Source organism: Dromaius novaehollandiae, chromosome 10 (genome assembly GCF_036370855.1).
Source record: "Dromaius novaehollandiae isolate bDroNov1 chromosome 10, bDroNov1.hap1, whole genome shotgun sequence".
NCBI classification, from domain to species: domain Eukaryota; kingdom Metazoa; phylum Chordata; class Aves; order Casuariiformes; family Dromaiidae; genus Dromaius; species Dromaius novaehollandiae.
This window is the reverse complement of record NC_088107.1, coordinates 17,011,489-17,220,215: the sequence shown is the minus strand read 5'-3', so window position 1 is coordinate 17,220,215 and position 208,727 is coordinate 17,011,489. Positions and strand designations below refer to the sequence as shown.

At 41.4% G+C, this 208,727-nt stretch overlaps 4 protein-coding genes across 19 annotated transcripts; 2 read left to right on the top strand and 2 right to left on the bottom strand.

The window, feature by feature from the left end:
- Window positions 1–6,194: 6,194 nt before the first annotated feature.
- On the top strand, window positions 6,195–106,397 carry MYO1E (myosin IE). Of its 3 annotated transcripts, XM_064517455.1 has the most exons (29): window positions 6,336–6,450; window positions 43,994–44,171; window positions 44,279–44,422; window positions 47,606–47,695; window positions 48,605–48,699; window positions 56,385–56,472; window positions 58,113–58,202; window positions 59,550–59,681; window positions 61,210–61,344; window positions 62,241–62,373; window positions 65,855–66,051; window positions 67,125–67,205; window positions 67,596–67,682; window positions 68,941–69,027; window positions 70,174–70,341; window positions 71,097–71,182; window positions 71,797–71,878; window positions 72,861–72,967; window positions 77,008–77,106; window positions 81,029–81,173; window positions 85,310–85,424; window positions 86,165–86,334; window positions 86,813–86,958; window positions 92,748–92,894; window positions 94,540–94,697; window positions 95,374–95,466; window positions 98,015–98,219; window positions 104,538–104,707; window positions 105,283–106,397. In XM_064517455.1, the coding sequence occupies exons 3-29, from the start codon at window positions 44,345–44,347 to the stop codon at window positions 105,357–105,359; spliced, it is 3,261 nt and encodes a 1,086-aa protein (XP_064373525.1). In that variant the 5' UTR covers window positions 6,336–6,450; window positions 43,994–44,171; window positions 44,279–44,344; the 3' UTR covers window positions 105,360–106,397. The 3 variants fall into 3 exon arrangements, with proteins under 3 accessions (XP_064373524.1, XP_064373525.1, XP_025969130.1); XM_064517454.1 differs by lacking the exon at window positions 43,994–44,171 and having other exon boundaries at window positions 6,195–6,450; XM_026113345.2 differs by lacking the exons at window positions 6,336–6,450; window positions 43,994–44,171 and adding an exon at window positions 32,958–33,106.
- Window positions 104,655–112,364, bottom strand: CCNB2 (cyclin B2). The gene is made up of 9 exons (XM_026113348.2): window positions 112,225–112,364; window positions 111,288–111,416; window positions 111,082–111,207; window positions 110,500–110,670; window positions 110,264–110,422; window positions 109,708–109,944; window positions 108,847–108,987; window positions 108,491–108,601; window positions 104,655–108,151 (listed from the first exon to the last, which is right to left on the bottom strand). Exons 1-9 carry the CDS (start codon window positions 112,246–112,248, stop codon window positions 108,050–108,052), a joined length of 1,200 nt encoding a protein of 399 aa, XP_025969133.1. The 5' UTR covers window positions 112,249–112,364; the 3' UTR covers window positions 104,655–108,049.
- Window positions 112,365–113,790: 1,426 nt separating this feature from the next.
- On the bottom strand, window positions 113,791–172,166 carry RNF111 (ring finger protein 111). 10 transcript variants are annotated; one of them, XM_026113400.2, is made up of 14 exons: window positions 171,819–172,166; window positions 159,988–160,883; window positions 149,185–149,311; window positions 141,903–142,066; window positions 138,934–139,134; window positions 137,165–137,484; window positions 136,060–136,315; window positions 134,390–134,747; window positions 131,136–131,261; window positions 130,235–130,361; window positions 120,308–120,400; window positions 119,259–119,354; window positions 117,488–117,615; window positions 113,791–116,709 (listed from the first exon to the last, which is right to left on the bottom strand). In XM_026113400.2, the coding sequence occupies exons 2-14, from the start codon at window positions 160,862–160,864 to the stop codon at window positions 116,592–116,594; spliced, it is 2,991 nt and encodes a 996-aa protein (XP_025969185.2). In that variant the 5' UTR covers window positions 160,865–160,883; window positions 171,819–172,166; the 3' UTR covers window positions 113,791–116,591. The 10 variants fall into 10 exon arrangements, with proteins under 10 accessions (XP_025969185.2, XP_064373523.1, XP_025969184.2 ...); XM_064517453.1 differs by lacking the exon at window positions 171,819–172,166 and adding an exon at window positions 171,700–171,781; XM_026113399.2 differs by lacking the exon at window positions 171,819–172,166 and adding an exon at window positions 171,472–171,580.
- An 8,981-nt stretch (window positions 172,167–181,147) lies between these two features.
- Window positions 181,148–207,288, top strand: SLTM (SAFB like transcription modulator). Of its 5 annotated transcripts, none has more exons than XM_064517444.1 (21): window positions 181,148–181,439; window positions 182,195–182,282; window positions 190,796–190,860; window positions 191,262–191,447; window positions 191,915–191,962; window positions 192,936–192,963; window positions 194,331–194,799; window positions 195,362–195,411; window positions 197,424–197,542; window positions 199,146–199,295; window positions 199,386–199,495; window positions 199,583–199,662; window positions 200,073–200,164; window positions 200,393–200,556; window positions 201,602–201,776; window positions 202,380–202,504; window positions 203,545–203,715; window positions 204,369–204,680; window positions 205,126–205,279; window positions 206,093–206,250; window positions 206,637–207,288. In XM_064517444.1, the coding sequence occupies exons 1-21, from the start codon at window positions 181,245–181,247 to the stop codon at window positions 206,743–206,745; spliced, it is 3,048 nt and encodes a 1,015-aa protein (XP_064373514.1). In that variant the 5' UTR covers window positions 181,148–181,244; the 3' UTR covers window positions 206,746–207,288. The 5 variants fall into 5 exon arrangements, with proteins under 5 accessions (XP_064373514.1, XP_064373513.1, XP_064373511.1 ...); XM_064517443.1 differs by having other exon boundaries at window positions 181,149–181,439; window positions 194,385–194,799; window positions 199,583–199,743; XM_064517441.1 differs by having other exon boundaries at window positions 181,149–181,439; window positions 199,583–199,743.
- Window positions 207,289–208,727: the final 1,439 nt, after the last annotated feature.

Genomic DNA, 208,727 nt, shown 5'->3' with positions numbered 1-208,727 from the left:
GAATGCAAGAGTGTTAAGTTTGTCAGCTTAAATCAATGGCAGGTGATACTTTCGTTTGCTCAATTTCAAACCAAATCTAGCCTTTAGCTTCGGTGAAACTGCACGTGTCACAGAAAAGACGCTCTCTGCATTTGCGCCTTCCGCAGGGGTGTGCGGCGAGGGGAAGCGCCGCAGGGAGGAGCGGGCGCCCGTGAGGCATGTCTGCCCCCGCGCCTGCCCCTGCTCGCTCGCTCTTTGGACTTTGGCACCACCGCCTTGGGTAAACACCGCACTCACTGCGTCCGCCCGCTCCGGAATAGCCACTTGCCTCTGGTTTGGGCTAAAACAGTGCCGTGCGGGCAAACCGGTGCGGTACTGGGTACCCGGCGGGTGCGGCGGTTAAGCGTCTCACAGGGTGCCCAGGCCGTTGCAAAGAGGGAAGCGGCGTCTGAATCGATTCGCTGACTGACCTGTTTATTTTGCAGTAATTCCCACAGCAGAGGATCAGGCCGGAAGCAAAACGTGCCGTAGGTGCCTGCGGAAGGGGACAGCGGCTGGCGTAGCCTCACGGGCGGGTTCGGGCCGAAGGGAGCTCCGGGGGGCTGCAGGCCCCCCCCGCTCACGGCAGAGCCACCTGTGAGGCCCGGGGAGGCTGCTCGGGGTCTTACCCAGCCCGACCTGGAAAACCCCCGAGGACAGGGGCAGCACAGCCTCTCTGGGCGCCTGTTCCCATGCCTGACTGGCTTCTGGGGGAGAAAGTTTTTCCTCACACCCAGTCTGAACCTGTCTCGTTCCAAGCTGCGTTGTTGCCGGGCCCCACGCCCCCACTGCAGCCCCCGCCGGCACTGAACGCGCTCGGCTTTATCCCGGCCGCTCGCCTGGCGGGGCCCGAGCTGGGCACGGCCTGCTGGATGCAGCTGTGACGTTTGTGGGGAGTAGAGGTGTATGTGACCCTGCAAATACCTCGACTGACTTCATGCGCCTGTGTAGCTCCCATACCCTTGTGTAGCGACTCTTCTTGTTAACAAACCGCTCCGACACTTAGTGTTCTTGTGCGTATGTGTTTGCAAGACCGGGGCTTAAAAGTTAGGCAGTGGTTATGGTTATGGTTATGGTTCTCTGCGGTCAAATGTTTGTACCGCCCTAATTTACCTTGACTTTAATGAGTTTCTGGTGTGCAAAGAATGCAGCCGTTATGAATACAGCCACCACTTCTTTCAGGCCTCTCTGGTACATCGAAAAGGTATAACTCACCTGTTGGGTCTAGCAGCGCTGGCGTGTCCCAGCAATCCTGTGCTAGAGCTAGCCTGGAAGCGCTGGCACCCCCCAGTGCCAGCTGGCTTGGTTGGTCCATGGAGACACGTACTTTAAGCGAACTGATTAAGGTATTTTATTTAAAAGACATGTCGATATTTGTGCCTCGTCTTGAAGTCTTGAAATTACCATCAAAATAAATCTCTGTCGTGGTTCTGCCTGCTCCCTCCCGCTAGCCCTTTGGCCCGGCAGCAGCCCCCGGCGCAGGGGGTGCTGCCGTAGGGGCCGGTGGCGTTTAGGCGCTGCTCTTCCCTAGGCTTTCAGGCTGGCCCCGGTCGGAAACATGGCGTTAGGGTGAACGGGCTTTGGTCTGACCCAGCACGGCTATTCTTTTCCTCTTGTGTTATCCGATACAGCTATTCTTTTCATCCCGTGTTATCAAAAATCATGATTTTTGTACTTATATCACTTCTTGATGTTTCTAACAGAAGCAGTACTGAAGTGTTGGATTTTATATAATTGTATCTTCAGGGTAGCTGGTAATGAGCAGACCTTTTTTCTAACAGGTGATTTCAGATCACTTTCCCTATTGAGGCACAGCAACAGTAACAATAACTTACTGAGGCGTGTTCAAGTGTTTCACCCATGGGTGGAGCCCGCTTTTAAGTAATGCCGGAGTTACACAGCGGAGTAGCCCAGGTCGGAGGGGGCCTCGGCGGCTGCTCCGGCCCAGCTCCCACACGAAGCACAGCCGACGTTATTAGTGCCTCCGTGGTCCCTACCGTGACCATCCGCGACGTTAGCGGCGTTGTATCAGGTTGCTCGCGGTAACGTAAAGTTTCGATCGTAAAGCTTCTGTGAAGTTTCAGTAAATCTCCCTCTAAGAAAGATAATACAGCACTTGTATTTCTGCTGATGTGATCCTGCGTGGCGTAAAGTCACAGCAGTACCGGAGAGAGAACTGCTGGGGCACCGGCCCTTGCGGAGTTCGCCCAGATTCATGCCGCCCTTGGGAACAGCAACGTTATTCATACGTGTGGGTTTGCAGTGGAGAAAAATTCAGCTCCGGGAGTTCTGACTGTCTCTTGTGCCTGAGGTTTCTCTGAATAAGATCCAGAGTAAAAAAGGCACACAATTTTTTTCCTCAGAATAACGGTAAAACGTGTGAAGAAGGCTGTTGACTCTGTCACTGTACTTTTTTCACTCTGATGACACTTTGGATGGACACGTGGAGCCCGGCATGCGAGTGCGCCCGTCTCCCGCACAGGTCTGCTGCTGCGGCTGAGGCTGGGGGGGGGGGGGGGGTCCTGGGTCAGGCCCGCAGAGGGGGGTCCCGCGAGTGGAAGTGGGTGTGCTGTGTGGTGTGCCAGCAGCGACCGCGCAGCTGCCCTGATCCGAGAGGTGGCTGCATCACTTTCCAAGTCATAACCCTCTCTTTTTTTATACATGCCATCTCATTGCTCCCTGTATTTCACAGTAAGAAATTGCTGACTCTTCTGTAAAGAGAACTCACCGTTCTCCAAGTGTAACTGAGGGCAGAATCTGCATTTTGGCAGAAAATGTTAAGATTATTAAAGTGTATGTTTCGTCTTTGGAAACCAAATGGAGTAAAATATATCTGCATTAAATTTCTAAAGTTTGCTTAATTCTGTACCATTTGTTTTTCTATGACACAAATGCTTCATCTTTCCAAGAGATACCAGATTGTGGTTTTCTAAGTAGAAGTCTGATGTTTTATTAAGGGTAATAAGCCTTATTTTAGTGGCTTTCAGGCATTAATTAAATTATTACTGGAATGATTCTGATGAACAGTACACAACTGTGTGGCTTGGAAAACTTATCCTAAATGTATTTCAGAAATAAGAGAAAAAGCAGTAGTGCCTTTTTTAAATTATTGTTGCTTTTAACCAATTAAAAAACAGGGCAGTGCCCATTTCATTAAAATTTCTAATCCTTTCCAGATTCACCGACTTCTCACAGGAGCTGTGTATTCCTGAAGCCAGTTTGGAACACACTTTGGAAGGAAGGCCCAGGGCAGGCTGTACTCCGTGCCGTTCCCGGAGGTTAGGAACACGGAGTTTGAAGGCAGTTTGGTCTTTAGCCGTCTCCGAACCGGGCGCTTCCAGCGGGGCGCTGGGCAGCATCGTCGCTCGGGCAGCGGCAGGCGCCCGGCTGCCCCGGCCCCGCGGCTCCTCCCTGCGCGGCACTGCCGGGCACCGCGCGCTCCGGGTCGCTGGGCAGAGCCGGCACTGCCTGCCGGCCGCGCTGCGGCTGCCTCCGCCCCGAAACGGCTCTGAAGTGTGTCGCTGAAGCTCAGCGATGGTGAGCGAGAGCAGGGGGAGAAGTGCTGCGAGTGTCTGCACCCAGAAAACGCCCCCCAAAACCCTTCCCGGCGTTACCGCTTCCGCGCTGGAGGTGGAGGCGTTACCAGCCAGACCCACGCTCTCCCGCCGTGTGTGGGCAAATGGACCCCCGAAAAGTGCCGCTGAAAGTTCTCGATGCAGGGCATTTCTCTTCTTTTAAGGTTAGCTCTTCTGAACGTAACCCGTCAATGTGAATTCTGTGATGGAAACGCCACCGCTTTGAAGGCCTGCGGCTCGCTGCCTCGGGGCTGCCCGCTGCCCGCGCGGTGGGGCACGCAGCCCGGCCCGGCCCGCCGCCGCTGCCGCCTGACGGGAAATGCCTTCCCCGCTTCGGAGCCTGGCTGCTGAATAAGTGTCATTCACTCAGCAGAGGCAGCTTGGGAAGTAGATGTTTATCATTAAAATAAGCAGAATTAAACCGCTAGGTTTAAAAGCATGAAGAGAGTTTATTGTGAATGAGACTGTGCCTGGTACGCACAGTGCTTAGTAAAGGTTAGTGCAGAAGGGGAGCATGCGTGCCCTCAGCCCCAAAACTGTTATTGGAAGTTGTTTCTAGTCTGTCTGGGGTAGACGGATCCCGGCAGGACAGGTAAAACGCAGGGAGCTCCGGGCTAGTTTCTCAGTTAGCTATCCGACTCGAACGTAGTTTTTTAGTGCTCTAGTGAGATCCTTGTGAACTAGGTTTTTCCACAGCCTATTTTCTGTTACTGTTTTCATAGTTATAAAGATGATTGTATGTATATGAACATACATACATACAGATCTCAAGAAAACTCAGACATTGAAAGAAGACCCACATACAAAGCAAAAGCAAAATTACGTAAAACCTGTGTAGATTCTATTTCTTAGGTCTGTCCTGTAGATACGCTCTCTTGATACTTACAGGTTGTTTTTCCTCACTGTTTCTCTTTGTCTCATGAATTTATGTAACATTTTCTTGTTCAAATGAAATACTAGGCAAACTATTTTTGTCCTGTTTCATCAAAACTGCTGTTCCTCACCTCCTGTTGGGATTCGGAGTGTGAAACTCGGTTCCTGTGAACTTCTGCTCGCTCCTAGCACCCGCAGATACAGTTTTGCTTCAACAGCAATTGCGATTTTTTTACCGCCCGCTACTTTCTCACTGAAACCCTTTCCCTCTCGCTCGTGTCGATGGCAGTGAGCGCCCAGGCAGTCCAGCGCAGAAGTCCCAGGCTCCGCGCGGGAGCAGCGCAAGCCGGCTGAGCCGAGGAGGGGATCGCGCGCTTTCAGCGTGAGGATGCAGCGTTCCCGGGGAGCTGCTCTGCTCCATCCGCAGCGCCCAAGTCCGTGGGACTAAGGAGAGGCCCAGGTAAACAGCCACGGTCTGTCTCACTCCCGCACTGAACACACCCCGCTGGTCTCCGTTTGTAATGTCTCGTCCGTCAAGTTTAACGTTTGCAGAGCACCGCGCTGCGGCCGGGGCCGGGTCGCTGGCTGAGGGCGGGCGCCGTGCCACGCTGGCTGGCCTCGGCCCCGCGGAGAGCCACCGGGGCCCACCGCTGCTGCCCGCCCGCCCGCCGCTGGCTGCTCTGCCCCCGCCGCCCGGCAGGAAGGAAACTGCCTGCCGCGAATCGCTAGGTCATTGTGGAGGCGAGTCTTTATTCTGCTTACAAATAAAAATTGCCCGCGTGAATATTTTCTCTATAAACTACTCCCTGTTCTTTTCCAGTAACTACCCTTCTTTGGAATCAGTGGTTAACTATAAAACAGTACTTACAGTGACTACCAAGTAAATGGTACTACTCGGGAGTGCTTTTCAAAGGGCTTCGGAAGCAATATTAACATATGACTAGGGGTCTGACTGTAAGCTGGTGACGTTATTACCATTTAATTTACATTCTCGCTTAGAAGCGGAGGTTAGAAACCCGTTGAAGTCACTGCCAGGACTTCAAGCTTGAGGAGAAAGGTTCAGGAGCAGGGCCGCAGCCCTGGGCCCTAAATGGATTTGCTTAGTCAGCCCCTCAGAAAAGACCCCTCCCGGCAGCTACACTGCTTGCCTTCTGTGGGAAGGCCGTGAGCAAAGCAGGCTGGGTGCCAAGCGCCGGGAACGCCGGGGTTTCCCGGCCGGGGCACGCGTTTGTGTCCGGTATCAGCATACCAGGTACTTTCGAGCGTGGGATTAGAAGTATTTCCGTGCCGTGGGTGTTTTCGCACGGGCCGAGAGAAGGGCCGTGACGGGGCGCCGGCAGCCTCGCTGCGTGCTGGTAGCGCGGTGAAAAGGCGGCGGAGCCCCGCGGAGCCCGAGCCCCGAGCCCCGAGCCCCGGCGGCCCCGCGGGGCAGGTGAGCGCGGCGCGGCCGCGCGCCGCCGGGATTCCCTCAGGAGTGACGTCCGGCGGCGCGCGGCCATTGGCTGCGCCCGGCGAGTTCTCCATTTATGGACACATGGCGCTTGCGGCCGGCACGGGGCAGCCGCTGCCCCCCCCGCCCCCACGCTCCGGCCCCCGCCCACCTCGCCCGCCCCGCCGCTCCCGGCCCTCCCCCGAGCCCCGAGCCCCGGCGGCCCCGCGGGGCAGGTGAGCGCGGCGCGGCCGCGCGCCGCCGGGATTCCCTCAGGAGTGACGTCCGGCGGCGCGCGGCCATTGGCTGCGCCCGGCGAGTTCTCCATTTATGGACACATGGCGCTTGCGGCCGGCACGGGGCAGCCGCTGCCCCCCCCGCCCCCACGCTCCGGCCCCCGCCCACCTCGCCCGCCCCGCCGCTCCTGGCCCTCCCCCTCCCCTCCCCGCCGGGGAGCTGCGCGCGCGGGAGGGCGGGCTCGCGCCGTCCGTCCGTCCGTGCCGGGGCGCCGGCGAGTCTGAGCGGAGCGGCGGGCAGCGGCGCGGCGTCGCCATGGTAGGCACGGCACGGCACGGCGCGGCGCGGCACGGCACGGCGCGGGTCGGGTCGGGTCGGGCTGCCGGGGCTGCGGGCGGGGGGCTGCGCGGCGCGGTGCTCTGCGCCGTCTGCTCTGGGAGTTTGGGCTTGTTTCCTGGGGTTTTTTCCTCTCTGGCCCCCGCTGGGGACCCGGCGCCGCCGGAGCGGGGCGGAGCCGTGCGGGAGCCCCCGGGCGGGTGCTGCGGGGCGGGGGCCGCGGCCGCGCGTGGGGGAGCGGCGCTGCCGGCGCCTGGCGGGCGGCTCCGGCGCGTTTGCGGGGCCGGCGCGGTTCGCGGGTGGCTGCGCGCCCCTCTCGCCCTGGAGCCCGGGGGCGCCCGGCCCGCTCAGGGCTGGGGCGGCGCCGCAGCTCGGCTCCCACGCTCCGGGCCCCTCCGCGGCCGGTGCCGGTGCCGGTGGGGGCGGGGGCTGCGCCCGCGCCGCTCCCCGAGCGCGGCTGCCGCACGGCGGGGCTGGGCGGCCGCGGGGGAGCGGGGGGAGCAGGTGGGGCTGGCCGGCTGCTACCGACTGGCTGCTGCTGCTGCCTAGGCGCCGCTTTCGTGCTCAAGCGCTGCAGATAAGCAGCCGTGCGACAGGCGGGTACCGTGTTTATTTAAACATTACCTCAGAGTTTAGGGTAAGCGGTGAAACGTGCTGTGTGGTAGCGAGCCAGGCCGGGAGCTGCAGCCCTCGCGTGGGTAGCGCGCTCAAAGCTTGGTTCTGAAGTCGTGTCCCGAAGAGCTGGGAGCTCGGGCGCGCAGAAGGCTTTTGCGTCGTTCCCGCTGAAGCTAAACCGTGTTTGAAGACTGACTGACCTTGTCCTCGCGTACTCGGAGCTCCATTTATTGACTCTAATTTCTTGCCTCTAACTAAGAGTGCAGTTGACGCTGGGCCCCTCACACGCGATGCAGTTTGAAGGATGCCCTTCTCCCACCAGCTCCTACTCTGGGAGCAGTAGGCTTGTGCCAGGCTGCTCCTGTGGTGAACGCAGACCTCTAAACTAGAGCGTTTTAGGGGCAGGAGGCTGAAACCGCTACCGCAGATGGGGGCAGTGAATACCACCGGCCCTTGGAGTCCTGCTGTGGTTGGGAGCCGGGGCTGAGGCGGTGCCTGTGATCCCTGTGAGCTGATTTTCGGGCCAGGTGGTTCCAATGAGCCTGTAACCGTGACCTTTGCTCCCCGGGCTTTGCGGTGTCAGAGATACCTGTGGCAGCAGCCGTGCGTCACTGTCTGGTGGATATCATAAATTCATCTGTTTGCAGCAAGAACGCTGTTACTGCTTCGTAGTCGCTATTTTTGTTGTGTCGTAGGTGTTTTGTGCACTTGGTCCCAGTACTGGTGGGGGCACACAGCAACTTATTTATGCTGTATGACCTGCAGTACCTGCCGCTTCACAGGGTGCTTGCGGGGCATGTGGCCAAATCCCTTGCCTTCAGTAAAGGAGGTAAATTCCTACGTTATAAGCTAGGGGCTAAGATTTCCAGTGATTTATGTAGAAAATGAGGAAAAAGGCCTTTCCTTGTTGAACTTTTCTTATCATCCAAAGACAAAAGTATTTTCCTGAGGAAGTTCTTGTAAAGGAAAAAAGGGATATCTATTCAAAATCAAGATCTTGGGATTTTAAAACTCATTATTGTATAATATTTAACTAAATTATTAAGTGTTTCAGTATTCTTGAGCAAAACAATGATGAGATGTTTCAAGGTGACATGAACTGAACTTTGAAGATTATCCTTAAGCAAACTAGAATGATCACAACCAGGGCAGACTGCTGGTTTAAAACAAAACAACAAAACCCCACCTTTCCTAAGGACTTTGGCTAAACCACTGTTTGCTTGCTAATCGTTCCAAGGTAGCACTTTACAGCGGGGAGCTGCCGGGATTACCTGTATTTGCCATGGCTGCTTAAGAGCATGAATCACAGCGCTGATGTCCTGAAACTTTGCTCTGGTTCTGCATGTGCTGTGGAAAATAAGGGAGCTGGTAAAAGCTCTTATCTTGGCTATTTTGATCTCTATGGGAGGGGAGAAGAAAGCCGATGTTTGGGAGCGAGCGCCGCGAGCGCCGTGTTGCCTGCGGGCCCCGTGGCTTGGGAGTGACCCTCGCCGGTGCTGCCAGGCCCCACGGCAGCGCCCCGAGCCCCTGCGGACGCTGCCCGCGGCCTTGTTGGATGCCCTGGGGCTGCCGGAGCAGAGCACCTGCAGGTGATGTAGCTTAAATGTGCCTCCTCCTCTGGCCTCTGTGCCGCCGTGCCTTCCTCCCGCAGGGCTGCCCGCCCGTGGGGCTCCGCAGCCGTATGCAGTCTAGCGATATGTAAGCGCTTTTTTGCCGGTTTATTTTTATTCTGGGTCGATACCTGTATCTGGTGAACAGTATGGTCTCAGGGGGAGTCTTGCAGACATGGAATGGGTGAGCTGTTATGTGGCTGTATGAGGTGGGAGCGAGCAACAGTCAGCGCAGCCAAAGTATATTAAAGCTGACAGTTTTAAGAAACACTTGACAACTTGTAAAAGATGCCATAAACTGAGATTTGAGTGCTCGGGTCACTTGTCCTGATGTTTGTTGTCTGAATGCTCCAAGCAAGGACCTGCGTGGGGAGAGCGCCTACTTCCCGTGAGATGCCGTGTCCCTGCGGAGAGCAGTGTGGCTTATCGTGCGGGCTTCTCGCCCAGGCCAGCTTCTCTCGCTAGGCTATTTCTTGAAAGTGCTGCAGGTACACCTCTTGGGTTTTCTCCTTACCTACATGAAGGAAACAAATGCCTAGTTCACTGCGGGGGCGACTTCGTCGCAGACCCAGTCCTGCAAAACCCTTGTGTCGCTCACCCGAGCGCTGTGTGGTCTGCTCTCCCAGCCCTACGCGCATGCATGTGTCGTGTTAACTAGCCACTTTAATTCTTTAATTCCAAACAAACTAGAGCCTCTTAGCAGCTTAGCTGCAACTTGTAAGTCTTCAAAAATTTATATTATGAAAGCATAAAATAGCACCAGTTCAGTGAAGGACTGGATCCTTAATGCTCAGGAAACCTTCCAGCAACACTGAGCTGGAACTTGCATGGAGTCAAGCATAAGATCAGGCAAACTTTGTGGCTTCTGGTTTTATGATGCGAGTTTGAAATGACTTTCATCTGACCTTCATAGTGCTGTTACGTCTCTTGCTGCGTTGCATTGGAAAGCCTTCCCTAGCCTGTCCTGTTTGGAGCTGGCTAGAGAATCCGAGTTGTGGTAGAAAAATAAAAACCCTTTTTGTATTAATAATGTGGTAAGGATTCAGTCTTGAACCTTGCACTTAGAGTAGTTCGGTAGCCTTCAATAAAAGATGGTTCCCCTGAGTGCTGTCAGCTGGATTTGGCTTTCTGCTTGTAAGGATAAAATATTTGATGTCAATGAGGAAACATTATACTATTGCTGTTGCTAAGGCATAAACTGCTTCCATAGTTAAGAAAACAACCCCACAATTCATCAGTGATCAACTTTGCCTGCTTTTGCATAATCTCTATTTTACATTGGTACCGGTTCCCAGTTTGTGGCAGGGAAGAGCGAGAAGGGAGCGGTCCCGTGGAAAACGGGGTCGGCAGTGTGTGGAGTGCCTTACGAGGCACTGGCCAAGCCAAGGTCGTCCGGCTCACTTATGTCAAACAAACCCATGTGTTCACGCATTGGTGTTAGCCAGCATTTCAAAGCGTAGTGCTGCAGTCAGTGTGTGCGTTGCATCTGGTGTATTTATTTGGTGGCTGCCTGTTCTTTTATCCCCTCTCTAACAAGAGGGAAGGCGAGCTGGTTGTTTGAAAAGGAACGCTTTTTTTCTGGCAGCTCTATGCTGCTTAATATCAGTAGAGGTCAAATACTTATAGCCCAGTCCAGCAAGATGCTGAGCGTGTCTTGATTACATGTAGTGCCTGTGACAGTCTAGAAAGGAGAAAACAGGTTGCTAGGCTTTAGGACTTGGTCTTGAAATAGGCAATGTGAACTGGGACCTCGTAGCACTGTCCTAGGTCTCTTTCCTGTAGGAAATTTGCAGGCAGGCCGCTCTGCCGCTGTGCTGGAAGGGTGTGTTTCTGTCTGGTGGTGCAGACAGTAGCGTTAGCTGTGAGCCTGCTCTCTGCCAAGTGCGGAGTAGCAGAGAGGGTAATAGCATGTGCTTTGCATTACGGCTAGAGGTGCATTCATGGAGAAATCTTCCAGCTGCATGTTGTTCGTGGCTGGCTGATACATGGAATAAAACACAGTAGCATGTTCAATAGCAAAACTAATGATTCATTCTTGGTGTGTTTTGTTTTTAAGTTTATACTGTGCGCGTGTCTTTGTGTCTTCCTTGTCCGGACTTCTAGAACAGTTAATGAATATATAGCATGTTAGGGCACTCTTCTAATGAGAGTAATGTAGGCAGAATGTTGCCTAAACGCAGCTTTTGCAGGTGAAAAAAGCAGCATGTAATTGTGTGTATACGCGCATCGGCAGCATTTTTCCCATAAGTTTTTTGCCTTCCGGAGTCCCGTTCCTCCCCCCTCGGTACGTACTTAGTTTATGGTGAGGGAACTGGGGTAACAGTGCCGTTAGTCGTTTGTAACTAAACTCTTCACAGCCACTTTCTTGACTTGAAGTCAGGGATAACTTGCCCCCGTCTTCCTGCCTACTCTTAAAGCACTGGTACGTGGGGGGAGGGCTGGAAGTGAAAGCAAGCCCTGGAGCTGTAGTGACTGCCAGCCTGTGACAGGTTGTCAAGTGAAAATAATCTGCTCCCTGGAAAGTTTTCCGTAGTAATCTTAACATTCTTGCTGTAATGTGAAGGGTATTTTTTTCCCTACTTGAGGCATTGAGAAGTTGCCTATCTCTTTAGAGGAGTGCTAATTCTCAGCTTTTTGTAATCATTTAAAATTTCTTTCAGAAATACCATTCTGATCTCTTCCCTCCTTCTAGGAATTAGACGGGGTATAGGTGACAGTGATCTGAAGGGTCACACGCTGCTCTAATCAAGTGATAGCAAAGAATAAAACTTTATGTATTTCTCTGCTCCCAGCTTCAACATAAAGAAGCAGGAGTTGCCTGCATGCTTCCAATTGCTGTATAATACAGTATGTGTGTGTGACTAAATGTACAGATAGAGGTCATAAATATCTTCAGAGCTACAAAATAATCCTTTGTATTGATAAATCTTAATTGGTTTCAATTGCTACATCTGGTGGGGAAAGGAGCAAAAAGGTGGGGAGCCATCTTTCCTCTCCCAAGGACCCTGGGTGACCCTAGGAGTGGGCTTAGCATGTTAAATACGGAGTGTCCTGGTATAAATCACTGTGGTCCTGGGCCAGACCAGCCTGGGATCTGCCGTACTGTGTCAGCTTATCTGTTGTCACGTTTTGCTTACGCTTTGGTTCTGGTTGCTGCCATGGTACGTGGCTTAAGTGACAAATCGGTCTGCTTCCCTGTCGAGTTTCCCAAAGCACTGCTCGAACAACCGCCCTCGGTCTGCTTTCGTAGGGCCCGGGCTCGAGCTCAGTGGAGTGCTGGAGCTGGGAGGCTCTAAGAGCTGTTGGGAAGGGATTTCTGCGCTTAATTAAAATGGCTCTTCTTCTGGGAGAAAGTCGAAGAAGCAAGTCTCAGACCTGGGAAGAGTGTGTATACAGTTATCTTACAGAAATAAGCAGGTGGAAAACTCCAGTCCCTCGGCATGCACTGGAATTGCCAGGCGTAGGCTTTGGCACGAAGATGCTGGCTTGCTCTATTGCTAACCTTCCACGTGAAGCCCCCTTAGGCCACGGGACTATCTAGTTGAAATCTCGTTTTGGATATGTGCAACAAGGGCTTACGGCAGCACATGAGAGTAAACCTCCTGGGGAAGCGCGCTGCGGTGCTGTTACGTGTTTCCTCCTCTGCCGGGGCTGGGCCACGTCCCCGCTCCCCTATCGCACGCCGAGGGGCTTCTCTGGATAACGCTGGTCGCTGGCCAGGGGCCACCATTAAATTCCCCGTGGAAGTGGCTCTTTCACCACTTGGGTGTGGACAGAGATTGCAGCTATGTGGGCTGCTTGTTCGTTTGAGACTGCTGTATCCAAAGGACCGTGTTTGATAGCTGTTGTGTGTTAATTGGCTGCTAGTATTTCTAATACATGGGAATAAAAGTATTATTTATATCAGAGGAACAAATGGCAGGAGGCAAAGAAAATAATTCTTCCTGCCTGCCTTAGGATCAGGACCAAGAGCTGTCTCAGTCCTTCCGACAGGTCGGTTAGCCCTTTACGTGGCCCGATGGCGCGGGCCCCCGTGGGGCGAGCGGGCGCTGCGCTCCCGGGGGAGCCGGTCTGCCGGGGCTGCGCTCGCCTCGTAGGCGGCCCTTCCTGTGCAGCGCCTGGCCCCTCGCCTGCTCCCGTCGCTGCCGTGCCCAGCAAGTGCGGTGCGGCTCGGCGCTCCCCTGACTCGTCCTCACCCCCAGCCTCCCTCCCCCGCCCGCTGACGGGCTCCTGGCGTGCCCGGCCCGGCCCCTCGGCGCTGCTGCCGCCCCTGGGAGGCCAGCCCGGCGGCTGGGGTCTGGCCGCTGCCCTTCGCCGCGTCCTGCCCGTGGTGAGGGAAAGGTTTCCTGGTGTGAAGGACTCCCGTGTACTGGACCTTACTCATTTGTGTGAGGTATATTTAATAAAAATAAGCAAATCAAACACCTGTAATTAGGGTTACTGACTCCATAACATGCAGCAGAAAGTACATCTAAGCTTGAGACTATTTAATCTCAAAAGCCTAGCAGGTGGGGTAGACGAGCATGTCTTCACTGAAGACACAGAAATGTAGCTGCTTGTAAAACCACTGGGGAACTAGGTGCATAAACTGTTACTTATACTTCTAAAACTCTTTACTTGAAAGTTTGCGTGTGTGTGTGTGTTTTTAAACAGGAAGCCGGTGGGAGAGCTCCCAAGGAAACAGATACTGGTGATAAGAACAACATGAGTCAGGCATGTCCTCAGAGATGCTTGATATTTAAGAGGATCTACACAAGTCTAAGGAACTACCCATTAAAATAATTATTAAAATTGCATTCAACTGCTAAACGTGAGCTAAGAGTGGCAGGAAGTTCCGGGTCTCGGCCCCGGCTCGCGGGCCGTGCCATGCCGGCAGCGCAGGGCGGCTGTGAGCCCCCCGCGGCTCCGCTCCCCGGTCGCCTGCCCCGAGGGAAGGCCCTCGCGGGAGGCCGCGCGTGGCTGGCGGGGAGCGGCGCCGAAGCAGGCTGCTGCGGCGGGACGGTGGTAGGTAGGTAGGTATCTCCTTAGCCAGCTTCCTTGTTGAAAAAACTGAACATGAATGGTTTAAGCGAAAGCGTGTGCTTCTAGAAGCTGTTTTGATACTTTGTTCAGCAACCTCACCTCTAAATGAGAGGAGTGTTTTGTTTGGCCTCCCTCAGACAGGAGCGGCAGTCTCGTGGTGACTCGCTGCACTCGTGCCTGCGCAGGAAGCGGGAAGGAGTTTCTTGTTGCCAGCGCAGAACCCCTCACTGAATCACCTTCGTCAGCTGAGCCTGAGTCTGACCAGCTCCCTGCTGTCATCCGTGTCTAATTTAAGCATCGAAGCCACGTTCAAGTCTGAACAAGGCAGCCTGCTGTCGTTGCCAAAACATGGCATCTCCGTTCTGGCAAGTGCTCTTAACACTCGAGACTTTGCGTCTTTCGTGCTCGTGTCTTACTGTGCTACGCCCTGCTGCCAGGGGTCCGATCCTGCGCCCGGGGCGATCCGCTCTTTGCAGCTGGATGTTGCACTGCATCGGTGAGGCTTTAAATTCTAGGCAGTTCACCCGTGCTTGCTGTTATTTTTAGTGACTTATGTCTTCCTGTGCTTTGAGTTGTATCTTACTAATAGCAGGAACACAGAAAGACGGAAATTAGGACGACTTTATCAGTAATACGCTTGCAGTGCCAAGCGGGAGTCATGAATTTGTCTGCTCTTGTTTTGTTCTTTTCCTTCTGCCCGGAAGGGTACAAGTCTGTGCAGTGCCTCTGCGCTTCCAGACTGGCTTTGCTCTGCCTCCTTCACCCTGCGGTGTTCCCAGCTTCGTAAAGACGTACACAGTTTATTTGAATTTCTTGTAACAAGTGCTGCCAGCATTTTTAAAGTCATATAATATTCTTGGATTACAACCCCTATGCACTCTAATCACTATTTTGGTATGCAGTTACTGGGGAGTTTGGTTTTAAAAAAACAAAGACAAAGATTTGCGTAAGCGTTGTAAATATCTAGAGTTAGCACTGTTGTTGGGCTTTGAGCTGTTGTGCTGCTTCTGGCATGACCTGAACAGCTTTTGATCACCTAGTTTTTGACTGCCTTAACTGCAGATGTTCTGGGATGTGAACTGGAAAATATTCCATTTGCCAGGTGAAAGCAATCTTGAAGAGCCACATTGAAGGAGTACTCTTTCATAGACCTAATCTTAAAGGACATTTCCCAGTAATCCAAAGTGCGTACCCTTGGTCTGAATTGTGAAATCGTTTTACAGTAGCTTTTTCTGATAAAGCCAAGGGAAATGAACCGTGCATGTACTTCCTCCATGTGTCTTGGTATTGGCACTTACAAAATCCTATCCGAATATAGATCGGGAGAGCCGAGGTTTTTGAAAGCTCTAGTGATACAGGACTAGTTCATCTAGAGGACAGACCAATTGGTGGAATCTACCATTGGATTTAGACCCTTGTATCATATTTGTATCTGTAACTCTTATGTTGATTCTTGATGCTATAGTTTAATTTTATGGAAGCAGGTTATGGACCACACACAGTACTTCTGTTGAAACTTCTGACATCATTCCTACCACAGTCAATTAAAATTCTGGATACTGTGAAACTATTCTGACATATTACAGTGTATGATTTTATTACATAGAGCTCCTATTCCACATACCATTTAATATCCTGCTGAAACTGTTCTCAAGTAAACTTCTTGTTCCTGAACTCTGAATTGCTTTCATCCACAAAAAGATATTTGACTTTACGAATTAAAATGCAGACTTAGTCCCACTAAGTCCAGAATTACTTCAGCTTACTTCTTTCCACTTAAAATTGTGCCTTGTGCTCAGCCATGTTTCCAGGGCTTGGTACTGTTTTTCTGGCAGACTCCAAAGCCCTTTTCAGTGCTTTCCCCCCAGCTTTAAATATACACTGGAAGCTACTATATTGGTCAATAATTGCTAGATTCAGCAAACCAAAGACTCCTACAAAAAACATTCTGATCTCTGCACTGGAAAAATCAAAATAACTTTCTCAGGGCAAGGCAATTCAAATGTGCCCTCAGTTTCTGAAGGTATCGTGGCTGTTTTATGTGTAACCTGCAAGACTTGAACAGACTGGCATAGGGTGACTTTTTTGCAGTCAATCGGTGATGGTGATGAGGAAGGGGAAGCATGGACCTGGTGGTATCTACAGAGCAGCTGCTTAAAGCTGCTGAGGTGCTTATGGCCAGAGCACTAAAAATGCGTGCATTGGGTCCAAGCTGAGCCTGAACTGTCTCCATGCAGTGAGCCTTTCACCGGCTCTGCAACGGCTGTTGGCTTGGCAAAGCGTCTCTTCCCCTCCTAGCAGATAGGGCTTGTGTGAGGAGGATGGTTTCTGCTTCCAGCGAGGTGACGGGGACTCAGTGTGTCCTGCGGGTTTGTGATGGTGGCTGCTGTTATGTTCTGCTTATCAGCTGTGGAAGGCAGAGTCCCCTTGGTGACAACTGCTCCGAGTGCCCGGAGGACCCAACTCCCACGTTAGTTCTGTTGTTGATCCTGGCTCTCAGGAATGGAGCATCAGCAAATACTTGCTGCTCATAACAGCTGGAGTTGCAGTCAGTTACACTGACTGTGCCATTTGTGGTGGGCGCTTTTTTTTTTCTTTTTTTTTGGGGGGGGGGGGGAAGTGGAGTTAGGCTTCACATTTAGGAGGAGGAAGAGAAATCCAGTGTTGTTCTGTGGCAAAATGGAGATTGATGCGACCTCCCCTACTCCCATGGAGATCTGATTCAGCATTTGGCCCTTAATAAACAAACACTTGAGTTCCACTTAAACTAGAGCTCTATTGGGGGAGGGAAAATGACTTCATTGTAGGAGAGGTCCACTGCTTTTGTTTTTTGGCCACGTTACGCTTGCTTTCTGTCTCTGTGTTGGGTTGTAACCACAGAGTTCCAGATGTGATGACTTTCAGATGAGAGAGGCTGGGGATGTGCCTGGAGCAGAGCAGGGGAAATCACTGGAGTGCCCGAGCAGTGCAAGAGCACCTGACAGCGCGAGAGCATCCAGTGCGTGGACCTCGGGGCGAACGTTGGGTTTCCTGAAGTCTGAACAACTGCTTCCAGTAATTAAAACATTAGCCTGGGTTCTTCAACAGCTTCTAGATATTTGTCTACAGCTGTCACTGTTGTCTTACAGCACTGCATAATAACTTGCACCTACAAAGCAGTAGAGGACTGGATTCAGTGTGGTGGAGAAAATAACTTGCTCAATTTGATACTTGCTTTAAATAGCAGTTAAATCGGCTTATATGATGCTCTGTAGTTGATAAAACAGTTGGTACAACTGGCATGGTTCTGCTTGTGGCAAATGAAAGTACATACAATAATGAAGGAGATGAAATTATTCTAGTTTAAAGCTATCTTCAAACAGTTTATATTCTCTACAGAACTTACTGTAGTTTTCATTGACCTTGACCTCCATCCCAGGAATATATGTTAATGAAGTGCATGAACCTTTTGAGGCTACAAAGTGGTTAAATTTGAAGCACCATATAGAAGTAGAGAATAGTATGGTTCCATTGACAGACAGATTTAATTTTAAAAGAATTACTGACCTTAAATGTCAGTTACCCAGCTGACTTCTTCCGAAGTCTTAAAGCTGCTCCCATGAATACTACCTTTTAAAGCTTTTCTAGTGGTAAAGGGAAATTCTAGTTCCAGAGCTCTTAATGCCTGAAATACTGGCACACCCAGTCCGCAGGGACCTGATCTCAATATGCAGAATAAGTTCATGACCAGCAGTGGTTTCTTCCTGTAGCTTACTTTGTATTTTTATCTTTGATTCACTCTAAGAACGCATGGGAGGAAACAGCAGGACACTGGCCACTCATTGCCATATTTGGTATGATTCTAGACAAAATGAACACCCCTGTCCACTGAAAAGAGGTGATACCGTGTTTTTGGAAAATGTAGCCTTCCTGGAACCAGGAGTTATTCTTGACAGGGTCACATCAGGCATGTTTTCTTTGTAGCTGCGTATGATGCAGTCTTCTACACGGAGTTATAGTGATGCTAAGCAGTCAAGTAGCACTAATGGAGTTAGTAAAATAGAGCAAGATAAACACTTTTGCATCTTTGCAATATGATATCTTGTATCACTGTATGCTACAAGTATTTGTTCTACAGCGGTGAATGCATTGATCTGTGCATTAAAAGCTGTGTATTTTAAGTTACATTCTACAAGAGTAGAATTGAAGTTAGTGGAAGCATCGAAGTACTTCTAGCAAAGTAAGTGTTCAGCCTTTACTCGCTGATAGCAGAAGGAGTGAAGAGAGTGTACGCTTCAGTTGCATCTCTCCGCTTGTTCCTTTTTCTCTTTTCTTGAGACCTGTACTTGGATGGGCTCATGTTATGGTGTGTTACCCTGGTACAGATTTTGGGAGGGGACCCAAGCCCTAAGCTGGGTTTCTTGGGCACTAATAAAGAAAGCCATATTTAAAAAGAAGCGAATACAGTATTATTCAGAAGAAAGCATTGTAATCCTAGAAACACATACTCCCTGCTAATGACACTTTTACCTGCTCCCACATATCTTAGTCATAAAAATTCCAATTATTTCTGTGAGAGCAGATTTTGATCTTTACTTTTGGAGTCCTGAGCTTGACCTCCTCGTGTTTTTAATAAGTATTGCAGTCTCTGCTTAGACTAACTAAAATTCAGTTGTATAAAGTGTCAGACTGACTGCCTAGTATCAAGCTGTTGCGGATGCGTTCTCAAGAGGACTAGCTAATTCCACTCCTGGAGAAGAAAGGGACGTCTCGGGGTGGGGGAACCCTGAAGGTCCCTCCCGGAACAGCAGACCACAGTACAATTTTCTCCCTGAACCCAGTTTTGATGACAGGATCAGTTTATAGAGGTATCAAACAACTTTTTTCCAATCCCGAAAGTCTTTGTGGGCAGGAACCGTGGAGTGTTTATTCTGAAAACAGACTTAATTATGTGAAAAAGACAAGTGCTGAAGCAAGGCTATTTGGGCAATGTTGCCGGTACAGCCTGTACTCCTGAGCTGCATAGGCAGGTATTTCATGAACCTCATAGTCATTAATGATGTTCTGGTGAGTCTGTTCTGAAAGCAGTGGTTTGAACGTAATGGAGAGAAGTATGTTGTCACCATGATTAATGAATTATGAATAACTATATAGTCTGACACACCTTGAGTGCTCCCCTGCTGACATGAGGGTTTTTTTTTTTTTTTTTCTGGTTCAGATAATCTCTTAATGACATGGGCTGATGCATTTTTGTGCATGAGTCCATTAGGTAGCTTGTTGCTTGTGCCTTTTCCAGTACATGGATCTGTCCTCAGCATATAATACATTTAAAATTCAACGAGCCAGCAGGCATGCTCTCCTGATGCGCGGCAGGATTTTCCTTTGGGCTGAGACCAGCGAGCTCAGAACAGCAGCACCGTGCACAGCCTGCGCTCGCGGCTCTGCCCGCCGAGCAGCCCTCGTGCCTGCGGGTGGGGGGCCGGCAGCAGCTGCAGGCTGACGCTGCTGTGTGCGCTGGGGGGGGTGGTTGTGTGGTGGTTTTGGTTTTTTTGGGGTTTTTTTGTTTTGTTTTTTTTGTTAGCTTATATATAATTAGTTATTGGAGAAAGAAGCTTTTGATGTGTTTTTTCTGCATGGATTTATCTCTACCTCATTCTCTGCATCAAAACAGGTGCCAGTACTTCATAGGCACCTAATAGGCACTTTGTCAACACCTTTTGTCGTTCACTGAACGCTGCGTCAGACGTGCCCCTTGGCCTGAGCCTTCAGCAGCTGCAGCTCTGCGCGCCCTGGCTCCTCCGGGTTCGGTAGCCTCTTCCCGGAGACGCCTTGGCTGGTTTTCCCTTTTGTAGGATGTTCTTCACAAGCAAATAGAAGGGTTGCCGGCCTGAGGTCTATGTGGGAAAAGAGGCAAAAGGTACAAGGCTACCCAGAGAAATGTGGAATTCCTCCAGCCCTGCCGTGCACCCATCGAAAGCGCTCTTCCTCGTGTGTACGCATCAGGCTTGTGGCTGGCTGGAGTCCAGCGGGGGACTGGAAGGGACGGAGCAAGTCGGGCTACTTCAGTCAGTGTGACCGTAACCTGCTTCTTACGGTTTGTACTGGATCTCTGGTACTCGAGAGCCACTCAATCACCCATAAATACAGTGGAAAAGAGACTTCAGCCAAAAATACCACTGGTAACTCCCTGCTTCTAGAACGCACTTCAGGCCTCGGGGATCTCCTCCCGGTCTGCTCTTCAGTACGTGGCAGGAAAGAAGGTCACTAATGGGGGTGTTCAAAAGGGGTGCTGTCAAGGAGCTAAGGTCCCAAAGCTGGCTTTTGAGAGGCCCAGTCTTTCAAGAAAATAAATATAATATGAGGAATACAATTAGATGTTAAAGTTAGAACTTAAGGCAATTGTTTTTTCCCAGGGCTCTAAGAGGGGTTTTGTCCGTCTGCCGTTGCAGACCTGCAGTAGTAGGCTAACTATAAAGTACTGTTCCTGTTGCTGCGCGCTCATTATTTGAGTGCAGGTGTACAAACAGGAAAAAAAACAAAAGGGAAGCTAATATCACTGCTGATTGCCAAAACAAGGCACCGATTCAGTAGCTAAAATTATGTTCAAGCTGGGGACAGGATACGGTGAACAATGAAGGATGTTTTTAAGTCCCACAGCTAAGCGTGTCCTTGTAGGGGTTGTTGTGCGTTTGCTCTGAGCCAATTGAAACTCTGGCAGCGGGTGGGAGAAATCCACCTCGCTAAGGTGAGCCATTTCCTTTTTTGGCATAATATCTTCATGGAGCTAACAGTTATTAAACATTGTCATCTTTGCCGTTCTGAGGACTTGGAAATAACTTTTTACCCAGTTTCCGATCTTAAGTGCATCTTTCAGGTCAAAATTATGGCAAATCAGCATATGAAAGAATCATAACTAGCAGGTGGGGGAATATTTTCTATTTCCATCTACTCTAGTTGTAGCTGTATTAAACATCCTATTTTCCCCTGGATTCCTGTTCCTGTGTTCCTGTCTCGCTAAATGGCAGTACGAGAGCTTGCCTGGGAAGCGCCAGGGCCGCGCGGCGGTGCGGGGCCCCAGGCCTCGCGCTCGCTGTGGACATCGCTGCTGCTCCGGTCTGGTTTAATAAGGAAGAGCCGGGGGATGTGTGTAGCAGGCATATTCCTAATAGCTGCTAGAGCCCCTGCGTTGTGGAGCCCTGTTGAGAGCCTAAGTAAACTACTGTGCGCGAAAGGGCTGGCACCCTGTGCCCATTGTGACAACTGGCTTATCCAGACCACGTCGTGCCTCCTGTTTTGGGCAACAGGACTTGGTTTGCGATAGACTGAATGACAGCTCTTACTCTCTCAAATAAGAAAGAATAAGGAGTTTAAGAGGGGATGGCAGAGAGGCCTGGATGGGAGGGGTGGTGTGAGCCCGGTCTGATCTAGGCGAGCGCTCCCAATCCCCATGAGAAGCTCTGCTCCTTCGGTTCCACCGTAATTCCTTACCCGCCTACGTCCAGGCCTTCAGCATTGCTGAGGAAACTGGCTCAGTCTCGCACCTTTCTCCTGTGCGAGGTTAGAACCAGAACTTAGGCTCCTCCTCGCTCCCAGCGACCTGCCGCCTGCCCTGGCCGTACGCGGCCTGCACGTGGGGGGGCCCCCCAAGGTGCCCCGTGCCCTCGGCCCCCACGAGCTGCCTCCCACAGCCGCAGCGGCACCCGGCGCGGAGCGGCCCTGGGCAGAGCCCCTGCCTGCCGCGGGGCGTCCCGAGGCCTTGCCCCCCTTCCCTGCGCTTCTGGCACGAGCTCCGGGTCGCTCTCAAATGTTAGCGTACTAGTATGTGATGTGACGCGATGTGCCAGTTACACGTTTACCGGTTGTCATCGTAGACAGGAAAATGCTCCCGAGTTTAACCTTGCCCAGGCAATAGCTCTGAAGTGGCGTGCGAAAACACTGAACCGTTCTTCTGGTCCCTCTTACAATGTGCAGTTCTCTATGTTAATGTATACTAAAGGCAAGTTTACAATAAAACACTTTTCACGGAGGCAAGGAAGTCCTATTTTGTTTTTTGCAGTAAGGTGGTAGAGATGCAAATGGATGTGCAGATGGTATCTCTGTTCATGTACCTGCTTATACAAGTCAGTCGTGTTACTACTTGGTCGGTGTGCGTACTGAAGCAGACAGCTTCAACAGCGGGTGAAAAACGATTTTTCATCTTTGTAGTGCTTCTTACAGCAGCTGCTACAGGGCGTTGGAGCCTTCTTAAAAGTAGTGCAGTGAAATATATACGCTGTGCAATTTGTATAGTAGCACTAAGTTGGCAAAACACCGCTGATAATAAATCTCTAAGAGGAATCTATGGAGTAGTTAGTGTTAGATATCAGCTGCGCTCCGCGTACCGTAGGTGTGTGTCAAAAGAAGATGCGGGAAGCCCTTTCCTTCCTGCCGTCCCGGCGCAGGAGCCTGTGACTGTACGGTTTCAACTGCAGAGTATCTTTTCAAGTGGCTGTCAGTACTACACCTAAAAGCGATAGACTTGCTTTAGGACGTGAGTGCAGAGCTAACACATCTCTTCTTGCAAGATGTTCCAAGGCTCCTTTAATCCCCACAAGTGGCTGAAACCTCTCTGACATGTTCTGCGAGGTTTTTCCCTTTGGTGGTAGCCTGTTGCTGCACCAGTGGGCCATCACTGACTCAGAGCATCAGTGACTGGGTTACTAGTATCACTATCTGCAGAGTCCTGGACTTCCCTAGCTGCTCTCCCATGCAAATACTGAGGAAGCCAAACTTTGCTTAATGTTATGAGATCTGACAGGAGCAAACCCCAAAGCAGGATAGCTGCAGGCTGCCTCCTGCGCTTGCTTATTGTGAGTAAAGTGGAAACTAAATGGTTCTGGCAGTCAGGCACTGCACAAGGAGTGTGCAGAAGTACATCTGCATATCTGATGGCTCATTTCTTTAATCTACAGGCTTTTAAGAGGCTTTTGTATTAACTGAATGAGGTATGCTTAGCCACACAACATAGGTATTCATACTTACGGTTGTTTGCATTAACGTTTTGTGGGGAAGGGAAAAGGCACAGGCAGAGGGTTTGGATGGTTGAGGGTTGCATGCCTGGTGTGTGCCTGTTTGCCCTAGGGCTTCACTAGGTGATAAGTAGAGCTCTGCTCACTAAAGGGGCCTTGTAGAAAACACAAGTCTTCCTCAGTTACTACACTTCAAATAAAGCGAAGAGTGTAGTGGCTTCAGCAGGGGTTTTGAGAGTAAGGGTGGGAATCCCAAACCTTCATCTCCAAATGCTCACCCTTGCAGCCTCGCATCCCACCTCGTTTGCTGGGACAGTTAGTCCATTCTGTAACTCACGCCTTTCAGCTTCTTTTCCATCGTATGCTTGAATGGATGTTTTAGTTGTGTGGCAGGATAGGTTGGAGCACGCTGCTCTCCGGTGACCTTGAGGAGGTACGTGGTCCACCCCAGATGAGCGCCACTGCTCTATCCAGCAGCGTTAGAAGCGGGGAGGGAGGGAGGGGAATGATTTTTGACCTGTGTGCTATCCCTCGATATCAGTCCTGGTCTACAGCTGTTTCTAAGTGCTAGAGTAATATAAGGAAATAACGTGTTACATATTTAATTTAGTGAAAAAGCTGCTAGGTTTTAACTGAAGTGAAACCAGTAGAGATCTGAAAGTATGCAGTGAGATTTTCTGGTACTGCATATAAAACTTAAACATTGAATAGGGAATTGTAAAGCGAACTAGGTTCATCTACATATTTCAAGATTTATTTTTAACTAGATGACGTACTCTAGTGCATATAGGTTTTCAGATAATGTCTCTGCATTTAAATGCAATACAACCTACAGAAGAGGCATTTTATATTGTTATAAATGGCTTAGAAATTCCACTGAAAAACACTTTCTGCTAGTTTATTCCCTTTTCATTAGAAAAAACTAAACCAAAGAAATCTCTGTTCCTGAGGCTTTTTCCTTAGTTCACATGGAAAGTTCTCAAACAGCTTTTGTTAATTGCATGAATTAAAGATGGGGTGAGTCTGAGATACAAAAAAGTGAGATTATCACAATAGTAACATAGCAACGATTTTCAAGGGTGCTCAGTTGTTGGAGTTGTCATCTGTCTTCAGTTTGTGTAATGAATTATTCTGTACATCCTACAAGTTAAAATTCTGTGCGATGCTGTGTTTTTTCGGTATCCGTCTCCCTTGCTGTGAAGGGCTGCCTCGGGGCGGTTTAAGGATCCAAGTCCGCGAGCAGAGGAACAGCTGTCCTTCCTTGCACGGTGCTGCGGACTGAAGTTTTCAGCTAGTTGGTTCTCTGAAATGTGCAGATAAAAACATGGTCTGTGAACTATGTGCTCCTTTCTTGGAAGGACAGTTGATCTTTAAACGTGGATCGGCTGCGTCGGGATTGTCCGTCTTTCCCGCTCCGCGGGAGCAGCCAGTTGGGACGGGCCCGGCGGTGCCGCTCCGAAGCCCAGGGAGGCCGGCTGGGCATCAGCAAAGCCGAGCGGGGAGCATGTATAACTGGCAAAGTATGTTGACAAGCTATTACAAATACCTGGATATTTCATGGTTCTTTGTTAATGCTTCTAATTATGAACACATAATTAAAAATTATGTTTTCAAAGCCTTAAATGCATTTAATAATTTTAGCTTTTGAATTATCCATGTTTGAGTTTGTTTAGATATTATTTATGCCACCAAAGAACCTCAAGCATCTGATTAAAAGACTTACCAGGCACGTTCCTTTATTCACAAAACACTGCTCTTGTTAATACCATTTAGACACAAATGTCATCTTGGCAAAATCTCTGCTATGTTCATGTGAAGGCTGGTGCTGTGGCTGGCCTCAGTGCTGCATCATGAGAGCCATCCAGATCTTTTTTTCTCTTCTGTGTTTTTTCATATTCCATGAAAAAAATGTTCCAAATGCATCTTTTTCATTTTCTTTTTTTTTTCCCTAGTCTGACCTTTTCCTTTTAGTAAAGGCCCTTTTCTTTGTTTTCAGGTTTGTATGGATGCTGTGGTCAAGTATGAACAGCCTGAGTACAAAATGGGCTGGGCTGGAGTTTTCCGTATTAGGTTTATTCAGAGGCAAAAGTAGTGGCGAGGCTAAGCTTTCTCCTTCCAAAAGTCTTCAGTGTCACCAGTATTTTAAAAGCTGATACCCAGGCACTGAACTCTATTGCTGAGCACTTGTCTCTGGTGTTGTGGGGCATTTACTGGTCCGTTGGGAGCAAGCGGCAACAACAGGCAGGCGATGAGTTCCTGAGTAATTCTGCCAGTGGCATTGCTCCTAGGACAGTGGCCTACTGGTCTGTGACCTGGGCCGTCTGGTGCTTTAGTCATGTAAATAATAGTGTTGGAATACGTTTGATATCTCCAGACAAGCCGAACTATCAAATGTGTCATCTCTGTCCTTTGAAAGCTTTCAGAGCGTTGGCTGCTTCAGACTGTGCTGGAGTGATGGTTCCCATAGCATCAAGTGGGCTGGGAAGAGCTCAGTCTTATTGTAAATCATTGTCACACAGTAACTGAGGCTGTCGGTGCCGGGGAATTGTTTGGGATTACAAATAAAAAATAAAAAAAACCCTCACCTGAGGTTGCTAGACAGGATTTTCCTGGTAAATTCGTAACTGAATCTTTTTTTTAAAGAAAGAAAATAGATTTTTATGAAAGCACTCTGACAAATGTAGAAACATACGCTGCATCAGTGCATTGGCATCCCCTCACATGCCTTCAGACATCATGGGTCAAAGCTCCGGCAGTTATAGCACTACCTTAGTTTTTACAGCCTAAGAATCTCACGTAATCATATATTGCCAGGTTATTTTGGGAAAACACCAAATACTATGCAGTAGTTGTGGCCTGCAGGGAACTGCAGTATTTTTGTGGCTGTTCCTAACTTTTCGAAGTAGCAGAAGGATGAAATAAAAATCTGGTCTGTTGGTTAAGCAGCGCTCAGATCTGTCTGCTCTCGAACCCCTCTCGAGAAGCAGATGAGTTGCAGACAGCTGCCGTTGCAGAAAGCGACGGTCAGCTGAGACGGGAGTGAGGATTGCTCACGGGGAAAGAGGAACAAAGCCTGGGAGCTGGGTGAGAGGAGGGTCAGGTTTCTCTCTGTGGCAGTCGGAAGATGAAATAAAGGAGCTTTGTCCCTTCCAGTGCCCGAGATGCAAGCCCTGGGGATGAGCCTGCAGGTGTAGGGTCACCCACAGGGTAATACAGCGTATTGAACACTTAGAGCCAGCACCAGGAAAGTGCCAATACTTGCTTCTCAAGAAGTTGCTCCCAGGTCTTGCTCATGGGATGCTCTCCAACACGTAGCATTTTTTTTCCTCTGTCTCTAGTTCTTAGTCGAGGCTACAGGTATCTCTCAATGTTTCTAGCTCAGGTATGAGGAAGGCAAAGAAACTGGTGTGGAAGAAGTGTATTCGAAGGGTTTGTCACAGTTCATGGCAGCCCTGTGCAGGATCAATGGAAATAACAGAGTTTAACTCTCATGGGTACCTATTAACCAAATACCGCTGTTGTCCGTCTGCATGCCTCACTTGTATGGTGGAGATGCACAGCCGAGGGGCACCCGGCTGCAAGGGACCTGGTGGGGGCTCTGGGTGCAGCTACGCGTGTTGCGTTTGGGTGACGTCTTCAGCGCGTCACTTGAAATTGTGTGCTTTCCGCAAGGCAGAGTCAAAGGCAGCATCTGTGGCGCAGTTGAAAGACCCAAGGCAGTCCTGTGGCTCTGATGGGGTCATGAGGAATATGTTGCTTAGCAAGCTGCCATGTAAGCTTTTTGAGCCAAAATTTTATTTTAAAAGGACCACAAACCATGGCTTAAATATAGAGCTTGCAAGAAGAAGGTGAAGTTGTCTCATAAGGGCTTTCAATGGAGTGCAATGAGCTGTAGCAGCTGAAAATAAAGCAGATGCTGCTAATCTGCCGTACCCGAGTTGTGCAGGGATGGGAGGGAAGAAGCTGTCTTTTCTGAATCGCAGTGCTAAGCTTGTATGAAAAGTTGATATTATAAACAGAGTTTTGCAGTAGTTCAGTGCTGTATGAAACTCAACTGGTTTTAGTTTGTAGTTAAAATGAATTTTTTAGTTCTTGTGGGTTTGTATCCTTATAATTTTGACTCAAAGCTCTGAGTTTGAGTAAGCCCCAAAAGTGAAAGCAATATATGTCGCAGGCATTAAAGTGCAACTTGGTTTCATGTCAAAGCCTGCAAGCCAAAGTCTTCAGCCACAGTTTAACACCTGAAATTTGTTTCTGGTTTTCTCAAGTTGCAAACCTCAGAAAAGGAACTGGTGATTTGACTCATTTCACCTGTTCTGAGTTTTCATTATGGAGTTTTGAGTTCAGTTAAGGTAAAAGCTAACTAGCCTTCTGCTTTAGGGGTAAAATGCTAACCTATTTTACTGTTAAGGAATCTGAACAAGTAGGTGATTAATAGTGTTTCAAGTTATACAACAGAAGAGTTTTTGAAGACTTAAAGGGGTGATGTGCAAGGCGGTAGAGATGCAGATGGCGATGAAGAGGGGAACCTACTGTACAGTGTGAAATCATACTCAGTACAGATTTGCATCACAGTTGTAATATTAAATTTGGGGGGGATCATTTATTGGGTTTGGGCTTCAGTTTTTGAATACTTGCATCATTTCAGTATACTTGAGTGTTTAAATGGAACAAACTTTTACTTAAATGAGGTGCCTTCAAAAAGGCAAATGCTAATAACTCTTTGGCGGGAAGTCAGTCAGACACACAGGTGGAAGATTAAAGGGGAAAGAAAATACAGCATCATACTGCTCCAGTTCAGAGATTCCTTTAAATAAAACTTGAATAATATATCTGCAATGGTGTGCAGCAGTTTTTCTTCAAAGCTGATACTTAACCCTCCACTCAGTTTCCCTTTAACAGAAATAGTTTGAAACCTATGTCTATTTATCATGCTGATACCGAATTTCAGGGCGTAACAGACATTCAAATTTGGTATTTTGCATTTTCTCCAACGCTGGTGATAGTCGCTGGCTTTGTGAAGCAGCACGCTGTTTGAAGTCTTTTAAGCCTACCGGAGTGCATTCAGAGCTCGTTAGGCTGCCGTCGCTGCCCGAAACGTAATTATGCCAATACAACATCTGTGAGACTGCGTCTAGTATGTATCCTGATAGTGTTGGTTTCCTATAGCAGACATATGAAGAAAGCTGATTTACAAATGAAATCGTTTGTCAGCACATGTGGTAAAAACCTTTCAGCTATAAATATAGCCAGCTGTCTAAATTAGCTTTCCGTTAGTTTTCTTGTTCCACTAATGAATCTGAATGCTAAATATTTACAATAAACATTCTAAGATATAAAAAACAAGCTGGGGGGGATCACTTTCTGTGCTAAAAGTTTGCCTTTGTAGACAAATATTAACGATCGCTTTACTCGTTAGGTGAAATTCTGCCCGCGATTGTTCTACCGAAGACTTTGCAGCTGCAGGGATCATTGTATGGTTGCAGCTTACATGATAACCATAAAACCCCAGTCTGCTACCTGTTACAAAAAGCTATATTAAAATCTTTTGGAGCAGACACTTCCCTAGCGTGATTCGGTTAATAACCGTGGTGTTCCACTAGAGCGAACTCCTCGTGTTCCCAGTGCATTTCCATACGTTCATCCCCTTTGGGGATATTAGCTTCACTGGCAAGATGCTGTGAACTGTCTGTCGCTAGACACTTAGCCAGTAGAGATCACAGGTAGTCATTTTTAGCTTTATTTTGCTGGGTGCCTTATGCGATTATTAGGGAAATGTGAAAGTCTAGGGGAGCAGTGATACGAGCTTAATACAAGTTACAGTAAATCTTTTGACGCGTGGGATCTGACATGAAAAAGATACGATAGCCCTAAATTTTAAGCAGGCTGTTTCTCAGAAAAATGTTGAAATAGCATTCTCTAATGTTGGCTATTATTACAGTATCTTTCTAGTCAATGACGTAAATGAAGACAAACATTCCTTTAATGAAAATAAGCTGTGATCTTCTGTAAAAGCTGAAATATGTGCTCTATTTCTTTGCTGTGGAGTTGCTCTCCAAGCTGCCCCTGCTGCAGAGCTGGACTCAAATCAAAACTGTTTTAGGAAATTGGTACAATGGCAAATATAACTTTCCTTGTAAGAGTAACGTAAGTAGTAGTGTCGCTTTCTTCAATGCGCGAGTGGGCTGAGTACAGAGAGGGAAGGAACCCTCTTCAGTGAGCCGATTGCTTGTGAGCTGTGCAGCTGAAGTGAGTTTCCTTCACTCTTTCTAGTAGAAGTTTTCAGCTGATGCTTGTGGAGGAGGAGGTTGTTGAACCCCTCTAGGCTGTAGGCGCTCCGGCTGTGACCTGCCTGCCCTGGCACAGTGTAGCTTGTTTGTGCATCGTACCCTGCGCAGCTGAGGCTGCCGCTGCTCTCACCCTGTGCTCTGCAGCCGAAAGAGCTCTCCGTTCCCGGGATGGTTAGCCGTGCTCCTTCCCTGCCTGCCTGAGGACCTGGAGCGGTCTGGGAGCTGCGTGGGTCTGACGAGCGTTCCTGCCGCAGGGCGAGGCAGGAGGCGGCTGTCGGGCTGGCCAGGGCGCCTGCTTCCCGGGGGGACTGTGGGCGCCGGGGAGCCCCCGAGCACCAGGAAGCACGTGCTGCTCAGCTTTGGCGTGGTGGGGCCACCACCGACCCCTGCGCCAGGAGCAGACGCTCGGCCCTTCTGCAGCTCTGGCCTGATCTGCAGCGCTGCTGAGCCAGGGAAGGGGCAGCCACGTGAGGCAGCAGGCGTGTGAGATCTGACCTGTGCTACTTTTCCTAATACCTTGCTTTCTGCTGCTTTTCAATTAAAAATGACTTTTGGGGAGTTGATGTGAACTTGCAGGATTTGGTCCTTTGGCAAAATATGTGTATAACTTCTGAAGCAGAACGCTCAAAGCATTTCTTTTGTGTATTTATGTAATAATTAAGCAAAGAAGTATTTGTTTACTGAAATAAATATTAAGGCTGCATTGTTTTAAAGAGTTAAAACAATAAAGGTTTAATCAGCGTATTAAAGGAGGGATAACCGGTGCATCAAATGGACTCTCCACCCTAATCTCCGAATCTGACTGCTCTGCTTCAGGCGCACGCTCTGAATGCCACGGACCCGGGCCTTCGCGCCAGCGCCCGCGGCCGGTGAGCAGGGAGGTGCCGCGGTGCCGGGGCCCGCGCCGTGCGTGGCCCTCGCTCGGCCGCCCGTGCGCCGCGGCAAGCAGCGAGCGGCCCGTGCGCCGGCCTCCCCCCGCCAGGGCGAGGCGCTGCCCCTGCCCTGCAGAGCGCGCTGCGGGGGCGGGGAGGGCGGCGCGCCCGCCTCTCGGCTAGCTGTGCGGCCTTTCCCGGCGCCCCCACCTCCCGGTTGCAGGCTGGGTGCCGCAGGACGGCGGGGCGTGGGGCTCCCCCGCGCCGCGTCACCTCTGGGGTGGGGAGGCACCACCTACACAGCCCTGGCCATGGAGAACCTCACGCGGCTGCTTAGTCCGAGGCGAGGCCGGACTGCTGCAGCGGGGCTCGTAGGAGCGGAGAGCCCTGGCAAAGCGCGGACGAGCTGCGGGGGTGCCCGCACGTTCTGCAGCCGGGAGGTTGGCCAAGGAGCTGGAAACGCTCCTTGTGGCAGGGCACCGCCCTGGGGCGACCCGGCGCGGTCGCCTCGCCCCGCTCCCGGGGCTGCGCGGGCAGGAGGCAGGCCCGTCCCAGGCAGCTGAACGCTGTAGCGGCGCGGGGGCGTCGCCCCGGGACCCTCTCGGAAGGGGCTGCTGGAGGAGGAGGAGGGGCGGGGGAAGGGGCTGCTGGAGGAGGAGGAGGAGGAGGAGCGGGGGAAGGGGCTGCTGGAGGAGGAGGAGGAGGAGGGGCGGGGGAAGGGGCTGCTGGAGGAGGAGGAGGGGCGGGGGAAGGGGCTGCTGGAGGAGGAGGAGGGGCGGGGGAAGGGGCTGCTGGAGGAGGAGGAGGAGGGGCGGGGGAAGGGGCTGCTGGAGGAGGAGGAGGGGCGGGGGAAGGGGCTGCTGGAGGAGGAGGAGGAGGGGCGGGGGAAGGGGCTGCTGGAGGAGGAGGAGGGGCGGGGGAAGGGGCTGCTGGAGGAGGAGGAGGAGCGGGGGAAGGGGCTGCTGGAGGAGGAGGAGGAGCGGGGGAAGGGGCTGCTGGAGGAGGAGGAGGAGGAGCGGGGGAAGGGGCTGCTGGAGGAGGAGGAGGGGCGGGGGAAGGGGCTGCTGGAGGAGGAGGAGGGGCGGGGGAAGGGGCTGCTGGAGGAGGAGGGGCGGGGGAAGGGGCTGCTGGAGGAGGAGGAGGAGCGGGGGAAGGGGCTGCTGGAGGAGGAGGAGGGGCGGGGGAAGGGGCTGCTGGAGGAGGAGGAGGAGGGGCGGGGGAAGGGGCTGCTGGAGGAGGAGGAGGGGCGGGGGAAGGGGCTGCTGGAGGAGGAGGAGGGGCGGGGGAAGGGGCTGCTGGAGGAGGAGGAGGGGCGGGGGAAGGGGCTGCTGGAGGAGGAGGAGGGGCGGGGGAAGGGGCTGCTGGAGGAGGAGGAGGGGCGGGGGAAGGGGCTGCTGGAGGAGGAGGAGGAGGAGGGGCGGGGGAAGGGGCTGCTGGAGGAGGAGGAGGGGCGGGGGAAGGGGCTGCTGGAGGAGGAGGAGGAGGAGGGGCGGGGGAAGGGGCTGCTGGAGGAGGAGGAGGAGGAGGGGCGGGGGAAGGGGCTGCTGGAGGAGGAGGAGGAGGAGGGGCGGGGGAAGGGGCTGCTGGAGGAGGAGGAGGAGCGGGGGAAGGGGCTGCTGGAGGAGGAGGAGGAGGGGCGGGGGAAGGGGCTGCTGGAGGAGGAGGAGGGGCGGGGGAAGGGGCTGCTGGAGGAGGAGGAGGAGGAGGGGCGGGGGAAGGGGCTGCTGGAGGAGGAGGAGGAGGGGCGGGGGAAGGGGCTGCTGGAGGAGGAGGAGGGGCGGGGGAAGGGGCTGCTGGAGGAGGAGGAGGAGGGGCGGGGGAAGGGGCTGCTGGAGGAGGAGGAGGAGCGGGGGAAGGGGCTGCTGGAGGAGGAGGAGGAGGGGCGGGGGAAGGGGCTGCTGGAGGAGGAGGAGGAGGGGCGGGGGAAGGGGCTGCTGGAGGAGGAGGAGGAGGGGCGGGGGAAGGGGCTGCTGGAGGAGGAGGAGGAGCGGGGGAAGGGGCTGCTGGAGGAGGAGGAGGAGCGGGGGAAGGGGCTGCTGGAGGAGGAGGGGCGGGGGAAGGGGCTGCTGGAGGAGGAGGAGGAGCGGGGGAAGGGGCTGCTGGAGGAGGAGGAGGAGGGGCGGGGGAAGGGGCTGCTGGAGGAGGAGGAGGAGGAGGGGCGGGGGAAGGGGCTGCTGGAGGAGGAGGAGGGGCGGGGGAAGGGGCTGCTGGAGGAGGAGGAGGGGCGGGGGAAGGGGCTGCTGGAGGAGGAGGAGGAGGAGGGGCGGGGGAAGGGGCTGCTGGAGGAGGAGGAGGGGCGGGGGAAGGGGCTGCTGGAGGAGGAGGAGGAGGGGCGGGGGAAGGGGCTGCTGGAGGAGGAGGAGGAGGAGGGGCGGGGGAAGGGGCTGCTGGAGGAGGAGGAGGGGCGGGGGAAGGGGCTGCTGGAGGAGGAGGAGGAGGAGGGGCGGGGGAAGGGGCTGCTGGAGGAGGAGGAGGGGCGGGGGAAGGGGCTGCTGGAGGAGGAGGAGGGGCGGGGGAAGGGGCTGCTGGAGGAGGAGGAGGGGCGGGGGAAGGGGCTGCTGGAGGAGGAGGAGGGGCGGGGGAAGGGGCTGCTGGAGGAGGAGGAGGGGCGGGGGAAGGGGCTGCTGGAGGAGGAGGAGGAGGGGCGGGGGAAGGGGCTGCTGGAGGAGGAGGAGGAGGAGGGGCGGGGGAAGGGGCTGCTGGAGGAGGAGGAGGGGCGGGGGAAGGGGCTGCTGGAGGAGGAGGAGGGGCGGGGGAAGGGGCTGCTGGAGGAGGAGGAGGAGGGGCGGGGGAAGGGGCTGCTGGAGGAGGAGGAGGAGGAGGGGCGGGGGAAGGGGCTGCTGGAGGAGGAGGAGGGGCGGGGGAAGGGGCTGCTGGAGGAGGAGGAGGGGCGGGGGAAGGGGCTGCTGGAGGAGGAGGAGGGGCGGGGGAAGGGGCTGCTGGAGGAGGAGGAGGAGGGGCGGGGGAAGGGGCTGCTGGAGGAGGAGGAGGGGCGGGGGAAGGGGCTGCTGGAGGAGGAGCCGGGCAGCTGCCGCGGTTTCGGCGTGAGCGCTGTGACCGGTCGTGCTTTTCCTTAGCCCAGGCTGCCGCAGTCGTGTGACTACAGCAGGCTCTCCCTTTTGAACAGAAAACCTTATATTCCCTTCGGTTTGTAAATAAGTCTGCAGAAGATGACTGTATTATACCTAAAAGCTCCCGAAAGCAAAAGGCACAAGTAAGGAGCCCCAACCATGTTTTTAAAGGTGATTTTTAATCCAACTGTTATTCTGGGGGGTGATTTGGTTCACGTGCTTATTTTATAAATCAACCTTTCAGTTTTTCCGGTATTGGTATATACTCTACTCAACTAGGTAAAGCAGTTAGCATAAAAATATTTAACTTGTTATTTTCTTAATTGAAAACAGCAATAATAAAAAAAGTTCCATACCAGTTTCTGCATTCTGTCCTTGCTGTTACATTAACAGTCCGTGAGCCATCTGTGAGATATGAGGACAAATAAGCCCAAAGAAATTGTAGTTATTAATAATTTAGTGAAAAATAATATAATTTCATAGGGGGGAAGTATCATATTCCTTATTATTGCTGGAGTGTGTTAATATGTCATATTGAAATTAAATTGGTTTGTATCCAAAGGTCTTACGTATGTGAGCCAAAAAAATAAATAATAATAAAAATAAGTAGTAGGTTTGGGGTGATAGGTGAGTACGGGTGTGTTCATAGGCAGTGTGCTCATGAGTTAATGAAACGGGCATGTTGGGACTTAGGAGTCTATTTTTTAGTTAAACCTCTAAGCAGAAATCAACCATGTACTGAAGATGTTTCAGTAACTTAGCTGATTTCTTTACAGACTTTGATAGGATAGTTTTGCTTTTTTTAAATGTATTTTTTAGCTTATCCTGTCATCCTGTAACTTGCATATCAAGGTTGGCACACTGTATTACAAATGCATTTTTTAAGAAGAACTTTGTTCATTGGGCTGGATAGTACACTGAATCGCAGCTGCGTTTTTCGGATCAGAGTTCAGTGCTCAGCAACCTTAAAGAAGCCATGTAAAGGTAAAATATAAGATTAAAATGCATAGAAAGGATTGAAAAAAACCCTAAAGTTGTTATAATGCAGTTACAATTCATCCTTCTCTAGAACGTAAATTGAACAGTTTTGAAAACAGCAGAGATGAAGGCAATCTTGGGCCGAGCAGCAAAGGCCGTTGCAGGGTTAGAAAGGCTGTCACAAATAGCAGTTTGGTAGCAGTATAATTTGTGCAACCTCCTCCCCTCCATGGGTTATTCCGGCAGGGTTAAAGCGGGCTGGGAATTGCAGTAGCCGGGAGCTGGCGCGGGCTGCCCGGTGCGGCCGGGACCCCTGCCCGCTTAGGGACCGCGGCGGCCTTTTCCCATGGGCATAGATACGCCTTTGCTGTTAATTAGGCAACTTTTTAAATTTATTTTTTGTATGTCTTTTAAAAATAGTGGACTACAGGTTGAAAACAAATATAGAAATTTTGGTTATTCTGATTTCATTAGGCTTTTTCAGCAATTTAACATTTTCAGTGAGAAAATTCAGATGTTGTGTATGTTCTGGTGCAGAATGGAAAAAAAGAAAAAGAACTGTAAAGCCTTAGCACCCTGGGGAAACAGTGTACCACCCAGGTTCGATATATCAATCATGTTACTATGTGCAACTTCTCCCTCAGTGCCTCATGGAAAAATATTCTAATCTTAATGAAAAATCAAAGCAAAAGTCTTACCGATAGACAGTTCTCAATCCAAAGAATATTTCCGTGTGGTACAATACCTTATGTAAGAACTTTACCACTGTGTTATTATGGAAACATTTCCTTTGCAATGTTATTTCAAGAAAATTAGTTCCTGAAAGGTAAAGATTGTACACCAATAGAATAACGTGATGGTAGCAAAGTTCTGTGTTAAATGGAAGGAAAGATGGTTTCAGAATTTTAGTGCCTCGGCATCTCCCCTTTTTGCCGTGCTTCCTGCCTACGAGCCTTATTACTACTGGGCATGTTGTTTTTCAAGTCATCCTTAGTGGAGGTGTAAATAAAACCAAAAGCTACAAGTATATTATTTCAGAGCACAGTATTTTCCTGCTTATAATAAAAATATTGAACTGATTACGTAAACATTTGTTGCTTGGATGAGATATTTTCAGTCATTTCAAAGTGTTAGTGACATAATTGGAAATATTGAAACTTTGATTCGGTAGATGCAGACAGAGTGGATTTGTTGTAACTGATACTCTTCAATTGCAATGGAGTCCATAAGTGGTGCTGTAATAGGAGCCCTTTTATTCCCTGGAAATGCTGCAAATCTTACCATGATTTTTACATCCTTAATCCTTGCAAGAATCTGTGGGATTATCCTTTGATGCCTCTGTGTAAAATATTTATTTTTCAGTAAAAAATAGCTTTCTTTACATGATGCACCTAATTACTGTAATCTTTGTGGGAGGACTGCGTGTCTGCAGAAAGGAAGAAACTCACGACACAGGTAGCATTAAAATGCAGCCAGAGACCAGGCCTTCCAGAAGACCTAACAGCAAACCAACTGGTCCTCCAGTGCAGATAGCAAAGAAAAATTGTATAATTCAGGTTGTGACTACTGAGCATTAGGGTTTTTTTCTGGAACAATTTAATGAGCATTAGTGATATAACAGAAGCAGGTCTCAGGTGCCCGAAGGAGCCAGCTGTAGGAGATGATGTGCTGGTTGTGCCCCTCGACAGGTGCTGGTGTGCCAGATGATGAGATCTGGGAAGATGCTGTGGCCACCAGTCTCATGCGGACTCTGAAATCTTTGTGCAAAAGAGCAATACAGTAGTGGGAGGTGATGTGTGGAGGGATGGGCTGAGGAGCGGCGAAGCAGCTATCGGCAGGTCGCTCGGGGAGCAGCAGGTCTGATGTGCCTGCAGCCAAGGGCGGCCCTGCTGGTGTGCGGAGCCATCGCTGCAACCCTCGGCGCAAGAGGGAAATCCAGGGAGGCAAGAGCAGGCGGGTACTGGTGTCCCGTTAAACCTCCCGTGTTCCTGCCGGGGCACCGCTGGGGAGAGCCTTGGGCCCCTGGGCGAATGTCTCGGCAGCCAGTAAGTACCAGTCTGCTGAGGGAACAGGCACCGGGGTTTCACCGTCAAACGAAAAGGTTGGCAGGGGAAAGGAGCAGCTTCCAAATGCTGTTTATTGCCGCGATAGGAAAGGGCAGCGAGCGAGCAGGAGGAGCTCAGCGGGGAGGGTTGTGGCCGCCCAGCGCGGCCGGGGCGAAGGCTGGGGCGGCGGAGGCGGGCAGCGAGCAGCGAGCAGGGAGGCCGGCGGAGGGCTCTGCGCCCGGGTGCCGCGCTCTCACCCTGCTCTGACCTCTCCAAAGCCTTCGCTTGGCACCGCTGTGCGGCGGGTACCAAACGGCGTCAAAGCGCTGCTCTCTGGCAGAGCCTCTGTGAGACGCTGGCCCGCGCGGAGCACTTCTGAGTCATGTCTGCCTTAGGCTCCTCTCTCTGGAAACCAGATGGCAGCTCCCAGTTGACTTTTGCTCCTTATTTAGCTTTGGAATGATCAAGGAAAAATGTTTTTGGTGTGGTGCTAGAGGGGAGTCGGTGGCATTTTGTCTAAATTCCCTAATTGAGTTTTCAAACTGCATGTTTCAACTAAAGCTCGTAATAACATTTTTTGTAACCGTGACACATACAGGAAGACTAAGAATAAATTCATCGTAGACAAATTCTTTTCAATTGCTTAAAAAAATATGTATAGCGCTGTTACTCCAGAAGGGCTGGAGGAGACGTCTGGGGGCTTTCCAGCTTTAGAAAGTCTTTGAGATCCAAGTTGCCGTGTAGTGTTTTGGGAGATAGTACAGAAAGAGTTTCAGAGACTCCTTTTCTAAGGGAGCTCTCAGAGAAGGACCCAGGGACCATCTTTTTTTGTAATGACTATGAAGAAGGGAAGAGAGGTGCACATAGACACTCCCATGTTGTGCAGATCCTGAAGTGAATTTTAACACTCTGTCTCTACTAGAAGACTTTTTGTATGTGGGACTGTGATGGCAACTTTCTGTTTCTATGCAAAACCCTCTGAAACCTGTGTTCTTAATGGAGAATAGTGATATACTAAGTGAAAGCTGTTTGTTCTAATCGATCCCTTGCATTTTCTTGACTTGCACGAGAAGTGTGTATAGATGCAAACTGCACATACGATTTACAGATGAAGAGCCAGTGTGAATGGATGCTGCTCAGTGAAACTGTTGGTATGGCATATATACACACCGGCCCTAAATCTCAGTAAATCAAGTAAGCCAGTTAATATTCAAGACTAAGTTGAGACACTTTCTGCCGTCATATTTAATACTTACAGTATTGCACTTCCTTGAGAAGATTATTTTGTGGAAGGTTAGACCACTGCCACCCAAAAACCTGTGGGGTAAGCAAGCATGTGAATTTACAATTCATTAACTACTGTTTGGTAGCTGTTCGCTGTCGATGTAAATTACGTCAGATGTTCATGCTTGTTGGCGTGATCTGCTCTTCAGTTCATTCACATCCTTAGTTTGTTCTGTTGCATAGCTGTACCTTTTTAAAAAATAACCGTGCACAGTCAAACACTGAAGTAACTTTAATTTTGGCAATGTTCTGCTTATCTGTCTTACAAGAGTGTTGGAAACTGAGGCAGGCTCCCGCGCCCGCCTCTGCCCCTGTGGTCGCATCGGGCCAGTCCATCCCGTCCGAGAGCAGAAGGCGAGACTGTTGCCTTTTCCCCTTCCAGAAATCTTTTTCTCCCTGTTTCATTTCCCTAGCTGTGCTTCAGGGGGTGTTACCTGCTAGTAGTTTCTGTTCTTTAGTACATTGTTGGTATCATTATTTCTTTGTTCAAAACGCCTGTCCTGCAGAGCTGAGCTAGATGCTCAATATTATTTCTTCGCTATTTCCTCAGATCTTTAAGCTCTACTTTTTGCCTCCCTTAATGTTTCCCTCATGTTTAATTTAAATAACTTGCCTTTTATCTTGGTCCGTCTAGCTGCTTCTGCTGTCTTCCTTTGAGTTCCTTTCTGCAGTACGGTCCCATCGTTGCAGCCAGTATTCCTGTTTTTTCCTAAGCTTATGCATACAAGAGCTATTTTGAAGCGCTGCTGTCTACTGTGGCTCCTCAGCTTTGATTATGCCAATCTCAGATCAAAATTCGTGTTACAGTATTTCTAAAATATTTTCTGCTGAGAACAGCAGACTTTCACTTTATGGAAACGTGAAAGATTTCTGCAAGTGGATTGTAAAAGTCGACTATCTTGGTAGATTATATCAGTGCAAATTACTTGTGTTTGTTTTTCTTGGACTTTTTCTTTTAAGATGGAAAAAACAGTACAAGCTATGCGTGTACGAGACCGGTGATACGCTGCCGCTGGTGGAAGCATCGATGTTAGGGGTCGAGTAAAAGGCGAACGGTGTCCTTGTGTTGTGAGATCTCCGGTTAAAGAGAGAGCTTTGTGTCACTGAGCGTTGTACATGTAACGCTGATCGGGGCGGAGAGACAAATGCCTTCAAAACCGCAAGGATTTTATGCGGTAGCCGGAAAGCTGCGTCGTGCCTGAACCCGGGGAAGAGGAGGTGGTGCTCGGCATCGCCCGAGGCCGCTCTTCCCCCCTCCCCGAGGCCGGGTTCCCCCGCGCCCCCGTGGGGCACGCAGGCTCCCCCGGGAAGGGCCGCCGGGAGCTCAGGATGGCAGGTTGTCCCTTTGTGGAAAGCCGGCGGTTTTGTATGATTTGTAAGTTTTTGTGGTTTAGACAGACACAGTTTGGAGGGAGGGAGAGAGAGAGGGAGACGGCACTTTCTCAGGAACTGAATATGCAATCTCTTCTTATCCCTTGGTTTCAGTGCTTTAATTTTAGACAGACTATTTTTAAGCAGCTTGAAACACAAAAATGTTTGCTTTTTTCCGTTTAAAAGAACCCCCTGTTGTGACACAGCATGACTCAATCTTTTTATAGCCACATCAAATGCTTGTTGCTTGGGATGTTGCAGAAATACGCAAACAGCTAATGGGGCAGGAAGGAGAGCCCAGGGGCTGCGCTCGTGACCCGAGGTGGGGGCAGCGGCAAGCCTTCGGGAGATGAACAAAGCCTCATCCATGCTGCTCGTTCCTGCTGAACAAAACAGTAATTCGCTTTAACCCTAGTATACTGTAAATGGTATAGAAAGTGCTCAGTACATGGGAAATGTTGCAGGTCTGCAGTACTGCGTTAGCAGTAGTTGAATGATTAGATTTGCTCCGATTTGGTGCTCCGTGCCGTCACCCCTGTGTCTTCAGGAAAACGCCCGCATCCCGTGGTACCAGCGCAGCAATCGCCCGAAACTGTTCCCAGGCGGCTGTTAGGGCAGAGCGACAGGGTGGCGGGAGGAGGAGTGTTTTAGGCTCTGGGAGCCGGTGTTGCTCTGGCGCGGGCGGCGGGGCGGCGGTTGTTGCGGGCAGTAAGGAGGAGGCTGGTGCGGGCGGCGGGGCGGCGCTGGGGGTTTCCTCGCAGCCGGGGCGCGGGCAGGTGAGGTGCGACAGCGCTGCGACGGCGCCGCCAGCTCAAGTATTATTCTTGTCAGTGCGAAGCTGATCTGATTCTGAGCCTGAGACAGCAGCGGAGGGAATAGCAAAAGCTGGCAGCGGGGCAGCACCGCCTTCAGCTGCTGCCGGCCCGGCTCGGCCCAGCCCAGCCCAGCCCAGCCGCTCGCGGGCAGCCTGGGCCCGGCAGGCCTGCTGTGCAGAGCCGGCTGCTGGCGGCGGCCCCGCGGCCGCCTTGTGTTTCCACTTCCGTGGCTTTTCTCCAGGCTGAGCTTCTGAGGGCCTTTTGCAGGCTGTTGATGTGTTTTTGGTTGTTGTATTCTTTTAATCTGCCAGGCTCATCTTTTTTCCACTCCTCAGCCTTTGTTTTGCGCTGACACAAAGCCTTGCAGTTGTTTGTTTATGGTGCGGTTAGATCACATCTTTCCCGAGAAAGCCGGGGAGGACGAGACTCTTGGCCGAGGCCGGGCCGCAGCGGGGCGCGGGGCCCCAGAGCGGGGCGTGAGCCTCGGCCTTGGCCCCGGCGCGGTCTGGCCGCCTGAGGAGCCTCGCGGCGGCGGGCGCGTGGCACCGTTCCTGCCGGCCCTTCGGCTGCCGGCTCGGCCGCCCCGGGCGGCTGCAGGAGGCCTCGGGGTCCCGGGGCCGGGGAGGCTGGGGGCGGCAGAGCCCATCCGCGGCCGGGCGCCTCGCCTGCACCTCGCCGCGGAGCAGCTGCTGGGTCGGGTGGGCACCTCGGGGTGAGGTGCCTCTGCGTTAGCATTATGCATTTTTGCGTGGATGGGAGAGAGCTCTAGCTAAAATACAGGTCGTCCTCGCGAAACGTGCAGGAGGAACAGCGTCTGTGTCCGTCCTGCGCCGGCGGCGGCAGGTCGGCACTGAGGCACTGCCGCCCTCCGCCCTCCCTGCCCAGGGCCGCTCGCTTCGCCTTGTGTTTTCACAGCAGAATAGACAAACCTGCTTAGCTATTTCACAGTGAAATCATATTTTTGGTAGTGAAGACTGATAAATGTAACTTCTGTGAAAATTTAGGCTAAAGAAACAACTAATATTGGTACAACCCCTATTTAAAAATGATTCTACTAGCTTGCTCTTGTCCGCAGGGGCTGTAAGGATGAAATCCATGCAGAGCATCAAGGCTCAGAGAAGGATTAAAATCTGAAATGTACTTTGTTTGGGTCTTCTTTCCATAGTTAAAATAATCTCGCAAGAAACCCTGTGTCCTGGAAGTGCAGCAGAGCAGGAGAGTCAGAGATGAAAAATTTCACTTTTGACCACATAAGATCAGCGTGTGTCTTTGAGCCAGAGTTCGTATTTCAGGCAGCCTCTGAACAGCACATGAAACTGGGGGAATCACTGCTCCAATTGCTACCTATGATATTCTTTATTCTTATTAGACCCTGCTTGCTGGGTTGTCTTGATTTATCTGTAGCTCCTTTGGAGAGTGCCGTGCACGGCTTACTTTGTGGTGTGGTGGGAGGCAGAGCCTTCCTGCTGCTCTCACGCTGCTTCGAGTTTTCTGTGCCATTAGCAGATCCTTTTCCATCCGCTGTCTGTGCGTCTTCATTCGTAATGCAGCAATATCAGTCCGTGGGATTAATATATGAAAATCACCTTCCTTTTCTATGAAGTTCTTGTTCTACTTGATTAGTTGTGGTTTTGCCAAGTCCATGCAGCTTTTTGCAAACCTGATTTAGTGTACCGCATGAAGCTGTCGGTTAAAGTCCACACCGTACATACATATCACAGTATTTGTTTCCCATTCTGAAAATAATCTATAAAGGCTTTCACTTACTATAATACTTTGGAAGGATGTTTAATGCACATTTCTATTATTTGCTTTTTGAAGAAGTTTTGAAAATGGAATGAAAGCACCACAATTTTAAAGTCTGTATCCTTGCCCTTCAGTAAACTGCAGCACTGGAGAGGTCTGAAGATCTGCTGTTTTGACTGCTGCGACTTGGTCTTTGTTTAGTTGATTTATTACAGGAAGATTTTTTTGTGTTTCAGAAGCATATAAAAATAGCGAGGTGATAGTGCCAGCTGGAAGTGGTTAGAGCTGATGGAGTCAGGTTGGAGCCCGTAGTTGTCGGCTGTGGCTGGCAGCGCGGGAGCTTGGGACAGGTTGTCCCGTGGGAAGCCAGCTCCCGGCTGCGTGCCCGGGCCACGGACACGCTGGCCCCCGCGCAGGAGGGGGCCCGGCCCCGGCACCGTCCGACCGGCCCTCGGTTCCTGCGAGACGAGAAGGTGCAACGCGACCACTGACAGTTAGTTGCTCCTGACGCTGGGGCTCGTATCTCATCTTCAGGAGAAGTCCAGCAGTCATCTCCTGTCGATGATTTGCTGCTTCTCCTTGTATTTACGCGTAAGGCCGTGCTTTCAGGAAAATAAGTAGTCCCAAACTAGTGGCAGAAACGGCTGTGTTGAGTGCGACATGCTGTTGATGCGGACTGCTCCGTGCTGGCGCTCTCGTGTCCTGCGCGCCGGAGCTCTGCTGGCCGTTTCGCCGGTGGCCTCGCCGTGGCCGCCCGGTCGCAGGCAGCGACAGGCACGGGCTGGCCCAAAGCCTGCCCTCGCCTCAGCCCCGTGCGCGGTCCCAGGCGTCTCGGTGAGCTCAGTCCTCTCCTCGTTGAATTTATTGGGTCTGATAACGTTGCTTTCAGTGGAAGCCTGATTGTTTTCCCACTGTCTCACTTCTTACGCTTTTCCTTTAGCTTATTAAATTATGTGATATGTGATATGATGACCGTCATCCTCGGTATTTATCTTGACACTGTGCCTCTTTGTCCATGCTGCCGGTCCCTTTTTCCAAGTATAATGTCTGAAATAGCTGATGAGTACACTGAGGGAAGTTATGCTTTTCTGCTGGACTTCTGTTTTCTGAAATAACCTGACCTTCAGCTGATCTTTCAGTCACATGTCTTGTAACAATTTCCCAAAATTAATTGGTTCCTTCATTTTCTCAGTGCTTCCAGATCGTCGCTTCCATTGTGCTAATAGAAACTTGGCAAGTCTTAGGCAAACTAAATGGGTTTTAAGAATATTATTTTAAATAAGTTAATGTAAGGTTGTGCATGTTCAAGAGACTTGCTGAGTTTGTAGGCTTTTAAATATATTTACCTCTGCTATAGGGCACTTGAAAGTGTTCTGTTTCATTCAGGGTTACAGCTGTTCTGTGTGGTTAGCAGCAGCAGAGCCGAACTGGCAGTAGCAGTGACTGGAGACCTAGTAAAAAACACACACAAATGTGTGTTCTTAGCACAAATAATTCAACCTGAGATAAAAATCCAGTTGGTCCTTGTTTTTTATGTCAGATAGTTTGTTCAGTTGAGATGAGGCCACCATACAGGCCTGACTCCACGGGCTGATGTGCATTAAATCCATGTCTTCATTAGTTTTTGATATTTTTTCCCCCCTAATAGTTGCAGCAAAGTTTGTGGAAAGAAACTTAACTCTGAGACTGCGATGAGCACTTTTAGCCAGCACTACCTAAAATCAGAGCCTCGTGCTTTCCGGGCTCCGGTTGTTGCTCCCGCCCCGGGGGTACGAGTGCCTGACTGTTGGTGCGAGGGAAGGGCTCGGTAGAAGCACTTTTGGGTTAGGACAGTTGCATCGGTGGTGGGTCGTTTGCTAGTGCAGAAGTGCTGTGCATGCTGAGATTGCACCTCTGGAAATCACTGCCTCCAACCGCTAAATGCTTGAGTGTAGCTGTACTATTCCCACTATCAAAATTTTATAATTTATATTGTGTAATTGTGCATTATCGTACTCTGCAAAATACTTTAAAATAGGAACTTGCTTGTATTCTGATGAATATGGCTTTGTCCCATAAAATGCATGAGAGCAGTGTAGCCAAATCTCAGTGTTTGAAGTTGTGGTGTTAAAAGGTGGGGGGAGTACATCAAATTGCCGCTCTGTTGGCCACATCTTCCTTACGTGCTTTACAGCATACATGATAATGTGCCTATGTAAAACGTATTAATTTCAGTATTACCAATTTCAGTAGGATGCACACCAAATTTGACAAAAAAAGACAAAAGGGCAGAACTGATTTTTCTGCCAGGCTGCAGAGGGTAGGTTTGGGATCGGAGAGTGGATTTATAGTTTAGTTAATTGCATCAATCTGGAGTGGATTTTAATCAGTTTATGAGTGTATCGACAGAACCTAGTTACTGTTCAAATCAGCTGGAGAAAACAGGTTTTGGTTTCAGCTGGTACGACTTGAAATGTCACAAGTTTTCAGGAGCATCCTGAAATAGTAGTCTCCGAGCGTGGGGAGCAAATGTCTATTTAGATGTCAGTTAAGTGCAGTGACTAACAGATGAGAGCTGTTAAGACATGCAGCGTGTAACGTAATCTGCAGAACATCACTGAATAATTTCTGCGTCAGGCCCACAGCTTCCATTTGGGCAACAGCAGATGTATAGGTTTCACTTGAACACTGCAAAGGCTGGAGAGCCTACCATATCCCTATTTGATAGTTCAGATGGTTGGTTATCCTCACTATAATAGTTGCACTCTAGTAGTGTAATTTTTGCATCCTTAGCTTCCAATAACTGTACCTCAGTTGGAATAACGGGATTTTTCTGCTAGATCTGGAAATGCCTGCCATCCGAAAGCCCTTCTGTGTGTAGACATTACAAAACCTCATCAAACGACGTTCTGATCTTTGAGGGCGGTGCGATGCTTTGGTTAACAGTTGAGAGGTGGGAAAGCTGACATCATTTGTGTGTGCTCTTACACGTGCCTGGATCGAGCAACAGAATTCAATGTGAGGAAAATATTTGGGAAGTTGGAATTTGAGTGGATGGTTTGCAGTTATTTAAAGCTCATGAGAAACATAGTAACCTTTTTGCTGTTTGTTGTACTTTCCTGCAGGGCAGCAAAGGACACTACAGATACCACTGGCAGAGCCACAATGTCAAGCAGAGCGGAGTGGACGATATGGTCCTTCTCTCCAAAATCACCGAGGACTCTATAGTGGAGAACCTAAAGAAGCGATACATGGATGACTATATTTTCGTATCCTTTACGGCGTTGTTTCTCCTGGGGCCCTGTGGACTTGCCGTACGTGTTCTGTTTAAGCAGATTACTCAAAGATCCTCGGCATTTTATGTGAAAGTTCATTGGAGATTACACAAAACGTTTTGTAATCTGAGCTAATGTGAGTGTTGAAATTAAGATCTGAAAAATTCGTTTAGGGTATTCTTTCTGATACTCAGTACTGCTCCTGTCATCGTTGCAGATAGGCTTACAGCTCCATATATTTACATATTCACATGAGCCCTGAACTTAGTTCAGTGACGCTACTTCCGTGTTCAAGAATTAGTAAGTTTAAGCCTTATATACATTTCATGATAATCATATTGTCTTCTTTGCCTCCCAGATTCTGATGCTTTCAAAATAGCATTTCTTCTGTGACATAACCCTGTTCTACAGCTTGGTCTGGAATTGTTAATATGATCAGTGATGGACTGATGGAAACAGGGGAACATCTGTAAAACTACAGTATCTGGGCTTGAATTGGGTTTTTTTTACTATGATTAATGAAAATATGAAAGATTAAAATACCTGAACATATAACCCAAAAGGAAAAACAGATATTAGCAGTAAAAGTTTGCTTTTCTTTTGGAAATGTATCAAAGGACTTCCTTGATATAAAACACTAGTCACTATTTCATTTTTAGCTTTCACAATATAACATGAGCTGCAGTGACAAATTTGGTAGACTAGTCAGTGTAATTATCTGCTAGATGGTGATTCTGTTTCTCCTCCTGCTTTAGCCTGGTCTTCATACTTCCCAGAAGAATCTGGAGAATAGTTTCCTTGAAGAGTTTAATATTTGTTGCAGAAAGAGAGAGAAATTTAACATCTCCTGGCTATTTCCACATGTTCAGACAGTAAGAGCTAAATAACAACTCAACTTGGTCAGGACTGAGAGAGAAGTAGCGCTGCAGTTGCATGGCGTTTCCATCCCAAACTGCCTAAGCTTTTCATATGCATGTGCTCACATTTCTGTGTATTCTCTGTTCAGGAAAACAGCACCATTAACAACTTTGCCATATAGAAATGCAATAAAGTTAGGCATGATTTGTCAAACTGATAGTACAGGGGCAGAAAATCGTGTTCTTGCTGTTAGTAACACGTTGTTAGTAACACGTCTGTTAGTGACAGAGACGCGTTTGTCCCTTTGGAGCACTTCACGTTCTCCAGCTCTTGGGAACTTTGTGCTCATGAAAGCATTTTACACTTTTTTTTCTTATAAAATGTAAAAGCTTTACATAAGAGATGGTCTTTCTGCTGAAGCAGGATTAAATGTGTTTTCCAGAGGGATTTGTGGTTACATGAGGTATCATATTCTACTTTTAAAGCATTATAATTCCTTTGTGTGGGGAAAAAAGACGACTCCTTTGCAGTTCTTTGCAGGCTTGTCATTCTCCATGGGAGATCATCTCTTGAATCTTTCAATTGTTTGTGTGTCCACCCATGAATGAGTGTTTCTCTGTGCCACTCTGCATTGAGATTACCAAAGCTCCCCAGAAAATGCTGACATTGTTTACCAACAGAAAACTGTCACTTTAGATGTTTATACTGACACGATGAATGCTTGATTTATTATACTGGAGACCCGGATGTTGTCCGTCTTCTTTGAATTAAATTAAAAAATGTGTGAAGAAAACACTGCAGATTAACAATACAGAAATTATGTTCACTGATTTGTAGTTCTTCTCTGACTAACATGATACTAATTTGTGCTGTGGCACCATAATAATATATTCTTATGTAAAAAATATTTTAGTTTTCCCACTTCTGTACAGAAAGCTTAGACAGTAAGTTTGCCTATGAGCAAATCCAGATCGTTAGGTGAAACCTGCAGTACGGTATTTTGGACTCGCTTCCCTGGGTACACTGCCAACCCCAGCATACACGGACCAGTCCTGCCTCTAAAGTAGTCTCAGTTGCTTCATACGTGTATGTAGCAACTCTAACTCCAGAAGTTTCTAAAGTATTTGTATGTGATAAATGGAGATGTATGTATGATATATACAGAGGAATTCTCTCTCCTATCAGTGAGATGAAGCTACCATCTAGAGAAGAAAATTGCAGGCTCTTACAAAGACGCATAACTATATCACAGTTTAGGGAAGGAGATAAAGTGTTTTGTGCCCTTTTGATTCTGTAGAGGGGATTTCAGGCTGCTGAAAACGATCTAAACTGGATTTTAGCTAGACTGGCAGATTCGCTCCGTCAGTGCTGGACTGTTTAAGCTGCCTGCTCTGGCTGTCCGTGTTGTGCTCTGCTGGAAATCGCCTCCACCGCAGCAGGGAGACTGACATGAAACCTGTGGTTGCTTCGCCAATAGCCCCGTTGCAGTTTAGTGTGTGCGCGAAGGGGGTTTGTGTTCAGGATGCTGGGTTGTGAGCTGGCCTGGCAAAGCGCAGGCGCGGGTCTGCCGCTGCCGCCCTCGCGGCCAGGAGTGCGGGGAAAGCCAGCGGGCAGAGCAGCGCTGGGGTCGCAGCCCCCCGGCCGCCCTCAGCAGAATTCTGTGAAACACCAACGTTCAAAACGTGGCAAAAATGCTTCATGGGACTGACGATAGCCTGAAACTCAGTGTCGTCTTGCAGGGCAGCCTGCAGAAGACGACATGCTCCTCTCTAGGGACAGTTAATAAAATAACCGCACGTGCCAGCTCCCCCTCTGGTACGTGCAGCTGAGTAATCATCCCGTTTTGCTCAGTGCTGGCTGTTTCCATCCGTCTGTGCACGCTCAGCACTGTCTCTGCGCGATCAAAATCTGTCACTGTAGCTAATTGTGAAGGTCAAAACAACCTTTTCCAACACTGACAAAATGACCCTTACAAAGCGGTGAAACAGTTCAAATATACCATTTCCTTTTTCTATTTTTATTCGGATTGTGTCAGATTTGGGCTGCCAGTACATGGTTTTTAAACTTAGCTTGTCCTAGGAGGATGAATATTTTGACGTTGTAAAAGTATCCCATTGCATGATTTGTTTATATTCTTGTAAGCCTAGTAATTTCATTTTTATTACAATTGTTGCAAGCCATGGTTATTTAATATTACTTTGAAGCTGTGTTGTTTTATATAATATATAAAAAGGTTATATGGCAGTCACTAGTAATAAGATTTTATGAAATTATAGTTACTGAGACAATCTTGCAGACCTTAACTGCTTTTGAATACAGACATACATTGGCTCCGTACTAATCTCTGTGAATCCTTTCAAGCAGATGCCATACTTTGGGGAAAAGGAAATTGAGATGTACCAGGGAGCTGTAAGTAAAAGACACTGTAATGCACCGCAGCGTTCGGGGGCCGGTAAAGATGCTCTGCCCGCTTGAGCACGTGGAAGCGTTCGTTGCTGGGCTTTGCAGGTGCTGGCCTGCGAGAGCTCGGCTGGTGCCGTCACCACGTAGGGCATCTTGGGGTTTAATTGCCTGGAACATCGAATCAGTATTTCAAGAAAATTCTTGTAATGATTAACTCTGATCCATATCAGTTTTCTCTCCTTGGCAAGCCTGTCCTGCTGCCAAGGCAGTTTTTAAGCTAGTGTTATCCTTAAAGTAGTGTGTGTAATAAAGAATGGCCATTAGTGGGTTTGGAGACTATGGTCTGAGATCTCTAAAAGTGGACAAAAAGGAGATGCTAAGATTAGGTGCCAGTTTTGAAAACGTAATGTGAAGAGTGGGTCAGTGTAAGGACGTTAGGGTCTTAGTTTGGTTGCGTGCTCTGCTCGAGTCAGGCGTGTCCGCAGAGGCCGGATCGGGGAAGCCGCTGGGTTCGCGTGGGCTCCGCGGATGAACCGAGGCCGTACAGCACCGGGCTCTGTGCCCTGGCTTAGCTAGTTTATTGTTAGCATGTGACCGCGGGTGGAATAGGCTTAAATTATGTGAGTTTCTCTTGGACAAGTGCTGTATTTCAAGCACAGCCCATTTTTAGAAGAGGGTGTTTACAATAGTTGAGGAGAAAATTATGGATGAGTGAAAGATCTGTAACAAAACCAGAGATTTTGGTTTGTTTTTTTATTAAACAAACAAACAAAAAATTCCTGAGAAAATTCAGTGTAAAGTTGGGAGGCAGAATTGTTTTTCCAGAAAAGTAATTCTGATTTAAATAAGGATTTGTATTGCTCTTTCTGCTTTGTTTAATGCTGTGTTGAAAATATGTTTTATTTCCCCTCCTAGGCACAGTATGAAAACCCACCACATATTTATGCTCTTGCAGACAGCATGTACAGAAACATGATTATTGACAGAGAAAATCAGTGTGTCATTATTAGGTAAGAAAAAGCTTGGTGAAAGAAATCATCTTTTGTCCTGTTTTTATGTTTTTTTTAACTTGAAGAAACTGAAAAGTTTTTTTTTTGTTGTTATATTAATAAAAATCTGCTACGTCCATGATCAGTGAATATTTTGGGGTTTTCTAGAACAGTTATCTTCTGACTCTGCCTTTTGCTGTGAGTGGAATACTGATGGTAACTTAACAGTGAGAAATTGCCTTCTCCCGTAACCAGCTTCATGCCAAATACTGAAATCGCAATAGCTTGAATGACAACATGAGAGATGGGTGAACAACTATAGCAGCTGCAGATACTGTTAAATCCAACACTCTCACGTTGATTGCATTTAATATACTCTGTTTTTAATTCTATTTCTTTTTTTTTTCCTGTCAGAAGTAAGTGTACTTTTGTTCCTTTCGGGAAGTTTGCTCACATTTGCTCAGAGAGCAAAGGGGAGAGATACTAGCAAATTCATTTTGTCCTCACCGTTATTCTGTTTTAATTATTAGGCTGAGGAAATTCGTTGTAGGTGTGTGAGAACTGTTGGTTATACATGTGTGAAGGTCAGCCGGGTGCTAACTAGCAGTCGGCTCCCCGGAGCGCACGCCGCGGGGGCCCCGCTGTGCCTGGCGCCGGCTGCAGCACGGCCCCGCGCTCGCACCTGCCCCCTCTTCCCGAACCCTTCCCTGAGCTCGGCCTCCTCTGGGGAAACTTCTGGTGCCTGGTGCCACGCTGGAGTTACCTAGTCCCGTCTGGTCAAATTCCGACATGTTAAGAATGGGTATAAAGTTGGGATTTATTTTGCTTTTTGAGCCAAATTACATCCCAGAGCTTGGGATGTTTCACATGGAGCTAAATTTATGCTGAAAATATTTCAAGTGCGGTCTTTAAGGTGTGGACTGTGATAAAAAGCACAATTTCTGATGCATTGTTCATGCCCCAAAGTGCAATGAGTGCAGAGGGTCAGATTTTCAGAGAGCTGAGATTCACACTTAACCTTTCCCAATAGCCGCAGGTTTAAACTGTTGCAAGAGTCGTGCTCGAGCGATGGGTGGTGTGCTCTTCGGAGGGCCTGCCCAGTGTACGTGCGGGGGCTTCCCTCTCGGACCTGCGCACCGCCCCTTCTTGTGTCATGCTTGAGCTGCTTGAGATATACTGCAAAACTGAGAAAAGAAAAATCATGTTTTCCAGGGACATTTTGTACAAGTAAATGTTCCTCTTCCCTTCTACATGTTTGTTTGTCCTAATTCTTCTTTGTCATTCTTATGATGAAAACCCCAAAAGCTGGAGATGAGATTTACAGATGACGGTGTTTGATTTTGGGACACCGAAGAATGGTTGTTGTGAAATCATGTGACTTGGCCATTCATAAAATTGATTTTAGTTTGGTTTGATATTTTAATCCTTTTGGCCACATTTCACTTAAATTGTTTAGATACCTCCCACATTTTTCTGATTTTAATGTCATCACAATTTCTAATGACTAGAGCTGGCTTGAAAGAGAGGTTTCTTGAATTGGAGTGTTTCGTTTCCTCTTACATTTTATTTTATTCAGTGGATTTACACCAGAAAGCATTGAGATCCCTGGCAGACTGGAAGCTCCTAAGATCCTGCAGCTCTTGAGTGAACTGGATGTTTTAGCTAGCTGCATGCCCCTACCACTACATCCATTTCGCTTCATAGCTGCCGAGGACTTTCCAGTCTCTGCCCCTGAAATGGTGGTTCTTAAAAACCTGAGGTTTAGTTCTGTCTGTCTGTCTTGGGTCCCACAAAAGTCTGCTGAACCTCAGTGGTTTCAAATGAACTTTTGCATTTCAGTGAACCATCATTTTTCCATGAAAATTTGTCTCATGGGATGTTTTGTTTCCTCTTACGTTACATTTTATTCCATGGATTTTAACCAGAAAGTGATGATGACAGTATGGTTATTATGAGATGCAGACTTGCTTCTCTTGTTCACAACAAGTCTAAATTTGGAGTGACTTCACCAAAAATCCCAGGTGCAACAGAAGAAACAGAGCAAGTTAGTACAGAAACAGGCCCAGGTTTTCTTTTCCCCTCAAGATGGCAATGAAATTTTTTCATGGGACCTGCAAAGAGAGAAAGGAGGAAATCATGTGTACATGGGACTGACTGAGTGTCAGCCCGAAAGGGCTGTGCCTGGCTTGTGGGGCACGAGGAGCCCGGGGAACGGGGACAGCAGGACCGTGGGGAAAGGGGTGGTGCGCGCCTCGGCGGGACGTGTCCTCTGGGCACCCCTCCGGACCTGGGTGGGAAATGCTTTCAGGTCCTAGGGACGAGGCGCGGATTTCCCGGCGGGCAGGGGAGAGCCCGGCAGCGCGGGCGGGCGGGCGGGTCGCGCGGCTTCGCCAGCACGTTTAATCCCAGAATCCCCAGTAATGCATGTAGACACTGACTGGAAAAGTTCATCCTATTCCAAGAGCCAGAGCATTAACTAGGAAAGCAGATCCAAAAGAAAACACAGTTCTCTGAAAAGCTTAATAGATAGTAACTAAATATAATCTTCTTATATGGTAATACTAATTAAAAAAGAAAAACCTCACCAAACGACCTTCCCAGGGCCAGAGAATCCTGTTGCATTAGTGGAATAATTGCAGCATATGTGCGTATGTGTTAAGAAAATTATATGTACACAGGTCTAATTATAGCTGAGGAGCCGAGAGCTCGTTTGACCGGCTGTGCAGCGCGGTGCTCGGCGGCGGGGCAGAGCGTGGGCTCAGGCGGGAGGTGGCCGCGGCTCCCGTGCGTGGCCCGCTCCTCGCCTCCCCGGCGCGGCCCAGGATTGCAGAGGCGGTTTGTTCACGGGAAGCCGCTTACACGTCAGCTGCAGCTTGGTATCTCAATGCGTTTATGTTTTATTGAGGCACGGTGCATTATTTAAGCCTCTGTTGGACCAGGCTTAGAAATGGCCGCTGCAGGAGATCGTTTGCCGTTCTCCCTCACTGGCGATGGTGGCCCTTGCGGAGCAGCCGTGCTGAGTCGTGTCCCACCCAGACGTTAGTCCTGAAGGGTTGGCTGCGGTGGCTTTCAGCCCCTTCTGGACTACCACGGTCCTCTAATGAGCACAGTGGAGTTACAACTCCTGCTTTTCTGTTGAGCAGCAATACATGTCTGTCTTTCAGATTGTTCTTGAAGTCTTACGTTTCCGTAAAGTTGAGGACTTTATTTTCCCTTTCTTTCTGTGATTCCTGCCATGAGATGTTGCAGTTGCTTTAAAGCAGTTTTTCAGTCCTTCTTCTTGTTTTTAATTTTCGTTTACATTCCACCTCCATGGGTCAGTCTTTGGTACTGTAAAGCTATATGTGATGGCTGCATACCTGAAAAGACAATTCAACATCTTAAATATTACAAATGCATGCTACCAGAGAGATCTCGTACCTCACCTCTTTTTTAGTAAGGAACTCATATCTGTCTTAAACTGATCAAGTTCAAAATTTAATATGGAATTTCTAGCCAGCTTCTATATCACAGCTTTCCAGAAGCCTCAAATGATTGACTTTTCTAAAACTTCTTCAGTACAGAATCCAGCTGGAGACGTGGTTGCATTTTAATGAGGAAATGGTATGAACATAAATCTAATGCAGTCAGAAAAGTTAGGCAAAAACTCAGTTGCAGAGGGGAAAAATATTCCACTGAAGTTATGCTACCGAAGTTGCTCTGAACATAATTAAAGAAAGCAAATTTTGTATGTAAGCAAACTAACAAGCTTATCTAAGCACAGCAGAATATTTTACATGTGCAGTGTTCTTTACTTGCAGATCCAAGAGTTCTTTATAAATATTTAGTAATAAAATTTCCATGTTGTCCTGATGGTGTAGATAAGTGTTACTTGTATTGTTCTGTAGCGAGGGAGACTAAATTAAATGTCACTCAGTGAATTAATTTTAGGGAGAAGAATGGGGCTCTGTATGGATGTTGCTTCTCTAATCACTGGATTATATTTCCTCTGGGAAAGAAGGAGCTAAAAATTTTCCCTCTGCTTTTGTAGTTTTATTCCGATTTCAACTAAGGGTTAATTGATGTTGCTGAAAAAAATGTATCTTTTTTGAAGTAGCAAATAGTACTGGAAGAAACAGTATGATTCTGTAATAGTATTAAAGTTTTACCTTTTTTGTTAGTGACTGAGAATACATAATGTTTTTATTTTTAGTAAGTAAAGTCTCTAGGCAGAAAATGATCAGTACCGTAGTTTACTTTCCATAATTCACTTCTTGCTGTTTTAAACCATTTAGCATTTCTTCTTCAGCTTTTAAAAACCCTTGTACTTTCAAGGTATTTAAAATTACCAAGCAAGAAAATGATTGTTGTATCATCTTGCGATAGTTGTAATAGCCGCAGAGTAGTGAGAGGCGTCGGAATTCTGCATGAGAATCACTTGCTGGCGTTGCCACAGTTCCCATGTGGCAGGTGAGTACCTGAGCTTTACTGCGGGCTGGATCCCATCCCCTCGGATAAAGTTACTTCAGTTCATAAGTAATGTATCAGCATGCTGTTTTATTCTGGTTTAATTGGAGCAATTTACTAGTATTCAGTCAATAAACTTTAAAAATGGGAAAAGGTATATGCATGCATAAATCTAAAGCAAACTCTGGAAGGCAATCTTTCAGCCAAATGCATTTAATGTAAAGGACCACTTACATCCAAACAGCGACTATCAATAAAATGGAATTAAGTTCCTCCAGATCAATTTCCATGACAGCCGCTGCAGAGTGAGTACCAAAAGCTACACTTGGTTTGAATACAGCAGAGGGTAGTTTAGGCATTGAAGAACACTGTTGTTTAGCGCTTTCTCTGCCACTGTTCTGAGCACGTCTGTCTTCACTCCCGGTGCCTCTTCCCCCACCGTTGTTCATCCCTTGAAGGTAGCTTAGAGGTAGAGCTTTTAAAATATATTCTAAATGAAAAGTGGACCAGACGTAGGCACGACTTTTGGGACAAGTTTATAAACTTCCCCAGCTGCAGTTGGCTTTACCCATCTTTTCTAAGTTCCCTACCTGACGGCAGGGAGTCATATGATAATCTGTCCATATCTGGATATCTGGAGTATCTCTAAGGGGCAGGATTGCCCTGCGTGCTGCCACGCCGTGGGTGGCCAGGCGTTGCTGGGGGTCTGCGTCGCTGCTGCCCCGCGTGCGCCCTCCCGGTCTGCCTCCCGCACGGCCCCTGGTCGCAGGACAGCACTGTCCCTGCTCTTGGAAAAGCTTTGCAGGAGTACGCTAAACATACAGCATCGCATCTCTTCAGATCTTCAGTTTATTATTGGCAGCTTAAGAATTTTAAGTCTCCAGAGCCCATCTAGTTAGAGGGAAGGAAATGCTGAAACCGGACAAGAGAGCCGACTGCAGCGTACGTAGGCGTCGTGATGAAAGGTCTGCTGCTCGTGGGAGAGGATAACGTGGAGCAGTGCAGAGCACTCATCTGGCTCTAGTGCAGAGTTAGCAGACAAAATAGGAGCCTTCAAAACATGTATTATTTTTTGGTTACATAGCAAAGTACTAGAACAGGTACTTGACCAACATTTGAGAACTTTGAATTTTGGTTTTATGATAGGTTAGAGGAAATTGAAGCTGTCTGAAGCCATTCTGATTCTTAGGGTTAGGCTTCCAAATAGTATAAGTATACGAATATGTATTTTAGGTAGATAATATATTTGTCTTGTATTTTACTAGGGTTAAATTCCAGTTGTTTTGGATGTTCTTTTTGTTGAAAATACTTAATAGAATCTTGCAGAAATGTGTTACTTTTTACTGCTTGAGAAATGATATCTGGTCATATTCATTCGGTGGTTGGCACCAGATCCGTTTCTGTATTCTGCTGAGGACTGCCTTTATTTATAAGCTCAGGAATATGATTCAGGATGGACTGGCTTGTGTGTCTTGTTTTGCAATACAATGAGCAAATTTACTGTTAGCAAATTTTGGTTTGAAGAACTGTTATTTTTAATTCCCAAACTATTGCTGACATGGACTTCTAAATATAGCTTGCCATCCAGCAAACTCAGCCTGTTCCTGTGACTATAGTAGATGCCAGTAATAAAGGTTTTCTTCTCCTTTATGCGTAGGAAAAGATGAATTGGTTTGAATAATAAAAGACATGACACAGTTGAGATGATCAGAAATGTTTTTTCACGTTTTCACGTTTTCTGTCCGATTTGTACAACTGCAGTCAGGAGAAGATAACAGCGTGAAAACATTTCTGGCAAAAATTCCTGTTAGTATTTTTGCATTGTTTGGAAGCTTTAAAGATGTAAAATAATATTTGCAGTTTGGCAGTTTTGGCGAGCTTTTCTAAATTATTGGAGACATTTGGAAATGTCTCCATTACTCATGCTGAGAAGAAGCTGTGAGCTGACATTCTTAGCAAGTCCTTTTGCTGTGCAGGACATGCTGATGTTTCTCTGGCAAATGTAGCTAAAATTTGCTCAGGAAAAGATGTGCGCTTGATCCGCATCCAGGAACAAGTAGGCGCAGGATAGAAGAGTCAATATTCACTGAAATTACACAGAAGCCCAAAGATAGCCCAGTTTTTCACACAAGAAAAAAGGGTTTCAGATATCGCTGTGACATTGAAGCAACATGTGTGTGTTGGTTTTTGTGTTACTATAGTTGTCTAGCCTCAGGGTAAATTATTTACAGTCAAAGCTGACTTTTGCACCAAGATTTTTGCAAGTCTGGAGCACTTCTACTGAAATGAGGATAGCTTTAAGGTATGAAATGAAGTTTTAACATGCCGGTCTTTTTCTCCCTCTCGAGAAGCTCTTGCTAATTGTGAGAAAGCAAATCCACTAATGTTGTAAAATGTATTCACCATTGAAGTGAACACTTTAAAGGAAGGAAGGAATTGTGAAAGCTAGTATGGGATATTAAAACTTCTTGTACCCTGTGTCAAGAGGTACAGGAACAGGAAGGTAGTTCTTCCGTCATTCAGGATGTGATTAATAATGTCTCATTATTTCATTCAGGAACGCCTAAAACAAAAGACTCTTGAACTAAGGTAGGCATCTGGCATGGCATACAAGCCTGAAATCCCACTGAACTTAAATAGGAATTGTGTTCTTGCATACTTGTGCTGTTTTGGGTATCTTGGCTTGAGCATATTTATTTCTCAATTTATATTTTTCTCCTGCTTTTGAAGTCCAACAGAGATGTTGGTGTCCATGCAAGATGTTTCATTCAAAATTATTTATTGACAAACATATCCAAGTGTCCTGCTACAATACTGTCACTGTCTATATGTGACCAACTTGCCTAATGTAAATTTGGTGTATATTTATTATTTTTCTTTGCTGAGGTACCTAGTCATGGTTGAACAAGAGAAACCTTAAATAACTCTGGTGAAAACCAGAGTTACTTGGTATTTGCACTGATCTTCAGTAATGATTCCAGATACGTAGCAGCACACCAGAAAATATCTGTGTGGGAAGACTGCTTGAAAGGAGTGACAATTTATCGTTTTTCTTTCAGTTATATTTTCACTAGAGTGTGTTTCTAACTGGATCATAGTGGTCTGTTCATGTTAGATATTTTAAGCTCTCCGTAGCATTCCCCCTGCGCCGCTGGTATTATCGTGCCTAGGCAGAGTGGCCTTGTGCAGTTGCCTGATTTCCCCGCGGTTTTCACGCTGAACCAGCTAACAGGAGTGCTTTTGTGTTTCTTTCTTCGTAGTGGGGAAAGCGGTGCTGGAAAGACTGTAGCAGCTAAATATATCATGAGTTACATCTCCAGAATCTCGGGAGGCGGCCCTAAGGTGCAGGTGAGTTGATATGGAGTAATGCTGCAGCAAGAGCGGGTCTGCAGACTGACTGCAGGGGCAGCGTGGGAAGCGCCTGCCTTGGCCGCGGCACGGGCAGCAGGGAAGCGCTCTCCCCGCGACGCTTGGCGCGAGCTGCCCCGGGTGCGCGCCAGCCCTCCCGAGCGCGTTCGACTGCAGGGGACGGGGAACCGCTCCCTTAGCCGTGCGGCAGGCACCCGCGCGGGGGAAAGCCACGGGGCCAGAACGGTCTCTGTTAAAAGTTTCACGGCTTCCAAGCTGTGTATCTAAGCATTTAATTATTGTTCTTCACCAATAACAGCCTTGTTGTTGAGAACAGCAACAATCTCCCCGTCGTAGATACGATCTTTTTTCCCCCCGGCTTGGCTTTCTACTGAAAACTGACGTGGCCGGTTGTGTTTTTGTTACTTCCCTTATAAGCTGTATGTATACACTGGAGAGCAAACAGCAGCAACATCGTCTTGATTTATGAGGCAGTAGTGTTTCTAAAAGCTAGCTGAAACGGCAAGTAGTTGCTTTTGTTAATAACCATATCACCAGTGTCTGCTTATCTAGATAAGCCTGTTAACTAAAGCTAATGTAGTGAATTAGCCATGAAATTCCCTTAATGAAGTTACATAAGGTCACTTGTTGATTGACAGACAGTGATAAGTAAGGAGCAGCTGCTTGTACAAGTCTGCTCTTCTTGACTGCTTGCTGTTATTTATTGGCCTTGTTGCAATCTCTGATGTTGAGTGTGTTCTTCCTGTTTAATTCTGAGCAAAAGTGATAGAGGACCATTGCACAGAATCGTTCAGTAGCAAAGGGAGCGATCCAGACAAAGCATGCGTTGTGTTATTTTGGGAATTAATGTAATCATGCTTTACTTCAAAAATAAATATTTTGGCTGATTTTAAAAAATCCAGCTCTTTGTATAAAATTAAAAATACTGTTAGTGGTTACAGATTAACAATTGACGAAGTTGACACTCTGCCTCAAACATTTCTTTTGGAATGAAATTCAGTCTTCACCACACAACCTAGCAAGCATTAGGTCTGTTCAGAAGCTAATAGCTTAACAATATTCCATCTCCTGGAATCACAGACAGAAATAACAGCAACAGGCTGTTTGGTACCATCTAAGCCAACTAGGCAGCAGCATCACTGGTCCTGAAGCAGGCTGTTCGAGCCCTCGCCGAGTCCTGCAGTTTATGCTGCTCTGCCTTCGCTGCCTGTGGTTCCAGACCCCCCCCCCCCCCCAAAAAAAAAAAAAAAAAAAAAAAAAAGATTTAAGTGCTCCTGGGGAGGAAGGAGCTTGTTTAAGAACAAGACGACGAAGAAAAGCCAGCTCAATTTAATGGCTGTGTTGCTTGGCAGAGCAGTGGGCAGAAGTACAAGTTGTTTGCAGCCTCAGCCATTTTGTTTAGTTTTATAGGATTTTCTTCAAAAATAGGAACTAGAACCTCTGAGAAAAAAAGATGGTTAGATTGTATTCCTTGTCAGAGCACGAGGGTTTTTTCCAGATGCAGGCTGTCTTGCTGCTTTTATGTATAATTTAGGTGTCATGGTTTCCTAGAAAAGCTCTAAGAACTTTAAAAATATGTATTTCTGAATCTGTATTTCTCCTGTTTCATAAAATTTTAGCACGTGAAAGACATTATTCTGCAGTCCAACCCTTTACTGGAGGCCTTTGGGAATGCAAAAACTGTACGGAACAACAACTCCAGCAGATTTGTAAGTTCCTTTCCCCTAGAGATCACTTTATTCTTTCAACTTCTGTGCTATTAGATAGACATTGTTCAGGAGTATAGTACCAAATGACTACAAAGTAGGTAAATACAAGTAAAGTATAAAGTATATTTTAAAACATAATTTATATTTTTAGAGGTTTGTATTTCACTCTGTATAGATTGCATATTTGCTTCACTTACAATACATACTTGTCACAAATTATTTTTAAAATACTCAGTCTTTAAGCAAATGGCTTACCAGCAACAAACAGGCCTTATGGTCATGTGAAATGTAAACATGGCCCTTCATGGTCAGTAAAATATGTGTAATAATATGTTTGATTTTTTTTTTAACATATGAAGCCATTCTTAGACTTGATTAATGGGAAATAAGTTTGCTAACGTACAAAAAGTAGCGAGGAATTATTTTCATTCAGTCTCTCATTATAAAGTACTTAATATTGTGAAATTGGTGTTTACTAAATAACATACTGTAGGGTCAGTTTTGAAGAGTTGCACATAGGCTTTATAGATTTGGAAAGAAAGAATGTTCCATTCTACAATTTGTGTAAAATGGAATGAGAGCAAAATCACAGTACAAATTGGAGGCTAACTACAGTGCTGATTAGACAGAGCTCTGTTTGCTACAAGTAGAATTGAGTCCATTAGCAGCCGTAAGGAAACTAACCTCATTTTTTCCTAATTTTAGGCCTTTGTGGAAAATATACTGTATATGTACCTGTATATATCGTATAAATATCTTGATGAAAGTTGACATACAAAATATGACTGCTGCATTCTGCAAGAGGAGAAAATTGTAAAACTGTCATTTTTTTTCTTCTAAATGATATCTATTTTTTTTTCCATTCCTTTTGGTCATTTTATTATGCAAAGCTAACGCAAGGATTTATTCCACAGCCAACATGAGTATCAATGCAATTAGTGTCTCCCCAAAAGAAAAAGATATTGGTTTGCCTTGCTTTCAAGCAGAAGGCCATATTTGCCATTGGTCATAAATCTGTTAAATTTACTTCCAGTGCAGGTGGCCCTTACGGTTTCCTGTACGCTATGTGAGACTCCCAGCAGGGAAAGAAGACCCTCACTGTCTCTCTACCTTTGCATTAATGCATGATGTCTTATCCTGAGTCTAGCATTCTATAAATGGACATGGAAAGAAAGATGGGTGATAGTTTAAGAATAAAGGCTTAGTTAAATCTTGAGGCATCTGAGTCTCTGTGTCCATAAAGATTAAGCAACCTAGTAACCTTCCTTGAGATGTAGTATAACAAGTACCTGATTGCAAATTAGTATTTACTAATCATTCAACAGCTTCTATAATTATTTACTGCAGGGGAAATACTTTGAAATCCAGTTTAGCCCAGGTGGAGAGCCAGACGGTGGGAAAATCTCCAACTTCCTACTGGAAAAATCTCGAGTTGTAATGAGGAATCCTGGAGAGAGGAGTTTTCACATTTTTTACCAGGTCAGAAGTGTATATCCTTTATCAGTTATTAAAAATAACTTTTACCAGTTTTTCCTCTGCATTGAAAAGTCTTTCTCAACACAATGAGGTTATCGGATGGATGTTCAAGAAGGTGATCTGGTTATCACTGGGAAGCTTCATAGCATGTTAAGACAGAGTCTTAACGTGCCATATCTTAAGACACAGTTGTCTTTCAGTTTCAGAAAAAAAGGCACTTAAGTATTTCAGGGGCTCAGCTTGGAAATTCACAGCAGATGCCCAAATGGAAAAGTCCAATTGAATGTAATAAGAAGTGAGAACTTTCCAACAGCTTTTTTTTTTAAACTGGTCTGTGTAATTATACCTTCTGCTCTAGAATTCTGTAGCACAGCTTGGAAAGAGATAGCTAATTCTCTACTAAATTCTGTGAGTTATTTAGGATAATGTCTGTTGACTCCTCCAAGCATCTCCTCTTTTTTTTTTTTTCTTTTTTTAACATTTCTTAAGGCTTTTCCTTATGGGTTTTCTTGCATTCATTGGTCTTTGACATGGAAGTTCCTTACTTGCTAAAGTCCCAATTGATCAGGTTCTACAAAACTAGAATAAAGGCAGTGCAATGTAAGTGACTGTAACAGCTCCACATAAAATTGAAGTGACATTGTGGGGATGGAAAGCTGAGTTGGACCTGGAATTGCTCCAGGAGCTGTGCAGTCTCCTCTTCCAAAGTATGTGAATGCTGTGCACTGTCCTCCTGATTTTTCTCAGTCTGCCTAGTCTCTTGGTTTTGACATAAAAGTTTAAAGACTACGGGCTTCTGACTTCTCCACTAAGAGATCAGTTTGCTCATTGCTTTTTACTGCAGCTGTATCTACACACAACTGCGTAGACTGTGCCTAAGTCAGAGGAGTCTCTCCTCAGGCATCACAAGAAGGACAGGAACATTTTTTAATTACACTAAGGCATTTATCCTCGGCCCTGTTGGCCTAGATGATGCAAAGAGGTGTGACTGAAGCATGTTTTACTTGGTTGATTTCCTAGCAGTCATAACAGGTCATTGTAGATCAGACATCAACATAGTATTGGAGCAGTTCAAAACTGGCTTGCCATGCCCCATGAAGGGGATAGAGGATACATGGCCTCAGAGTCGCAAATGGTGCTTTCTCAGTGTGTTTGCTCAACTCTGCCTGCCTTTGAGTAGGCGTGGAAGACAAGCTGCTCCTGAGGATTTGGCTAAGACATTGCAGAGTGGAAAAACACCTTTGCCTTATCTTTATGGGATAAAGATAATGGAAGACATTCGAATCGGTCCCAGTTTGCCCGTTATATTGGATATAGAAGTTTAGAAAGAGCTAAGTCATTCATGCAAAGGGGAATGACTATCTGGTCTTTCTGGTTAAACAATTAGCGAAACATGGGAAGGATATGAATCTGGCACAGCTTTAGCCATATCTGTCCAAGCAGTTCCAGACTCGGTCACCTGATCCTGACCTGCCTCGTCTCTGCTGAAGATAATTACATGGTACCTAATTTGGTGATTTTGTTTTTGCAGCTAATTGAAGGGGCCTCCTCAGAGCAAAAAAGCAGTCTTGGCATCACCAGTATGGACTACTATTACTATCTGAGCCTCTCTGGGTCCTACAAAGTAGATGACATCAATGACAAATCTGATTTCCAAGAAACTCTGGTGAGTTTTTGACTCTCTCTCTTTTTGGTTTAGTGATGGATGTATGTTCATTCCACTGTCCATTTATAGCAAAGACATTGATGGATTATTGTGGGAATGAGAAACTCACACAGCTGCAACAATTACATTTTACACTGAAGAGCTTCTCCTTTGTTGCAGCCTAACAATCTCAAGAAGATAGCTGCCAGTCTTTGGATTTATAGACCTTTTAAACACCTTTGTGTTTTGTTTGCACCCTTTTCAGAAAGGTAGAGATATAATGGAATTTAACTGAATGCAGATGAACTACGTGTTTGGAATCTGCAGTATAAAAATGTGAAAATGCAACACAGTGAGGAACTTCCATTGAAAGCGAGGGGAAAAAAATACAGCGTTAGCCAAATTCTTAGCGGTGACTGCTCTTCCATGCATATTTAAAAGCAGCACAACTGAAAAAGCTGGGAAAATGGATTTGGAAAACATAGATCAGAGATCATCTACTATAGCTTTGCATTTGTTAGTAGATAAAGTATCCGTGTAGAAGGAATAAAATTGTTATATCTTGAGTTCATTGTTTCCCATTTTTCAATGAAAATTCATTTTCACAGCGGCATGGGGAAAAGCTGATGCTCATTACTCAGTAACTTTACTTACTCCAGAATTAATTTTGGTAACACATCTTTTATATTGTTCAGATGCTTCTGTACTTGATAACTAAAAAAAAAAAATGTACGAGGTAGGACATCTATAATTTCTGAAATGTCAGTGCAGACTAATGCAAATTGGTTGCCTTAAGTATTTGAACTCTTTTGAAGAACTCAAGTTTTTTTTTATCAACTTTTTAAAGGGACTTTTATTAAAAAAAAACTCATCTTTTTGATTCTTTGATTTTTTTTGTGTGGTTTTTTTTTTCTCAGCATGCAATGAATGTGATTGGGATCTTTGCAGAGGAACAGGCATTGGTACTGCAGATAGTGGCAGGAATACTGCATTTGGGAAACATCAGCTTCAAAGAAGTTGGCAACTATGCAGGAGTGGAGAGCGAGGAGTGTAAGTACCTCTGGAAACTGTTACAGAATTAACATTCGGTTGAAACCCAGATGGCATGAGGTGAACTGCAGTCTTGAACTGCTTGTCCAAATACAGTGCATCATTTTTCTTAGTGCAAGGCTGCTAATTCAAATTCTCTTCCAAAAACAATAATGGTACTGAGGCCCCTGTTTTGTCTTGTATAATGCCACTGTCTTAGTTAATAGGAACATAATTTTGCATTTTGAAATTAAGGAATCCTTTTCCAGCTTTTGACTGTGAAATAATAGATATTGTGAGAAATGGTTTGGAGCAAACTTGAGCCCTGCTTCTTTGAATGCATTAGCACTCATTCGTGAGCAAACCTGTCCCTTATGTGGTCTGTCTGACCTCACCCTCATATGGAAGCAGCTACCAACCTATGGAGTATCCTCAGTTTTCATGTGCAGTCAGGTACACAGTCAGTACTCAGCCAGCTGTATATGCGTCCAGAAGAGCTGCGTTGAAAACACATTGAAATTCACCATAAATTTTTACTATTAAATGTTATCTTACCTGTCATTCATCTCTTGACCCATACCTCTTTAGTAGGTACTTCTACCCTGTAAGTATTTCTTATTATTTCTATATACACGTTGCACAGTCCTGGTTTCCCTCACCTCTTGCTGTTGTTTGATATCAGCTTGGCTCACATCAGCAAGATGTTAAAACACAAATAGTTCTACAGTGTTTAACACAGTGTTTAATGTTGTTAACGTTCATTTTATACTTGTTTGACTTTATTAGCTTACAAGGGATAAGCACGGTGTCTGTAGTAGCTTACAGATATCCATCTGTTCTCTTATTCCAAAGTGGTCCTTGCTGATTTTTTTAATGTTCATGTTCAGGAAAACTGCATTTATTAGTTAAGTTTTAGGCAAATCAAGTATAAATATCTTGTGCAGAAGACTTTCCACTCAAGTGTATTAGTGCTCTCCTGCTATTTGTTTTTAAGAAACAGACAACTTAAAATGACTAATGTTCATATGTGATTTAAAAGAATAGTAAGTGATCTGAAGAAAAATATTTTGGGGCATTTTATACATCCAAAGAAAAGTATAGGATTTTAGATATGCCATAAGATTCCAGATGAGCTACTGTGCTTCCATTTAAATTGTAGTATTAAATCTTTCAGTGAAATCAATATATTTAATAGCCAGACTTAAAAGATAGATACTGAACATTTTGCATCAAAAAGTAACAAACTGAAAAGACACATAGATTAAAAACAAAACATTGGTAAATGTGAATGGATTGCCAAGTACACCATATTTTTCTTGCTCACTGGGATCTAAATACTGAAGTTGTGTATGAATAAGAGAAGAAACTTAGCAGGTAGAATGAATACAGAAGTTACTCATAAACATACTGCACTTCAAAGAAGCCAGCAAAGAAATAGCAATGTCTACTAAAATTTCTACATTATGAAGCTGAAAGCTGTGTTCATTTCTCTCTCCATTAACAACCCCCCACTCCATACACAATTTGTTGTTTGTACTAGCCAACTAAAGAGTGAAGAGTTTATATCTATCACAGCCTGGATAGCTAGGAGAGATATAACACAGTTGACCACTGACGAGTCATGCTCTGCATATGTCTGAAGTAATAGAAGGCTTAAGAATTTGGCTTAGTAGTGTTCTTGTTATTATATAGCCACTTATAAGGCCATTCTTCAAGAAACTGAAGACTCCAGTCCCTTACTGTTAAGTGAGGATCGAACCTATACAGACCATTCTCAACAGACATTTAGGAAAATAGTTCTTTAAAACTGTCAGCGGTGAATAATCTATTGTCTGTTCTAATGCTTGATTATATTTGTAGTTGAAGATTTTCTTAGTATTTATACTAATTCTTCTTTGTTGCAAATCATTCCAAATACTATTCTGCATGATGTTCTATTCTGGATGGACAGAGAAAACAATACTCATTACAGTTGTTTTCTATTGGGAGATTTGTATCCTCCCTCTATGTTAAACTTTCTGAAAACCCAAGAAACAAACCTAACCTTTTTCAGCCTTTCTTCATAGGTTCTATTTATAGCTCTCCCATGGAACACTATTGATAATTACTCTTTGAGGATAATTTTTTCAATTACATGGATACCCTACTTCATAGTAATATAAATATAAATAAATAAATACAAATATAGTAGACCATATCCGTACAGTCCTTAACTAGAGAAAATAATCTGGTGTCTTAACAATGTCGAGTTACATCAAGTCAAGCTCAGCACTTCTTCCTTTCCAGTAAATCACTAACACTATGAAGGAAGAGTTTCTGAGATATCCATGGTATAATGGTATTTATTATGTTGCTATCTTCATAAATCCTTACAGTAATTCTAGCTAATTATTTATTCTGGCAGTATATCTGAAAGTATTTGGTCTATAATTCCCCACATTCTCTCTTTCCTTTTAAAGGATATGATATGATGTTTGTCCTTTTCCTGTAGTCCTCAGTGACTTATCAGCAATGTTGCCAATGACTCAACTTTGGTTAGTTCCTTGGTTACTAGTGCCCTGGGGTAAATTTAATCAACCTGTCTGATTGTAATTAATCAGATTTCAGAAAGCTGGGAGTTATCTGCAGTTTTAAAAATACTTGTGAATTAATGCACTAAAAGGTTGAAAGAAGCCAAATCATGTTGTGGATGTTGCAGATGTACAAAGCACAAGTGGCAGCTGCCGTGGTGATTATTTGACATCCTCTTCACAACAGTAGAGTGGATCTGAAAGCACCGGAACGTCAATGAAACATTGTTAGAGGATTACGCGGTTTAGCGGAGGGGCAACAGTAACTCTAAGAGATGCCCTTGGGAGCTATTTCTGTATGCTTTCAAGACAGTTTCTCTTTTTCCATTCCTTAAGGTGTGTGACGCTTGCAACTAACTTCTGTACCGTGTGCTAAAAAAGCAAAGAATTCTAGCCTTGTGGCTCCTTATTGCACAGATGTCTTTTTCTGCTCTACGTTTACACAAGAGAAAACAGAATTTGCAGAGTACTTCCAGAAGAAAGGATTTATAAAACAAAAGAAAAAAAATGGCAAGCGAATTGAAGTTTTCTGGAAAATACTAACTTAGAGGAGGAAAGGGAAGTACTGTTAGGAGACGCATAGCAGTATTCTTTCTGTATTATGTATTTTAAACATATGCTTTTTTACAAAGACATTTCAGCGGTGTCAGTTTTATTTCATGTGCGAGTTCCATGTCTTATTTCCAGCTCTTCCAACAATGATTTGTTTGAACCACATAGTTCAAAACTGTGATATAAGTAAAGAGGTGAAAATGCCCTTGGGAGCTTAGGGAAATTTTTAAGATGTAAATCCCTACTCTTTTTCTTTTAAGCCATGTCTCATGAGGTTTATTACTGCTGATTGTTATTTGAGATATTGCTGAGTTTCTTATTTTATTTTGTACTGGTTTAGTCTGTAAATCATAATCCAGCAACCCTAATCTTTCTTGCAGTTCTGGCTTTCCCTGCTTTCCTCCTGGGAATTAACCAGGACCGCCTAAAGGAAAAACTGACCAGCAGACAGATGGACAGCAAGTGGGGAGGCAAATCCGAGTCCATTAACGTAACACTGAATGTGGAACAGGCTTGCTACACCAGGGATGCGCTGGCCAAAGCTCTTCACGCCCGTGTCTTTGATTACCTGGTGGATGTAAGTTGAATTTGATCAAAGCTACTACTGAAGTATTGAAACAAGTAAAAGTACATTGGGAATATTTCTTGCAGTGCTCTTTTTGTCCATCATCTCCCTCACCTAATATGCTCCTTGGCCTAAACATTAGCAGTAACACTGAGGAGTCCAGTGGGAGCAGGACCGCAGATATCAAATGCCAGGCACTGGCTAGAAGACAAATGCTTACACCTTTTTCGAAGGTGTGAGTGGATGAGCAGTGCTTTCAGCACTGTCTCTCCTGCCACAACTGTCCTATATGAGGTCCTGACATTTCCTCCTTTCTGCCAGCATCCGTACTTCTCTGAAGCCAGAGTCTTGCTTTATCCTGTGCTGTTAAGCGTTTTCAGATGAGCAGAATTACAGTGGTTTATGTTTCTGGTCCCTTCTTGTCTTAGCCCACTGTCCTGCTGAGAAATCCCTTCAGCACTGCAAAGCTGGGGCATGTGAGCAAATGCTGGTCTCTCCTGCACTGTTCTCCATGCCGAAGTAGCCTCTGCTTCGGAGGAGACACCAGGCTGCACTGGTGAGGGGGAGGCCTTAGCTTTGGCCACGGGAGCAGAGGGCTGCCCCGTGATGGAGGTGCTGGTGTCTCCAAAGTCTTCTTTGTCGTGACATCTCCGTAACTCTTATCAGGTGTCTCTGTTACCAGCACTGACACTGCAAAAGAGGAGAATACAGAAATTACTGAAAAAAATCATGTTACTATCTGTAGAATGCTTCAAATATCAAATTTACAGCTGGTTTTTTTTCTTTGCCCCCTTTTTCTTTAACTGAGTGTGTTACTCTGAATGAGAAATGGTTTCTACAAACAGTAGCTCTGAAAGCTCATTAACTTGGAAAAAAAGATACTGTACTGTTCATTTCCTAGCTCTTAATAAGAGCTTTTTATTAAAGTAAAAGTGAAATACCTTATTACATACATTTGTATTCCATTCAAATGTTATTTTTTAAGAAATCCAGTATTTTAATATAAAGACTGAAGGATATGAATATATAATTTAAGGATATAAACTACACTTTTTTTAACATTTTGTGTTTGTTTTTTTTATTAGTCCATTAATAAGGCTATGGAGAAGAACCATGAAGAATATAACATTGGTGTCCTCGATATTTATGGCTTTGAAATATTTCAGGTAAGGCAATGAAAAATTCAGTGTTCGAGCTGATCTGGCCCGAGAGAGATTTTCTTCTTGTTACTTAGAGGGGAAAAACCCAAAAAAGAAGAACAAAAAAACCCGCCAAACTCTGTGGCCAGAGGGAAAGCAAACAAAAATCAGCTTCCTGGACATTCAGTACTCACTGGTAATGTCTCACTTAATAAACATGAAATATTGAAGAAACTTCAAAGGAATTAGGTCATTGATCTTTGAGATCTGAGATTATGCAGAAAGACTATAAAATCAGCAACCAATCCATCATTCAAAATATTCCTTTGAAGCTTCTCCTAATATTGCTAGCATAAGAACTAACAACTACTGTATATAGCGCATTAGACTAATTTGTAATTTTTTCCTTTATTGTAGAAAAATGGTTTCGAACAGTTCTGCATTAACTTTGTTAATGAAAAACTGCAGCAGATTTTTATTGAACTGACGCTGAAAGCAGAACAGGTAATCAGACATTTATTATTTTTGAATTCATAAAACGAGCCATTGCCTTTTCATTTGGTGGAAAATTGAGGTTTATCATCTGGTAACAATCAGATTTGCCTTGTTAAGCAAGACAAAGAAAAAAAAATCTTTGCTGTTGGCTAGCCCTAAAAATGTAAACCACATCGGTTTCAGACATGCTCCAGTACAGCGGTACAAAAGCGAGTCCCTCGTACAGTGTACTAACGCAGTCATATGACTGCCCAGACTAGCTGCACACCCTGACTCATTGGCAGGAATGGAAAACTGCAGCTTGGTTCCATCCCTCTGCTTTCATTGGACATGACACAGTTAAACAGGAAAACGCTACTTTTCTTAGTTTCCTCCACACCCATTTTGCTCCCTTTTTTCTTTTTTTTAAATGAAATATATCATTGAAGCAAATGCACAAATGCTTTTGAAAGTATTTGCATTTCTCTGCTCACAGGCTCTTTGCAAAAATAAAATCTCTTTACGCGAGTGTAAGCTGCTGCATGGGGAAGCAGACAGCATGCAGCTGAGAGGAACATTGTGCGTGGTGCGAGCCCACGCCTGGCACCGGCTTTGGGACGATGTTTTCAAGAATGCCCTTACACAAGTGCCTTTGTATAAAAGTAACTGGTCGTTGCAGTTGAGCACACAAATGACTTGTTAAGCACCTAGCTGGACTCGTATGTTTGTAACTGAGTGGACCCATTTTAATCCAATTTCAGTATGATTTTTTATTTCTTCAGTCTCTAGCTGTCCTTATGGTTATAGTGATTGCATACAGAACTAAAAGGTAGGGCTGCCTCTCCATGTTCGGTACACATATCTGAGTGTTTTGGTTTGGGGGGCAGGTCTGATCCTTAATCTGTGTGTCACAGCCTTCATTTTTAAAATAGTTTTAAGGATACGAATGCTTAGCTGCATTATCAAGATACTGTAAAAACCCCTTTCATTGCTCTTTGTGGAGCACTTCGACAGTAATTCCTGCTCTTCTCAGTAACTACTCAAGGGCTATGAATGACACGAGATGCGTGGGGAGAACAGAGAAGGATTTTAATTCAGCTCTTGGGCAGTAAATAGCTGGATTTAGCCATCGTATCAGTTATTTCCCTCCCCCCCACAAGCAGTCATAAACCTGACAGGCATTCCTAAGCCCGAGTAGTGCAAAGCTCATGTGTGTATAGCTCAATGTAAATCTGCTGCTAGAACCACAGTGTAAGAGAATATTTGTGTCTTTCTCTTTACTTAACAGGAAGAATATGTGCAAGAGGGAATTAGATGGACACCAATAGATTACTTCAACAACAAAATAGTGTGTGACCTTATAGAGAACAAAGTGGTAAGTGTTTGGCACAAACACAGATGGAAAAAACAGATGATGATTTTTCTCTAAAGTAATTGGGCAACTGCTTTGCTGTCAAGAACATTCACGGGGAAAATGCAGATACTGTTGTTCAGTAACTGAGTCATACCAAGCCTATATATAAATCTTATATAAGATATCTTATAAAGGCTATAGGACAGATACATGTTATATAAGGTATTGGCCAAAAACAGAACTATAAGCTAGCATGGTTGAAAACAGTATGAATAAAGAATTCACTAGTTGGAAATTGAAACTTTATCCATCTAAATTTATCAAGGACGTTACAACATGCAAGTTTAGCTCAGATATAAGCCCCCCTGTGTCTCTGAGATATTTATTTCAGTGTGGGGAAGCTACAATACCAGCTTCCTTTAAGGTATTGTAGCAAATTAAACAAGTGAAAACAAAGTATTTGAAAATTTCATAGATTAAAAGATTCATACCTCTTTGCTCCAAGAAACGTTCTACAGTTTAGTCTTTATATCCTGATCTGGCATGACAACAGATATTGAGTTATCAAACAGTCCTTTAGGACAGAAATTTTGTTTTGTTTTGTTTTTTCAGGTAGTCTTTTGTCCTTACATAAGCCAATAACGTTTAACTGTAGTTCAAATAAAATGGTGACTTGTGCTTAACACTACTTGAGAGTTTGTCCATCTCCTGTCTGTCTGCATCAGGCTAACTAGGAAGAGGATGGGGTTCCTGTCACAATCTTAGATACTTAAGCTGAAGTTTGTTAAACTGCAGGTTGAGAATTTAAATATTTATCTGAAATATGGGTTTGTTTTTTGCTGGAATGAGAAAGGGAATTAGTTTGTGAAGTAATTTATAAACTAAACTAAATAAATATTTTTGGACAACAGTTGATTTTCCCTATCATTTCCCACTCTGTCGCCAGTGTTACATGAACCAGTATCTCTCCTTAAGTTATTTGCATGCTAACATACAAATTAATCTCTACTGTGAACTCCACTGATTGAGGGGGATTTCCTCCTGCATTTTGCTTTTGCTCCAGCGTTTTTGTAGTAACAACACTTTTTTTCGGCCGGGGGGCTGGCATCATACTCTTTTCTTTTCCACTTCCTTTTTGCTATTTTTGTTATTTCTCTGCTGTGTTAGAATCCCCCAGGGATTATGAGCATTTTGGATGACGTGTGTGCCACAATGCATGCGGTGGGTGAAGGAGCTGACCAAACACTACTTCAGAAACTCCAGATGCAGATTGGGACTCATGAACATTTCAACAGCTGGAACCAGGGGTTTATCATTCATCATTACGCTGGAAAGGTAACATGGCAAATCAGCACTGACATCTACCTAATGTAATTTTAAAGAAAAAGAATAGTGATGAAATGAAGGGGAAAGTGACATCTCCAGAGAGCTACTTTGATTTTTAAGTAGCCAGATTATCTCAGGAGACAATCTGGGGAGCTTAGAACAAATATGCCCTAACATATGTCCCTAGTTAGGGGAGATGAATCTGGGCCTGGCTGCTAGCAAACATACTAACCCAAACTTAATATTATGTAGTGAATAAGTGCCTCTAATCCTTTATTAGTGAAAAATTATTAATTTCCTTGTTGGTTATAATGGCAGTAGGTTAAAAGGATTCAGATAGAAAAAAGATCCTCAACTGATGATACACCAATAAATCTGGAATAATTATGTACAGTTCCATCTTATTTAGGTACATTTCTCAGAGAATGCATGACTTTTTAATAGTGCTATATTTGACAACAGTAAACACTTATGCAAAATGTTTTTCTCCTCTATAATTCAGTATTAAATTCACTTGTGCTGTATTCCATTCACTAGTTTCATAATATTCTTTTCTACTGAATGCAAATATATGTCCAGAATTGCTTTATGTTTATTGTGAAAGATTTAATATATGCAGTGATCTATTAATGATTGTAGCATCTTTAAGTAATACCAGACTAACCAAAAAGATCAGAACAGTTACTGGTGAGGACATAATTTAAACTTCTTTAATTATTGGGTTCTCAACTTACCACAAACAATCAATTTCCACCTTGGCCCAGGTATCTTATGATATGGATGGATTCTGCGAGAGAAATCGGGATGTTCTTTTCATGGACTTGATTGAACTCATGCAGAGCAGTGATTTGTACGTAAGCGAAACTTGCTTAAAGCTAGGAATAATGTGTTAGTTCAGATGGATGCAGAGGGCCTGACTTCCCCACTACTTTACAACTTGTGAAAGCATTTGCATAAGAGGGGAAATAACCATTACGAAACAGTAGTTTGTGGAACAGTATCACTTGCATTATACTTCATCTTCATTTTCTGCAAATCTGAATGAATATGTAAGGTACCTGCAGTGTCAGAATCAAATGGTTTAATGATAACCATTTGTTCAGGTGTCAAACAAGGCCCATCAGCGATTTGGAGCCATCTCAGAAGGCTCTGTTTTGAATGTATTAAGTAGCATTTTTTTTGCCATGCACTTTAGTTGATGTTTACTTTCTAAGAAGTGCTTGTTTCCTTGAGTCTGGAACTTGGACATCACATATCTAAGGGCTCACTAAAATAGCAAAGGATCTCTATGAGGAATAAAGCTCTTGGAAAATACTAATCTTAAAATAGAGTTGATATAACTCCAGATTAACATAGATAGCTATTTATAGTCTGCTCAACTATCAACTTTCACAGCATATTCCATGACATTCCTGCATTGAATTGTCTTTCTATACCAACACTATTTTATTCATTCTTTTCTAGACCTTTTATAAAGGCTCTGTTTCCTGAAAACCTCCAAGCAGACAAGAAGGGCCGTCCTACCACTGCAGGCAGTAAAATTAAAGTATGTTCTGTTTTGCTGTGTTGATGTGTGTGTGCGCATGAGCGTATGTACATGTATCTGAATTAAAAAGAAGTTTGCTATTTTTTTTACTGTCCAGACATTTTTGACAGACATAAGGGCATGCTGATTGCAAAGTGATATATTGTTTGAGCTGTTAAACTCGCATTTCACCCAGCATCACTGTTCATTAAACACTTTGTTCAGTTGTATTCTGCAGCAATGAATTTTCCAAGTGGGCAGTTGATGGTAGTGGTGATAATGCTCACATGTGCATAATGAGTGAGCCCCTTCACTCAGCCACTTTATGTCCTTACAATTAACTACAGATAATTTGTCTCTTTACAAAGTGCAGAAATGCAGCCATGCATGATCTGATGCCTGCTGAAGTCAGAGGGCTTTCTATTGACTCTAATGCACACTGAATCAGGCATCAAATGTTTACGCATCTTTTCTGGAGCCTGGATGTAGAGTAGATGCTTAGATGACATGCTTGCAGAATTTGGAAATGTGTATTTTTTCAGCCTCTTTCCGCATATTTCACCTTACAGTCAAGTTCATCTGATGTATTCCCCGTAACACATCACTCCACGTTTAAAATTTATTAAATATATTACAGGCCTGGAGAAATGGTGCCCTCAGAGCAGAACTCTATGTGAGTCTATCTCCAGATAACATTTTCTGAGGCGACAGTTGGGTGTAAGGTGATGATTTTCTTAGTTCTTTTAGGGTTTTTTTTCCTTCCTGTTATCTTACACACATAAAATGAATACATTTAAGTGTATGGCTTTTCTGCACAGAGCTTTTACAGGATTACAGAGTCCTTCTGGGCTGAAATGCAGCTCTGTGCTAGTGTAGCTGCACATTACCCCAAGACACCATGGGTAACATGCAGAATGGATCAGAAGATGGCTGAAAGCTTTTAGAAATATCTGAGGTTTACTCTATTCAGCTCAGATCCTAACGTTTTCCCTCAATTTTACAGAAACAAGCAAATGACCTTGTTGGCACCCTGATGAAATGCACACCCCATTACATCCGCTGCATCAAACCCAACGAAACAAAGAAGCCTCGAGACTGGGAGGAGAGCAGGTATGAATAAGCAAAGGATGGGGGGGAGGCAGAACGAGGGTTAATAGTCCAAAAATTCATAATTTATAATCGTAAGCCTACAGACAAACAGAACCAGATCCTCTAAAAACCTTCAGAAAAAAATCTGTCATGTTACCACTTGCTCTGTGACCTCTCCTAAATTCTGAAGATTATCTGTGGTCTCTTAATTTAAATCAGCAGTTAATATAAGCAGTTCTTAGTTTTTCCCCTTTCAGTTACGGATAATCAAAATTTGCAGGATGTGTCAGTAACGCAACTGGTAAATTAAAAACTCAGCTTTCAGTGAAGGATTTACACACCAAGTGCTTTATATATCAACTCTAGCTTTTGCTTTATCCTTTGAAAAGGCTAGATAGCTGAAAGCCAGCATGATGTCTAAATTTGCTTTTATATATCAAAAAAGGTTCAAAGAAGTTTTTGTAAAATTATTCAAACACCAAAAAATACCCTCCAGCAAAGAATATAGAAGATTTTTTTTATTTCTTAATTTTAAAGTTTCATTAGCCAGCTCTTTAAAGAGAAATCACTTGAATATCATAGCAGCTGGTTATATAGACATAAAATAGATGCCTAAATCATCAGTTTGTTTTATTGAATCTGTTTTAAGACTTTTTAACTGTGTGGTGCTACATAGCATCATCATATTATCAAAGAAAAGATACTTTCTTTTCTTCCCCACACTGAGGCAGGCTACATTATTTAACACTAAAATATATCATTATATTACCAAGCACTTTTGGTTTTGGTAAAAGTGCTGATATAGCAATTGGTTATTTTTATCACAGGGAAGCAATTTGCTAAGTTTGATAAAGAGCATTCATGACCACATCAGCAACACACCAGAACTCACTTCCTGCCATTTGGCACACAGACTAGCGCAATTACATGCAGATGTAGAGCACTTTCAGAAGCAACAATCGTGACTGCCCCTTGAAAATATCATTTAGGTCTTGCCATTAAATGCAGATTCTCTTTATCTTTTCTTCGCTGGCCATCCCGATCCCCAAAAACCTACAACGCAGCACTGAATTTCCCACTGAAACTGCAGCCAAAGGAGAAAAAGGATCCTAGAAAAAATGTGTCTAAAGCTTGTAACAAAACAAAAAGGTATAAATAATTGAGTGGCTTTTTAAAATCAATCATTTACATATTGGAAAACAGGCCTATTATTGTGGAAAGTGTTGCTAGGAAACCAAGGAAACAAACAAAAACCTAATCCTGACAAAAGGCCAGCTTTCAGGAAACCCATTTCAGAGATAAAATGGGCAAGATTTCTCCTCGTTTTCCCATAATGAGGATGATATTTGGCAAATGCAGCAGTTACTGATGCTAAAATACGGATAGGTGACAAAGGATTGCATAGTATCAAAATCAGACACGAATGGAAGTAGTTTTATGACAGTGAACTTCCATCTGTTTAAAAATACTAATGTTCTCTCCCTTTCCAAACTATATTTTTTGATACTGTATTAAGAAAGAGCTCTATATAAATATAGATTAATAATTTATAAAATTTATATAAAATATAAATTTTCTGTAGCAGTGACATTTCTAGAGAAAAGGGATTTAATTATAAGCATAATGCAACTCGAACTTCAGTTTGTTTCATTTTGCTATTTCATGATTTCCCTGTGAGAAAGTTCTGTGATGCTGGAAATACAAGATATAACTGAGCACAGGCAGTATTTTGTTGAATGTTGGTTTAGTGGATTTTCTTTTTTCTTCTGTGATCATTTAATTTTGTGCCATACACATGCTTCAATACTTAAAAATGATTGGAGTAGTTTATCTATAACCTGCTTATTGGTAGCATGTTACTAGGCTGTGAAAATGCGGTCCTTCAGTACAGGAAGAGAGACTTGTCCAAAGCCTTTTTTTATTATTATTTCATGCCCCAAGCAGCCATGTCACTCCAGGTTCACACTGCTGTTGAATAACTTCAGAATATTTAGCACTTTAAGATAGACCTTGTGTAATACCTAAACCTTATATAATACCTTAGTTATTCCAAAAATTGGGCTGTTCCTTGAAATGTGTTTTTGTTCGGATCCTGGCACAGTCACTTGGCCTTGTATTCAAAATTGCTGCATTAGCTGAATTCCCAGACCCTGACCTGCTTGAGGTTGATGCCTGGAGGAAGATTTTCAAGAGTGCCTTTTCTCAGGATAAAAGAAAAAACAGAAAACTGTCTCACATTCTCTACTGCTGGACAGTAGTATTGGCAGGACAGTAAGAAAAAGGGAGTAATACTGTTGCTGCAGTGCATTATTCCAGATGTGAACAGGAGGGAAAGCTATAAACAGGAAAATGTATTTCTGACCATCAACTTTCTACTGTTACTGCACCAGCATTCTTGGAGTAGGTACAAAACATACTTTATTCCTTGAACACCACAAGATTAAAATGTGCAGTATTTTTTATTGTGAGCTTTAAGAAGAGTGCTTCTCATCATTTAATAAAATACCTCTAAGTCTTCTTTAAAAATAAGAAATAACTGAAGGGCTTTTGTCATTTGCAGCATGGCATTTCAAAAGTTCTTTCCCTTTATACTACGAGTCATGTAAAAGGAATGTCTCAAGCAAAAAAAAGGAAAAAAAAATCAACAGGCAATACACTTTATAGTGAATTTAACCTTTCAAAATAGCTAGAGATGTAACAGTGAATTAACATCCTAGAGGTTCCACGGTTTGAAAAAAATCTTTTGTAAAAACAAGGAAACAATAACCAAAACAGGATTAAGATGAAATGGTTCCTTACAGCCTCACATTTCCATGATTATATGTAAAGAAAGGCTCTTATATATACTGTTTGTTAAACTTACAGGACTAAAATCTTAACAACTCTCACATTTCTGACTGAAAGGTAAGCCTCTGTACTTCACCCTACCAAAGAGTTAGCCACAGAAACCCCCAAACACCACATTTCAGAATTTAGAATTAAAAACTGGCATTGCTTCTTTCAACCACACAGCTTAGATGAGAAAATTATGGAAATGCAAGAAATGGCAACAATCATCCATCATTAATGAAGTTAACAAATTCTTCAAATCAAGTTCCCAAGCATTAAAAAGTAGACTAGCAGGATATTTAAGAAAGAATGTCAAATATGTTCCACAGCTCCTGAAAGAGAAAAAGAAATGCCAAAAGGAAGGGATTTCTTTAACTTTTTTCCTGCTTTGAAATTTATGGTGAAATATTCTTCCCCTGTATAGAGCCTAAACAGAAGTGTTTTGCATGAGGGAACTGCCGTGGTGTTGGGGCAGGGCGTTTCAGTCCCGCGTGCAGCACAGAGCCCTCCACTGCTGCTGACACTGCCCCCAGCACTGGTGCCAGCTCACAGGTTTTGGTTGTTATGAAGTACGCCCTGAGCAAGCTTCCCGGGCGCGCTTCTGCGCAGTCCGCCGCCATCTCACATCCTCCCTCTGCCGCAGGGTAAGGTCACGAGCGGAGCTAGCAGCTCGCTACTTCAGGCCCTCCGGGTAACGGCAACATGGCATCCAGGGCGGTCTCCAGCCGTCACGCTGGATCCCACCCAGCAGAGCATGCTTCAGAATAGCCAAGCACAGGCTGCTGTGGGTAACTGGTGGTATTTAAGCTACGGAAAACGTTGATGAAGGCTGCAATAACATAACAAAAAACAACTCCCCCCTCCTTCAGATACCCACTCTGTATGGTAATAGCTGGTAATGTAGGTAATAGTTACTTGCCCTTTTATGGGTAATAATATTAGTTTAAAAATTTATGCATGAATTAGGGCATAGTTAGGAAGTTAAACTAGGGAAAAGAATACTAAAGTTAAACTTAACTACATATATTTCGGTAATGTAGTCTACCTGCCTTGAATGTATATCTTACCATGCAGTGTGTATATTATGTGCAAGAATAAATAGATTCATATACCTGTGTATGAATTTTAGAAGTAGAATCTTTACACAGGATATGGAATTTTAAAAAATACCTCAATCTACAAATATGCTGAAATGAAACAGATTATAAATCTTACTGTGTTGTTGTCCACAGGGTAAAACATCAAGTAGAATACTTAGGTCTGAAAGAAAATATTCGAGTAAGAAGAGCTGGCTACGCCTACAGACGGGTCTTCAAGAAGTTTTTGCAGAGGTAGGGTGATACTCATTTTGAAATATCACAGCACAGTGGTTTACATGATGAGGAGGAAAACAAAAAGCTGCAAGCTTTGAATATTTCTCATCTCCTATTTATCTTCTCCCTTTTCCCATTTACCTATGCTCAGGATCCAAGCTCTGCAGAGATTTAATTTTTTTTCTTTTTAAACTAACTTGTCTTTGAAAGTCTTTCACTTTTCTGTAAATTTGCTTAAGGCCTCAGCTCTTCTTGTATTTGTTATAAGGGTTCTTCAAAGGTAAAAAGAATTAAACATAGGAGAAAGCAAACTTAAGAGTTGAGCTGCATACACTGGAATCTGAATGTCTAGCTGCTAACCTTTGTTTAAAATGTCGCTGCTGTAGTTCTCCAACCTTTTCTTCCCTACGACAGAGGATGGGTGAAGAAATGTATGCCTGCCTTTCAACCACTCCAGTGCACAGAGTAATATATTAGCTTAAATTGCTCATGTTATATCCTTATGCTGGTGTTCAAGCAGCTGGGAACAATAACAACTCAGACCACTGCAGCTGTTCACTGAGTGAAAACAAGTCAGAGCTCTGTGACACCAAATATCTTTTCAGTGTCTTAGGAACAGCTGTTGGAATGGATTAACTACCCAGTAATTGCTACTGAAACACTCTTAAATGAAAGCAATTTCAAGATTTATACAACATTTAACTTTTGTTTTTGAAAATTGAGATATATAGCTAATTACTGCTAAAACTGGGATGCTACATGACAAATGAGCTTTTGTTGGAAGTCTTTGTGTTACATTTGAGAATTAAAAACAAAGCAATTAGTTGTTTCAAAGAATAGAGTATGATTCATCAGGCAGGACAGAACAAAGCCACTGAAAATACTTTATGATTATATGAGTGTTTTAATCATCTGGTAATAGACCTAAAATATTTTAAGGTATGGAACTCAATTTTCTAATGTGGAACAATTCCTAATCTTTTTTTCTTCACCATCTTCAAACCCAGTTATATAAACATAAATGTGCTTCAGATTGCATTACCCTACTAGAATACAATTGCTGAGACACAGTAACAAATGAATAATGAGTATTAAATCTAGCCTCCATAACTGTTGAACATTGATTATGCATGACAGCCATGCAGTTCTGGAAATCTCCCTGAGAGATCTGCACAGAGCAAGCTGCATGCTACTTCAGAAAGGTGAATATATTTCTATATTTCTCTTCATCTGCAGAGATCCACAGGCAACTGAAACCATTCTCTATTGAATTTAGATCTTGTTTTGAATCAATCTTGTTAAATTTAACATTTCATGAGTAAAACTCTTGCTGCAACCTTTCCATTCGCAGTTCTCTAGCGCCCAGATCGAGCTCTGTTCTGACACCGTGAGTCAGTGTGAGTAGAAGTGGGCTGCGGCATGGATGGACAGGAAATGCATGCTTGTACAGTTGTTTTCATTGGGAGTTCCTTGGCAGCTCATAAGTGGACGTTTACAGTCTGAATAGACTTTTATGTCTGAAATTTACATTTGCATGCAAAAAGCCAGTCACTGAAAAGGCCTGTGTGTTTTAAAGCGTAACCAATCCAAAAGCTGAACTCCATATACCCATATTTAGGCATATGACCTAACTGCTTACTATGAGTTTATAATGGATAAAATGCTTCTGAAAAAATTCCAACTCCTGACTGCCAAACAAAAAAGTTAAGAACGTACTTGGTACTTGTGCCAAAATCCCTCTGCAAACTCAAATTACATGTAACCTTGAAAAACCTAGATATATGGATATTGACATGACCCAGTTTAGAGGACAACATTAATTATAATCAAGTATGCACAAATACATTGGAGGAAAGTGCTATTTCTAAATGGCAGTGAATTCACACATTATTGAATATTTAACTGTAGAATTGTGGAAGGCTTAATTGATGCATGTTATAGAATAATCTACTGCTTCTTCCCTTTAGACTTCTCAGTCTCTTAGTAAGATGTATAAAAATATTTTGAATTTATAAGAAAAGGAGAATTTCAAGTCTATTCTTATTTGGTACCTGCAAACTCTATTTATATTAAAAGGTTTAAAGTCATATCTTGTTTTAAGTCATTATTTTATTTCCTCCTTTTGGAACACGTAGGGTAGAATTTGTAGCATGCCGAAATGTAGTGTAAAATTCTGTTGTGTGGAAGCTGTCACAGCTTTGATGGTCTGTATTAACTTCAGCTCCCTTAAATTCAGATTTGCTTAGACCTGCTTATACAACTCTACTGTTGAATGTACATGATGATCCTGAAAAAGAGGTTGTTAAATAAGCTGCGAGTTACTTTAACTTACAACCCCTCACACTCCTTTGCATCTATCCATGATAATGATAAAGTATATAAATATATAAATGTATCTGTAATTATAGATTACATATAATGTGCTTATATATATAAGATGGTGTAGGAGATGCTTTATTACACCATTATGCACACTACCTGAACATTTGATAACTAGAGTTGAACAAAACAACAGATGCTTTTGAATCCTGTTGGACTGTTCACAAGTTAGCCTTATACTCTTCTCATGTACTTGCTAGTCAGAAATGTTTGGAGTAGTTTCAACAAATAATGTATATATTATGACTTATTGCGATCTATTTCTTTTTAACCATTTGCTATTTTTCTTTGCATAGTATTCTTATCTAAGTTGCATGACACTTTCTGCTCCCTGGCTGGATAACACTTCAGACATGACAAACATGAATAATGAACATCCCCCTGAATGAATTTTCTAACAACTCCCTGTGTGATTTTGAGAACATTTGCATTAATACTTAGGAGCTGCCTAAGTCTTCCTGAAAAATAGGAACTTGGGAATCGCAACAAACTGAATCTATACCTTATTGCTTTTTTCATTAGTTGGATAGTTTTACTAATAAGCATGATTTAGTTTATTTCACTCAAATACACTTAAGGCATTATGAAAGAAAAGTGTCAAGAGTGGAGCACAGAAAGGATTTTGGGGAAAAATTTGCCACAAATTTATCTTTTCTTCACTCATTCGCAAAGGCCCTGGAATAGTTGCTTCTAGAGAAGCTGCTTGCCCCAGTCATGCTAAGGCAGCTAACGGTTGTCAGTGCTCATCAGCAGACTCACCAGGAGCAGTGGAACAGGAAAGCTTTGTACATACAGCCTGCTCCTTCCAAAAGCCCAAGTTAAGCCTGAAAAAGTGGGCGTTTAAAAGCAGCTGTAATCTGGCATCCACCTCATTTCCAAGGCTTACGGAGAACACCATGAGACAGAACTGCTCACCTCAACCTCTCAAACACGTCCACTATCACAGCACCTCCCTGCCTTGTGTCATGGCCCATTCCCAGTGCTCCCTCTGGACAGCACCGACATCGCAGCTTCTTCCCTCCTGTAGCACAAGCCAAGCTGAAGGCTTCCTGGGAAAAGGCCAACGGCTCAGAGCAGACCAACTGTTGTCCACAGATGGGTTAGGAGCATAAGCTGGCCACTTGCTTGGAAACACAAAAGGCCTTTGTAAGAACAAGGGGACAGAGCAGGGTTTAATGGGAAACTGACCCCATGCTTGGGAAGGAATCAGTGAAATGACAAGCATGGAGGTACTTAACACTGGTCTATAAACCATTGCTAGTAAATATCCTTGCCCTGGATTTAGGAGAGCACAGCAATCAAAACTTTCTGTAATTAACTACTGCAGTCATGAGGTAATAACTCAGCATCTGGAAATGGAGTATCCCGGGCACTGTTGCCCTTCTCCTTACAGTTGTTTAGTCTTGCTAAAGAGCACCTTAAAATTGTGCATCTTCTGTAAGTCCTTCTGTTTCTCTAAGTTCTGCCAGATGGTCAGACCCCCAAGGGTAATACTAAGTCAGTGGTATTCTGCTGCTGCTTTGTGATGCCAAGTTTTAATCTCTCTTCTTTGGTTGTTCAGATATGCCATTCTGACCAAAGCAACCTGGCCTTCCTGGAAAGGAGACGAGAAACAAGGAGTTCTCCACCTGCTCCAGTCAGTCAACATGGATCCTGACCAGTATCAACTTGGGAAATCTAAAGTCTTCATCAAAGCTCCAGAGTCTGTAAGTGTGGCAGGATACGAGTCTTTAAATGTGACACTGCTTTGCTGAAATGAAAGGCCTGCCTACTCAGAAGTTCTGCATGAGATCTGCTAGGGTGGGGGAAATATCAAAATATAAGAAGTCAGGCTGCTCATCAGGCAGTGCCTTGACACCGTGGGTGCAGCAGGGGTTCTAGGCACTTGTATAATGGGTACAGCACGAAATCCTACATGATTGTGATGCTATTTGACACAAGGAACATTAAATGCTTCAGAAAGACAAGATGGGATATGAAGATGTTTCAGTGTAAGGTGGCGCATATCCCATCTTGTCTTCCTGATGCATTTAATGACACAGAGTCATCAGAGACATCCATGGAGGAATATCATGGCATGAAAATAGATCTATGACCATTAGTTCAAGAAGGAAAATGGGTCTTCTCAGTACAAGAACTACTGATGGAAATAGGAGAACAGCCCCCAAATATAAGGGAACGTTTTGCATTATTGAATAACTCGACCTTAGAGAATGACTGAAATAAACTCCCATTCAAAGAAAACACTAGGGGGCCATCACAAGGCTCTTTGTATTCTGTAGCTGCTAAACTGCACAAAGTCTGTTGGAAAAAAAATTTCTTATGCCACTATTCAGGAAAGTTGACAAGGAAAATATATATTCTGTTCAGAAGGATTTATTCCTCATTGTTTCAGAAGCAATCAGGCTTTTAGATTCTTAGATCCATGCTCTGTTGGCAGAACAGGAAATTCCAGTCTAGGATTGATTCAACTTAGTCATTGCAAGCAACACACCTTAGCTAGACAACTATGAGGAAGTGTGAGGTTCCTTTGCCTTCTTCCATAGCACAGGGCATGGTTTATATCTTAAGATCATTGGGGAGTTTTGTCCTACAAAGTTGATGCAATAGCCTGGGACATCACTAATGTCTTTGATATCTTCTTGTGATGTTACAGATGTGACTTAGTTCTTTACTGTTGACCTCAAGTTTGTTACAAGGTAGTGGCAAGTACAAGCTCTGGTCAAATATCTGTGTAGACTAATCTGGATTAGCTAGTTTCTTGTAATTGCAAGGGAACAGAATTGGTAACTCAAGTGGCATCTTCTAGTCCTATGTTAATTTTCTTACACTATAGCAAAGCTAATTTTCTCATTTTCACTATGAAATTATGTTGCATCCATGCTATTCATTGCAGTTTGTTGCAGGCCCAATACAATGTTTGAGAGATTAACAATTAAAGACAACACTAAAATGATTTTTGTGTGATTGTCTTTCCCAGTGCTATGCTATCTTATGGGTAAGTCCAGAATTTTAAAGTATTTTTTCAATTTTATGTAATAAATCGTCAGCTAACCATCAGATTTTTCAGCAGCCATGTTTTCCAATGGGGTAAGGCTTATTCCTGTTTTTTCAAAGACTAAAGTGAACAAGTTTGTTACTGCCTGTCTTTAATAGCTGAACAGTTTAAGTGCTCATCAGGCAGTGCCTTGATGCCGTGGGTGCATCACCCACATTGATGGGATCTAGTTTTTCCTCGCCCTGAAGTGGCCAAAATCTAAATCTGCTCTACCCCAACATCATATGCTAATTACTAGGTTGTCTCCAAGAGAAGGAAATCATGTTTCCCATTCATCTTGAAACTTTTCCACTTCCTGCTAAGAAAAGAATTCATCAGGCCAAGGAGAGGGAATGTGGCCTTTATCTTTTTGGTTAGGGAATTTTACTGGAGAGGACAATTATGTACCCAGGACTGTTTGTGCATTTGTGTGCACATAAAGTTTTATTGGGGAACATGGCACAACCAAGCAAGCAGGAAAAGCAGTTTCGAACATAGGTGCCATAGTTCTCACGGAGTCTTGCTTTTATTATATAGACTTTCTTTGGCTCTGCCTCCCTGGGAGTACTAAATTTATATTAATGTGCTTTAGGCTGCTGAAGGGGTGCTAATTACCTTGTGTTATACGTTGTATGAGAAACATCTTTCCATTTTGGAACACAGTATCAGAGATTGGATCATTTAATGTTTAATCCCACATCACTCCTTATAACAATCCTTTCAGTGGTGGCCAGTGGAGAGTATGTTGGGTCCTCCCATTCTAATGCATTTCTGTAACACTATGTCCCAGTTGCCTTTAAATGCCACTTAATAGCATTTCTGCGAGTTTTACTGAAGGGCAGTTCTGCCATTTAAGACAACCTGGCACTGACTGAAAAGAGTAAATTTATTTTTGTTGCACTTCCATTTCAATTTAAATTAAATGCATGTTTTCAATTACTATATACTGTTTCTTTCAAAATGTATTTTTTTGAAAAGACATGAAATTAATTTTTAAGAGAAGACTAAAATTAGTTTGGGGCTTTTTTTTTTTTTTAAGTTCAAAAACATTTTTTAGTACTATGAATTTTACATTCTAAAGCTTACTTTATATTTTTTGTACAAAAGACAAATAGCTTTCACCTTATTACTAAAGTATTGGCCAAGGTCATATTACTTTTGAGGAAAATGAACCTTTAGATGGTAAATTAAGATTTTTCTTTCCCTCAGTAGAGAGCAAAGCACCTGTTACTGCCAGTAGGATGAAAAAATACTTGATTTGATTTGCTCAGAGGAAATGTTAGAGGAAGCTGTATAATAAATACATATTTGTAAAAATAATTTATCCAGTATTTGTATTTTATAACTTATCTTTTACTGAACTATGTTTTTAACTTGATGTTTTCATTGGACTTCATTAAGTGTCATTCTGATGACCTTTTGCAATGAGATTTTGCAGTTAGCATGCATTACTGTTAGGAAAGATTAAATGGCACATGTTCACAAGAGACACCATCAGTATTGTTACTGTAACCTGAATTGCACCGATTAAGGGCTCGATTATGGCCCTCAGTGAAGCAGAGTACATTTTTGTACCAGGAGGACTCAGGCTGCATGCTGAAATCCTATCTACTGCTTGCATGTTTATGAAGGGATTTTTATAAGCTTTCTGTAGCTGGCAACTGTTCATTTAACTGTGAAGTAAGGTTTTACAGGTGGCAGACAGGAGGCTTTATTATTTACATTTCAATCAAACACCTGAAAAAATAACTCGGCACAAGAGCAAGTGAGGTCTTGTGGAAATGGTTTGCCCTAGATCTAGTTTCCTTTTAAGATCAATATGAGCAACACTATTTTTCTAGATTTGCATGTTTTAAGACAGCAAATTGAACGATGCCCAAGTCTCCTTCTTAATATACTTGTTTTAATTAATTTTTATCTCTTGAAAGCTAACAGTAAAATGCTTATATTTAACACACAGTAGAGGGAAATAAACAACAGTCAAGTCAGCAGACTGTGAGGTAATACCATAATTGTTAGCCAAGTGCTTGTGCTGCTGAAGAAACAAGAAATTCTCTTTTTTTAAGCTAAACACAGTATGTAAAAGGCTAAGGTGAAATACGCTGTATCCTACAGTAATTATAAAATTGTTCTAATGCATTAAACTTGCATATATTTCAGTAGACCTGGCAAGTTCTCAAAAACTAAGGAGTGCACTTCAATTTCACTTTTAATAAATCAACATTTCTTCTTGAATTCCCCCAACATTAGATTCACATCTCGTTATATCATAGCAAAATATAAGGTCCGATTGTAAAGATTGCAGCCAGCCTGCAAACTCAACTGCTGGAGAACAGAGCAAATGGACATGCCACTATGAAATTCAGACAAGGAAGGAAGTGGCACGTGATTTCAGTGCGTTACTGTGCTATGTGTGGCACTGATCCTCTTACTACATGCTCAGGTTCTGACAGAGGAATGGGAATTTTTGAGAATATGGTGAGCTGGAGATGGAGACTGTAGGGATGCCCACTGGTTAACCTTGAGGTACAGCAGTAGTACTTCAGGGAAGACCCATAGTCTTCCTGCAAAATGTGCTATCAGGGTTGGTGGGCAGACTGGTATAAGCCAGGACAATTCAAGCTTCAGAGCTCTCTCTCAAATATGTTTCCTTGACATTCTGATCTTGGACTCCTTGGTTGTAGTAGAGGCAACAGCTTGGGTCTAGACTGAAATACACTGGGAAGTTGAAAGTAAAATATGGCCTTTTCCCCAACTTTCCTTTCTTGTAAAATGCTTGATCCACTGTACCGTTTCTTTGTGCAGCTATTTTTGTTGGAAGAGATGAGAGAAAGGAAGTATGATGGGTATGCCCGGGCCATCCAGAAGGCATGGAGGAAGTATGTGGCCAGAAAAAAATATGTACAAATGAGAGAAGAAGGTAGGTCCTCACTTTTGATGACAGATATTTCACATGTGATTCCAGAAATAGAAAGTGTGCTACAAGAGATGAAGGAAATAGCTCCCTCTCTGTAGAGCAAACCATTGCACTGCAGATGGGGAATGCACTGGGAATGACTGCAAGCTGTTAGACCCTGAGGTGCCACTGCTGAGGTTGGCTGTTCTACACTGTGCTCTGCATGCCTGGGTTTCTTGGTACTTCACTCTCAAAACAAAGCTAGAGCAGGTAGGAAAGACCAGGAATTTTCAAGGGGAAGTGAAAATTAGTGCTTCCCACAGTTATACAGGAGCTAGATGGCCTGGGGATGATACAAACCAATACAAACACTGTAATGCCTAATTATTTTCCTGGTAGATGGTGAGATACCTGTTTAACAGCTCAGTTTTTGAAGTATGAATGAACAACATTGTGGGTTTGGAAGAGCTGACCTTTAATTTCCAACAGCAAATACCGAGTCAGAATTTCCATAGTTCCCAAAGTGCTCCTGATTCATCAGGACTGCTGAGCCTGCCATCAGTATATTTCAGTAGGAATGGATTTAAAATCCCATGGCTCCTTATATAAAGGATTACCAGTTTCTTGCTGTTTTCTCCAGATTATAAACAATTTGGTTATCACTTCTTCCCCAATAGTTCTCCTTCAAACCGTTAGCACTTTCAGAGCATGAGTTTAGAAAATTATATAGTAAATATTACAAATCACTATTTTTTGTATTTAAGCTTCTGATCTATTGCTGAACAAGAAAGAGAGAAGACGAAACAGCATTAACAGGAATTTTATGGGAGATTACATAGGCATGGAGGACCATCCAGAGCTACGCCAGTTTGTGGGCAAACGGGAGAAGATTGATTTTGCAGATACCGTCACTAAATATGATAGGCGGTTTAAGGTAGGATTTAGAACATCACCCGGTAATCATCAGTTCTGCTAGGGAGTTATACAGCTGTCTTTTTGCTATCCTATATAACAAACTCTGTGACACTAGTGTCATACCACCTGAGACACTAGCTTGACCAAATACCATCTTTAACCTAAAAGACATGTGACACTTGGCACAGGGAAGCAATTACACCCTCTTGATCTGAACATTGCCATTTTGAACCCTGTTGTCCCAGCACAAAGGGCTTATGGGACTCATTGGGCAGAAAGTTATATTTACTAGAAAATGGGGAGCATGACTACTTTTTAGCCCAGTGTAGTCTGACTCTCAGGTCATGTGATTGTTCACATTGTTATTTTCCTACTCAAAGCAAAGCCAATGACCTTGCCCCAAATCACAGTGCTTTATATATCTTTCGTGTAGCTGTACGACGTTAGGGAGTTGATGTCTGTATAGCTATATATTTTCAAACAATTTTGTATTTCAGGGTGTAAAGCGAGATCTTGTCCTCACTCCAAAGTGCATATACCTGATTGGGCGTGAAAAGATAAAGCAGGGTCCAGAGAAAGGCCAAGTGAAGGAAGTCTTAAAGCGGAGGATGGAAATGGAGAGAATTCTTTCTGTTTCTCTAAGGTCAGTACCTTGAAAACATCTTTCCATTAACAGAGAAGTTTATGTAGGGCAGGGGAAGTAAACCAACTGATGAAGGCTGTTTCATGAGCTGTATCAATTAAATTTTGTACATAAGCCAAACTGAAGCTGTCACTCCCAGTCTTTTTTAAGTGTGCTATAGGAATAGATGTTTATGTTTACAGCCAATACATGAACATTTTCTGACTAGTTGTTAAAATGGCTCACTTACGCTAGGTCTCACTTCTCTGGTGTGTCCTCCAAAATATATTCTGTGAAGGCTGTTTTTCACCATGATAATTGGTGCAAGGAGGTTCTAGTGCATTTTGGCTCAAGCTTGTATCCCATAAGTAATTCTTGATTCTATGCAAGTACATCTTGTGCAAGTCCATCACTTCCTAAGAGGATGTTTTCTCTCTGGCTGGCTATTCGAACTTTTTATTTCTATTGGATTTCTCATCATTTCTGCTGACTCAATGTCAAACCAGTCCCAGATTGCAGGAAGTATCTGGGGTTTCTACAAAGAGCTGAGAGAGAAACCCAGTTAGGTAAGTAAAACCAGGAAGAAACTTCCCACAAGACATGTATTCTTGTCTACATCACTTTATCCCTTTGAAAAGGGGACAAAGTCTGTTGATACCTTTGTATCTGTTGTTGCAGTTAATCAGAGCTGGCAGCTGAATGTAATTTAATATAACGGGAATGCAGATCCAGCCTCGTAAGGCAATGAGTATACTTTAAATGTTGAAATCAGAAAGTGAAGTCAGAAATCTTCTCACAGATATTTTACAGTGCTTAAAAAATGGCAGATTTCACATTTCTGCCCAGTTTTTAACTCAGCCATTTCAGGATGAGGAAGTCTGCAAAGCGTGTCAGCACCCACAATGACTTTTTTTTTTTTTTTTTTTTTTTTTAAAGCCGGTGGTTTATTTACCATACACCTTTATAACAAAAGTTGCAACAGCAAGCAACTGTAGTAGATCTAGGTTAAAAATGAGAGTGAAACCTGTCATTTTATTGCTCCAAGATTGGACTGCGTGCTGTGCAAATCTTGAACAGATTGCAGCCAGACACTCACATTGGGTCTGTAGCATTCCAACAGCATAGTCGCATTGAGTCAGCTAAAGGGACGGCTGTCTGCCAAGTTAGTGAAAGCTGTTACACTCCTCTCACATGTAAATAACAGTTCAGCAAGACTTCTTGAAGTAAAACCAAATGTGCTTGGTTCTGAAGAAATATGTATATTGTATTATGTCTAAAAATGTTTTAAGCTTACTTTATTGCTATTACTGTGTTGTAAAAACCATTGGTTCTTGTATATGCTGGAAGTAGATTCAGGACTGCATCCTATCAAGTTGTCTAGATATCTCAAAAAAGTCCCAAAAAAACAAAACCAAGGGGCACAAGAGGGCTTTTCTGTGTTTTCGGGTTAGTAGGGGCTGAGTTCAAAATGGGTCTTACTCAAGGAATATCTTCACTCTGCATTGAGGCAGCATAATAGTAATACAGCACTGCCCGTAGAAGCTACAAAAGTTCTGCTTCACTGGAATCTGAGATAAAATTCTCAGTGGCAAGTGCTAGGGCTTGTAACATTAAACAGTCTTTTAAACTAGTAGAACAGAATGAAACCTTTATTGGTGGCATATATTGCCAACTACGTATTTCTGAGAAAGCAGTTTTTCAGACATGTCAGATTCCAAACAAAAATTGTATTAGCTCTAACTTGCATTCTCTTCTAAGTGTGTTCTCAAAACTGTGGTTTATTCTCCCTATGGTTTAAAATTTTTACATCTCTAAGATAATTGATTTCTGACTGGTTTTGAAAGGAATCTCAAAACCCTTGTCTTAGAGGGAAACAATTGAAGTAAGATTCTTCATGAGCTTATCCAGGATGGTTTTTAGCTAGTGTCTGTATTGCAGCCTGGAAGTTTCATAACAAGTTGAAGTTTCATATTCTTGCTTGTACTGTTTTTTAGCTAATACCATATCTTAAGTAGATTAATATAAAATAAAAAATTGCATTTTTAAATGGAAGGGGGAGAGAAGATAACGGGGTTCTTACATTGCTATCTAAACAATAACTGTCTCTCAAGAAACCCATGCACAGTGTATGGATGCAAACTTGGATATATACAAGAAAGGCAGAATAATTAACAGCACTGACATGTGTTAACATCAAGTAATGCTATATAATAACTTATATTACTAAAGGAATTGCAGTTTAATGCACTCAGGTTGGAATCTGTCCAAGGTATCGAGTATGACAACCTTCACTCTTATGGAAACATTCTTGTGTTTTTAGTAGCAATGAATTACTGAGCTTTATAGTTCATCTGATAAGCAGCGACACAGACCATCCTAATGGTATTGTTAAGTCAGGCTTCTTGCCAAGTCAACAAAAATAATACTGCTGATGGGGTAACATTTAATGGGGTTCTTGGGCTTTTCTTACAGGTCTCCTTCAGAGCCCTGCTGAGGCTCTAGCTTTGCTTGACTTGAGGTGGTAGGCAAGAAGGTCATGCTTCTCTGTTTTCATAGATCTCTCATTGCTGTTTTAAATATGTTTAGGTACTTTAATGTAATTAGGTAAGTTCATAGTTTCATGCATCCTTTCCTAGAATGATCCCAGCAGTTTAGAGTTTGAAAGGATATATGAAGTGCAATGGTGGTGGTTAAACTTTTAGAAAAAATAGGTAGTAGTACAACTCATAGTTTACCTAATATGTTAGGTAGGTTAGAACTGTAACTTTCTATCTGGTGGCAAAAGCACCTCTGGTAGATAAAGTTATCCTTAAATCTGCATAAAGTAAATGAAAAGATACTCACAGTTTCTAGAGAAAATCATTGCCTACAGCAGTCAGATGAAAAGTGATGACTGAAGGGCTGGTCTTGGTTGCCCCTTTCAGATTTAAAGAGTCAGCAATCAGGCACACCTGCTGGTAGAGCATGCTCCAAGGGGGAAGCCGTTAATTGCTAGGTGATTAGAAAACACTGTGTGGGTGAATAGACTTAATTGTGTCTGTGATAGAAGGCAGCTCCTTTCTGAGCTGAAACTTCTGTCAGTTCCTTATGTGCTACAATTAGCTTGCTTTTGAGTTACAGTGGAATGCTGAAATAATGCACATATGGATTTGTATTAGATATCAATGCCTTCTCCCTGTGATTTATTGCTGTGCAAACCATTAAAAGAAGTTGTTCCTCAGTGAAAGTTATGCAACTTTGGCTTTCCCTTCACCTGGCTGTAAAAAGAGCTGGTTTTCCACAGCCTTGACCTCTACAGTGCAGATGTTGACACTCTGAATGATGTGCTAGTGGCAAGTTTTTAGTATGCATTTGTTCAGAAAAAAAACTCTGAAATCACTTCTTAATAAATGTTAATTCTAAATGCAACAGGATCTGTAAGGTCCATTTCTCCAAAGAGAAATGCAAACTGAGATTGCCTCTTTTGCTTAGGTGATGTCTAACATGCTGAAAGAAATTGCAGTGGTAAAATAATATTTTCTAATGTTAGTAATGGCAGCAGAAGATGAGATAGAAGCAAAAAGGTAACAAAGCAACACCCTCACACGGTTCATTTAAAAATAGTGTACGAGTTTCAACTTCTAGAAGAAACTGCAGCCCAAGGATGTTAGTAAGAGTCAAAGTGCGAATCCAAACATAACACACAAATGTGCGACTTCTTCATCTGTGCTATCTACTAACCATTAGCATGTGCTGTGCTGGGGAGGGGAGGTGCTTGCTGAAGGGAGGAACCTCACTATATAATTTCCTCTTAAATAGCTCTTGAGTAAAACAATTGTGGGATTCTTTTTTTTGAGTCTGAGAAGCTGTGGAGGAAGTGGCTACAAATCATTCTGGCAACCACCCCTTCCTCAGTCACAGTTAGGGTAGTTTAGTGGCCTATTTGTGTCTTGCTTTCTTTCTCTTACTTTCAGCTTTTTTCTTTCTTTCTTTCTTTCTTTTTTTTTTTTTAAAGAAAACATATATATCTTGTAACCATCTCACAGATGGTTTTTATATGCACAGGAGTAGGGTAGAATTAGTCCACTATTACAACAAATAATAATTTGCCCAACTGCACTGACAAAATAGCAGAGAAACTTTGGCTTCAGTCTCCCTGCAGTGGGAATATTTAACAATATCTAACTATGTTTCTTTTGTCATTAAATGACAGATTGAGATAGAGGCCTAATTTCAATGTTGATGCAGACTACCATTGTCAACAGTATGACTAATCATTATTTATACTCGATTTTTGGGAAAGTGTCATGTTTTGTCCTAGGTTTAAGCACGTCTCAGCTCAGCACAATTGTCAGAAGTCCTGCACTGCCCCTTCCCCCTGCCATACATGTTTCCTACCCCTAGCACTAGCTAGTGCTCAGGTGGCTGCCTTGGGACCTGGATCAGAGAAACTGAAAAGCAAGAAATGCTGAAAATTAATCTACAGGAAAAGGTGGCGGGGGTCGGAGTGGGGTGGGGGGAAATGTCCTAGCACTAGGGAAGGAACAGAAATGCATATGGGGGAAAAAAGGGGTGAGGAGCAGAGATGGGAAGGCAGTCCCTTCTGACAGCATGACAACTTCAAATTGATTTGAACTGATCATGAAATTGCACATGAAGTTAGAGATTTCATGCCCCATCAGTGCAAACGTGGGGGCTGCCCACAGGGCAGTCCCCTGTCCCAGCACTATGCCCCCACCATGCTCCTGGGTCTCATCGAGCACTGTCCTCCCACATAGTGACCTGCTTCTACAAGCTGATACTATGGGACCCTGACCCAGCAGCAAAAAAAAACAAACAAACAAAAACAGTTAGTTTACTGTGGCATCAGCAATTTGAACCGAGCATCTTTTGCTTGCTTGCTATTGGAGTGAGGAAGAAAAAGGGGGGGGGGAGGGGGGCGGCGGGGAACGACCCATGGCCAGGCAAAGCAGAGCCTCCTTGCACAGAGGCATCACATTACACTGTATGAGTTATAATAAAAAGAACTCTATTTTCAGGTCTTGCAAGCTTATTTAGTAAGCTTGGTTATACCTTGCTGTAGAGCATATGCAGAAGCAGAGAGGTACCAATGTAGTTATAGCTGGGAAGTAAGCCAACATGCTGTTAAAAGGAAGAATGATGCACATGTAAACAATTACAAGCCTGCTGGAACAACAGTAATACTGGCTAAGGCTCATGAAAGCAATGGTTTTACTGTGGGGACTCTGGCAGGGCACAGATCAGTCTTGCAAAGTACTGGAATGTGAATAGCAATTTATGTGAAGTGGTTTGCAATATCTTCAGCAAGTATGAATAAGAGTTGAGCCAAGACTGACAGTGGAACTAACTACCCAACAGGTGTATTTTCTGGACTGTGTAAAACCATTGCAAGGGAAAGCCAATGGAGAGCTCAGCACTTTCACTCAGAATTTGCTTGCTTTGTGTTTCAGTCTTATTTTAAGACTAGTATCTCTTGAGTTTCTAAATCATCTCTAATCACATGTTTTGCCATTATTGAAGATATGGACTTTAAATTGTAGCACATGTTCTCATTTTATGATAACACTAATTACATTAAAATGATAAATTAGCATTTGTATCTCTCAAAAAGGATTGTTTTGGGCATTCCATTATCAGCTGCTCAAAAAAAAAAAAAAAGCTTCTGAAAGCAAGGCTTTGTAGTTAATGCTGCTTGGACTTCTTACTTTTTAAAAATTAACTGTGAGTACTCTGGGAATCTCATTATAATGCTGGGTGTATTTGCTGTTCAGATTTTAATCATCTGAATGGTATATGCTTTTTCTTTTCAGTACGCTGCAGGATGACATTTTCATTCTACATGAACAGGAATATGATAGTTTGCTTGAATCAGTCTTCAAAACTGAATTTCTAAGCCTTTTATCAAAACGATACGAAGAGAAAACACAAAGAAAACTACCTCTGAAATTCAGCAATACGTGAGTTATGTTTTTACAATGGGCTTCTAAGAATAATCTTTGCTCTTGCTGCCTAGGCAAAGGAGTGAATGCTAGTTTCTGAGCTCCTGAAACTAAGCTTTGCTGTAGACTAATAGGAGGCAGCACAGTGTAAAATCTAAGTGTGCAAGAAGGCAACCTGACTGCCATAGCTATTCAGAGTCACAGGCTAGGATCCTGCCTGGGCCAGTGGCCGGTTTCTGCTGCCTGTGCGCTGTAAGGCTTCAGGGTAGATGGGCTGCCTTTGGTGTAGCTGAGCTGCTTTCACGCTACTGAAGGAGGCATCGGGCCCAAGGGACTGCAGCTTTGGCGGGCCGCAGAGCAGCCATGCCAGCCTGCCCCACGGCCAGGCCCAGGCTGGTCTCCACGCAGTGAAGGTGCAACCATAGGCCCAGCTCTCCGTCTCTGGGCTGGCTGCTGGGTCCTAGCACGAGAAGGGAGCTGCCCATCCTCTTCAAACTCCTTAACCTTGCCCCAGAGCTGTGGAAACATTATGATGAAGCGTTTGGAAGACAATTCCAGAGTCATAACGTACTAATCTGAAATAACATCTCTTCTGAGGGTTTGGGGGGGGGGGGCGGGGCAGAGGACTGCAGGATGAGAGAGGGCCTGAAGTAGCCTTATTAACTGAATAATTTTGTGCATAATTTTCAGAAACAAGCCCACAAAGCTACAGAATGTTTGATGTCCATTTTAGCTGTAAGGACGTGCTGGAAACTATCCCAACAAACGTGTTTTTGCTAATACTCCTACCCTTTAAGCAGATTAACAACAACAGCAAGCCTGGGATTTGCATGTTTATTTTGTTTCCTTCAAAGAAGTGTAAGAATTATAAATGATAATGGGACGTTATTAGTTTAGTGTTATAATGGCACAGGAGGACAGGGCGAAGTGTGACCCATTCCTGTAGTGTATACGCCTATAGCCTGGGAATCCAAAGCCAGTACCCAGAGTAACTGTTTTTGTTCAGGTAAAATGTAATGTATTACACTTCTGGGGTCTTGCCCAAAACAAATCATGGGTTCATTAGCTTGTATCTAGTTACAATACAGAGCAGATAGTGTGGAAATACTAGGAAAGAGTATACAAATGTGAGGGGAAAAAAAAAAACTCCTCCAAATTAGGAAGATTCAAGTATATATGCAAGAATGTACACTCCCAGAACATGCATAAAACCCACTCCTAAAGTATATATAGGTCATCTAATAGCATATACAGAAGACTGTTTAGGAATGGAGTGCTTACTAGCTCGCTGCTGCAGAGGCAGTGCCTGAATCTGCATGATGGCAGACACAGCTGTTGCTCAGATCTTTGCAAATTTTCCCCCAAAGCTCACTACATGTGTCTCCATCCTTTCCAGAGCATCTCAACTTCCTTTGAGTGGCTCTGCTGGGAAAATTAAAAGCATCAGTAAAGTATAACCTTTAAAAAAAAAAAAAGCATGAAACAGATTTAGTTAGGTGTTTTACATTAGCTTATTTACTCCAGGAATACAGTTTTTCAGTCTTAGAATTATAAATATAAAAAAGGCTGTAAAGCTAAGTTATCTGCTGCTAAGTGATATTGTCCTGATTTTATATGTAAATGCTTTCTGGATTTTTTGCTTATGTTCATGTGCTTATATTAGACTTGAAGTGAAGCTGAAAAAGGAGAATTGGGGGCCCTGGAGCTCTGGCGGTTCTCGTCAAATACAATTTATGCAAGGCCAAGGTGATATAGCCATTCTCAAGCCAAGTAATAAGGTGCTGCAGATCAGCATTGGACCAGGGCTACCAAAGAATTCCCGTAAGTATGAATTTCCTTTAGAAATTAGTGAACGGTTTGGAAATTTAGTGAATGGTTGACTCTTTCTTTCTCTCCTTGCTTGCATCTAGACTCAGCCTGTTTTATTGTTTCTCTGTAACACTGAAAGGAAGATCAAGTTATAGAGCCTAATGATACAACAGATTTCCCTGCTGCTCTGCAGTCTTTCTGGAATTTGTTTCCTTCACTATTATATAGTGACTGGTTCTGAGGTGTCTGAAATTCTTTTCCCTGTGGCAAAAGAAATGTGGTGTTTAGTCATGTGACAGCACAAATAGCACGTTACCAAAGCAGTTTGGGGAAGAGCTCTAAGCTCATGCAGTTCCTCCAGTCTTGCTGATGCAGAAAGGTCTGCATCAGGATAGGACAAGTTGTGATAGGAGGAAAGGTATTTTGGGTCCCATTTACAGCAGCCTTCAGACATTTTAAATTTAAATCATGTGACTGAACTGGGTCACAAAAGGGAGAATATGCCTAAGTCATCCCTGTTGCACTGAAAGCTTGAGCATGACCTGGCTAATAAACACCCTAGGAGGCAGATTCTTTATTCCTGAAGATCAGGCCTGTCTGATCACAGAGGAGATGTCTGGCAGCCAGAAGGCCTTATCTAATGAATTTAATCCAGAAAGGATAACAAAACGTTGCTGGTTTCTCACAGGCCCTACTAGACGGAACCTTACCCAAAGCAGAGGGTGTTCCAGCAGGTCTCAAGGTCAGACATACCCTATGAGAGCTGCACCACCTCCTCCCGGTAAGTCATCTCAGCCTTGGGCAAAAACAAAGTTCCAAATTCAGTCTCTCTCTTTAGTGTTGTCATCTGATATTTTTTCACAGTAAAAATCTCATAGTAAAGCTTTTCAAATACTCTTTGAATGATCCAAACTGAAACATATATATTTGAAAAGGCTTTTCAACTCTGTAGGGATTTAATCAACTATGTTGTTGGAGGTTGGTGACAATCAAACTAGTATTCCATCAGACATGTCCCAGTTGTCATGGACGCTGCCATGTTCAGCCTCTTACTATAAAACACTGAATACAAAACTAACCCCATAGCCTTGTTCACTCTCCTTTTAGGGCAAAATATATACACTCAGCACAGACATAGACAATGGTTAGCAGTGAAATTGCTTTCAGTGCCATAAATAATATGCAAAACAATTTGCAATGCCATTTATGTCTGGCTGTCTCATCCTGTTATATAACAACTTTTGTATAGGCTAAATGCTGAAGCATATCAGCCATGAGTAAGTAGCATATTTTTTTTCTTTTGCATGAGATTGATGTCATTAGGGTGTTTCACTTCTGCCCTTGAAAGATATGATTAATTTAGCCTATGAACTCAGAGGAGAGAACAATATCCCATTGACCCACCATTTCCCAAGTGTTTTTTTTCTTACGCTCCCCAGAGTATTTTTGACAAAGGGTTCTCTTTCAGTCAGCTGCTGTTTATTGAGAAGCACAATACTAAGAGTATGTCAGATGTACAACCAGCCTTGGTCACCAAATTAAACAGGCAACTCCTGATCCGCCTAAGACCTCATAGCAGTATGAGTCAAACTAAGGCATGCATGATCTGCAAGAACTACTTGTTGTAGTGTGGCAAGATATTTAAATTACTGTAGTTAAAGAAGTTGTTAACCAGTCTGCAAACCACTGCTTCTGACTGTTGATAGAGAACACTACTGTGTTCATTCCAAATAGTCATACAGGGTGAATTAGAACAAGGGACGTCTGTTTTAACAGTATCTTCAAAGACTCTTTCAGTAGTTTTACAGCTGCATGAAAAATACAAAAATAACTGGTTAGGTTGAGAGCACCTTGTGATTGTAGACCAAGCCCCAACTTGCCTCATGTTAAAATAGTTTGACCTGCTCCAGTGGATGCCCATACCTGCAGTGTGGCCTTTTATCATCATATATCCCCCCAGGGCTTGTGACAACCGCTGAACAGATGAGTCAACAGAGGGTCCTTATTAGAAGGCTCTGCCTTTTTGTGCAGCAAGACACTGGGCTAACTTTCCTCTCAAGTTACACTACAGATGTTCATGAACCATTGGTACCTCTCTGTGGCCTCCTGGCAGGACAAGTGTAACTACTAAAGTTAAATGCTGTACTGACCCTTATGCATTAAGGTAGCCTGTTTAAAGCATGAGCAGAAATCTTCCACCCAGACCTCAACTCAATTGCCTTATTATATATTATTTTAAAAAAAGAAAAGTAAACCCCTTTTGTAAAATAGCCAGTTAGAGCTGGAAACCGAGATAAAAGACAACTGGTATAAAAGCGTTCCAAAGAGAGCAGCCAGAACTTCCAAGGAGCCTGAGGCAGTTGAGTGATTTGGGCATCTACCACCTTGAAAGGCGCAAACAACAACAGACCTTATCACTACTTAAGGTCTGCCATAGCAGCAAGAGAATGTCAGAAGTGAAGAGTAGCTGCTGAATGCAGCAGGCTTTTCTCTAGTGTCACAATTATGAGTTCTCCTCTCTGCACAGCTATTTATTCTGCTAATTTTCAGCTGGCATAATCACAAGGGAAAAAGATCACCCCACAGCAGTAACCAATCTCATTTTTAATATAAGCATAGCTTCCATTTAATTCAGTGGGAGTTTTAGGAATGCAAAGAATGCAGAATTGAACTTAAACCCTGATCCTGAAAGTAGCTCAAACATGGGTAGGTTTGTTTTAAATTCACTTTAGAGGCCTAGTTTTTTTTTTAAAGCATTTACCTTCATCTTCATCTAGAAAATTCAAACTCATTTTGAGCTATCAAAGTAGGAACAAGTCATTTTTCTTTTTCTTTTTCTTTTTTAAAAAAACTTGCTTGTTAAATAGGCAAATATTTGTATCAACTTTAAAAAAAATCCATCAAGTATTCAGAGAGTTCAAAATTTTAAGCATTTGATCCCTTTTAACTTTAAATAAACAAACAAATATCCAGAGAGCCCAGTAACTCTACATAGCTTCAGATTAAGACCATCCGGATAAAATTTTATGCGTTGTTTTTAAATAGAAGTATGGTGGTTACACATTAGGTAACATTAATGAGGTTGAATTCAGCTGAGAGCTTTGCAAATCCTCTTGCACACTTATAACATTCTAGCCACATGGCTCAAAGTTGAGCAAGAATCTATGAAGTCATGAGTCCAAAATAGATCATCAGTGAACCTGAAACTGTGCATAGGTGAAACTTTAGGATTATAGCTTTATTTTGTTTTTAAGTTCTTTGATAGCTGAGTCTAGCTGACAGCTGAACCACCAACACCGCTGTGTTGACATGTGTTTCTTTACTTCTAGGTCATCATCAAAACGGAGTAATAACTCCCCCACAGTCTGTACTACATTCCCAAGTCCCAGCAAATCAACGGGCCAATCAGAAAAACCTGTACACAAGTATGATCCGACCACCTTTACCACAGCAGCTGTCTGGAGGATCAAGCAGGATTTCAGAGCAACCGGACAGCTTGGATTTCCTCAAAGTACCTGACCAAGGAGCAGCTGGGTAAGATTTTTACATTAAATCAGGAAAAAAAAAAGAGTCAGTTTCTGTAAGTCACTTCACACATTCAAACCATTCATGGCTGATAGTTATGTTGTGTACATAGATGACCAGATTATGCTACTGAGCTGCACTCAAAGGTCACCTCAATCTTCCATAGGATTTCAAAATACATATTCCATCACAGTTCATAAGCCTTTAGGAATGAAGGTGAACCAGTTCCAATAGGTCCAATATTAATTTCCTAACCTTGCATGGTACCTCCCACTTAAGACTATCAAAACACTTGGTGGGCTTTGACTAGGCCTTATATCTCTTCTGGTTTAAAGATCAGTAACAGTAGCTGCCATATGCTCCATGGCCACTGTCAGCCCAGAAACTCTGGCTCATGGTCCTTTTGTTTCAGCCAGCAACTTTGACTCCTGCCTCATACATCACTTCTGTACAGCTCAGTGTTAACTTCAGTGTCAGGCAGTGAGACAGCATTGAATTCATACTCACACTTGACAAAGATGACTGTACTTTTTGTGTCAAATGCAAGATTATTTCAGTCACTCAAACTTCTAAGCTGTAGCTGGGGGTGGGAGAGGAATAATTTTACTGCTGTGGCCAGGTATTTCCCAATAGTCAAGTATCAAAAGCATCAAAACTATCACCAGAATTGGCAGAAAGGAGGAATCGAGATCAGGGGCTTAAGTAGGGAGGGAAACAAAGCTTTGTTCTCAACTCTGAAAGCTGCTGCTCCAGGTGTTGATTGAAAATCCAGAGTAGGGAAAACTTCTGTATATGTTCCCATGCTGTCACTGATCTGTAGATATCATCAGGACAGAAGTTTTCTGTTAAATATATGGGACTTCAGAATGTTAAAGGCCTTACAAAATGTAAAAGGCTTTTAGTGACTAAACAATTTCTACTTTAATTTAGTCCTTTATATTCTGTTTTCTTGTTCATTAGTGGAGTTTTGCTGTAGTGGGAATTTGAATGCCAGTTCATTGTCAAAGACTGCTGCTTATTCAGCAATTTTAGCGAGAAAGATTATTCTTGAATAAGCAGCTTATGTTTCTTCTTGCTGATCACTTCCTAATCATTTCCTATTTGTGCAGTTGAACACTGATGTAACTGTGATTCTCAAAGAAATCACTATTAGTAACAGCTGGATGTCCCAGGGCATATTAAATCAACAAGGAAAATTACATCAGCAGGTAGAAATAAAATCCACCGTAGTAAGGCTTAAATACTTTTCATGGTAATGGTTAGTGCAGACACCATTCTGCAGTCCACAGCTATTCAAGTAAACTCACACATGATGTACACCTCTGCTGCCAGAGAGGGTTCCCCTCTTCCTTGTTAAGTAACAAGCCCTGTGTACATTCAGCTAATCGTCTTTCTTACATCTCTGGGCCAAATGATAGAGAGGGTAGAGACAGGAGGAAATTCAGACCTTTTTCTGCTGGGAACTCTATATTTGCAGCTTCTTAGCAATCTTCATTTCATCCCTCTGTCCCTCTCAGTGTCTCTTCCTCCAAACAGTCTCTCTCCTTCTCTCCTTCCCTCTGACAGATTGTTGTTACCTTCCCCTGCAGCCAGACGGGCCACATAGCCCAGCCCATGGCAGGCAGCCGGCAGCTTCGTGTTGCACCACTGCTCTGACTCACTGCCGAGGCTGAGCCTTCACCGACCACACCAGCTAGAGCCCATGTAGCCTCTGACGGTTATCTAAAGGCCTCAAATAAAAAAGACACTGCTGTATCAGGGATTTTGCCTAAGGGCCCGAGTATGTCAAAGTAAGGTAAAGTAAGTTGTTCTTCCGCCCCAGGAGCGGGCAGTACTCACGTGCCCTGTTAAAGGGGTGGTGTTGTCGCTGCTCACTATAGACAAACACACAACAGTCATGGTACTCTCACACTGAGCTCTTGTGATTCAAGCTCCTAGGCTAGATCATTTTGTCAAACGTGTAACAGCTTGCATTTGGGGTAATCTGGGAAAAGTCACGATTAGGCCAAACATTTGCCCAGTCTCCCCCCACCCCTCTGCTCTCAATAACCCTTTAACATATTTGCCTTTGTTCTGGAATAGTCTTGGTGGGTTAGGTGGAGACACTCAGAGCCCATGGCCATGTGGACCACTGGAGGAGGGGACTTAGAAGCAGCCACAAACCTTTAACTGTATAAAATGCTGTTTTCTATCAGCAGACCCTTAGCTCTCAGTCTACAGCCAAGCACCCACTCATGTCACTGCCAGGGGTCCCTTAGCCCATGGGCTGGGCTAGAAGCTCCTGGTGGCCTAAGCCATCAGTTTTGTCCTTTTGTGTAAACCAGCTTGCTCCAATACTTAACTACAGTACTTACTATGGCTCTTTTATACCTATGACAACAAGATGTGAGCAGTAGACACCTCTTGGAAAACAAACAGTGACTGTATGTGGAACTGATAGATTTTTCAGTATCAGATGTGCACAAGATTTCTAAGCAGGTGCTTTCCAGCTCCTGCATACACAGAGTGAACGTGGTCAGCCCTGCAGCAAAATTAGACAAGAGCATGTTGTCTTCTCCATTGTACTAATAGTAGGCATTTTTCCACTATGCAGCAAATGCTAGCCATAAAGCAACTGTAAGCATATTTAGAACATTTCTCCATTTAAGATTGGTCATCAAATAACAAAGAAAAATGAAATGGTCTACTACTAATTTTGAGAATTCCTCAATTGTCAGCAGGTGCCAGCATTTCTAAACATGCTTGCATCTTTGTGAACTAGCACCTTCCCTTCTTTTAAGAAACGGTCAACTATTCTGATTACATGCCCGGTTGTTCTGTTAGAGCTCTCTCTCTAACATTAGCCTTTTACTTATCTTGAGAACACAGCTCATGTAACAAAAAAAAAAAAACCCAAAAAACCAAAAAAAGACCCACACAACTAAGCCATAAGTCATTGAGATTTCTACCAGACGACTATGAATGACGTATTCATTATTGTAAAAGTGATGCAGCAGCCACCAAATACATAGTGGCATAGTGTCAATCACTCACTCTGTCCTACAGGATAGGAGAAGGGGGGTGGCGGAGGGAAGAGATCAGGTGCATCACACCAGAGCATTAGTTCCTAATGCTATGGGCACACAAAGAAAAAGAAGGCTCATCCCTTTCAGTCTTACTGCCCAAGTTTACAAGCTTGGTTAGCACATATTAATGCTTCTGTTATTTATACATACCATTTTTAAGAGCATTTATGATTGAGATAAACAAAAAAACACTGCAGTATCTTAGGCCAGACAGTAAAGATGTCTTTCTTGTTCTACTGACAGCTGTATACACTCAAAACTGACAGGAAAAAACCCCACAAGCAGCCACAGCAATAGTTTTAACTAGAACAAGCAGGGCTCTGCCATCTAGCCCTTTGCATGGGTTTTGTGGAAGTTGGGCTACTACAGAAAGCCACAAGCAAGAAGGGAGAGTGCTTTGGTAGCAGAGTTGATGATTCTGGGTAAAAGAAAGTAGGAAGGGAAGCAACTGTTTGGGGAAAATTTTTTTTTTTTTTTTTTTTTTGGTTGGTTAAAGTAGTCTGCAGTGTTAGGCAATATGGGTGTTATGCTGGAAAGTCAGAGGCCTGGTTTAAAAAAAAAAAAAAAAAAAGGCTAGTAAAGTTGTTTTTCTAGAACTTACCATTCCAGTAAGTGTCTAGTAAACCTCTCAATCACATCATAGAATAGTTTGTTCCGCTTTCGCTATCTAAAATACAACCTGGGGTATAGGATTTTGCATAGATACGGTGGGAAGTGCGATGCTCCAGCCTGAGAGGAGTGCAGACCAGTAAAGATACATTCAGGTGGACATCGGAACAGATATGTAATAATTTGATTTTTACTTTAAGAAGTGTTGGTAGTCTAGGAATTGGCACATATGATTAAACAAAGTAGAAAGCTCTAGGAAAAGAATAGATTTATTTTGATGCAGTGTATACAGTGCTTCAGTAATGGCAATACCACCAATTCAGAGCACACGCGTCAAAAGACCAACTTGTCAACTTTTTGCCATAATTTTAGTACAACCTAATTATTGACTCTACCAACACCAACAATTACAGAAACTCATATATATGCCTAGAGCTGCTTCCCGGCCCATTTTATGATCTAATCTCCATGTAGAAAGGAGCATTGCAACACTACCCCCTGTACACAGCCCTCTGCAGAAGCTGCTCACAGAAGCGCCGATTTCAAAGAGACGCTAAGGACAGTTACACACCCACGCACCCGCACCCACACCCACCCGCACGTTTGCGGAGAGCCGCCCCGGCCGCAGGCGGCTCCGTCGCGGTCGCGGTCGCTGTCGCTGCACGCTGCCGCGCGGGGATCCGCGTGGGCGGCGCTCGCGCGCCCCCTGCTGCCGCCCGGGCGCCGCACGCTGTAGTTCAGCAGCGCTTGGCTTAGCGCGCTGCGTGCCCAGGACAAAGCAGCACAGTGAAGTTTGTTACAGCGACTGAGGGGAGGGAGAGGTGCCGCAGCAAAGCTGGCCCTGGTCATCAGCCACAGCAGCTGCAGGTGTCCCTGCCGGCAGAGGAGACCTGAGCAGGTCGTAAGAAAGTTTACCAGGCCGCTCTCTTCCCTGGTCCTGTGGATTGGCGTAAAAGCTGGGTGCAAACTCAGATCCATGCCCCTGTGCAGGTCCTGCATGGATTTCTGAACAGAAAGCTGCACCCAGGCAGGTCAGCTAAGTCTCGGTATGCTACGCTGTAGTTCAGGGTTTCGTTTGCCCAGCACTGAGTATCAAGCAAGCTGCTGAAAAGAATATCTACAAACCGCTACTTCCTCTGGCTGGGGCAAGTGTTAGGGACCTGGCTGGGCTGCACACTGACAGAGCTAGAAATGCAGATCATATTTCAACTAGAGAAATTCCAAATCCAGTCCAGAATACAACTCCCTCCTCCCCCCACAAAACCAACCCAGCTCACACAAAGGAGCACAGGAGACCAGTACAGTTAAGTCCAGAAAGGGCATCTGGGAGAGGTGGTGGGCAGGCCCTTCTCTTGCACCTACATCATCAATTTATGCTATCATTAGATTTTTCTCTAATACATTCATAACTATTAAAGTATGAAACCAAACATCCCTGAAGTTCTACAGTAGTAACAGTGCTCACAGAAGATGGACACTTGCATGGTTTTCTTCCTGAGCTCTATGACATCCTTTAGCAGTTTGCTAAAAAGAACCAACGTCACTATATTCAGCAGAGGCTCTCAGAGGATTGTTTTCGTTTTGTGATGTCCTTTTCAAAAGGCAAGGATCTAACATAACGAAGGAGCCAGAAGAGTTGTGGATTTCAGGACCACAACCATTACAGAGGTCATTTTTAGGCATGGTATTTTAGAGTGGCAGAATTTTTATTTTTAGATAAGTTAACTCATTTTAAGGCAACTCTAGGCTCATTTTCTGGTGCAGCTCACTACAGAAATGTAAAATTATGACCAGCTAGAGCCAGTGACTACCATAAGTCCTAGGCTTAGTAGTTTTTTTTAATAACTGCAAACCTTTTCTGCAAGAGCTCCGTCATCACAGCATTACATGGCATTATCACAGCTCTGCCTCTTCCACATCATTGCAACATTTAGTCATTCAGCACTTTTTTTTTTTTTTTTTTTTTTTTTAAGCCCAACAACCACCATACTAGATCTAATACCTGTTCTCTCTTCCAGCCTTTATTAGCCACTGAGCTGGCAAAATGCATTTCTTTCCTCTTTCCCCTTCCTAATCTTTGGAGTGGTCACAGCTGTGACAGTTTTGCAGCATTTCCTCTGCTGCTTCAGAGTTGACTATAACACAACAAGTCCATAGACGGCCCTGGGATCTGAGGCAACTTAAAGATGCTGTATCACTTTCAGCTTAGTCACAAGAATGGTAAAGTAGCAAGCCTGTGAGCTGGAACTGTCTTTTTAATACTGAAAACTCAATCTCTGGTAAAGCTGGGGGAGGGTGGGGAGAGAGACGAAGCCATGTAGATGCAGAGAGATGCACGAACTGCATGCGCACATTTGTTTACATTCAAGCCCGAGCACTAAGTGTCTTATCCCATGCATTACAACAGCTGATTGGCAGTACCTAGTCATCCAGTTCAGCAGCTCAGCAGGGAAGAAATAACAACTGTTAACATCCCTGTGAAAGGGATACAAGTCTTACATTTACATTTTTAACTGCTATGATATTCAAGTGAGAGTTCCTTTTCCCTTGTTCTATGATGTTCTTTAGAACCAGTGAACTAGGACAGGGGGCTTTATTAAGTTCAGCTTCAAGTCATAGGTTTGAAGTACACTAACATTTTTCCCCTCATTAGTGTTCGCAGGCAGACGACAAACCGGCCCCCACCAGCTGGGGGAAGACCCAAACCACAGCCAAAACCCAAGCCTCAGGTACCGCAGTGCAGGGCACTGTATGCATATGATGCTCAGGACACAGATGAACTTAGCTTTAATGCCAATGATGTGATTGATATAATCAAAGAAGGTACGTAAACAGGTAACAAAAGCTTTTGCAAATAAGTTACTGATCTTGAAGGTACACTGTCATAATCAGTAAGGATGACTTTCAGCTACCCCAGTCATTTTCCCTTCATTATCCTTGAAAATTCCTGTGATACCTCAAAAAAAACAGGCAGAGCAGAGAAGTCATCACACCTACAGCAATCAAACTTGTGCACTTAAAAGCATACCAGAGAGATCCGCTGAATTATTCCCTACTGTATGACTTTAGATTTTGTTAGAGAGTGCTCCATCACAGGCTCTGGATGAAAATAAGCCTAAACTACAGCTGTAGCACAAGAACCAAGTAATAAATAAAGCCATTCCAACTCCCTGATGTTTCCAAAGCAACCAGATTAGGCCTAGCATTATAGCCAGAAGATTAGCAAACTCAGATTCTCCAAATTATTTATCCTCAGTCCTTCATGAGAAGGCTTCCACTTTGTGTGGAACAGTTTTGCAAGGCTATCTCAAAAAAAAAAAAAAAGATACAAAAACAGCTGTGACACAAGTAGGAAAGATTACAGAACTTCAGTGCTTACTTTTCTTTCTTTGTCATAGATCCTTCTGGTTGGTGGACAGGAAGACTACGAGGGAAACAAGGTCTGTTTCCCAACAATTACGTGACCAAGATATAAAAGATTAAGGATTTGTCAGATGAAAAATGGCATATTACTACCAGTGGTTGAAGGTATTTTCCCTTGCCTTCAGGACACTGTTCCTCTGAGATCTGTCATTCTCAGCAGCATTTTCACCAGTGAAGTTGTGAACAAGCAGGAGGAAAAATCAGTTAGCTTTCCACAGTGCAAACTTTGATCTTTGCCTCAGAAACACACAATGGACATACTGACAAATTATTTATTATATTTAAAACCTGGTTTTAACACCCAGTGAGTGAAGAATGCTTAAACCTACTATCTTCCTGAAACTGAAAGGTGCTTTGCAATCTGGGACCAGGGACTTTGAAAGGGGTGTATTTAATAAGTGCCTTTTAGTTGAATATTAGTAATCTTTTTAATTATCTAATGAAGATAATGTTAAATGGACACTTCCTCTAATGCAGATCATTCTGGGGAACATGTTAAGTATGCTGCTACATGTCAAAAAGATTTAGGATCACTTGGGATACTACCATCTAAAAATCGACTGTGATGGTATATTTAAATAATTCTGTACAGAGGCATAATGGAACTGACTTGTGTTTGCTGATGTATTTAGGGACTCCAACAGGCACTATAAAAAGACAAAACAGAAAATGATGCAGTACTGTATGCTAAACAATGTTGCCTTCTCCAAGATTTATATTAGAATATGGCTGGCCCATGTTGGATTTATGTTTAATGCTCTACCTGTTCTAAGAAGTGTCTTTATGCAGAGCTGTACATTTATAGAAACAGATCATATACTGTATATAGAAACCTGATTATGGTAGAAACATATATGAATGTATAATGTAGTAGTCCACTGTTCTTATGAATAACGTAGTTTTACTAGATTTTTATGCCAGGTACTTACAGATATGCACTCTTCCTTTTAAATGGTAAAAAGTGTTATTGCTCAAGTCTGATTGCCTCCCACACCATTCAAAATGGCTGTTGCTTGCCATACAGATATCAGCATTCATGCTTTGTCTTCTGAACCTCCATGAAATAAAACACAAGAAACAGTTAGCTGAACTGTTCTATTCATTGTACAGTTTGTTTTCAGGAACCTATACCAGCAAATCTCTTCATAATGTAAGTTTGTTGGCTTTTACTGCATAGGTTTCTAAAGAAATCCCCTTCCTCTCCAAACACAGAACTGTTTTCCCTGCACCCAAATGAACTGCTAGGTGCAGTGCATTTTTCTGATTAAGAGCAGATTAAAAAAAGTTGGTATTAAAGAAAAATTGCACAGGATTTAAGGTGTAGGAACCCCCCCCCCCCCCAAAACCACAAAGAAAATTAAAATAAAAACCACACCGCACAAAAAAGAGCTTGAATTCCCTCCCTCACAAGCCATTGCCTAAGCCTAATTTAGGTGCACAAACTCCACGGGCACCAGTAGGAGCTCACTGACTGCAGAAGTTGTTTCTTTGCATCTGGACTGGAAGCTAGAAACTAGGGCCTCAGTCCAGGAGGCAGTTGTATACCCCATTAGCAGTAACAGTGCTTGGCATACTTATACCATAGGAGAAAACAAATCTCTTGCTCAAGGAGATAAAAGCCTGCAACTTCAACATTCTTCCATAGGAAGGCATTAGCTTCCCCCCTGTACATCAACACCTGCACATCTACACAGGGAAAAAACATACTGGGGAAAGGGAAACATTGAATTCAGCACAACTAATGAAATACTCGTTAAGAGTATGGAACTGAACATGCAACACTGAGGTAAGGAATAGGCTTAAATGAAGTATCAAGGCAAAAAAGCTGCATTACTTCTATTCCTTTGAGCATACAGATACCTACATTCATTAGAAACAAAGAAAGGAAAGCAAAATTTTAGAAGCAATATGGAAGAATCTACTTGTGGTGGGTTTGACTGTAGGCACTGAAGAGCTGGATCCAGGTAGTGGAGCAGGGTTTAAGAGCTGACCTGCTTCAAAGTTCTCCTCCCCTTAGTTCCACATCTATGGCCAATGCACATACAATGCATCACATCATACTTAAGAAAATTCCCTTTGTTTAGGCACACGAAGATAAAGAACACATCTTACAGTCACTCAACACAGGGACTTAAAAGGCTAATATGATGCAATATAGACAGCCTACTACTTTCCCTAGCTCCGAGTTGACAGCACATTAAAAAAAGAAGTTTTTGTATGCTCTTATGGGACAAGATGTCGAGACAAACCAGATATTTAGGTATCCTTTAAGATACACCAAGAAAAGATGAACTGTCTGCCTGCTCTTTCTTACCTTAAGAGTGAGAACAAAAAAAATTATCAAGCATAAGCCACTATGAAGCTAGGAGTCAACAGTCAATGAGTTAATCATCCACTTCTGACTGCAAGCTGCATCAGTCATCTACATAATCCAGTGTCCTGCTTGGACATCAGACTGCAGACATGTCTAGGTAGTGCCTTCAAGACTCACAGTTGCGATATTCACTGCAAATATCAGGGTTTTTTTTCAGTGTTTTTTTTTTTTTTTTTTTTTTTTAAAAAGGAGCTTTATTTCTAGGTATAGCATTGTATTACAAAGCAAGTTTAAAAGGTCACTTTCAGAGCAAGCCTGAAATGTCTGTGGTAAGGCTGAAAGGCTATGTAAAAAGAGCAGCATGTTTGCCCTAATAGGCAAATGAGGACAAAGTGCATGGATCATCAGAACTTGTCTGCCTAGAGTTATCATACGAGTGATGAAGCTAGGTCCTTGATTATCCTGCAGTTCAGTTGAGGGATTGTGCTGATCATCAGGAGTTTGCTACTTGCATACTTGTTCTTTACAGCCTGCAGAAGTAGAGGAACAGTGTTATAGAGGATTTAAATATTTAACATGTAAATATAGATAAGTCAGACAGATCAGTTTTGAGTCAACTGTCCTGACTGATTGACTAAAAGTAAGGGTAGAAGTGAACCAGCATGCAGAGTAGCAAGAGCAGGGCACTAATTTTAGAGCATTTTAGACAAACTGATGCAACATGCTCTCACAAGGTCATCAGAGTAACATATGCATTGATAATATAACATATGCATTGATAATATAAAGAACATTTAGTTAAGTATTCACAATATGCAGCAAAGGTGTTTCTAAAACATTAGAAACACAATTTGAGTAGTTATACTTACAGTGTATTTTGTTAAATTCTCATTTACTTTGACAATGTTCTTGGCCATGTGTTTCATAGTTATCCCAAGACTGTCTTCTGAATATCCAGTATAGTACTGCTGCTTCATACCCTGCAATGTAACAATAGAAAACCTAGAGCCTTTTAAAGTAGTCACCTCGGGTAGCTGACACCCCAAACATCATGAGCTAGAGCCTTGTGTTCCAAGGAACTGTACCATCAGTTTAGGACACAGATACAGAAGAGTTTCTAGCATGCAGTGACAACTCTGGACAGACATCAATCAATTTGATGGCTCAGTTCAACCAACTGGAGAAAAAGAGGCCTACAACAGTAAGTTTTATTAAAAATACTTACCCATTTGTTACGTCCCAGAATCTTTTGTGACAAGCATAATGCAGCAGCTGCAATCTCTGAAGGATGATGGTGCACCATGTCATAATCCACCAGAGTCAGCTCCATTAGATACTTTGCTAGTGTATGTTGCTCAGCATCAGCCTATCAGATCAAGAGCTTGTTAATCCACAAAGTTTACTTCACTTTATCAAGTTGATCCAGGGTTGTTTATTCCAGCCATTAACTGACAAATAACTTGGCAAAACAACAGTAGTCAACAAGAGCTTTATTAACATCTAGGGACCGTACTTCCTAACAGGACAGTTACCTCAAGTCAAAATTGAGCCCAAAAGTTAGGACCAGTGTAGTCTAACATCCATTTGGAATGTACACTCCAAGCTGTACAAGAGATGTTAACAGAAAACTCCTGTGCTGGGCATTTCTGTGCCTTGCTTAGGATACAAATGCTTCCTCTACAATACACTGGGGGTATGGGTGTGTAAAATTAGTTAAGTAGTTCCTAAGGAGTCAGCTTACTTCAAGAGCTGCCCAGCAATATGCTGAAGAAACCTTTTACTGGAGAATACCCTACTTACCAAGCAAAAGGCTAGGGTTCTGCTCTACTCATTTGTTTAGTTTACTGTAACAGTGAAATTACTGCAAATAAGACTGAACAGAACCCCAGTAAAGACACATGAACAATTACTGGCAGTTGCAGTGATGTTGACAGTCATGCCACCACGTGGTGGAATTTTATAGTTGAACATTTCCTGACCCCGTATATGAGCAGAAAGCAAAATCAGACCACGTGATGAAAATGCCTAAAGCAATCCTGTCTTTACACAAACAGAAGAGTTCTAGATAATGAGGACAAGTACCCACCTCACCAGCTTTTGATGCTCTTCTTAAGAAGTGAAGTGGAAGAGGACGCCCCAAATCAAAGTTCAACTCTTTGAGAATCACGATTTCCATTTCTCTAACTTCATCACTGGTGTAGGCATTGTCAGTAATGTAAACAAAATCTGCTACATCAGGAGAGAACATCTCTTCGTATTTGGAAGCAAGAAGCAGTGCTGTTACACCCACCAACTGAAGCCTCTTGCGGGGTACCGGATGACTCTGCAATACAGAAGTTTACAAATGAAGTTATCAAACTCTAAATGACTAGGTTCTGATTTAGTAGTTTATAATGACAGTGTGATAGAGTTCATTCTTAGAACACACACAAAATTTTCCACTGAGTCAGAAGGGTCCCTATAATGACAGGCTCAAAGAGGACAGCAGCCTCAAAGTTATGTTAAAAAGCTCTTACACAATCACGCAGTAGAATCTTCAGGTATGAAGAAAGACTAAATCCTGAATTCTTTTAAAGACCATTCTCACTGAGTAACTCTCCTAACCCAAACACGTATTGAAAAACTTCTTAAAAGACACTTACTTGTAAGAAGCGATCCATAACTGCAACACACATATACAGCGTCTCCTGCAAAAGCTGAAATCTTGAGTGAACCTGGACGAGCCAGTCAACTAAAATTGCACGCATACGCCCATTGATCGCCTTCCCATCAAGGTAACGGGGGCGCACCGATTGCTGTAGCTGTAGAGAGAATTGTGTGAGCAATAAGATGAATGCCATACTGCAGAAGCACAGAATCAGTATGTAGGTATTCATACCTCAAGCTGTCTCAGATAAAGATAGATATCTTTTACATAGTCACTACAAAGCTGGGGGTTCTCCCAGTCCTCAGCATCAATGTCTTCTACACTGTTGAGCAACACATCAGAGAAGGCTTGGCACAAATCCTCTTCTTGCATAGACACATCCATGGGAACTGGAGAGAGAACCTAAGGAACAGGTTACAGCACTTACTTACCTACTGATTAGGCAACAACGTTCTTTCCACCATCCCCATTTTCTTAGTTACTAATGTAACTTCTTCCCAATAAAAATATTTGAGAGGTCGCTAGTATGCTAGCTGGGCAAGCTTTCACCAAGATGCCATACAGACAGAATCAGTAGACCTTTTGGCAATTGCCAGCTAAAGGAGAAACTTTCAAGTTTCAGTCAATATTTCAATAGCTGATTCTGCCACTTCAGTATTAGCCTTTAAGCAGAACATGCATTAAACAAAGACCTCAGTACAGAGGCTTTGCTTTGTCAACAGGGAAATGGGATACTTCTACAAAGTAACTTGGTGCTTTAGCTTCAGTTTTCAGTCTGAGATTAAGACTCAGAACAGTATCCTTACTTCCTACCTTTGGAACACTTGTTTCTTTGGATACTTGATTCACAACAGCTGGAGGTTTAGGTAGTGCAATTGTATTTGTCATCTTACTAGGTCCTTTTGCAGGCTTTATAGATGGTTTGAAACGTTCTGTTTTCTGTAACAAAAACAATGACTATCAATATGAATCTAATAATTCACCTTTTCCCTACAAGTAAGATTCAAATGTTGCTTTACCTTAGCTATATAAGTTCCTCGTGTTGAAACTTTGTTTCCTATTTCTTCCAAAGCAGCCCTTTTGCCAGTCACTTGTGTTTTAGCTTTATAATTAAGTTCATTCACAGCATTCTCAACCCCTCTAGGGATCTAGAAGAATAAAATCACAGCTTAGAAGTCAGAGGCCAACCTTATTTCATTTTCAGATGATTAACTCCACTGAGGTACCCCACAGATGCTATCCATTACTCAGCCAAGTTCTGATTCCTACACATTCACATGCATTTAGAGAAGGAACAAGAAAAGTCTTGACCGCATCGGTTATGCAAAGTACTATGAAACTGTACTGCAAGATTAGAGTGCTAAGCACCAAATCTCATTTCCTGCTCACAGCTTTTTAAGTCCACATTAGAGAGCCTACCTGTAACATAGCTATTTATCGTATTTACCCACTTTATAGCGGTATTTCCATGAAGGTGACATTTTTTTTTTCTTATTACTTATCACATACAGGAAGAGTTGTCTTACATACGGAAAGGTAAGCATCCCTCATATTGCGTGGTAAAGAAACCGCCGGGTTTCAGAGTTTCTCTCTGCGGGGGTTCAGTTTAAACCATCGCAGAGTCGCTCTAGACGAAGGTGCTCGTTTTCCCCTTTCCGCGCTCTCCGGTGAAACAGCCTGCGCTTCCTCCCCTCCTCCCACACACCTTCCCCTCGCTTCGAGGGGGGGCGGGCGCAGGGAGAGCAGACGACGGCCAGGCCGGGGGGAGCCGAGGTCAGCGCCGCGGCCAAGCTGAGGGGCCACGGGGGGCGCGCAGATCCCCGCCGCCCGGCCGGAGGGTGCTGGTCTGGTCTCACGGCGCCCTTCAGCCCCCTCCTTCCCCGCCGCCCCCCTCACGGCACGGCCGCAGGCCCCCACAGACCCCCCCGGCGGCGCAGCGCCGCCCAGAGCACTCACGGCGGCGCGGCGCGGCAACGCCATGGGTGCGCAGGGAAGGCGGCTCGAGCCCGCGGCCGCTTCAGTTCCACTCAGCCGCGAGCGCTGACTGCCGCTTCGCGCCGCCCGCCTGCCCGCTTACCGCCCCGCCCGCGCTCCTATTGGGCAGCTTCGTACGATGCACGCGCCTGATTGGTCCACCTCCTCAGGCCCGCCCCAAACAGGAAATGGCTCCACCACTTCCGTACCGGCCAGCCTGTTAAAGGGGAGCGGGAGGGAGGCGCCGCAAGGCCCCATGGGAGCTGCGGCGCAGCCCCGCCCCCCGTGGCCGTGACCCGGCCTGGGGCGAGCGGGGAGTCCGGGCTCGGCCGCGCTCAGCGCCGAGGGGCCCCGCGCAGCGCTCCGCGGGGGGCTGTGCTGAGATGCAGAAGTAAACAGCGCGGAAGTCCCTTCGTGGGCGGTCATTTTTTTATTTTTAACGTTAAAAGCTGTGCCGCGGAGCCCGGAGCCCCCCGAGGGTTTCGCGGTAAGCTAAGCAGGTGGCTGCGCAGCCGCGCGGTGTTGCAGCCGGAGCCCCCGCACCCGCGCGGAGCAGCACGGGCAGCGCTGCTTGAGCGGCGGCCGGGGCCTGCGCCGCGCCGCGGTACTGCTGGCTGCAGTGCTAGAGGAAGCGTTAAATCCCCCCCTTCCTTTAACACCTGCAGCAGCACCAGGCTTCCGCACAGCAATAGAGCACGTTTTAAGCTGGTGCACGGCAGCACCTAGATACCAAGGAACAGAAGTGGTGTGGCTTTACTTACAGTAGGAAGTGGTCTGCTTTTAAACTAGGTGAAGAGTAGACACAAAAACACACCAATACCTTTAGATTGCTAAACTGCTTCTGCCAGTTCTCTACCTTGCCTTCCCCTAACACCCCAAGTTTCTGTTAATTTTAGGTCTTTGGCATCGTGGATCCCTTCTGAAATACACTCTTTAAATATTTGCATTTCTTGTTTACGAAGGATGGTCTCAATTTTCCATGAACGGGCATTTTGTAACAATCCAGAAGAAGCCTCAGAAGCTTCAGTACTAGATTTTGACAGTTTGGACATGCTGAAGACTTGCTCAACAATACAGGCACAAATGCATTTGTATTGCAAAGATCAAAATTACTCTTTTTAGGATGCAAATTTTCAGTTTTCCTAAATCTGTTGAACAGTCAGAGTTTATAAAAAGTTTAAAGTCAAACTGAGTCCTAATCCTGAGATGCCATAAGTTCTTGATACTAGAGTAGTTGCCTAAAGTGACAGAAAAGTGTAATTCTGCACAATTATTTTGCAGTCTCCCAAAACTGGCTTTGTATCTCACATATGCACAAGTTAGTATTTCAATAGCCTTCATAAAAGCAGTTTTCCTGAATCCCTGATAAGCAGTTAAATGACATACCAAATAGCAACAGATTTAGCTGTAGCTAAATACTGATCCTTTACTGAGTGTATTTTTCCTTAGACAGTATCTGTAAGAATACAGGTATGTGAAAGAATTTTTTTCAGACGAAGACTTATAAAAGCAAAAAGACAAAAAGGAAAAAATTGCATAAGAACCAGGTTTTGAATGATACCAGTCTAACATTTTATTTATTGCATACAAAAGGATTTCTTTTGACAATGGAATTTTATATGAAAAGTAATTTGATGCATACTGTTGAGAATCTTATCTTCAAAGTCAAAGATGCTGCAGAAAACTTAAGGCAATGCATCTAAGCATGTAAAGCACAGTAAGTGGTGGAAATTTTCAAGATCAAAAGCCTATTCATTTTCCTTCCCTTAAATTATGGTCAAGTCGCAACTTTCTGAAATAGAAGTAGGCTGCAGCTTTAATAGCCCCTGCAATAGCATATAAGACCAGAACACTGATTCCTGGCAAATACCTAAGTGTTCAACATCACATTACAATGCATACATTTAAAAGCAAGACAATATCAGTAGCAGTTATTAAACAATTCAATTCATGGGCCACTAAAATGCCTCTAGTACCAGGCACCCAAAGCAGGTGCATAAAAGAATTCCTAAAAAATATCCCCAAAACCTGTGCTTCTTTGTCCTGTAAGGAAGCCAAAATGGATTCCATCACATACCCAGGGTCTCAATTATTTTTATAGGCCCTGTTTCCCCCCCGCCCCCCCCCCCCCCACCATGTCTCACAAGTACCTTCTTGGAAACTTTAAGAGAAGTGAATATCATCAGACTTCAAGCACCACTGGTCAACTAACTTCCCTCCTTTTCAGTAGTCACTGAAGAGTGGGAAGTGTCTGTTGTTCAGTCCTTCCAGTTATTTTTATTCATTTTTACCAATACAGATTTAATTTCATACCCACTTTCAGTTTCCTGCAGCCACCATGTTCAACAAGCTTTAGCATAAAACCATGTCAGGTTTTGAAGCAGTCAGATCACATTTGGCCTCTCTCCCATATCCCCCATCTTACAAACACAAAGTGTTTTTTAAGTTCAGTTTTAGCAATGCAGTTAAGCTTGAAAACGTCCACTCATCCCACATGCTGGAATAAAAATTTCTCCCCATTTAATGTCTCAGTGCCAGAGGTGGTAAGTCTGTTGCCAGCAATAGCCACTGCATTGGAAAATGCTACTCCTAACAGATTAAAAAAATAAAAAGGGAAGCAGCTTTAACCAGACAAAAAACAGGCATCAAATTAGATAAGGTCATATTTATAAATGGATCATTTTTTTAGTGTAAACATAACATTTCATTTTCTAGGTTTACTGTAAACTGTTTTACATTTATCTGATTATGAAAGACAAAGACAAGAGAAACTGAAGGTATTTATTACTCAATCCACTTACAAAGCAGGTGGCTTAATGCAAGCTTATTGACATGTTCATATATGATCCCCTAGGAACATCTTTTCCAAAGTGACAGTAATACTGTCTCAATGTTTTTGCAGTTTTCAGCATCTGTTGAGCACATTTAAATAAACTATACTCTATTATGTGTGAAAGAATGTTGATAAGCAACTTGAGTCCTGATGTGGATTAAAACTTCCTCCAAAGGCAAAATGTTAGTACATTATAACTTAATTCTATACACTATATTATGCAGCAAATCTTAACTATAGAAAATATTTCAATCAGTGATGGACTGTTGGTAATTTATAAAGAGGGAATCTATGATCAAGGCAAAACTAGGTAACCACATAATTTGTGTCTCAGTTTCTACAGAAATTTACAGGCTTTCCATTTACTAATAAAAAATAAAACAAGAGACAGGTGAATTTAGCTAATTTTATTAACTTTAAAACTAATAAAAATCCCAAGACAAGCCTGGGATCTTTAGAAGTTCTATGAATGCATGTATATCTGCCCCTTCCCCCCCGCCCGAAAACAACCACAAAAAAAAAAAAAAAAAAAAAACCCTGCAGCTCTAAGTCCTGATTGAATGGTTTTATAAAAACAACAAAAGTGTGCAGATACTTCAACTTCAGTTAGCAGAAGACCAAACAAAGATTCTAAGTTCTTCCATTTGCCTAAGAATTCTTTCAATCTGCAAGTATCTACAATCCAGCTAACTGAAATCAACATTTAGTGTTCATTAGAGCTGTTTCACAGCAGCAAATATTAAGTTAGGGATTCAAATTTCTAGACATAGGAAGAAAATGATAAATACAATCTGAACAGCAGTCTAAATGTTTAATATTGACATTCAAATATATCTGCATTGTGCTGAAAGTTTAAAACAAACACAAATCTGATCAGACAAAACTCTGGTGATGAGTATGCTATATGTATCAGTCACACTGAATATAGTTCATATTCTGTTCCCAGTATTAAGGATGGTATTTGACTCAGAACTGATATTGTTAATATACAGCAGCCATTTTTTCCTAATTAAGGAATGTCTCAATACATAATATTATCCTTTTCTAGATGATCTTTATACATTAAACTAAAATACATGATTGATTAAATTAAGGAATCCGAGGTTAGTAATGAGTGAAATCATATTTTCAAAGCTCGATACTATGTAAAACAAACCAAAAAAAGAGACCACACAATTCTACTTACTAAAGCAGCTAGTCTTGCCTGCAAGTTTGGGATCACAAAGCCCATAATATGTGCAAACAAATGCAATACAAGGAACCATGCAAAAATACAGTAATGAATTAAAAGAAAAAATGTAAAACCTAAACAAAAAAGAGGTTTTATAAATACATTGAAACTCAACTGTCTACATAAACTGTAGGTCTAGCATTAGTTGTACCATATAGCAGAGCCAGCACTCTAGGTTCAATGCTTCCAAATCTGCGCAGGTAAGTCATGCCATCTTTGGTTGACTGCAGTACCAGGAAGGATGAAAGGGAGTGAGAGGGAGGACAAGAGTTCTGGAAAACGGTGTCAACTTTCACTAGGCAGTTGAGCCTCAATGTCCACTCTGCAAATGGGGCACTTCTTGTTAGTGATCAACCACTGATCTACACATACTTGGTGGAAAAGGTGCATACATGGAAGGCGCCTGTCATTAGAACAGAAAAACATTTGTGTTAATAAAACATATGCATATCAACATACCCATTGGAAAAATGGTAATGTGGATTTTGCCACTGAGGTGTCTACTCTTCTTGCATATGCATGTTCCCCTGTTCCCCCAAGCTTCACTAACCTTTTCAAGTGTTGAACTTGCTTCTCTTTAGTGCAAAGAAGAAATGGATATAGGCAATGAAGTGAAGCATCAAGTAAGTTAGAAACAACTGTCCCATACAATGCTGCCCAATTCTACTCTTACCCTGATTTAAAATCTGTTACAATTGAAATAGTAGTTTACCTTCCAGAAAGGCTAAATCTGACGCACTAGAATACACTCAATAATTCCTTGCGCAAGATGCCACGTCACACAGTGCTGTAGGATTTAGATGAAGAACATGAGTAGCATGTTCTCTAACATATCTTGAAAGGGCATCAGTTTGGGCTTGTGTCATGAGATAGACAGTCAACTTATGAAAGATCATAAAGAGAATCTACATTCCCCCAAAGACAACACATACTGAACAATAAGTATTTTTAATTAAAAACATCTTCAAGCATAGTTGGAAGATTATGAAACTGGTGTAATAACGGCTCCTAAAGAGCTCCTCCAATACCATCAATATTTGTTTCATTTATTGGTTACAGTGACAGATGTTTAACTGCAGCTGTTAACCTATGAAGTGCTGCAGAGTAGTGTACCATAATGAAGTATGGTCTCAAAGCCAGAGCATTTGCATTATATTCTGATATTCAATGGTACTACTTACCTGACATCTTCACCTTCCTCTAATATAGACAAACAGATGGTACACTTTTCCTCTGTGTCTTCTTCTGTTCCTTCCTCCCCATCTTGTTTGCAGTGCAGTTTCCTCTGTGAGAACCAATCAGTTGTTACCTTATTAGTAGAGATGACATTATTGACAAACTGAGTAAAATCTGTTTTTAATACATATTCAACATACACTACTTTGAAAACATTTGATAAATGATTTCACATTTTGAGTAGTACTTATTCAAATGCATTTGAACCAAACTGAACCAAGAACTAGCACCTGGAGCAAAAACACAGGTAATTTCAGACCTACTTAACTCTTGTTGAGTTACAAAACAGCCTACTGGACTATGACTATATAGTAGTTTTGTAGTCTTACAATTAGTTCTTTTATTTACTGTCTAAGTGTAAATATCTTCATTTCATTCATGAAGAGGCCAAAAAATATGCCTATTCAAACATAATATCTTAAATCACAATTTATCAGATAATGAAAGAACACTTTTGTGGATGGAGTCATGTATTATGGTATAATAAACTGCAAATGGAAGACCACTTGAACTGCCAAAATTTTGTTCCAGGTACAAAACTTAAGTCTTCAAAATGTGATCACACTAAAGGAAAAAAATGGTATATACACCAAGTGTGTGTCATGAATAATTTATTACAACCCTTAACTTAAAAAAAACCCAAATTACTTTATTTGATGAGTTAAATTGCTGACAGGTTTCAATGTTAACTATTATCAATAATTATTTCATTACTCTTCATTTTAGTGGTAAGGAGAGGGAGGAAAAAAAAAAAAAAGAGTCAAGGCCATTCAGAACGGCTGGACAAGTTATTAAACAATGCAGCTGAAGATAGCAGCTGACCACCACTACTGGGATGGGGGAAGAAAAAATCCAAAGTCACATTTCCTCTCTAACCCCAAAGAGGCCTTCAAGAGAGGATTATGTTTCCATCATTAAGTACTTAACCTTCCTGAATACTGATAAAGCGACCTTGAAAGCTTCACTTCTCCCATTCCCCCCACATCTGCATTCATCTCACTCTTACCCCCCCATCATCAAAGAAACCAAATAAAGTTTTCAATGTAAAAAACAGAGCTCAGAAGCACAGTAAATTTATCAGCTGATAACTGAAAGGAACATTATACTGACTCATCTGGAAAACAGGTACAGGAGAAAATGAAAGACTAGGAAGAAGGTCAGTATTGCTCAGCTCTAGAGATCTTGCTCTCCATATCGGGTTTAAGATGCTAAGAAAAAAAACACAGGACTAAGCAAAACAGCATGTATGAATCTGGCTATCAAGCTCCATGTCAAAGCTTTTTTTTTTTTTTTTTTTTTTTTTAATTTTAAACTTCTTAGCCAAGTAAGCTTAAAAGCCATAGCTGGTTTTCCCATTATCTGTAGAAATGAAGATTTTCCCATTTCTTGTTTTAAATTTCTAAAAAACAAGATTGCTCTTCATCACTTATCTTCATGTGAGGTCTGTATGTGCAAATATAAGTAGTAAAAGCTATGTTTTGACCAGGTATTAAGAACAACTTCGTTCAAATTATAGTAGCTCTTCATTAACACATGGACCAAACAATTTTCATTTTTAGAAGTGATGTTTTAAGTTTTGCTTAGAATCCTTTAAATTGCAACATACAGAAAACATGACTTTAAAGCTGACATTTCTGCAGATTTAAGCTACAAATAGGTGTTATTACATCTTCAAAGAAGATATTACACACAGCCTACAGTTTGAGAAATCCTCACCTTTTTGTATTTATGTGGATATGTGCATCTTTCTATAGTTCCCTGTGTTGCTCCACGATTAACGTTGCCTAATCGTTCTTCCAAGTGAATCAGCTCCTAAAAATTACCAAGGAACAAACAATGTAAGAACTGACACTTCAATTATCCTGAATAAATATTTATTTTATTCTAACCCTTTCACAGAACGACAGTCACCTGTCAATCCCCAAATTGCTCAAGTACAGGCAAGGGGTAGTACAAAAAGAGGGTATGTTGTGCAGGAAAAGTGATGGGTTTCCATAAACAAACACAACACTGCCCAACATTTTAAGACACAGGAAACATTATTTTACTACTAAAAAATTAGAAACTGTTTGTCAGCTAGGAATAGTTATCAGTATGTTCACACATACTTGTGTGTCTAGTGATGACAATGCAATTAAAATCCACTAGTAAAATATTTGCTTTCTAGTAGTCATCATGGCTTAGAAGAAAAAAGTGGCTTAAGTGGAAGTACAGTGACTGCTTTCTTATTCTCCAGCAGTAAGTTGATTCGAACCATGAGATGTCACTGAAGATGTTTTCAGTGGACTAGGTCATTAACTCTCTGCATCTGATGTTTTTTTAAAAAATAAACAACAAAAAAAGTAGTTCCTGCACTACATGACAAACAGGACAGCATTATCAAATTTGCCAAGGTTCTCTCTGACTAGAGAATCCTAGCATGGTTATTCAGACACACCAGTACCTTTTACCAACATATCCTGCAAAGTGCTATATCCTACTTACTGGGGGAGAGGGGGGGAGCAAAAACCAAAATGTGTCAGTTAATAACCACCTAAGCCTAACAAAAGGCCTAGCAAAAGGTCCAGGGCACCTTTTGTTTACTGACTTTTCAAAATGTTTTCAGCATCTATTCCCAGCTCACAATAATGTGGTCATCCTATAAATTAAGGTATTTTCTTTATGTTTCCTTTATAACCATATATAGAACTAGTTCTAACATACACCCTCCCCATATTCCCTCATGACATAGTTTGGCATATATCTACTTTTGTTCTATTACAAACCTCAAAATTGCCCCTGAAAGGGCCTCTGAATGATGTTCCATCCAATCCCGATGAAATGTAACGGATGTGAGGGTAGCCCGCCATGTCTGGTACCTATTCAAACAGCAGACGTTAAGTTAAACCTATTCAGAACAGTTTCAGTATTCTACTGTTCACTTTGTAAAATGTAAGATCCTTTTGCTTTTATTGAATCGCTCACTCATCATTTATACTCCTCTGCTTGAACATAAAATTCCAACTGACAGCATAACACAACACTACTCAGCTCTCCAAACATAACCATAAGCAAAACAAAAATTAGACTAGATCCGCTGTTATAATCTCTCCACATCTGCATTGCATATTTCTTGGTCTCACTTGCCAAGTCTCACAATCTCAATCTGATTTGTATAAACACACCATAAATATCTAAGCATTTTTCTAAACAAAACTCCTCAAAACTATGCAAGAAGTTACTAATAGGACCTGCTATGAATTCTCAAACATAAGTTTTTGGTACCACAGAAGAAACAAGGCAAATAGCCTGGAAAACAGCCTGGAAAACAGCCAATACCCTTATCTTACCAAAACAACCAAACACCTTAAGACATACTTCAAATTTAGAGGCAAATTAAAAAGAGTAACACTGAAAACTTGGATACACCTGATAATCTAATCTAAAGTCATAAGCACCTCTAAATACACTTTATATTCAAGCATCCACTGGCTTCCTTAGATATTAGGAGATACAAGCAGTGAACAAAATGCAGTGCACAGTGATACACTCTACAGGCACTTCGATCACCAGCACTTTTCACACAGGAAAGGGAAAGGTAGTTAACATACCAAAGCCCACCTTCATAGCGGGGCTTCTAAGTTCCATTTTCAGCCTCTGAAGACAAGTGAATAGTACTGACTTTGTTAGAAATGTTCCAGCAGCAATTTTTAATAAACAGGTTAGAAAACCCTCAAAATAATCAGCAGATTCAGTTTACTTAAACATGCAGAGTCCACTGATACAAGGACTGTGGAAGAGACTAGTTTGGAAGCAATACTATGTATTTCAGAAATATCTTCCCCTCTGCACTGTCCCTGTTGCTCTAAGTGGTGGCTCAGAATACATCTTGCTAGGCTGTCAGCAAATCAAACATCCCAAATATTATCCAGGAAGTCAGATATTTGTGTGCTACTTTTCTTATTTCCCACAGACAAGTTTAAGCTTAACATATATAAAGATATAAAACTGAATGAACACATTGTGTGAAAGCACAAAGTTATTCACACAACGTAACAGACCAGTACACTACCTTTCTATATTTTTCAAGTCTCATCTGATTACTAAAATCTGACAAGGATAGCAAAGATGTCACTGCCCTCATTCGTTTTGTTTAAAAAAGAAAAATGAATACGATTAGTTTAAGTTCAGTAGTTTACATGTTGCTTGTCAAATGATGACCAAGTAGTGCCCGTGTAAGTCACAAACACAGCCACAATATCAGCACTAGATTTTTATAAGCCAGAGTAATAGAAACTGGTGATTTTATTCTCAGAATATTTCCAGAACCATCACATAGGAGGTGCCCCTATCACCAGTAACTTAAATATCTTTTGGTCTGGCTTCTATTAAGTACTAATTAGAGTTGGAGACAAGAAGTAAGCAAGACAGAATGACTGGTGCAAAGTCCAACAGCGGACCAATTCAAGATCTAAGTTGTCATGCTGTCATGCAATACGCAAAATGGATTTACAGAGATTACTTACCAATACATGGAGTTCAATATGATCACCAATACTGAATTTTGTACAGAAAGGTATGTACATTCACCTGCTAAAACCTTTCATGGAACTGTAGTATCTATTGGTGTCACAGGTCTTACTATTTGACAAGACAAAGCTGTGACACAGCTACAAGACATTTGTAGCTGTGACAAGAGTTTCATGGTGCAGAGATAGATAGTAAGCACATTAAAAATAGTTATTTGAAAAAGTTACAGTTGTAAGAAATCTCTCCCAGAAAATCAGTGATTTATGATCCATCCTTCATTAAAGTGTGTAGTTCTACTTTGTCTTCCAATTACAGAAAATGCAATTAAAGAAACAGCTCACTGACCACACTATGAACATACTTATGGTTACAGATTTTTACTAGGTTTAGGTGCAGCTGATATCATTTGGAAGTTTCCATTGCCTGTTAATACATTATGAATTGATTGCCTCCCTTCAGAGAAAAGGAAATCCCTAACAAAACCTAACCACAGTTCTGGGCATCCCTTTCCGTTTTCTTGACGCACCAGGATTTGAAAACAGTCTGTTAGAAAACCATGCATCTGAGAAGCAAACACTGCACCACGGCAGGAGCCATGAAGTTGCAGGTGTTTCAGCTCACAGACTAGTAGCATGTTATGGCGACCTACTCTAACCCTAGAGAACTGTGCGACCAATCCACAAAATGCTTGGGATGGAAATGGAGACAGCCTCAAATTCCCTCTGTCTGTCCATCACTCTGAACCTCCTGGTTCTTAATACAGCCATTTAAGGATGAAAAATAGGACTTAAGTTGCATCATACTTTAGATTTAGCCAAAAGGCTAAGAGCTCTTGACTAAAAGAACTTTCACAAAATTTAAAAGAATTTCACATGAGACATACAAACAAGCCTTTGTTTCCCTCGCACATGCTTACATAATTACATCTTAATTGCCTCAAAGGACAGAGTTTATCAACTGAAGTAATATGAGGCCAGCCAGATCTCTCCATTGGACCCAATTTGGCTACTGGAGACCACCTACTTAAGAAGTCTACTAAGCTTAATCTTAACACCACAAAAACAATGAAGATCTTCTCAGAGCACATACTGCAATGAATGACAAAACTTACACAACAGGAACATTGGGTGGGATGCAAACTTTTCAGACTGTCACATTATCATGATGAGGAGTGGTATATAACCTCTAAAAAGTTATTTGAACCTAATCATGTACAGGCTTTTTTATGGAAAATTCTGAAAGAGCAGCTTACATTTCTGGCCAAGTATAACACTGTATTTTGCAACAAACACCTCTGTACAAATCAGTGCTATTACCTCAGAAGAAGCAGTCTGCTAGCACAGCAAAACCTTACCTAATTATGTTTGTGACTACAAGCTGGGGGAAAACGAGGAAGGGGGGGAAGATAAGTAATGCCTGACTAAGAACAGCCTAACTAAAATCCATTTCACAGTTACCATCAAGCTTCAAATGCAAAGAAAAGCTCTCTGCCCTCTTGAAAGAGCTTCAGCGTGGTTAACCACACATGGAAGTGTGTTTTCAGTAAGTTCTGAAATTAAACATAACAACAACAACAAAAAAGAATTTAAAAAGGTAATGTCAGTCCATGCTAAGTGTTTCTATATATTCTTTTCAAGTCAGTTAAATTATATTATATACATTAAAATAATATACTTGATATCTGCAAAGTCCACTACAAGTCTGCCCAAGAACAGCTTGTTTCTTCTAGAACAAGTATTACCGGTTTCTGGCTTAGCACTTTCTATCGACTCCATCTATTATCAAGAAAAATTGCAGCAACTAAAAAAGTCAAGGCAAAGTCTGAACCATCTACAACACTAACATTCTAAAACAGTTTGAATTAACCTGCACGGAAGATGTTCTCCTCTCTATCCTCCTTTTTAGCACCTTCCATCTTTCCAGGATTCTTTTGCCTATCACTAGTCACGTTAACAAAGAGCCTTCCATTGTATTGTACCACTTACCTTGTCCATCCCAACCTTTTATTCAATGGTTCACATCAAAGATGACCTTCATACTTACTAAAACACTATCTGCTTATCCAATAACTGCTTGGATACACATCAATACTCAAAAAGAAGCAAAGCTGATCAGTTAATATCTTAATAAGCCATCTTCAAGCAAGGAAAAGTAGCATTTTTCCTAAAGAGATGCTGTGGGAAGGAACAAGTAAGGTGTCTTTAGCTGCACAGCTGAAGACCTAATTGTACCTCTGAGAGGAGCATAAAATGAGAGCTCTTCAACCACCTATATTCCACAAGCCTGAAAGAATAGTAAATCATAAATATTAAGAAAAAAGTAGCAGCTCCATTATAAAATTTTATTTTCATATTTGAAAAACGTATAGTTAAATGTGATGCAGCTAGTCAAGGCTATTTCAAACATCAGTTAACCTTGATCTGCAATATCTACATCAAGTTACAACCTTGAGCAAGTTACCTCAAGGTATTTCATAATAAGTTTTAAAATGCTGCTGTACAGAACAGTTACATATCTTAGAAATGTGATACCTGTATGACTGTACTCTGAGTGAATGACTGAATGTGCATGACTGAATTATTCTGATCAGCGCATCCGCCAGAATGTACTGGGAGCTACTGGCCTATGCCTTCAAATCCCTTCCCATTTCCACCAGTAAGTGTAAAGATGGCTCTGAAATAGAAGAAAAAGGGGGCACAGCATACAAAAGCTGGGTACAGAACACCTAAGGGAGGTTAAGTTACTGTGAGTAACCACTTTGAATGATAAGCCAGAGATCTGTCTCCGACTAGCAAGCTGCATTCCAGGTTCAGAGACAAGTTAAGTCTTCAAGCTTGCATCAACCCTGGTCCATAGCTAGCAAACTGTAAAGTCTGGCTAAATTTCTTCCCGAGTTCCTCAATATAGGGGACACTACTCAAAAAAAAAAGCAGAGGAAGCTGGAATCAAGAGACTGAAAAAGTGTATTCCAGGAACTTCTTTGGTAAACAGATAGCTGAGACAATTTGAGATCCATTTAGATAGTCTCTAGTATTTCAGATTTATTTTACAAACCAGAAACTGGAGGGAAAAAAAAAAAAAAAAAAAAGAAAGAAAAAACACACCACCAAATCCCAATACTGTGTAAAATGTGATCTGAAAGTCTCATCTATCACAGCTTTGCATATTTTAAAAATAATTTGAATGGAATGTCTGAAAAGATACCAAAAAGACAGGTTTGCCAGGAAAGTTTGAAGCCATTATAGATAGAATTTTGTATTGGACAAAATCCTTGTGAAAGAGTATAAACACCTCAATTGCTTCTACTTCTTGACACAGTATCATGACTACTATTAAATACTATTTTCAACAAGTTTGATAGAGAATAAATAGTCAAGGGCTCACAAGAAGGCAGAACAGACAGAGAACATTCAACACAAACTGCTAATGGGTTGAAAATCATGGTCTATCAAGGATTTTCGATGTGATTAAGAGTGTGCAATGCTTGGCCCTCTACCAAGGATTATTTTAAAATACTGTAACCAGATGAAGTCATCTCATCTATTCTGTAAAAGCAAAATGATTCAATATATTTCCCACTGCTGTGTGCAGGACATTGTGTGTCTCACATTAAACAGAATAGTTTCTATTTAGATTTGCAGATCTGCCCTGGAGAAGTAACCCAGTTGTTTAGAAGTGCTGAAGAACTTCTCTAACAGGCACCATCTTATGCACAGACCCCTGTTCCGAGGGGCCCAAGACAAGCAGTGGCCCAAGGCAACTAGGTCAGGTAAAGTTTTGTGGCTTCCAAACCAAAAGTTTTACAAGGCGTGATATCAGTTGTCTGCTCCCATTTCTCATCTCTGACTCCTCAACAACTTTAGATCTTGTGCACCCTGGTTTTCAAAAAAAGAAGCATTTAAGAGCATCTCACTCATCCTCTCTCCTGGAAAGAGCTTCCCATCTGTCACTGCAGCATGTTGCAAAAAGGATTATTATCCCAGATGTAAGATGAAACTTCCAAAGGCCACTTACACTTCCCAAGCTGGAACACCTGCCTAACTAGCACTTATTTTAGCATTTCAAAAATTCTAGACCTAACACAGTACTAAGAAAACTGACAAAATCCTCAGGTATATTTGTCAGCATATCTGAGATATGGAAAGTTAGATGATACCCCATTGCAAGCTACTTCTGACTGCTGATAAGTTCTGAAAGAGCATAGATATACCATGGTATTCTCTTCTGAACTCTGAACACATTCGTTTTTCTTCATATCTTCAAATGTTTTTAAACTAGTTGGGGGAAGATGCAGAAGGAGGGCTGATCACATCCTTAGGAGAGCACAATAAAATAGATAGCACTGGATGAAAGATTTTCATCATTCTGCATGCTCCTCTTCCGATGTTTCATATAAATGAATAACATCCAGAAAACATAGGAGACAGGATAGACAGCCATATAGAGAAGGGAACCATTTCAGGATGTCCTCGGGCCAAATTTAGAAACATCTTTTGGAAATTCCTCTTCAGATTTTTTTCCATCCATATCTCACAAGAAACCAATTTTTTTTTCCTGAAGCAACAGAGGAAAGGAATTCCCCCTGGACAGGAGTTACAAACATAGATGTGTTTTGGCTAGTCAGAATGATGGTTGGTATATAGTTCATCATGAGAAAATCATGTTCCTTTTAACATCTATCTCAGCTTACTAAATTATGGAAGTTCCCATCCAGTCCACTCAGTTGTGCTAACAGGTGCTGAGAACTCTGCAAAGAGCCTTTCATCAACAGCACCAAATGAACAGCTGGAGCCATGCTGAGGTAAAAAGAAATTCACATGGCATCTGACAACAAGCACCAGCATCAAGAACCGAGAAACAGGTAAAGCCTCTGCATCTCTTGCGTCTCTCATCTGATGTTACATTAGTTATGACACACACACAGATCTTCCATTGATTCTTCCTAAAATATGTTGCTCAGGCTTGCAGAATATTTGCCCAGAAATGAATTCATAGTGATAACCACTTTGACAGATGCTTTTTTCCTCAGCACATACGTGGCATTAAAGCTATAACAGCAAGAACACACACACACTACTCTAAGCCAGAGAGTCACACTGATCAAAGTAATTGAATTAACTCAAGGAGAGAAACAACCTAATACTTGTCTAGGTAGATATGAAGGAAGCACTTTTAACTGCTTTTTTATAAAGGATTCATCCTGAAGCAACATTTAAACAGGTGAAGAGCCTTAATCAAGCTAAGAGGGTGGGGGAAACAAAATCTCCTTTTCTATTCAGACTACCAGAGCTGTTGAACACTAATTATCTCCCCCAATGCATCTTTATCATTTTGTCTCCCTGAGGATCAAAACTGCAGTCGGCATTCCAGCACTGACTAGATGAAGATTTAGATCATCTGCATTCAATTAAAGGCTGAGACTGATTTATCACAGTACCACTGTCACCATAGCCTAAATCATCCATTATGCCCTTTGTGGTCTGACAATACCAGAAGGGGTTTTAGCATGCCTGAAGAGACAGAAGATGCAAAGTCCTATCAGGCAATCTGCTATTTTGGAATATGGATTCAATATGAATCAATTTTTTAATTGAGTTACTGCATGACTTATTTTAAAAGAGTTTTTTTTTCCCAAAATAAAGAAGGGAGAACATCAACATTTGATGACATCTGCATCAAAAATGCAACTAATGAGCCTTGTAAATTGCTATTTAGTACAGTCTGCCCTTACTGCAAGAAGAAAGCACTCCTCGTAACATTAACCAACTTTAGCAGAGGATTTCTCATCACAGTTCTGCCTCTCCTCCCTTTTCCCAAATTCCTAAAGTCTCATGAAAAAGTCAAGTTACAGCACCAGTCTAATCTGCTCTTTAATAATAACCTAAATGAATGTTTTCAGTTAAAATCCAATTAAGTTTGTTAGATGTTAGATTAGAAAAACTTGAGTACTTGCTCTATATTCAACAAGGTGCCTGGCAAGAAACAATTATGCTGACAGGTCTGCTGCACTCACACACACATAAATGAAGAAACCTTCAGTTTTCATTATTGCCATAGAAAGGGTAGAATCATCAGAAGGCACTCAATACAATGAGCTCATTGTATACATTACTGCTGGCAGTGCTCTAACCTGTCTTTATGTTCTTCTATCACATGTAATCTGAATACATTTTAAATTAGTCTGAGACTCAGAACACAATTTCAAAAGTCTAACACTCGATCTGATCACAGCAGGGTTCAAAACAGCCCCCAAACATTGGAGGAAATATTGCTTACAGCTGCCTACACACTGCAAAACATGCTGTCAGTATGATACATACAAAACCTCAAAATATAAACAACTTCTGTTCCACTTCACTTAATCTCCCATCCAGGGATCCATGAATTACTATACTGAGAATTAGATACCCCTATGAAAATATGCAGACATTTCTGTAGAGTTACAGAACTCTTTCATCCAACTTTTACATCAGTTAATAGCAGCAGTTGTTGAGTAGAAGGGCAAGTCTCCCCAAAACATTTATCACATTCAGCAAATACTTCTGAAGATGAATCTATCACAGCTTCTTCCTTCTACTGCTATGGAGAAGTTAAACATGGGGTCCCAGATATTTGTTTACATAATGTTTGAGTTGTAGAAATTGCCCTATGAAACTTAAAATTTACTTAAAACTTTCTCAGCATATTACAATATGTGGATCAGTTGAATTTACATTTTCTAGAAGCTTCACAAGATTAATGGAAATAAATCTCAAAATTGACTTATTAGCCCTATGGTGACACAAAAACTGAGATTTAAAAAAGGCACGATGTGTGACTTACTACCTCCTAATGCAATCACAATTCACTGAACTATTAGAAGAACCCCTTCTTACTGGGAAACTATAGCAACTAATGTTATCCCTTACAGTACACTACCTGAAATAAATATGAAAGAGGCAAACAATTTTTCATCCATTTGAAAAACAGACATCTAATCAAAGAAGCATGTAGAAAAGTGTAATTTGTATAGATCATGCACAGGAAAGAAGATAATGCAGTAAGAATTTTGGTGACTACATCTAAATACTGAATTCTACAGACTGCTCAAGAAATCCATGGTGAGCAAGCTGTGCATCGAGGAATTAGTAGTCTTGAAACGTCACTGAAGTACTCAAAGATTATTATTGTGTTAGTTAAGTAGCAAGGAGCAAGCAACGTAAGAACAAATTATGAAGAAGCAGCTATTACTACAGCACTGATTGCAAACTTGCAATTTAAGCCCTAAATGTCAGTTCTTGCCTCCAGCAGAGGTATTTAGGATGCATAAGACTTGCATGTTGATTTTTAATTACAATTTTAGCATTTGTCTACAGACAGGTCCACAATTTTGATTAGTATATCTATCTTTAAGCAGGTTAAATAATATGGATTAACCACCTAAAATACCACATGGGAAGCCTAAACACACAGAGTTAAGTTTAATTATGTCTCAGTGAATTTTAACTAAGCCATGTTAAGAGTGTTCTAAATAATGCTAAGAACATTCTTTCAAAAATATAACTGTAAAAGTCATATACCTAATTATTCAGATTTTCCTTTATTTTCTACTGTAGATAAAAAAAGTGTAACAAAGAACTAGTTCACCTCTCCCCCTCATTCTTGTTTCCTGCAGCATGAAGTGCTACAAGTTTATACTTTATCACAAGGAATCAGGTTGATGGACACCAAATATTATTTGAAAACAACAAAATTTCTAGCTAGAATTACAGCTGTGCTGTATACAGATTTTTTTTTTAAAGCACCAGTGTTAATCCTCAAACACTGGTTGAAAAATTGGTACCTTTAACATTCTATAACTCATTAAAGAAGAATCTAAACTTTAAAAATCAGATGCAGAGGGTCAATGCATTGTAATGCAAGAGACAATTTAATTCAGGTATGTTTCATTTGACAAGAGCTGAAGTTAGAAATGTTAGTGTCCTACACTATTTTATCTTATTAGACACCAGCCTGTTCCAGTTTCCTATCTGGAAGCAACATGGACAGCAGCGTATTTTTTCTTCAGCTGAACCACTAACTTTTGCAGCAATCTATCCATATTCAATTAAATACAATAAACCTTAAAATAATTTTCCTAACAAATTAAAAAAAAAAAATTACTGGCGACAACCATCACAATATTCCCCAAGCTATTTCCTTACCATTAGAGGAAGAGCCCCTATCTGCAAGTGATGAAGTCGAGGAGGTGCATGGTAATGAGCCAAGTGAGGGTGCAAGGGCCCTGGTGGATAAGTAGCTGCAGTCACACCAGCTTCAATTCCCAGTTCCCTGTCACATGAATGAAAGCAGCATTATAAAGGTACATCTTGCCTCCAAGATACAATTCCAATGCTTTGTAAAGTGTACAACAAAGCACAGCTATCAACACAATTTTATATAAGATTTTTTTTTTAACCTATTCAGACTTTGCAAAAAAAATCTTAATCTTACCACAAACTAAAACTTGCTTTCAAGCAGGCTGTGAAGACTTAATATGACAAATCTGTACAGATGCAACTCCACAGTTATTATGCTAAGTAATGTTACTAGTGTGGAGTCTTCTCTATAGCTCAGCATTAAATGTGGGAACAGAAGTGTCACACATGCACCTCTTCCCTCATGGTTCAAAACCAATAATAAAATATCTTTTATCCAGATAATAAATACATTGCAGAACTTAAATTTAATCTTCATGCCCAATGCAATTTTAAATAAGCTTGTAACTCAGATCTGAACTTTTATGAAGAGCATTAATGCAAGAATAATCTTCAATAATATTCTACTTGCATATTTTAAAATCAATTCTTGAAATAACAACTGCAGTCAGTGTCACTCAATTCCATTTTTTAAAAGCAATGGACAACTAAAAATAGAAATGTATTTAAGATACTGGGCACTACAAGCAACATTTCAAAGCCGTATCAGCATCTATGAATTTTAAACTACAGGTACACACAGCACTTTTTAAAATCACAGCCAGCATTATCAACACATCTTAGTTCTTTTGTTCTGAGAACATGTCAGTAGAGTAACAAAACACTAAAATAATATCTGATTACTGACCAGGCAGACCTCTCTGGAGCTTGTCGAGGATGGGAAGACATTGTCTGAGGCACATGAATATGATGCCCATGACCATAATTGGGATGCATTCTGTGAGGATGTGGAGGAGGCCGTTCATGAGCACGTCTAGAGAACACAAAACAGCAACAGTTAACTTCACCTATTTGTTAATATCAAGAAAGTAATGTTCGTAATCAAACTGCTATAGTCTAAATTACTGGAAGCACCCCAAAATAAAGTGCCCCATACAGTATCTTAATTTCAACTTTAGAGATAAGTTAGAAAGTAACTACAATACAGATTTAATATTCAAACATGAAATGGATTGTGTAGTTTCATATATGGCGATGCACTGAGATATGCTGCAAACAGCTTCAGCTGCTGTGATCTGGCCTCACCTGCCAGATGTGAAGACAGGAGGACTGACAAAGTGTTTAATCCTAATCTCAAACTGCAAGGTGGAAAGCAGTCCAGTTCACAGGATGATCATGTCAAGATTCAGAGTGATTCACAGCTATGCTGCAGATCACATCCTTAGTTTGTTTATAATAAAACTGAGCTAGAGAAAAGCTTAAGTAAAAATTAAACTCGAGGACATTTTCCTTGAAACATGCTTGTGTCACAGCTCATGTAATACAAGCACACAGTTTTTGCCATGTCAACTGGTATAAGCAACTGCAATTCTGGACAAAATCATCTAAAATAACCCTGCTGGCTGAATTTTGTTACTTTACCACTTTCCACTTACAGAAAAAAGTTATTAGTATCCTTATTTCCCTTGCATTCAATGCAAAGAATAAGTTTTTATTCTAGGTCAAACGAGAACCTTGATTTTTCCAAAAGCAGCACATTGCCTTCAAATTAAGCGCCACCTTAAGCTACTTGACAGGGTAGATCAGACATTTTGTAAATTTAGAAATGTCTACAAATGTAATGTTATTTTACTGCCACCCATTGTTCTCATCACCATAAATAGGCTTTTCTGCACAGAAATCTGTCAAGCTTGTGTAAGTTACGACAGCAGTATAACTTTTCCGCAGTGGCAGAGACCAACACATAAATAGACTCGTCAGTAGAACTTATTTCTAGTCTCACCTCCCTACAGTTTTTCAAATAACTGCAGAGAAAATCTGGAGCAACATATCTGAATAAAGAAACATAACGAGAGGGCCTCCATAGCTCCTTTGGTAAAAACTGAATGCCACGTAGGCCCACTTTTCTCAAAATGAGGATACGTATACAGCTGAATCTTAAAGAAACTCATTTGAATTTGTTTCTATGATTGTAAGACTCCTGGCTATCTAGCCCACAATCTTACCATAAAGTGGGTGATCAAATTTATACAAACAGAAAACCTACATGCTATACAAACGTAGTGCACCCTCACACACTGACTTTTGCACTTTCTGTCTGATCCCAAGGTCCAAAGGAAGCTATAGCTGTTGTACCCACACTTCTGACACCACAGTGAGAAAATGACTAACCATTCTCTGCCTGCAATCCTGAGAAAGTCTTGTATTGCTAGACAGAAGGTATACAAAACCATTTGTATCCCATGGTATTTCTAGAAATACAGGATGAAACAACATCCCAAGAACTGTTTGAGATGCTGGGACAAGGAATCTATGGAATTCCAAGTCTGCTGGCCACCTCCAGGATACTGTAAACAAAGTGATTGCAACCTGTTTATTATGTAACAGACTGAAAATACTCAAGTTTCTGCTTATAAGAATATGATATCATTTATATTGGGTTGGGCCAAGATATTTGCAAAACTGGTTTTGCATGTAATCTGTATGAGTACTAGAGGGAAAGAAAGAGAACAAGGAATGAACAAGTTCCAGAAGATTACAAAACAAACATATAGAGGAAAAGCCTCACTGAGCAACAGAAAACCTGCACTGCCTGAGACTGATGACCTCAGAGAGAGTTTCAAGAAACAACTTACTAGCAACCTTTGGCTACAATTTCTGTATGTACAAAGGAAAAAAAAAACACTAGGCAAAGAAATGCCGTAAGTCACAGCATTTCCATCCCCTAATTACCAGAAGGCTTCCAGAACTGATGAGAAAGCAATTACCATGAGTTTTCCTTAAAATTTCTTCCACTTCTAGAGGCTTGAACATCCTAGCTTCCAAAATTAATTTGGGGGTATGACTGTGTAATCACAGGCATACACAAGGGGTATGCCTGTGCATATAGGTTGGGTTTAGATTATGGCGTTTAGCAGTTATGACACTTGCAGAGCAAAGATGAGAAAAATAACAGATCCAGATTCAAACAGACCTAAATTTTAATGACAGAGGGAGGATTCCATTCCTTTCCTAGAAAGGAAAGAGCATGTCATCTGTAGTTTTGTGATCAAACTCACAAAACTCAGTATCTTCAAAAAGAAGTATGCTCTGTAATAGTTAAGGAAAGCTTTTAAGCATTAACTGTTAAATCCACTGTAAACTAGTTACCAGTAGAATTTGTATAACCAAGTTAGGAGCGACAACTGGAGAGCTCATTCTTGAAGTTCTTAGATATCTAAAAACATTGTCTCCAGAATTAAAGTAATTTCAATTACTTTGTAGTTCAACTCCAACCCAGTACTAACCTAATCACAGTTGACACTAATGTTACACATCTAGTTTAACAACAACAGTAGTATCTCTTAAGCAGTATCACCAAAGCTACATCTCAACACTGGTCACATTCTCATACAGGTTATATTCACTCTCTTCCTACTCCCCACTTCTGAAAACATAAAAGCACAGTAAAGCTAGGTAAATATCTAAGGCTCAATCTTTATAAGACCTGGTAAGCCATCTCTTCTGACAAGTTATTTTAAAACATTAGTTACATGAAAAGGATCTTAACAGCATCAAGGCAAAATATGCTTTCAAGGAACAAATTCAGAAGGAGTAAGTCAGCTTATGACTTACTTTCTAGGCTGTCTAGCTTGAAAAGTAATCCCTGCCTGTTCTCTGGAGGAAAACTAATGGGCAAGAGAAGCATAAGTTTCACACCTCTCCCACACCCCACTGTACCTCTTGCCTTACCTGAAGACACTGCTGAGAGAAGTAAAGGAACACGTTCAGTCTTAGTGCACACTCATCTGTGATGTTATGTAAAGACAATTCTTACCATGGTTTAATTCTAACAGTTCCTAACCATGCAATTACAATTTGAGATTCACATGCAACATTTTACAAACCTGAGGGAAATGAATTATATGTTTAGATATTGTTCTGAGTACATTTGTGACATACGTTGGGTGCTGCATCATTCTTCTTCTCTGGACCTCCATCCTCTGGATCACTTCATGAGGATGTAGCCTCTGTGCTGGAGGTGCTGTTGCAGGGATGTGATGGGAAATAGGCTGGTGTGTAGCTGGAAGATGCTGTGGAATTGGAGCAGCTGCATTGGCTAAAGGATGAGTTGGTGGTGGAGGCGGAGGCGGAACAGGATGAGAAGATGCATGAGAGGAGATTGAAGGATGGAAGGGATGCACTGGATGAGGAATAACATAATCTACTTGAGGAGGAGGTTGTGGCTGTGGAGGAGGATTTCCATGGGAGTGGGGACATGCAGAAGCTTGATGGTGAAGAGGTCTGGTCAAAGAAGCATCTGCAATGAAAACATCAGGTGCTTTTAATCTGGTCAGTAGCAGTTTTCTGAATTAAATATGTTTTAAAGGGAGAAGTGGGTGGGGGGAAGCATCTTCGCACAGGTGTGTCAGTATCATTATACCAATGGAAATAGTGGCAACGCAGGAATATTGTAAGAATATTCAACTTCTTAACAGAGTGATTCCAATGGTATACCCTAAGAAGTCCAGACTTCCAGCAGCCAAAAATACTTAACTTGCTAATATTTGCGAGAAGAAAAGAAACAGCTGTGTGATGTAAGCTGAAGGAGATATGTGGTGAGAAGTCCTGTTTGTGTAGCATGTAACACTGATTTCTGGTTTTCTTGAGCACTAAGCCACCACCATACTCACAAAATTAATCTAAACACCTCCCGTGAAGCATATATTTGTAGTTGTTCTCAAGGCAAAAAAAGAAAAAACCCTTCCTTAAGGAAATTCAGAATCTGGTGGCAGGGGGGAACACCCACACCCTCCTGGCAGCTTCATCCAACTTCAGACTCTAAATGTACTAAATAAAGGAATCTATAAGCTCTTTGGGGCTAGGAGAGAGGTTTGTTAATATTAAATAATAGACTTGGGAAAAAATGTAAGTTGAATTCTGTAGGAGACAATAAAATGCAGAAGTAAAATCACAATCATACATTAAAACTAATTAGTTGATTCCTTGAGCCTGCTCAAGCAGAACTCAATAAAAAAGACAAAAGGCATTACTAAAATATGAAGGATACAAAAAAATATTTTCTTAGTAAATAATAAAGAAACTATCTATAAAGGATCTAGGAGGCCGCTTATCTCAAATAACAACAGGAGACAATGGAGTTTACCATGTGTATGTCAGAACTACATAATTAAAACAACTGCAAGGAAAAGGAGAAAGTTTTCTGGAATTAGGCATTTTTAAGGTCAAACATACCCAATGAAGTAAAAAATGTCTTCTGAACATCACAGTAGTTAAGCAAAAGTCAAGTCTTAGATCTTTTCCCAACACACTGGTTCACATAGCAATATATATACCTATTTTTTGAAACCTGTCTATTGCAAGAACTGCTACTCAACTTTGACCCTCAAAGACCTCTCAAGGGAAAAATCTCAGATTGTTTCCGTTTAATTCCTCGACACAAAGAGTCAAATTGTTTAAATGCATTTCTTAACATTTGTTTTGTTAGGCCAATTCTAAGACCGAAGCAAATGGATAGTATAAGTCTTCATATGGTGTCAAGGAAGCTGTTCTTGTGTTTGTCCCCCTGCAACCTGGTTCCCAGTACTTATCATTAGAATGACAGTACTTACAAGGAGAATGCATATAATGTCGACAGGAGGAGAGTGATGCCTGGGGAGGAGGCTGTGGCTGCGGCTGCGCAACAATACTTGATCCATATCCATCTATTGTTATTGACTGGCTTGGGCCAGCACCAGCCTGATGCCCATAAATTGCAGTTCGAGATGAAGAACCAGGACAGCAGGGGTCAAAAGCAGATGTCCCATGAAAAGCACCACTTCCATGACTTCTTATACCACTGCTGCTTAAGTCTACTGGCAATGCCTGCTGTGTAAACAAACCATCTGTTCTCAAACAGTTCTTCAAACATTGAAAACAAAGTCACCTTTAAATATACTGTGATAAAAACTATACTATCATAAACCACCGGAAATCGGATTTTTGAGTTTTAAAAATGTTCCAGAACAAAGCCTTAAGGTATCAGTGACGTTTCTTATTCCTAAATTGTTCAATCTGGGGAAATAAATTAAATTAATTACACTACATTGTATTAAAAAAAAAAAAAAAAAAACCTATTTTGGATAAATCAATGAGTATGCAAGAGCAGCATCTATCACATTATTTAGAGGCAAACAACAAGCTTTAGCATTTTGTTTAGTTGTGCTTAACATAAGTGTTACAGAACTATTAAGCTGGTGTACGTTTTAAGTGTATGTTGCCAATTAGGTTGCACAGTACTGTTCTTTAGATTTTTAATCATACTGTTTTAGAACTCTAATTTTAGTTGCTTAAAGAAATCTTTAAAAGTCTTTAGGAAAGCAACTCTTATACTTTTTACAAACATAAAATTAGACTTGAATTTTTCTTCCCTTAGCAGTTTTGCAAATCATTCAGTTGCTTTATGATCTGCAGAGTATATTTTGAGGTGTTAAAATTTGTTTTAAGTCACTATCATCTTACAGTTTAGAGGGTGTCAGCTGCAAGTGATTATTTATTGGTTATGACCTTTTGTTCATTTTTAATTTTACTGTATGTGTATCATGTTTTAAAAACTGTCCTTTTATAATACCTGCTACAGAAAATAAGTAAATTACACACAATTCAACATCCTATTCTATTCTCTCATGCCTATATGACTTAAAAATGCAAAGGGAGAGTCACAAAAGTTAAACATGCCTGATCATGGTAACTGGTGCCGGAACTGCTGCTTGCTCCACAAGGTGCAGGCACTGGAGGAGGCCTTTCAACAGGGCAGCTGGAGTCACTGAATGAAGGAGACAGCGGAACAGCTGGGTGAGGGTTGTGGTGGTGGTGGTGGTGGTGTTGAAAGTGGTGGCTGTGCTGCTGAAAGCAGCTTGTATGGGGGTGTCCCAAGGCATGATGATTCTGTGAAGGTCCTCCACATGGGGAATGCTGAGGGCAGCATGATGGTAACCTTGGCATGGCAGGAGGGCCAGTTTCCAGTGTCGTGTTAGATGCAGTTCTTCTTACATCATCTTGAAATTAAAGAAAATTAATGTTGAAGAAAAAGAAATTAGTAAGCTGATCACTGTAAAACAGGGTCTGAAATAAAAGCATTGATTAAATGATTAACAGATTGAAAAACAGATCTACACTAAAACAAAAAAATGGGTACAAAAAAGAGAATTCAGCTGTGCATGAAAATTAACCAAAACTGAATGGTTCAGGTGCATGCATTCATGACAGCTATGGGAGAAAGTCTTGCCTTATTATTCCACTAATTTAAGACAGTTATCAGTAGGAAAAAGAGGAAAGATTGTCCCTGTGACTAGTGTGCAGAGACCTATTTTCATACTTTGTCTTCAAATTCACATGCAAATTTTGTCTTTTTTTTTTTTTTTTTTTTTTAATTCTCACTTGACCCACGGAAAGGGGCAGAGCACCCAAGTTTCAGAGATGTTGTGAGGCACCCCAACACCACAATAATCATGAAAAGGGAGAGGCAGTTACCCATAGTCACAAACCCCACCTCTGAGAACTTATTCTATTGTAGGTAGTTGCTAGGGGGGTTGTTTTGCTTTTTTTTTTTTTTTTTTTTTAAGAGAGATCTAGTCTTTCCCTCAAACCTTCAGTCAGTGGCCAATGCCTAACTTAACTGCCTACTAACTCAAAAAAACCCAACCAAACAAACAAAAACCCAGCCCCCAAACAACCAAAACCACCTCCCCCCGCAAAACCCACGTTTCTGTGCCCAGCAGGAAAGCAAGTGGTTTGTGATAAACAAGAGATTAGAGTATATGGCTTAATGGTCCTTTCCAACTTCAAATTTAGTCTAGTATCTCACTTCCAGAAAAGATGGCTTCCACAATCCATTATTAACAGATACTGTCAATCTTCTGGTAACAACAGGAAGTTCCTTCCTAACAGGTTCCATATACTCCTCTTCAAAGTTATCAGCTCTTCTTTAGTTATCAGTGTTTTGTTATGCTAGAGACAAACCTCACTTTAACAAAGTCTAGTAATTATGCTACCTGCATATACAGCTCTACAATCTACATGAGGAGATTCAAGGAATCTATATATGGCCCCCACTTTTCCTTATGATACATATTTAAAAACAAACCAGCAACAACAAAAACAACAAAACTTACAACACATTGCAGTGGAAGACTTCATTCCCAGTGAATGAGTCTGGCATCCTACCTACTACATTCTACCTTCTCAAAAAGGATGTGGTCCATCAGGTACAAATGAACCATCCTGACAGATGCGAGCAGAAGGAGGCTTCTCCAGGACATCATTTATCTTTGAGGAGACTTCATTCAGATACTCAAGTTCACACAGCAAGTCTAACCAATGTCAACTTACCACTGACATGCTCACAAGCATTTTGACTAGAGAACTCTGATTAACGTCCTCTTTCTCCTTTATGCCATTGATTAGTAGGCAATGTGACAGTTTTAGAAAGCTCTCTTATTCTGTACCTCCAGCTGAAGTACCAGCAGTGCTGCTATTGGGAAGACTAGTCGAAGTCTCAGGGGCTGAGGAGGGGGCCTGGCTGCTGGAGACATTTGGAGCTGCATCAGAGGCCAGCTCTGAGGTAGATGTATTCGAACTGTTACTGGAAGTTGAACTCACGACCTGGGACTCCACTCTGGCTGAGGTGGTTGGCACAACTGTTGGCTCTAGTGAAACAAGCAAATAAAAAAAAATGTTAAGTTTTAAAAGCTGTTAGTTTTTGGTTTTGCTTTCTTTCTTTTTAAACCATCTTACAAGAAATTCTGGATTCTGGTCTTGCCAGATGCTGAGAAAGTCAGAACACAAAAGCCTGATGTGTATAAAACACAAAAGTTAATTTGGTTTCATTTGTGTGAAAAATAGTATTTTTGAACAGCCTTAACTTTTTCTTTAAATTAACTCAAATTTTAAGAATCAATACAAAATCATTTCCCAAACCAAGTCTGCCATATCAAGAACTTTATTCCCTAGATAAAACACTACTAGAAAGGAAATTAAATTACTTTGGTACTTTGTGATGAAAACAGATTCATTTAATATAGTCTTTCATAAATCCACAGGCAAACTAATCCATAATTAGGTATTATCCTTTTTTTTTAATGCATACAAAGCACAGAAGAAAAAAACAACTTTTAGATGTCTAACCCAAAGCAGCACAAAAATCTCAATTAGCAGTACTACTTTACAAACTTCAGTCATTCCAGATGCAAAGTACTAGAGGCTATAGCACAATAAACTAGTCTTCCAGTCAAAACACACACATTAGGCATTAGTATTTGAGACTTTCATTAAAACTATGTACACATTCATTTTGCAGATTATAAACATAATAGCTGGCAATGTATTTCATCAGATTGAGGGAAACACACCAGATCCTCGATAATTTTCACTCTCCACTGCACAACTGTAAGCAGGTTAATATTTTAAAAGATATGTGGTGGCATATTCAAATTTAGTTTTCAAAAAGCCTGTTTTTGATTGCAAGTTTGAAATTTCTCCCTAATTACTGACAAGGCAATGATATGACTATGAATAGGAGATAAAAGGGAAGATCATCAGAAACAGGCTCTACTTTTTCAGTAGAAGTGTCTGCATGACTATCAGAAAAAGAGTCAAGATGTTTAAAACTGTATCTCTTACACTGAAAGTCTCAAGGTAAAATATAACTGTTGCTATATATATATATATAGCATATATATATATAATATAGCTATAACAGCAACTCAGCAAGCAAGGGAATAAACATCTTCCTTTTTGCAGTCTTCCAACTCATTGCATTATAAAGCCTGTAATCCGATGCCTATGCTTACATTCCTTTGGATTTTAATGTGGTGTTCCAATAAATTAGTTTTATTTCAAGGAAAATATTTTGGGGGAAGTATATTAATGTCTAAATTCAGTAAGAAAACAGTGAGAATATAGGTCACTTAGAGCCTAAATGTAATTGATATGTGATCGCATAGTGCTCAAGATTGGAAGCTAATATATTCTGAAAGCAGTCTTGCAGTTAGGCATTTCTTAATTCTATCAGCATCAACCACCCTGCTAGCCTGTTACTGTTTTGATGTTTTATCAGCAACAGAGACAGTTCTGCACCCCCCTTCCTTCCCCACAAAAGCTGTCTTTCTTTAAAAGCCAGTGGAACTGGTCAATCTCAGACCAAGAGAAACTGTTGATTTCAGCAGACTTCACAGACATCAATTCAGGAATGTTTGTGGAGACATGACCTGTAGGCTCAGCTAAGTAGCTAGCAAAGTTTTAAGAACAGTATTTTTTTGAAGATATCAGTAGAGCTACGATGAAGTGGGTAGCTGCCTTGTGAGACAGAGTTAATTCAAGTTTTACAATAGTTTGTGTGTGAAATTTGATGTTTATAAAGACAATATCCTTGAAAAGCCAGAAGACTCATCCTAAAAAGATATGTCTTCTGGGGATAGCAAAAACAGCTGGTCTTAAAGATAGATATTGCAGAAACAAGCCTTCATTCATCAAGATTTTTTTTTTTTTAAACAGGAATTTGATGTCCAAATTTGAGACAAATTCTACCATTTGAATTTAAAAGAGTAATTAAAACCAATAAATGCAATTTCCAATCCAACAGTATCGCTGTTGGGGTACTTCATAACAAGTCTATGAAGAAAAGAATCTCTAATCAACTTATTCTCTTCCATCTTAAAGAAGATATTGCAAGATACTAGCTAGGGATACACTAAATAAGTGAGGGAACTACAAGACAGAATTTCTGTTAAACACTGGAAGTAGTATGTAGCCAAAGAATATGGGGGGGGGGGGGGGGGAAGGAGGAGGAAGAAAGGATTCCCCCCCCCCCCCCCGGCCTTTACCGTCTTAACTTTTGACAATACCTGGAAATTGATCTTATGATTTTCAGCAGGAATAAATTAGTTAAGTGCCAGAAGGTTTTAATGTTAGGAAACACTGAAAGCTTCAGAAACCTTCTGATATACTTTTACTAGTTCCTTTGTTGTTGTTGTTTTTTGTTTTTTATTACTACCACCACTCCAAGGCTTGAAAGAACAGTACTCCAAAGCACATGCAGCAGGGACAAGTTTTCCTTTTATAGTATTGTATTGAAATAATCACATATTTTTAAAGAATTAGTTCTAACCTGTTCTGTAGTTTCTGCCTGGTGAGTCAGCTCTCATATACATGCCCAAGTCAGTTTTTGGAAGAAAAATTAGATCTAGTAGACTAGCAAGGAATGCCTAGACTTTTAATTTTAGTAATAAAGACGCATAAGAATTTTTGACAGGCCAGGAGATTTTGTTTGTTTGTTTAAAAAAAAAAAAAAAAGACCTGAGACTTTTTGAAAAAAAATGGTATGTTAAAATTAATTGAATTAATTCCGCTCCCCTTACACTGACTGACCATCTTGATTCTGAAAAAGGAAGAGATTTCTCAGATCAATGCAGCTTACCATCTTCATCCACTGTAAGGTCCACTACTTCTGCTGCATTCTGTCTCAGCGGCTGTATGACTGTTGAAATCCTATTACGGTTACGCTGCTCTTGTGGTCGTGCAGCATGAGAAGTAGAGCTCTGTCCCCAGTGCGATCTCGAGTGTCCAAGTGTTGAACGAGACCTTAAAAAGAGGTATTACCTTAAATAATGACATAAATTTTGCTCTCATTAAATACACTTTTCTCACTGTTCAAGAAGTTGACTGCTCACTAACTTTAGTTCAGAGTACACTGCTACTTGAAATGCATTTTTATTAGAAAAGCATTTTCTTAGGTTCAAATACCATACTACTCCACATTCACTAGAGGAGTATTCACAAACACTACTGCTGCCTTTACCAGATAACATAATAGCAAACATCCAAAAGGGAGAGCTTAGAGGCCTTTAGGCTAATACTTCTCCCATGTGCCTATCAACTAATACAGGTAGAGTGGTACAAAATGCAACATGAAAACCCACAGTTGCAGTCAGACAATATTATCTAATGTTATGTTTTAACATGCTAACAGGATATGAGATTCTCTGAATCCTACGCTACTCTCATGCAGTCTGAAATAGGGGATCCGTCAATGATGACTGGAGTGTAAAGATCATTCCTTTGCATGTTTACATGTGACAGAATACTTTCAGGGGATTATTTCTGTACCTAAGAGTCCAGAGATTGTTTTTGACTCTTAATCTCTTGAATGTTATTTCCCCCCCCCCTTAAAAATAAAGACAGTTTTGTATAACGTTTACAGAGTAATGAAATTTAAATGTAACATAAGGAAAGGAAAACATAAGCTTGTACCATACCTAAGGAAACAGATGGTTTTATTTCTGTAGTATTACGCTTGGCATCCATTCTATTCAATTTAGTCATCCAAAGCTAAACACTCAAGTCAATGATACTTTGGAGTTCAGGCTAAGAGGATACTGTCTTTAATTAAGGGAAAAATATTTTACAATATTATATTTGCCAGTTCATGTTCAGCCAAAAACCTTTGACTCTCCAGTATTTACATAAACCAAATGGCTTGATTTTCCAATTTGGAAAAAACCAATGCACTCAGACTTCAAAAATTCAGGAGAGGAAAAAAAAAAAAGAAAGGTGAATGACTTCACCAAAACAAACAAACAAACAAAAAAAACTAAAACAAAACCCACCACAAAACATCACCATGGAGCTCATAGCCTATACTTATACTCTGCCTTGACTCCCTTTAACCCATCTGTATAGCCCTCTAGGAAAGATGATCAGAGTATATTTCTATAGTGCTTTATCTATCATTAAGAAGACATAGTAAAATGGAACTGGAACTATGATTAGAATATTTTCATAGTAATCAACTCCTATTACAAACTTCTATTGCTAAAATTTCTTATTTTGAAGTTTAAGATGTCCTGTTATTTCCTTGTAAACAAAGGACTACTGAATTAAGACAGTTTTAAGTCACATGTCTTGGTCTTTATTTCCTTGTTATGATTAAACAGGACATTATTCTGAAAATATTTTACTTAAGAACGACTAATGAATATGTTAGCTATGTGCTGGTGTGTATATTCTGTCACTGGCTGAGTCCCTATAATTTCAAAATGACTGTGTTAGTCCACTTCTATAAGGTATGTATGGCTAAAGTGTTTACTTTGTTTAATGCTCAGAAGAATCAAAACCAGACTGTAATAGCTTTTTTTCTTAGCAAGAAGAGAACTGTCAGGGAAGGGTGTCACTAGCAGTATGGTAGATGATTTCTCATCCTAAGTATGATTCCAACTGCTACACTGCTGCTTGAGACTGTAGTTAATTTTTATCATAATGGCTTACTTTCTCTCTACTTTGAAAGTAGCTCTACCTTGAAGAGGAGAGGAGGAGGGAATATCCATCACTACATACTAACTTCTTGATGGAATACAGGGAAGTGTGGAAAATGAAGGACACGGAAGAAGAGACCAACACATGAACTTCTTCATGTAATTTTCCTCAAACTAGACACTGTGCAATGTAAGGAAAACAACAAGTTTCTATACGCATGCAACTGAGTATGCATTTCAACAGGCTACCAACTCCATATCACCAGCAGCCACTCAGAAAACAAACAGAAGAGTATTTGCATTTTACTCCCACAAAGCTAATCAATCAGACAAGTAATTAACCAGCTCTCATAACAGAAAAAAAACCCTAACAGTCAACATCCTCACACACTAGAGCTACTGCTCTGCAAAATCCACAGATGCAGCAGCATTTATTCTTCCAGGCAGCCACTGATATCCTCAAGACAACCTGGAAATACCACTTACATTCAGATCTTTGATTCAGAAAATGGGGTGCATTTTTGCCTCAACAAACAGCAAGATAGACAGAAAGTCTAGATGAAACAGGAGTCCTAGAGCCTCCAAAAAGCAACACTAGCTAGTTATGCAGAGAGGGAGTACTGTTGAGGATGTTGAAGACTACAACCAAGGTTTTACCCAGAGAGCCTCTGGACTCCATCTTTTATCCAAGAGAACATGTTGTAGCTATAGTCATCAGGAGGGGCAAAAAGAATCTGGTCTTTACTGAAAGATCATCTTCATAACTGGCTGCTAGAGAATGATTAACATGTGACGAACACTGTAGCAACTTAGTCAAATTCATCAAGACAAACTATTCAGCAATAAAAAATAAGTGAGGATTGACAAATAGGATGGAGAGACATTTTTCAATTCAAATTAGCAAATGTTGGTTTTCACAAAAACACAATAAAAACATCTGCTGAAGGACAGTGGTGGAAGGCCCTGTATCCACAATTTTAAGCGTCTCTGTGTGCGGGGGTGGTGGTGGAAAGAAACAAGAGAAGGGAAAAGTAGCACAAAACTACCATAAAGTATTAATGCACTATATCATCTGCGTATTAGAAGTCATGAAATGTTGTCAATTCTCATTTTCCCTCCCCGATCTATTCTATGAAACAGGCACTGGTTTTAATATTTTATGTGGTTTTGCATGTGGACAACAGATCATAAAATGGTAAAACATCATGGTTAACTATTTGCCAAATTGATCAGAGGGCGCAAAAAAAAAAAAAAAACAAACACAAAAACAACAAACAACTCACAAAACGCTAGAATTCCAAATAATGCACCACCTCCCCAAAAGGCAGGGATGTACAATTGCCGGTACAGTTACCTAGGTTTACTTTGCCTATATGCAGAAGCTCTCAGGATTCTTGCTATCTAATCTGGCAGCGATGAAGGTGGCTGGTACAGAGGCATGAAGTCTGTGGATAATTTCTTGGTTTAAGTCAACAAGGCAGATCTTTGGGTCTCCAATCCTTAATTGTGGGAGAGCTTAAAAGGAAGTACAGCTTACGGATTTCCACTGAAAGTAGCTTTCTAGAGACAAATCATTTTTTCTCCATTTAGGAAATTTTAGAATAATTTCTTCAGGAGTGAATCAAGATAAGGAAATGATTTTCATGAACAATCTCCTCCTCACTTCTGAAAAAGCAAAAAGAGTGGCTATCTACTGGACAATCTCACACTGATACCACTAACAATGTATACTACTTATAGTTAGGATCAAGCACTACTTATTCATTGCTGGGCTGTAGTGTTCCATTACTGCCTTTCCCAGAGGCCACAGCCAATTTTATCTTATCTCCTTATTTTTTTCTAAAATAACAATAATCAGAGCAAGATTTCACTAAGAGTGGAGGAAAGTAACAAGGAAAAAATGCTATGAGGTAGAAGGAAAGGAGAAAAAAGTGCCCATACAATATTACACTTAAGAAACCAGAAGGCTTAAAAGCAAGTACAAAATTGTATCATTTACTGTCACAAGCAGCTTGACACCTTCACAATGGGACCTGTAAAGTTACTCAAAAAGGCTGCCTGAACACACTGCAGAAAAACCCTTTCTCTTGCCCGAGTCTAACGCGCCAAAGCTTTACTTTATCTTCTCCCTGTGTAGCATTACCACTGCTTTCCACTTACGCACCCACTTTCTCTTTATGGTAATTTCCCTTCTGGGAATTTTCTATCTTCTTTATCCATGAACAATTTGTTGTGGGCAGGAAAAGAAAGTGAATGCTGAAAGTTGATCTCACATCCACTAATGTGCTCCTGTTCTAGATCACAACAGGATTTGCCTCAGCATTTTCTAGATGAATCTATTTCCTTGTCTCTGACTTTTCGAAGCCTAAATGCAAACATTTTCAGTTTCCTATGGGTACAAAAGTGTTATGTGGAGAACGCAGGCTTGTTTTCCTCTTTCCAGTAGCCTTCTTCTCTCCCTCAGAAAACTTGATATGATCAAAAGCAGGATTCAGAAAAAGACAGATTAAGCACTTCATGAGTTCTATTCTCTTCTTTCTGATCTTCAGTACTAAAATGCCCAGGGAGTGAGTACATGCTGTCAACCATCAGTTGAGCTTCAGGTATTAACAACTTAATTCATACAAAAAAAACAAAAAAAAACACAAACAAAAAAACCCACACCCACACACCACAAACACCACTTCACTCATGCAAGAGAACTTCAAGTGCATCAGCTTCTTTTAACGTAAGTTTCAGCTGTAAGTTGGCTATGTAAATAAAGATGATCCTTACAGTATACTAGAAATCTATATGCAGTCACTTGCTTAACAGTGTATTTAGAAAATAATCATTTTTATTCCTCTATTTAGAAAGAAACAGAAATCAGTTTTAACATGTTTAAGTAAATCAACTACACAAGATTTTTATCACAGCTGAAGTAGAGCCTGCTCTTACATTCATCTTTATTTACTGATGTCAAGAGTTAGAGTTCAGAACTTTTTTTTTTTTTTGGAACTGTCAGGAGTTAACAAGCTGCAACTTCTCTGTAGAATACTTTATATAAAGACAGATCTCAAAGTGACAGCCTCCTGAATTTATGCAAACTTTTTCAAATCTACAATTTTTTTCACTACTATCCATTTGCATTCTGTAACTTCATGTATTACAGGCATATATATTGTTACTCAATGAATACTTATGTTTGGAAAAAGAACAGAATGAATCTCAGTCCTGTAGTATTCAACACATAACAAACACCAAAAGTCAGCCTTTGTTTTTTTCCAAAGAAAAATAGCAATAAAGTGATGAAAGATGTATCTTCATTTCTGCAAATCTGATGATCTTTTTTTTAAACTCTCATTCAAAAAAAAGTTTGTCTTTTAAAAAAATACAGTAACCCATCTCATTTACATAGAAATTACCTAAGAAGTATTTATCTTGCCATGAAGAGTTTTCTGAGTTTGGTAAATAACCTTCATAATATTCAGTTTATTCACAGCATGGAAGGCAGCTCAATATAAAATTGTAAACTTAACACAGCTGCCTTTGTTCCTTAGACTGTTCCTTAGACTGTGGTTTGGCAAAACTGACACGCTTGAACCACAAGAAAATCTGCATAGGAAGTACTCTAAGTTCAAAATATAAAAGATTCACATAGAAGAGAGATTTTTCTGACATTTTGGGCTCACAATGTGCGTTTAAGACTCTTCCTCATTATAGCAAGCTTCCTGGAATTGTGTCTTTATTGTATTTTTACTACAAAAAACCATGATACTTACAAATACAAAACAAAACTCAATTACTTTTGCAGTCTTTTCATAACATTTCCATCTGAACATTTTCAAAGTAAAGTCTCTTCTTAACACTTGAGGGTTGTAGGGTAAAGGGTTAAGGAAGAAAACTTTCTATTTCACTATTCCATTATGATATTAAAAAATTAAATTCCTTTGAGAAATCTACATGTTAGAAGATCTGACAAACTGAATAAAAGAAAATTTGAATTCATCAAAAAATGCCCTTGGTTCAATCTCATTCTCACTCAAGTCACCAGCAAAGACACCACTGACATCAGTGAAAATGAGAGGGTTTTTCTGCTGCTGCTTTGGCTGCAACATCACAGGGGAAAGGGGAGAAAGAATCAAGTAATTGCTTTCAAGCCTTTTACGGCTACTACAGGAACCATTTCTTACTGAGGATAGGAAGAGAGAAAGCTAAATTTTTAAAAGCATCCTATCTATGTTTAATTAGGTCCTGAATTAATGTTCAATAAGCACGATCAGTTTCATCTAGCTTTTTTTTTTTATACACCTTCTAAAGCTTTGTTTGCCAGCTATAAGAGCCTAATGTGATAACTTATATTGCTCAAGTTTTTTCAAGCATACATGCTGTTTCTAAAGTTTTAATGACTTTTTTCAGCAAACACATTCATGTAGATAAATCAACTGTTTCTGGAATGTGTTTTAGCCCTCTCAAAACAGAGCACCTGTGGATTCTGCAGTTTTAGCTTTCTTAAAAAAAAAAAAAAAAAGATTCTTTATCACTCCCCTTCCTTCAACAGGAAGAAATAACAAACAACAATTGTTCAAGAAATGCATTTTAAAGTGTTGATTTCTTTCACGTCTCCCCATTTCCTCTCAGCTACACAAACTCAGGCTGTCTATTTTTGCATGACATCTTTCACATGTAGAGTTCCAAAAAAAATGCATGTCTTCAAATTGGTTCCAAACTGCCATTTATTTCAATAAAAGTAATTTTTTGCAAGATGACCTGTCTGGTTTCTTAAATATGAAACTGCATTAATGAAAGCATTAGCTATCTGATGACAAACAGATGGAATGTTTTTATAATCTACTGCCTGTTGTTCCTTTGCCATTGTTTTACTCAAATGGATATTAATTCTTCATTTTTTACAACTTTGTCCTCACATCCACAAACAAACTTATTTAATATGCAGGTATCTCTAACAGTTCCATGCACATGGAATTTTCAAGTTTTCTGCTTCGAGAAACTCCACTCTAATGGACTCCGTGAAATCAAACAAGTACTTAACAAAATCTATATAGAGGCATGGAAAAATGGAAGAGTACATATGGCAGCAGCAGCAACAGCAGCTTAAAAAAATTGGGACACTTTGCAGAGAAGTGCTCTGCTAATCCCTAGACAGACAACCCAACCAAAAATTTCTCATCTCCAGCATCCCACTGCACAGATTTCCTCCCCCAAAATTCTGCCATCTCAACTGTGCTAACTACAACCACCTCAACAACTCCAGGTAAGGAATTTTCAAAGCTTGGCAGAGCTGTGGGTTGTTTTTTTTTTTGTTTCATTTTTAAATCAGAAATGTATACTATGCATGTTGGTTAGAATCCCTAAAACATTACCTTATAGGCTTTTAATGATACAGACCCTAGTGAAAAACTTGAAGACAAGCAAGATTGTATTAATACAAACACATGCAAACCTCACCTGTAGCTTTCACCAACTGTTACAATCTCCACTTCACTATCTGTCGAGGTAACATTTATTTCTTCATTAGCAGTTACCTGGGGAGTAGAGGATGCTTCAATCACCACCACATCTTCATCAATACCTCCTGATAAGGAAAGAGGAGGAATAAAGTTTGTACACATCATCTCTCAAGATCTGTCACTATAAAAGACTATTCCCCCCCCAAACTTAATCTATATGTCAGTAGAGAATTGCAGTGTACATCAAAACATTAAGTGCAACTGTCAAATAAATGACTTAATTATTAAAATTTGCAACTCTGCTTTATTCTCTCATCACCAGTACATAAATTTCCAGAGGCTTTAAATAAGACAAAACATACTACTTTACTTGGAGCTATTCCAAAACACATAATTAGCAAATATCAAACTTCCACACTTAATAGTAAATTAGGTACACTGTAAGACACAAAGCAAAAAAGAAAGCAGACAATTGGGGGGGGGGGGGAAGGGGGAAGATAAGCAAACTTCCATACCACTACATATTGGAAACAATTCTGATGAATTTTATTACCTGTAACACCAAAGAACATCTGTCACTTATTATGAAAACAAAACAAACTCTTTAAAACATTAGCAAAGCAGTAGTGGTTTGTTATCATGAATAACTACTTTTTTCACGTTTTTGTAGGCATTAAAGCCTGAAGGCTAAACAATGGCAACAGGGCAAGAATGAGGCAACAGGTACATAAATTATTTCTAAAAAAAAATATACAGACCACCAATCCATTGGTGCTATAAGCATGTTTAAATCTGCTTTTTTGGTGACATTCACAATTATAAACACTAGACAAAGTTAAAATAAAGCGATCAATGGTTAAAAAACCAAACACACATCCAAACCACCACAAAAAATTAATAGACAAGTTTTGGCAGGAAGCTCAATTTCCACTTTAACTCAGGAAGAGCAATTAAATTTCCAGCCTAATACCCTGACACTTCTACAGCTACAGCAGTGACAATGAAAAGTCCGGGCTACTTAGAATACTTAAATTGAGTTATGGGTTATTCCACTATAGCAATACCACTGAGCACCAAAAAACTTATTAAATAAATATGAGCTAGATAGCTTAGAAATGGCAAACTTCACCATTTTGAGATCTGTCAGTTTCTTCAAGAAAGATGCCTGGGCGACTAGGTCTCGTTCAAGGCAATGCTATGCCCTGCACGGCCTGCTCGCAGCAGCGCTATGAAGTGACAAGGCACATGTTTCTTTTATGCTCACACTAAGCACCAGCTTCCTGGTCTAGCAAAAGGACACGCACTGCTATGACACAGATCCCTGAGCTCTGCAACCACTCAGCTATGCAGCTACAACTGAAACAGCAGAGACTGACAAATTTCAGGGGTGGGTGGATTCTTTCTTTCCTTGATAGATTTAAAAGTCTGTGTTTCCAAACACTGTTATGCACTAAGCTATTCTGATCAGAAGTAATAACTGGCAAAATCAATTCTCAGAAGCTGCATGAAAATTTGGGGGAAAGAGAAACTGAGAACGTTAAGATGTCTAAAAAACAAAGCCCATGCTAAAAGTGAAAATAGAAAAAGGCCATTTAGTCAAAGTGAAAGGCAGTTAAAGTCATCACCACATTCGGAAGTGAATGTCGTGTTTTTTTACAGCTTAGAAATCACAGGCAAATAAACAAGCAGCTTCTGTACACAGCCACCATAGCCACTTATCCCCCCAAAAAACAAAAAACAAACACAGAACTGCACAAAGCTAGCTAGCCAAACAGCTAATGAAAGGTCAGCTAGAAAAGAAAAAAAGCAAGCATTCCTCCCTCCCTCCCCCCCAGCCCAAATCTGTGCTTCCAATCATGCACTTCAAAACACAGCAAGTTTGAGGGCACTCCTGGAAGTCCACACATCCTCAATTTTTGTTGACAATTATGATGGTGCAAAAGCAGAAGATTTAGATGGAAGTATGGTCTATCATATTTCTGAAAATAAACAGCACCTCCTTGAGGCCAAGATCATACGCTGTGTAATTCCAGCATGCCATCTCTACGTAAATTCTGACACAAGTTTACCTCAAGAAAACCAAAGAAAATTCACAAGTGGATATCTGTACAATTCAGACACTCACCTTTGACATGGTTTGAGCACTGATTTTACTTAATCCTTTACTTAAGCAAGCCATTACTCAAGATGCGAATTTATAGACTACATACAAGTCAGACTGTAGAAAGCATCAGAACTGTTACTGGCTGAACAGGTTTTTACAAGTGCCAAAATAATTATGAAAATCTTTAGAAAAATAATCAGATTTGTTACAAATAGGATATAGGTTAGCTATTTTTCAACTTTCTGCCACTTCCTACTGCTTGTCAGAAGTCTTGACTGAAGTCAAAAGCACAAAGTGATCAAAAGGTTTTCATCTTGTAAAGTACTTCCAGATCAACTGTACAAGCTATCAATACACACTTCCTTCAAAATGAAGACTGTCAGGAAAAAACCTCTATATAAGTATTTGTAAGGTATTTGGCAAGATTTTATTCCTAGGGGAAAAGTATTAATACAATTAAATGATCACATGCAATTTTATACCTACTTTTAAATAAAAACGGCTTCCATGTAAGACCTATTAAAATTGGTCCAGAAGCACACCAAGGGGAGAAGTACACTCATATGAACTTCAAATGTTTTAAGAACATTGTAGTAGTTTGTCTAATTCTTATATGCTGTTCTCCCAATCGGCCAATATAAACTGATTTTATTAAATACTTCTCTCAAAAATGAAATTAAAAATTTAGCTGCATAGTAAAATTTCAGAAAAAATGAGCAACACTGATGCAATTTTTGTAATCCTCTATCAAGTATGGAAGTATACAAGCCATAGAGCCAACAGTACTAAGTAGTATCAAAAGCTGATTTTTCATTGTCAACAGGATTTACTGTTTCTTCTTTGCCTCTCCCAATGCATTACCATAAGGAAGAGAACACAGCATTTCAACTGTCACAGAAAACCACATCAGTTACACTAACTTACAAAAGCTTCTACAAAGCAGAGCAAAGGATAGTGTTCCTAAGACAAATAAGAGTCTTTGAAATAATCTGTCAAAATGAAGTCCCAGAGGACAGCCGACTTGGCAGGCTGAGAGGAACGTAGGGTGGCTATATGCAGCACATGCGCAGCCACTCGACTTCCTTGGTACCAAGGAGAATCTCCTGAAACTTCAGCAAGACCATACATAAGGGATTTTTCTCCTAATACTAGAGCAGTTCATTTAAAAAGCAGAGGTAACATTTTTAAGAATTAATATTGTACTGATACTTAAGAACTAATGAAATTTAAGATGCTTTTTTTGAACACTTCATACTGTCAAAGCTCAGAAAAATACAGATAAATTCTCTGCTAAGTACACTTAAAATTCAAGCCTGCTGGTTTGAACTTATCAGAACCCAATCCTGGCAAAGCCATAATGTTTCTGCAGTTTCCCCATAAAGTAAGCTTGCAGGTTAAGTTAAAGCCTGAAGATGAACTTTACTGGGATTTCACTGAGTAGTACAAGTTGGTTTGACTTGAATTTTAAAAGGGCATCACCCTGTCAGGGAGAAGACAACCTTCTTTAGTGAAGTAGGTGATATGCAGAAATACAAAGAAGGATTTCCAGAGGTTTTGCTATATTGCTTCTAAAAATATTTGCTGGAGAGAGTTTTGAGGCACTTGCACACCTCGAATATTTATCATACATAATTCTTACAAGCCATCTGATTAATTTAGTGGTAAACAACTGAACAGCTCCTTAAGGTATCTGTGTCTATATATTTAGTGTGTATACACCAAGAACTTGTATTTGTATTTCCTGCTGTTATTTAGTAAGACATAAATAAAACAGAATTTGGCATTTCAGTAAATCCTTGTTTAAATGTACTGCATTATTTACAAAACATACTGAGGACAGGAGGGTATGGGAAACAAAAACACTCCCAGAAATACACCACATGACAAAATACTCGCATGTATGTGTCAGTATTACTTTTGACCTTGCAGTCCACTACATGAGACATTTTTATTCCATCCGTAATGACAAGGTACACTGTATCTACTTGCTTTAATGCACGCACCAGACAGTGAACAGTCATCTTCAGTCTGGAATGAATGTTAAACAAATTCAATGTTACTTAAGGTATAACTACTGCTACCTTACTCAATGTATTATCTAAATAATTGACCCTGTAAGAGAACAGCCAAATCTGTATAATCAGCATGTTACTATATATTAATTCCATACTCTTTGAAGGTGCTCTCCCCTCCCCCAGCATGAAGGCATGGGGAAGAGAAACCAGACTGATGGCAGCAAAAAAAAGTTATGTAAATCTATGCCAGGTATTTTGTATTACTCTAAGCGTAATACTTACGGTTATACAGCAAAGAAGAAATTACTGTCCTGTAGGTATAAACTATGTCTCTCTGCCACCTCCTGAATAAGAAAATGCAGCAAGCAAATTATACTCTAGTTGTTTGCAACTAAATTAGCCTTTGTGCTACCACTAAAAGACTTGTTTGACAGTTTGAGTGAACTGGTTAAAAACAAAACCTCTGAAAATTACAGCAAGAATTTTATTAGTGTCCACTGGATTTATTTTTCTGCCCTATCCACAGTCATGATTTATATTTTATAATGTACACAAAACACCAAGTATTAGCTCAAATATTAACAGTAGTTAGTAATTAGGTTTTGTACATGATTAATATTCAAATATACAGTATTTCTTTTTCATTCTCTCCAGGAGTCCCCCCTCCTGGAGAGCCTATTTTCAGAGCCTATTTTATGATTAAAACTAGTATTCAGGCAACCTAGGGGAAAGGAAGAACTACACTGGAGTATCCCAGCATGACTCCAAATTCGAACACTGCAAAAGGCGACTTCATCCCTTAGAAAATCCCTAACACTGTGAGGCCCTACATCAAAGATAAAAATATATTCTGCTTACTAAATCATTTTATTTAAATAATGCAATACTTTGTAGCCCAATATTTAGATCTTTAAATACAGTGCATCTTTTCCCCAGGAAATTGTTTGATTGTGTCAGAACTATATCTGCTAGGTACTATTAATAGGCCACATGCAATTTTTATCAAGTTTTAGCATCAATATTTTAATTATCCAAAAATAATACACAGTAGACTCTAAGCTTTCCTTTATACACAGTACTACTACTTAACTCTGGAATATCATGGCATAGCTCACAGAGATCAATTGCAGTTAGTCATCAGCGCCAATGTCCCATCAGGGACAAAAATACTACTGGCACAATATCCAAATTTACATTTGGCTGACTGTTGTCCTTCCTGGACAGTAGCTATTGCATTTATTTTGCAGTAGCATGCAGTTAAATTAGATAAAATATTGCACATAAAATAGCAAACAAGGTTCACAACATACAAATTCAAATGAGACAGCTTGACCACACCACAAGCTTACAGAAGGGATACGTGGTCTGGGGAAAACAGAAGAAATCTGAAATAAAAAGTCAAGTTCCAGTGACAGAGAAGACTTACTCTGAAGTTTCAATCTTTCACTGGGTCACACCAATGGCCCATCAAGGCCCACATTCTCTCTATCAGCAGCAACAGGCAAAGCTATCTGGTGAGAGCAAAAAAATCCTGGCTACAATTGTTAGTCAAAATCTTTCATACCACCCAACACCCAAAACAGCATTACAGGTGTCAGAGAGCACATCCTTGCCTATTCCCTGCTTAAAGACAGTCCTCTGCGAACATGTCTAATTCCTTTTTGAACTTTCTGATACCACCTGCCTCCACAGCATCTTGTGGCAGTGAGTTTAAGGATCACTGCCTGGTTAGTACTCCAGCTTGAAACACAATCTCCTACTAAGTTTCTGTGAGTACTCTCTTTCCAACTTTCATAACTTTTAAGAACTAGGTTAGAAGATCAGTTTTTCTTTACCTGAGACATACTTGAAATACACTTTTCAATAGCTGGGTAAGATGGGAGAAATTTTCAAGAACATACAAATTGCTTAGGAGCCTACACCCCTGTGGAAAAGAGCCAACAAGCAGAATTCAGGGGAGCTTGTCCAACTGCGAGCTCTGCTAACACGGGCTAATCCAAAACTGTACTGACTACCATTAAGCAAGCACACAGACCTTAGTTCTAATGACAATGCTACGGCAAGCCAAACCTAGTTGTAGAACTAACGTCTTATCAGCACAGAAAGCTATAGTTGCTATAGGGAAGCACTAAAGTGAATTCCACGTTAACTTTTACTACATTGCAAATATTTAAAGCTCCAATTCACATTTACTCATAGGTACAGCTAGAATGGTTAATATGACTATTGCTCATAAAGCCATGTGCTTCTTTCCTCACCCCTTCTCAGTTCTTCCCTAAACCTTTTCTAGTAACAGGCAGAATAGAAGGGATATGTATTCACTTCATTGTCTACTAATGCTATTGAGATAAAAGCTGTAAATTACAAGCTGCATCAGTTACTGAGGAGATAGTAGATAACACTTTAGTTTCAGAAGGGATAAGATAAAGGAAAAATAATTAACTACCCTAACAAGAGGCAGCTAATTTCCACCTAATACATGCTTATCTTTCAGTGTTAATAGAAACCTGTTAAAATAGACATGCACCACTTCAGATTAACATTTTCACAGCCTCTGACTTTTAGAATATCACGTCTACATTCAATATTCTCGGAAGACAGACAAAACCCTTAGTGGAATTAAGAGGACAGAAGTGAATGAATTCAGTCTCATTCTTTTTTAACAGAGGTCTGTTTCAAGCCGCTTTGAACAAAAACTGGAAGAGCTTGCCATCAGCACTGTATTCTACAAAAAGAGGCAAGGCCTGTCTAGTACTTGCTATCAAAGAAATGAAGTAACATGTCAGACCTGAAGGAATTTTAAGTGCTATTAGGTCAGTGTTTTATGACTATGCAAAATTCCACCTAACTTTTTTATATTGACACTTTCTCATTTCCTGGAGTTCAGCTTTACTGCCAACTCGCACTATGTAAAGCTACAAACTCGTTCCAAGTTTAGCTTGTTCTAGATTTCTGTCTAAAGTTCAGCTGTGTCCAGATGATACTCCCAGGCCTTTTATATCCATGCTGAAAATCAAGTATCTGTATATCAGAGAACCTTCATTACAATGAAGAAAATCTAATTTCAGTAACAAAGTTGATGTCCTGTCACCTTAGACAAGAGAAGGGGAGGAGGGGGGGGAAAGGAGTCTCTCTATAGGCCTGTACACAGGTCCTTCAAGGATTAGAGAAAAGTTTCTGGGCTTCACAAACAAAACACAGAACCAAAATCAGTGTTTCCCAGTCAGTTTGCTGCTTGCAATCATTTTATCTGTAACCCAGTATTTCAATTAAAACTTACTGATCAACATTCAGATTAGATTATATACCCCCTTACAGCATTTCAATTCCCAAACCCTACCTATATCATTAAACAGAGTTGTTTTTAGATTGTCACTATGGCCCCAAATCCCCTCCCTTTCCTCAGCAAGGCTCATCTGGTCATCCCACATTTAATGAGGGCAATTGCCTTTTACAGCAAACTTGGTAAAACAATCAAATCTGTTCCTCAGTGTCAGGATGTGGTACCTGCTCAATCACCTCCCACTCCCAAAGCAACAAAGTTCCACCAGAAGAATTGCTGAAACACTGACAGAGAAGGGAGAAAAAACTGTATACGTTACCCACCACCACAATGCATATCATTTGCCAAAAGTAATCATGAAAGTTTTATTAACTACAAGAACTAGCCTACTAAACACTTATTTGGTGAAAGAAATGTCATTTTAATTTCTTACAATAATCAAAAAGAAAACTTTTCCTTAATAGTATACACTAATTAAATACACTGCATCTTTAGACAGACATCAATACTTAAAGCAAAGTTTTGCCATGTATCCTTAATATATTAAGCTATTAAGTAGGCAACAGACCAATCAAATCACTGTGATGACTGTTTCTTAAGATTTCAGTTATTTCTGTACTTAAAATTGCATTTTCTTTTCTGATTTTTCTTTTGCTCTCTTCCTAGTCTATCCTCTAATAATTCTACATACACGCTGCAGGCCTCATTCTTAGTCCAAGTTCTATTTGTGCTTCAATATATTCTTTGCTTTCAGCAGATGCATACTAACTTGCATGTGCCACTGGGGGGGGGGGGGGGGGGGGCAGGGAGGCCAGGACCAATCTCAAACATTAAAGGGCCAGGAGAGCATTACTAGCAATACAGTCCTTTCCTTATATAGAAACACCATCCTGCTTGCTCACCATATGGAGAAATTGCATAGCTATTTTCCCAACTGGCCCCATTTTTGTCCCAATTAACTCAGTAACTAGAAGCATCTTATATAACAGCAGAAAGCTGCATAAAGGGTTAAATACACATACTTTAGTTTCACTAAAAATAGGAGAGTTGTAGAATAGAAAGCTGAACACACTTCCTTTATATCTTTGATGTAGATTATATGCTCAAAACCTTCCCATCAATGCATATTTCCACTGGAAAAAAACCCCTTCTTATTCACATGCAAAATTACAAGCCAAAATTACTTCACTGCTCACTGCATATCTTAGTCCTGAAGTGCATAATACACATTCTTTAAAGCATACCTTATTTCAGTTACAACTTGTGTCAGTATTTTTAATCTAAAATTAACTGGTGCAGAGCTAATGAATTTTTCATTCATGACACGAGAACTAACATCACTTCATAAATGAATTCAACATGCTTTTCAAGTAGTATAAAAGTAAGGCCATCGGACAATATATTCACCTTTCCACACAACTGGATGAGATACATTGCAAATTCCAGTCTTCCTACCACCAAAATAACATCATACTGAATCACTGAATTATCAGAAGTTACCTGACCAGCCTGAATATTAATTATTACATCCACTTTTAAAAAGATCTGTCTCCAATCAAGTGTTTTTTGAAATGTTTATAGAAACCCTCAGTATGGAAATACTCATGTTCTACGCTTCAAGGGAATTAAAAGTGCAGAAGTGGAGTTAGTTAAACTTGTGGTAAAAAAAGGACAGTAGGTTTTTAGCAATTCAAGTACATTAAAAAAAAATTCAGTGCTCTCTCTCTAAATACATTTACTCTGGATAGAAGTAGATTTTACTTAAGAAGCCATAACCAACATTTTTGTCATACATTTAGTAGCTTCACTGCGGCATGGTACTGTGTTTGTGCTTACATGTAGAATGAGCTTTGTTAATGGTCCTACATGATCTTACAGTTACAAGAAAACCCAGCATTCTCCAAAAATGGAAAGACACAATTAACCCTGAAACAGGAAATGTTAACACGACAGTATTCCAAACTGATTTTTAAAATGAATGTAGGCATATCCCTGTAAGAAGTTAATTATTTACAACTCATATCTTTGCAGTGTGGTTGGATATGCGTGTCAGAAGTGTAATTTTAAGCTTAAAAAAGATTACATTTCTGTCCCCACAAACATGCATTAAGATAATTAAGGCTGGGCAATAATCCTTCTGATTTGCATTTTCTCATCTTCAGTTGCTCATGCAGTCCTAGCACTGCATTAGTGAAATTTCTGTATCACAAATTTTACTTTTTTTTATTAAAACAGTACCTTAAAGAACAACATGCAATTGATTTCCTTCTACAATGGGTAACAAGCAGTAGTCTAGTATTTAGTACCCTGGTTCTTTCCTAGCATAAATCCTGCCCTGACGTGAACATAAACACACACACACTCCTCCCTGTCTCCCTAAAACAAACAACCAACAACAAAAGTATTAACCTGTCTTTGATATCAATCAATTTTTCTCAGAGGAAAGATCAGCACATAGTCTGAGATATGGCTTCACTTTCTAAAACAAATTTGTCATTAGACAATAGATACATATAACATGGCTGCACAGATTAACATTATGCTGTGTCCCGTGTAACAACTTCCTCTCTTCAAAAAAGCTGAAATGAGTCACAGCAGGCATAAATGCAATATTGTGAATGCTACTGACAAATCTGCAACTGCCTTTCACTTGGCAAATTTAAGAAGAAGGGAAATCTAAGACAAGTAGAAGGCGGGGGGGGGGGGGGAGAATATCATTAGCACCCAAGCATGCCCTAAAATATTATGCCAATACATACTAGAGAAGTGTCTATGTAAACTGATGGCAAGATTATTGCATTAAGCTCAAAGCGCCTGGCACATACATAATAGGCAGCTTTCCGCAACTTCAGGACTTTGAATATTTTCTTACTATTATTCTAATATTACAGATACCTAATCCAGAAAGCTGTTTCAGACCCTTATCACAATTATTTTTTTTTTAAATAAAAAGTACTCAAGCAAAGTTAATTATATATTAGCAGATACGGTATTGATGTCTCTTTCTACATTCTGAAACCAGACAGAATTGCTATTTGTGCAATTTGTTAACAAACTTCTAATAGTTAACACCTTCAATACAATTTAATAGATAAAAATGAAGCAACTCCACAGCATATGACTAAACAGATTCATCAACATGCCAGGAGATTTTTTAAAACCATTATCTTTTGCATTAAAGGACTTTACATCTGATTAATTATATTGGAAGTTCTGTAATGTGCTTTTCCCATCAAGAATTTATAGCATAATGTTCATATTACTATCATGATAAATAAGTCTGTTTGTAATGCAAGTTCCTCAAAAACACACAAGACAACTGCTCCAAAGCACCTATAAAAAAGCATATTGTACACAGTGAAACTCATTAACAGAAAGACCTCAAGAATTTAGTTTTACCTGAAGGAACAGTTGTACTGTTCTGGTGGTTTTCACCAGGTGATACAAATAAGTCTTCCTCCCCTTCAGTAGATGAACTGGAGGAAGATTCACTACTGAGATCGTTCTCACTGGAACTGCTAGAGCTGGGTAGTAAAGCATACTTTCTTCGAGCTAACACTTCTCGTTTTTTCCTCTGCATTAAAATTCGTTCTTTTTGGTTTTGGGTCCGCTGTGAGGAACTAGTTTTCACAAATCTCTTCCTGTATGGAAGTCTTCTTAATGAACTGCTGTGAAAACACGGCCTTTTCATTAATAATCCAGGTACAGAATCTGCCTCAGTCCGAGGCCACTTTTGTGACCTTGCACTATGAGTTCTACCTGTAGTATTCAACACTGCCTGAGGGTGCCTGACAGCAGCATCTTTTTCTTCATCAGATGTTACCGTGTCAGAGTCTCCGAAATGTAGGCTAGATGAAGGCGAAGAGATACAGTCACTGAAAGAAGAATCATTGTCTTCACTCTGTGTTTCTAGATGCTGTCTTAATCCTAAGATTCCTTGGTTTTCTTTATCAGGACAATTTTGAGTATACGAAGGACCAGCCTGCTGGCTCTTGCGTTTTTTCCGCACCACAATACTTTTGTCTTGGTCTGTACGGTTGCCATTCATGTCCTTCTGCTTTTGAGAATCACCACATAAGTGAGAGAACTCATTCCCTACTTTACTGGCAATCATCTCAACTTCTGCAGGGAAGCTTTTGGCTGCCCCAATAGGCTCAGGGTTCAAGAGGATCCCCTTCAGACTCTCCTGTCTCTTTGGTGCATCAGAAGGAACTTCACTCTTCATATCCGCTTTTAAAGTATAGACTATATTACATTCAGGAGTCCATTTAGACATGGAAAGTTTTAAGAAAGGCCTAGAAATAAAAATAGACATGCATCAAGAAAAACAAGTATCAGAACTCTTTTTTAGAGCAAAACTAAAATAATAGAAGTCATTTACTGCTGAGACTAATAACCCAGTGGGAAAAGCAAAAGAGCAGTAACTGGAAAAGAACTGTTTCATAACAATATTAAGAATATTGCTTGACAATCTTGAATTAAAACAGAACTCTTACAGATTGCATTTAAGAGTAGTTCTTAACTGTAGTCAGCAAAAACATATACTCTATCACTTTCACAGAGCAAGTACTGGTGTATCATGACTGAAGAATAATGTTTTATCAATGCTTAAGCACAAGAATTTTACAGACTACTCTTTATATAAGTTACATAAACTTAAGCTAAATAAATCCAGTATTTAGCCATCAGCTAAACTGTGCTTAATGAGGCCTATGTATTCCCCTATAGCTGTATACATGGATAATTTTCTTCAAAAAAAAAAAAAAAACAAAACCTTTGAATGGAGTTAAGGTCTGGGTTATTTCTCAGCTTCAGAATTTCTGGTTCCGCAGAAATCCAATACATGTAAATATCTCACATACAATAGATGTTGTACTGTGGTGACAACTATAAAAATCAGTCATGATTATTTTCTGACAAGTAAAGGAATAAAATGGGAGATGTTTGAACCTCACTATTTTGGGGTAAAATAACAGATTTTTTTTTTTAAAGAAACCTATAGTTGTATTGATAGTGTAGAGTAGTGTACAGATACCACTATTTTCAGTCCATGTACCTTTGATGCTCTCCTGCAACAGAAATTGAGCATATCATATCACACATTCCTTCAATTGTTGGTGCCAGGGAAGTTCCCCTCCCTGTCAAAACCATAGGCTGTCACCATGCAACAATGTTAGCCTCCAAAGACTATTCCAAAGAAACACTTTTGTACTGGAAGACTTCTGAGAGCAACAATAGCCTCCATAATATATTCAGCTTTCTCAATCTGCTTCATCTAGCATCTCTGCCTTGTTTAAATTCCCAAGAGAAAGTGACAAAAGTATTTTGTTCCACTGCAATAAGAGTACAAGCACTCTTTACTCAAAATAATATTGCTTATTTGTGCCTCAGATGAATAAAGTCACAGTAGACATTTGACACTTACTACTCTAAGCAGCTAAGTGCTCCCTCTCTTCCCCTCCCCCAAGTTTGAAGGAACATGACCTGTGCTCTTTTGGCAGAGATAGTTATGCAGCCAACCACTATACCAGACTGTAGAAATGACCCATCCGAAAAAGAAGTCTCCCAACCAGATCAGACACCAAACTGATTCATCACATAAGCACACAGACAGCTACATCTGGCTTAAAGCAGGCTGTACTGAACAGCCAGAAGGCTGCTTAAGAACTGTGTCTAACTATACCTTATGTGGAAATGAGGATCCTCAAGCAGCGCAGCTGGAGCATCCACAAGGCCATGAAAAAGTCTAAGGCAGCAACAGCATGACCTGTGGTAGGCTAAGCAGCATTACCTACTCAGCTCAGTGATCTTCTGCTTGAACCTCCAAATTACTTCCTGAAATTTTTAACACTTTCTTACATTTGTTGCTAATATTTAATGCTCTTGTTCACTTTGCAGCAAGTCACAGAATGCCAAATCAAAACAAGATTGATTTGACTCTGTGCTGCAGTCTCAATGTTTTGAGACTGTTTCCATATACCGACGCTTTCAGAAGCAGCTGTGCACTAGTTGTTCCTAACAGACTCTTAAGTATGACTTATCCACATCTGCAAGAGGTATAAACCAAAGGGATATTCCAGACAGGCTCTGTTCTCTTCAAAGCCATAAGTAATTAAAATAATTCTTCAAATGAAGTAGTCTGGAATAAAAATTTTGCACAAGGCACAAATACTGCAATACTGTTATCTAAAGAAGCCATAAAGTCCACTGGAGCTTTCCAAACAGATCAAGAATCTTGAGGATCCTAGTACCCTAGCTGAAAAGATCCATTTCGATGTTCCCACAGGGCACCCTACAATTACTCCTACCAATTACTGTTAAATGTGAGACGTATATCAAACAGTATTTAAGAAAGTGCTCCTCCCTAAGCATGTGTACACCCCCATATACACATCATCTTTCTTTGGAAAAATTAAGACCTACACTTCCATTTTGATTCATTTTGGACAAGGACAGGAAATCAGAATTCAAGCCTGATATGTGCATACAGAGAACAAGGAGCACAGTCTTTTTCTAATCCTCACAAGGTCACCTTTAAGGCAGCATTTATGCACCCGTTTCAGATAAGTATAACACTTAGTCAAACTTTTCCACAGTCCATGATGAAGCCAGACCCTCCCACAATAACCCTGTATTTCATCACAAGTGTGTCAAAAATCCACAAAACATTTACCTTTGGAAAAAACATTAACTTATTGAGAGTGCCTATTTCCTTTGAAGATAACCATAAGTTACCATCTTACACTACATATTCAGCCTATTCATAACAAAGTTTCCTGTCCTTTTAACAGGATAAATAAAAGGAACAGTTTTATTTAATTCTGAAGTTTTCTTAAGAAATAAAATCTGAATAAACACAACATTTTCTCATTATACCAGCACAACCATGGGCTAGCTTACAAAAGGATTCAGTTCTACTCACTGGATCCCCCGTCCCACTTTTTCCTGTTTTACTGTTAAACTCTACTGTAGAAATCTACCAGTATGAAAGTTCTGCATTCTGAACATAATTACCTTTGTATGAGCTCTGTTTACTTTATTACAGATGCTGCCACACTGAAGTACAGCTAGAGCTATTTAAGTTACAGCAAAAAAATAAAGCAAAAAAGCTTACACTTTGAGAAAACTGAAACTACTTTAGGATGACAAACACACCAAACCATTATACAATGAAACCTAGTGCATCTGAAACACTGTTTGCTAGATTTTAGTCTAACAAGCAACCTGATTAGCCAGCTAACTCAGATTCAAATACTTTGTACATTTGCAGTCAAGTAAGGATTGAAAAGTCCACAGTAACTTAGAATTAAGTGAGCAATCAAAAATTCTACATTTCTGCTAACCAATAGAGAGCTTGAAGGACTGCTTACTCATGGCGAGCTGCTGGCTTCTCATTAGAAATTACACGAGCTGCTGGCTTCTCATTAGAAATTACACAACAGCTTAAATGGGACCGTGTTTTTGAAGAGAATGGTAGCAATCAACTACAAATAGTCCATTCATTCACTATTTAGAAATGCTATTACAAACCTTTGAACTAAAGATTTGACCTAAAAAGGCATTAGGCAGGAAGATCATATGATCAATCCAAAAAAAAAAAAAAAAAAAAAAAAATGCTGGTTGGTTCTTTTGTTTTAAGTTTAATCTAAGAACACTACCTTAAAATAATCATTTTCACAGAGCCAAAAATCTAAATTCAAAGCAGTGAGACTTTGTTTTTTCCAAATAAAAAACCAGAAGTGGGAAGTAGAATAATCAGTGATGGCCACAGAAAACAATTCTTCAAACCATGACTTTTTAAAGAGAAGCTTACCCTTTAACTAGATTCCAATCCATCCCAAGTATTTTCAGTGTTGAAGTGCAAGAAATATCCATATTACCTACAAGTCCAATGCTTTTACACTAACTTTAAGACAAACTTTAGGAGAGACTACAAAAATACTATGCAAATAATTAACACTAATCGGGAATGAGATCATCTGCTGGTAAACATTTAGAAGATCCTACAAAATCTCCTATTAATTAGAAGTAGTCCTCAGCAGCTTTTTCAAAAGCAACAAGAGGCAATAAATAAGTTTAATCAGCATGGAAGCATTCCTCTTTCTTAAAAGGTTTGCCTATCAACTTGCAGAGCCAAGAGCTTAAGAAGGAAAAAAAGGGGTAATATATTCTTTAAGCCACTTTAACAGTCCTTCATTCAGTCTTCACTTAAGACAGGTATCAGAAAACTATAAATAAATAGTCTAAGTCCCTCTCTAAAGGGTATGACTACATTCAGAATCATGAAGAGCACATGACTCTTGCATCCTTTCACTTCTCCAATTCAGGTAATACACACACCTGAATCTCGCTAGCTAAAAGTTTATTCACTGACTATCTTGTATTTGACTGGAGCTCTAGATAACCCGATGAAAAGCAGCACACAGAAAAGCTGCATATATGAAGTAGCAGAAGGGGGGAAATGTGCTACTAAAAATTCCCCCCCTCCTCTCTCACTACAAATACAGTATTTTCCCCATGCCCTTATGCACTCTCCACTAGACAGAACCTGAATGCATTTAACAAGCAATTCAGATATTCAAGGTTAAGCCCAGGGGCCCACGTAGATAAGAATTCTGCATAAGACAGCTCTTGAGGCTACCAAGAGCTGGCAGACATACCACCACCACCACCTCAGCAGCACAGAGCAACTTCCACTTCTACAATATTTCTATATTATCTCAGACCATTTAGGTATTGATCTAAGTTGCTACATATACAATGATACCAAGCTGAAGAAGCTATTGAAGAGTTTTGCAAAAGGGAATTTTCTATCAGTTGCATTTGTAGTTCCTTTAATTTCCTTTACTCACTCTTACTTGCTTTTCTCTTTGCATATGCTAACAGGAGACACCACTAACTTGTAAAATTAATTCCCTTTACAATACATGGCTTCTATTAGATTTTACATTTAAAGTTATTTTTATTCTGATAAGCTAACAGTAGTACTACTATCTTAATGATAAAACCTCTCTGCTGAGGTCTGGTTTGCACACAGAAATCTTAAATCTGTTTTGTATACAGTTCTTACCACACTAGGTATGTGAACTGGCAAACCCAGCTATCAAAAGCTTTAAGAATGGACAAGAAAATGAAAGTAGTGGATACAAGCAGCATTTTCGAGTGCCAGCAGTCATTTTTCCCCCCTCTCATTAAAATGCCATATTTTTACTCTTTTTGGCATCATTCTTCTATCAGATGAATCAAGATACCAAGAAACAGGATAAAGAAAAACCTTAGAGAAGTAGTCATGCAAGACCTTTAGCAGAAGTGAGACAACATCCAATTACTGTTACTTCCATTTCTCGATGGCGGAGCCTAACAAGACTAATTCATGAATAATCCTGACACATCAAAGGAGGTTGACAGAGAACGTAGAGCCACTTGAGAAGCTGCACCCCCACTACAATCCCATGAAGATCAAGTCTCAGTGCTATCATATCCTGCTCGAACACAAATAGAAAACTCTGGAGCAGTTCATGAAAAAACACTTCCTAGTCTGGAAGGGGCAGTGGTGCCCTATTCATTCCTTCTCTATCAAGCATGGACAACTCACAGAATACACAGTTGCAAGCATCCAATATTTAGTTTTATTATCAATAAAACAAGTGTAATCAGATTTTGAAATTTTATTGCACTGTTCTTCATGTCTGATTGTTCTTTGTTTTCACCAATTAAAATGAGACAAACAGTGCTCTTTTAAAGCTTGTTTTTAATTAATTTTTAGAAAACTATATATTTGACTTCTAATTTTTGCTGGAAAAGGAAAACATTATTATTGTTAAAGTACTATGCATCTCCACACAGCAGCAATCACCACATATTCCACAATTATGCTATGTACATACTGATGCTATGTAGTGTCAAACACATCTTTACTCACAGGACAATGTGAAATACCTGTACAAACCACTCCCAACTTCCTTTGTTTGCCTTAAGGCAGACATAATGTCAGATACTCTGATTTTTGAATGAGAAAGCTACTTGAGAATTCTCCAAGCAGAATGCTTATCTTTTGCCATGCAGAAAGGTACAGTATGCCAGAATAACATGAGTAGAATCAATCATTAGCTGCATGACAATGTTCCGGAGACAAGTTCTTGCCCATGGTCTCCCAAATACACTCCATTACATTCAGCCCAGAGGGAAGAGTCTGCCTATGCTTTGCAGAGGAGTGGTACAGCTCCATGAGTGGGAGCAAAGCAGGCAGGCTCACGTGCTCTGTGCAGCCAGTCCTGGGAAGCATCACTGGCAGTCACGTAGTCAAAGTCTAGAAAGTCTACTCTCAAAGTGAAACAAATCAGTCATTTCACATACCATACTAATTTTACCAACCTTTGCAAAGACATCTCAAAGGTAACTTTGGACCAAACAAACTAGCTGCAGACACAACAGTAACAAACCTCTGGAACAGCAGTCTCCTTAATTTCACGTTCTAGAAGGATTCTTCCCAGAGACCACAAGGTCCGTTACTTCGTGCACAAGTCACCTCTGATCAGTATAACAATGATCTTGCAGCAGAAACTTTAGTCCACCTATACAGTAGATGCAAGATGCCTGTTATGCCATGTTAGCATTCATCTCTGAAGGCCACCACTGTTTCTTAGGAACAGATTATTGAAATTGTGTCACTTTCTCATGGATCTTTTAACAGAATCCAGCAACTGAACAGCTACAAGCAGATAAGCTCTTCCCTCGGACTGGATCTGTGGCCCGATTCCAGCTGGAATAGACAAAATGCATGGAGCATGCGCAGCTGGAAGTGCCTCAGCTAGATGAGCTGGCAGGCTAAGAACAATTCTGCGTACAGTCCTATGAATGGCAAATAAAAGTTCTCCTGCAATCTATTACAAATCAGTCCAAGATAGTACAACATCCATAGAAACACTAGCATCAATCAAGCATCAGCAAAGCATTAACATGCCCATATCCACTTGGACGAGGAATATACTTGGCTTTGCACAATGGATGCAAGCAGGTGGATTTGACAAACATGGTGTTCACAAGCACATTCTTCAGTCTAGACATTTCTTTGCTCTGTCCTAGGCTTAAACTCGGTTAACTAAACTAACACTATGTAAATCATGGTTTTAAGACATAAGCATTATGATTTGGCAATCAGGAATGTTTTGGCTTCAGTGAACTCCAAGACAAACATAACAGCAATGAATCTGGAAAAAAGGACTTGTAGTTTTATAAAAAGAATGGCAAAATATGTTCTTTTATTGGAACCTAAGATCTTAAATAGGTATTTTCCTTCAGCCATTGTTAAGAGTATTGTTTCCAGAGCCAGCAAGAAGAATTCTGAATTACATAATCATCAAATTAAAAGATATATTTATTAGTCTTTCTGGAAGTTTTGACCTTTCAGATACATGCAAATGTTCTTACACAGTATCATTTTGCAAACACTTGTTGATGAAGACATGATCTTTGCCACAATTGCTAATAAGAACCTTGCAAGTGAGAATTATGAAGTTAACTATTGAGACAATTTCATGCCATTCTTCAAGAAAGCTGCAAGCAGTTGGAGATTCTGTAGTTATTAATCCAATCAGACCTACCAGTTCACTGGGGAAGGACAGAGCAGCAGGGACTTCTCCACTCTTTCCACCCACTAGAGCCAAGTGGCAGTGGGTAAAAGCAAATACCTTACTGTTGACAGAAGCCAGGTGTTAGAACTACATTTTATTGGCAAAAAACACACAGAAGAAAGTCTCTTGCTAGTAAAGTATCAGACTAGCCTTCTCAAAAGAAATTTCACTTAGAAAAAATTTACCAAGGAAGACATGACTGTAAATCACCTTAAGTGCTTTTCCAAATAGCATAAACTGTAAAACAGCAAAATAATTAGAAAAGCTGTCTTAGTGAAAGGAACATTCTCCTTTTCTCCCTTTCCTTCTGCTCAGTTAGGGGTCTCCATTAGGACTGACATTAACCCACCAAGAAAAATACTAATGTACACATTATATCTCAACTTAAACCTTGTTTTCTGAAGAAAGCTTAGCTTCCCTCCCCCCCCCCCCCAATCACAGAGGCTAAGGATGCATTTGGTGTTACTTTTAACAGCAGTGAAGATTTTGGCAGCTGCTTACCACTATGATTTGTGCTGACAAAACTTAAGGGACAACGACTGGGAATGATTATCCCACTCCTATGTTGCACATAACTACTACACAGTATTATTCAATATGCATGTTTATAAATCTCTTCACGATTTCACTGATGTGCAAACAGTTGGAGCAGATCAGGATGATAAAGCTGACCTAAAGCAGGTTGTGCATTAGTAAAGCTGTTGGGAAATCTTTATGCAGCATCTGCCTATGGCAAATCCATCTCTCTCTCTACTGTCAGCGTTGTTTACATGTGAATTAAGATTCCTTTGCCCCATTTTTTCCCATTTATTCAACTCTGACAACTCAGCCCCTTCAGTTCATTGGGTGTGGCGTGGGGGGAGGAAGGCAGCACACCATTAGCTAAATTTTCTCAGAGTATCTTCACCACTAGAGGAGACAAACAACTGAAATGAAAGAATTTTGATCTTGAAAAAACACAGTAACTGCTGTCACCTAAACGTAATTGCAACATGCCCACCTCCACTGAAAGATCAGACCTGGTTACAGCTGATCTGGTTAGGTAGTTCTGCAAAGTTATTAATTTGAAGAAAAAAATGCAAATCGTGGATCAACTATCATATACTCTTAATACATTTTTACAAAAGCCACTGTTTACTAGAAAACACATTTTAGAAAGGTCAGAATGTTTCCATCCAAATTTCAAAGGAACACTCGAAACACACATGAATACTTAGAGCTGCTGCCCCTACCCTCCCGTACTAGAAATGATTGCAGTAATAGTGGCCAGGGCTACAACCATCAGTAAAAATAAACAGATGTTTAAATATGCAAGACTTCAAGAGTTTTAAAAGCAGGAAGTATGGTGTCTTACATGCTTATGTAAGTAAAATGAAAAAATGGAAGTGTGCACATGGCCTTTCCTATCCTATGAATTCAATGGCAGGTCATTTTATATAGCGGATGAGAACACGAGACAGGTGACCAGATGTGATCTTGGTTCATTTGGTAAAGAGGACATCTTTCTCTATCAACCCTTGCACATGTGTGGAAGCACAGTCTGAACTAGTGATAAACTTGGCTAACAGCTTTTTTGGCCTCAGGTAGTCCCTCTATCCAACAGAAAGACATATAGGAATGTTTAAATTGATGGAAAAGTATTTTGTAGTTCTTGCTATCAGATGTGTTGACTATTAAAAGCTTTAATTTTCATTTTAAAAAGTTATGAAACATTCCAGATCTTTTGATACAAGTTTTCATTACAAAATTTTAGTAACTACCCACAATTAACATCTCTTTGGAATTTTCCACTAGTTACAATAAAAACAACAAAAGGCCTTATTTCACCACCTAAAAACCTAATTTTCCAGTATTAGTTTATAATACAGATATTCCACTATGATAGAAGCTACTTAAGTATCCATGCCAGGCAGTTAATTTCTATCTTTTGATTAAAGATCAGTTTCTGAAGGAGTCACGTTAAGATCAAGTAAAGCTGGGCTACTACGACAACACCACAAAAAATACATAATGCAGAAGGTATGAAGGTATATGAGCACCAGGAATTAAGAGCATCATTTAACCAGCTACAGCAGTGAGGCCTTGTTCACGTGTAATCCTTTCAAGCCACAGAAAAGCTTACTCAAAATAAAAAACAAACCAAAACACGAATGTATGCTCAGCCCCGATTTCCTACACACAAACACTTAAAGAGTATATAGATACTTAACATTCTCTGACTGCCGTAAGAGTTACAAACCTATAAACCTCTGCAGATCCCGGCCTACATTTCTGAATAAGCGTTGCTTTCTTGTTTATTAGGCAAAATCCATCTAACGATGATTTTTTTTTAATATGGGTTAAGAAACAGAAAACCAACCTTTGCGACCAAAACAAATGACATTATATTAAACGTTATTACGCACACAAGTAAAACTCAATTTTGTAATAGAAAATTTGTCATAAATTTCCAAGGAAACAAAACCCAAAGGAGCGGTATAGCTTCCCGCAGTGAAGATTTTGTTCTGCGCGTCAACGAGGCGCTGAGAAAACTGCCGTGAAGGTCCCCTGCACCAGCCTGCCCCGCGCCCCTGCGGCAGCCCCACCAGGGAGGGGCGCCGCGGCCCCCCACCCCCTGGCAGTGCCCCGCGGGGCGTGGGGGACGCCGCGGGCCCCCAGGCCCCTCCGCACCCCCGTACCTGAGACAGCAAGGCCGAGGGGGAAGAGACGGGTCCCGCCGGCGGCCCGCTCAGGGCCGGAGGGGAGGTAAGCGGCTCCAGCGGGCACTGGAGGGACCCCGCGCCGCTCGTCTGGCGCGGCCCGGAGGCCGCGGCCGCCTCCTCCGCTGCGCCCTGCCCTGCCCTGCCCTGCGCCTCTCGCGGCGGCGGCCCGGCGGCGCCGCGGCCGCGCGCCCCGCTGCCACACAGCGAGGCGGGCGAGGTTTTGTTTGCTGCGCAGCCCCCGCCGCCGCTCCCTCCCCAAGGCGCAGCGCGACACTCGGCGCTGCTTTACAGCAGTCCGCAAAGCGCAGCCGCGCCGGCCCGCGCCCCTCCTTCCGTCAGGCGCCGCTCCCGGGCCGCGCCTGCGCCGCCCCGCGCCCCCTGCTGGGCGGAGAGGGGCGGCGCTGCGCGCGCCGGCCGCGCTGCCCGGGCCCGTCCCCATCCCCGTCCCCGTCCCCGTCCCCGTCCCCGTCCCCGTGTCGCCTCGGGACATGGGTTTTCTCCTCCTGCAGCCCTGCTCCGCTCGCGTCGCGGTGCTTCACGGCTCCTACCTGCGGCGAAGGCGCCCGAGGTACGGAGCGAGCCGGGTCACCGCGCCCCAGGCGGCCACTCTGCCCGCCCCCTCCCCGCGCGCAGGCCCCGCGGGGAGCGCGCAGCGCGCGCCCCAACGGCCGCCGGCCAGCCAGCCTCGGCGCGCGCCCCAACGGCTGCCAGCGCGCGCCCCAACGGCCGCCGGCCAGCCTCGGCGCGCGCCCCAACGGCCGCGGGCGCGCGCCCACCTTCCGCAGCAGCTTATGGCGCCGCCCTTCGCGGGTGCCGAACAGCTGGTGCAGCTGCTGGGCAAGGCGGACGAACAGCTTAGTCACTTGAGCAATAGGGACTTTTCAGTTACGCTTACCGCGGTGATGCAGCGCCCGACGTACCGCGGCGGTGAGCCTGCGCCGGCCCCTCTCCGCCGTGACGTTAGCCGTGCGCAGACAAGGCGCTCGTGGAGCAGCTCTGCAGCGCTGTGCGCGCCCGCCGCTCGTTCTGCCTCGCCTCGCGGAAGGCCTGAGCGCTTGCTGAGCCCCGCGCTGCCCCGGTGTGCCGGAAGCCGTACCTTCCTGCCGGGGACTGCCCAGCCGCCCGAAACGCTGCCAGTGTAAGAGTCCAGAGCTTCAGGCAGCAGGTACGAAAGGGCCGTATGCCCGTCAGGGAGCGATGCACAGCCAGGACTCTGCAGACCAGGGGCTAAGGAACAGGTGGAGGCAGAAGGAGCAGCCCGATCTACCGCAGTTACAGATCTCTCTCAGAGCGGACTGCCAAGACAGTCCTCAGTATACAGGAGTTCTTAGGTGTTTTGGAGGAGTTAAACAACTCTCCTGCATCATTACAGAAGAAACGGTCATGAAAAAAAAATTTAGTTGGAGACTCTTCATTGAATGAGTTTCTGAATGGAACTTCCTTAAAGCAAAAGCAGATGAAATTACATGTTTCTCAAACAAGGAAGAAAGGCTTTCAGGAAAGAGTCCACATCAGTAAATAGCTACTTCAAAAGACAGTACATTTCCAGGGGCAGAAAAAGGATTGCTTGGCAAAGAAAGGAGCATCCAAGATGTAAAAAAGTGTAGAGATAGATGTAAAGGTGGTTAGACCATGCAAGTGATATGAAAATAAGTGACAAAAAGCTTTTCAGTTTTCTGTGTAACATGAGAGCAAAGGAAAAAAGTGGGAGCCATATACAATGAAGATAGAAGAAGGGATTACGGATGATTTAGTATGGTTCCACAAACAAAATAATAATTTGTTTCAGTATCCAATAAAGACAAAAATGCAGGTCATCCAGGATTAACCTGGTATTTTTTTAATAGTTTGTTTTTTAAAAATCAAGGAAATACAGTATGTCTCATGCAACTGGACTTCAGTAAACCATCTGACATTGTGCCACAGATGAAATAATCCCTGAAGCTGGGGAGAATGGGGAACAGTATAAAAATAGAAATATGACTAAACCTGGCTAAAGAAGAGATGGCAACAGACAGAGTGGAAAGAAGGTGATATCAGATTCAATGGAGATCACTAACGCTGATGCAATCTTGTTTTAAGATTTTTTCATTAATGACCACGGCACACAAGTTGAAATGTGTTTATAAAATCTGCTGGAAAATAAAACAGAGAATCAGGATATTACATGGAAAGAACTGAATGACCTTGAAGACCAGAGTAATAGGAGCAAGGTCAAAAATGCAAAGTAAAATATAAGATTGTACATGTGAAGATTAGTCACTAATAGTTTTGCTATAAAATGGGTATTTATAGACTTGCCGAGGCATGAGGATGAGAACTTCAGTGAACTATGTGGTCAAAAAAATACCAACAGTCAACATTATGTAGACATGAAAAGAAAGCAAATGTCTCTGGAATATATTAGGGAAAGTATTTTTGAGAAGTTTGGCTGGATTACCTTAATAAATGAGACTGAAAAGAGAGTTCTCTCTATAACCTAAACAGAAGCTAATACTAATAAAGAAATACAGGACTTGGTTTACATATTACCTTATAATTGTTTTAAACTCATGCCAAAGATGATACCAAGGTAGTTCTTGGCAGAAAAAAAAAGTACAGCCACCCTATGCCCACCAGATGAAAGACATACAAAAAAAGACAATTTCAGAAAACAAACAAAAAACCCAACTGGCTACAGATTGGCTATAAAATTCAGTTCACAAATTAAGAAGCAGTATAGAATAGCATAGGTATTCTCAATTTTTTTCTAGTGTAAAGTTGTAGTGGCCAGATGCTTTGCTTAATATTACTAGATAGACCTTTGCCGCTTGGGTAAATTAAAATATATTAAAAGCAGAATTCCTAGGATCTTTATTAGCTATGATTTCCTAATGTCAGCTTAAGTGTGGCCTACCAACTGGCAAAAAAATCAAACATGTTGTGGGCCAGCTTCCACTTAAATTAGCACTTGATAGAAATTAGCTTGCCAATTATTGAGTAGTTATTAACATGATTTTTTAAGAAAGGTGACAGAGAAAATGCACTTTAGTGTGCAGAATTATTCACAATTATTTTCAAATAGTTTATTTTTAACTTCTACCTATATATTTTAATGTCACTAAAGCTACTTTTACCATTATTTTAGGATCCAGTAAACAGTTTTCTTGAAATTATTTTATTCATTCCTTTAAGAAAAACAAGAGAAAGATCTTCCTCTTCAGTCTTAAAAGCTACAGAATCCCAAAAGGTTAAACTAAGTCATTCTAAATCTGTAATGTAAATTTCAGAATAGCTTTCAGGCTACAGTGTCATCAATTTATACTGAACTCTTCAACTTCTAACTAGAGCTGAAAAAAACATTTCCATGTGCACCTCAGGGCCTGGCAAAACTAAAGACATACAGAAGAAGCTATCTCAGAATAAGATCAAAATAATGCCAACTGGCAAGAGATTGCACTTTACAGTTATGGCAAAAAACAAAGCCAAAGCCCTATCCTGAGGTACCTGCAGCAGCTCAGCCATATAGTTGGACAAAGTTTGATGCAGGAGCACTATTTTGGTTGCTCGTTCCCAGATGAAAGCGAGGCACAGCTTTTCCAGATGCAAACACCAGCTCTTGGAACCCAGTCTCACTGGGCACAGAGCCAAGATTCAAGCTGCTCACTTTCAGAAGGAAACGTCCTTTTCTGAATAGCGTTAACTCTAAGCCTGGTAATCTCCAGGACAGTATGAACAGTATACATTTCATCTATCATGATTCCTGTTTTTGGAGGAGCTCAAGTCATTTGCAACCAGGGTATTGATTCAGATGGAACAGCCTGTCCTTGGCATTTAAATCCACAGAACCATGTATGTTGTAAAATGGACCATACTTAAGCATATATTTAAATGTTTGGAAGAGTTGGGTCAATTTACAACTATTAATAATCTAGTAACTGCAAGCCTCTTGTGGTAGTATGTTGTGAGGATGAGACAGAAAAAGTAGTACAAAAATTGCAGGATAGATACTCAGTTGATACAAATCATCATAGGTCACATCACTCCAGATGAAGCTCTTATAGACAGTGAAAACTGCATAAAAAAGTGGAAAAGTTGGGGGGGGGGAGGGGAAGAGCAAAACACTTTGTATTGGGAAAGATTGCCAGCAGCAGGAAAAAAGAAAAAAGAGAGATAGCCCATGTGAAACAAGAAAAAGACTGATGCGTTTGCAGAATCAAAAATACAGCTCTACGATTATTGTGCTATATATTTTATGGGGTTACATACAGAAAATTATTTTCTAATGTGATTCATCTAGCAGCTTTCAAAAGCTCTGGAAAATAACATGCACCACTCAGGCAACTGTGTATTTTTAAGATATATAGAAAAGTAAATTGCCCAACATTACAGTAGAAATTAGACATAGAAATGACCCACCAGTCACTTGATCCATTTTATACTATAAAGCTTGATAAGGCTCTGAAAGGTGAGACACATTTTCTGCAACACATTACTTCAGAAAGTATGCAAATCCTTACTAAGGTCTCAAGCAGTTGGATATTTTCAGTAGCTTGTCATATAATTAGGAAGGTGTGGTATATACAATTACTTAGAAACAGCTACCTTATTGATTAGGAGTATTTTTATTTATAGAAAACAAAGTTTGTATTTATTATCAAAAACCAAATAAAACATGCCACAGACTGTTAATGGGAGGATCACATGAGATATTCTTTTATATTCTTTCAGTACTTGTAAAATAATGGGACCAAATATATTTGTGTTCTTCTTGACAAATCAGCAGGTAGTATTAAAGCAATTAGGTTTAAAACAAACAACAAAAGCCGCTTCCACTCCATGATCTAATTTTACACCAAGAAATTGAATAACCATTTCCTAGCGGGTACATACACTTTCAGTAGTCAAATAAAGGAGAATACAAATACGTGATTTACAAGTTGTTTATGTCCTTTGCCTTGCTGTTCTATAGAGGAATTATAATGGGAGCTACTCAGAGTTGCTTGTAAATCAGAAACTCATTTCTACAACCTCCTGACTTCCTCCTCAAATACATCAACAAGAAAACTATACATCTGGAGTGGGAAAAGCTTTTTTTTTATAGCAATGATGCATATTACATTTTGAGATTAGGAATCGCTAATAATTCATCTATTGTCAAGCGTTCGCTGCAGGCATCTCAAATCATATTATTAATTCTTGCTTTGTTCGCAGAAGAGGGAGGGAGTGCAGCAAATATATCAGCTGATAATTTTTAAGTGTATGCTTGCTCAGAGGTTTGAATACAGTCAGATTGATATTAGAATTACTAAAGTAAAATTTGAAGTTAAGTAACCAGGCAATGTAACATAAGAACTGGGACATGACTCAGTGCCTTTCTAAGAGGGTCTCTTCCTGTTGCTTGTAGTTAATATAGCATGAGCCCAGCATCTCCAAAAGGGAACTGAGTCCTTGCACCATTTACTGTTGCAATAACTAACTTTGATGTCGTCAGTACCCGAAGTAGGATCCAAAATACAGTATTAGAAAGTTAAACTTCTGGAACAACAACAACAACGCCTGAAGTTATAGTGAAACCACACATTTCAGAACAACATGCTAAACAAACAGCATGTTAAGCAGAGAATTGCCTACAGCTTGCTGACAGAAAACATGAAAGAGCAATGTGTCTCAAACAAGACTCCTTTGTGAAGTGCAGGTAGTTTATCTGGAGGTGTTCTCCCCCTCACCCCCCTTTCTTTAACTAACGTCTCCTTTCTTAGAAGGGGATATGGAGAGATGGGTGACCTGCACGTGAAGAAGAGAAGGAACTGGGACGTCCTGTTCAGTTCCAGGTGAATTGTCTAACCATGAGGCTATTATGAAATAGAGGGGAGAACTACTTCTCTACATTTTAAAAGCATTGCGTATCGCTGCATTTTTACAGAGTCCATGTCTACAGGCACATCAGAACTGCGCAAAGTACACGAATTGCATTAAACTATTAAAACAAATGAAACAGCTAGTGTTTGCTCCTCAGTTATGCTTAGGTGTGAGGTAGGCATAAACTAGCCAGCGCTGTCTAAACTGCGATACTCTTCTTACAGACAAAACCAGAATTACAGTCCCCAAAGAAAAGAAAAGTCTAAGGAGGTTAACAACTTTCAGGTGCCTCAGATACATAACAGACAAACAAGAATTTACAGTAGCTCAGTTTTGGACTTCTGCATTTGTTGTCATTTAAAAATTGCTACCTGTGCCAAACATTTCTCCTCTTTTAAAGGCTACTATTATTTTCCAGCCAAGATTTATCACAATTTCACAATTTAACTGCATAAAACAATTTTCTCTTTGAAAACTAATAGAGGTTTCAAGAGACTACAGAAAAACAATGTATTTTTCTTAAAAAAAAAAAAAAAAGAAAGAAAAAAAGAAAAGCCATGAAATTACAAACCAGTCAGCTTAATTGAAATTCCTGGATAAATATTGGAATAAGTTATAAAACAAAATATTTGTAGATACCTGGAAAATAACAATGTGAAAAATAATAGCCAACACACAACTTGATTATGACAATCTATCAAACCAACTTAATTTCCATTTGTGACAGAGTAATAGGCATGATAGACATGAACAAAAGCAGTAGATCTTAACTTCAGTAAGGCTTTTGACATTTTCTTTCCTGACATTTTTGTAATGAAGATAAGGATATTTAATCCAGATAGAAACTATATAAATTTGGTGCAGAAATGATTGTACTCAGAGGACAGCTGTTAGTAGATTACTACTAAACCAAAAGTTTTATCAACTGAAATTCCTCAGGAGTCTCCTGTATCTGGTACTATTCAGTATTTTAATACTTTTGGATGATGGATTAGAGATTACATTTATAAACCTACAGTTGACACCAAGCTGAGAGAGGCTACAAGCAGAAAAGTCAAGACTAGAGTTTTAAATTATCTGAAAAAATTACACATATATAAATTCTATAAACATAAGTACAAAGTTCTGCACTTAGCAGAACTAATAAGCAGAATAATCAGCTGCACCGAATGAAGAATGACGGTAATACTTTTGTAGAAAAGAAACCAATACAGAGCATCACACGTTGAACAGGTCAACAATTTCATGAGATTGCATCTCGCTATGATGCATGCCTTTCTCATAGTCAGAAGTATTGTCAACAAGATAACTTCAAGAAGTTGTAAAAAGATTGGACAGGAGCTAAAGGGGAGCAAAGAGAGTCATGTGTTCCAGAATTCTGATCAAAACCAGAAATAATTGGGGCTTTTAATCCAGCAATATAAGACTGGACAAAATCATGGTAACAGTCTTCATTTATGTAAAAGGCTGCCACAAAGATAAAGGGAATACTGTCCTTACTCACTTCGAATAAGGCTAAATTGCAGCAAAAGGGTTTTCATTTAGACATTCAAAAAAGGATAGTTAAGGACTAGACTAGACAGCCTGAGGAATGAGTGGAATCTCTATTTCAGGCCTTAAGAACAGGTTAGACAAGCATCCATCAAGGCTGGTTTCATAATAGTATATCATGCCTTGCAGCAGGAGGATGGCAGAGATTGTCTTAAGGTCACTTTCAGCCCTTCCCCCCCCCCCCCCCCCCCCCCCGCCACATTTACAGATTTGACATCTACATGATATCAGTCACCAATTATTGAGCTTTACTGGTAGCCATCCTACTCGATTATTCGGATCTGCAGGTTTAGAGGATTCAAGCAACACCCATAAAATGACATGAGCTTATGAGTGCTGTACTCATTAGCCCCCTCTCTTTCATTCCTGAAACTGGACACGGTAACTTGTCTGCACTTAGATTAGAACATTAGCAGTGGTTTTTGTGTGTATTTGCACAACAATTTATGACAGTGACACTAACAATGCTGATTAAGACTGTGGTGCTTGGCTGGATTCAAAATAAGCACATGAAATAATTATAGGACTTCTTCATGTACTTGTATTGAAATAAATCATAGACATCCCCCAAAATCAGTTCTGAGGTCTAAAGTTGTGCTGTAAATAGATCATTTAATAAACTCGGTAACAAATATAAACACTCTGAGAGTCAATGCTGATACAGTTGACATTAATCCAAGTATTATCACCGAGGATAGTATAAGCAAGAGTATGTACTCATTTCTTACTTAAGATTGTTCTTTTTATAAAATCTTTAACAAGTGAAACAGAAGCCTTATATGTCTAAAACACTCATGCAATTATCAGTCCAAACTATGTTTTCCTTTAGACTTATGTACATGCTTAACATTTAAATATATGGATAATATTAGTTAGCCTTTGTTAAATGATAACTACTTAAGTAAAATTTTTCTTACATACTTCAAAAGTGCATTTCAAGACAGGAAGAGAAGAGGATGGTGTTGCAAATCTTCAGGACTTAATTTGCACAAAAAAAGTTTATTTAACCAAGATTAAAGGCCAAATCCTGACTGCTTTGAAGAGTTTGAACGTATTATTGAGAAATCAAACTACATTTCAGAAGCACTCTTGAAACAATTTATATTAAGTAAGTAAGCATAACTCTTATGAAAAGATCATAACCAGTCAAATAAATTTCTACCCCATCACAGGACCAACTGTTTCTGACCCATATCTAATATGTTTGTTAAAAAAAAACAAAACAAAACATGCACCCTCAAATGTTGCATATTCCACAACCTAGCAAGATGGATGAATAATGAAAAATGCTTTCTATTCTGTTAGAAAACATTTTTCCTAGCCTCTCTCTCCCTTAATGCATTTTAAGTCCATTGTATTCTACCCACCATGCAAATAAAGGATAGCTTTCCCCCTTCCCTTTTAAAGCAGCTATTTACATATTTGAAGAGAGTTATCATAGATTCCCCAGTCTTCTCTAGGTTATAAGCACTTTAAATTGCTTCTTGTAAATCTTATTTTTCAGACCTATTGCTTTCTTCTGGATTCTCACCTGTGTGTCCACATCCTTTTCTTGAAAAATGGTGCCAGAAAACCAGTTAGAGAAAAAAAAATCTGGATACAGCATTCTAACTTTGTAGAGCAAAAGGTTACTTCTGAACCTACAAGCTATACCCCATCCACTAAGTATAATTAGCACTCATTCATATTAGCAAGGTTATCAATATCTGATCTCTGAATGAAGAAAACAAGAGAATCATTGAGACATAAACTGGATTTGAGGCATTTAAATTCAGGTATTCTTCCTCATTTGAAGGCTTAATAGTATCTGTAACATCCCATATTGACAAAGTAACTTCGAGAGTTTCCTGCAGACAGTGAATGAAATGATAACTAAGAGGTAACACTTTCACTATCTGGTACAAATATAATCTAATAAATCATAAGAAAAATATGAGATATATGTTAACAATTTGATTTAAAACATTAGTATTGTATTTGTTCAGTACATGAAATGAAAACCTGTGCACACTGAGACCACTGCAGCTAATGCCTGAAGGAGCTATTTAACCTCAGTAAAACTAGTAGAATCCGGACCAAATATCTCAGTACATTTCGTAAACTCAGAGAAGTCAGTGGCCAGAGAAAGCAAAAAGGCACAACCCAACTAGTAACGTGAACACAAGGACACCAATAATATGTAAATAATGTTTTGCTTTTATTTAGGAAAAAGAAAATCAAAGAATGATTCTGACAGAAATCCAGTGAACGCTTCATTACAGGAACTAACAACCCGAAACGCCAGATAAACAGACGTGTTCCCGCAGAGCTTGCAAACGCCTCCGACGAGGAGGAAACCCCTGCACAGCCCGCGCTCGGCAGAGCCGCGGCGCCGGGGCCCTCGCTCAGGCGCAGCCGCGCTAAGAACCGCGCGGGCAGCGCGCGCCGCGCTGGCGTAACTCTCCCCTGAGGGCCCGCGGGAAGAGAGAGCCCGACAGCGCCGGCTCTCGGAAGCGAAACCCCCCCAGCAAAATACGTATCGCGCGGCTGCTCACGGGATGCCCCCCCAGCCCGGACGACACCTGCCCCGCCTCCGAGCAGCGCCGCGGCCCGGCCCGGCCCAGCCCCGCAGCCGCCCGCCCCGTCCCGCCCCGTCCCGGGCACCTCACGGCTCTCCGCGCCGCTCCCCAGAAGAAGCAAGTGCCCAGCCCTGAGCCGCGCTGGGCCCCGGCCCGCCTCCACGGGGCCGCCGCAGAGCCCGGCGCGCCCGGCCCCCGCCACCCCGCCGCCGCCAGCCTCTCGCGGGGAGGTCCCGCAGGCCAGGTGAGCCCACAGCGCGCCTGCGCGCCGCCACCAGGTCGGCCGCGGCCTCCATCCGGGTACTCGGCGGCCCCGGGCCGGGTGGGGGGGTTTCATTGTGCGTGCAGCTGCCGCGCTCAGTCGCTCTAAAATGGCCGCCGCCGCCTCGTCTCCCGCGGCCGCGGGGGCTCCCGCGGCGCCCGCCGCCCCGGCGGCGGTGGCGGCGCCCCCCACCGAGAGCAAGAAGATTACCGACCTGCGGGTCATCGACCTCAAGTCGGAACTGAAGCGGCGCAACCTGGACATCACCGGGGTGAAGACGGTGCTCATCTCCCGGCTCAAGCAGGTGAGAGGCCAGCGCAGGCCGCGGGGCCCGGCCCGCTCCGCGGCGGGCCCGCCCGGCCCGGTGCCGCGGGCCGACCGGCTCCGGGGGCGGGGCCCTCGCGGCCCGCCGGGCGCCCCGGTGCGAGGGGCGGGACCTCTCCTCGGTGCCGGCGGAGGGGCCGCCGTGCCGCGGGCAGCCCCGGCGGCGGCGCCCTGCGCGGCCCGGCCCGGCCCGGCCCGGCGGGGCCGTGCGCGGCGGCGGCGGCGGCGGCAGGCGGCACGCCCCTCTCGGCGCCGCGGAACGGGGGACCGCGCCGCGGGGGGCCGCGCCGGGCGCCGTCCGCGGCTGGCGCAGCCCGGGCCGCTGCCGCGCTCGCCCCGCGGCCCGGCCGCCTCCCCGGGTGCCGCGGCTCGCCCCACGGCCGGCTGCTGCAGCAGGGCTTGGTTTTGTGGGTGTGCTTTTTTTCCTCCTGTCTTTTGGCCTGTCCTTAATGTCATCGCGGATGTCTTACCGGCCTTCTAGTGTTACGTTTCCAAAGAGAAATGTGCTGATCTTTGATATGTTGTCCTTTGAAAATGACATTTTAACAGCTTAAACTGCTGCCATTTGTGTGCTCTTGCTCTTACCCGGTTTTAAGTGAAAGATTTAACCTGAATTGCTTTATGTAGTACTCCCTTAGTTAGAAAGAATTAATAATTTGGCTCTTTGACATCTGCTGAAGTCAAATTCTTCAGGTTCCCATTAAACTTCATTAATTTTTGTTTTGTCTCATTCAGGCTATAGAAGAGGAAGGAGGTGATCCAGATAATATTGAAATAACTGTCTCAGCTGACACACCCACCAAGAAACCAACTAAAGGCAAAGGTGAAAACCTATTGATATAGATTACAGCTTTAAACAGATTTTTCTTGCATATGTCACCTTAAAGTAAGTGTGTAGAACTGTGATCTGCAACATGGATGCAGTTGTGACTTTACTGATTATGACTTATGTCATGTATGGCACCTGTTCTTTCTTATTTGCCCTCAATCACCATGTTTATTTCTAAAGCCTTTCTGCTTTCCCTCTGCCCCCTGCCGTCAGCACCCCTCTCACCTGCTTACTTCCTTTTTCTGCAAACTTCTGTGTCCATCTCCCAGTGTCACATATCCACTCATCGCTGGAGGTGTGGGACATACTGAGAAAAATGTGCCTTTAGGGAGCTTTGTGATATATAGGGATACTGGGAAAAATGGAGGATTAGGTGATGTGTAACCAGATGGTGACGGCACAGCCTGCAGGTCCTGGAGACTTATACTGTGTGTGATGAGGCTGTGTAGGTGATCTGTGAGACTCTTGGAATACACTGTGTAACAGGGATCCTGAATGTGGAGCATTTTAGCCATAAAATGGATGCCCAGCTCTAGTGCTGGAGGTGGGTAAGCATTGTGTTTTTGTGACCAAGAGTATCTGGAGAACAGTAGAGGGAGAATTAAAAGGTCGTTAAACTATGAGAAGGATCTGGACCCATGTTAGTGATGAGTCCATGGTGATACATGGTAGGGCACTGTCTAAAGAGTTGTGTGTTGTGTGGGTTCATTAATGTACTTTTTACTGAAGCAAGACGGGATTTATAAATAAGGATTTGCTGCATGTGCTCTGAAAGCTCTGTGAAATAAAATGTCTAGTTAAGAGATTTCTTACTTTTTCTGTTGTGAAAAATTATCGTTTAGATTCCAGACTGATCTGGTGGTTGGCAGTGATTATGTCAACTTTGTTTTCTTGTGCATAAGTATTTAAATAATGATTTGTGAGTTTGGGAGGTGTTTTGTTCTGGGAGCATCCATAACCTGTCAACTAATGTTGGGAGAGGAAATTCCTGTTTTATGCGTATCGCTCTTTATTGAGCGAGCATATGTTCTAGGCATGTTCATACATGTACTATAGATAATCTGTTTTGGAAATGATCCAACTTACACCACTGTCACTTTTATTAAGCTAATTTTTATGATGGAAATGATTAATCGCACTTCGGTCTAGTGCTGCAAATGGCAAGTTTAATAATAAAATGACATATCTGTAGAGAAAGTTTGAATAACGTAACTCATCTGTGCTTTTAACATACTAGAGAAATAAAAAGGAAATAGGCTAACAACATGATTTCACATTCTTCTGTGAAATTACTTTATTCCCTATTCTTTAAGGTAACTGATGCTTAAGAAAGTTGTATGGAAGCTAAATAAGGAAACATTTCTACAGTTTGTAATGTAGAGGCTTAAATGGTTGTTGTTTTCTGCTGTGATGAATGTCTCCTCTCTTCTGTTGCTTTTTATCCTCCTGTTTTCTAAGCTAATATTGTGATGATGTTCTTGAATTGGCCTCTGACTGTCTTAGACTATCTTTGTGGAAGCAAAATAGTAAAACTGTCTACCAGTGTTGCTGCCTGAGGCAAGGCTTCAACAGCTGCTCACTGTCACCTCTTCTGTGCACATAAAGTGTAAGGCTTATGTATGATACGTGTGTTTTTGGTACCCCTCAAAGCAAAATGTGACCCTCCTGAAGTTCTCATTTTCTTGCTTTGCAAACTCAAAAGAGATTCTTGTTACTTTTTGGATTATGAAAGTCTTATGAACGAATTTTGTGCTGGAATTATGAGAAGCTTCTGCTGTGTTAATCCTCAAGCAAGGAACAGGAAAAACTCACTCATTTGCTGAAGGAAAATGTCTTTGTATCTTATTGGTCTACTTTTTTCAGCATCTTTAAGCTGAAAGGGAAGGTGTTCTACTACAGTTATATTCTTAACTATTCCATTATGTGTTAACTGCTGATTTTGATGCAGTCATTTTCCCCCACACACACTCTGTCCCAGGTCTCTTCCTGCTGAAGTATATTACTAATAAACAGAAGGTTTTCCCCACAACTGGGAAATCTAATACTTGAAAAATCCATTTACTAACTTGCCACTGAGAAACTTTTGAAGGCAGGTAGGAGATGCATGCCCATCAGCTTCAGTAGGACTGAATTTTCTCTTAAAATTAACTAGCTTGATCTGGATTGTTGCATGCACACACTCTTCACTATGAATAGTGTTGCCTCCCTTACTGAGTGTACAGGCAAATTGTTCCAGGCCTTCTGCTAATGCTTTCTTTTTTTCCCCTAAATAGCTTCAGACTAATATTAGTAGGTCTTTATTTTGATTGTTTTACTGCTGCCCAGTGGTAAAATGAATGGCGCCGCCAGTCAGTCCTGTATATTTTTTTGCCATGTATTGCTATACAGAGGAAGGTATGAATAGCAGATGTTTGTTATGAAGAGTTATGAAGAAAGTAGAGCCCTAGAAAAGGCTAGGGAGCGGGAGTAATGGGGATAAATGGGGATAAACCTCTTTGCAGGAGCCAGAGAGTAGGGCAGAGGAGGGAGGTTTTCCTTCCAAAGGAAGCACCAGCTCTGTCAGATGGCCACTTTTAGACTTGAATCTCTCTTGTAGCCCATTCTACTGCCCAGTGTTCATGCTAATTCATGCTAATTGCCCAGTGCTGTCTTTTAGAAAGGCTTGATGTGGAGTATTGATGCAGGCTGAATTGGAGAGGCATAGTGGAAGGAGGGTGCTCTATTTGTTTTTCCTCTCTTTTTTTCTTTAATGTTGACAAAAATGGTGTAGAACAGGAATAGGAAAGAGGCTGTAACAGTGGGACTTGCTTTTATAGAACAGAATTTTGTAATGTCGTGGTAAATTAGCTTATTGCCTAACCAGGTAGTGCAGCATTTTTACTGGATTGTGATAAGCTTTTGAGCATGATGGTACAAAACCAACTTGCTGTGTGATGGAGGAAGAAACATCTGTTCCATCTTTCAGGATAGAAAAATAAAGTCTTTGCCAAACAAGCGAATGCAGACTTTTTTCCTCTTTGGAAACAGCACCTCAGCAGCATCCTGTCGAAGTCCTGCAGCGTGAGATGCTGTATGAAAAATGAGGCTCAGTTCTCTTTACTGACTAGCCCAAAATTTGCGTGAAACATAGGGAGCCATGTGTATCTACTCATCAGGAAAGTGCGCAATCACCAGGTTAGTCAAAATCTAGCAGTTTTTACCAGAAGATAGTTTAATTAAATATTTGGGATGAAGAAGAATTGCAGAATGTTTAACTGGAAGAGTCAGAGATCAGCTGTTCTTACCAGTTAAAGTTTGAAAGCTTAAAGGCCCTTTATATATACAAATACCAAGTGCTAAATCAAACCAACTTTAACAGCTTCAGCTGTGCCTCCCCACCCTTGCTTTTAGTAGCTATGGACTAATTTCTCTTTTTGTAAAGAGGTGACGGTATTCAAAAAAACTGTTCTTTTCAAGCCTGAATATTCTGTTTCTTATTCTGGTATCTGGAGGAAGTTACTTTACTGCTAATAAGAAATCTTTTAAAAATATCTCTCCTGTGAACATTTGTTTGAATTTTTGCAACCAAAAATATTGTGGTATTTTATTGATGTGTCATAACTTGGTGATTGGAAGTCATTTTTCTGCTGAGTTTTGGAGCTAGCGTGAATGAAGAACACACTTTAGTCTAAACTAAATTTTAATTTCAAAATGTTAATGTAAGCAAAGATGCTAATTTGCTACTTCTCAAGTTTGTAAGGCTAGTTAGACACCTGTTACTTCCTGTCTTAAGTACCTTTCTGGTTTCTGACTGTATTTCCAATTTGATGATACTGTCTTTTAGATCAAATGCTGACAACTGGCAGTGGCTTACTTATACCATTACCTGGATACTTTTGGCTTTGTTAAGCCTGTTTGATTACTGAAAACCATAAATAAGTTGTACAATATTGGCCTTTGAAAGGAAAGAGGAGTGGAGGAAATCTTTTTTTTTTTTTTTTTTTTTGGTCATCTGTCTTCCAGAAATATTAAAATAGTTCTGACAACACAAAGTGTTCACCTTTTCTTCCTGTTTGGGTTGTTAACATCTGTTAAGACAGTTTTGTGGGCTGACTTCTGAAGTGCTGTGCTGTGCAGCAGCAAGCTTGCCCCAGAGTAGATCAGAATTTTCCTGCTCAGTGAATCATCACTGGAACAAGATAAGGAATTCTAAATTACATTGAAAGTAGGTGTCTTGTATCAGCGTTGCTTATACAACATAATCTGTGTACCAGTACAAAGGCCTTGATTTTAATCTTCAATAACCTGAATTTTCATTTTAATTCTATTTCTAAATAAGTATCTTCAGAATTTCCAAATTAATCTTCCTCCTGAGTATCTCTTTGCTCTTGTTGACCTGATCATTTTCTTCTTTTTCTTAGGTAAGAAGGTAGCTTCTTTGAACTTACTGGCTGGTTCTGTTGGTTGTCTTTGTGCTTTCTGAATGAAATTGTAAAGAGTAAAAAGTGACCTCTCCCTGCTCTTTTTGGGGGGTTTGCACTTGAAGACAATGCTACTACAGCTTCAGCTAATTAGGGCTGTTAATGTTACATGACATACCAGTCTTAATTGACTCACAAACTGAGTTTGGTTTGTTAATTTATTTTGATTTCTAGGCATCTGATCAGTGGTATTTAACCACTCTAGATATCCCTGCAAAATTGTAGCTATTTATCTCAATATTGAACAAACAGTTGAGACCTTACTTTTTCTTGGGTGCTTTACTCAAGATAGAGTGCATCTTAAGGAAGTAATAAATGCAGTTCTCTTATTTTGAGGAAGGATGTGTGTTATGAAGAGAATATTCTTTTAAAGTAGATTTGCTTCTTGTGTATTAATGAGTAGATGATGTATAGAAAAGGATCTTTCTTTGGGGAAGGGTGTTCTTAAGCTAAAATAAGTTAATACCTGAATTCAGTTTTGTTCTGCTTATTAGAAATGTGAGATATCATAAGTTGTAATCAACTTTTGAAAAATAATTTTCTGACTTATGCTTGGAAACACCTTGTATAGGTGGTTCTAATACTGGAAAGTTTCTTTTGTCATTTGAATTATGATATATCATGCTTATTGAAGTGAGATATAAATGGTATGCAACAAACTCTAAGTAAGGCTTTCATGTGCCCTCAGATAGCTTGTTAGGAAGAACTAATCTTGCCAAATACTTCCCAAATAATTTCATTAAAGTAGGTGTGAGTGATATCTCTAATGAGCTGCCCTAGAAAGTATTATGACTGTTTACTCACATGGTTGTATATAATGGTAAATGTTGTGAACAATTCAGTGACTCTAGAGAGTATCCAACTTTGCCAAATACATTCCTTCTAAAAACCTTAAATGATTAACAGTAGTATCCTGCAAAAGCTGTAGAAAGCTTAAATATTCTTCTAAATTTATGATACCATTTAAGAAAACAATAATATGAATGGATAATTTACTTCTGTTAATGTCGCTCAGACAAATGGTACTACTCAAGTTGCAGCAGCAGACCTCTTAACTAAATAAAAATATAAAGACTGCTCCATCCCACGATTTTCTTTTCCCTTCCTTCTTTTTTCTTCTGCACCATGTTTTTGATGAATCTTTAGCATGTGGCACAAGAGGACCCTGTTTGGGGTGAAACATCAGAAAAGTTGCAGTTGCTAACTCTTCTAAAACTTGGGTGATGAGTGTGTCACTTTACTTGTGCAGGCATCTAATTTGGTTAAGATTTATATAAAATGTGTTCTTCTGTAGTTCTGTATACTCTGTCTGAATGCATAGGACTGTGAATGAGTAGAACAAACTTATGCTACCTTAAGGCTTGTAAATGAGATGAAAGCTGAACCTGCATGTTGTTAAACTAGTATTTTAAATATGCTCCAAATCATCTGCTTATTTCTAAGGAGGAGACTCATCCTCTATGTAAATAGTGTGTTGCAGTTTTACAGTGCATAGCAATTGCCGTTGCCAGAAAGGTGGTTGAGTATGGCTCACAAAGGAGTGCCACCATTCCAAAGGAAATTAATATCGGTGTTAGCGCAGGCATCCAGATTTGCAGTGAGCAGTGTTTATACCACTGACACTTCAATAGCCACTGAATGGATAATCTTTACATAAGAAACTTTATCATGTGTTGACAACTTGTATGACTTGACACCTGCTGTGTGTCTTGTCCGCAGAAGGTCCAGCTGTTCTGACGGGAATTGTTAACATGCCTTTCAGTCCCAGTTATTTTCTTCCAAGTGATACTGGTCTTGAATACGTTCACAGTTACTATCAGTTGTTATGAATTGACTTCAGTTATGTGGAGACAAAAGCCAAATGTGCCTTCCAGTATCCCACTGTGGATGACTATCAATGTGGAAAAGTTCTGAATTTTTGTGTATGCAGCTTTTTTGCAAAGTCACTGCCATTGCAAACCTATACCAGCAGCTGGAAGCTGTCTGCCTGGGAACCTTGAAGTACTACTTTTGAACAGTGTAACTTGTACCAGATCAGAGTAACCTGAAACACTGAACTGACAGGGTAAATGTGCTGCCTCTTTATGTCTTGCAGCTGGGAACTGCGAGTCATTATTTAGGTCTTCTATGTCTTTGAATACTACTGGTACTCAGAGTAAACTGTGGACTTCTGATGCAAAGAAAAGCAGACTAAAGAGAGAATGTGGAAAACACATGCTTGTGTCTAGCTTACTGCAGCAGCAAACAAAAAAATATGGACACCTTTATTATGAAGAGGTATAACTTCCTCTTGGTGAGGACACGCAGATTACAATATACTTCTCTAGGTGCCGTTGCAGAATGATAGGACTAACTTGAGGTAGTTCTGTCTCCCATCTCCACCCCCCCCCCCCAAACCCCCCGGGTTCTATATTTCCTCAGGCAAAATGAATGAATTTAAGCAGCTTCCAAGATGTTACATGCTAAATAGTTGCTAAAGATGTCTAGCATCTGCTGTGTTTGTATTTGCCCATGTCTGTGTATGCTTAACTAGATATGAGATGTAGGAATAGCTTAGACTTTAAGGTTTAACAAACTAGAGCTGAAATGTGAGAGAGGCAAAAGAGAAAATAGTTGAATGTGTGTAGAAATCCTTGCTCTGTCTCATCGTTTTTTGTTTAAATATGTACATAAGATATCTGTGGCTACAGATTCTATTACAGAAGGCCAAAACCAGCATTAATCCAAAATCCGGCTTTCTTTTGCTTTCAGACATCAGATACGATGCACATTTAAAAACTGTCCTTCCCAGTTGTAAGTTCACAACTCTTTCTGAGCAAAGATAGCTTCCCTGAGTATACCTGTGCTGCTGGTTTTGACACAAAGCAACAGTCTCTTTCCTTGTCCTGTAGTTGAGCAGATTCCAGCTTTGAAATGTAAATTAGAACTTTGTGTATGAAACTGTGTATGAAAATCAATTGCTGACAAAATCGACTATTCCAAGTGGCAGAAACATGTGCTTACTATATCAAACTTTGGCCTATGTTTTCCTCTTCTATTCCTTTAGAATATCTATAGAATTTATTTAGCCATTCTTTAGGGGATGAAGTTATGGGTGAAGAAGTGATGTCAAAAAATAAAGCATTAAGTGTTAATCATGAGTGCCATTTCATTTGTATCTTGTATTGATGCTGACTTCCAATAGAAGGTCAGTAAAGCTGCTCCTGACAGAACTGCCTTTGTACCTTCAGCTACTGAAAACCTCCTCATAGGTTAATCTTGAATAGAATACCTCAGAGTTACAGAATGCTATAAAAATGATGCATCTGTGTCAAGGTAGTTAGAGCTAGTATTCTTTAGTCTTGTTTTTGTAGAAGATTAAGGATGTGCAATGGATTCCAAAGGGAATTCTGTGTAGTCATCACCTCCACTGAACCATCTTTATTAGGGAAAAAGTGTATACGCACTGGAAGAACAGAGTTCTGTGTAACATGGCATTAGTAAACTAAAGAATATCTAAAAAAGCTGAGTGCTTGACCTGACTCAACTCTTCTGTTGATGGTTCCTTCTAGTGATGAGAAGCATTGGGAAAGGTGGCTTGGAGAGGTTGTGGCATCTCAATGCTTGTAGATACTCAGAAACGCAGCTAGATGAGATGCTGAGCAATTTGATCGTATTTGGAAGTTAGCCTTGCTTTTGAGCAGGAGGCTGACTAGATGACCTCCAGAGGTCCCTTCCAACCTTTACAAAGTCATAAAGTATAATTTAACTCCAGTAATTCTGTAGACTGCTTTAATGCTTTCTCAGATTCCATTATCGTTCAAAGTAGAAAGGCTGATATAAAAACTGCTAACTTGAAAGTAGCTGCTTGTTTATGAAACAGAATTGATACCAGTTGTTCATAATCACTGGTTTGATGGTTTTTCCCCTCACCTTGAAAATTCTGGGTTTTGGGAGGGTTATATCACAGTGAGCAGTTCAGATAAACTAATGTCCAGTATATGATCGGTATTAAGAAGGTCTGTTGTATGTAGCAGCTCTAATCATTAGCATGTTCTGTTGTTTCAGGTAAGAAGCAGGAAGTTGATGAATTAACTGGTGATGCATCAGTTGAAGAAGATTCCTTTGTCAAGGTAATAAAATTATGTATTTTTTTGAGAAGTGCAGAATACTACAGCTTGCAAGCAAAGGCAAACATTGAACTGAAAAGCTCCATTTTAGATAATTTCCATGGAAACTTTGGAGCATTCTTTTTACTGTGTTCATACCTGTCATGCCTAAAACTTCTTCTGTGTGTTTTCTTTTTTTTGTTTTGTTTTGATTCTTAACCCAGAAGTTAACCAGAGATAACCAAATGGTAGAGTTACACACATGCAGAATTTATATAAGTGAATTCACAGTAGGATTATAAATTCAGTATTGAGATTATGTCTGTGATACAGTATTTAGCAGAAACAGTGAACCTAGCAGTGAATATTTCAGAATCTAGCTAATGCTCTTAGTTATGCCAGTTATTTGTTGTTCATGTTAAAAGGAAAGTGAATTAGAGACTCAAGATGCAAGTGATCAAGATGGAAATGATGAATTAAAGGACTTTGAAGAATCTGTTGAAGATGAGAATTTGAATTCTAAAGAACTGCCATCTGCAGAAAAGAAAAGATACCATGACTTGGAGCCAGCAGAGACAACAGAAGATGCAGAAAAGGATTCTGAAAGTCAGGTACCTTGCTGTATTTTTACATGTTTTTTTTTTTTTCTTTTTTTTTTCCAGCAAAATGTACATTTTTACTGAGTGGGCCTGCATTACTAGGAAGTCAGAACTAGTTTTTTCAATTTGTCTTGCTCAGTTATGTCTGAAAGATAATGTGATACTCTTTTTGTTCATCCTGACCTGTATCTGAATAATCCTGAAACAAACATTGCATTAGTTGATAAAATTCTAGCATGGTCTCCTGCCTGCATAACTGAGTTTCTAAGTGGTCCTTTTTCCTGGTGCTGGTAGTCATATACGTAATCAGAACACTGAAGTGAAAGATGCAAGTCAGGAGGACTGCCCACTGATGCTCACCTTTTTGAGTGTGTATCTGTTAGACTAAAATGTTTTCCTGAGTTAACTGAATATCTTGACACTGTTTTATAGGTGTCTTGCAAATAGCTAGTTGAACAAGTCCTTTTATGTTTTCCTAGGAAAATGAAGGTCAAGACATAGAAGACTACACTTTTCCATCTGTCCACGTAAGTTCCAAATCAGTTTTGTTAAGCAGATTCTCCTATCACAGTTGATTCAGAAAAGATCACTTTAGACTGGCTCTCTGTTCCAGCATGCATCTTAGCGAGTCAAATGATTTCAATACAGGTAAACAATATGGGAAGCTTTATTCCGTTTTTAATAGCATGGATAATTGTGACTGCCAAAGAAGATACCCTATTTGAGTGCAACAGCCTTCTACAGTTGGGAGTATTCAGTGCATAGGCTTACAAGGAATGTCTTTTAAGCTTTTAAGCAACTCAGAAGGCTGTGTCAAATGCTTTCTAACATAGTATAAACAGCTTTTATATCTAGCACTTCTGTTTTAACTTCAAAATATGCCTTTGGAGTAGGTTTTCTTTTTTTTTTTTTTTTCCTAATACTGATATTTGAAACATCTTTAAGCTCAAAATTTCATTCTGAGTTCCAGTAAATTTAAAATATGCGGAACTGATGTCTGAAAAGTGACATCTCATGCAGCATGTTTTGTTCGCTAAAGTTAATGATAACTAAATAAGTAAATACTTGTTAAAATAACTGTTTCACTTTGAAATACTAAACGGAGGAAGTCTGTCTAGTTTCTAATTTCTCTCCTAGGCTTTCAAAGCTAATGATGGGTTGTTTGCATTTCATTGAAAGTACTAGTCAGCAATGTGACTTCCATTTGGAAGACTTTAGCAAGATGTGGGACAATTTGGAAATGTCCTACTGACTTAAATGTCACTTCCCTCTGACCCTTTGCAACCAATTGCGAACTGCGAAAGTGTTGAAGATAGATACCATTGAAGTTTGGTACAAACTCCCAGTGATTTGGCAAGGTGTACAGGCTTGGTTACTAGCTGATTGTTTTTTGGAAACAGTTTTCAGTTCATTAATTTGCCTTCACTAGAAATTCTATAGAAAATATGAACTGTTGTACTTATGTAGGAAACGCTTAGTCTTGACTTCCTTCTCTTGCAGGATGGTGAAGATGAAGAAATTGAGAAAGGTATGTTTGAAGTTTAATAGAGTTCAGAGGTCTTTAGTCTGGTAGACCAGGCAACTTTCTCTTGTAATATTCAGTCTCTTTACTAATACTAGGCTTGTCTCCAGTACTAAGTATCAGTTGTCTCCCTATTAAGCTCAGCATCTGGAATCCTTGCAGTTGATGGGTTATTTCACTCTCAAGAGTTAAGTTACCTTACTCTTAAGAGAGTTGATTATAGTACTTATCAGTTACTGTGGTGGATGTATAATAACTGTCATACTATGATTTTTTTTAACTAAATAAAAAAGCATAGTATTCAAGGACTCTGACTTTAATATACGGTAAGTCTTGATGCAAAAACTTCCAACTTGCACTGCAGTAACTGATGTTTAACTGAGTGAAATGGTACACTCTCACACGGAACTTGAGCACCCAGCATATATATGGACCATCATATGCTTGACTTACAACTGGTATTTCCAAGTGACAGTATATAAAATGGTAAAGCAAGTGTTTGGAAACCTGTGGAGTGGCTACCTTTTTAAAGCTGTGCTCGTTAGTGAAACTATAGAAGGAATATAACGCATTTGGTCAAACAGACTTTCTGGACAGAAGTCTTAAGGATTCTACCTATTGTGGACTAGAAAGGACATGGAACACCATCACTTTACACAAGTTGGAATAAACACACTACTGAAGTTACAGGATAAAACTACAGACTCCTTGCTTACGAGGGACCCTACGGCTGAAGCATCTCTTCTGTACAAATCCAAGAATACTGTTGGAGACGCCAGTGTGGGACTGAGAATGGGAAATCCATTCAGTGGATGAAGACGGAACCATTTTTCTACGAACTCTGGATTAAAGCTCACTCTTCTGTTTTCTGCAGCAGCCTTGTACAACTAACTTGACTGACAAACAACTGGAGAAAGGAAAAGCCAAAGAGAATACCAACGTGGAAGACTGACTGAAATTCTCCAAGACTGTACCTCTTCCGGATTTGGGAAGGTTAGAAGTTCTAAGACCAGGAAGATTCAAAAACAGATTAAGTCAAACTGTGAGCATCTGAAGCAACTATTTCCTTATGGCACACTAAATCCTAAACTGGAAAATGGATACTTTCTATGAAGAACGGGTATCTACAAGATGGAACCATATTCTGACTCCTAATGTTTTGGTATTTGTCTCTAGAAAATGTGTTTTGCCATGAAGAATAAGTGATCCTGGGTAAAGGATTTATATATGTGTTAATACACCTTGTGTTTTTTCTAACCTTCCATCAGTGCTAATAACTGGCTTTGTATTTTCTAGGTCCTATTCTAGCTTATGCATATGAAATTGTTTAAACTTCTTGTTTTGCCATATTTATTCCTGTTAAATCCTCTTAGATAAAGCAGGTTCTGGTGATGGTACACAAGAAGTATCTAAACCTCTTCCTTCAGAAGAAAGCCTAGCTGAGGCTGATCACACGGCTCATGAAGAGATGGAAGCTAACACCTCTGTGAAAGAAGCTGAGGATGATAACATATCGGTTACAATCCAGGCTGAAGATGCCATCACTCTGGATTTTGATGGTGATGACCTCCTAGAAACAGGTAAAAATGTGAAAATTACAGATTCCGAAGCAAGTAAGCCAAAAGATGGGCAGGATACCATTTCACAGAGCCTGGAGAAGGAAAGCAAGGACTATGAGATGACTGAGAACCATAAAGATGGTAAGAAGGAAGACTGCGTGAAGGGTGATCCTGTCAAGAAGGAAGCCAGAGAAAGTTCAAAGAAAGCAGAATCTGGAGACAAAGAAAAGGATACTTTGAAGAAAGGTCCCTCGTCTACTGGGGCCTCTGGTCAAGCAAAGAGGTTTGTTTTTCTATGTCAGTTCTTTACGATACTGAGTACCAGCATTCAATAAGATCACTCTACATTAAGGGGGTAGCAGCAAGAATCTTATAATTAGTATCCTATGCTCCTGCCTATAGATTTTTTTGACCGCCATAAGTTACTTTTTAAAATTCAAGATCTTCGTATAGACACTATGTCCTACTGATTGCATTGTCGAATTGTCAGCATATATTTATTTTTTTCAAATTGACGAGTTTTTTAAATGTCCTTGTGATGATGGTAATGAACAGCTATCAGTTCTAAGAACACAAAATGAAGTCAAGTCCCCGTCCTGAAATCTGGAGAAGATTGCCATATATCCACTGAATAGAGTTGTCAGAAAATCTAGATCTTCAGGCATCTTGGGGAAAATCAGTGCAAGAATCCATAAGGGAATCATTTGTTCAAGTATAACCCAGTCTAGCCCTTTTTATTTTTATTTTTGAAATGTTAACTTGTGTATTAGTATTAGCAGTATAAAATGCAATGCTTATCAAATTCTGTGTTTTCAATTGTCTTCTGATTTAATTTGCTTCTCTAGCTCTACTAAGGAGTCTAAAGAAAGCAAGACAACATCGAAGGATGATAAAGGTAACTGTTAATTAGGGTAGTGTATTGTCATGAACCGTATGGTTTCCTATTTGAGAACTTTCTTGCTGTGTACTAAAATGGCTTATATAGTTGGTTTCATCTGGCTGTAGTAAATTATGCTTGAGGTACAGTAGTCACTAGCTATGGCTTTTTTTCCCCTCTGATCCCAGATTCTTCAAAAGATCAAAAATACTTATTCTAAGCACTGAACGAAAATATATTTTCCTACTTCAAAACAGATTCCACTTCTGAATTCTAGGTCTTTGTTTTGATGAGAAGGTGTAAATTTCAGATATGCCTTCTGTAATTTAAGTAGAGTCCTTCGTGTGGATGTATGGACAAAACAAGCAAAAAAATACTTACAAAGTACTTGGACAACGTCAGTGAAGTTTGCTTGTCTTGTTTTGAATTCTAGCTCATCCTTAAATAAAGTGAACTCTCAACTAAGTAGCTATACCAGCCAAGATGCTGGTTAGCAGAATTGCACTAGTAGCTGTTTAGTGGGTTAAAATCAGAGCTGTTGATCTGTCTTGGAATTTGTCTTTTAGTATAAAACCCAGTATTATGATAAAAAATTTACAGAACGCAGTTTACGAGCACATTATTGTCACCAGTTACGTTGATGCTTCGGAGCTGAACATATGCATTCCTACAATTTCATGAGTCTCCTTATTTTGCCTGACTACTAGATTTCTGTCAAAACACCTTCATTACAGAGTCACTTAAGTGTCACTAATGGATGACTGGAACTTTATCTGATAAATGAATTTTTGAGGAGAAAGTTTCATGACAAATATAAATTAGTCTTCTGTAAACGTATGTCTGTTCATGTTAATGTTACAGGTAGCATGTAAGATTATTATAATATGTAACTACTAAAAGGCTGTCCTAAAATACATATACAAAGCCAGTGCAGTATGTTTATTTATATTAATTATAATTTGCTGTTTAATGATACTATAAGTATATTACAGTTTACCATGATAATCTAGGATTATCAAGATGATCCTAGTTGAAGATGATTGAGGGTTTTTGTTGTCTCTCACTCCTAGTCCATCTTGACACATTTAAGAAGGAAATTGATCCTTCTTCCCAAGGTGGTTAAATTACCTTTTAAAATTCTAACCACCACCAGATTTTCCACCTCTTAAGTTGGAGCTCCCAAGGTGGTTAAATTACCTTTTAAAATTCTAACCACCACCAGATTTTCCACCTCTTAGGTTGGAGCTCCAGTACGGGTCTTGCCTGTATGACTGGCTGCATTTTAACATACTCAAAAGCAGTTCATACATTTAGTAGTGAACAATCACAGCTGAACTAAATAATGTAAGGCTAAAAGATGTCAGGAACATTAGTCATTTGAATTCTTAGTCCTATACTGTTGTTAAAATGGCTAATATGTGATTTATTCATTTATTTTTAAGGCAGGTAATGTTTTTCCTGCTTCTCCTTAGTATGTATCAAATTCTTTTTTGGTGTGCTGCATCCAGTTCTAGTAGCAGTATTTTTAAAAAGCTGCTCTGCGCGGAGGGCAGACACTTCAAGAAGCTGCAGAAATCAGGCACGTTATTCTGGAGGGTAGGAAAAATAAATCATACTGAGGATTAATTGTCTTCTATTTACCTTTCAGTTATCTCTTTGGTAATATGAATAGTATAAAGACAAATGTTGGGTGCTAGAAAGACTTCTTTGGATGGAAGTTATTGATAAGAACCAGAAGTTGAAGCTAAATGTAGATACTCAAATGAGGGGAAAAGCATGCAGAGGATTATAGGATTTCCTAGCTCTCTTTTGGGGGTATGAGTTAGCCAAGCTGTTGGTCTCAATACATGGGTAAACGAATGAGATCTTATGGCATATATTTTTTTTATATAGAAGTCTTGTCAAGAAAGGTAACGGGATAAACAGTTACTTAAAGGTAACAGGTTAAGCTTCTCTTTTCAGCAACAGTTCAGTTGTGCATTCACTGTACCTCTATTTAATTTTTGGCTGTTTTGTAAAACTTGTTTCAGGAAGTGCAAGCAGTGTTAGTGGTAGCAGTGGAAGTTCAACTAGAAACCTGTGGGTTAGCGGACTCTCTTCCAACACAAAAGCTGCTGACTTGAAAAATCTCTTTGGCAAATACGGAAAGGTATTTTGTGTGGTGTGATACCATCTGTGTGTTGTGTATTTCTCTCCCCCTTTCCCTATTCAAATACAGAAATTGAGTATTGTTTCATTTAAATGCAAGTCTAAGAGGAAATGTCTAACCAATGTAATCTAAAGATCCAATACTTTCAGCACCTACAGTAACAGTGCATGCTTACAGAAAGAACCATAAGTGCTTTTTTTTTTTTTTTTTTCCTTAAGAAATTCTTCTTCTGTTGAGGTAAGATAGATGCAAAAGTAATGTCAGTATTATGATTGTTCAGGACTGGCTTTAAGTTTAAAAAAAAAAAAGTATTTTGAAATTAAATTACAATGATTATGTTCTTGTGCAGCAACTGTATTGAACCATGAGTTTAAGATACTGTGCCAGCTGGTAGAACTGTGCTATAAACAGTCTTTGCAGCATGTGCTGCATTGGAGACTTTGTAAAATGTGTTTGGAGAATTTCTGAATGGGAAAAATTGGCAAAAAATGTGACTGTTAATGCCTGTTCTTTTAGGGACTTTTTTTTTTCTTTATGACTTAATGAATTTTGTTACAGGCTGATTAAACTGTTTTCCTGGATTTTCATTTGATTTAACACCTGAACTCCATAGAACATTGCAGAATTCGTAGAAGCTAAGCATTATTTTGAGAACAGTTTTTAGTCCTCATTTTGTCAAACAAGTTATTGATAACTATGTGAATTCACAGTGTTTGTATAAACCTGTGCTCTTATGACTTTATTACATCTTAGGAACTGGTTAGAACCTTACAGCTGTGAATAGTAACTATCTGTACCGATTATTGGATATATGATTAATCCAATGAATTTAGTAGATGATTTTATTCAGTGACTTGAGGTGTTGAAACCTGAGAGTGTATTTGCTAGCACTTTCAGTTCTTTGGCTGTTTTTGCTGTAAAGATACTTGGTACACATATTTAGTTGATTTTGATTTTTAAATAAATTAGGGAAATATTTAATGAATAAATGAATATATCATTGCACACTATTAAAAAGATGAAATTGTTGCATTGGAGCACAAGTAAATCAAGACATCTTGCTCTGGTAGGTATAGAAGTTCTAACAAGCGGTGGGGACGCATGCGTAATGTTTTCCTGAGAAGTAGATGTCAAAGAGCTGTTTGCTGAAGTTACTCAGTTGACACACATTGGCCTTTGAAGAATTGACCTCCTTAATAAATTACTGCATAATACTGCTTATACCTTCCTGCTGCCAATTGACAGCTGCTGACTCTTTCTTCTTTGGGCAGGGTGTCCATCCATCAAATTCTAGATCAGTGGTGTTTCTGTGAATGAATTCTCATGTTAAGTCTGAAAAAAGCATTTAAATAATGTGCATTAGGTCGTGACTGGTGAAAACAGGAAGGAAACATTAACTTTCTGTGATGTGATAGTTAGGATAAAATTTTCAAAAAGCTGCAACCTCCTGTGCATATATGCATTTGAAAACTTAGAGCATCACTTTTCCTTGTGAGTTTGGATATTTTATGTTTGTTTGATACTAGGATTAAAACATTGGAATATCATCTCTTCCTTACTAGGAATGCCTCTCTAAAAGCCTAAATTTAACCTCTTTATGTAGGTACTTGGTGCAAAGGTGGTCACAAATGCACGAAGCCCAGGGGCAAAGTGTTATGGCATAGTAACGATGTCTTCTAGTACAGAAGTGGCTAGATGTATAGCACACCTTCATCGAACAGAGCTGCACGGACAACAAATTTCTGTTGAGAAAGTAAGTTTAATACGGTGAAAACTTGTCGCAAAATAAACCACCTTCTGCAAGGATATATATTAACCTAATTTACTTTTGGAAAAAATATAGGTGAAAGGTGATCCCTCCAAAAAGGAGTTGAAGAAAGAAAGTGATGAGAAATCTGGTTCCAGTAGAAACATGGGAGATAAAAAGACTGCATCAAGTGATAAAACCAGCAAGTAAGAACTTTCATGAATTTCCTAAGGTTGGAAAATTATTTAGATTGAACCTTCCTCACTGCGTTTGTGTATTTCTCCCCTAACAAGAACTCCATCAACCAAAAAAGAAGAAAAGAAATCTGAGAAATCTGAAAAAAAAGAAAGTAAAGAAGCCAAGAAAACAGAAGGTAAAGATGAGAAGAGTGATAATGGATCAAGTGGCCCTAATCAAGAATCCACTAAAAAAACTGAAGAAAAGAAAAGAATAAGTATGCAATATAGCAGTGTTTCCTCCTGTTGAATCTGTGTGTCTGGCTTGATTTTGGGGCATGTTGTTGCTCTTGCAGGAAACAAGATAACTAAACATCTTTTTTTAAAAGATTCCAGTTACATCTATTACTTTACTTTAGAACTGTTGTAAAAGCTTCCATATTTTGTATTACTGCTTAACTACACAGACATGTGCTGGCATGCTTCTCCTACCAGTAACACTTCAGTTTAAAGATTCAGAAACTTCATCAAGGAAAATCTGTAAGAGGCAACTAGGGATTTGTGTTTGTTTTAAACCCTCTCTTTTTTTTTTTCCCCCCCTCACTAGGTGGTAAAAGCCCAGGTCAAGTTGTAGTTCTAGACCAAACAAAAGGAGACCAAGGCCACACTAGGACAGTTAGAAGGGGAAGGTTTGATAAAGTAAGTATCTATAGATTTGACACAGTCCTTATCTGATTTAATGCTACCTTACAGTTGATACCTTCAGTGAAAAGTCAGTAAATTATCACAAACTGTTAAGCTTAGGTAGATCTGAAGCTTTGTATGGTTTGGGATAGCTAAGTAGTTAATGATACATGAACATAGCATCCAGAAATCTCCCTAAATGAATGAGACTTCTGAAATAACCATTGTAATCTCTATCTATAGCCACAGATATTGAGGAACAAAGAGCGTATTATTCAAGATAAAGTGAAATTCAGGGAATACAGGGGTAGAAAGGATATCTTGCCTTTTGAAAAGATGAAGGAACAGAGATTGCGAGAACACATGGTTCGATTGGAAAGAATACGACGAGCTGTTGAACTCCGAAGGTAGTAATTCAACTTTTTGCTAAAGGCTATTTTAAACATTAACTGATCAGATACTATATTTAGAAATCTAATTAGAATGCATTCTGTCAAGCCTTACTCAGATGTTAAGGTCTGGGGCTTTACCTAATGGTATCTTCAAACAAATAACTGACTGCAAAATTTTTGTTTAATCTTTTAATAGACATGTGTATACACATGGCTTAGTGTTTGTTAGAGGGGGTGCGTCTCATAACTGTTTTGCATGCTAGCTTTATTTTTGGAAAAAATGAGAAGTTGACAATTAGATACAAAATTAGTGATGTTTACAGAGAGCTATTGTATGTCTAAATGACAAATCAAACATAGTACAATATTTTCTCTTTAAATCTGTTTTAATGGATGGCTAATCTGTTCTAGTCTGCTCTTCTTACATGACTAAAAGTTTTCAAAGGCTATCTTAATACCTTGTGTCACTGGCTGGATTTCCCTAAGCAAAGGAATTCCCAGCAGGCATAGAGAAAGCACCTTTCCTGCTTCTTGTATGCTCTGTTATAGGAGGTGGGAAGAGGAATGGAAAAAGCAAAATTGACTGTCCACAAATATACCTAACCTGTGTAAGTCAGAGTAGTCTTGTTGCTTTCTGTGCAAGAGTAAGAAAGCAGTATGTGAGTCTTTGTTAGCTTGAAGAGGACAAGAGCTGAAATAGCAAGCATGTTTAAGATCCAAGACATGGGGGTTTTTGCTAGGTTGGCTATAGTTGTCATTGTCCGCATCACAGCACACCGATATGAATCCAGCATAAAATATATTCAAAACAATGATACTCAATATGCCTTTTTCTAGTATCTGTTATCTTGCTAAATGGTTGTGTAGAATGTGCTGAGGACACTTTGGCTATTTGAGGCTAAAAGCGGTAGAATTCTGATACAATGGCTGCTGCCAGGAGCCTCTTCTCAAATCGTTTTAAAATGTCTTTGCCTGGAGTAATGTTAGTTCTGGATGAGGGAGAATTTTTCAGTGAAGTGTCTGCTGTAAATCACAGTACTGCCTCTTTGTTTTTTTTCAGGCGAAGAGAAATCGCTGAAAGAGAGCGTCGTGAGAGAGAACGCATACGAATAATGCATGAACGAGAAGAATGCTTGCAGAGGGAAAGGGAACGATTAGAAATTGAAAGACAAAAACTAGAGAGGGAAAGAATGGAACGGGAACGTTTGGAAAGAGAGCGCGTTCGTATTGAACAGGTATGCATATTTTGAACTGTAGTGCAATGTCATTTTGAACCATAACCATTTGTACTTGCTGTGAATTTTTCTCTTCACCCACTCACCCAGGCCTCAGACAAACCAACTGAACAATACATAATCCAAAATGTAGGACAACAGTAGTCTTTGTTTGACTTGTAAGTAGCTTGATAGCAAGCTCTTGCTACTGGTTATGCACTGGCTATACATGTCCATCACTAATATTCATGCTGAAGCTCAATGGATCATGTTGCCCATACAAGTCTAACCTAACTGCCAGATTTTACCTATAGAACAGTGTCACTGCAAACCTGATGAGACGCATCTCAGGGCAGTGAACGTAGCAGTAAAAGAAATTACTTGGAGATTGTTCTAGCTAATAGCCAGTAGTTTCTCTGTTGTGTCTGGTCTTTAAAGAATTATTCCTCATGCTCTTTAATCTTCCCTGCTATCCATGAATAGATTGTATCAGATAGCCTTTAGTAGAAAACTACGAAGTATTACTTGGTATTTGTTTTATATACTTGGTAATTGTTTTATAGATACTACTAATAAAGAGATCTGGGGTTTGCTGTGTTTATTTACCCTTTCCTTTTATGGTAGGAACGTCGAAAAGAAGCAGAGCGTATTGCTCGCGAAAGGGAGGAACTTCGTCGACAACAGCAACAACTTCGTTATGAACAGGAAAAGAGGAATTCTTTGAAACGTCCGCGTGATGTAGATCACAGGTAATCTAGTTCTCAAACTATTGTTTTGCAGCCCCTAATAAAAAGAAAGAGCTACCCTTGTGTCAGACTCAAAAGTGTGTTTGTACCTGGAATGTTCGGTCTTTGTGCAAGAACTGAATTTCTGGTATTTATTTGTTTTTGCCATTTAGTCTATGCCAAATAAGAAACATACCTTATTTGCAGAGACAGCTTTGAATTAAGAGAAGCATCATGTGAACAAATTCTTACTGTACCAAGAGAGTATAACTTCAGAACATTTGCTGAGAAGCTTTTCTTCTGACTTAATGGTTGACATTTCTAGCTTATACTTTGAGAATTCGTATTTCTGGTAATTTGGTGGCTAAAGGAGTCAGTGTGATGGCTGTTAATTTTTACTGAAGCTGATGACAACTGTCATCTGCTGTTTGAGCCACATGAGTTGAACTGGCTTTGATGCACTGATCTTTACATCGCTGTAAGAATAGGCCTAAGCTATAAAACTAACATAGGTACCAGTGGAATATGAATAGTTATGGTAGATGCAGTAACAGAACACTAATGTTTCTTCGCTAGGAGGAGGAAAGACAGCTTCAGTTTTCAAGGCTGTTGATTATATGCTCTGCTATCTCGCATTCTTATCATAAAGACCTGAATGTTCCTCATGAGCAAGGCTATGACATTTACTGTGTTTTTCTTTCCTGAGAAAGCGTGTGTGTGTGTGTGTGTGTGTGTGTGTGTGTGTGTGTGTACAAGCGTATGCACACACTTTTTTTTGTTAAACTGTCCAACAGAGTAAACTTACTGTTCAGACTTTATTACAATATTTTTTCTTTTAAATTTGCAGTTCAGATAGAGTTTTTTTCTTAATGATTTGTGCTGCTATTTAAAACATACATGCCTGCACATGCCTTTGGTTTTCCAAAGGTTAGAGGTCTGCCTTTAAAACAGACAATTGAGTTTTAACATGAACTGTTTGCTATATATTACATTATATTTCTGTGCATTAAGCCATCATTTGGATCTTTGTAACTGACTAGGGTTCTCTTCCTTTTTGCTTAAAGGAGAGATGATCCATACTGGAATGAGAATAAGAAGATGGCTCTTGATACAGATGCACGTTTTAGTCATGGTTCAGATTACAGTCGCCAGCAGAATAGGTTTAATGATTTTGATCACAGAGAAAGGGGACGATATCCAGAGGGTTCTTCTGTTCCATCATCCTCTTTTGATAGGTAAGTTTAAATAATAATATGATATAATAGGTAAGTTTAATCGGGTAGGTATTTGCCTGCCAATATCCCTGTGGATTTCACTCTTAACTATTCAACTTAGCGCTTAAGTTGAGTAAGTACTTAAAGGCTTGGTAACTTTTCCTTAGGAAGCCAAGCTAAAAGCAGCTGACTTTAATTAGTGTTAAAGAGTGTAATTAGCAGGAGTCACATTGGTTCCAGAACCAGTATCTACTACACAGTTACATGGATTCTGACCAATGTCACATATTTCCATGAAACTTCTTCAATAACCAGTTATGAAGTGACCACGCTGCAATGAAGTAGAATTACAGTTTCAAGCTGACTCGAAATCTGGCATTCCTTGTGCTTTATGCTAGAGAGGAAGACACAAAAAGGAGGTCATGCAATTGCTTAAATATTATACTTACAAAATATGAACAGATAGATCCATTAAAAAATGTTAAGTTGGGGTAGAAATCGATATATTTTGGTGTGGTAGGGATCCTTGAGATACATACCACATACATGGTAATAAACATGTAATGTAAAGGTGAATAGTATTTTTGTCTGCTTACCCATGTGCATGCATACATGCTAAAATAAGAGTAAGACACAGACCAAGCAAATGACTTTTTCCTATTTCAACTACTTAGGCGAGAACGTTTTGTCAATCAAGGTGAAGCAAAAAAGACTCGTCCAACAGCACGAAGAGAAGAGCCAGGGTTTGAGAGATATCCTAAGAACTTCAGTGAGTCCAGAAGAAATGAACCACCACAGCCAAGAAGCGAACTTAGAGATACGGACAGACGGGAAGTGCGAGGAGACAGAGATGAAAGAAGAACAGTAATAATTCATGACAGACCTGAAATACCACATGGTCGGCATCCGAGAGAGACTGGTTCAAATCCACCTAGGCAAGCAAATTGGAAGGAAGGAAGCATAAGCACAGACAAACGGGATGGCAGGTAAGTTTGCTGGATACCCAGCAAATTAGTAAAGGTACCAATTCTTGCAGAAACTACTCATAATACTAATTCCTCAAGAACTGCTATATAAATAGAGAACAAAGCCGCTCCTGAAGAATGGCAAAATTGTTTTTCAAAAAGCATTAGGAAAACTTATGTGTAGGTTGTCATATACGCTAAACCTCATCTGTAAACCTGATGCTGACTCCTAGCAGTCTACTCTAGATCATGCAAAGTAACATATAGTAAGGAGGCTTTTATGTGAGAACACAGATGTAAACAAAAACATGCCAGTTTTAACTATTTAGAGAGCCCCTTAAATTTTCAAGATTTGTTTCTAAGAAGCTAACTGCAAGTTGCTAGGAACCTGAAAAACACAGAAAATCTATATATGCTATGGTTTGGTACCAATTCTGTTATACTGAAACAAAAATTTTGATGAAAGTAATTTTTACAGAGGTGAGAGGCCAGAACGATCAGGAAGAGAAGTGTCTGGACATGTGAGAGGTGCACCTCCTGGTAGCCGTAGCAGCGCTTCTGGGTATGGAAGCAGGGAAGGAGAACGAGGCGTGATGGGAGAAAGAGGTGGCGGAGGACAAGTGAGTCATCTCTGTGTGTGAGAGTGTGTGTGTTTGGAAAATATAAAATCACTGCTGGAAAATGAGCTGACCATATAGCCAGAATACTTGCTAATGACTTCTGTAGTGCTTATTTCATTGTGTGCTATTAGTAAGTTCTTTATTCTAAAACATCTTTAAAAAAAAAATAAAATAAAAGAACCCAAAATATCCAGAACTCTACTTTTGTTTAGCATATTTCAGGTGGATCAGAGCAATGGCTATCATACCTGAATGAGTTCCTAATTAGGCCTTTAATTATTTGTCATCCTCCTGTTTTCAGGGTCCTAACCTTACACTGCCTGGTAGTTCTGGTACAGTTTGTCACTGGAATCTATGAAGTTCGATTCAGTGAAAAAGAACCTTCTGTATTACGTGTCTTTAAAGCCTGCAGACTAAATGCTTCATGATACTAGCTCCTGATGTGTTTAAAAAATCAGTAGTTTCCTTTTCTGTAGTTACATGGAACATGCTTGTCAGTGATCATGAGAGATCAAGGCAGAACTGGGAGTAAAGTACAAACTCATGGAACTTCACTCCTCTACACACTCACACAGTCATTACTGCAAACTAGCTCCATTTGCCCCATCCAGTCTAAATTTATTTTTAAGACTGTTGCAAGCATGAATTAAGTGCAAATGGACTGAAATGTTAAGATGTGTGATTTTGAATATTGTTACTGGAGACCTGTAAGTGCAAGCTTAACTTTCTTGAAAAATTTCATGCTTTATCTTCAGCATTGACTTAAAAAAAATACACCTTTCTTTATGAAAATGACTATCACTTTCTTTCTAGCACTATAATGAAGACAGACATGTTGTTGAACGCCATAGTCGTGAAACTGGACCAAGAAAAGAGTGGCATGGACCTAGTTCTCAAGGAAGTGGGTATCATGACACAAGGAGAATGGGAGATGGCCGTGGAGGAGGTGGCATGATGTCTCCACATACAAGGTACAAAAAATACTCCTTCCTCTCACTTCCCCACTGAGCTCTCAAAGCTCTGGTTGTGCTTAAGAAGTGTAAGAGTCTCGGTGCAATCAACATGACTTGCTGTGGAAGGGGTTGCTGCTGCACAACATACGCTCCATCCTTCCAAGCCAGCACAGGCTCTGCATTAAGTGTTTAGATCTGTGGTACTGCTAATGGCAGTATGGTTCAGCTGCAACATTCATGTACTCTGTGACTTGTAAAGCCTTTTTTCTTGCATGGTTTCAAGTCTCTTTTGAGACTCTGGTTTAACAGTTCAGTGATAAGAGAAGTAGCAATGTTCTTACCTGCACACCAAGCTTTTAGATACTTACCATAACTTAACACTTTTTTAAAACCTTTGTTTCCAGTAACTCTTCACCAATTAATAGAGTTGTACAGATCACAGGCAATTCCATGCAGAGGGGAAGTGGCTCAGGATTTAAGCCGTTTAAAGGTGGACCTCCACGAAGATTCTAAGATCTACAGCTGCTTGGTTTCAAGATAACTTATTGAAATCTCTTGTAAACTTTGTCTGATTAAAAACAGGAAATCTTGTCTGGAAATCCTGGTTAAATTTTTTTAATTTAACATGATTACTTTTCCTCTCAATTTTGGAGGTATTTTAATAGTTGCGTTGTAATTTTGGATAGTTTTTGTGTATCTTTGATAAGCATTTTCCCTGAGGCACTAGAGCTGTGTAAAACAAATTGGAACCAAAATATTTGTTAATCCTGTATAAAAGAATAGTTTGCAGCTGTGTGCTAGTAGTTTAATTTACCAACATTAGCTCTGTGGTGTCATGCTTTAAAGTTAGCTACTTACCACAACATACACAACTATAACCTCCATTTTGAAGGTTGTCCAGGCTATTCTCTGCTTTCTAATTTGTAGAGAAATAAGATTGTTCTTGCATTACTGGGTATTATGTAACCTATTTTTGCAGAAGGTACTGTTACATTGAGTGCATTTATGTGTATTCTTGCAAATGTATTCTTTTGAAATAAACCTTCATATTCTGTATAGCTTCTAGTAAGTCTCTGAAACTTGGTCTTTGGGGAAGGAAGAGAGAATAAAACTGACATGTTGGTATAGCAAATCAAAACAATCTTGACAAATCCTAGTGAATAGCATGATTGCTCAAAACTCCCAAACCATTCTGTTGTAATAAAGGCATTGTCTGTCAAACTGCAGCTGTACTAAGTCATGACAGTTTGGTTTCTGATTGACTGAAAAAAGGATATTTGCTTGTCTTTCAAGCATGCCTGTTTTTAAAATTTATGCAAGTAGGCATTTGAATTTGAATATCCTCCACCTAGGGCTATTTCTGTCTCAATAAGGATGTAAGCCTTCGGAAAGACCCCCTACCACTTCAGTCTAGTTTCTCTAGAGGCTGCAGGTAAAGGGGGTAGACTTGTACCTGTATTCCTTTTTGTTTGCCGGGAGAAGATTACCTTTGCTTAAAACTTAGAAATAAAACTGAAGTGTTTGGATACTCTGAGACTTCTAAATTAAGTGGTGGGCCTTAGTCTTGCTCAAATCAGCAGAGATGCAGAAAAGACTTTTTACTGGGTGCATTTTGACCCAAGATGCAGGCTGAAAACCCTTGGATGGGGAGTAGCTACTTTTGCAGTAGCTAAACTTTCATGAAGAGATCTTTCATAAGTGTAACTGATAGCATATGCTTTAAATGGACCTTCCAGATAAGAGAAAATAGCCTTATTGTACTGAAGGATGTTTGTATTTCATAAAAGAGTTCAAACTGGGAAGGAGTCCTAGAGCTATTTACTTATTGAGTACCTTGTTCTGTTGAATTGGATTATAAATGGCTTTAAAAATAGTATCCTGATTTTCAGCATTTGTATAAACAGTGTACTACAGATTTATATGGTCACTATGTAACTGAAAGCTTCCACCTTTCTTGCTCAACTTCTTCTGATTGTCTTCTTTACTGCTATACATCTTGAATAGGCAAGAGGCCTAAAGAAACAGTTTTACTCATACTCACACACTCTCCCTCTGCTATAGCAAAGCTCTGGCAGACCTTTATGATAAAGTTATGTTAATGGGGACAGTTTTTGTTCGTTTTATTAGTCACCCTTGAATTTCAGATAACTTGTTGTTTTCTAAATGGAAGAGAGTTAGCATGCCTTTTAAAGACTTACTAAGATTTGCCTACCAACAGTCTTTGTTAGTGTGGTGGATGAGCACCACTCAGACACCTAACAATGCTCTTCTTTCAAGCAAGTAACTTGCTTTCACTTAGTATCTGACTTTTTAGTTCTTCCTTTTACAGGTACAAGGGGAACAGAGTAAAATGAGAAAGCAAAGCAGTAAGTCACTTTAAAAAATTCTGAAAACGTGTCTGCTGTAGACATGCCAGTCTCAGCAAGACTTCAGGAGTTTCATGTCTAGGACAGTTTGTGGCTCTTGGGTTCCAAGAGCTTTATATTTTTACACAA

What these genes read in the sequence shown, in the direction of transcription:
- MYO1E (XM_064517454.1), top strand. Translation starts at nt 6,226, where the DNA reads ATGGACACATGGCGCTTGCGGCCGGCACGGGGCAGCCGCTGCCCCCCC. An exon ending in AATATGATAGGCGGTTTAAG is followed by an intron (nt 86,335 to 86,812) that starts GTAGGATTTAGA and finishes TTTGTATTTCAG; the next exon opens with GGTGTAAAGCGAGATCTTGT. An exon ending in CCTGACCAAGGAGCAGCTGG is followed by an intron (nt 98,220 to 104,537) that starts GTAAGATTTTTA and finishes TCCCCTCATTAG; the next exon opens with TGTTCGCAGGCAGACGACAA.
- CCNB2 (XM_026113348.2), bottom strand. Translation starts at nt 112,248, where the DNA reads ATGGCGTTGCCGCGCCGCGCCGCC. An exon ending in CGTTGCCGCGCCGCGCCGCC is followed by an intron (nt 111,417 to 112,224) that starts GTGAGTGCTCTG and finishes TTATTCTTCTAG; the next exon opens with ATCCCTAGAGGGGTTGAGAA. An exon ending in TTATGGATCGCTTCTTACAA is followed by an intron (nt 109,945 to 110,263) that starts GTAAGTGTCTTT and finishes TCTGTATTGCAG; the next exon opens with AGTCATCCGGTACCCCGCAA.
- RNF111 (XM_064517446.1), bottom strand. Translation starts at nt 161,433, where the DNA reads ATGTATTGGATTTCTGCGGAACCAGAAATTCTGAAGCTGAGAAATAAC. An exon ending in ACAGTTGGTGAAAGCTACAG is followed by an intron (nt 142,067 to 149,184) that starts GTGAGGTTTGCA and finishes CCTCTTTTTAAG; the next exon opens with GTCTCGTTCAACACTTGGAC. An exon ending in ACATTATATGCATTCTCCTT is followed by an intron (nt 134,748 to 136,059) that starts GTAAGTACTGTC and finishes TTTTCATTGCAG; the next exon opens with ATGCTTCTTTGACCAGACCT.
- SLTM (XM_064517441.1), top strand. Translation starts at nt 181,245, where the DNA reads ATGGCCGCCGCCGCCTCGTCTCCCGCGGCCGCGGGGGCTCCCGCGGCG. An exon ending in AAGAAGATTCCTTTGTCAAG is followed by an intron (nt 190,861 to 191,261) that starts GTAATAAAATTA and finishes TCATGTTAAAAG; the next exon opens with GAAAGTGAATTAGAGACTCA. An exon ending in CCGCGTGATGTAGATCACAG is followed by an intron (nt 202,505 to 203,544) that starts GTAATCTAGTTC and finishes TTTTGCTTAAAG; the next exon opens with GAGAGATGATCCATACTGGA.